The 283,120-nt window shown below is 51.6% G+C and overlaps 6 protein-coding genes, 2 long non-coding RNA genes and 4 pseudogenes across 22 annotated transcripts; 5 read left to right on the top strand and 7 right to left on the bottom strand.

Moving 5' to 3' along the window:
- Positions 1-8,741: 8,741 nt before the first annotated feature.
- LOC117977987 (protein capicua homolog) lies at positions 8,742-19,011 on the top strand (annotated as a pseudogene).
- A 2,776-nt stretch (positions 19,012-21,787) lies between these two features.
- On the bottom strand, positions 21,788-22,995 carry LOC129394123 (putative uncharacterized protein FLJ44672; annotated as a pseudogene).
- Positions 22,758-29,999, bottom strand: LOC129393465 (putative uncharacterized protein FLJ44672). The gene is made up of 4 exons (XM_055095208.1): positions 29,320-29,999; positions 26,281-26,471; positions 24,160-24,217; positions 22,758-24,066 (listed from the first exon to the last, which is right to left on the bottom strand). The coding sequence occupies exon 4, from the start codon at positions 23,988-23,990 to the stop codon at positions 23,367-23,369; it is 624 nt and encodes a 207-aa protein (XP_054951183.1). The 5' UTR covers positions 23,991-24,066; positions 24,160-24,217; positions 26,281-26,471; positions 29,320-29,999; the 3' UTR covers positions 22,758-23,366.
- A 6,256-nt stretch (positions 30,000-36,255) lies between these two features.
- Positions 36,256-63,350, top strand: LOC117978433 (spectrin beta chain, non-erythrocytic 5-like). Its single transcript, XM_063592956.1, is given in 49 exon segments — positions 36,256-36,294; positions 36,395-36,549; positions 36,910-37,096; positions 37,343-37,543; positions 37,780-37,896; positions 38,929-39,086; positions 39,471-39,606; positions 39,868-40,013; positions 40,828-40,942; positions 41,035-41,145; positions 41,368-41,547; positions 42,787-42,990; positions 43,170-43,319; positions 43,748-43,852; positions 44,264-44,431; positions 44,897-45,046; positions 45,161-45,352; positions 45,487-45,582; positions 48,813-48,928; positions 49,019-49,133; positions 49,932-50,045; positions 50,185-50,229; positions 50,231-50,310; positions 50,557-50,719; positions 50,926-51,114; positions 51,353-51,430; positions 52,091-52,263; positions 53,868-53,958; positions 54,100-54,170; positions 54,172-54,244; positions 55,145-55,282; positions 55,361-55,617; positions 55,816-56,002; positions 56,257-56,299; positions 56,302-56,441; positions 57,082-57,278; positions 57,399-57,603; positions 57,851-58,045; positions 58,619-58,774; positions 59,037-59,242; positions 59,377-59,548; positions 59,806-59,982; positions 60,068-60,169; positions 60,487-60,621; positions 60,953-61,024; positions 61,433-61,519; positions 61,652-61,743; positions 61,865-61,950; positions 62,845-63,350. Coding segments are annotated over 49 exon segments (6,735 nt in total). The 3' UTR covers positions 63,015-63,350.
- Positions 63,351-64,621: 1,271 nt separating this feature from the next.
- LOC117978084 (cytosolic phospholipase A2 beta-like) lies at positions 64,622-75,051 on the bottom strand (annotated as a pseudogene).
- Positions 75,052-75,190: 139 nt separating this feature from the next.
- On the bottom strand, positions 75,191-84,656 carry LOC134728401 (bifunctional peptidase and (3S)-lysyl hydroxylase JMJD7-like). Of its 2 annotated transcripts, XM_063593250.1 has the most exons (9): positions 84,554-84,639; positions 84,247-84,348; positions 77,879-78,032; positions 77,549-77,794; positions 77,128-77,184; positions 76,529-76,624; positions 76,221-76,297; positions 75,832-75,991; positions 75,191-75,704 (listed from the first exon to the last, which is right to left on the bottom strand). In XM_063593250.1, exons 2-9 carry the CDS (start codon positions 84,259-84,261, stop codon positions 75,616-75,618), a joined length of 894 nt encoding a protein of 297 aa, XP_063449320.1. In that variant the 5' UTR covers positions 84,262-84,348; positions 84,554-84,639; the 3' UTR covers positions 75,191-75,615. The 2 variants fall into 2 exon arrangements, with proteins under 2 accessions (XP_063449320.1, XP_063449319.1); XM_063593249.1 differs by lacking the exon at positions 84,247-84,348 and having other exon boundaries at positions 77,549-77,802; positions 84,554-84,656.
- Positions 84,657-85,068: 412 nt separating this feature from the next.
- Positions 85,069-95,966, bottom strand: LOC117978038 (mitogen-activated protein kinase-binding protein 1-like; annotated as a pseudogene).
- Positions 94,416-134,584, bottom strand: LOC117975334 (WAS protein family homolog 2). 9 transcript variants are annotated; one of them, XM_063593246.1, is made up of 16 exons: positions 134,235-134,580; positions 129,454-129,607; positions 120,553-120,664; positions 120,200-120,346; positions 119,887-120,023; positions 119,509-119,644; positions 119,122-119,323; positions 118,866-119,033; positions 118,055-118,207; positions 117,227-117,295; positions 114,518-117,086; positions 97,315-98,442; positions 97,120-97,225; positions 96,166-96,276; positions 95,898-95,966; positions 94,416-94,729 (listed from the first exon to the last, which is right to left on the bottom strand). In XM_063593246.1, the coding sequence occupies exons 1-11, from the start codon at positions 134,269-134,271 to the stop codon at positions 116,953-116,955; spliced, it is 1,449 nt and encodes a 482-aa protein (XP_063449316.1). In that variant the 5' UTR covers positions 134,272-134,580; the 3' UTR covers positions 94,416-94,729; positions 95,898-95,966; positions 96,166-96,276; positions 97,120-97,225; positions 97,315-98,442; positions 114,518-116,952. The 9 variants fall into 9 exon arrangements, with proteins under 9 accessions (XP_063449316.1, XP_034790940.2, XP_034790941.2 ...); XM_034935049.3 differs by having other exon boundaries at positions 134,022-134,579; XM_034935050.3 differs by lacking the exon at positions 134,235-134,580 and adding an exon at positions 133,535-134,014.
- Positions 112,792-114,584, top strand: LOC117975336 (ATP-dependent DNA helicase DDX11-like). Its single transcript, XM_057299352.2, has 2 exons — positions 112,792-112,890; positions 113,394-114,584. The coding sequence occupies exons 1-2, from the start codon at positions 112,792-112,794 to the stop codon at positions 113,634-113,636; spliced, it is 342 nt and encodes a 113-aa protein (XP_057155335.2). The 3' UTR covers positions 113,637-114,584.
- Positions 133,776-136,670, top strand: LOC117975337 (uncharacterized). The gene is made up of 3 exons (XR_004665548.3): positions 133,776-133,907; positions 135,261-135,364; positions 135,639-136,670. It is a non-coding gene; the product is annotated as an uncharacterized LOC117975337 (long non-coding RNA).
- A 38,116-nt stretch (positions 136,671-174,786) lies between these two features.
- Positions 174,787-282,333, top strand: IQSEC3 (IQ motif and Sec7 domain ArfGEF 3). Of its 6 annotated transcripts, none has more exons than XM_034935059.3 (15): positions 174,787-175,487; positions 200,390-200,473; positions 227,460-227,739; positions 239,811-240,898; positions 242,662-242,823; positions 259,576-259,698; positions 260,079-260,245; positions 264,478-264,617; positions 266,123-266,248; positions 268,087-268,186; positions 268,362-268,523; positions 271,634-271,726; positions 273,734-273,783; positions 273,869-273,948; positions 278,311-278,446. In XM_034935059.3, exons 1-14 carry the CDS (start codon positions 174,934-174,936, stop codon positions 273,941-273,943), a joined length of 3,204 nt encoding a protein of 1,067 aa, XP_034790950.1. In that variant the 5' UTR covers positions 174,787-174,933; the 3' UTR covers positions 273,944-273,948; positions 278,311-278,446. The 6 variants fall into 6 exon arrangements, with proteins under 6 accessions (XP_034790950.1, XP_034790949.1, XP_034790948.1 ...); XM_034935058.3 differs by having other exon boundaries at positions 278,294-278,432; XM_034935057.3 differs by lacking the exon at positions 273,869-273,948 and having other exon boundaries at positions 278,311-278,530.
- Positions 238,633-252,168, bottom strand: LOC130540642 (uncharacterized). The gene is made up of 10 exons (XR_008954632.2): positions 251,208-252,168; positions 246,436-246,696; positions 244,776-244,945; positions 242,872-244,170; positions 242,450-242,782; positions 242,186-242,341; positions 241,779-241,909; positions 240,095-240,188; positions 239,844-239,996; positions 238,633-239,166 (listed from the first exon to the last, which is right to left on the bottom strand). It is a non-coding gene; the product is annotated as an uncharacterized LOC130540642 (long non-coding RNA).
- Positions 282,334-283,120: the final 787 nt, after the last annotated feature.

Here is a 283,120-nt window from a genome sequence, read left to right on the forward strand (position 1 = left end):
AATGGAGAGAAACTGAATCTAGCTAAGAACCATGTGAGTGAGCTGGGAAGAAGATCCACCCTCAGTTGAAATTTAAGATGGCATATTGAGCAGACATACTGAGACACACTGAAAGTAAGAGAGCAGGAGGAAACAAAACCAGGGTCATACAAAGAACACAACTGATTTTGAGATTCTCACATAAGTATTACACCTTCAGTGAGCACGTGTACTAGAAATTTAAAAAATAAATAAAATAAACCTTCAAAGAGAGCTAGCAAATAAATTTCCCTATGGTCTCAGATCTGAGTGGAGAGAGAAAATGTTCCCTGTGGAGTTTATAGCCAGAATCCAGCTCTCAAACAGCTTTCAGCCTGAACTCACACAATCTGTGTGGCTTACAAATTTGCAAGCTGAGAATTTAATTCAAAATGGTCTCAGGTTGATAGCAGTCCAAAATGCTAGGTAGGAAAAAAAATCCTCTCTGGACAAATAAATCATCAAAGTAAGCTCATAAGAGCAGGTTTCAAAGGTCATGAGCTTCTAACACAAAAAAAAAAATCGCACACACAAAATGGGGGTAGCAGCAACATGGGTAGCGTATTCAAACTTGAAAAGACTTTAAATATTTGTATTATTAGATGTAGATTATGAAACACATATTTTAATGTGGTTAATTTTTTTAAGGAATCAAAACTATGAGTAAAGACCAAGAAAATTGTGCTGGATGGCCACTTCCACCATGGCTCCCCTCCTATTTAAGTCTGGGTACTGTGTCACCCGGAGTCTTCAGGCACATTGTTCCAGGTTTGGGTTTGCCTATGAAAGAAACTCATGAGAGCTGGAAGTGAGGAGTGAAGAGGAGGTCTTCACATAAAGCAGGCTTAAGGATTAGACATAGCAGGTTTGACAGATGTGATGGCTTGCAGAATTCTTTATGAGCTCCCACTGTCCATCTGGATAAGATTTACAGACCTTTCAGAAATTCCTATAAGCTTGGGTTCTGTGCCCACACTCTAGACTGTCAGGCTAAGATCTCTGATATAAAACAGACCTCTTCTGATTTTGTCTAGCTGCTTTTCTAATATCTATTCACCAAGCTCTTCCAATAATAGCATAAGGCCCTAATTAATATTAAACTTTTATCATTATAATACTTAGGATGTCTTCTGTTTTCCTAATCAAATTCTGACTACTATTAAAATATAAAGAATTGTCCAGAAATATATTTTAAAAATCACACATTGATCTTCTTTAAATGAAAATATAACAATTGTATGGACTAGGATGATTACAGTTGTTCAGTTCTGACTGTTATTTGAAGAAAAAAGCAATAAGAAGCCTCAGCAACTTAACAGAAGGAGCTGCCATTTACTAGGAGAAAAGATTGTGGATGAGAGTGTAGCAAAGGTCAGAATTCTGTGAAGCTTGAGATGTCTATTATAATGAATTATCTTTTATTCTCACTACAATTTCCTAACAATTTTGGGGTTTATATTTTTGAAAGAGATATACCTTTAATTTTTTCTTTGTACTATTGTTAGGTAACTTTAATGTGCAGATTATACTACAGTGAAAGTTGCCAATGACAAGGCAAAGTCACTTACATCAGACCCAAAGCAAAGTGGAGCCGGGTCATGAAAAAGAGGATCTTGTGTGTGTGTCCACGATAAGCACTATCACAAGGACTTTCTACAAACTCACAAGAAATTTCTGCCCACCCAGCACACTCTGTTTGTCCAGCTCATCCTGTAAGTGTCTCTATAATAGGACCTATCATAAAAAATTCCTCAAGACTGCAGCATTTCAGATAAGCCACCCTCACAAGAACACTTGCCTAGCAATGGCTGTTTCTGCCAGTAAGTTAACACCAGCTCCTGCATCAGGCCCTGTGACCAATGATGTTTGTTTCAAAACAGCTTGCATAGTCTTCTTTTTGTCTTTACATATTTTCCTTACCTCAACCTCTTGGGATGCACCTATGATTGATCATAGCACAAATATCTCAGATTATAATCCTTGTTTATTTCCAAATAAATTTATTTCTTTGGAGATCCACTTTTTCTGTTATTATACATTGACATTGTTATCATGAAATTGGTTGGGTGATGTGTCTTATTTTCTTGTCTCCAGAAGAATTTCTGTAACAGTGCAATTAAACGTTCTTTGCATGTTTGCTAGAACTCACCTGTAAAATTGTCTGAGCAACCAAAGCCTGGTTTTTGTGTTTCGTTTTTCTTTTGTGATTGGGGAGGGGGGTTTATCGTACTGATTCAAGGTGTGAAGGTAACATCATTTTGATTTTATACATCTTCTTCAGTCCATTTAAGCATGTTACATAGCATTGTTTGTTCTTTTCATGATATTATTTACAGTAGTCTCCTAAATTTTCCCTCTGCTTCTGCCATGAGCCCCTACAATCTATTTCAACTCAGAAGCTATACAGTTTGTTTAAAACATGTAACATATTATGCCACCTTTCTTACTGTAAAACATCCCATGGTTTCTCATAGTATTTATAGTAAAAGTGAAATTTTTATGATGGCTTGAGAAACTTTTCCCATTAGATGCCCAAGTGCTGGTCTGGTCTGATCTTCTCATCTTCCCTTGGGTGATTCTGTGGCAGTCATACTAGCCTCCTTGCTGCTCCACAAAAACTCCAGCATGATCCTACTTCAGGATATTTGCCATTGTTACTGCATCTGCCTGGAACCTTTTCTCCCATATAAACATAGAGATTGCTCTTGCCTGTCCTTCAAGTCTATTCTTAAATGTCCCATTCTCTGTGAAGCTTTCCTGCCCACCCTATTTAAATTACAGACTTCACTCCCAATTCCCCATCTACTTTAAGAGTCTTCATTTATCATTCCTTGACAAACTGTAAATATACATGTTCACTTTTTTATCATCTGTCTCCAAATACTGGAATGTTAAGTTCTGTAATGTCAGATATTTCTGTTTGGTTCACTGGTGTATTCTTAAAGCATGTTATATACTAGGTATACTCAATGAATATTTGTTGAATAAATATCACATTGGGCTTATTCCAGAAACTCAAGCTTGTTTCAATAGTTAGAACAATCTACAAATGTAATTCATTACATTAACAAATTAAAGGAGCTAAATCACATCACCACCACAATAATGCAGAAAAACACATTTGATACAACTCAATATTCATGTCTGCCTAACAAACATCTCATGATACTAGGAAAAGAGGAAGGGATATATTATTTTCATGTATAAAACACTAACCATTGTAGCATGCCAATATACCCAAAATTCAATGAAATTCCTATCAACATCTTAGCATTCCTCTTAGTCCTCAACGAAGCATTTCTAAAATGTGTATAGAAGACCAAAGGGCCAAAAGAGTCAACGTCTGAAGAAGTGGAAAAAGAAAGTTGAGGAAATCTTAAAACATGTTATTGAGCTTAAAGTTGCAAAAATAAACTCATGTACCATAATTCATGAGTAGAAAAATAGACTAGTGGAATAACATAAAAATAAAAACAATGCTTACATAAAATGTTGTAACTGATTTGGATGTCATTAGAAATCAGTAAGTAAATAGATGGACAATATAATGAAAGATGCTAGGCAAATAATGTGGTAGGGAGAATAATGGCCCTCAAAGATGCCCATGCCTAACCCTGGAACCTGTGAATATGTTACACTGAATGCAATAAAGGCTTATCAGATGTGATTAAGGATGCAAACCAAGATGGAGAGATCTTCCTGGGTTATCCAGATGGGCCCAGTCTAATCACATGAGTTCTTAAAAATGGAGAACCTTTCTTAGCTGAGTCCAGAGAGAGATGTGACAATGAAAGAATGGTCAGAGAAATGTGACATTGCCAGCTTTAAAAAGAGAGAGGAGAGGCAATGAGAAAAGGAATGCTGATGTTCTCTAGAAGATAGAAAAGGCCAGGATATGGATTCTACCCTAGCCACCATAAAGAAACATGCCTGTCGACAACTTGATTTTAGTTCACTAAAATTCATGCCTGATTTCTGACTTGTGTACACTGTAAGATGACAAGTTTGTGTGATTTTAGGTCACTTAGTTTGTAGAAATTTGTTACAGCAGTAATAGAACAAGTGGTTATCCATATGAGGCAAATTAGATTGGATACCTATCTCCAATAGAAATCAATTCAAGGTGAATTCCAGGAAAATACTTAAAACATTTAGATTAAAAATAAATGAGAATTTTTGTTACTTTTGGTAGGTCATAGAACCAAGAAAAACAAACATTAAGGAGGAAAAATGAACATATGACTACATCAAAATATAAAGCTTCTCTATTTGGATGATATCATAAGGTGACAAATCATAAACTGTAATATTTGCAACATATATATGAGTGAATAAATATACATTTAGAATATATATGAACTCCCAAAAATCAACAGGAAAAATAAGACATAGAACAAGCAAAATGCATAAACAAAAGAAGGCAAAACAAAAATAATGACTCATAATTATATGAAAAGAAGCTCATCTTCATAGATGAGCAGATAAATGCAAATTAAAAACACCCTGAGATGCTTTTTACATCCGTGAACCTGATAAAAGTTAGAGTCTAAAAGTAATAATTAACAAAGATGGGAAGTAACAGAAAATCTTGTCCATTACTGGTTAAAGTATAAACTGATACAGCTACTTCATAGAATATTACATTATAGAATAAAGTTGTGAGTATGTATATGCAGTGACTCAGCATCTTCATTGCTAGTATGTACTCAAGAGAAACAGGAGTGGACTAGGAAGTAAATACAAAATGATGACAACATTGTTTGTTATATCAAAAAATAAAAAAGACACCCAATATTCCAGCAAAAAAAAATAAGTAAAAATAAAAATAAATCCTGGTGTATTCTAACAATGGAATAATATATAGCCATTAAAATAAATCAACTATTACTGTACATATGAATGTAAGTATCAGCAAAACATATTGTTTAGTGAAAAAGAAGCTGAAGAAGAATATATACAATATGGTTACATTTATATGAAGTCCAAAAACTTGCAAAATAAAGAAATGTATTTAGAAATAGATTCACATGTGAGAAAACTAGAAGAAAATTAATGAAAGGATAAAAGGGATAGCAGTAATTCTGAGTAGTTGAGGGGATTTCAATTGGAAAAAAATAGTATCATATTCTTTAAGTCAGGTAGTGGGTATTAGCATTTGTTTTACCATCATTCTTTATTCTTATAGCTACACTATATATTTTCAATGTATTTAATGTATTTTTTGCATAATTAAATATTATGCAATAAAAATGAGAAAACAAAAAAGTAGAAAATGATAAATTACAATTAAAAATGGAGAAAAAATTATAATCTAGTTGAGTAATGGTATATTACATAGCTATTTTCTTAAGTAGATGTATGTACATGATGTATGCACGATTGTACATACATGTTCTTAATTATATATAAATATATATGTACATATTTTTAATATAAAATACTAAACAAAGTACACCAAAATATTAGCTCCTATGTTAGTGAGATAATTTTTTTTTTGTATTTTAAGTTTTACATAGTAGGTGTATTTGTCTGTTTTCATACTGCTATAAAGAACTGCCCAAGACTGGGTAATTTATAAAGGAAAGAAGTTTAATTGGCTCACAGTTCAGCACAGCTTGGAAGGCCTCAGGAAATCTACAATCATGGCGGAAGACAAAGAGGAAGCAAGCCAGCTTCTTCGCAAGGCAGCATGAAGAAGTGCCGAGCAAAGGGGAAAGAATCCCTTATAAAACCATCAAATCTCGTGAGAACTCACTATCACAAGAACAGCACAGGGGAAACTGCCCCCATGATTCAATTACCTCCACCTGGTCTCTCCCTTGAGCTGTGGGGATTATGGGGGCTATGGGGATTACAATTCAAGATGAGATTCAGGTGGGGATACAAAGCCTAACCATATCAGTAGGCATGTGTTGAATTTTAAACTCAGAGAAAAATACTAGTGTTTTTTATAGGATTCTTACTAAAGAAAAACCAGAAACTAATAAACCATCTACACTAAGACATAAAATTCAGTTGTTTAGTTACAAGATAGAATGTGGCCTTGTAAGAAAGCAAATTAACTTCTAACATACAAAGCCTTAGAGAAGATTCAAGTGACTGACGGATCTTAAACAGAGCTATTATTACAACTCAAACTGCAGTAAAATATCCTCAGCAACATAGATGTGTGTGTTTCACTAGTCAGAGCAATACAAATTTAATGAAACTCCATTGGTGGTGTTTTTAATCAGACAATTTCTGAAGATGTCATGGCTTATTCATAGATGCAAGCCAAATCTCTAGAAGAGTACCATAATAAGAAAAAAAAGAATACAGGCAATTGAGAGCTGTTCCAAAGTTTAGGGAGTTTTTGTAAGGAATTAATAAATTAAAATGTTCTTGGAAGAGAGAAATTAATATGCAGTTCATACTGCCAGAATTGCAGGCAATTTATCAAACTCCCCTAGTCCTCCAAAATTGCTATTTTTTTTGACACACACTTTACAGTACAGAAGAAAATGTCTCCGGCAATAAATCACAAAGTTAAAATTACGTAGTCTACAATTAACTAGACAGTGATGGTAAATCATTTTCTACCAAAAGAAAGAAATGTCTTGTCTATTCAGGTTCTGCTCCACTTAAAAGTTTTCCTTGTTGGCGAGCAAGTGGTTAGAAAATCATATTTTATACGTACATTCAGCTTAACTATCATTCAGCTCAGGAAGATGACTCAGGGCCTTATCTATACCTTCAAGTTTGCTCTTAGCAAGTAATTGTTTCAGTATCTATATCAAAAATGGCTTAAGTCTGCAACATGTTTCTGAATGATTACCAAGGTGATAGTCAGTTCTTCATTGAATCCTGGATGCTTTATTTTTCTTAATAAGAGGAATTCATATGGATCAGCTAGAAAAAAATTAAGAGGAAAATCACATGGAAAGTTATATATTATATATCTATTATATATATAATATTATATATCTATTATATATAATATTATATATCTATTATATATAATATTATATATCTATTATATATATTATATATCTATTATATATATTATATATCTATTATATATAATATTATATATCTATTATATATAATATTATATATCTATTATATATATTATATATCTATTATATATATTATATATCTATTATATATAATATTATATATCTATTATATATAATATTATATATCTATTATATATATTATATATTGTATATCTATTACATATATAATATTATATATCTATTATATATATTATATATTATATATCTATTATATATATAATATTATATATTATATATCATTTCCAAATTCCCCAGCGTTCATATTTGTCAGTGCAAGTAAAGAGCCTTAGTTCTGATTAGGTTTGAGGTATGACCATTTGGCCAGAATTTATGAACTCTACATGTCGCTTGATGTGTGCTTCAGGGTACACTTTTTTTTTTTTTTGAGACAGAGTCTTGCTCTGTCGCCCAGGCTGGAGTGCAGCGGTGCGATCTCAGCTCACCGCAAGCTCCGTCTCCCGGGTTCACGCCATTCTCCTGCCTCAGCCTCCTGAGTAGCTGGGACTACAGGCGCCCGCCACTATGCCCTGCTAATTTTTTGTATTTTTAGTACAGACGGGGTTTCACCGTGTTAGCCAGGATGGTCTCGATCTCCTGACCTCGTGATCCACCCGCCTCGGCCTCCCAAAGTGCTGGAATTACAGGCGTGAGCCACCACGCTCAGCCAGGGTACACTTTTAAGCAGAGACACTACTTTGAAGGTCATAAAAAATATAATAAGAGATAAGGCTAATTTCCTTTAATAATAATAATAATAATAAAATCCTTTAATAAAAATATAAAGGAATAATATAATAATTTTCTTTAATAAAATATAATAAGAGATAAGGCTAATTTCCTTTAATAAAATATAGTAACTACATACCAACAGAATTCCAAAAAAAGAAATAGAGAGGAAGGGAGCATGGGTCATTAATCTTGTCAAAAATATAAAATTATATACGAGAAATTCCTAGAAACTGTTTTCCTTGTCTGCGGCCATTGTGCTGCTGCTACACAACTACCGCAAGCAGCCCTTCACGCCCTCCTCCCAGTACAAAGCTAATTGACTTGTGAGAAATGTTAAGCTTGGAAGAGTCAGCATCGCTGCACTTATTTTTTATTCTACTCTGACATTAGAATAATCCTTGAGTGGGGGAAAGGTTAAAAACCCCCTGGATAAGTGTTACTAATTAATGATGATTGTTTTAAACAATGTTTGGATAATTTTTCCTTGTCCCTTGACATAAACTTGATAAATAACTGAGAAGTGAGAAGGAGGTTAGTGGGTTGCTTAAATTCCATTCAGGTACTTAAAGTTAGCTCCAAAAATTTAGCTATTTATAAATTGTCATGCATTGTTAATGTATAAGAGATGTAGATTTCATTTATCTTTGGTGGAGTGAGATGAAGCAGTGAATCATTGAAGACTGAAAGAAAGAAAAAGGTCTTTTCCCTTTTCTTTAAGAAGCATCATTAGTTAAAAACATGTTAGTTGATACCAGAGAACTATATTTAAAGGGACAGCAATAAGCAAATTGATTACTCTGGTGATTATTGGAGTGACATTGCCTTTTAGTTGTACTTTCACAAAAATTCACAATATTTGCCAAAGTCAAGTTATCCATTACACAATTAATTTGTCATTCTTTTGTTTATGTCAATATCTCTATCTCAATTGGATCTATCTCAACTGCTTCTAAACAAGCCACCATAGTCTCTCCCATTTCAACAATCTCTTCCAAGTACCATTTCATTTCTTCTTTTCATATTTTTGAAAACTTTTGAAAAACTACCTATTTTCCTCCTCCATTTCTTGTTCATTCCATTCTAGTGGACATGGAATCTGTTCCTCCTCCAAAACGGAATTTGGCAACGCTTAAATTACCAAACCCAAAACATATGTTGTTTTTATCTTTACCTCTCCGTGGCATTTAATGATAAGACCACTACTATCTTCTCTTTTACCCTTCTTTCTTGAATTCAGTCAGACAACGTACTTACATTTTTCGTCTTATTCTCCATCTTAGAAACCACCTCAGCTTTCTCCATTCAGCCATAAAATTCTGCTTTTCCTCAAAGATTAATCTGCCTCTCTTCTCACTATATACTATCTCTGTTAGCTAATTTTATTTGTGCACATTGCTTATACTGAGCATTACATACACATATGCATGTGTGTACATGTGCACACACACACTGTATGTGGACATGTATATATACATGTGTGTGTATATATATAGTATATATATAAATTACAATAACATAAAGGTGGCATTTTAAATTAGTGGAAATTGCACTTTTATATTTTAACAAATTGTATTTCCCATATTGAACTGTAAGTCTCCTGAAAGGAGGAATTTTGTTCTTGCTCATCATCAACTTTTTCAACATCCAGTGCACCATTTAGAACTTAGATGTAGTCAATACAGGTTTGTGGAATGAAAGAGGAAAAGAAAGAATTAATATTCCTTTAAATTAGGATGCAAAATCGTATATAGAAAATTGGCTAAGTTGTGGTCCATTCATATTTGCTCCCAATTAAGGAGCACAGCTATGAAAAGGAAGGCTTCAAATTAATAACCAATAGATTTTTTAAAAAAGAAAACTGGCCAGGTACTGTGGCTTATGTCTGTAATATCATCATGTTGGGAGGCCAAGGCAGGATTATTTGAGCCCAGAAATTCCAGACCAGCCTGAGAATTTGGCAAAACTCTGTCTCTACAAAAAATACAAAAATTAGCCAAGTTTGGTGGCATGTGCCTGTAGTACCAGCTACTTGGGAGGCTGAAGTGGAAGAATAGCTTGAGTCTGGGAGGTCAAGGCTGCAATGAGCTGTGATCGCACCACTGCACTCAAGCCTGGGTGGTAGAGTAAGACCCTGTCTCAAAAAAAAAAAAAAAAAAAAGAAAAATCACTAAGCAAAATAAGACATGTGAAGGATCATGTCAAAGGTAAGAAAAATTAGGGAAACATTAAAAGCTTTCTTCCCAAGCCACTAAATCAACTTGACTAACAAAATTACCACTTGATTTAGCATTAGAAAATTACATTACATATCAAACATAAACCCATTAATCAAATACTAAAGAAATTTCTGAGTTAAATGGTATAATGTTAGCTTATGCCAGAGCTGACCTTGAAAGATTGTTCAAATATGGCTCAGTGTGATTGAAAGTTCTGTGTGAATATGTTTTTGGAAAGATAAAACAGCAACACCTTAGTGTATGTTTTTGAAATAAAATGTATCTGAGTAGCAGCAAAGTTATTCTCAAATTTCCATTTTATAGCTGGAGATGTTATACCATGACATATATGATAGGACCCAATATGGATTAATCCCTTTTAGAAGTCAATCAGGAAGAGGGGAGCAGTTAAAACAGTTGCTTGGTTTACAAACATTAGAACAATTTTCTTATTCACACCATCTGATTATTGTATTTTATTTTTTCCCCAACGTTTAGACTACACAATGAGTTAAGAATGATAAAAATAAGCTCACCAATATACTATGTACATATTTACCAAAATCTGTGCATGCTTATACATATAAACACAGCTGATAATTTATTAGTTAGGCTCATTTGTAATTTTTGTCACTATAGACCAGTTTTTTATTTAAATTGAAGATTAGTATACATTTTAAATGATTAGTCAAAATAAAAAATCTAAAATGTGCTCTAAATACCTCTTAGGTCAGAAAAAAAAAGTCAAAAGCTAGAATATAGAGAAATTAAGAAATGCCCTAAATTTCTAATCTGACAAAAATTCATACGAGATTGAAATATTTTAATGGAAAATAGAACAGAACTAATCATTGAAGAAATTATAGAAAGGAAACAAAATAAACAGATTATATGGAGGATTTTTAGAAGATAAGTAAATAAATTAATATACTAGGAAAAAACAAGGGAAATATAATTGATAAATAAATACAGGTAAGAGTTCTTTTGAAATAATGATAAAATAGAAAATCTCTGTCAAAACTAAAAGGAAAGATGCATAAATATATAAATAAATGATAAAACGATGTTGCATACATATATGACTTTTTCAGAATCAAAAAATTTAAATTTCTGTAATAAAATTTAAATGTTTATAAATTTAAAAAACTAGAAGAAAGAATGTTGACTGTTCACAATACAAATACATGACAAATATTTGAGGTGATGGATATGCTAATTATCCTTATTTGATCATTGGACATTGTATACATGTATCAAAATATCACTCTGTATCCCATGAATATGTACAATTATTTGTCTCAAAAACAAACAAACAAAAGATAATTGGAGAATGTTGAAAACTCAGAGAGAAGAGCAACTCTCACAGATAGGGATCCAGATAACATTAGCAGCTGATTTCTCGGCAGAAACCTTGAAGGCCAGTAGGCAGTGGATTATATATTTAAAATAATGAAGAAACCTGTCAATTGAGAAATCTATAGCTGGAAAACTTATCCTTCAAAAATGAGGGAGAAATTATGACATTTCCGGATTTTTTTTTTAAACTGAAAAAAAAATCCATTTATCCCTGAATTTGCCATTCCAGAAGTGTTAAGTCCTTCAGGTTGAAATAAATGAACTCTAGGCAATAACTATATAAGTAAATAAGTAAGCTGTATGAATATACAAAGCTCTCTGGTAAAGGTAAATACGTAAACAAACATAAAAACAGTCCTATTGTAATTTTGGTTTGTAACTCTGCTTTTTATTTTCTACATAATTTAAAAGGCAAATGCATAAAATGTAATTGTAAATCTGTTAGCTGGTATACAATGAATAAAGATATCATTTGTTACATCAATAACATAAAAAGAGTAGAGCTATATGTATAGCAGTAGAATTTTGGTATGTGATTGAACTTAAGTTGAAATAAATTCAAATTAAAATGTTATAACTCTAGGATGTTATATGTAATTCTCATAGTAACCAAAAACGGAATATACATAGAATATAAACAAAAGGAAATGAGACTAGAAACAAAATGTGTCACTACAAAAAAATCAACTAAAGATAAAAAAGAAATAATTGAGAAAATGGCAAAAATCAGTAACTCTGACGTATTAAAACTTTCCATGCTACATAAATCTGAAAACTCTATTTCACATAAAACTGGAGCTGAAAGAGACAAATACTTACCTATAAAGTTAAAAGTTATATAGGGAACAAACACTAATTTTTTTTAGAAAAAATTCTAAAAAGAGTAAAAATATGCCTTATACTACCCCGATTTCATGTTTTACAGCTCTGGGAAAATAGAAAATAAAATGTTCTGTTAGCATGAATCCCTCTGTGCCCCCAAAAAACCCTATGGATTGCATCATTATTACCTAAAAAGTCTATTGTCAAATGCAGCAGAGTGATATTTTTTACAAGGTAGATATTAATTTTAGATATGGAATAATATTGGTGATTTCCCTTTTATAACACTGGGTTAAGATGAAAGAATGAGAAGATAAAGGTCCCTCAGCAATATAACTCACAAACATGTTCAGAAGCAGTAAGAAGTTACATTAATTGTCTTTTGAAAGTCAATAATCTACATCTTTAATGTATGCATATAGCATAGCTAATGTACTATCGCTGGGTCCATTTATTCAATGAATAATTGCCGCTATGTGTCAGACATTTTTCTAGGCCTAGGAATGGATACCTAAGTGAACAAAGCAAAGATTCTGGTTCTTGTAGAGTTTCCATTAAAAGACCATTTAGTAAAACTTTTCTTCCCCCAAATTATAAAATCTGTAAGATGATTTAACAACATGTGTAAAAGTCATTGTGGGCCAGGCACGGTGGCTCATACCAGGTGTGGTGACTCATAGCACTCTTTCACCCAGGCTGGAGTGCAGTGGCACAATCTCGGCTCACTGCAACCTCTGCCTCCTGGGTACAAGCGATTCTCCTGCCCCAGCTTTCTGAGTAGCAAGGACTACAGGTGCACACCACCACGCTTGGCTAATTTTTGTAGTATTAGTACAGACGGAGTTTCACCATGTTGGCCAGGCTGGTCTCGAACTCCTGACCTCAAGTGATCCATCTACCTCGGCCTCCCAAAGTGCTGGAATTACAGATGTGAGCCACAATGCCCGGCCTTATTTTCTACAACTTTGGTAACTTTAGCATATACCCCAAATCTGTAAGACATAATATTATAATTCAAATGCAACTCATGGCTTCTCATTGTACTCTTTCTCTAGCTTTTGAATTATTTATTCTAATACCAGTTTTAATTCTGACACAAAAGCATGGGAGTTCTAATCAAAATCCAACCTTTTAACATAAAAACTATGAAGAAATTATGAGTAGAACTTAAAAAGGAAAATAGGCCTATTAATTAGATTTGTCTTTGTAGCATTTAACTCTATAATAAATAACATAATATTTTATGCCTATGAGTACCCAACAAAGCCTCCAGCTTCCATTTAGATATAAAATGTAAAAGTCACTACTGGATCCACAAGCAAGACTATGGTAAAGAAATTTCTCCAGCTATCCAGCTTCTTTTACATGATGTTACATGTTTCTTTTGTTTTTTCATTTTGGCAAATATTGATTGTCATCTTCGTGTTTCTCTATGTCCTAAGTGCTGGGATACAGAATCTGAAAAGATGGACACAGGACCTGCCTTCAAGTTCACCCTTTCTTTTTTTTTTTTTTTTTTTGTGAGATGGAGTTTTGCTCTTGTCACCCAGGCTGCAGTGTAATGGTGAGATCTCGGCTCACTGCAACCTCCACCTCCAGGGTTCAAGTGATTCTCCTGCCTCAGCCTCCCAAGTAGCTGGGATTACAGGTCCCAGCCACCACGCCTAGCTAATTTTTGTATTTTTAGTAGAGACAGCGTTTCATCATGTTGGTCAGGCTGGTCTCGAACCCCTAACCTCAGGTAGTCGACCCACCTCGGCCTCCCACAGTGCTGAGATTACAGGCATGAGCCACCACGCCCTGCTAGGAGTTCATGCTTTAATTGGGGAAAATATACAATAAGCAAGCCAGTTTTTAAAAAGAGAACTGCAATTAGAGTTAAATGCTACAAAGACAAACTCACAGGAAGATGGGATGTAGAATGATAAGGCTCTCAGAATAGTAAGAGAAACTATTGCTTCTTACGATGTTTGTCTTTCTTTGTATCGGTGCTCAGCTGAGTCTGCAGTGCTTCAGAGGCAGCTTTCATTTAATAAAAATCTATGATTTCTCCTTCCAGTTGTTTTTTCTCTTCCTCGAACTTCCTTATCTCCTCCTGTTGAATCATTTTAAGATGCTCGAACTTGTCCTGCAGCTGTGAAACCAATGTGCAGTTGTGACACCAAAGCAGTGTGGCTGAACACCTAAAAGAATATGCTTTTTTCTGATTATCAAACAAACCCAAATCATCACAGTAGAGCATGATCTTAATAACAATCTCAAAAACTCAGGAGTAAACACTCACATATGGAATTTTTCTTTTCTTTCTCTCTTCATTTTATAAGATGGAGTCTCACTCTGTTGCCCAGGCTGGAGTGCACTGGTGCGATCTGAGCTCACTGCAACCTCCATCTCCCAGTTCAAGTGATTCTTCTGCCTCAGCCTCTTGAGTAGCTGGGACTACAGGCATGCACCACCACTACAGGCGTGTGCCACCACACCTGGCTAATTTTTGTATTTTTAGTAGAGATGGGGTTTTGCCATGTTGGCCAGGCTGGTCTCGAACTCCTGACCTCAGGTGATCCTCCCGCTTTGGCCTCCCAAAGACTTTTTTTTTTTTTTAATATAGAGACAAGTTCTCAGTATGTTGCCCAGGCTGGTCTCAAACTCCTGAGCTCAAGTGATCCTCCCACCTCAGCTTCACAAAGTGCTGGGACTGACAGGATGCAGTGGCTCATGCTTGTAAACTCAACACTTTGGGAGGCCAAGGTGGGAGGACTGCTTGAGCCCAGGAGTTCAAGACCAGACTGGGTGATATAACACAATAGTAAACTTCAACAGGAGAGAGAATCTGTAAACTTGAATATAGATCTTCTGAAATTATCCAGTTAGAGGACAAAGAAAAAAAGAATAAAAAAGAGAAAAGAAGGCTGGGCGTGGTGGCTCAAGCCTGTAATCCCAACACTTTGGGAGGCAGAGGCAGGCAGATTAAGAGGTCAGGAGTTCAAGACCAGCCTAGCCAACATGACAAAACCCCATCTCTACTAAAAATACAAAAATTAGCCGGGTGTGGTGGCACACACCTGTAGTCCCAGCTACTTGGGAGGCTGAGGCAGGAGAATCACTTGAACCCAGGAGGCGGAGGTTGGAGTGCAATGTGAGCCGAGACCACACATTGCACTCCAGCCTGTGTGACAGAGCATGACTCTGTCTCAAAAAAAAAAAGAAAAAAAGAAAAAAATGAGACAGAGAAAAGAAAGCCAACAAGACACCATTAGGCAAACCATTGTCAGGTTATGGGAGTTTGAGAAGGAAAGTAGAGAAAGGAGAAGAAAGCTTATTTAAAGAATGGCTGAAAACTGCCTAAATCATGGGAAAGATTTAGACATCTAAATCCATGAAACTTAAAGATTCCTAAAGAGGTTCAAACCAAATAGATACTCACCAAGTCACAATATAATCAAATAGTCAAAAGTTAAAGAAACTTTGCAGGTCAGGACAGAATCGAATAATACATTCAAAGTTCTGAAAGAAAAAAACTGCCAGCAACTAATATTATGTCTGACAAAGCTGTCCTTCAGAAAGAAAAAAGAAATAACGTGTTTGCTTGACAAACAAAGCTGAGGGCATTCAGGACTACTAGGTCTACCTTAAAAAAAATGCTTAACGGAGTTTTTCAAGTAAAAATGAATGAAGTTGGGAACGGTGGCTCATGCCTGTAATCCCATTTTTGGAGGCTGAAGTGGGTGGATCACCTGAGATCGGGAGGTCAAGACCAGCCTGGCCAACATGGCAAAACCCCACCTCCAGTAAAAATACAAAAAATTAGCCAGGTATGAAGGCCACTGAGATCGTGCCACTGCACTCCAGCCTGGGTGACAAGAGTCAAACTACATTTCAAAAACAAAAAAAAAAACAACAAAAAAAAACAAAACTTGAGGCCTGGCCTTCTGCTCCTCTCCAACCCCCCTTCTCTGGGCCCAAGCCACCTTGGCTGAGGAGAGGGTGAGGAGGTGTGAGCCCCTGCCAGGAACCCCCTGCCCGGACCAAGTACTCGGCCCCCAGGCCTGCATTCAGTGAGGCCTCCCGTGGCATCAGCATGTTCGGGTGGAGGAATGTGGAAGGTCACTCTGCGGCCATGTTCCCCTGGTACTCCATCCCCTTCCTGACCCCTCCCTGCAGCCACACAAGGCCAGCAACCTGCCAGTCACTCAGTGGCCTCCAACCAGAGAAAAGAACCTGCCAAGTTGGCAGCTGTTGCTCATGAGCATCCACCAGGTGGGACAGGGAGTGTTGACCCTGGGCGGCCCCCTGGAGCCACCTGCCCTTAAAGCCCAGGGCCCGCAACCCCACACACTTTGGGGGTGGTGGAACCTGGTAAAAGCTCACCTCCCACCATGGAGGAGGAGCCCTGGGCCCCTCAGGGGAGTCCCTGCTGGACAGTGAGACAGAGAATGACCATGATGATGCTTTCCTCTCCATCATGTCTCCTGACACCCAGTTGCCTCTACCACTCAGGTGATGTCAGGCCCAGTCCCTCAGTGCCCTGCGCAAGGAACAGGACTCATCTTCTGAGAAGGATGGACGCAGCCCCAACAAATGGGACAAGGACCACATCCGGTGGCCCATGAGTGGCGGTCATGATCTTCAGCAAGCGGCACCAGGCCCTGGCGGGGCTCACCAGGGTCACCCCAACCAGGATAACCGGACCATCAGCCAGATGCTGAGCGAGCGGTGGTACACCCTGAGGCCCAATGAGACACAGAAATACCACGACCTGGCCTTCCAGGTGAAGGTGGCCCACTTGCAACAAGGACCGAAAGAAGTCCAGCTCAGAGGCCAAGCCCACAAGCCAGGGGCTAGCAGGAGTGTAACAAGGGCTCATGGGAGCAGAGCATATCAGAGACGGGCACTGCCACTGCCCCTAGGGTGTCCTCTGAACTCCTGTCAGTTGCAGCCCAAACACTCCAGAGCTCGGATACCAAGGAGCAGCTTCTGTGGGGCAGAACGGCTGCACACAGTCAGGGAACCTGGCTCAGCCTGGCCCAAGCCTTCTCCCACAGCGGGGTACACAGCCTGGACGGCATGGAAATAGACCGTCAGGCACTATGGGAACTGACACAGGTGGTGTCTGGCACTGCATCATACTCTGGCCCAAAGCCTTCTACTCAGTATGGAGCTCCAGGCCACTTTGCAGCCCCTGGTGAGGGAGGTGACCAGTGGGCAGCCCTGCTGCTGCCCACCTGAGCTGCTCATTCCCAGCACATGGCCAGTGAGGACATAGCGAGTGACGAGGAGCACACGGTCATCCATGAGGAGGAGGGGGTGATGATGTCATTGCTGATGATGGCTTTAGCACCACTGACACCGATCTCAAGTTCAAGGAGTGGGTGACCGACTGAGAGTGGGGACAACTCTGCGGAGAAGCCAGAGGGCAACGAGGGCTTTGGTGGGAAGGTATTTGCACCTGTCATTCCTTCCTCCTTTACTCCTGCCGCCCCTTGCTGGATCCTGAGCCCCCAGGGTCCCCCGATCCACCTGCAGCTTTTGGCAAACTCTATGGTCCCACCCTGTCCTCCTCCTACACATACTCGGATGCTTCCTCCTCAACCTTGGCACCCACCTCCTTCTTACTGGGCCCAGGAGCCTTCAAAGCCCAGGAGTCTGGTCAAGGCAGCAGAGCGGGCCCCCTACGGCCCCTACCCCTGGGGAGGGGGGCCCAGGGACGCCTTCCAAGGTGACCTGTTTCCTCCCAATGGATCCTGCCACCTTCTGGTGCAAGAGTCCTGAAAGTGTGGGCAACCTGGAGCTACCAGGCTCCTCAGTCATCAGGGTCCCTCCCAACACTAAGGCTTTCCTAGGCAGGAGCTGGGCTGAGCCACCCGGGGGGCAGAGCCTGAAGAGAAACTGACTGGGCTTTCGGGGTCGGGGCAGAGGGAACCCCACGGACATGGATCCCACACTGGAGGACCCCACCACGCCCAAATGCAAGATGAGAAGATGCTCCAGCTGCAGTCCAAAGCCCAACACCCCCAAGTGTGCCATGTGTGATGGGGACAGCTTCCCCTTTGCCTGTACAGGTGCAGAAGCCGAGGACAGGCGCAGGGAACCGGAGACCAAGAAGGCGCTGTCCTCTTCACTGCACTTGCCCTGGACCAGTGCCGGCCCTGATCATGCAGCTCTTCCAGGCCCACTGCTTCTTCCCGTCCACTAGGCCACAGCCACCCTCCAGGCCCACTATGCACACATCTTCCCCTCCAAGGTTTGTTCTGCCCCTGCCCTGACTCCCAGCCCTGTGGGCGTCCTGACCGCACCTCACCTGGCTCAGACTCTTGACGCTGCCCTGGCTGCCCCACCACTGCCTCTGCCCGAGAGTCACGTGAGGCTGAGAGTAGGGGCAGGGGCAGCAGTGGTGCCAGTTGGGGGGCGGTCCAGTGGGAGGAGCCTCAGCCTCGCGGGCTGCTCCGTGGGACTGATGACTGCATGATCTTCTGGGCACCTCATGGATCTTCAACTGCAGGTGAAACGGTTGCTGGTGGTGGGTGCAGGGCCGCTGGGAGCTGCTGCATGGTTCCCAGAGGCTGGACTGCGGCAGGTGCCAACTGAAGCTGCTGGGGCAGCATGGGCAGGATGTTGTGCACACAAACCTTGGAGAAGATGTGTGCATAGCGGGTCCACTGCTGCTGCCCCTGCCCTGACTCCCAGCCCTGCCTGACCCCACCTCAACCTGCTCAGGCTCTGGCACAACCCTGGCTGCCCTGCCACTGCCTCTGCCCCAGAGTTGGGGCCTTGACAGCCTGGTTGGAAGGGGACACCCCAGCCCTGCCTCAACACCTGGGGGTCTCCATAACTACCACAGGCAGGTGGGCAACCCCAAAGATCCCAGGACTCACAGTACCCCCTGAGAACATGGACAGTATGTGGGGGTAGCAATGGAGGGCAGGATGGTTATCTTCTCCCAGGTAAAGCCATTTAATCCTTTCAGTTTGGGACGGAGTAAGGCCTGCCTTTTTTTTTTTTTTTTTTTTTTTGAGACCGAGTCTTGCTGTGTCACCCAGGCTGGAGTGCAGGGGTGCGATCTTGGCTCACTGCAACCTCTTCCCGCCGGGTTCACGCCATTCTCCTGCCTCAGCCTTCCGGGTAGCTAGGATTACAGGTGCACGCTACCACGTCTGGCTAATTTTTGTATTTTTAGTACAGACGGGGCTTCATCATCTTGGCCAGGCTGATTTCGATCTCCTGACATCGTGATCTGTCTGCCTCCCCCTCCTAAAATGCTGGGATTACAGGCGTGAGCCACCACGCCTGGCCAAGGCCTGCTCCTCTTATCTATACCCCCTACCCCTGCAGCTGTGCCGGGGGAAAGCTGGGCAGTTTCCCTCCTCCGAGCCCCTGTACATACCATGAATTGTGGGACCTTCAGAGCTTTTCACTTTTCGGAAAATAGCTCCTGCTGGGCTACAAGATGGAGTGTGAAGAGGGCCTTGGGCCACAGGGAGGCGCCTGTGGACTAGGGGGAGTTAATGCACCCCTTCTTTCCCCAGAGGGGCTGGACTCAGGTGAGTATGGGGGTGGGGGCTCCTGCACTTCGACACAGGCAGCGGGAGGGTTTTCTCCCCATTCCCTCTGCACTCCCAACTTGAGCTATACTTTTTAAGAAAGTGATTCACCCTGCCTTTGCCCCCTTCCCCAGAACAGAACACGTTGATCATGGGCGATATTTTTCATTGTGCCAAAAAGTTGCCATGACCGTCATTAAACCTGTTTAACACCAAATAATAAGGAAAATAAAATAAAAAATTCGGGCATGGTGCAGAAACTCACTCCAAATAAATTACCTACCAAAATATATAATGGTGGAAATATTCCAAAATTCAATATTTTGGGATTTATACACAAAAGATAAACAAATTAGAGGCCAAGAGGCTGCCGGAAGGGAAAAACGGGGCCTGGAAAGGCCGTTGTGAGGAATGAGCTGGGCCTAAAGAGGCCACTGGCAGGCAGTAGCTGGACCTGCCGAAGTGGCCGAAAGGCAGGAGCTTTGGACTGGGGAGGCCGCAGTGAGGCGAGAGCTAGCTGGGCGTGGAGAGTCCGCTGTGAGGCCGAGGCCGGGCCTGTGCAGGCCTTCGAGAGGCAGGAGGCCGGGCCTGCAAAGGCCGACTGGAGATCAAGTTCTGCGCCTGCAGAGGCTGCCAAAAGTCAAAAGCGGGGCCTGGGAAGGCCGCCGAGAGCCATGAGCTGGGCTGGGCCGAAAGAGGCCACTGGGAGGCAGGAGCTGGGCCTGGAGAGGCTGACTCGAGGAAGTTTTGCACCTGGAGAGGCCGCCGAGAGGACGGAGCTGGGCCCGGGGAGGCCGACTTGCTGCTCTTCCAGGCCCACTTCCAGGCCGACTTGAGGACGACTTGGGCCTGCAGAGGCCGCCGGGAGGCCCAAGCTGGGCCTAGAAGAGCCCACCGACCGGAGGCCGTTTGGGGCCTGCAGATGCCATTGGAGGGCAGGAGCTGAGCCTGGAGAGGCCACCGTGAGGCCTGAGACGTTGTTGGGACCTGGAGTCGGCCCAGAGTCAGGCCTGGAGATGCAGCCGGGAGGAAGAGCTGGGCCCGGAGAGGACACCGGGAGGCTGCAAGTGGGTCTGAGAGGCCAACTTGAGGAGGCCTGGCCTCCGCCTCCCGCATGGCCCAGCTGTTCCTCCTGGCTGCATCTCCCGCCTCCCAGCAAACAAGCTCTTTTGGCTCAGCTCCCGCCTGCGTTTGTAGACCCCGAAGTTTCTGCAACCAAGTTCTTCAGACCCACATCCCTTCTCCCAGTGACTGAACAGTCCCAGCTCCGGCGGGAGACCGGCGTCTGCAGACCCCGCTGTTGCCTCCCAGGGGAGTCTCCAGGCCCAGCTCTCGCCCCACCGCGACCTCCCGGGCCCAAGTCCCTGCCTACCTCCCAGCAGCCCGCGTGCGACCCTGCTCCTCCCTCACGGTGGCCTGTTGAGGCAGGGGCTCACGCTGACCTCTCTCAGCGTGGGAGGGGCCGGAGTGAGTCAGGGGCTCAGGCTGACCTCTGTCAGCGTGGGAGGGGCCGGTGTGAGGCTAGGGGCTCCCGCTGACCTCTGTCAGCCTGGGAGGGGCCGGTGTGAGGCTAGGGGCTCCCAGTGAACTCTGTCAGCCTGGGAGGGGCCGGTGTGAGGCAAGGGGCTCCCGCGGACCTGTCAGCGTGGGACTGGCCGGTGTGAGGCAAGGGGCTCAGGCTGACCTCTCTCAGCGTGGGAGGGGCCGGTGTGAGGCAAGGGGCTCCCGCGGACCTGTCAGCGTGGGACTGGCCGGTGTGAGGCAAGGGGCTCAGGCTGACCTCTCTCAGCGTGGGAGGGGCCGGTGTGAGGCAAGGGGCTCACGCTGACCTCTGTCCACGTGGGAGGGGCCGGTGTGAGGCAAGGGGCTCAGGCTGACCTCTCTCAGCGTGGGAGGGGCCGGTGTGAGGCAAGGGGCTCACGCCTCTGGGCAGGGTGCCAGAGGCATGAGTTGGGCATCAACAGGCCACCGTGAGGGAGGAGCTGGGCCACACGCGGGCTGCTGGGAGGCAGGCAGGGACTTGGCCCCAGGAGGCCGCCGTGGGGGCAAGAGCTGGGCCTGGAGAGGCCCCTGGGAGGCAAGGGCGGGGCCTGCAGACGCTGTTCTCCAACCAGTGCTGGGCCTGTACAGGCCACCAGGAGGCAGGAGGTGGGCCCTCAGAGCTTGGCTGGAGAAAGTTCGGGGCCTACAAAGGCGGTTGGGAGCTGGGCAGGAGTTGAGCCAAAAGAGCTTGCTTACTTGCTGGGAGGCAGGGCCGGGAGAGGATGACTTCAGGACATCTTGGGCCTGCGGCGGTCACTGGGAGGCCCAAGCTTGGCGTGGAGGAGCCCACCGACCGGAGACCATTTGGGGCCTGGAGATGCCATCGGAGGACAGGAGCTCATCCTGGAGAGGCCACCGTGAGGCCTGACCTGGGCCTGGGGAGCTTGGCTTGAGGAAGCTGTGGGCCGACCAAGGCCGCCAGGAGATGGGTAGGCACTGAGTCCAAAGAGGTTGTTGAGAGGCAGGAGTCGGGCCTGGAGACGCAACCAGGAAGAAGAGCTGGGCCCGGAGAGGACGCCCGGAGGGTGCAAGTGGGTCTGGAGAGGCCAACTTGAGGAGGTTCTGGGCCCGGAGAGGCCGCCGGAAGGGAAAAACTGGGCCTGGAAAGGCCGTTGTGAGGAGTGAGCCCCATGGGCCTGAAGAGGCCACTGGCAGGCGGCAGCTGGGCCTGCCGAAGCGGCCGAGAGGCAGGAGCTTTGGAATTGGGAGGCCGCAGTGAGGCGACAGCTAGCTGGGCGTGGAGAGTCCGCTGTGAGGCAGAGGCTGGGCCTGTGCAGGCCTTCGGGAGGCAGGAGGCTGGGCCTTGTCGAGGCCTGCAGAGGCCACCGAAAGTCAAAAGCGGGGCTTGGGAAGGCCGCCGGGAGGCATGAGCTGGGCTGGGCCGAAAGAGGCCACTGGGAGGCAGGAGGAGCTGGGCCTGGAGAGGCTGCCGAAAGGCAGGAGCTTCGCCTGAGAATGCCACAGTGAGACACCATCTGGGTCTGGAGCGTCCACTGTGAGGCAGAGGCTGGCCTGTAGAGTCCGACAGTAGACAGAAGTTGGGCAAAAGGCTGATTTGAGGAAGTTTTGGGCTTCAAGAGTCAGCCACGAGGCAGGCACTAGGCCTGGAAATGGCCTCACAGTCATGAGTTGGGCCTAAATGGGCCACTGTGAGGGAGGAGCTGTGCCTGTTGAGGCTGCTGGCAGGCAGGCAGAAATTTGGCCTGGGGCAGCTGCCATGAGGCAAGAGCTGGGCCTGGAAAAAGCCCCTGGGAGGCAAGAGCAGGGCCTGCAGAGGCTGTCCTCAAGTCAAAGCTGGGTCTGTTCATGCCACCGGGAAGCAGAAGGTGGGCCTGGAGAGTTTGACTTGAGGAAGTTTTGGGCCTACATTGGCCGCCATGAGCTGGACAGGAACTGGGCCAAAAAAAGGCTGTTGTGAGGCAGCAGTTGTGCCTGTAGACCCAGCCAAGAGGAAGAGGTGGGCCTGGAGAAGCCCCCATGAGGCAGAGGTTGGGCCTGTAGACACTAACAGGAGGCAGGAGCTGGGCCTGGAGAGGTCAACTTGAGGAGATTTTGGGCCTTCATAGGCCACCAGGAGGCAGCAGTTGGGACTAGAGAGTCTGACTTGAGTAAGTTTTGGGCCCGGAGATGACGTCCTGGGACAGGAGTTGGGCCTGGAGAGGCCACCATGAGGCATAAGCTGGATGTAGAGAGGCCAGTGTGAGGCAAGACCTGGGCCTGTCTAGGCTGCTGGGAGACAGGCAGGAATCTGGCCAGGGAAGGTTGCCATGAGACAAAAGTTGGGCCTGGAAAGGCCCTTGTGAAGCATGAGTTTGGCCTAAAGAGGCCACTGGGTGGCAGGAGCTGGGTGTGTAGAAGCTGCTGAAAGGTTGGGAGCTTGGCTTGGGGGGTCCACAGTGAGGCAGATGCTGGGCATGAAGAATCTGCTGTGAGGCAGATGTTGGGACTGTAGAGGCTGACGGGAGGTAGAGGGTGGGCCTGGAGGGGCCACCAAGATGCAGGAGCTGGGCCTGGAGAGGCTGCAAAGAAGCATGAGCTGGGCCTGGTGAGGTCGACTTGAGAAAGTTCAGGGCCTGGAGAGAAAGCTGGGAGGCAGGAGCTGGGTCTAAAGAGGCCATTGTAACGATGGAGCTGTGCCTGTGGAGGCTGTTGTGAGGCAGTAGCCTCATCTGCGGAGACTGCCGTGATGTAGGGTATGGGCCTAAATAGGCCATGGTGAGTCATGAGCTTGGTCTGTAGAGGCTGACTGGAGAAAGTTCTGGGCCTGGAGAGGCTGCCGGGAGGTAGGAGCTGGGCCAAAACATGTAAGCACATTTGCATTTATTAGGCACTTTATTTCCATTCTTACACTGTAATATATAATAAAATAATTATAGAACTCACCATAATGTAGAATCAGTGGGCGTGTTAAGCTTGTTTTCCTGCAACTGGATGTTCCCACCTGAGCGTGATGGGAGAAAGTGACAGATCAATAGGTATTAGATTCTCATAAGGACAGCGCAACCTAGATCCCTCACATGCACGGTTCACAACAGGGTGCGTTCTCCTATGAGAATCTAATGCTGCTGCTCATCTGAGAAGGTGGAGCTCAGGCGGGAATGTGAGCAAAGGGGAGTGGCTGTAAATACAGACGAAGCTTCCCTCACTCCCTCACTCGACACCGCTCACCTCCTGCTGTGTGGCTCCTTGCGGCTCCATGGCTCAGGGGTTGGGGACCCCTGCTCAAGTGCATCCAAAGCGACCCTTCCCACACCAGTCTTCACAGTGGTCAAGGGCAGCAACCACTTAGCTCCCAAGGCATGTGCCTCAGCTGGCATTTCGTCACAATCAACAGTAAGTGGTAGCTTGAGTCACTGTGAGGTCACCTACTGGAAATCACCAGCATCCCATTTCCCACTGGCAAAGAGCTCAGCACTGCCCCCTGGGAAACCAAACCTATGCCCAAATCCCATCTGTGTGGGTTTACCTCCTGGGACCCTTCCTAACATATTAGTCAGAGTCCAATCAGGAAGCATAAACCACTCAAAAGTTTAAAGTGGTAAAATTTAATACAGAGAATTATTCATTATAACAGGTGAACAGCATAATGAGAGATTGGCTAGCACAAAGTAAAGAGAACTCTAGAGAATATGGGACTAGCCCAGGCCGGGCATGGTGGCTCATGCCTGAAATTCCAGCAATTTGAGAAGCTAATGCAGGAGGATTGCTTAAGGCCAGGAGCTAGAGACCGGTCTGGACAACACAGTGAGACCCTGTCTCTATCCAAAAGAAGAAAAAAGTTAGCTGGGAGTGGTGGTGCACACTTGTAGTCCCAGCTACTCGGAATGCTGAAGTTTGAGCCTGGGAGGTCAAGGCTGCAGTGAGGCATGATTATGCCACTACAGTCCAGCCTGGTGACAGAGCAAGACCCTGTCTCAAAGAACAAAACAACAACAACCATTTACAGACAGAAAAGAAATAGAGCTAATAAGCTGAGGAAAGATGTTGAAATGTGACAAGTAAAGTCATATGAGGTCTTTTGTCTATGTAAAATAATCAAACAAAAAATGACTTACTAAATTATAATACCCTGTGCTGGCAAAGGTGCAGTGAAATGGGCACTTTCTTATACTATGAGGGGTGTTTAAATTGTGTATAAGCCTTCCAGGGTAAAGCCTGTCAATTTTTTAAAATAATGGAGACAGGGTCTCACCATACTGCCATACTGCCTCCTCCAACTCTTGGTCTCAAGCAATCCTCCTCTCTTAGCCTCCCAAAGTGCTAAGATTATAGCTGGGAGGCACCCAAAACCCTGTCAATTTACATCAAGGGTAATGAGAATGTCCATTCACCATGACTCACAGTAATCTTACTTCTGGGGAGACAATTCAATCTAAACAAAAGGTCATTTGTACACACACAGTAAAAATCTGGGATTAACTGAAGACAGAGTTGGTAAGTGAAATAAGAAACAGTTCTAAGAAATTAAACTATGGTATCCATAGGCACCTGGTATAAAAGGTCAGTTGATGTTAGCTGCTACTTTTTTGTTGTTTTGAGACGGGGTCTCACTCTGTCATCCAGGCTGGAGTGCAGAGGCCTGATCATGACTCACTGCAGTCTCAGCCTCCCTGGGCTCAAGTGATCCTCCCACCTCAGCCTCCCAAGTAGCTGAGATTACAGGAACATGCCACCACACTAGGCTAATTCATGTATTTTTCTGTAGGGATGGTGACTCCCCCTTTGTTTCCAAGGCCTATCGCAAACTCTTGGCCTCAAGCCATCCTCCTGCCTCAGCCTCCCAAAGTGTTGCGATTACCAGTGTGAGCCACCACACCTGGCCAGCTGCTACTTTTATCAATATTATTATTATTCCACTCAATTAAAAATTATTATTTTCAAGGCTATGCAACAGTATGTATCCTACAGCGTAATTGTGAAAACATATACAGTCGTCGTCCCTCAGTATACAGAATTAGTTCCAGCCCCCCATCTCTGCATATACCAAAATCCATGCTTACTCACGTTTCGCTGTCACCCCTCTGGAATCCACGTATACGAAAATTCCAAATATTAGTTGGGCATAGTGGCAAGCACCTGTAGTCTCAGCCACGTGGGAGGTTGAGGTGGGAGGATCGCTTCAGCCTGGAAGGTTGAGGCTGCAGTCAGCTGTGATAGCAGTACTACAATCCAGCCTTGGACAACAGAGGGAGACCCTGTCTCAGAAAAAAGAACAGAACAAAACAGGTTAGAAATTGTAATCTAACCCTAACCCTAACCCTAACCCCTTAACCCTAACCCTAACCCTACACTAACCCTAACCCCAACCCTAACCCCTAACACAAACCTCTAACTCCTAACCCCTACCCTAACCCCTAACACCTAACCCAAACCCCAAACCCTAAACCTAACCCCAAACCCCAACACCAAACCGAACCGGAACCCTACCCCTAACCCCTAACCCTAACCCCTAACCCCTAACCCTAACCCCAAACCCTAACCCTAACCCCAACACCAACCCCAACCGTAATCGCAAACCCCAACCCCAACCCCAACCTGAACCCCAAAACCAAACCCTAACCCTAACCCTAACCATTAACCCTAACCCTAACCCTTAACCCCAACGCTAACCCGAACCCCTAACCCCTAACCCTAACCCTAACCCAACCCTAACCCTAACCCTAAAACCCTAACCCTAACACTAACCCTAACCCTGACCCTGATCCCGACCCCAACCCCGACCCTAACCCTGACCCTAACACTAGACCCTAACCCTGACCCAGACCCTAACCTAACCCTGACCCTGACCCTAACCCAACCCTAACCCCTAACCCCTAACCCTGACCCTGACCCTGACCCTACCCCTAACCCTGACCCTACCCCTACCCCTGACCCTAACCCTACCCTAACCCTAACCCTACCCCCTAACCCGAACCCGAACCCGAACCCTGACCCTACCCTGACCCTGACCCAGACCCGAACCCGAACCCTCATCCTAACCCCTAACCCTCACCCTAACCCTAACCCCTAACCCGAACCCGAACCCGAACCCTGACCCTACCCTGACCCTGACCCTAACCCTGACCCTGACCCTCACCCTAACCTAACCCTGACCCTGACCCTAACCCTCACCCTCACCCTAACCTAACCCTAACCCTGACCCTGACCCTAACTCTGACCCTGACCCTAACCCTGACCCTAACCCTGACCCTGACCCTAACCCTAACCTGATTGCCTTGGTTTTCTTCTAGGGTTTTTATGGTTTTGGGTTTTACATTTAAGTCTTTAACCCATCTTGACATAATTTTTGCATAAGGTGTGAGAAAGAGGTCTAGTTTCTGTTTTCTGCATATGGCTAGCCAGTTTTCCCAGCACCATTTATTAAATAGGGAATCCTTTCCCCATTGCTTGTTTTTGTCAGGTTTGTCAAAGATCAGATGGTTGTAGATGTGTGGTATTATTCCTGAGGCCTCTGTTCTGTTCCATTGTTCTATATTTCTGTTTTGGTACCAGTACCATGCTGTTTTGGTTACTGTAGCCTTGTAGTATAGTTTGAAGTAGTGTGATGCCTCCAGCTTTGTTCTTTTGGCCTCGGGTAGTCTTGGCTATACGGGCTCTTTTTTTGGTTCTATATGAAATTTAAAGTAGTTTTTTCTAATTCTTTGAAGACAGTCACTGGAAGTTTGATGGGAATAGCATTTAATCTATAAATTAGTTTGCGCAGTATGGCCATTTTCAATATATTGATTCTTCCTATCCATGAGTATGAAATGGTTTTCCATTGTTTTGTGTCCTCTCTTATTTCCTTGAACAGTGGTTTGTAGCTCTCCTTGAAGAGGTCCTTCACATCCCTTGTAAGTTGTATTCCTAGGTATTTTATTCTCTTTGTAGCAGTTGTGAATGGGAGTTCACTCATGACTTGGCTCTCGTCTATTGTTGGTGTATATGAATGCTTGTGATTTTTGCACATTGATTTTGTATCCTGAGACTTTGCTGAAGTTGCTTATCAGCTTAAGGAGTTTTTGGGCTGAGACGATGGGGTTTTCTAAATATACAATCATGTCATCTGCAAACAGAGATAATTTGACTTCCTCTCTTCCTCTTTGAATATGCTTTATTTCTTTCTCTGATTGCCCTTGCCAGAACTTCCAGTACTATGTTAAATAGGAGTGGTGAGAGAAGGCATCCTCGTCTTGTGCCAGTTTTCAAAGGGAATGCTTCCAGCTTTGGTCCAAATTCAGTATGATATTGGCTGTGGATTTGTCATAAATAGCTCTTATTATTTTGAGATACGTTCCATCAATACCTAGTTTATGGAGAGTTTTTAGCATGAAGGGATGTTGAATAATGTTGAGTAACTGAACACTAACATGGCTTCATCTCCAACAGTGAAATTGCTCATATGAAGGTCACCAGTAAGCTCAAAAGGTCCCATCTGCCTTCATTATTTGACCTCTCGGCAACTTTTAAAGTATCAGATCATGCTCTATGATCAAGACATTTTCTTTTCTCACTTCTTGATGACACCACATAAAACTAGTTTTCCTTCTTCTTCACAAACAAACTTTTTGGGTTTCTTTTTTTGTTTGAGAGAGGGTCTCACCCTGTCACCCAGGAAATACATCCAAAATGATAGACTTGAATAGGAATAGTAATTAAAAGTCCAAGACCTCAGATCTGTCGGTAGACTCAAGCCTGGCATAGGTCACTTGCTAGCTGGGAGTCTAGGCAATATATTTTATTTTTCTAATTCTGTTTCCCCATGAGCAAAATGTGGGCACTATAGTTATCAGTTGGTAAGGAGTTCGACATCTCTGTAACTCTTAATATAAAATATTGGACTGATGATATCGTTTGGCTCTGTTTCCCCACCCAAATCTCATATAGAATTTTAATCCCCACCCTAACCCTAACAGCCATAACCCTATGCTATCCCTAACCTAACTGAAAATGATGAGCCTAACAGTTGAGTGAATAAATGATGATTGATCCTAAAGGAATTAAGTAAATAATTCATTAGAGAATTATTAAAGAATTAAGAATTAATATTCCACAAATACTCACTGTGTCTCAATGGTGCTCCTTGATGCTCCTAGGCTTTGGTTAACCACCCCCGCTTAACCTTTGCAACCACCCCATGGCAGGTCCTAGCACCATCCCCATTTTACAGGTGAGAGGTTTGAGAACATGCCTAGGGTCACACACCTGGGCAGTATCAGGCCTAAATATGAGCAGGCACAGGTGGTGTCAGGAGAGACGCTGATGTCATAACAGTATAAGGAAAAGAAGGAGCAGCAGTGAGCACGGTGTGATGGCCAAACATGCCATGGGCTGACCCCACGTGGATCCAGCCCCACAGCTGGCCAGGATACACTTTCCCTGTCCTTACATGAAGTTTTCACTTCATCATGGGAAGAGCACAGAGCGCAGGGAGAGTGTTCAAACAGCACTGGTACGTACTAGGAACTAAAGATGTTGGCTACCACTGACTCACTGAAAAGCAATCAGACAAAATACTAGAAATAAACCACAGGGACAGCTGGCTTTCTCTTTAGGTGTCAGGCCTGCATGTGTTTCCTTCGAAGTCTGTCCCCTCATTCTGCAAAAGCTCATTCCACCGAGAGAGGGAGCGGGAGCCCAGCCGAGCCCCTGTGCGGACAGTGGGGATGGCACTCGGTGCACGGTGCCCTGGAGTCCGGAGCGAGTGCTCGGGGAGGCAGAGAGCGCTCGGCGTGGGCGGCACCCGCAGGCACTGCCTCCCCAGGCTGCCCCCATCCCCAGGCGCGCGCGGTGCCGGCGGGGCCATTTGCGCAGCCGCCCGCACACGTCCCGCCGGGCGGGCCCTTGCTCCACCCGGACAAAGCGCCCAGGGCCATCCTGAGTCCCTGCAGGGTCAGGGCCTGCGGAATCGCGCGGCCTTTGCCCCACGAAACCACTGTGTGGCGGAAGAGCGCTTCGGCCGCGTCGCCTCGAAACTGGACCCGCACATCTGAGCCTGCGTTTCCGTTTCCCCGAGAGACCCCGGGCTCCCTCCCCCAAGGACAGGAACGCAACGCACTGGCAGAGCTCACTGATTGGATGGGGGAGAGAAGTGGGCGGAGTGAGCACTAGGAGATCCTGTCATTGGATAAGAAAGAGAAGTGGGCAGGGTGGGCACTGGTAGAGTCTCTACTGGTTGGATAGGAGCGAGAAGCGGGCGGGGCTAGCACTGAGATCCTGCAATTGGACGGGCATGAAGTAGGTGGGGCGAGCACTGAGGAGACCCTGCCAATTGGACGAGAGAAGTGGGCGGAGTAAGCATTGGTAGAGCCTGCTGATTGGGCAAGAGACAGGAGTGGTCGGAGCAAGGACTGCGGAGAAGGCTGCTATTGGATGTTAGGGAGAAGAGGGCGGAACAAGAAGGTGGCGAGCTCGGCAGATTGGACAGGAGAGATAAGCAGGAGGAGCAAGCAATGAATGGAGCCAGCGGTGAAAAGAGCCCTGATAATTAGACAGGGGAGAGCAGTGGAACCACAATTCGGGTTACGGTCACGGTGACAGCCAGAAAGGAAATTCCAGCACGGATGCCAACCGCACCAACCCAAAACTATGACCCGAGTCCTAACCCACCCTAACCCGGCCAAAACCGAACACCAAACCCTGACTAAATGCGAAACGCTGACCCGGACCTGGACCCTGACCCTGACCCTGAAGGGGGACATAGAGGAAAGAGATTGAGAGGTTTGCACATTCAGTGACATACATTTTCTTCGTTAGTCGATGTTAGAAAGCAAAGGCTTTTATCTCGAGAAATTTCTGACCTAAAGAATGATGTACAATAAACTGTATTCAACCATTGATCAACATTTTCTAACAAGGTGGAATGAAAATATAAAGTGTGGGGATTGCTACTAGTCCTAATACACTAATCTGTGGTTAGGAAGGTTTATTTTTTTCCCCCCAAACCTAAGCAGTACATGTCTTAAATTACCTTCTAAAATGTACGACTCTTGGAGCCTCAGACGGGCTGGCGTTAGTCAATACTCCACGGCTGTTTGTTGGATGAGTGGACAACAGCATGGCCGAGAGGTCCTGGTGCAAAAAGTCTTCGGCTGCCTCAGTTTGAATCCTGCTTCTGCCATCGACCAGCCGTGTGATTCTGTAAAAGTATTTTAACCTCTCTGGGCCTTAGTTTCCCCATCTGTAACTTGAGGGCCTACCTCAAATGGGTTCCTGGTGAAGAGTAACAAGACTATATCCGGAGTAGGTTTCAGTTGCCTTTTCCTCCGTCTTTCCACCCTCCCCTCCTACCCTTCCAAATCTTTTTTTTTTTTTTTTTTCTGACAGGGTCTCCCTCTGTTGCCCAGGCTGGAGTGCAGTGGCGTGATCTTGGCTCACTGCAATCCCCACTTTCCAGGCTCAAGCGATCCTCCTCCTCCTACCTCAGCCTCCTGAATACCTGGGGCTACAGGTGTGTGCCACCACGCTAGGCTAATTGTCATTGTGTGTGTTTAGAGGCGTGGTTTATCCATGTTGACCAGGCTGGTCGCGAACTCCAGGCCTCAAGCAATTCTCCCACCTCGACCTCCAAAAGTGCTAGGACTTACAGGCGTGAGCCACCGCCCCCACCCCCTTCAAATCTATTAAAAGGTGAGAGTCTCGCCAAGGCAATGAGATCGCAATATGACGTTTCCATTTACTTTGGATTATATGTCATTATAAATATTAACAAATAAGACTTAAAAAGGACACCTTCGGGTAGGTCAGACCAAAATACAAAACTTGTCTGTGGGACTGCAGTTTGAGGACAGTGTCTGCGACAGTGTCTGCAGCCGTCACATGGCAGCAAAACGGGGTTAAGCAGTGCACGAGAGTCTGCGTCGACGACAGCCAGAGTCCATGCATCGGGAGGTTCACTCGGTTTGCGAAGGAACAACGGGCACGGCATGCACGGCCCGGGCTCGGCGGGCGGACGGGCCGGGGCGCAGTTCCCCGCGCTCGCCACTAGAGGTCAGGAGGTGACCGCTTCGGGGCTGGAAGACGGGCCCGTCGGGGATTGGCGCAGGCGGCGGGCGGGGCGGTGGACGGGGCGGGGCTGGAGGCAGCGCCTGGTTACTGACACCTGGAATGACTTTTTTTTTTTTTTTTTTTTTTTGGCATCAGATTTCCTGTCTTTGTGGGGATGATGGACCCGAGTAAAGATGCCCATTCGGGGTCAAAGGCAGAGCCGCTTCTGCAGCTTCTCAAAGCGTTTTTTGTTTTTTTTTTTCTGAGACGGAATCTTGCTCTGTCGCCCAGGCTGGAGTGCAGTGGCGCGATCTTGGCTCACTGCAGCCTTCACCTCCTGGGTTCAAGCAATTCTCGTGCCTCAGCCTCCCCGAGTAGCTGGGACTACAGGCGTGCACCACCGCGCCCGGCTAATTTTTGTATTTTTAGTAGAGACGGGGTTTCGTCCTGTTGGCCAGGCGGGTTTCGAACTCCCGACCTCAGGTGATCCGCCAGCCTCGGCCTCCCAAAGTGCTGGGATTACAGGCGTGAGCCATCGTGCCCGGCCTCAAAACGCTTTAACAGAAAGACAATCTGCACGGGATCTAGAAGGGTGCTGAGATCCTAGGAAAGGAAGGTTTCCAAACTTCCTGGGGAGTTCCTGCCCGAGTGCCCGTGCTGCCCCTGGGCTGGCTGGCCAGTAAGCCTGCCTCCCAGCCTGACTGTCCCCATCTTTCGGTCCCAGCCCCATTTGCACAGCCTGGGCAGTAGAGAGCCCTGGACTGGGGGGCTGGAGTTCTGGGTTCTTGTCCCAGCTGTGCCCCTTCAGGCCCCTTATTCCCCATGTGCCTAATAAGGAAGTCATGGTAGGTGGGGGATACAGCCTCTTCTCGCTTTGCCATTCACTTCTGTGTCTTCAGAGAGGCTGTCAAATCTCCTCTCTGAATGAGACCCCCAAAAAAGCAAAGCTAAGAAGATACCCAAAGCTTAACTAGACACCAGGCCTTTTAGAAATAGACCACCTCTTACCTTAGGCCCCCAGAGGGTGCCCATTCTGTGTGGAGAAAAGAGGAGCCCTTGCCTCTGCCCCCAGAGGCTAGGGTGGGGTGGCTGAGTTTGGGGGCCAGGTTAGACACCTCTGGGGAAGCCTGAAGTAGCACCGATGGTTTCAAAGCCAGTGGATGAGGTGGCAGGACAGTGACAAGACCCCAGGTCTCCATCATGCACCTGAGCTTACTGAGCCTTCACCTGGTGTCTCTGCTGAGTCTCTGACAGACCAGGAGGGAAGGGACTGAGGGTACCGACCCCCAGAGGGAGAAAGTGGCAGTCAGAGGACCTGGGTTTGAGTCCTGGTTCACCCCTTCCTGGCTGTGTGGCCTTGGCAAACTACTCAGACTCTGGGAACCTGTTTCACCTGCAAGATGGGGATGAGAATCAAACCCACCTTGCAGGGCTGTGAACATGCGTTCAGACGAGTGCATGCAAAAACCTTCACATAAAAACCCTTCCTAAAGATGGGGAGACAAGTCTCCATGAGCAGCAGGTAGCCAGGGACTGTGTAGGGGCTGGGGTCCTGTTTTCCCTGCAACCTGGGAAAGGCCTGATGTGTGGGGCTGGAAGGCCCTGGGCAGGTCACCTGACCTCTCTGGGCCTCTGTTTCCATCACACACTGATGGGCTGAGCACACTGGGACTCTGGCTGTGCAACTCCTTGGCTCTGCATTTGTTCACCCAGCGTTCCTGAGGGGCCCTTGGTAGGCAGAGAAAGTTTGTGGGCTTCAGGCATGGGCCCCAAGATTCAGATACTCTCAAGCCTCCTGGGGAGTCTGACTCAGGGGAGCAGACAGGCCCACCAGCCAGGGTGATTCTTGCTCAGCTCCTGGAGGGTGGAGCTGGCCCCACAGGCCTCCCCAGAGACACGGCCCTGGACTGCCACTGATTACTCCCAAAAGACATCTGTGGCGGTAGCGGGACCAAGATGCCACGAGCAAGCACCCGGAGGCCCCCAGTGTGAGCCATGGAGTGGAGGGGAGGGGAAAGGGCAGAGTCAGGACGTGTAGGAATGCTTGCTTTTTTTCCAAGCACAAGGGACCCTTTTCTCCACCGCAGCTGACCTGATGCTTATGCCGGGGAGGAGGAGGGGCGGGCTCTGTCCTTGAGGTCCCTCAGGAGTAGAAAGAGATCAGAGTGGGAGACTTGGGTCTGAGGTCTGAACTTGAGCCTACACCAGTTTCTCCATGGTGTTTCCATCACGTCCCCCACCTCCTGCCTCGAGCCTCACACCTTCCTAACAAACCCTCCCCTGGAGAGGAGACCCCGGGTCCACAGCACCCCGGCCCCATTGGCTTTCTCTCTCCAGGCCGTTTTAGACCACTCCCACTGCCTGGACTGCTTTTAGAAGCCCCCACTCACCCTCCAAGGCCTTACGGAAGCACCACCTCCTCCAGGAAGCCTTCCCTGACCTCCCGGCAGAGTCAGCAGAGCCAACGGTACTTGCAGACTGGTCAAGCTGGTCTTGGTATTTCTCACCCCAGTTGGAATGGTTTGTTCCGGCTTCCTGACTAGATGGGAACTCCCTGAGGGCAGGCCCTGTGTCTCATTCCCCCAGGGCTTGTGGAATCATTGAGTGAAGCATGTGCCAATTTACCCGTCATCAGGAGCCTCCGGGAACTCTGGCAGACTTTCGGCCGGCAAGCCCACTTCTTCCATCTGCCCAGCAGCGAAGGAGATGAGGGATGCAGTCAGGCTTTCTTGGGCTGGAGCAGCCAGTCTTCAAGGTCCCATCCTCCACCTGTCTGTCTGCTCACCACCTCCCTCCTCTGTTCCCACTGTCTGCCAAGGCGCCCCCACACTCCTGTCCTCTCAGCCAGGGCTGGCCTCTAGAAGGGTCTTTGCTCCCAGATGGGCGTGTCCCCTTCCCCTGGGCAGGTGCTGAGGTCTCTTTCCACCACCGGCCTCTTGGGCCCCAGAGGGCTGAGAGCCCCCCACCCCAGCTCCTTGCCCTCCCCATCCCAGAGTGGCTGAGCCCTCCACGTCCTCCGAGCGGGGACTGCAGTGGCTCTGTGTCCAAGCAGGGGTTCTGGATCTCCCCCAGTGTGGGGGCCACAGGCCTTGGTGGCTGCTGGGGAAGCCCGGGGCCAGCCGTGCTGGGCGCAGGTGGCGGCAGGGGTAGCAGTGGCGGGTGGGCGTCAGTCGCTGAGCACAGCCCCTGGGAGCTCGCTGGTGAGCGTGTGCCAGCGCTCGATGCGCTTGTCCTTGTTCTTCAGGCAGTCAAACCAGTGCTTCAGGTGCTCCCCCTTGGCGTGGATGCCCAGAACCACACCACCTGCAGGAGGACAGGAGGGGCAGCTGGGGCACAGGGACCCCCAACTCCCAGGCGTGGGGCCCATGCCCCCTCCCAGGTTCTGTGCTCAAAGGCCAGCCTCTCCCACTGCCCACTGGGTTCTGAGCATGAACAGGACCTGACTTCCATGCCACACTCTGGCCCCGTCAGGGCCCAGCCATCCTGTCTCTCTTCCACCAGGGCAGGGATAGGGGCAGGGTGCAGAGGCAGCATCAGGGGTCAAGGAATGGGGGCCTGAAGAGGGGAGAAAGGGCCGGGCAGCCCACTATGCGCAGCCACCAGGCCCACTGGGAATTTGGGGCCTCTAGGGCTCAGAGTCCAGCCCGAGGCACTGCCCATCATTGTCTCTTGTCTGTGCTCCACCACAGAGTGCTGTGTGACCCTCCCAGAACTCCTTCCGTCTCTGGGCCTGTCTCTTCCTGGGGCACAAGGGTCAGGCTGGAGAAGGTCTGACCTAGGGGCAGGTGGTCCGTGGCTCCAGCTTTCCCCATGGACCAGGAAAGAGGGGCTGTGGCCTGATCCAGGACAGGCACACAGTGAGACGGTGTTCCCACTATGCCCCCTTACCAATGAAATCGTTGGATTTTCCAATGTCGTAATCCCAAACGGTGACCTCCAGGGACTTCTTGGCCAGGTCCCCATGCTTGATCTCGTAACAGAACTCCTGCTGGCAAGAAGGGAGTGTTAGGGCTGATGCCACGAGGCCTGGGCCTCAGCCGGGGGCCAGGAGGGGTATGAGGTGTAGGGAAAGAGGAGGGACAGGGGTGATCAGTGCTCAGAGTGGATGATGGGTGGATGCTCACATGTCTCACCCACTTCCCCCTGAGCGCAGGACCTGCGCTCCAGCCAGAGGCTGCAGAAACGGCACCAACAGCTGGAGAGTGAGAGCCGGACCCTGGCTGCCAAGATGGCTGCCCTCGCCTCCAAGGCCCATGGTGTGGCCGCCTCCTCGGCCATCCTGGAAGAGACCCAGAAGCACCTCCAGAGGTGGGGTCTGTCCTCCCACCCACCTGTGTGTCACTCCTCCATGTGAATTTAAGGTCCCACAAGATGGCACCCACAGGACCAGGGTGTCCAGACCTCCTCCCTTATGAGTAGAGTCATTCTGGGATGGGAGGGTCGGAGACCCCATTATGCTTCCTTAGCAGGACCCCCACAGTGCGGTCAGGCGAGTCATCTAGGCCATGAGGTGGGGCCCTGGCGCCCTTCCACTGCCTCCCTTTGTCAGATGGGGCTTTGCTCTATTCCCTGGTCTCGTTCTTCACGGGCCCTGGCTTGGCCAAGGAGAGAACCAGGAGCCTTGTGCTCACTCTGTTCCCACCCTCTCCAATCTCTTCCTCCTCCTAGGCTGGAGCTTCTGCAGGGGCATCTGGCCATCCGGGGCCTGCAGCTGCAGGCCTCAGTGGAGCTGCACCAGTTCTGCCACCTGAGCAACATGGAGCTCTCTTGGGTAGCCGAGCACATGCCCCATGGCAGCCCTACCAGCTATACCGAGTGCTTGAATGGTGCCCAGAGCCTTCACCGCAAGCACAAGGTAATAGCCCTCTTCTTCCTACAGGATTACCGACATCCGCTTCCCAGACCTTAGAAACCCTCTGCCCCTACTCAGGTGTCCTGGCCTCTAAGCCCTCACCCCTGGGTATCCCAATTTCCAAATCTCTGCCCCAGCTATTTTGACCCTGGGGGTCTTGCCATGATTGGGGCCTGGAGCCACATCCATGGCTCTGCTCCGGACGCCCCTGGGTTAAGAGCAACAGCCTCTCAAGCCACTCTGTGGCAGGAGCTCCAGGTGGAGGTAAAAGCTCACCAGGGGCAGGTGCAACGGGTGCTGAGTTCTGGGCGGAGCCTAGCAGCCTCAGGGCACCCCCAAGCCCAACACATCGTGGAGCAGTGCCAGGAGCTGGAAGGCCACTGGGCAGAGCTGGAGAGGGCATGTGAAGCGCAGGCCCAGTGTCTGCAGCAGGCTGTCGCTTTCCAGCAGGTAGGATGCAGAGAGGTGGGGTTGGGGGAAGAGGCAGAAGTCAGGGCTCCTTGAGGGGCCACCTGTGGGACTCTCAGGGAGGCGGATCAGTGGTGGGGGCTCTGGGCTGGGAGCTGATGGGTGCCCCTATGGGCACAGAAGCCCCTTTGATGCTGGAGAGCAGGGGCAGATGTCTCCAGGGCTGACGGAGGGTCCTGTCTGAGATCCTCCAGGTGAGTTGGCCCCACTCTTGGCAGTACTTTCTGGATGTGTCAGAGCTGGAGGGCTGGGTGGAGGAGAAGCGGCCGCTGGTGAGCAGTCGGGACTATGGCAGAGATGAGGCAGCCACCCTCAGGCTCATTAACAAGCACTAGGTACCACGTCCTGAGCCTCCCCTGCAGTGTGGTCTGGGCGATGATGGACCACGGGGAGAGGGCTGTCACCCTCCCTCTCTCAGAGGCACGAAGCCCTGCTCTTGCTTCCTGGAGACGCAGACAGCCCCATCCCCACTGCCCACCCAGATCCCACAGTGCCCCTTCTTCCAAGGCAACCTGGGCACTGTGATGTACACGCTTTCTCCCTTCATCTTCTTACGAGTCTTGCCTCTCCCTGTGGCCTTGGGGTTTCTCCGCCTCCTCTTGCTTCCTCTCTACCCCACCCCTGGCACTTTTCTCCTCTGTCAAGGTCACCTGCCCAGCCCGCTCCACATCTCCCACAGGTGTCTTCCTCCCAGGCTTTACCCGTCATCCTCTGAGTTAACCCAATGCCCTTCATGAAGCCGACCTCCTCCCACAAACATCCCCTGGCTGAAGGGAGGGAGGTCTCGAAGTCCCCTTCCTCACTCCTGAATTCGGACTCCCAGAACCACACAAGCTTCAAAGCCTGGAGCCCACGGCAGTCCCGGTTCCTGCTGTCACTGAACTGTCCTCCTGTCTGGGCATGTTTCCTGCACAGCCCCAGTTCCAGTGTGTTCTGTGACAGGACCTTCAGAGAAGGTATTTCTAAAGGCCTGTAGCCTTGGCCTCACGGAGCACCCATCTCCCGGCTATACTGGACAGCTTGTTTAACTCTGCCTCTCTCTTACACATGGATGTTGGGGTCCAGTCTAATGCCTCCTGTGCCCTCCCTTCCTTGGCCCAGATTACCCAGCATTCACCTTTCCCTGCTAAATAATGAGCCCTCAGTGGGCACAGACCAGGTGTTCACTTTATGGAACAATAAGTACTTACTCCATCAGTAATGGGTAGATGGATGCTGGGTGGGTGGATGAATGAGTTGAGGTAGATGGATGGGCGTGTGAGTGGTGGGTGAATGGATGGGGATTGGTGACTGGATGGGTGGGGGACGGACAGGTGGGTGGATGAGTCACCCAGGCTGAGCCTGGCATGGGTCCTCATGCATCATAGGCTCTACAGGAGGAACTAGCCATTTACTGGAGCTCCATGGAGGAGCTTGACCAGACGGCCCAAACCCTCACTGGCCCCGAAGTCCCTGAGCAGCCGCGTGTGGTGTGGGAGAGGCTCCGGGAGCAGCTGCGGGCACTGCAGGAGTTGGCGACCACACGGTGAGGACACCATAACCCCTCTCATCAGTGGGTACAGGAGGCCTAGCCACAGCTGACTGTTCCCATGCCATGGCCCAAAGTCAATCAGAACCCATGACCCCAGGCTGTAGAGATGCATTGGGAGAAGGGTGTGTGTTGCTCACCTCTTTCCATAAATCCTTCAGTGAGGCCCCACAACTCCCTGCAGTCCATCTCCCCACGTCCACACCCTCCTCTGCCCCTACACCTGCACTGCTGTGTCTACTACTCCCTGAATCGTGAGCCGCAGGCTTGGACAGAGACCATGAGTAACTCCAGTTTTCAGACTGGCCCCTCTGGCTGGCCCGACTGGCCCCCAGGGGGGTGGGCAACTCACTTCTGGGGAACCACGGACTGTCACCACAGGGACCGGGAACTGGAGGGGACCCTGAGGCTGCACGAGTTCCTGAGGGAGGCCGAGGACCTGCAGGGCTGGCTGGCAAGCCAGAAGCAGGCAGCCAAAGGAGGGGAGAGCCTGGGGGAGGACCCCGAGCACGCCCTGGTGAGAAGAGGGCCAGGGTCAAGGAGGGTGCCCTGGGGAAGAGCCTATGGGGTGGGGAAGCTGGCTCTGGCGGGGCGGAGGAAGAAGGTGGCAGCAGAGCGGTGAGCCCTGGCTGAGGTGGGGCCTCCTGAGTGGAGCGGGCAGACGCCGTGGCTGTCCAAGCCCACATCACCCAGTTGGGCACTGAGGTGCCTCAATTCCCAGGCTGCTTGATGCCTAACCAGCCGGGGGCTACCCTGTCACCCACTCCCCTCTTCTCAGCACCTCTGCACCAAGTTTGCAAAGTTTCAGCACCAAGTGGAGATGGGCAGTCAGCGGGTGGCCGCCTGCCGGCTGCTGGCAGAGAGCCTGCTAGAGTGTGGGCACAGTGCTGGCCCCATGGTCCATCAGAGGCAGCAGGATCTGCAGTGAGTGCCCAGCGGGCCAGGCCAGCATGGGGTTTGGGGGAAGGAGCTGGGCAGGCAGGGCCCAGAGTGGTAAGAGGGGATGGCATGCTGTGAGGGCCACGCTGGCCCTGGCTGCCCACAGGGCTCTGCAGGGGGCCTAGCTGCAGAGAAGCTGAGCCCGCCACAGGCTCTGGTCTGTGAAGGGAGGTGAGGCTGGGTGTGCAGGTCAGAGTCCTGCTCCCAGGATTGAGAGCAGGAGCTGTGGGAAGATGGTGGGGCCAGACATCAGGGCCTTCCCCTGAGCTATCCCAGCTCCTGTGCTCACTCGGGACAGCCCATGCCTCGTGTGGTTCCTAGCTGTCCACTTGGCTGATTTGGATCCACTCCCAGCCTGTGAGCTTTGAGGCAAGGTCATGACTTGCTCATAACCCCTAGCCCAGAGCCTGGCCTGGCAGAAGCCTTAGGAGCTCAGCCAGTTGCAGAGTTAGCGAGGAACGGAGAGATGTGGCCTCTGCCCACAAAGCGTCTGTGATCATAACCTGGGTGACGCACTATGAGTCAAAGCACAGGATGTAAGGAGTATCACAGCACAGATACCATGCAGTGCCGAGCATTACAGCAGCAAAGCACTGAATTCATGGTAAAGCTAGAAGACAGGCTCCCAGGAAGAAGGTGCGTAGGCAGGGCCACAGGCGGGAGAGGTTTTAAGAAGGAGGAGCTTTGGGCAAGTCCCGATACAACTCAGAGAGGAGCGGGCTGACCAGGCCTAGCGGGAGGGAGGAATGAGACGGCCCGGCAGCTGATCCCCGGCTGGTCTTCCACACGCCGTGGGCAGGGCCGCCTGGTCGGAGCTGTGGGAGCTGACCCAGGCCCGAGGCCACGCGCTCCGAGATGCCGAGACCACCCTCAGAGTTCACAGAGATCTCTTGGAAGTCCTCACCCAGGCCCAGGTGTGAGCTGGAGGGGTGGCTAGAAGTGGATACACTCCAGGCTCAGTGCCCACCCTCCATCCCTCATCTCCTCGGCATTCTCCCTTCCTCAGGAGAAAGCCACGAGCCTCCCCAACAATGTGGCACGGGACCTGCGTGGGCTGGAGGCCCAGCTGAGAAGCCACCAGGGGCTGGAGCGAGAACTCGTGGGCATCAAGCGGCAGGTGAGCCCAGCTGGCTGCCTCTCCGACCCAGGCCCCTGCAGCCCCCTCAGGCTGGCCCGCCTGTTCCTCTCGATTTTCCACTCTCCCTCAGAGCCTCCCATTGGCCTACTGTGCATGGCAGGACGTGGCCCAAGGGGGCCAGAGTTCCCAGGCCAGGGATACATCTGCGAGATAATCAGGAGGACATGACCCTTGCCTCCCTGTTCCCTGCCCCTCCCGCAGCTGCAGGAACTGCTGGAGACTGCAGGCAGGGTGCAGAAGCTGTGTCCGGGGCCTCAAGCCCATGCGGTGCAGCAGAGGCAGCAAGCTGTGACGCAGGCGTGGGCAGTGCTGCAGCGACGCATGGAGCAGTGCAGGGCCCAGCTGGAGCGGGCACGCCTCCTGGCCCGCTTCCGCACGGCGGTGAGGGCTCCTGCCCCTTGGGTGGCGTGTGTGTGCATGTGTGTGTGCTGCACCATGCATGGGCATGCACGCATGAGGCCCTCCAGCTCAGGAGGGAGAACAAGCATGGACTCGGGTGGGAGAGCACGAGCACACGGGATGTCAGTCTGGCTGGTCAGGGGCTGAGCACATGGGCGTAGCACTGACACCTTAGGGTCTGGGTCAGTGCCAGCAAGGTGAGTGGCAGGGCAGTCATGCAGCGTCCCAGCCAGGGCTGGGAGTAAGAACTGCCCAGGAAAGCTCATAACTGGAGACCCAGATGTTAGACAGTGACCTCTGGATCAGTCAATATCTATTTAATGTCTGTCTTCAGCTCCCTGCTGAAGCCATGGGTGGGGAGAGGAGGGCAATATAGAAGCTATGGACAGTGGAACTGCTGCCCTCATGGAGCCCTGCTTCCTGGGGAGATGAGCCCGAAACCCAGAGAATCAGACTGGGACAGTAGGTCCTGGCCACGGGATGTCCCCGGCATCCCACTGTCCTGGGACCTGGCAGACCAGGAGGCCCAAACTGACACTGCAAAAAGGCTTGAGTTTAGGGACCTAACTCTGCTGATTTGCTAGCAGTGTGAGCTTGAGCAAGGCACTTAACCCTGGGTTTGTCATGCACTTAGAGTTTACAAGACTCTTTGTGCCATTTACCCTTCCTTCCTCCATGCAATGAGATATTTGGACAAGGGCCTGAAGTCCCTCCAGCACCAATCTTGTATAGTTGTACCCAAATCAGCAGAAGACTGTAAGGGTTAAATTAGTAATTCAGAGAACAAGGAGAGCAGTGCAATGTCAAATACCAGGGAAGGCTCTGCCAGGCAAAGGCGGCCAAGGGGCCTTTGAAGAGCAGGTGAACTTTCTTTCCCCATCAAGCAGTCTTGATGGGGCTGATCTTGCTAGCCGCCAGTCCTCTCATGGCCTCATCCAGGTGAGCTCTGTAGAGACGGGAAGGCAGGAGGAACAAAGGGCAGAGACGTGTCGTGGTGAGGGTCTGGCTCATGTAGGGGGTTCGTGGTTCTGGGAGGATCGGGTTGGATGAGAACGGAGAAACCAAGTGACAAAGGGCCACACATGCCTCACCCGAGGCCCTGACCCAGGTCGGCTTGGGCTGTGTGAGTGGACTCAGGTGGGCTGCAGTTGCCTCAGCACCTGGTTTCCTGCTGCCCAGCCCAGCCCTCACCCGGCTCTCCCTCCGTGTCCCCGGGATCAGGTGCGTGACTATGCCTCCTGGGCAGCCCGCGTGCGCCAGGACCTGCAGGTGGAGGAGAGTTCGCAAGAGCCTAGCAGCGGCCCGCAGAAGCTCAGTGCCCACCAGTGGCTCCGAGCGGAGCTGGAGGCCCGGGAGAAGCTGTGGCAGCAGGCCACCCAGCTGGGCCAGCAGGCACTTCTTGCTGCAGGGACACCCACCAAGGAGGTGGGCCCCCTCCCCTGGTGCCCCCACATACCCTAGCTGACCAAGCTTGTGCCTGGCCACCTGGTGCCCCGTCCTACTGTGCCATGCTGGCCTCTCCTCAGGAGCTTCCCTCAGGATCCAGTCCTCACCTCACCCACACCACCCTCCCCAGCTGAGGCTCCTCATGTGTCCATCCCCAGGTCCAGGAAGAGCTTCGAGCCCTGCAGGACCAGCGGGACCAGGTGTATCAGGCCTGGGCACGGAAGCAAGAGAGGCTGCAGGCCGAGCAGCAGGAGCAGCTCTTCCTCAGAGAGTGCGGCCGCCTGGAGGAGATCCTCACGGCCCAGAAGGCAGGTCCCCTCCCGCCCTCACACTCCGCTCAGCCTCCTGCTCCTCCTTTCCATTCCCCTCTCTGCTCAGTCCCTTTCCTCCCGCCTCTCTGGCTTTTTCTCTAATATGAGGCAGCTGTGCACAAGTCCTTCCAGGTGGCCATGGTGAAGTGCTGAGGCCCCTGAGCGTCCACTGACATCCCCAGCCCCTATCCCAGACTGAGCCCCGAGGAAGTTGGCCAGAGGCTGGTCATGCTCCCCACATGGTGCAGAGGTTGAGGTGTCACAGCCTCCCAACCTGGACTCCCACTCCTCACAGCTCCATGCCAAGCTCAGTGGGCACTCCTAAGGCCCTGCCATACCCAGAGTGCCCATGGGCACAGACTGCAGCTGGAGGGGCTGGCTGGCTGGAAGGCTTGGTGGCCTCTTTGACTTTTCTGTGGATCCAGGTCTCCCTGAAAACCAGTGCCTTGGGGAGCTCGGTGGAAGAGGTAGAGCAGTTGATTCGCAAGCACGAGGTCTTCCTGAAGGTTCTGACTGCCCAGGACAAGAAGGTAATGGAGTAAGGAGGCCTGGGCGTGGTCAGAATGTGGTGGTCGGGAGAGAGTCCTGAAGGGGGTCACGGGGCGCTTGGTGCGTTCCTGGAGGCAGTGCTGATGAGCCTGAGAGGCTGGGGGCCTGGTTGGGGTTGACTGAGCAAGTTGTATGTGTGGCTCAAGAAGAGGGCCCAGGGGGAGATGGGCCACACTGCAGAGACCCACACGGGGCATTCGGCTCTGTCCACACCGTGTGGTCCTTGGGGAGCAGACTGGTCTGGCTTGTGGCTGGGAGGATCAGACACCCCTCAGCCATATGGGGCTGAGGTAAGGGCTCCAGGGCCCTCAAAGAAAGGACTGTGAGCCCTGCAGGCCAGGCCCTGCCCCAGCCCAGGGTGGGAGAGCAGCAGCTGTGCCCCTGCCCCACAGGAGGCAGCCCTGCGTGAGCGGCTGAAGACGCTCCGGTGCCCCCAGGTGCGGGACCGGCTTCCCATCCTGCTGCAGCGCCGGGTGAGAGTGAAGGAGCTGGCGGAGAGCCGGGGACACGCCCTGCATGTCTCCCTGCTGATGGCCAGCTTCACCCAGGCCGCAACCCAGGTCAGAGGGCACCCCCAGCCCAGGGCCTTCCACTGGAACCACACTCGACACTTTTCAGCCGCCTTCACACCGCAACACTGTGAGGCGGAAACAGGTTCGGGGGTGGATGGCTTTCCCAGAGGCTGTGCTGGAGCCCAGAACATGGGATCTAAGCCCCTTTGCGTGGAGACCCCACCAGTGTCCCGAGCTGTAGCAGCGCCAGGGCAAGAGAGGTGGGGAAGGGAGCAGGGCAGCCCAGGGCCCCAGGAGTAGGAGCCACACCTCCAAAACGAGAGCCCACCCAAGGCCCTGCCCGGCTGCCTCCTGCAGCAACCTTCCAGAGCTGGAACCTTCAGGGCTCATTTACCAGGTGCTGCCCACCCCACCCCTGAGGCCAGCCTCCTGGGAATGGCTGGGGGCTAGGCCTGTAGCGTCTGGGGCCTGAGGCTGCAGAACATTGCAGCATTCATGTCCCACCCCCACCAGGCTGAGGACTGGATCCAGGCGTGGGCCCAGCAGCTGAAGGAGCCGATCCCTCCTGGGGACCTGAGAGATAAGCTGAAGCCCCTGCTGAAACACCAGGCCTTTGAGGCTGAAGTCCAGGCCCATGAGGAGGTCATGACCTCTGTTGCCAAGGTAACAACAGGGCCCTCAGCCCCATGCCTGCCCCAAAGTGTGGCCCAGGGGCGATGTCAGTCTTAGGAGGAAGTGCAGCAGGCAAGATGCCCTGTGTCCCCTCTCTCCCTCCAGAAGGGAGAGGCTCTCCTGGCACAGGGTCACCCTCGAGCCGGAGAGGTCTCCCAGCAGCTGCAGGGCCTGCGGAAGCACTGGGAGGACCTGAGGCAGGCAATGGCCCTCAGGGGCCAGGAGCTGGAGGACAGGCGGAACTTCCTGGAGTTCCTGCAGAGAGTGGACCTTGCAGAGGCCTGGATCCAGGAGAAGGTGTAGCCCCAGCTGGGTGGGGGCTGAGAGATGGGGGGAGGAGCCCTCCCTTGACAGGAGGGATCCCCAGCAGCAGGTGCCAGGAGCCTGGGCTGGTGCTCAGAGCGCTCCCTCCCCACCCTCGGCCTTCACAGGAGGTGAAGATGAATGTTGGTGACCTGGGCCAGGACCTGGAGCACTGCCTGCAGCTCTGACGGTGGCTCTGCGAGTTCCGAGGAAATTCGGCCGGGGTAAGGGGGCCTTGCTGGGTAGAGGTTGGCCATGCATCCCGCACTGAAAATCCAACTGAGAGCAGGGAAAGAGTGTGGGCTGTAGAGCAGGGCGTGGGCGCCATGCCTGCTCCTCCTATGCCCTCGGGCAGGCTCCCTCCTCTCACCCGCCTTCACTCCTTCCTCTTTAGAATGGGGGTAGCACCCACCTCAGAGGTAAGAGAGCACGTGTGTGGTGGCAGGTACGTGAGTCTCTAGCTGTGATAAAACTGCGTAGACCTATCCCCCACTGCCCCGCACAGATGCGTACTTGCAAAAACTAATAAAATCTGAATGAGGTCTGGTCTAGTTGGTAGTATTACACCAACGTCAGCTTTGTGGTTTTAATGTTATCATTATATAGGATGCTGCTGTAAGGGAAGCTGGGGAAGGGCACAGGGACCTCTCTGCAGGACTTTGGCAATTTCCTGGGCATCTATAATTATTTCAAAAAATCTTAAAATGATAGGACATATGCCTGGGTGTGGCAGATAATCAGCGCCCACCTTCAGTGTGACTATTTCAGCGTCTCAGCGTCTTCTCCTCACCCCACACCCGCCCCCTCACACATACACACACCAAACATCTATTTCTCTTATGTGTGTGGCAGATAATCAGCGCCCACCTTCAGTGTGACTATTTCGGCGTCTCAGCGTCTTCTCCTCACCCCACACCCGCCCCCTCACACATACACACACCAAACATCTATTTCTCTTATGTGTGTGGCAGATAATCAGCGCCCACCTTCAGTGTGACTATTTCGGCGTCTCAGCGTCTTCTCCTCACCCCACACCCGCCCCCTCACACATGCACACACCAAACATCTATTTCTCTTATGTGTGTGGCAGATAATCAGCGCCCACCTTCAGTGTGACTATTTCGGCGTCTCAGCGTCTTCTCCTCACGCCACACCCGCCCCCTCACACATACACACACCAAACATCTATTTCTCTTATGTGTGTGGCAGATAATCAGCGCCCACCTTCAGTGTGACTATTTCAGCGTCTCAGCGTCTTCTCCTCACCCCACACCCGCCCCCTCACACATGCACACACCAAACATCTATTTCTCTTATGTGTGTGGCAGATAATCAGCGCCCACCTTCAGTGTGACTATTTCAGCGTCTCAGCGTCTTCTCCTCACCCCACACCCGCCCCCTCACACATGCACACACCAAACATCTATTTCTCTTATGTGTGTGGCAGATAATCAGCGCCCACCTTCAGTGTGACTATTTCAGCGTCTCAGCGTCTTCTCCTCACCCCACACCCGCCCCCTCACACATGCACACACCAAACATCTATTTCTCTTATGTGTGTGGCAGATAATCAGCGCCCACCTTCACTGTGACTATTTCAGCGTCTCAGCGTCTTCTCCTCACCCCACACCCGCCCCCTCACACATGCACACACCAAACATCTATTTCTCTTATGTGTGTGGCAGATAATCAGCGCCCACCTTCAGTGTGACTATTTCAGCGTCTCAGCGTCTTCTCCTCACCCCACACCCGCCCCCTCACACATGCACACACCAAACATCTATTTCTCTTATGTGTGTGGCAGATAATCAGCGCCCACCTTCACTGTGACTATTTCAGCGTCTCAGCGTCTTCTCCTCACCCCACACCCGCCCCCTCACACATGCACACACCAAACATCTATTTCTCTTATGTGTGTGGCAGATAATCAGCGCCCACCTTCAGTGTGACTATTTCAGCGTCTCAGCGTCTTCTCCTCACCCCACACCCGCCCCCTCACACATGCACACACCAAACATCTATTTCTCTTATGTGTGTGGCAGATAATCAGCGCCCACCTTCAGTGTGACTATTTCAGCGTCTCAGCGTCTTCTCCTCACCCCACACCCGCCCCCTCACACATACACACACCAAACATCTATTTCTCTTATGTGTGTGGCAGATAATCAGCGCCCACCTTCAGTGTGACTATTTCAGCGTCTCAGCGTCTTCTCCTCACCCCACACCCGCCCCCTCACACATACACACACCAAACATCTATTTCTCTTATGTGGTATACAGGGGGAAAAAATGGCAAATGTATTGACAATCAGGTGTTAAAGACCAAATGTGCTAACCTTGTCCCCCGGTACATGTATGTATTACTTTTTAAGAGGCGGCAGTGCTTACACCTAAGACATCCCTTGTTAATGGTGGAATTTCACAGACGCTGTGCCAGATGCTGCAGTAGGAAGAGAGCTAGACTCTAAAGGAGCTGGGCTTGAATCCTGGCTCTGCCGCAAAGGAGCCAGGTTAGCCTCTGAGCTCTGCTCCGGCATCTATAAAAGGAGGGGAATGTCCTTCCCTGCCTACCTTGCATGAGGCACTTCATAGGAAAGTGCTTTGGAAATTTAAACAAGCTCTACAGATGCCAGAGGCAGGAGATCTGCAATCACACCCTGCGGTGGACCCCCTCCCTGTGTACCTTTAAACCCCATCCAGTGTCCAAGCAACACCAGCCTCAGCTCAGACGAGTCCTGGGGTGGGGACACCCAAACCCCAGGAAGCCAGAGCTCACTGTTCCATTCCACAACCTCCCTTTGCTTCTCTTCAACCAAGAAGCTGAATTTTCATTTTAAAAGTTTCTGTGGCTGGGCACAGTGGCTCACGCTTGTAATCCCAGCAGTTTGGGAGGCCAAGGCGGGCAGATCACTTGAGGTCAGGAGTTTGAGACAAGCCTGGCCAACATGGTGAAACCCCGTCTCTACGAAAAATACAAAACTTAGCCAGGCTTGGTGGCAGGCACCTGTAGTGCTAGCTACTCGGGAGGCTGAGGTAGGAGAATCGCTTGAACCAGGGAGGTGGAGGTTGCAGTGAGCTGAGATTGTGCCACTACAACAGCAGTGCAACAGAGGGAGACTAGGCAACAGAGGGAGACTCCGTCTCAAGAGTCTCTGTTAGTGAGCATGTGCCCACTCTCCCCCTCCTACATGGTACCCAGTGCAGGGATCCCATTTTCTGGCCTTAGAGATGACTCTGGGGCTGCAGGCTCCAAGCTGATCTTGCTCACTTCACCTGGACGGGGTGACCTCAGGGACCTGCCGCAGTAGAGGAGGCAGGAGGCAGTTCTTCCCACTGCCCAAATATGCAGTTCCTTGTGCTCCGGGGCCCAGGCATGCTTCCAGTGCCTGCTGAGGTGGGAAGAAGGGGCTCTGCGTGGGGGGTGCCAATGCCCTCACCCATACCTCCCCTGCAGGACACAGTGGGTGATGCCTGCATCAGGAGCATCAGTGACTTGTCACTGCAGCTCAAGAACCGGGACCCTGAGGAAGTCAAGATCATCTGCCAGCGGCGAAGCCAGCTCAACAACAGGCCAGTCCCAGGCTGGGGAGAACCAAAGGGCCGGAAAGAGGGGTGGAAGGCCACCTCAGGCTCCACATGACACCACCACCCCTTGGCCAGGTGGGCGAGTTTCCATGGCAACCTGCTCCGGTACCAGCAGCAGCTCGAAGGGGCCTTGGAGATACACGTGTTGTCTCGAGAGCTGGACAATGTCACCAAGAGGATTCAGGAGAAGGTACGTGGTGGAAAGAGGTCCCGGTGGGGACTGTGAGCAAATGCAGTCAGGGGAGGGGGCACTGCCTAGAGTCTCCCATGCGTCTCCCCCCTCACTGGCCTCTCCTGTTCAGCTGGGTACTTGGAGGTGGGTCCCAGCAGTCTGCACCAGGGACATCTGATGGGCTGGCCCTCGGGATCAACTCAGGACCATAGAAGCACCCATTGCAAGCTCAGTGGGGGATTCCCTGTCTCCTTTCTCCCCCAGATCTGGTCCCCAGATACATGGCAGGTCCAGAGGCCAGAAAACACACTCTGTTTCCTCCCATCCCTGAGGAAGCCCAAACCCTCGGGAGGTTTGCCCTGGGACTGTGTACATAACCACAGAGCCCAGGGCTGGAATCTGGCAGAGTTAGAACCCGGTCTAGGAAGCCCTTGTGTGAAACAGGTGCTGCTGCCTGTGCTGGGCATGCCTGGCTGTTTCCTCCGCTGGCTTCTGCCCTCAAATGACAGCACAGGCCTGACTGTGCATCCTTGCTCTATTTTCTTTCTCGCTCCTCAAGGGATGAGAGTTGAGTGAGACTGTACAGGGAAGCAGCACACACGTGAGGTTCTTCCCTCAGAGGAGACTCCAAATCCAGAGTTGCTCCTCAGAATCATCCCCCTCACATAAGGAAGAGATCTCTGGCCCTCAAAGTCGGGGCCAGGAAATCACGCTGGGGACTTGCTGTGCACACAGAAGCCACTGGTTGGGCCCTTTGCCAGGAAGGAGGCGCCGAAGCAAAGGCCCAGCAGGTAACTGGCCGTGCCCCTCCTCCAGGAAGCCCTGATCCAGGCCCTGGACTGTGGGAAAGATCTGGAGAGCGTGCAGAGGCTGCTGCGGAAACACGAGGAGCTGGAGCGGGAAGTGCACCCCATCCCGGCCCAGGTGGAGGTGCGTAGCTGGCTGTAGAGCTGGGCCCAGGGCATCTCCTCAGTAGGACCCTGGGCACAAGTGGGGAGGAGGGGCTTTGGGATGCCAGGGTGGCCCAGAGCTCCCCTGCCCCAGCCTCTGACCCCGGCTTCCCCCACAGTCCCTAGAGCGTGAAGTGGGCCGCCTCTGCCAAAGAAGCCCTGAGGCAGGCAGCCCACGGCCTCAGGCACAGGCAGCAGGAGGTGGCTGAGAGCTGGTGGCAGCTCCGGAGCAGGGCCCAGAAGCGGTATGAACCCGCAGGCCTTGCCCTCACCGACCCATCCTCCAGCATCTCAGTCCCCACAGCTCCCCTCAGCCCCTGTGTTCCCCTAGGATTCCTTCTCCACCCTTCAAATAACTGTACTGTCCTCCCAGTAACTCCCAGCCCGTGGGCCCTCCTGTGGTTGAGGGGATTGAGGGACAGAAGACACCAGTGGGCATGGGGGAGAGGGGTTTGAAGCCCTGACGACTAGCTGATGAGTGCTGTGGGCAGGAGGGAGGCGCTGGATGCCTTGCACCAAGCTCAGAAACTCCAGGCAACGCTGCAGGAATTGCTGGTCAGTGCCCAGAGGCTGCGGGCTCAGATGGACACGAGCCCCACTCCTCGCAGCCCTTTAGAAGCCCGGTGTATGTTAGAAGAGCATCAGGAGTGCAAGGTGAATGGGCAGCTGGCCCAAGCCTTTCCCAGGCTCTCAGCTCCGCCCTGCCCTCCCCTTCCTCTCATCTCCTTGCTCTTGGGCCTCCTGAGTGTCCCGCCCTGCCTATCTCCTCCAGCCTCCCACTCCTCAGCTGCTTCCCCACCTCTCTCCTGCCTGCTGGGCTGCTTCCAGCCCCCAGTGATCTGAGCCCAGTCCTGTTCCAGGCCGAGCTGGACTCCTGGACAGACAGCATCAGCCTGGCCCGAAGCACTGGGCAGCGACTGCTCACAGCGGGGCACCCCTTCAGCTCCGACATTCGCCAGGTGCTGGCTGGCTTAGAACAGGAGCTGAGCATCCTGGAAGGGGCCTGGCAGGAGCATCAGCTACAGCTGCAGCAGGCCCTGGAGCTACAGGTAGGCACAGTCCCATCCCCAGCCTGCATCTTGCCCCCCCGAACAGGGCCTGCGCTGACCCCACAGCCTCTGGTCAAGGCTAAGACTGGAGGGGCTGCTGTGCCAGGGACTTCCCCACCACTCAGCACTCTTGCCTTCCAGGACCCTGGTTCCCTAACCTGTGCCGCTGGAACAGTCACTCCAACTGCAGTGGCTGGACCCTCCACCGACTGTCTCTTGCCTTTTCCTTTGTTCTCAGCTGTTTCTGAGCTCAGTGGAGAAGATGGAACGTTGGCTTTGCAGAAAGGAAGACTCCCTAGCCAGTGAGGGTCTATGGGTAGGTGCCCAGCAGGAATGGGCAGGAGGGGGGAATTACAAGAGCAGCATTAGGGGTCAAACCAGCCAGTGCTGCCTGAGTTCCCTAGGCCAGGGATCCTCCCCTTCTGGGCCATCTCCCCACCCTGGGCCACATCTGTCACTGGGCAGTTACTTACCCGTCATCTAGAGCAGTTCCCATGCAGCTGTGGGCAGGCCCCACCGCGAACACCAAGGAGCTTCTAGAGTGCCTGTGTGGGCCTGACCCATTCTTGCCACCTTACCCCTGCCCTCCTCGCTTCCCAAATGCCTAGAGGTTGGCTTTTCCCGCCACTGCCCCAACCCTGAAGCAGACGAGTGTAACTTATAGGAGACCTCAGAGGATAACTGGGGACTAACATGGTCCTCCAGGGAGTGCAGAGGAGGGAGCTTTCACCTTACATGAAAAAGCTCTGCTTGCCTCAGAGATTCTGGCTCTTGATCCCTAATCCAAATGCCTCCCCTGGCTGGGAATCACTGTCCTAAAGCTGGAAACAGCCTTGAGGGATGTGAGGGATGTGTTTGGGCAGAGCAGCCGCTCTGTGGATGAGCATTTGGTAGGATGGTTCTAGGTGGGAAGGCAGGTAGCCTGGGATGGGAGGGGGAGGCTCATGGACAGTATTGGGTTCCCCACTCCCACCAGGACCCCTTGGCCCCCATGGAGCCCCTTCTGTGGAAGCACAAGATGCTGGAGCGGGACCTGGAGGTGCAGGCGGGAAAGATCAGTGCTCTGGAGGCCACGGCCCACGGCCTGCACCAGGGTGGGCACCCCGAGGCCCAGAGTGCCCTGGACAGGTGCCAGGCCATGCTTCTGAGGTAGTGGTGGCTCTGGGGTGAGGGGTGCTATGGGCAGGCTGGCACAGGCATCTGGCATCCCGGTTCTTCCCTTCCCACCCTTCCACTACTGGGCCCAGGCTCACCAGCCTTGTCCAAGGACTGAGGTCAGATGCCGGGGGTCCCCACCACCCCTGGCCCTGCAATGTGTCTGCCTGTTATGGACATCAAACACCACGTGGAAAATCCCACTTCCTTCTTCATTCAGTTGAGATCAAAGGGAGTTTAAAGAGAGGCTTATGCTAGGAGACCAAGAGGAAATCATCTCACAAAACGGAAGGTCGCAGGGCACAGAGGTCAAGCATCGGCCTTCCAGGGTCACAGCCCTGAGTCCCTGTGCTGCCCACTAATGGCAGGACTCAGACAAGTTCCTCCTCACGGCAGCTGAGCCTCACATCCTGGGCTTTAACGGCTGTGATGAGGACGAAAGCACTGTGCTGGCCCCACAGGCAGGCTAGCAGAAGTCTTAGCTCATCTAACTGAAGTTCAGACACAGATGCATGTGACCTGCATGGCCCATGAGACCCCAGCTCTGCAGTTTTTTTTCCCTGTAAAAGCTCATCGGGTTTGGCTGCTTCATGCAGCTCCTCAGACTTTTAGATCAAGGCAGGTACGGTCAAAAGCCAGATCCCAGACTGGTGGGGGCTTTTGTCCTTCTCAGAGAGCCAATCAGAGAGCCAACCAGCACCCACAAATGCCATGGCTCCTTGTGCTGGTGTCCTGGCAGTGGTCGGGGCCACTCCCTCTCCATTCTTGCAGGTGGACCATACCTGGGTACCTGTGGAGGTCTTTGAATTAACAGAATGCAAACTTTGCTTTGCTGGTCTCTGTCACCACCCCCTACCCCAGTCACCTTAGGTGGTTCCTGGCAGGCTCAGCTTCCCCCAGCACAGTGCCACCCTGACTTCTAGCCCCTGGCTTCTGCCCTCCTGCAGGAGGCAGATCGTCCCCTGTGCTTGTGTCTGCCCCAGTTGCCTCCTCTCACAAGGTCACACTGGATTAGGACCCACCCATATGACCTCATTTTCACTTAATTACCTCTTTTAAAGACACTGTCTCCAAAAACACTTCTGGAGTTCAGCCTTCAACATAAGAACTCAGGGGTACAGGCTGGGTGCAGTAGTTCACGCCTGTAAACCCAGCACTTTGGGAGGCCGAGGTAGGTGGATCATTTGAGGTCAGGAGTTCAAGACCAGCCTGGCCAACATGGGGAAACCCTGCCTCTACTAAAAATACAAAATTTAGCTGGGCCTGGAGGTGTGAGCCTATAGTCCTAGCTACTCGGGAGGCTGAGGCAGAAGAATTGCTTGAACCCGGGAGGTGGAGGTTGCAGTGAGCCGAGATTGTGCCACTGCACTCCAGCCTGGGTGACAGAGTGAGACTCTGTCTCAAAAACAAAAACAAACTTGGGGGTACAAAATCCGGCGCATAACAGACACAAATACAGAGGGGGAGTGCAATGTATCTTTATTCCAAAGGAAACTCCAGACTCGGAGTATATTCATACCTGAGAAAGCCTAGGCTGGACGGGCACCCCACCTGGCCCCGGGGGTGGCTCCAGGCCCATGAGCCTCTCCTCCTGGCAGGAAGGAGGCGCTCTTCAGGCAAGCCGGGACCCGCCGCCATCGCCTAGAGGAGCTCCGGCAGCTGCAGGCCTTCCTGCAGGACTCCCAGGAGGTTCGCCTCGCTTGGAGAGGGAGGCGGTCATGGTGGGGAAGGAGTCGACCCAGGGAAAGGCCACCCTTCCTCTGGGGTATCCCAGAGGTCAGGGGAAGGGGAAAGCCCTGGACAGCAGGCCTGTCCTCCCCACGTGCCCAGGTGGCTGCGTGGCTGAGGGAGAAGAACCTGGTGGCCTTGGAGGAGGGTTTGCTGGACACAGCCATGCTGCCAGCAGTTACAGAAGCAGCAGAATTTCCAGGCGGAGCTGGACGCGAGCATGCACCAACAGCAGGAGCTGCAGCGGGTGAGGCCCTGCAGGCAGGAGGGTGGTGGGACAGCTCTCCAGGCAGAACACAGGACAGTGCCCCAGAGCTGGTGCTGAACCACAGTAACGGTGGCCAGCGTTATCCAGTACTTTCTGTGTGCAGGCACCTGGCTAAGCGGTTGTTTAGGCAGAAGTGTAGTGAGAAGTTGTTTTCCGGCGGGGGGGGGGGGGGGGGGGGCGGGCACCCTCTCCAAAAATGGCACCTTTTCAGTAATTTTAAAGATAACATTTTGATGTGAACAGGACATAGCCACCAGTCCTGTGAGCGAAGGAGTCAAAACATAGCCACTTTGAGACAGGGTCTTGCTCTGTCACCCAGGCTGGAGTGCAGTGGTAAGATCTCAGTTCACTGCAACCTCCGCCTCCCAGGCTCAAGTGATCTTCCCAGCTCAGCCTCCCAAGTAGCTGGGATCACAGGCCCACACCACTACATCCAGCTACTTTTTTGTATTTTTGGTAGCGATGGGTTTTTGCCATGTTGTCCAGGCTGGTGTCAAACTCCTGAGCTCAGGCGATCCACCTGCCTCAGCCTCCCAAAGTGCTGGGATTACAGGAATGAGCCACTGTGCCCAGCATAGCACTTTTTAAAACATTCTCTTTTCCACCTGCAAAGGCAGGTCCTGACCCCAGGCTGGCTCCCTCTGATATAAATCACCCTGCTAAGTATTTTATATGACTTATCTCATTTAAACAAAATAACCATTATTTTCTCTATGATATGGATGAGGAAAATGAGGCTTAGGTAAAGAAAGTTGCTCAAGATCATGCAGCTGGACCACAGGGACTCTGCAGCTCTAGTGCTGGTGGTCAAAGTCAACACAAGTGCCCTGGTACCGGCAGTCCTGAGTCCGCAAGGTGTGTTTCATGTTGTGGCTGCAGGAGGGACAGAGGCTGCTGCAGGGGGGCCACCCAGCCTCGGAGGCCATCCAGGAGCGACTGGAGGAGCTGGGAGCACTCTGGGGTGAGCTGCAAGACAACTCCCAGAAGAAGGTGGCCAAGCTCCAGAAGGCCTGTGAGGTGAGGTTGTGCAGGCCGAGGGTTGGCTGGCCGGGCTCCAGGCCACTCCCCTCCTGCCTACCTCACTTTCTACCCTAGGCCCTGCGTCTGCGGCGGAGCATGGAGGAACTGGAGAACTGGCTGGAGCCCATCGAGGTTGAGCTGAGAGCCCCCACTGTGGGCCAGGCCCTGCCTGGGGTGGGCGAGCTCCTGGGCACACAGAGGGAGCTGGAGGCAGCAGTGGACAAGAAGGCCAGGCAGGCTGAGGCACTGCTGGGCCAGGCCCAGGCCTTTGTGAGGGAAGGCCACTGCCTTGCCCAAGATGTGGAAGAACAGGCCCGGCGGCTGCTTCAGAGGTAGATCCACCCGTGCCCTCAGCTTCTCTTCCCTGCCTTCCTGGAGGGACCCCCACCCCTGCCCTCTTAACTGATGTTTTCTCACTTTCTCCCCTTGCCCATGGTGAGGGCCACAGCTGGGTGATCTGTGTCACCAGGTATCCCTAATACTGACACCCTGGTCCCTGCCTCCCTTGGTCCCACCCTCCACCGCTGCAGGTTCAAGAGCCTGAGGGAGCCCCTGCAGGAGCGCAGGATGGCCCTGGAGGCCCGGAGCCTCCTCTTGAAGTTCTTCAGGGACGCCGACGAGGAAATGGCCTGGGTGCAGGAGAAGCTGCCTCTGGCCGCTGCCCAGGACTATGGCCAGAGCCTGAGTGCGGTGCGGCACCTGCAGGAGCAGCACCAGGTGTGGGCCCACCCGGGGAGGGCCGGCCTCGCACGTGAGCAGGGCTTCTCAGCCAAGCAAACGGCACTCTCTGTGGCCCAGCCAGGAACTCTCTGCCTGTGGGGGCTTTTGGGATGCCCTGGATTCTTTGGGAGTCATGGGGACAGGGAACTCCTTGGGGACAAGTTAGTGGGGTCCCGTGAAACTTCAAGCACAACTGTGGGAGTCCCCCAAGGGTCAGCAACATCCGCATCCTCCTGCCTCCTCCCCCACAGAACCTGGAGAGTGAGATGAGCAGCCATGAGGCTCTGACCCGGGTGGTGCTGGGCACTTTGCCGCCCACGAGGTGGCCGCCCGGGTGCAGCAGCTGGAGAAGGCCATGGCCCACCTGCGGGCAGAGGCGGCGCAGAGGTGGCTTCTGCTGCAGCAGGCTCAGGAGGCCCAGCAGTTTCTGACTGAGGTGAGGGGAGTGATGGGCAGGGCACAGCAGGCAGGCCTGGAACACAGGGCGAGTGCGGCCGGGAGGTCACTCCGGGGCTCCTGGCCTGGGCACCTTTCGTCTCCTCCACTCAGTGGTCTCCTGCCCCCAAGGGCTTCCTTCCACATGTTTCCCAGAACACAGCTGCTGGCTGGGTTGGCTTTTGTCTTTTTTCCCTCTAGATCAGTGGTTCTCAACCAGGGCTTTACATGAGAATCACCTGGAACCTTCACTCAGACAATTATACCTCAATTACTTCACAATGGTGAATACAATTGTAAAGGAAGAAAAACTGAAGTAAATAGGCTAATAAATGAAAGGGAGAAACACTGCAAGGAATATTTGCTAAAACTTGGTTTTAAGTGACAAAATCTATGCCTATGAACCAAGAATAAAATGTCTATTTTGCATGGAAAAAAACAATCACCTGGACCCTTTACAAAACACTGCCGCTCTGGCTGTGTTCTGGACCAGATGAGGCTGCTTAGAAGTGGGGCCAGGCCGAGGGAGCATGACAGCTCCCAGGTGATTCCCCTGTGCAGCCAGGCTGAGAATCATGGCTGTAAATCCTGAGCCCTGGAGGGTGCCCCGGGAAAACGGATCTCCACTCTGTCACCCCCAGCTCCTGGAGGCGGGATCCTGGCTGGCTGAGCGGGGCCATGTCCTGGACAGCGAGGACATGGGCCACAGTGCTGAAGCCACACAGGCCCTTCTGCGGCGGCTGGAGGCCACCAAGAGAGACCTGGAAGCGTTCAGCCCACGCATCGAGCGGCTGCAGCAGACAGCAGCACTCCTGGAGAGCAGGAAGAACCCAGAAAGGTGGGCGGAAGCCACACCATCCGGGAAGGAGCAGAGAGAAGCCCCCTACAGAGATGGCAGGAGACTGCTCCAGCCTGGAAAGGAAGGGCTGCAGTCCAGACTGTCGCTCTCTTCCCACAGCCCCAAGGTGCTAGCCCAGCTGCAGGCAGTTCAGGAGGCCCACGCAGAGCTGCTGCGGAGGGCGGAGGCCAGGGGGCACGGCCTGCAGGAGCAGCTGCAGCTACACCAGCTGGAGCGAGAGACCCTGCTCCTCGACGCCTGACTGACCACCAAGGCGGCCACCGCCGAGTCCCAGGACTACGGGCAGGACCTGGAGGGTGTCAAGGTGAGTTACTCCTGAGCAAACCTCACGGGGAGTGGGCAGAGGCTGAGGAAGGCCTGCCTTGGGATGAAAGGGTTGCTGGGGAGTCAGCAGAAAGGAGCCTGGAGAGGGTGTCCTAGGGAGGATCCCGATGGTTCCAGAACCTGGGCTGAGGGATTTCAGAGCCATCAGAGTCTGCTGAGCTCTTCATGAGCTTTGAGAGCTCATGATACCATCTCGAGTGACCCTGCTGGGCCTCATACCTTTGCAGGTGCTGGAAGAGAAGTTTGATGCTTTCAGAAAGGAAGTTCAGAGCCTGGGCCAGGCCAAGGTGTATGCCCTGAGGAAGTTGGCAGGCACCCTGGAGCGGGGTGCACCCAGGCGCTATCCCCACATCCAAGCCCAGAGGAGCTGCATTGAGGCCGCTTGGGAGAGGTTGGACCAAGCAATAAAAGCCCGCACAGAGGTAGGTGATCACAGGCCGGGCCAAGCTAAGGGGTGTCAGAGTCTTCAAAAAATCCCTCTAAGCCCTCCTTACCACAGGCTTTGGTTCCAACAAGACACACACCCTGCTGGCCTCAAGTGAATGCGCCTTCTCCCTCACCTGCTCAGCTTTCTTCCAGGAATTGGCTGCAGCCCAGGACATTCCATCTCTGTAGGTCCTGGGCTGGGGCTGCCTCCTGAGCTGACCCGGTCCCCCAGCCCCATGAGAGGCACTGCAGGTGGTACTGCCAGGGCCAGCCAGATCCCCGAGAACCGGCCTGCTCCCTCACGTGGACCCAACACCTCGCGTCTGCCTTTCCCTGAGATGCACGAGGCCCTCTCCTCTCCCCGCCCTCCCCACCCCCTGGCCTGCCGCAGACTCATATCACGTTCACTGAGGGCTGCAGCATGGAGGATGGTTTCTGTACCTGGGGACACATCAAGCCCCATGGTCCTCCTTGTTCAAAAGGAGGTGGCCCAGAAGGCCATGTCTCCAGGGAGAAAGGAATCCTGGGAGCAGAGAACAGCCCTGAGCAGGTCCTTTCTCCTCTCCCAGAACTTGGCTGCAGCCCATGAGGTCCACAGCTTTCAGCAGGCAGCGGCTGAGCTCCAGGGAAGGATGCAGGAGAAGACGGCCCTGATGAAGGGAGAGGACGGAGGCCACAGCCTGTCATCTGTGCGGACCCTGCAGCAACAGCACAGGCACCTGGAGGTGAGGCCCACGCCCTGCAGCCTGCCTGTCTGAGCCCCTGCCTGAAGGCGGTGGCTGAGGGGACCTATCTCAGCCCTCCCACCCCAGCCTGCTTCAGCCTCTGCTCCAGAAACCCAGATCCTTCCCCGAGGGGCCCTAGGACTTGGCCCAGCTTGTGCAGCAGAGTGGAGGTGGTTCCTCAGAGAGGCCTGGTGCTCCTGAATGCAGAGCACGCGTCGGCTCAGTTGGGGGACTGAGGCCTGATCTCATGCTCTGGTTGCAGAGAGAGCTGGAAGCTATGGAGAAGGAGGTGGCACGGGTACAGACGGAGGCCTGCCGACTGGGCCAGCTACATCCTGCAGCTCCGGGGGGCCTGGCCAAGGTGCAGGAGGCCTGGGCCACCCTGCAGGCGAAGGCCCAGGAGCGAGGCCAGTGGCTGGCGCAGGCTGCACAGGGCCATGCCTTCCTCGGGCGCTGCCAGGAACTGCTGTAGGTATCCTACCTCAGCTGCCAGCTCAGCTCTACCCTGTGGGGTGGGGGTATCCTGGCTCTTGGGGGAGCTGGACCCTCCCTCCCCTGCTCCCCAGCCAGCCCTGACAACAGCTCCCTTCCCTGCCCCACAGAGCATGGGCACAGGAGAGGCAGGAGCTGGCTGAGGACTTGGCGGGGGCTGAGCAGCTCCTTGGGCAGCATGAAGAGCTGGAGCAAGAAATCAGGGAGTGCCGCCTTCAAGCCCAGGACCTGCGGCAGGAAGGACAGCAGCTGGTGGACAACAGCCACTTCATGTCTGCGGAGGTGTGAACTCAGAGGGTGGGCCTGGGGTTGGGCTGGGGATACAGCCTGATTGCCCAGGGCCTCAGGGCCCCTCACAGGCATGGAAACCAGCGAGAAAGGAAGGCTGGGCGCAGGCAGGGAGAGAGGCTGGGAAGGGGCAGGTGCGGGTCTCACAGCCTTCCCTCTGCACTTCCATTAACACTTGGCTCTCCAGCCCTGCCCTGCCCATGGTGGGAGCCCTACCCAAGCTGTCACCCATAGCAGCCCCTCCCCACCAGGTGACAGAGTGCCTGCAGGAGCTGGAAGGGCGGCTGCAGGAGCTGGAGGAGGCTTGGGCCCTGCGCTGGCAACGCTGTGCCGAGAGCTGGGGCCTGCAGAAGCTTCGGCAGAGGCTGGAGCAGGCTGAGGCCTGGCTGGCCTGCCGGGAGGGCCTCCTGCTGAAGCCCGACTATGGGGTGAGTGGGGGTCCTGCCCCTTAGCTGGCTACCAGGCTCTGGGCCCCCCCTAAGCTGGGCCTCACCTGAACATGCTTCTCCCCAGCACTCAGTGTCAGATGTGGAGTTGCTGCTGCACAGACCCCAGGACTTAGAAAAGCTGCTGGCAGCCCAGGAAGAGAAGTTTGCCCAAATGCAGAAGACAGAGGTGACGACTGCCTCGGCTAGGGGCTGAGGGCTGGTGGGGGAACAGTCCCTCTCAGCCTGCAAGTCAGTGTCTCCCAGGGCACTGAGCCCTCACCCGGCCCTGCCTTACCTGCTCCTTTCCCTGGCCAGCTGCGGTGGTGGGAGAGGCACCATTGTGGACTGGGTGTGAGCCTCCAGAGCCAAAGCTGAAAGAGCTAGTGATGGGGAGGCAGGCCCCCTCTGACTGGGAGGGCTGGGGGAGGGGAGGTAGACGGGAACCCGAGGTGTGGCTGGTCTCCCTGACCTGGCTCACCTTGCCCACCTTGCCCACTCCCCAAGATGGAACAGGAGCTCCTGCTGCAGCCACAAGAGCTGAAGCCCGGGAGAGCTGGCAGCTTGCTGACATCCTTTCAGTGGAGGCCCTCTGGACACCAGGGGCTAGGAGCACAGCTGGCTGAGACGAGGGACCCCCAGGCAGGTGTCCCCATGGGGCTGCAGGCACCCCCGCCGTGGTCTCCCTGGAGCATGCAGTGGGGCTGGGGCTGTGGGGGTGAGGGCCCACACCCTGGAGCCAGTGCTGGGAGCCCGGGCACAGGAGCTGAAGGTCATTAGGAATAAAGATGGCTGTCTACAGCCATACCACCCTGAACATGCCCGATCTCATCTGATCTTAGAAGCTAAGCAGGGTCAGGCCTGGTTAGTACTTGGATGGGAGGAATAGAGAGAGCCGGGGGCAGTGGGTGCCTTGCCCACCTTCCTGAGGGTGCTGGTCCTGACATTTCTGGGCCCCATCTTGCATTTTCAGGATGCAAAGGGTACCCCCACCAGGGAGGGGTCTTTGGAGTTCAAGCAGCACCTGCTGCCTGGCGGGAGGCAGGTGAGTGCCTGGAGATTCCTTCCCCAGGCAGCTCCCCACTTGCAGCAGCACTTGAGTGGCTCGAAGAGCCATCTGGGCCTGGCACCCTTGCACTGTGAACTTGGGCAGATGCCACCCCCCACCATGCTGTCCAGGCAGTTTGGCTCCTTGGGACCCTTCCCAGCTTCTGCCACCGCCCCCACCTACCCACCCCCCCAGGAGGTGCTGGGATTCCTCCTCCCCACCTGCTCTTCCCCTTCTGCTTGGTTTCCCATCAGAGCCCCTCTGTGGCTTCCCTTTCCCCATTGGGACTTTGGTCCAATCCACCGCTTTTCCTGGGAATCTCCAGACACACGGTGAGGCGTGGACAGGCCCTAGCTCTGGCTTCCTGCGTGTGGCTCATGCGACCTTCCCGCCTCCTCTCCACAGCCTAGCTCGAGCTCCTGGGACAGCTGCCGCGGGACCTTGCAGGGCAGCTCTCTGAGCCTGTTCCTGGATGAGAGGATGGCAGCGGAGGTACCAGGTGGGGTAGGGGAGATGCAGACATCAGGGTGCTGGGAAACAAGGCAGAGGGGCCCCAGGACAGAGGGACCCCACAGGGAAAAGCTGAGATGGCCGCAGTGACCCCTGCCTCTCATCTCTCCTCAGAAAGTAGCTTCCATAGCCCTCCTTGACCTCACGGGAGCCCGGTGTGAGAGGCTGCAGGGCCGCCATGGCAGGAAACACACATTCTCCTTAAGGTGAGCGGGGAGACATGGACTCCGGCATCGCCCCCAGCAGCCACCTGGCTCAGCGGGGGCTGGAGGCATGGGGGTCCCCAAAGGGACAGTGGAGTTTGACCTGTGACTGTGTGGGTGCCAGGCTGACCAGTGGGGCAGAGATCCTGTTTGCAGCACCGTCCGAAGAGCAGGCTGAGAGCTGGTGGCGAGCCCTGGGCAGCACTGCAGGTGGGCTTCAGGGGAAGGATGCGGGGAGGGCGGCCGACTCCCTGGGCCCCAAGCTCCCGGGCCCCTAGTGTTTTACGCATCCTAGGGAGGTTTCACAGTTAGCATCTCTAACCTCCAAGAAGTGGGACTTATTGTTTTTTCTCAAAGAATTTAGGTCCTGGAGAGGTTACACAACTTGCCCAAGATCACACAGCTAATTAGCAGAGATGGGGCCAGTTTTGAACCCCCAGCTGTGTCCTGGTCCTGTTCTGCCCCTTTTGGAGTCTGCCACTCAGACTGCCCCAAGCCCTTCCTGCCACAATCCTCATGGACTGTGTTCCTCCAAGGGCTTTCCAGGCTCTGTTCTGTCTGATCTGGGTGCTTCTCTAACCTTCTAGTCCTCAGACAACTTTGAATGTCACCACGCTTGAGTTGTTTCGCAGACAGTAAGCAAGCCAGGTTCTACTTGGAGGAATATATAGAGACAACCCTTTGGACTTTCTTCCGTGGTCAGCGTGCTCTGCTGAGGCTCCGTGTGGACAGTGTGTTCAGGGAATGTGTCTGGGATCCTAGCTCTGTCGCTGGTTCCCCTGGACTCTCCTCCCAGGAGTCTGTATTCCCAGAAGCCCAAAGGGATCTTGAGTTGTTCGACATTCCAGAATCCCCCACCTCCTAAGAAAGGCTCAGCCTTTCTTAACTCACCTGTGAGGAGTTTCCTAAGAGGCAGGACGCATGGGGGAAAAACCTGCCCACAGGTGCTCAGCCCACCCCACACCCCCACGTGGGAAGGGCCTGGCATGGCCAGGCTGCCTAAGGCTGTGCTGAGCCTCCAGAAGCTGGAGGAAGGAGCAGCCAGACCTGGCGCCTGCAGATGGTCTGGGCCGGGCTAACAGTGGTTACTCCCTTGCTCTGCAGCCCAGAGTCTGAGCCCGGAACTCAAAGCCAAACCTGTCAGCTCTCTGAATGACTGCACGACCAAGGATGCCCGGCCTGGATGTCTACTCAGATGGGACACCTGGGTGGGGGAAGCAGGGCGGGGAGCCCTGGGCTTCAGTGGCTGGCAGGCGCTGTCCTCTGAAGCCTGAGGTTCTGGGCCTCAGAATTACTCTGTTGGGCTGTAGGGAAATGCTATTGGAACCCTCAGCTGCCCCTGCCCACTCTCAGCTGAGAGGAATCCAGGCCACAAAGCCCAGATTTCCACAGACTCGACAGTGGTCCCCTCCCAGGGCTCACTCCATGCTCTGGTGTGGGGACCCTGTAGACGAAGCTGCCCAGGCTCCCTGTGCCCTTCCTGCTCGGCTGCTTGTGGGAGGAGCAGCCAGGTTTCCCTCTGCCCAGTGCTGAGAGCCTGCCTGGGTTTGTTTCCCGTGCACTCCTCACTTTCCTCCCTCCTCTCCCCTCTCCAAGGCACAGCACATTGGCAGGACGGCCAGACCCTGCCCCACCCTTGTTCCAACCCGTTCTGTACCTGGTCCTCCCCTGCTTTCCCCAATCCCCACTCCATGGCAATGGAGAGGGCCAGCACGTCCCGGCCTGCAGGCCAGGGAGGAGATGCGAAGGTGGATGTGCGGGGGCAGGAGGCTCTTACCTGGCTCCTCAGTCCCTCCTTGTAGATCCCAGCATCATTTCGATGCTCAACCCCCCTCACCCACATGTCCTTCCCTTCCAAACCAGAGGGCTTCAGGCTCTCCAGGGGGAGGGGACACCTGAGGTTAGGTGAAAGTGGAGGAGGGACTGGAGACAGGCAAATCCTCCGTGCATGGGCCCCATACCAGGATGTGCCTAGACGTGCACACGCATATACAGCCGTGTGCCTGGAGGGCTCATACCATGAGGGGTGGCAGCCACGGCTGTGGTCTCCAGTGTAACCATCTGCTCCCAGTCCTGTAGAGCCCAATATATGATTTGATTTAGATGATGTGTTGCTGACGGGACAGGCCTTGTCCTGGACACAGTGGCTCCTGAGGCTACCAGGACAGCCATTTTTTCTGCTGTCTCTAACCCAGGGCTGGGGCCGCTAGGCCAGCTGACAGACGTCGAGTTGGGTTATGAAAGTCGAGGCAATTCCCACCCACTCACCCGTCACTGTGGTCGCTGCCGCAGCGCCTGTCAGCTCTGGAATCCACTCCCACGCTTATTCTAGGAGGCTGGCTGGTCCAGGGGAGGGCAGGGGCACCAGTGTTTGTTTGTTTGGAGAAGATTCTGGGGTGGCCATACCCTACTAAATTCATTCCGTTTTCCCAACAGGTCTGATCCCTGAGGTGAACCCCAGTGCAACACCAAACTTCAGGGGCACAAGCGAGGGCACATCTAAGGAACCAGAATGAGACTCAGCTACAGGCAAAAGGGCTCCTTCAACCCAGTTCCCCAGGCCCAGCTTCTGGAATAGACAGTTCCTTCTGGTTAGATGGGTCCTACCATGTGGCAGGAAACAGCCATTGCCTGGCCTCCCCCTGCATTCCTGTCTGGGTGAAGAGGAGACGTGTTACGGCAGAGCAGGTGGGCAAGGCCAGGGCTACCCCAGGCCCACGTGGCCTCCTCCTTGCTTGGAAGGGGTGACTCTGAGCACAGGTAGATGCAGATGTGTGCAGAGAATGTGCTCTTCGGAGGAAGAACACTGATGAGCGAGCTCTGTACCAGCCCTTGCCATGTACAGCCAAGAGCCTAGAATGACATGGCCCTTCTCAGCGCCTCACATTTGTATGAGTCTGTAATGTATCAAGTGCTCCAACTACTCAAGGTAGCGCAGAAGGGAAAACAGGCACAGGCCGGGGGGTTTTGGGTGATTACACAAATGGGCTTGGCCTCCTTACCCCACTGCAAACTGCTGAGGCGCAAGGGAGCTCCCAGCCCTCAGCCTGGACCCTGGGACAGTGCCACCTGAGCCCGAGGCTCTGAAGCACTGCGTGATGACAGTTCCCACCTGCAACTCAGCAGCCAGGGAATGAATGATAGTTAGGGGTGGCAGGGGCCCCGGCCATCAGTGGGGCCTGCGCTGCCGCCTCCGCTGCACTGCCTGGTGCAGAGCTTCCAGCAGCTGCTCCTGGTTGTTGCAGACATTGTAATGTGTCAGGTGCAGCAGCTTGTCCACGTCCTCCTGGCTGTAGGTCACCTTCGTGTAGTGGTAGGGAGAGTCCGATGAAGACAGGTTCACCTCCCCAGCTGCCGCCTCCTCGGGTGGCCGCCGGATCCCTGTGGAGAGAGTGCAGCGTGGCATGGGGAACACGTTGTGGGGAAGACGGGTTTGGAGAGGCACAGGGGATGGAGGAGGTGTGGGGGACTGGGGCAGCAGGATGGGGAGGTGAACAGCAGCTCACCAGGGGCCGAGTACTCCCGGAAAGAGTCGCTGACCAGAGGAAAGTGCGGCACCGCAGGGGCTCCGGGGCAGGTGGGGTCAGAGAAGGTGTGGCACTCCCGAGGCTGGAGCTGCTCTTCGGGGCTGGGCGAGATGGGTGGGAACAGGATCCCCTGCTCCTGGCAGAACCGGCCCAGGAGCTGCAACTGCTGCAGGGCAGGCAGAAGGGGCTTCAGAGGGACAGGGCCCCTGGCATCCTCAACACTGGGGCTGACGTAAGATGCACAGGACCTGGGGCTCAAATGCCAAAACGCTCTCCAGTGGGGCCTATGAAGCCAGTCGTTGGAAAAAACTCTCCACACCTGACAGGCCTCGGTGGCAGCAGCTCTGGGGCTAGACGGAGCCGGGTTACTCCCAGCATTCCAGTTCTGACACTGGGAGCCAAAGCAGACTCAGCAGGTGGGCCCAGAGGCCCAGGACCACACCTCGCAGGTCAGTAAAGGGGACCCAGCTACCAGATACCAGGAGAACCTTGCCAGCTTCCCAACTTCTGGAAAAGAATGAGCTCCTCTAGTGGCAAATTAAGATTCCAGTGTCCCAGTCACAGCTCCTAAAGGAAGCTGAACCAGACACTGGACTCCAAAGCCCCTCTCTTCAGGGGACAGGGGCCACCCACCGCCTCCCTGGTGGGCTGCCCACCCTTCCCAACCTGGAAGGCTCCGTGGAGGTTGTAGTCCAATGACAGGATGAGGTCCACGTCCCGAGTGGGCTGCAGGAGGGGCAGGCAGCTGGTATTGAGGAGGTAGCCAACATCCAGCAGGCACAGGTGGGGCTCTGAGGGTGTCAGCTGGTTGGGGAGCCCATCCAGAGTGGTAGCTGGAAGGTTGGGGAGAGCAGCAATTGTCACGGATACCAAGGGTACCAGATTCCTGCTGGAAGGAGAGACTCTGGCCTCTGGTCCCTGCTCTCCTGCTGAACCAACACCCCCACAGCCCTGCAGGTGGGCCCTGGGTCCCCAAGACAAGGAGAAAAAGACCCCTGTTCCAAGTAGTCCAGGCAATCAAGCTCAAAGCAGGAGAATGGGAGTGGACTGTGAGGGGTATCTGGACTGGGGACTCAAGGCTCAGGTGGCCATAGGAGGACTTTGGAGAGAAGCAGGTACCTTTCCATGTGGAGAAGTGAGGATGCTGAAAGTAGTCTTTGTGGAAATGGAGGCCACGCAGGAAATTGTGTGTGGCCTGGGCCAGTGGACGCCACGTCAGAAGATTGGTGAAAAACTCAGCTATCCTGCCGGCTGTTGAGGGTGGTTCTTCTATCTTCAGAAGGGGGACCTGCTCCTTGTCTACACAGGCAAGGTGGGGAAATAGGGACTCCTGCACCTTTATCCCCACCTTGGTGGTGACCCTGGAGGGGGAAGAGGTGTGAACCCCCCGCCCCCTGGTGCAGCCCCAGCTGGCTGCCCCTTGGCACCCTTATGAAGGGGTCAGAGCACTTACCCAGGTTGGCCTGGTTCCTGACCCAGCGGTCCCAGAACTGGCTGGGCTCTGAGGCCCAGTATAAGCTGTCCTGGAGGTTGGCTGCATACAGGTTGCTCCAGATACCTGAAAGAGCGGCCGTGAGGGAAGAGGGCCCCCGACTCTTGTCCCAACCCTACCCTTCCCCATGGCCAGTCCTGGCCCAGGAAACTCTTCTGACCGAGGCTGCCCTCTCACCCAGGACCCATTTTCCCTGCTCAGCCCAGCTTCCCCAGCCTGCCAGTGCCCCTCACCTTCTAAGAAGCAGATGCGGGACTCAGGAAGCCTCTTCATCAGCTGCCCCATAAAGAACTCGGAGCCAAAGAGCTCAGAGGGGATGAAGGCCCCGTACTTGGGGAAGCCGACCTCGTAGGGAGAGAACTCGCACCACTCTGTGAGGAGTCCACCCCTCAGCCTCGTGGTGCAGAGCCCTTAGGCACCCACACCCCCACCCCGACCCAGGGTTTTGCTTTAGGGCAGCTGAGGACCAGGAGGCCTTGTGGCCTGGGCTTTGTGCATAGGACCTAAGGCCCCTGCCTCCTTCCCAAAGGGCTGAGGGACCCTGGTAGGGTGCCGGTCTCCAGAAAGCACGGGACCTGGCTCAGGAGAGGTGGGTGTGACATCTGCAATCTGCACACAGGCCCCGTCTCCCTTTATTCCACCAACTGCAAGGGCACAGGTCTCAGCTCTTGGGCCACTCACCCCCAAATTCAAAAGTGGTCAGGCTCTGCCCTTTGGTGTTGAGGGCACAGTAGATGGGCAGAGGGTTCTGGCCATGACTCAGGGCCTCCCGTTGATCTGAGAGCTTGTGATCATGGGGCTGGGGAAAGATGCGTAGAACCTAAACCCACAGCGGCCTGGGTGCCCAGGGCCTTTCCCACCCTGCTGTCCAGCACCGAGCCCCAGCTCCAGCCCTTGCCCTGGCTCTGCCCCCAGGCCGCAGCCCCCGCACCTCATCATGCAGCAGCGCCTCGTTGATGAAGGCCCACAGGTTGGTGAAGCAGCTTGGGTAGCCCAAGCGGGCACGCTCGGCCAGCTCCTGCTGGTACCGCTGCAGCTGGCTGGGGGCCAGCACACCCAGCTTGTTCTTGGTCACCTGGGTCTTCAGCAACTCAGTGGGCCCTGCCAGGTCCTTCTGAGACCACTCTGGGTCCTCAGAAAGGTTGGCCAAGGCCCTGGGAAAAGCCAAAGCCAGAGGGCTGTCACTGAAGGACCCCGTCTAGACCCCACGTGCCCCGGGCTTTCTAGGACAATGGCCTGGCAGGGACCTTCCCAGGGTCCCCTTGAGCACGTTTCTCCCTGGCACATTCATTCTCCCAGCCCTTCTAGTTTTCTCAGAGGCCTAGGAGAACCCTGGCACCAGCACCCCCTGCCACACAGGGTCCAGCATCAGCCTGCCCCCAGCTCACCAGGTGGAGCCCGAGGCCCCGGTGATGTAGGAGATGCAATCCAAGAGGCCCAGCTCCTTCAGGCCAGCCAGCTGCCCATACACAGGGAAGTCATTGCCCGGATCCCACCACCAGTGGCCATAATAGCTACCACTGGGATCTGGAAAAGAAGAGAGCCAGGCCTGTAGAGGCCCTAGGGATGGGGAAGGCCAAGTCACAGGAAAAAGAGATAGCAGGTCCAGTGGCCACCCAGCCCACAGCTAAGGCCTGATCACAGGTCTTGGGACCAGTTCTGAGTCAGCCCTGGGGGCCAGAAACAGCCTTTTGAGTGCCCAGCTCCTCCAGTCCTAAGGGCTCCAGGAAAAAATGGCCCAGGCAAGTTCTGAGCCTCATCTCCTTGCCCTCAGCCCCCGAGCCTGATGCTCACTTTCTGGAAGCCCCAGGGCCCGTCTCAAAATTTTCCCAAATTGCCATCACTCCCCCAGGAGATGGCCCAGGCTAATATGAACCTCCTGAAGCACCCTGGGCCAACAGGCCTCATACCAGATATCTGTCTCCCTCCTCAGACAGGCTAGGCTGAGAACCAAGAAACAGAGTAGGAAAGCCAGCCCTATGAGGTAGCTCCCATGTGGGCTCCAGGTGCCTCAAGCAACACTCTGCCTGTACCAAGTCCCTGCTAACACCAGGTGGGAGGAAGCAGGGTGGGGACAGGCAGCTACGAGCTCTGGTCTAGATCGGGGACAAGCAGCTCCAGTGTTCAGCACCAGGAGCTAGGCCCAAGCAAGCCCGGGGACACCCCGTCCAGCCCAGCCCCCAAACCTCATCCTCCTGCAGGTCCAGCTGCAGGGCCTGCCTCAAGGCCGCGGCCACCACCTGCTTCCTCCTGCTCAGGAAGGCCTGCTCCTCTGCACAGGGCCCGAAGCCCAGTCGCACAGCCAGCTCCCTCAGTCTGGCTGGGGAAGGAAGAGACTGTGAGACAGCTCTCAACCCTCCCCAGAGAATGGAAAGCTGGGTCTGCCTCACCTGTAATACCTACTGCCCTCCCTCTTCTCCCCAACCCTCAATGCCACTCCCGTGTCACAAGACTGAAGTTTGACACCTGGGGAGTGTGTGTCCATGTGGACATGCTTGGGAATGCAGCAAAGCAGACTGGCAGGACCCAGAATGCCGTGGCCGAAAGAGGCTGCTTGGGGTCCCAGGTGCAGACAGGCCCCCAGGCAGGCCCCATACCATAGATCCCCCCCTCCAAGTCTCGTGTTCTGTCCCTTACCCACGGAGTTCAAAGCACTTTGGGAGGCTGAGGCAGGCATATAACTTGAGGCCAGGACCAGCCTGGCCAATGTGGGGAAACCCCGTCTCCACTAAAAATACAAAAAATTAGTTGGGTGTGGTGGTGGGCACCCGTAATCCCAGCTACTCGGGAGGCTGAGGCAGGAGAATCGCTCGAACCCCAGAAGCGGAGGTTGCAGTGAGCCAAGATCGCGCCATTGCACTCCAGCCTGGGCGACAGAGAGAGACTCCATCTCAAAAAAAAAAAAAAAAAAAAAAAAAGGGCAGGGGGCAGGGCAGAAAAGGACCAACAATCCTGTGTCTGTGAGGTGAGAAGCCACTCTCTCAAGACAGAGGGCCAGGGTGGGCGACAACTCTACGAAGATCATTTAAGGTCCAGCCATAACAGCTTCCACCCAAAAGGGCGCAATTTCCCCTCTTCTCTCCCTTGGTTTTCCTGCCCTCTCTGCGCCCCAAACCATGTTACCATTTTCCATCCTCGCCTCCCTGCGTTTTCCAGCCAAACATTTATCAAGTGCTCCCCGGGTGCCTGGCACTGGGCCGGTCACTCGCCCCTCTGACCATAGGTGCTAAGACTCCTCCCAGTACTCCTCCCGGTACTTCGTGCCCCCCCGAGCGCAAGCCTGAGCCCCTTCAGAGAGCATGAGGATGAGGGGCGGCTGTTTCTCCCCCTCACTCCTCCAGGCCTCCTCCAGCCCCGCGCTCTGGTTGTTTTCCAGGGCCTTGCCCAGTCCCCAGCCAGGCCTCTCACCCTGCTTCTTTTTTCAGCTCCACTCTCATCAGGGGCTCCTGAAAACCGTGAAGGCCCCAGTCACAAAAGGTCGGCCACCTCCACCCAGCTCTGGTCCTCTTACCATGATCCCCAGCGCACCACCCCCGCCCCGCCACTGTCTCCACAGGCGCCAGGCCTGAAGCAGGGATGCTCAGAGGACACTACCCAAAGAGCCTGGCCCCAGCACCTGCTCAGGGTGTGACCCATGGAGAAGCGGGAAGCAGGCCCCTCCCTTTGTGGCCTGGGTCCCAGCCCCATCCAGGCGCCTTGCTTCCTTCCCTGGGAGGCCAGTACCTGGGACGTGGGGAAGACTAGCCTCACCACTTGACCAGAGGGCAGGGCACTCAGGGGCACCTTTAGTTGATCCTCGGGGGCATCCTGCAGGGGACAAAGAATGGAGACCTAAGAATCTTTACGCTTCCACTCCTAGCAAAGACCTCACCAAACTCCCGCCGGCAGCCATAGAGGTCTGGGAGGGACGGGAAGGGGAGGCCAGCATGGGCCCACACATGCTGCCAGGGTGCCCACTCTGCCAGGTGGAGCAGAGGTCAGACTGGGAGGAGGTGCAGAGGGAGGGAGGAAGTTCTGGGGGCCCCACCTCGAGGGAGCGAGGCACACTACCTGCAGGTGAATACTCAGCTCCTGCTCCCAGCAGGCTGGGCAGTGGAAGCGGAAGGTGCCAGTGCCCACAGAGGCCTCCTGCGGACCCTCACAGGACCCAGGAACCACAAGCTGAGCTCTGTGCTCTGAGGCTGGAAACAGGAACCAGAGCAGAGAGGCTGGGGACGGTATCTCTGCCCACAGAACCCATCTTGCTGCGTGGCCTGGAGGGCACCTCCCTCTCCCCGCTGAAATGGTCTGGTGGAGATGGATCCCCCACCACGGTCCCCCGAGAAGGCCTAAGGGGAAAGCTCAGGCCCCAGGGAGAATTGTCCAATGCTTAAAGGGGGAAGACAAGAGCTGAGAGCCAGGGGCTGTCCCAGTGGGTTGGGGACTCACACTTCTGGTCTCCTGTCTCCTCCAGTTGAACGTGCAAGCAGGAGAGCTCCCGGGCCTGAGTCATGAAGACAGCCCCTCAGACACTAACCCCACCCCCCCCATTCAGGGACCCCACCCTCGCAGCACCCTGGCTGCTGCTGGTCTGCACTTCATTACCTGGGCCCTTGAGATTGTATTCCCTTAACAAACTGAAATCCCAGGGTCCCCAGGCTGAGGCAGCGGTGGGCCTGTACCTCAAGTCGCTGGCATGAGGGAGTCCCGGGGACCCCAGACCGCCTCCCAGAGCACTGGCACACTCACCACCAGAACGCCATTGCTGACGAGCCACTCGCCACGGTCAGCCCTGGAAAGAGCCCCCAGAGCCCCCTTAGCAGGAGTCCAGGTTCCCACCCCACAGAGACCTGGGCATCCCCCAGGCACTAGTGCTGTCCTTCCCACAAGGCGCTCCCACCCAAACTGCCCCAGGCCCCTGACTCACAGACTCTGCAGGCGAAATTCAACTTCCAGGCGCCCCTCACCCTGGGAAGAGAGCCAGAAGTAAGTTAGAAAGGGTCAGGAGTGCACATATGTCAGTGAGTATGAGAGACATGCGTGTGTGTGCATGTGTGTGCGTGGAGATTTCAACCCAGACACCAGCTAGGGCTGCCGTGGAAACACCGCCTTGCCTGAGGGCTCAGTGAGAAGCTCTCACGCCGGAACTCCCCAGCCCGCAGAGTCCCCACATCAAACAGTACTGACAACACAGGGTCATCTCCGGTCACCAGGTCCTGGTCAAAGACTTTCAGTTCCATGACATTCTGGAGGGGAAAAGAGTGACAGGGCTGCAGGACGGAGGGGACAGAAAGGTGAGCAGGGCAGCAGCAGTGGCTGGCGAGGATGTGGGTAGAGTCAGTGCTGATGCCTGGCCCACCTTGAGCTGCCTGTGGATCCTGAAGTGAAAGCTCTGGTTCCAGACAGGGCTACTGCTGTTCTTGACCGTGCGTGTCTGGAGCCTGTGGCTGCAGGCCGTGGGCAGCCAGAGAGTCACGTAGCAGTCAGAGAGGGTCACTGCGGGAAGGAACAAGTGCCCAGCAGTGGACAAGAGCCCTTCCCAGCCGCCCAGACCCACTTCCTTCCATCACCTAGAGCCCCATGTGGGTTAAGACTGGGGGGGAGGGAAGTGGGGGGAAGTGGGGGCCAGAGGCAGAGCCCCAGCTGCCACCTTCCACCCAGAAGCTCCTCTCAGCTCCCTCCTCTAGGCCCTGCCCACCGGCCCACCCGCCTCCACCAAATCCAGCCACAGCACCCTCCTCCTCAGCACCCTCCTCCTCCCTCAGCCCAGCACAGGGGCCAGGGCAGTGCGCACTCACCTAGGTCCTTAGAGGGTAGGCGATGGGCCTGCAGGACACGAACCGTGAGCAGGCAGGTCCTGGACACCTCTGCCTGCAGAGGTGGGAGAGGGGAGACCTGCTACGGGCTGATGAAGCCAAGGGTGACAGGGGCCACAAAGGAGGCTGGAGCAGTGCCTCAAGGCCTAATCCTGAACCCCAGGCCCATCCTCCATCTCATCAGAATCCTGAATCAACAAGAGGAGACATGATATCTCCATCACGACGCCTGCCAGCACTTACACAATGCTCTGCGCAGGCTCTGGGCCAAGGGCTTTGCATACATTAACTCGTTTATCACACAACCACCTTATGCACAGATACTATTTACGATGGCCCACTCCACAAGGAAACTGAGGCACAGAGAAGCAGTCACTTGCCTGAGGTCCACAATTGGGGTTGGAGCCCGGGCAGGCTGGCTCCAGATTTATGCCTCACACAGACCTGCTTCCACCTTCTCGGGCTAGTATCCTTTAGGCTCTCCACCCCACATCCCCAGCCCACACCCCAGCTAAGCAGCTTTCCGGCTGGTCTTGGGTGGCAGGGGACATAAGCTATCGAGGGAGGGGAAGTAGCACATCAGGGCCTTGGGCCCCAGGCTGAGCTGCTCTCGTACCCTCCCTCCACCCCGGTCAGAAGAGCATCCTGGAAATGGGCTCTCTCCTGGGCAGGGGAGGCGGCTCCTAGCTCAGACCCCTCACAGGCTGTCATGTCCTCCAGGTCCTGCCAGGTCAGGCTGAAGATGGTCCCCCGGTAGCTCCCTCCAAACCCATGCCCCTGGTTCTGGGAATGCAGCCTGGCAGGCGCACCGGGACCAGGGAAGCCTGTGCCAACTGCTTCCTTTCGGCCTTCCACCTGCCTCCGCAAGGACCCTAACAGGTCAAGTCCAGGGAGCAACCAGGTCCAGGGCAGTGCTGGAGGGCCTCATCCACCAGGGTCAGCCCAGGGCCCTCACACTCCAGGCAACTGAGTCAGAGGAGCATGGAGGAGCCACTTGCTTCCAGGGCCTCAGGGCGGCAGCTGGGAGCCTCTGAGTCTCCAGGGCCCAAATCTATGGTGCCAGGGAGCTCTGCCAGGAGCCCGTTCCCAGGACAGAAAACACTCAGGACGGATCCCTCATCCCCAAGCCTCCTTCTCCCCTGGCTTCTGCCCACTACCCTGGTCTTGTGGTCAATAAACTCCCCTCCCTACCCCTGGAGAAGACCACAGCTCCCATAAGAAACATATTAACTAGGCCCCAGGTAGAGACCAGGGGTCCCAGTAGGGACCCAGGGCCCTGCCAGGCCTTACCACAGCCATGAGACTGAGTCCTCAGGAGCAGGAATGATGGGGCAGTGGCCACAGGATCAAGGACTGTCAGCTTTCTAACCCAGAGCCAGGGATGTGATGTCCCAATTGGTCCCAAGTCCCTCCTACCCGCTGCCTCTGCTCCACCTAAGCTCCACACCCACTCCTGAACCAGCCACCTGTCCAGGAAATGAGGCACCCTAAGCCTATACTAGAGCTCCTGATACCTCTGTGGCACTCGCCAGCCTTTACCAGCTGGGCCTGCCCCACCCAGCCCTGCAATCCCAGCCTGGAGAGCTTGCTGCCAGGGGCTGAGCAGAAGGAAAGAAGGGGTGAGTCCCAGAACAGCAGCCAAGGGAAGAGTGGAGTTCCCTGTCACAGGCCTTTCGCAACTCTGGCACCTGTTGGACAGGAATGCCCAGTCTTGATGGCAGGGCTCCATCAATCTGAGATGAACACCCGGGCCCCCTCACGACAGGCAGGGGAGTGGCTGTCACATAAAACAGCCCTTCAAAGCTAGGGGCTGAGTGGCCAGGGATGAGGCCTGTGGGTTGGCACTCAGGGGCAGGGGGTTCTTCTGCCTCCAGGGCATGGTTTGTGGGGGGGTCAGCGTGTGGAGACCAACTCTTTCCTCAGAGGGACAGCCCTAGGAGAGGCGGGGGCTTCCGTCCCTTCCTGCCTGTGCCTGTTATGGGAGAAACAGGGGTTATCCCCAGGGCACCAGGTCCCACCTGCTGCCCCTGAACTGGGGGAGGACAGTAACCAGAGGAGAGCTAGGAATAGCTCTCAAGGTCCTGGGCCAAAGAGGTCCGGACCAGAGAGCTACAAGACTCAGGTCTGCTTGCTTGTCCCAGGGAGGGGCTGCGGTGGCTCTCATGGACAGCGGGACTTGGGCAGCGGACGGCTCTTTGGGCCCAGGCTGGGATCCAGCCCTCACCCCCAGTGAAGGTCACCCTGAAGTTTTTACCTGAACCTTCAGGCCCTCCTTAGACCACAGAAGGCAACTTCAAGAGGGAGGATCAGAACATATGACTCATAAGCCAGGCGCAGCGGCTCACACCTGTAATCCCAGCACTTTTGGGAGGCCGAGGCAGGTGGATCACGAGGTCAGGAGATCAAGACCATACTGGCTAACACGGTGAAACCCCGTCTCTCCTAAAAATACAAAAAAATTAGCCGGGCATGGTGGCACGCACCTGTAGTCCCAGCTACTTGGGAGGCTGAGGCAGAATAGTGTGAACCTGGGAGGCGGAGCTTGCAGTGAGCTGACATCACACCACTGCACTCCAGCCTGGGTGACAGAGTGAGATCCCATCTTTAAAAAAAAAAAAAAAAAAAGGACATACGACTCACAGCTACCTTTTATTCAACATGTCCTGTGTGCCAGCTCCATGCTGGTCCTCATAGACATCATCTCCAAGCCCACAACAGCCCCGCGAGGTACAGCCATTATTATCTCTTTACTGACAGGACACCAATGCCCGAGACGCAGTGACTCGCCCAACATCACAGCGCTGGGGAGAGGTGCCGCTGCACCTGATCCCCACTCTGCTCACCTGTGTGGCAACTTCCTGAGAACCCTCACCCAGACCTGCCTGGCACCTTGAGTCCTTATGACCACATTCCAAGATCCTCCAAAGCTGATCTCAAGCCATGCTGGACCCGGGGCCAGCAGCCAGCATGCACACTCCAGGCTCTCTCGAGAATTGACCCAGCCAGGGAGGGGCTGGCCCCGTCCCCCGAGGCGTGCTTGGTCGTGTTCACCAGCGTTCCATCAGTCAAGGCCTGAAGCCTTGGTGAGGGAGTCGAGCAGCTGGAAGTAACTATACTTGAGATCGTATTCCATGTCATACCAGAAATTCACTGTGGGAAGAACGGGGATCTGAGCATGAAGATCCCTCTTCTGACCTAGAGCCTCCCAAGCCTCCCCCCAGAGGCCCTGCTGGACCTTGGCAGGGCCTGTCCCCAGGCGGCCTGGGCAACTCCTCACCTGCGATGCAGCCCTGGGACTGCTGGACGTGGTGGAACCACAGAGCCGGCAGACAGAGCATCTCACCAGCCCGCACCGTGCAGCGAAGGGCCTGGGCCTGACTGTAACTAGGGTACCGTGCTAGGTCTGGCACCAAGGGGTCCAGTGGGATCCAGGGCACCTGGGAACACATCAGATGCCAGGGAGCAGCCCCCCAGACCCCCCAGGACTTCAGGCTCTGTCCCTTCCAAAGGTCAACACCACAGGCCCTGCTTGGCTCAGCACTGAAAGGCCTCAGACTCAGGGACTTTTCAGAGCAAGGTGCCACCTCCCCAGATCTTTTGTGCCTGCTCTTCAGAGCCAGGCTTCTGCCCTTCTCCCTCCCTAGAGCCCAAGAACAGGACAGACACCTTCTCCATGGCCTCTTCATCCACCACCTTAAAGGCGCCCTCTTCAGTTAGCTGGTAGGTTGCCGGTGTGTACAGCTCTGGAGCCCAAGGGAGAAGGGTGTGGGGGAATTGCAAACAGCCTGGAACTTGCCAGACCCTCCTCCACCCCAGCCAGCCCTGGGCAGGGGCAAGGGGATCAGGGGCCCTGGTGCACTGGGGATGCCACAGCCACACCTCAGGCCTGGGAACTGGCCTCCCAGGCTCTTGCTGCCTCCCTCCCCCTTGGGCCAGCTATTCCCCAGCCCCTCCCTGCAGGCCACAAGCCCTACCATAGGGGATGAAGGGCAGGTCGCTGGGCGGATGGAACAGGAAATGCTTCTCTCCTGAGACCACGCAGTAGAGGTTCTCATAGTGGTCCTTGTGCACTGCCAACAGAAAGAAGGCCCGGGGGCAGGGTATGGAGGGCAGGGGCACGGGAGGAGGCAAACCATCATGCTGAGAGCCCTGCACCCCAAGACGGCCTATGACAAAAGAGAAGCACGCACAGAGCCAGTGGGCTGGAGATGCCAGGGGTTCTGATGGGCATTCTGGAACTCTGCCTACCAGGGACCTGATGCTCACCAGGCCCTGGACTCCTCTTCAACAAGAGGGGAAGTTCTCCTACACTTACCCCCTGGCCCAGCGGGCCTTCATGGAGGTTTCTTTGGGTCTAGAAGAAACAATGCACCCGCCCCCAATGCCATGGGTCCATTCCCCGACCTCAGCTGTCAGGAGAAACCCTCTGTGGTGCCCGAGTCCTAGAAGCCAAAAGAAATCTTAGAGAACAGCCCAACCTCCACCCAGGGCCATCCCTCCACTCCTGGCCTCGTCTTCCCTCCCTCTGCCCCAACCTGCTCCTTCCCCACCTTTGTATTCCCCTTACACCTACAAGAAGTCACCGCAGCCGCCTCCTCCAGCCAGAAGTTCACAGCATCGGGCATCTTTCCTGCAGGGCAGAAGGCAGAGAGCAAGTTAGGAAGGCCAGGCTGGGGAAAGCTGCCATCCAGTGATGCCAGAGCCAAAACCTGTCTGAGCACAGATAAATCCCAAGAAAGGGGTCAGGGAGAAGAGGCAGAGGTTGGGAAATCTTGGGGAAGGGGTCCTCCCTCCCTGGGGCAGAAGGAAGGACAACAATCTTTGGCAGTTCATCTATGATTAAGTCAAGGCCTGGGAATGTATTTAGTGAGCTGCACCAGATGCTGACAGGACCAAGCCCATAGGCCAGGTCATCACCTAAGGGCAAACAGGCTGACCCCCCTCCTTCCCATATCTTCCCTGTCCAGGGCCAGGACCACCCCACCTCCACTCACCCAGGGCTTCAGAGGCCCAGGGCACATGGGATTCCAGATCAGGCAGCAGCTGGGGCAGCTTGGTGGGCAGGTTGGCGCACTGCTTCTGCACATAGAGGACTCCAGGGTGCTGGGCCCGGCCCTCCAGCACATCCAGCATGAAGCTCAGGGGCAGGCGGCACTCAGCTGGCATCATGAAGCGATCCCCTCTCACGGCATCCGCGTAACCATCCAGGGTCACGGCCACACTCACCTCTGTGGAGCCCACTGTGGCTCTAGAGGAATGGACACTCAGCCCATGCCCAGATGCCAGTAATCACTGCTCACACCTGACCCCAGGGCAGCTCCCACCTGAAATAGGGGAGGGACCACTTCTGGAGGGCCGGCCAGTGCTGCAGAGCGTTGCGGATGATGCACGGCCTGTTGGGGCAGACCCAGTCCCGGTAGAAGTGGAGCGGAGTTGGGGGTTTGTCCAGGTAGGGCACAGCAAGAGGCACGCAGAGCTCTGAGAGAAAGAAGAAGACAGGGGATGGAAGGGCTGATGTCTGCAGCACCCAGTCCCTGCCCAAGAGATGCCCTCCCTGGAAAGGCCGCGCTGTGTCACTGGGAAATGCTCGTTGGTGACCAAAGGACCCTGGACAACCAGTAATAGAAAGATGAGGACAGAAAAATGAAAGCAGAAAGCATCACGCACACACACCCGCATGGGCCCTGACCGTCCACGGGGCCAGAGGCTGCTACCCACCCCATAAGCCAAATCCCCTGTGGGGCTGTGTCTCCACAGTGGACCCTATGCCTTTCCACCCTGGAGAGGCCAGCCTCCTAGCATCTACCAGGAAAGGCCACCATGGAAGTGGCATTGGGAGCTCCAGAATGAGTAAGGCTGAGGCCCCATGGCCACGGGCTATTCTGGGTGTTGTGTGGCTCTGGGAAGCCCCCTTTAACAGTGACATTTACTGAGCACCAGGAATGTGCTCAGCACTTGGCTTGGCTAATCTGGGGCTATCAGGGATGACACAATCATCATCTTAAGAAATTTACAACCTTCTTACCCGGGAAGACAAACTACCAGATGACACCAATGGAGGAAAAGGAAGGGCTTGGCTATGGTTTGGGTCCTGCTAAACAGCATCACCATCTCCAGACACCCAGGGCCACCACGTACACTTCGGCAGGCTGCGTGGTGTGCCGCCTGCTCAGGGGTCTACAGTGGCCCTGTGTCACCTCTAATCAAAATCTTTTTGACTCAGCTTTCTCCTTCACTCCCGTCATCCTACTGGTTGGCTCTGAGTCCTGTTGATTCTGTCTCCTATGTCTCTCAAACCCACCGTCTCCTCTCCTCCGCTGGCATCCACATTCCAGCTACCTCCTTTGGGTCCTCACTCAAATATCACATTGATAAGACTTCCTTCTCTGACTATACTTTCTAAATTTATAATCTGTCCCCCTGCCGCAAATCTTTATATCCCTTTCCGTATTTTTTCTCGTTAGCATTCATCACCATCTGACATGCTATATATTTTAGGGCTAGACGTGGTGGCTCATGTCTGTAATCCCAGCACTTTGGGAGGCAGAGGCAGGAGGATTGCTGAGGCCGGGAGGTCAAGACCAGCCTTGGCAACGTAGGGAGACCCCATCTCTACAAAAAAATTAAAAATTAACTGGACATGGTGGCATGCACCTATACTCCTAGCTACGCTAGAGGCTGAAGCCAGAGGATCACCTGAGTCCAAGAGGTAGAGGCTGCAATGAGCTATCATCGTGCCACTGCACTCCAGCCTGGGAGACAGAGCAAGACTTTATCTAAAAATATATATATATATATATATTTCACCTACATAAACTGTTTATCATTCTTTCACCCTTGCTAGAATGTGAACTCCACAAGGGCAGAGACACTTGTCTGTTCACTGATGCACCCCTGGGACCTAGAACAGTACCTAGCACACAGCATGTGCTCAGCAAGTATTTGCCTAATGTTGAATAAAAGTCTCCAGTATCCTGGCTGGATGGCTGCAGTAGTGAACTAGCTGGTTTCTCTGGCTTAATTCCACTCCCTCCCAAAGCATTCATCATCATAGCCCCAGTCATCTTCTGAAAATACAATCTCATATTGTCATACCCCTAGTAACAAATGCCTCGATGGCTTACCACTGCTCCTTAGAGAATGCTGCCTGCCTTGGCACGCACGACCAGGCCCAACCTACTCTTCCAGTCTGATTTCCTGTCTCGTGCCTGCCCTTGCCACACACCCTCTATTCAGGTGGTACCTTTGTTCCAGCTGCTCACTCAGACTGGAGTGTCTTTCTGCTGGTTTTTATAAAGTGTACAGGGCTTCGCTTTGCTACATTCATGCTCTAGGTCGAGCCAGAAGGCCGTGGTTCCCATTTGGAGGTTACCACATGCTGCTCCAAATGGTCCCAGCACTGATGTTCACCTCTGAGGTTACGCTGCACCTCTCACAGCAACACCATGCCAGTCACCTTTACTTTCTGATCAGTTGGAAAGTGAATGTTCTTAGATCAAATATTGTAACTGAGTGAGAAGACCCCACTGGGCCCAGGAATACTGGAAAGAGTTGGTGTGCCTGCTTGCTTCCCTGGCTAGAGGCAAGATGGCACCCATCCAGGAGATATGGAATCCAGGAGACAGCAAAGTGGCAAAGGCCTTCCCAGTCACGCCAGCCCATCCAAGCAGTCACCTTGAGAGACGGGGTGGTCTGGGGCTCAGTACATCTTCCTATTGTACTCGCTGAGATTAAGAGACAGGGTCTTGCTCTGTTGCCCAGGCTGAAGTGCAGTGACGCAATAATAGCTCACCGCAGCCATAAACTGTCACGGGATCTTTGGGGTGTTGCTTTACCAGCTGGAAACCTCTGTGGCCAGTGATGCCTTCGCCTGTTTTGCTCGGGCTCATTGGGCCCACTCGGCCCTGCAGGCTGCGCTCAGCTCATGCTACCGGCCTGGATCCCACACCTGCCAAGGGCGAGTGGGGAAGCGAGGGGTGTGTGAGCGAATGAGTGTGGGGTTTGGCCACTGCGCACAGCTAGGCATGTGGGCTGCGGTGGGGCAGGCAGCTTCAGGTGCCAACACAGGCGCTGGTTTCCTGCAAGGCTGCAGCTAGACCAGGTGTACCATAAGCAGCTTCCACAGCTGACACTGGGAAGCATGGTGGTGCCTGGAAGCTTGCAGATACCAGGAACCGCAGAGCCCTAAAAAGGGTGTCAGAACCCCAGCTTGGGGAGCTCCTGGGTCTGGACTCCCCAAAGGGCCGCAGCTCTTCTTTCCTTCTGGTCACCCACAATGTGGCGAGCAAGACGCATGGTTCAGCCCTCTTCATGTTACAGCTCTTTTAGCCCCGCCACTCAGCAGGTCCCAATTCTTGTCCTGCATCCAAGAAGAATGAGGTACACACAGACAAGCAGAGGGTAAACAAGACAAAGAGGAGCTTTACTGAGCCATAGAATAGCTCAGAGGAGACCCACAGTGGGCAGCTCCTCTCCACAGCCAGGGTGTCCCAACGAGTGTTCAGCTCTCAGCAAAGAGGATAGCTCCTCTCTCTGCAGGCAGCTAGTCCTGTTGAGTGTTCAGCTCAGCAGAGCTTTGTTCCAGCTGCTCACTCAGACTGGAGTGTCTTTCTGCTGGTTTTTATAAAGTGTACAGGGCTTCGCTTTGCTACATTCATGCTCTAGGTAGAGCCAAAAGGCCGTGGTTTCCATTTGGTGGTTACCACATCCTGCTCCAAATGGTCCCGGCACTGATGTTCACCTCTGAGGTCACACTGCATCTCTCACGGCCACACCATGCCAGTCACCTTTACTTTCTGATCAGTTGGAAAGTGAATGTTCTTAGATCAAATATTGTAACTGAGTGAGAAGACCCCACTGGGCCCAGGAATACTGGAAAAGAAAGAGCTGGCATGCCTGCTTGCTTCCCTGGCTAGAGTAGCTCCTCTCTGTGGGCAGGTTGTCCTGTCATCTCTCCAGCTCTCAGCAGAGAGGGCAGCTCTCCTCCCCGCAGCTGGTCGTCCCATCGTCTCTTCTGGTCTGGCTGAGTCAGGGGCTTTTTATGGGTCTCACAGGGGAGGACGTACATGCCTATTGGTCCATGGGCAGCCATGGGTGGGCCGGAAAAAGCACCAAAAGTTCCCATTCCGGTCCATGGAACCGGCAGCCCAGCCCCCAGGCTTCAGGCCTTCCCTGGCTTGAAGGTCGGGCTTCACCGGGACCCGCCACCTTCCACCCAGGAACCTGTCTGCCTCTTGCCACCATTCAAGGCACCCAAGCTGTTTGTGCCAAGGGGTGCCTGCAGGCCAGCACTGAGCTGCCCCCAGCCCCTCTTGGCCTCCCTCCCATGCTCGTTGGCACCCAAAGGCCAGAGGGGGCCAAGGAGGCAGGGGGCTGGTGTGTCAGCACTGCAACAGCACCCAGGCTCGGCCTCAACTTTGCTCCATGATCTGATCAGGTGCTGACAGTGGGGAGAAGCCAGACAGCAGGATCAGGCACTTCCAAGCCTGCGGCAGCAGGAAGAGGCCTTCCTGGGTCCCCAAAAGTGCAGACATGCCTGGGTCCACAGCTGCAGCTTGGGAGGCTGCAGCTGCAACTAGGAGGGTGGGGCTCCTGCCTGCTCCTGGCTCCCAAGAGCACAGGGGTGCCTGAGTTGCAGTCCTGGCTTGGGTGGCTGTAATTGCGCCTAGGGAGCTCCCACTCCACCAACTTGGAAGGGGTGGGGCTCCCACTTGTCCCCAGTTCCCGCCAGCTCTGTGGAACATGTGGCCCCAGCTGCCTCTCCTCTTTGCATTTTCCCCACAGCGGCGGTGGGCAAGGTGCATATGGCATGGCAGCTCTGACCACCCCAAACAAATGAGCCTAGTAGTCCTGTGTTCCGGAAACAGTGAAGAAGCCAGTTTGCAGGAGCAGGGTCTTTGTGCACATGTGTGAGTATTTTTGTACTCACAAGTACAAGTCCCTACAAGTCCCAGTTGCACATTTGGCAGGGTGCTCGCAGGCTTCTGGGATGTGGCAGGGAGCGAGGTTCAGGCTGCAGCAGAGGGTCTGGGCTTAGGAGCAGGTCCTGCCCAGCCATGTGAGGGTGGGGGTGGTGCAGTCAGCTGCCTCGGGGATGCAGGGAACAGGGGACTCACTACCACCACTGCTGCTCCCAGAGCCGCTTCTGCTGCCCGACTTGTGCCTCCCCACTGCAGCCAGCATGATGACAGCATCTGCTTCAAACTGCCCGCCACTGTCATCAAAACTACTGGACTCAAACAATCCTCTTGCCTCAGGAGGTGGGACTACAGGCACATGCCACCACACGATGGTGTCTCACTATGTTGCCCACGCTGGTCTTGAACTCCTGGCCTCAAGAGATGCCTCCCACCTTGGTCTCCTGAAGTGCTAGGATTACAGGCGTGAGTACTGCACACAGCCTGGGATTCTGAAAATACATGGAAACTGCCATTTTTTCACCCTTTGGACTTCTGCAATTAGGGATTTGTTTTACTTGCTCACCATTTCCTTCAGAGAATGGCTGCTTTCCTCTCCTGGGGCTTCCAAGTGAGAAAATTTCAAAAGGGATCCAAACAATTGCTTTGACCCCATAACTCTGCTAAGAATTTAACAAGGCCGGGAGCAGTGGCTTATGTGTTCCATGGTGTTCCAAAACTTTGGAATGCTGAGGTGGAAGGACTGTTTGAGGAATCTGAGACCAGCCTTGTCTCTACTAAAATTCAAAAAAATTAGCCAGGCGTGGTGGCGCATGCCTGTAGTCTCAGCTACTTCCAGGTGCTGAAGCAGGAGGATCTCTTGAACCTGGGAGGTCGAGGTGCAGCGAGCTATGATCGTGCCACTGCACTCCAGCCTGTGTGACACAGTAAGACCCTGTCTCAAAAAATATAAAGAATTTAACCAACAAACATACTCACACATGTGCAGAAGACGCTGCTCCTGCAGACTGGCTTCTTCACTGTTTCCTAAACACATCAGGCACACTCCCACAGAGGGCTTTGCCTGCACTTACCTTCTAACCTACTTCTTCTACTCTACAATGTACTCATTCAGTACACCTGTGGTTAATTGTCCACCTTCTCACTTAGAATGTAACAGGACATAGACTGTAAAAGACAGATTTGTTTTGTTCAGTGATGTATCTCAAACACACTGAACAGAGCCTGGCACACAGAGATGCTGAATAAGTATTTGTTAAATCAATCCTCAAAGTATTCGTTGGAGCATTATTGAAAACAACGGATTGGACATGACCTAAATGACTAAGTGAATACAGCACTAGCACACAGACGTGAAAAAGACTGAGGTAGAGGAATGTGAAATGATCTCCAAGATACAAGGTGCAGAAGAGTGTGTTTAGCAAGCTACTATTTGTACAAAAAAAGGGTAAAAAGTCGTGTGTGCACGGATATAAACAATCTTTCTGTAAGAATGCAAACTGGGGCTGGGAGGGAACCTTGCTTCATTTACATTGCGCACCATTGTATATTACATACCCATCACATACACATGAGCCTGTGTTGCTGTTCAGTGGTAAGAAATCATTTAAAAACAGAAAAAAGAAGGCAGGAGGGAAGAGAGAAAGAAAGAAAAGGAATAAAAACCAAGCAGGGGAAGAGCCAGGGACCATTTGGTCAGCCTGCAATCCTCCCAAAGAGCGACACGGGAGTTGAGGTCGGAGGCGGCGCACGTGGGGGAGGAATCCGACCACCACCTGTGTGCCTTCCATGAGCTTTCAACAAGGGCAACAGCAGGCTGCTCAAGACTGTAGGAAACACAGGGCTTCGCCGCGACCACGGTCAAGACGGCACCGGGCCTTGGGAATAACGTGAACAGAATCACCCAGGAAGCCGCGGGAGCGCGCGAACACGGGAGAAGGGAAGCAGGTTGCCACAGAAGAGCAACCCGAGCGGGGCCTCAGGGCAGTCGCACACACGAGGTTCCGAGCCCCCGGTGTCAGCGGCATCCCAGGGCCCCTCCCGTGTTCGGAAATCGCCGCAGCCTGTGGGAGAGCCACTCACCCCTCGCAGCGGCCGGGAATTCTCGTAACTCGCTCCGCGCGGCTTCCAAAGACCCCTCCGCCATGGCTGCGTCAGCGCCGGCCGAGACCCCGCCTTTCCCCGACGCCCCGCCGCAGGCCACACCCCCAGCACTCGCCCCGCCCTTCCAGAGGCACCCGCCGCAGGCCACACCCCCAGCACTCGCCCCGCCCTCCCCGGAGTCCCCGCCGCAGGCCACACCCCCAGCACTCGCCCCGCCCTCCCCGACGCCCCGCCGCAGGCCACACCCCCAGCACTCGCCCCGCCCTTCCAGAGGCACCCACCGCAGGCCACACCCCCAGCACTCGCCCCGCCCTCCCCGCCGCAGGCCACACCCCCAGACCCTCGCCCCGCCCTTCCAGAGGCACCCGCCGCAGGCCACACCCCCAGCACCCCGCCCCGTCCTGCCCCTGGACACACACCGAGTTCTGCCACCGAAGCGGTGGAGCGACTGGCAGCGCCCGCTTCGGCCTGCCCCACTGGCCGGCATCCCAGGGTTAACAAACAATTGTGTTTATTGACAAGTTCATACATCAGTACAAACGGGCACGTTAAAAACAGCCCCCCCGCCCCATGCAGCCGAGGATGAGGCGGGAAGCGCCGCGACCTGCACAAAGTATAAAAGTTATAAATAAGGGGCTTTCAAAACAGGGCGGGGGCAAACCTGGAGTGGGGCGGCGGTTGCCGGTGGCCTCAGACATGCAGAAGGGGACGGGGCGCCGGCCGGGCCACGAGGCCCCCCACCCACATGGGGCAGAGGGCAGGAAAAGGGCGGCCACATTCTCACAAACTTCTGGCGAAGGGTAGCTGCCTCCTCGTGAAGGACCTGGCCCAGAGGGCGAACCTGAGTCCCACCTGCGGTGGGCGCGGCTGGTGTGGGAAGTCGGGGCACAGCAGGCACGGGCCCGCCCCCGGCGCCGCGGGAGTTCCAGGGCCATGCGGGTGGCGATGCTAGAGGAGTGGGGAAGGGCCAGGTTTGGAGCAGCTCAAGCGCACTCAGGCTGGTGCCCCGGAGCTGGGAACCTTTTGTAACCCTTTTTCTTTTTTTCTTTTTTTTTTTTGAGATGGCGTGTAGCTTTGTCACCTAGGTTGGAGTGCAATGGCGCGATCTCGGCTCACTGCAACCTCCACCTCCACCTCCAGGGTTCAAGCGATTCTCCTGCCTAAACCTCCCGAGTAGCTGGGATTACAGGCGCCCACCACCACGCCCAGCTAATTTTTTTATTTTTAGTAGAGACAGGGTTTCACCATGTTGGCCAGGCTGATCTCGATCACCTGACCTCGTGATCCACCCGCCTCGGCCTCCCAAAGTGCTGGGATTACAGGCTTGAGCCACCACACCTGGCCCGGAACACATTTCTTTATAAGCCTCTGCCTATGGTGCAGCAGGGCGGGTGAAGGGGCTCTCGTGGCCTGAAGCTGTGGTAAAGCTGCTCTGACTTACCTGCAGCAGAGGGGAGCAGTAGGGCCCAGAAAAACCTTTCCTCAACTCTTCAACTGCCTCACAACATGGTCCCACTCTACCTCCTAGGGTCCCCTATCTCCTTTCCCTCACCCCTAATTACTGCCCTTTTACATTCTAACTTATCCCCTCACCTCTGCCACTTACCTGTCCCATCTACCACTTTTCTAGTGTCTCCTTTGGCCCCAGCACCTCCCTCCTCTCAAACTCCAGTATCCAGCACACCCGTGGGTGCCCAGCACTGCCTTTGAGGAGGCTCCTTCTACCTAAACCAGGTGTCCTATGGGCCATCTCATATCAGCTAGGCTGTGGACACCAAGAATCCAGAATCTGGGTTCACTTAGTGTACTGCACCCCTTTTCTGCTCCCTGATAGGTGTTCCACATAAGCCAGGGTGGTGAAGCTGAGGCAGGATGTGAGGAAACCAGGCACACAGCAGCCAGCCGGATACTCTGGCAACCAACACTCAACGGCGTGCTGTGCAGGTAGGTGTGTGTGTGTACATGTGTGCACGTGCATGCGTGTGATCTCATCTGTGGCTGAGGTCCTCAGGAGGTAGGCCAGCGCCCTGTAAACGAGGGATGTTCCAACACAGGCTTCTGACTAAGCATCATTCAGGATGCAGGGAGAAGGTGGCCTCTGGGCTCCAGCAGCCGGCTGGGGTCCAGGGTGGAGGACAGGGAAGAACAAGGGGCTGAGGAAAGGAGGCCAGAGCTTCATGTTTGCCCAGGTGAGGGCTTACTGTCCTGCAGCAACGTCCCACAGCTGGCTCAAGTTCTGGCCAGGAGAGTAAGGGGTCACAGGGAAATACAATGCTGGGCCCCTCTTGGAGGGAGAATGGGAGTGGAATGTGCGGGCTCAGGTCCAAATACCAACTCAAGTCTCCTGATGGCTGGGGACACCCTGGAGGGCCAGATGGCTCGGCCTTTCTGAGCTGCCAGGTATTGGGGAAAACCACCCTGCTCTGGCAGCCAGGGGAGTGCAGCTGGTGTGAGAGGGGAAGTGCAGGTAGAGGTGAAGGCCCGCAGTTGGCTGACGGGCACTGAATACCACATCACCTCTCACCTCGACCCCAGAGTACCCTGTGTATGCTCCACCACAGGGAGCTAATCCCTGCAGTAATTTCAAATGGCCTCTAAGAGAGGGCCAGCCCTTCCCAGATTCCTAGATGGAGCAGGCTGCCCTCCTACCTCTCACAGCACCAAGATGACAAAGACCCAAGACCTGTCCCTGCCACTGGAGGGGCTGTGGAGGCAGGAGTTCCAAGGAAGTGAGGCAACAGTCAGGGAAATAAATTAATAAATACAGGCCCCCCACGAGGAGCGGCTGGGAAGGCTGCTTTGCCTCTGAACACTGCTCCCTGCTTTCCACTCCAAGCAGCCCCACAGGTTTTGGTGAGGGGCAGAGGGGCTGCAGTTTGGAATCGCTGGGGCATTCATTCACTTGGGACAGGCTTCCAGAACTCAGAGTTTGCATTCCATACGCCGTTCCACGGCTCAAAGCAACAGTTCCGAGTATTGCTCCAGCAGGGCCTGTGTCTGCTCGGCTCCCACAGCCCCAGGGCTGCTGCCTGGGCTGGACAGCACTGCCCCAGCCACAGCTTCCAGCTCCTGTCGCACCGAAGAGAAGGTGTCTCTGAGGAGCTGGGCAATCCGACTTTGCTCTGCTGAGGGCATCTTGCAGCCAGCCACCTGAAACAGCACCCCCAGAAGCGAGGTGGAGGAGCCTGTCAACAGACATATAAAAGGGAGGGGCCCCACCTGGGTCCAGCCTGCCTCAGAAGGGACTAGCTGGGAACTCTACCCGCCAAGATCAGCATGTATGGCCAGGGAACATGGGATGCAGGCAGACTCTGGGGGTGACGCCCAAGGAGGAACCCATTGGATTGCAGAACCGTCTACATCTTATAAGCAACTCCTTATGACAACTCCGGCAGAATCTGCTTCTCTTTCAAAGTTTGGGCCTTCTTGGACTGTCCCCTATGTCTAAGGGGGCCAAATAATTCATGGATATGAAAAAGGATGCCATTAATAATTACACTGGGACAACGACATAAACTGGGATTGTCCTGAGCCAACTAGGAGGTGTGGTCTCTTCAGGCCTCACCTCCTGAGGGACGTCTCCAGCTCTTAACCAGAAATGACCGCAGGTGCCCGGTACAAGAGGCTAGCCTGGCCTCTAACCCCCTCACCTATGCTGCCCAAGATGTTCTTGAGTGTGCCATCCTGTCAGCACAAGAGCCTTAGCATACTGTTCTGGACATGGTTATCCGAAACACCCAGCACTACTGACGTGCCTGCCCTCCTGCCGGGGGGCACCTAACACCCACCGAGTGGTAGAGCCGCACTGCCTGGCGCACGCTGCCGCGGAGCTCTGCCACCAGCTGCTCACACTGCTCCAGGCTCACCGCTGGCTCTGAAAGAGGGATACAGCTCAGTGAGGCCCAGCATGTAGCCCTTTCAGGCCTCCGCACCCAAGACACTCAGAGCGGGACAGACCTAGCCCTCAGCAGTGCACCCCCCACTTGCCCTCAGTCCCTTCCTCTTGGCTTCTCTTCCAACGGCCTCCCCAACACCACACAAACAAGGTCCAGAGGAGACAGCCAGCCCCAAGTTCAGAAGCCACTGAATGGGCAAGTGAGTCACAAGGAAATCATGAAGGTCAGCAGGAGGGTCTCACCATCAGGGGTGTGACTTACGGACCTGCGACAGGAGCAGACAGGACAAGAAACACCAGAAGCTGTACCCACAGAAATGGGATGGAGCCAGACAGCGGCCAACAGAGAGGGGAGAGTAAGGATGGGGCAGGAGATGAGAGCTGGGGAGCTGTGCACACCTGAGTCCTGGCTCAGGGCTGCCCCTGGCTTGGTGCATTCCATGGGGTTGGGAGTCTTCTCAGGGGGTGGGGGCTGCAAGTTTTCAGGGCCTTGGAAGAGGCTGCTGACTGACAGTGGCTGGGCACAGGGGCTGCTAGGCCCAGGATGAGCCTGGCACTCTGTCCTAGGCTTGGGAGTGGTGCCCTCCCCCAAACAGGCCCATCGCTCAGTTGTACTGTGAGCTTTTCCTAGGCCCACTGGGAAGCCAGGCTTTTCTGCCTCACCAGGGGCCCGGCCTTTGGTGACAGGAGAGAATGCAGCCAGGGTAGGATGGTCAGGCAGTGGTTTGGGGATGTCCAGGACCAGGTGAGCCCGGCTTGGCAGGGCCAGCTTGCTGAGTGGTGAGACTCGGATGGGGGCATGAGCTTGAGGTTCAGCCACCAGGCCCAGGTTCTCCCCAACAGAGATACTGCGGGATATCTTGGCCATGGAACTGGTGGTGGGGTTCTGATAGGAGTGAGGCCGAGACGGACGGCCATCAGCTGGGGGCAAGGAGCCCAGACCATCCTGAGCTTCGATCTCCCGAGACAGCAGTGCGCCTGGTGAAGGGGCCTGCAGACTGGCCTCATGTCTTTCTGCAAAGGAGACAGAGGTATACACAGGTCAGGTGTTGAGGAAGGCATCCCAGGTGCCAACACCCAATCCCGAAGAGCTGCTGTTCCCCTCCACATGCCCATTAAGGGACACCTAGTGGCCAGCACAGTGGCACATCAGGGCCACACCAGGCCCTCCCTCCTCCAGCATGTACATGTGTTCCATACACCCTGCACCCTGGCACTGAGCCCATCAGGCTCCTCACCCTGTGGCACCAGACTGTGCACAGACTGGGCCTTCTGGAGTCTAGAAAAGGGGCTGGCTGTGGCCACTCTCTTGGGAGCCCAGCTGCTGTCAGGGTTGAGACGGCATCGTGGCAACAGCACAGAGGCTGCCTGCTGGGGGCTGGGGTTGCCAGAGGACGGTTCCACCTCCGGGGGTGCTCCAGGGGGATTGGCACCATTGCCTCTCGGCTGCTCACCAGATGCCTGTGGCACCTGGGCTGTTCTCGACATCAGTGCCAGGCTTGAGGAGGACGGGGATGGTTTCCTACAGGGAGGAAATGTGGGAGAAGGCCCAGAGAAGGCTCAATGCTCCTCCCTGCCAAAATGGCGAGAAACTCATAGCACCAGGGCACTAGGAGAGAACCAGCACAAAGCCAGATAGGGCTGGGGAAAGGCCAGTTAGCCCAAAACCGGGACTGCAAAACACCCCGCGCATGGAGAGACAAAACACTGGAGAGGAGAGGGCAGCAGCCCTGGGAGGCCAGGAGAGCCAGAGCTGCTGCTGGGGGGTAGGGGGCCTCTGTACCTGAGTGGGCAGGTCTGTACTTGCAACAGGAATCGTGAAGATACTCCGAGACTCTGACCTCTCTGGGACCTGCACTGGGGCCCCTACCAAGGTCAGAGAAATCATGAATTGGGGCAAAAACCAAGCCCTTGCCCCAGATTTTGCCTCCTTGAGACCCCCAGCCACAGCCTATACCCTGGGACCCTCCTCTCAGGTAGGCAAGGAGGGGAGAAGGGCACATTGCAGGCACTAAATGCTGGCCCTCTGACCACACCTGGAGCAGCTCCACTGGCCAGAGTCTCAAAGTGCTGTTTTAGAAACTGCTCCTGGTCTGGAGTCTGGGGGCTGCCCTCCTGTAGCCCATAGGGGCCCATGCCTCCCTCCTCTTCTTCCTTTTCTTCATCGCCCTCAGCTGGCTCTTCAAGGTCTGAGGAGATGCCATCCACACTGAGGGGCTCCGTGCTCTCAGAGTCTGGGTGTGGGGAGGGGAGAGAGGCATCGCACTGCACCCATCTGTTGCCAGAGCCTCCCCACCCACCTCCAGGCCCCACCCCCCATGGCCCCTCCCTCCAGGCTACAGCCTCACCTTCAGTGGGGTGCTCTGGGCTGGAAAGGCAGCTGCTGCTGTAATCCACAGAGCAGGCACTGTCAGGGCTGTGCTTTTCTGAGCTCCTGCTGCCTGGGTACACTCTTCCCAGAGTTCCCCGGGCTGGAGCCTGCACTTGGAACTCACTGTCAGGATTCCAGCAGGGAGAAGAAAAGGCAGTGAGCAGGGGTAGGCAGCAGCCCCGCTGGACTCCTGCCTGTGATCAGGGTGAGGGATGAGGCAGTGGTGAGCTGGAAGGAAAGCCCTGAGTATCCTGGGGGCCAACCCTCCCTCGACTAAAGAACACTCATAGGGAGGGGAAGACGGGGGCACAAGGTCTGGCTAGGGCAGGATCCTTGCCTGGTATCCATGGTGGGATTGTCACTCGGCTCCGGGTAGACAATACCATCTTCAATGGGTGCAGGTTCCAGATCTTGGGCAAAGACCCCTTCCTCTTGTGACAATTATCGGATAATATGGGGATAGGAACAAGGTTGGGAAGCCTGAGGCCGAGGGGGCTTTTCATTCTGGGAACACACAAAGGGATGTTAACAGAGCAGAGGTGACAGATGCGGCAGTGGTAGCTGGGGGGTCAGCCCTGAGTATCCTGGGGGCCAACCCTCCCCTTGGAGAAGAGGTGGAGGTGAGTAAGGATGCAGTGTGCACTCATTCAAGGGGAAGCTGAAGGACAGACATCGAGAAGCCAGACTGGGCTCCAGTTGCTGATGTGAGCTTCTGGATGAACTGTATTAGCACTCTGGGCTGCCAACCTCCAGCTACCACTTAATACCAAGAGTCCTCCAAGAAACCCAGCCCAGGGCAAAGGCCACTTTTGCCTCTCTACCCCAACCCCTCCCCTGCCTATCCTGATGACCAAACCATACAGCCCAGCCACCCCCATCCTGGCTTTGCAGTTCAGGTTACCCATGTGCCACAGGGGCAGAGCAAGCATAGCTGGACCAGTGCTCAGGTCCCAGCTGGTGGCAAAGGCTGCCTAAGGCCCCTTGGAACTCTCTAGAGAGCTGGGAGAAAGCAGGCTCACCTGGCTAGTGAGTGAAGTCTCAAGGGCCTGCTGCCCATGCTTCCTGGGACCAGATGGGATGATGGCCAGCGAGTCCTGGCTAGGGTCCTGCAGGCTTGGGGCCAGTGTTTCCAGCTGCCGCAGATCCAGCATGGATCTAACGCTCAGTTCCACACCTGGCTGAACCCAGCGCCCTCTTCTTCTGGGTCCTGGGTTGGCTGCAGGAGCTGGGTCCAGGAACCCCACGGACTCCTGTGCCTGGTGGGAGGTAGGGGGTGGGGGAGGAGTAACAACAACCACACAGTCAGATCAACAAATATCCACATATCCCTTACTATGTGCCTGGCACACTACACATGCTAGCTTACTTCATCCTCACAGCAACCTTTTGAAATGGGCACTAGTATCATCCTTGTTTTACAGATGAGGAGACTGAAGCACAGGGGGCTTAAGTGACCAGTCTGCGTCCCACAGACAGTAAGTGGCCTGCAGGTTAGTCTGGCTCCAGAGTTCATGCTCTTAGCTGCATTCCGCATCCTCTGGCACAGGAACCCCTAGTCTCAGCCTTCACCTGGTATCGTGGATGCCTCAGAGCTGGGGGTCTCTAAAAGTCTCCTACTCTGAGGACAGCCCCAGCAGCAACCACTTACTACCAAGAGTCCCCCAAGAAACCCAGCCCAGGGCAAAGGCCACTTCTGCCTGTCTACCCCAACCACTCCTTTTGCCTCTCTACCCCAATCACTCCAATAGCTGGGGGCCCCAAAGTCCCTTCACAGCACCAAGGACAAACCTATAGCCCAGGCCTGAGACCCCTGGCCCGGTCAGGGTGCTCCAGAGACACCACAGCATCATCACTCTGTGAAACTGTTGCTGACAACGGAAGGTACTGGTGCTTGGGAACTTGCTCTGAACACTTTGATCCCCCTTTGGCCACCCCAGGGCAGTCGCTGAGTTATGGGTCCCCTCATGGCCTTTTCCCTCTAACTATTCTGGAAGTTCTCCGCTTACCTCCTAACCGGGGTCTTTAGAACTGTTTCTCCAGATCTCCGCTCTTTGGATCCTTGATTTCCTGCATTTTAGTTCTAACTATCTGGCTTAGGGGTCCTTTGTCCTCTCCACCTTGAGCTCTTCTCTGATGATATTTACTTCCAGGCACCAGGCAGCTGAACAAGTGCCCCACCTCCCCAGTGCTGACTAACCCTGTGCTCCATCCACCCCAACTGGTCCACAGGAAGGAAATACCTGGGCTTTCTTCACCCCGCACCCAGGACCGGCCCAGCTGCTTCAACTTCCCCGACAAGGCCTTCCTTGGACACAGGAGTGCAGCATGTGGGCAGACCCCATGCCCCAGTACCCTACCAGGCCCAGAGAGCCCTGTTCTCACAGCTCCCTTTGCCTCCTCTAACCTTGGAAGAACATTTTAACAATGGCGACTCACCCGACTCATCTCCCAGTGGGACAGGCTTCGGGGCAAGGCTGGGCTGGGGACCGAGGCTAGACAGAAACAGGCAGTCAGAGGAAGTGTCTCCTGCCCCCCCGCCCCCACCCAACCCTGGAACCCTGGCCCCATCAGCCCATACCCTGTGTGGCCACAATGATGCCTCAGTTTCCTCAGCTCACACTGCTCTCACCCCACAGTCTCAGAAAAACCATATCTAGCCATCATACCAACTAGGACCTGTCTGCCCCCACACCCAACTTCCACAGACCCAGTGCCTTCTTGGTACTCTTGGCAAGGACGGGCAGTGCTGGAAGTTCTTCAGTCCCCTCATCTTCTCCCTCCTTGTCACTGTCTGATGAGAGAGCCGGTCCAGGAGACAGCATTGATGGGGCCTGGTGCCTGAGTCCGAGACAAGGAAGGGCATGGGGAGAGGAGACTCAATAGGGGGAGAGGAGGCTCAATGGGGGAAGAAGGAAGAGGAGACTCAATGAGGGGAAGATGAGACTCAATAGGGGGAGAGGAGACTCAACAGGGGGAAGAGGCTGACATCATGGATCCTTGTGTGAGAGGTAAGGTCTTGGGAGACAGAATTGCTGAATGGCAGGCCCAAAGCATGGAGGAAGTGCAGTGAGGTCCCAGCAAGCCATCTGCACACCCACCCATCACTTGCCCACATTCTGTTCTCACCGGTTGGGTCCAGAAGCCCTTTGGGGAGAGGATGGTCCTTGCTGCTTGCCGCCCCGCTGACGCTGGCGCAACTCGGCCAGACGCTGCCTCATGCTGACGGTCATCTCAGAGCTCAGGCGCCACACAAATATGCAGCTGGGGTAAAGCCACACAGTTGGCTGAAGGAGGGGCAGGTAGAATGGCTAGCGCCATTCGTTCCCCTTATCCATGGACGTGTATCAATTACTTGCACTTAGTTCAGAATCTTTAGCCACTCCATGTTCATGGTTATTTCATTTATTCAATGTAGTAACATGTTTAAACCTCTCCCGTCCTGGAAAAAAAAAGTCCTACATTTAACCCTATCTCCCTCTTTAGCTTAAAGTCATCTGTAATCTTCCTTGCCATTTATTTACTCCATGTCCCAGGTTGAACAGTATCCACATGCCCCCAAAAATTCATGTTCTCCCTAGGAATCTTAGAATGTGACTTTATTTGGAAATAGGGTTGTTGCAGATGTAATTAGTTAGGAGTGGACCCTTAATCCACTATGACTGGTGTCGGTGTCCTTAGAAGAATAGAGGAAATGCAGAGGCACACGCAGAGAGGAGGCCATGTGATGATGGGGGCAGAAACTGGGGTGATGCATCTACAAGCCAAGGAATGTCAGGGCTTGCAGGAAACCCCAGAAGCGAATGGAAAGGCATGGAGCAGATTCTTCGTAGCATCTTCAGAGAGAGCATGGTGCTGCCAACACCTCGTTTTGAACTTCTAGCTTCCAAAACTGTGAGAGAAAAAATTTCTGTTGTTTTAACAAGACACCCAGTTTCTGGTATTTTGTGACAGCAGACCTAGAAACTGAATATACCCTTTAAACCACCACTGTTTTCCTTTTGGTTCCAAGATTCTTTCGTATATGACCTGCGAGAGCCAAATCCAGTCTTTATTTGGCCTCTCTGGAGCACGTGCAACTCATTTATTCCTTATTGATGCTTCTCCCCCACATCCTTCTTGGCCTCTTTCATTGCTTCCTAATCTCACAGCCAGCTACCACATACTGGAGTCCCTGGGTTCATCACCACCTTTTCCCACTCTGTTCATGCTCCACCGCAATCTCATCCAAATACCAGCTCTCCTCCCACCACCATGCTGATGATTCCCCAAGCCCTCTGGCCTAAGCCTCTCTCCTGAGATCTACTTTGAGTTCCCCACTGCCTCCTGGACATTTCCACCTAGAACTTGTACAAGCACTTCAAAAACTACATGGCTAAAATGGAAGTCATGGTCTAGAAGCCTCCTTCCCAAATAAACCTGCTTTTCCTCCTGTAACCTGCATGTCAATGAGAGGCTTCACGTTCACACAGGGGCATAAGCCAGACACCTGGCATCTTCTTGGGCTTCTCCTCTGCACCCTTGGCCGTGGTCACTGAAGCCAAAGGACTCTGCCCATAAGGGTTTGGGGAATGTATCCTCTGCATCCCTGCTGCAGCTGCTTCAGCTCAGCCTCTTACCACCTCTTGTGGCTAGCGGAGACCTCCACTACACCAGACTTTCATGCTGCTCTGGGAGCACTTTCTTATACCACCTTGTTTTAAGCCATTCCCCTGCTTCGAATGCTTCAGGGTTTCCTGGTCACCTGCAGGATGCTGTCCTTAGCATTCCTCCACTTGGAATAACAACGCCTTGTAGCATCTGGCTTTCAGGAGTTTAGAGTGGAGGGGCTCTGCATTCAACTCCAGGACCTACCACATACTTGGTGCATGGCCCTGGGCAACATACTTACTCTCTCTGTGCCTCAGATTCCTCATCTGAAAATGGGGATAATAATAGTACCTACCTCATAGGGTTGTTGTAAAGATTAAATGAGCGAATATGTTCAGAGTACCCGGAACTGTGTCCAGCATGTCGTAAGTGGGCACTAAATATTAACTGCTGTTGCTTTTAAGTATTACCTTTCCCCACTCATTTCTGTACATCTTCCCATGTGCGTTGTTTTCCAGCTGATCAGAACACTCTTCCATCTTAGAAGAAAAAAAAAGAAGCCCCACCTGTGTTCCCCTGGCTCTTGGCCTTGACACACACTGTCTGGAATACCTTTCCAACCACCTCTCACCCCATGCTCCCTATGAACATACTTCGACTCATCTTTTCTAACCTAAGTACCCTCCCCTGCAGTCAAGCATGCTCTCCACTGAGCCTTCGTAAGGACCTTGTGCTCACCTCTATTGCAGCACAGATCACACTGCATTATAAAGGACCATCTCCTGTCTCTCTGTCCATCTTTCAGAGTTTGCTGTATTGATCTTAGTGATGTCAGCACGTGGCACTCAGCTAGACAAAGAAAGCAGGCTCAATAAAGGCTGGTAGAATTAAGTAAAGAATTGTATAAAGGCATTAAATAGAGATGGGGTACAAATATGTCCCAGGCTGCCTGGGATAGTCCTGGTTTAGGCCATGGTCCTGATATAATTACTAACAACACCCTCTTTCACTGTCAAAAATATCTCCTTTGGACAATACATTATAAGGTCACTCTAGGTATTAGAGCTGTGATTCTCACCCTATCAGGCCCAATTTTCTCTTTGCTTAACAGCTATTTTAGAATACCCTATGCACTATCTTTAAATGGGATTGATAGGCAATAGAAACTGCCAATAACAGAATTTCAAAAAAACCAATGTAATACCCTAAATAGAATGCTAAATGGAAAATGAAGAAGATTTTTTAAAAAGTAGCTTAAACTAAAATTATGTGTGCAGTATTTTGATGTGTAAATGCTTAGGTCTTACACTTCTGGCCAAGATGGAGTAACAGAGACCAAAATTACTTTCTGACCTAAAACAACAAAAATACTGGACAAAATATATGAAACTATGGCCCTCAAGCAACAAAGGGAATCAATCACTGGAATCAAGCATCAAAAGGCAGTGATCCTCAAGAAATGAGAAACAAATGAGGCTAGCCCCACAATTGACCTCCCAAACACCTTAGAAAACTTTCCAGGCCACAGCACAGGAAGAAAGAATGCAGATGGAGCTCAGAGATCTTCCTGAGTTGAGAGGACAGAACTGTGAGTCTGGGAAGGCCAATGTGGCTAGAATTCATAGGGCAGAATATTGAGGAGGAGAGGGCTGTACAGAGACAGAGCTCTGGAAATCTGAAGATAATACTTACCCTCCTTGACTGTTTAACAGAGTAGTGATCAGAGTATGCAGGTATGAAAATCGCCTGAGAGGCTGGACCCGGTGGCTCGCACCTGCAATCCCAGCACCTTGGGAGGCTGAGGTGGGTGGATCACAAGGTCAGGAGATAGAGACCATCCTGGCAAACATGGTGAAACCCCATCTCTACTAAAAATACAAAAATTACCTGGGTGTGGTGACACACGCCTCTAGTCCCAGCTACTCAGGAGGCTGAGGCAGGAGAATCTCTTGAACCTGGGAGGCAGTGGTTGCAGTCACCCGAGATCCAGCAAAGCATGGGCAACAGAGCAAGACTCAGTCTCAAAAAAAAAAAAAGAAAGAAAAAAGAAAACTGTCTGAGAATGGAAAAAGAATCATCCACAAAGAGAGCCAGCCCCTCTTCCCTCCTGGCTCTTGGGACCCCGATCGCAAGGTGGGGAGGCACCTCGTGAGGCGGAGACTGAGAGCGAGCTCCTCTTCCCCCCCGGCTCTTAGGACCCCCATCGCAGGAAGGGGAGGCACCCCCCGCGAGGCGGGGACTGAGAGACAGCCCCTCTTCCCCTACTGGCTCTTAGAACCCCCATCACAGGAAGGGGAAGCACCCCCCGCGAAGTGGTGACTGAGAGCCAGCCCCTCTTCCCCCACTGGCCCTTAGGACCCCCATCGCAGGGGGGGAGGCACCCCCAGTGAGGCGGGGTCTCAGAGCCAGCCCCTCTTCCCCCACTGGCCCTAAGGACACCCATCGCAGGGGGGGAGGCACCCCCAGCGAGGCGGGGTCTCAGAGCCAGCCCCTCTTCCCCCACTGGCCCTTAGGACCCCCATCGCAGGGGGAGGAGGCACCCCTAGCAAGGCGGGGTCTCAGAGCCAGCCCCTCTTCCCCCACTGGCTCTTAGGACCCCCATCGCAGTGGTGGGAGGCACCCCCAGCGAGGCACGGTCTCAGAGCCAGCCCCTCTTCCCCCATTGGCTCTTAGGACCCCCATTGCAGTGGGGGGAGGCACCCCCGCGAGGCGGGGACTGAGAGCCAGCCCCTCTTCCCCCGCTGGCTCTGAGGATCCTCCGTGAACTCACAGCCTCTTTACCATATTGTGAGTAATATCATCTCCCCCTCTGGAGATTATGAACTCTTTCACAGACGGGTGTACACCCTCGGTGTACAGAGGGTGTACACCCGTCTGTATTGGGAGTAATATCCTCTTCCTCCCTGAATATGAAGAACAGTATCACAGGGGTGTTTCTGCTCCCTGCGATATCGCGTGTCATATCCTCCTCTCCCACGTTGCAATTAGAAGGAATATCAGTGGGGGCGTGCCCACCTGCAGGGAAAAGAAAGAGAGATCAGACTGTCACTGTGTCCATGTAGAAAGGAAAGACATAAGAGACTCCATTTTCAAAAAGACCTGTCCTTTAAACAATTGCTTTGCTGAGATGTTGTTAATTTGTAGTTTTGCCCTAGCCGCTTGGCCCCAGGCACTTTGACCCACCCTGGAGCTCACAAAAACATGTGTTATATAAAATCAAAGTTTAAGGGATGTAGGGCTGTGCAGGACGTGCCTTGTTAACAAAATGTTTATCAGCAGTATACTTGGTAAAAGTCATCGCCATTCTCTAGTCTCAATAAACCGGGGACAAAAACATGGAAATATCTACACCGCTATCTGAATAAACATGGAAATATCTACACCGATATCTGTATAAACATGGAAATATCTACACCGCTATCTGTATAAACATGGAAATATCTACACTGCTACCTGTATGAACATGGAAATATCTACACCGCTAGATGTATAAACATGGAAATATCTACACCGCTATCTGTATAAACATGGAAATATCTACACCGCTATCTGTATATACATGGAAATATCTACACCGTTACCTGTACGAACATGGAAATATCTACAACGCTGTCTGTATAAACATGGAAATGACTACAAAGCTACCTGTATAAACATCGAAATATCTACACCGCTATCTGTACAAACATGGAAATATCTACACCGCTATCTGCATAAACATGCATATATCTACACCGCTATCTGTATAAACATGGAAATATCTACACTGCTATCTGTATAAACATGAAAATAACTACACCGCTATCTGTATAAACATGGAAATATCTACACTGCTATCTGTATGAACATGGAAATATCTACACCGCTATCTCTATGAACATGGAAATATCTACTCCGCTATCTGCATAAACATGGAAATATCTACACCGCTATCTATACAAACATGGAAACATCTGCACCACTACATGTATAAACATCGCAATATCTACACCGCTATCTGTATAAACATCAAAATATCTACACCGCTATCTGTATAAACATGGAAATATCTACACCGCTGTTTATATAAACCTGGAAATAACTACACCACTACCTGTATAAACATCAAAATATCTACACCGCTATCTGTATAAACATCAAAATATCTCCACCGCAATCTGCATAAACATGGAAATATCTACACCGCTATCTGTATAAACATGGAAATATCTACACCGCCACTGGTATAAACATGGAAATATCTACACCGCTACCTATATGAACATGGAAATAACTACACCGCTATCTGTTTAAACATGGAAATATCTACACCGCTATCTGTATGAACATGGGAATAACTACACCGCTATCTGTATAGACATGGAAATATCTACATCGCTATCTGTATAAACATGGAAATATCTACACGGCTATCTGTATATACATGGAAATATCTACACTGCTACCTGTATAAACATGGAAATATCTGCATCGATATCTGTATAAACATGGAAATAACTACACCGCTACCTGTATAAAAATCGAAATATCTACACCGCTATCTGTATAAACATGGAAATATCTACATCGCTATCTGTATAAACATGAAAATAACTACACCGCTCTCTGTATAGACATGGAAATATATACACCGCTATCTGTATGAACATGGAAATATCTACCCCGCTATCTGTATAAACATGGAAATATCTACACCGCAATCTATATGAACATGGAAATATCTACTCCACTACCTGTATAAACATGGAAATATCTCCACCGCTATCTGTATAAACATGGAAACATCTACACCGCTACCTGTATAAACATCGAAACATCTACACCACTATCTGTATAAACATGGAAATATCTACACCGCAACCAGTATAAACATGGAAATATCTACAACGCAGTCAGTATAAACATGGAAATAACTACACCGCTACCTGTATAAACATCGAAGTACCTACACCGCTATCTGTATAAACATCGAAATATCTACACCGCTATCTGTATAAACATGGAAATATCTACACCGCTGTCTGTATAAACATCAAAATATCTACACGGCTATCTGTATAAACATGGAAATATCTACACGGCTGTATGTATAAACATGAAAATATCTACACCGCTACCTGTATAAACTTCAAAATATCTACACCGCTATCTGTATAAACATCGAAATATCTACACCGCTATCTGTATAAACATGGAAATATCTACACCGCTACCTGTATAAACAGGGAAATATCCACACCGCTACCTGTATAAACATGGAAATAACTACACCGCTATCGGTATAAACATGGAAAAATCTACACCACTACCTGCGTAAACATGGAAATATCTACACCGCTGTCAGTATAAACATGAAAATATCTACACCGCTTTCTGTATAAACATGGAAATATATACACCGCTATCTATAAGAACAAGGAAATACCTACACCGCTAACTGTATGAACATGGTAATATCTACTCCGCTATCTGTATAAACATGGAAATATCTACACCGCTATCTGTATGAACATGGAAATACCAACACAGCTATCTGCATGAACATGGAAATATCTACTCTGCTATCTGTATAAACATCGAAATATCTACACCGCTATCTGTATAAACATGGAAACATCTACACCGCTACCTGCATAAACATGGAAACATCTACACCACCAGCTGTATAAACATGGAAATATCTACACAGCTGAATGTATAAATATGGAAATATCTACACCGCTACCTGTATAAACATGAAAATATCTACACCACTACCTGTATAAACATGGAAATATCTACACAGCTATCTGTTTAAACATGGAAATATCTACACCGCTATCTGTATAAACATGGGAATAACTACACGGCTATCTGTATAGACATGGAAATATCTACACCGCTACCTGTATAAAAATGGAAATATCTACACCGCTACCTGTATAAACATGGAAATATCTACACCGCTATCTGTTTAAACGTGGAAATATCTACACGGCTATCTGTATGAACATGGGAATAACTACACCGCTATCTGTATAGACATGGAAATATCTACATCGCTATCGGTATAAACATGGAAATATCTACACCGCTATCTGTACAAACATGGAAATATCTACACCGCTACCTGTATAAACATGGAAATATCTACATCGCTACCTGTATAAACATGGAAATAACTACACCGCTACCTGTATAAACATCGAAATACCTACACCGCTATCTGTATAAACATGGAAATATCTACACTGCTATCTGTATAAACATGGAAATATCTACACGGTTACCTGTATAACCATGGAAATATCTACACAGCTATCTCTATAAACATGGAAATATCTACACCGCTATCTGTATAAACATGAAAATAACTACACCGCTCTCTGTACACATGGAAATATCTACACCGCTATACGTATAAACACGGAAATGTCTACACAGCTTTCTGTATAAACACGGAACTGTCTACACCTCTGTCTGTATAAACAGGGAAATATCTACAATGCAATCTCTATAAACACGGAAATAACTACACCGCTATCTGTACAAACATGGAAATATCTACACCGCCATCTCTATAAACATGGAAATATCTACATCGCTATCTCTATAAATATGGAAATTTCTACACCGCCATCTCTATAAACATGGAAATATCTACACCGCCATTTGTATAAACATGGAAATATCTACACCGCCATCTCTATAAACGTGAAAATATGTACACCGCCATCTGTATACACATGATAATATCTACATCGCCATCTCTACAAACATGGAAATATCTACTCCGCCATCTTTATAAACATGGAAATATCTACAACGCCATCTGTATAAACATGGAAATATCTACACTGCCATCTGTATAAACATGGAAATATCTACACCAATATCTCTATAAAGATGGAAATATCTACACCGCCATCTGTATAAACATGGAAATATCTACAACGCTACCTGTATAAATATGGAAATATCTACACCGCTACCTCTATAGACATGGAAATATATACACCGCTATCTGTATAAACATGGAAATAACATCACCGCTATCTGTATAAACATGGAAATATCTACACCGCTGTCTGTATAAACATGGAAACATCTACACCGCAATCTCTACAAACATGGAAATATCTACCCCGCTATCTCTATAAACATGGAAATACCTACACCGCCATCTCTATAAACATGAAAATACCTACACTGCCATCTCCATAAACATGAAACTATCTACACCGCCATCTGTATAAACATGGAAATATCCACACCGCTATCTGTATAAACATGGAAATAACAACACCGCTATCTGTATAAACATGGAAATATCTACACTGCTGTCTGTATAAACATGGAATATATCTACACCGCAATCTCCATAAACATGGAAATATATACACGGCCATCTCTACAAACATGGAAATATCTACACCGCTCTCTCTATAAACATGGAAATATCTACACCGCTATCTCTATAAACATTGAACAATCTACACCACCATCTCTGTAAACATGAAAATATCTCCACTGCCATCTCCATAAACATGGAACTATCTACACCGCCATCTGTATAAACATGAAAATATCTACAACGCCATCGGTATAAACATGGAAATATCTACACCGCCATCTGTATAAACATGGAAATATCTACACTGCCGTCTTTATAAAGATGTAAATATCTACACCGTGCACCGTATAAACATGGAAATATCTACACCGCCATCTGTATAAACATGGAAATATCTACCCTGTCATCTGCAGAAACATGGAAATATCTGCACCGTAATCTGTATACACATGGAAATATCTACACCGCTATCTGCATAAACCTGGAAATACCTACGCTATCTGTATAAACATGGAAATATCTACACCATGATCTGTATAAACATGGAAATATCTGCACCGTGATCTGTATAAACATGGAAATACCTACACCGCTATCTCTATAAACATGGAAATATCTACACCGCCATCTGCATAAACACGGAAATATCTACCCTGCCATCTGCAGAAACATGGAAATATCTGCACCGTGATCTGTATAAACATGGAAATATCTACACCGCTATCTGCATAAACCTGGAAATACCTACAACGCTATCTGTATAAACATGGAAATATCTACACCATGATCTGTATAAACATGGAATTATCTCCACCACAATCTGTATAAACATGGAAATATCTACACTGCTATCTGAATAAACATGGAAATATCTACACCGCTATCTGTATAAACAGGGAAATATCTCCACCGCTATATGTGTAAACATGGAAATATCTCAACCGCTGTCTCTATAAACATTCAAATATCTACACCGCCATCTGTAAAAACGTGGAAACATGTACACCGTCATCTGTATAAACATGGAAATATCTAGACCACCATCTGTATAAACATGGAAATATCTACACTGACATCTGTATACACATGGAAATATCTACACAGCCATCTGTATAAACACGGAAATAACTACACCTCTAGCTCTATAAACATGGAAATACCTACACCGCTATCTCTATAAACATGGAAATATCTATACCGCCATCTCGATAAACATGAAAATATCTACAATGCCATCTCCTTAAACATGCAACTATCTACTCCACCATCTGTATAAACATGGAAATATCTACACTCCCATCTGTATAAAGATGTACATATCTACACCATGCGCTGTATAAACATGGAAATATCTACACCGCTATCTGTATAAACATGGAAATACCAACACCTCTATCTGTATAAACATGGAAATATCTACACCGCTATCACTATGAACATGGAAATATCTACACCGCTATCTCTATAAACATTGAAATATATACACCTTCATCTCTATAAACATGGAAATATCTACAACGCCATCTACATAAACATGGAAATATCCACACCGCCATCTATATAAACATGGAAATATCTACACCGCCATCTTTATAAACATGGAAATATCTACACCAATATCTGTATAAACATGGAAATTTCTACACTGCCATCTCTATAAACATGGAAATATCTACACCGCCATTTGTATAAACATGGAAATATCTACACCGCCATCTCCATAAACATGTAAATATGTACACCGCCATCTGTATACACATGATAATATCTACACCGCCATCTCTAGAAACATGGAAATATCTACTCCGCCATCTTTATAAACATGGAAATATCTACAACGCCATCTGTATAAACATGGAAATATCTACACTGCCATCTGTATAAACATGGAAATATCTACACCAATATCTCTATAAAGATGGAAATATCTACACCGCCATTTGTATAAACATGGAAATATCTACAACGCTATCTGTACAACCATGGAAATATCTACACCGCCATCTCTATAAACATGGAAATGTCTACACTACTATCTCCATAAACATGGAAATATCTACACCGCCATCTGTATAAACATGGAAATATCTACACTGCTATCTCTATAAACATATAAATATCCACACCGCCATCTGTATAAAGATGGAAAAATCTACACCACTATGTATATAAACATGGAAATATCTACACCGCCATCTCCATAAACATGGAAATATCTACACCACCGTCTCTATAAACATAGAAATATCTACAGTGCTACCTCTATAAAAATGGAAATATCTACACCACTATCTGTATAAACAAGGAAATAACTACATGGCCATCTCTATATACATGGAAATATCTACACCGCCATCTGTATAAACATGGAAATGTCCACGCCGCCATCTGTATAAACATGGAAATATCCAAACTGCTATTTGTATAAACATGGAAATATCAACACTGCTATCTCTATAAACATGGAAATATCTTCACCGCTACCTGTATAAACATGGAAATATCTACACTGCTCTCTGTATAAACATGGAAATACCTACACCGCTATCTCCATAAAAATGGAAGTATCTACACCGCTATCTGTATAAAGATGGAAATATCTACAGCGCTATCTGTATAAACATGGAAATATCTACACCGTTATCTGTATAAATGTGGGAATATCTACACAGCTATCTCTGTAAACATGGAAATATCTACACCGATATCTCTATAAACATGAAAATATCTACACCGCTATCTGTATAAACATGGAAATATCTACACCGCTATCTGTATAAACATGGAAATATCTACACCGCTATCTCTATAAACATGTAAACATTTACACCGCTACCTGTATACACATGGAAGTATCTACACTGTTATCTCAATAAACCTGGAAATGTCTACACCGCTATCTGTGTAAACGTGGAAATATCTACACCGCTATCTGTATAAACATAGAAATATCTACACCGCTATCTCTATAAACATTTAAACATTTACAACGCTATATGTATAAACATGGAAATATCTACAACGCTATCTCCATAAACATGTAAACATTCACACCGCTATCTGTATAAACATGGAAATATCTACAATGCTATCTGTATCAACATGGAAATATCTACTCTGCTATCTGCATAAACATGAAAATATCTACACTGCTATCTGTATAAACATGGAAATATCTACACCACTACCTGTAGAAACATGGAAACATCTACATCGCTATCTGTATACACATGGAAACATCTACGTCACTATCTGTATAAACATGGAAATATCTACACCGTTATCTGTATACACATGGAAATATCTACTCCGCTATCTCTATCAACATGGAAATATCTACACCACTATCTCTGTAAACATAGAAATATCTACAACGCTATCTGTACAAACATGGAAATATCTACATCGCCATCTCTATAAACATGGAAATATCTACACCGCTATCTGTATAAACATGGAAATTTCTACACCGACATCTCTATAAACATGGAAATAACTACACCGCCATCTGTATAAACATGGAAATACCTACACCGCAATCTCTATAAACATGTAAGTATGTACACCGCCATCTATATAAACATGATAATATCTACACCGCCATGTCTATAAACATGGAAATATCTACTCCGCCATCTATATAAACATGGAAAATCTACAACACCATCTGTATAAACATGGAAATATCTACACCGCCGTCTGTATAGACATAGAAATATCTACACCACTATCTCTATAAACATGGAAATATCAACACTGCCATCTGTATAAACATGGAAATGTCTACACCGCTATCTCTATAAACAGGGAAATATCTACACCGCCATCTCTATAAACATGGAAATATCTACTCCGCCATCTATATAAACATGGAAAATCTACAACACCATCTGTATAAACATGGAAATATCTACACCGCCGTCTGTATAGACATGGAAATATCTACACCACTATCTCTATAAACATGGAAATATCAACACTGCCATCTGTATAAACATGGAATTGTCTACACCGCTATCTCTATAAACATGGAAATATCTACACCGCCATCTCTATAAACATGGAAATATCTACACCACCATCTCTATAAACATGGAACTGTCTACAGCGCTACCTCAATAAAAATGGAAATAACTACACCACTATCTGTATAAACAAGGAAATATCTACACGGCCATCTCTGTAAACATGGAAATATCTACACCGCAATCTGTATCAACATGGAAATATCCACACCGCCATCTCTATAAACATGGAAATATCCACACCGCTATCTGTATAAACATGGAAATATCAACACCGCTATCTGTATAAACATGGAAATAACTACACCGCTATCTCTATAAACCTGAAAATATCTACAACGCTGTCTCTATAAACATGGAAATAACTACACCGATATCTCTATAAACTGGAAATATCTACACCGCTCTCTCCTTAAACATTTAAACCGCTATCTGTATAAACATGGAAATATCTACAACGCTATCTCTATAAACAGGTAAACATTTACACCGCTATCTGTATAAACATGGAAATATCTACACCGCTATCTGTACAAACATGGAAATATCTACTCCGCTATCAGTATAAACATGGAAATATCTACACCGCTATCTGTATAAACATGGAAATATCTACACCGCCACCTTTAGAAACATGGAAACATCTACATCGCTATCTGTATAAACATGGAAATACCTACACCGCTATCTCTATAAACTTGGAAAAATCTACACCGCTATCTGTATAAACATGGAAATATCTATACCGCTATCTCTAAAAACATTTAAACATTTACACCGCTATCAGTATAAACATGGAAATATCTACAAAGCTATCTCTATAAACATGTAAACATTTACATCGCTATCTGCATAAACATGGAAATATCTACACTGCTATCTGAATATACATGGAAATATCTACTCCGCTATCTGTAGAAAGTTGGAAATATCTACACCGCTATCTGTATAAACATGGAAATATCTACACTGCTACCTGTAGAAACATGGAAACATCTACATCGCTATCTGTATAAACATGGAAACATCTACATTGCTATCTCTATAAAAATGGAAATATCTACACCGTTACCTGTATACACATGGAAATATCTACACCGATATCTATATAAACATGGAAATATCTACACCACTATCTCTGTAAACATAGAAATACCTACACCGCGATCTGTACAAACATGGAAATATCTACACCGCCATCTCTATAAACATGGAAATATCTACTCCGGCATCTGTATAAACATGGAAATATCTACAACGCCATCTGTATAAACATGGAAATATCTACACCGCCGTCTGTATAAACATGGAAATACCTACACTACTATCTCTATAAAGGTGGAAATATCTACACCGCCATCTGCATAAACATGGAAATATCTACACCGCTATCTCTTTAAACATGGAAATATCTACAGCGCCATCTCTATAAACATGGAAATACCTACACTGCTATCTCTATAAACATGGAAATATCTACAAGGCCATCAGTATAAACATGGAAATATCCACACCGCTATCTGTATAAACATGGAAATATGAACACTCCTATCTCTATAAACATGGAAATATCTACACCGCTATCAGTATAAACACGGAAATATTTACAGCGCTATCTCTATAAACACGGAAATAACTACACCACTATGTGTAGAAACCTGGAAATATCTACACCTCTAACTGTATAAACATTGAAATGTCTACACCGGTACATCTACTAACATGGAAATACCTACACCGCTGACTGTATAAACATGGAAATAACTACATCGCTATCTCTATAAACATGGAAATATCTACACCGCTATCTGTATAAACATGGAAATATCTACACCGCTATCTGTATAAACATGGAAATATCTACACCGCTATCTGTATGAACATGGAAATATCTACACCGCTATCTGTTTAAACATGGAAATATCTACACCGCTATCAGTATAAACATGGGAATAACTACACCGCTCTCTGCATATACATGGAAATATCTACACCGCTATCTATATAAAAATGGAAATATCTACACCGCTATTTCTATAAACATGGAAATATCTACACCGATATATCTATAAACATGGAAATATCTAAACCGCTATCTGTATAAACATGGAAATATCTACACCACTATCTGTATAAACATGGAAATATTTACACCGCTATCTCTAGAAACATGAAAATATCTACAACGCTATCTCTATCAACATGGAAATAACTACACCGCTATCTCTATAAATATGGAAATATCTACACCGCTATCTCTATAAACATGGAAATATCTACACCGCAGTGTGTATAAACATGTAAATAATTACAACGCTGTCTCTATAAACATGGAAATGTCTAAACCGCTACCTGTATAAACATGGAAATATCTCCACCGCTATCTGTATAAATATGGAAATTTCTACACCGCTATCTGTATAAACATGGAAATTTCTACACCGCTACCTGTATAAACATGGAAATTTCTACACCGCTACCTGTATAAACATGGAAATATCTACACCGCTATCTCTATAAACATGAAAACATGTACACCACTCTCGGTATAAACATGGAAATATCTACACCGCTATCTCTGGAAACATGGAAATATCTACACCGCTTCTACACCGCTATCCCTATAAACATGGAAATATCTACAACGCTATCTCTATAAACATGGAAATATCTACACCGCCATCTCTACAAACATGGAAATATCTACACCGCCATCTCCATAAACATGGAAATATCTAAACCGCCATCGCTATAAACATGGAAATGTCTACACCGCCATCTATATAAACGTGGAAATATCTACCCTGCTACCTCTATAAACATGGAAATATCTACACCGCTATCTGTATAAACGTGGAAATATCTACACTGCTACCTGTATAAACATGGAAATATCTACATCGCAATGTGTATAAACATGGAAATATCTACACCGCTATCTCTACAAACGTGGAAATATCTACACCGCAATCTCTATAAACATGGAAATATATACAAGGCTACTTGTATAAGCATGGAAATATCTACACCGCTATCTCTATAAACATGGAAATATCTACACCGCTATCCGAATAAACATGGAAATATCTACACCGCTATATGTATAAACTGTAACCCTAACCCCTAAACCCTAACCCTAACCCTAACCACTAACCGTAACCCTAACCCTCTAACCCTAACCCTAACCCTCTAACCCTAACCCTAAATCTAACCCCTAAACCCTAACACTAACCCTAACCCTAAACCCTAACCCTAACCCTAACCCTAACCCTAAGCCAACCCGAACCCTAACCCTAACCCTAACCCTAACCCTAACCCCTAACCGTAACCCTAACCCTCTAACCCTAACCCTAACCCTCTAACCCTAACCCTAAATCTAACCCCTAAACCCTAACCCTAACCCTAAACCCTAACCCTAACCCTAACCCTAAGCCAACCCGAACCCGAACCCTAACCCGAACCCTATGCGAACCCGAACCCGAACCCTAACCCTAACCCGAACCCTAACCCTTCCCGAACCCGAACGCAAACCCTCTCCCTCACCCTCACCCCAACCCCGACCCCAACCCAAACCCCCTAACCCCCTAACCCCCAACCCCCTAACCCTAAACCTAACCCCAACCCCTAACCCTAGCCCTAGCCCTAGCCCTAACCCCAAGCCCAACCCCAATCCAACCCTAACGCGAACCCTAACCCTAACCCCTAACCCTAGCCCTAGCCCTAACCCTAGCCCTAGCCCTAACCCTAGCCCTAGCCCTAACCCTAACCCTAGCCCTAGCCCTAACCCTAGCCCTAACCCTAACCCTAACTCCAACCCCAACCCCTAACCCCTACCCCTACCCCCTCACCCTCACCCTAAAACCCTCACCGTCACCCTCACCCTCACCACATGAGCAATGTGGGTGTTATTTTTTAGGTGTCATGTGTGCATTAGGAATGCTGCATTTGTGTTCCAACGCTGCACCTGGACCCTGAAATGCAGCCCCTCGCCTTGCCTTGGGAGAATCTCGGTGCGCTGGATTCAGAGGGACTTTTGGTTTCCCGTTTTCCACACTGAACCGTTCTAACTGGTCTCTGACCTTGATTATTCACGGCTGCAACCAGAAAAGATTTTATTCACCGTCAATGCGGCCCCGAGTTGTCCCAAAGCCAGGCAGTGCCCCCAACGTCTGTGCTTAGGAGAATGCTGCTCCACCTTTACGGTGACCCCCAGGTCTGTGCTGAGCAGAACGCAGCTCCGCCCTCGCAGTACCCTCAGCCCGCCTGCCCGCCCGGGTCTGACCTGACGAGAACTCTGCTCCGCCTTCGCAGTACCACCGAAATCTGTGCAGAGAACTCAGCTCCGCCCTCGCGGTGCTCTCCGGGTCTGTGCTGAGTAGAACGCAAGTCCGCCGTCTCAAAGGCGCAGAGAGGCGCGCCGCGCCAGCGCAGGCGCACGGACACATGCTAGCGCGTCTGGGGTGGAGTCGTGGCGCAGGCGCAGGAGCAAAGTTGCACGGCGCCAGGCTGGGGGCGGGGCGGGGGGGGGCGCCATGCACGCGCAGAAACTCAGGTCGCGGCGGCGCGGCGCAGAGACGGGTGGAACCTCAGTAATCCGAAAAGCCGGCCTCGACCGTCCCTTGCTTGCAGCCGGGCACTACAGGACCCGCTTGCTCACGGTGCTGTGCCAGGGCGCCCCCTGCTGGCGACTAGGGCAACTGCAGGGCTCTCTTGCTTAGAGTGGTGGCCAGCGCCCCCTGCTGGCGCCGGGGCACTGCAGGACCCTCTTGCTTACTGTATAGTGGTGGCACGCCGCCTGCTGGCAGCTGGGGACACTGCCGGGCCCTCTTGCTCCAACAGTAGTGGCGGATTACAGGGAAACACCCGGAGCATATGCTGTTTGATCTCAGTAGACTCCTAAATATGGGATTCCTGGGTTTAAAAGTATAAAATAAATATGTTTAATTTGTTAACTGATTACCATCAGAATTGTACTGTTCTGTATCCCACCAGCAATGTCTAGGAATGCCTGTTTCTCCACAAAGTGTTTACTTTTGGATTTTTGCCAGTCTAACAGGTGAGGCTCTGGAGATTCTTATTAGTGATTTGGGCTGGGGCCTGGCCATGTGTATTTTTTTTAATTTCCACTGATGATTTTGCTGCATGGCCGGTGTTGAGAATGACTGTGCAAATTTGCCGGATTTCCTTTGCTTTTCCTGCATGTAGTTTAAACGAGATTGCCAGCACCGGGTATCATTCACCATTTTTCTTTTTGTTAACTTGCCGTCAGCCTTTTCTTTGACCTCTTCTTTCTGTTCATGTGTATTTGCTGTCTCTTAGCCCAGACTTCCCGTGTCCTTTCTACCGGACCTTTGGGAGGTCACAGGGTCTTGATGCTGTGGTCTTGATCTGCAGGTGTCTGACTTCCAGCAACTGCTGGCCTGTGCCAGGGTGGAAGCTGAGCACTGGAGTGGAGTTTTCCTGTGGAGAGGAGCCATGCCTAGAGTGGGATGGGCCATTGTTCATATTCTGGCCCCTGTTGTCTGCATGTAACTTAATACCACAACCAGGCATGGGGGAAAGATTGGAGGAAAGATGAGTGAGAGCATCAACTTCTCTGACAACCTAGGCCAGTAAGTAGTGCTTGTGCTCATCTCCTTGGCTGTGATACGTGGCCGGCCCTCGCTCCAGCAGCTGGACCCCTACCTGCCGTCTGCTGCCATCAGAGCCCAAAGCCAGGCTGTGACTGCTCAGACCACCCGGCTGGAGGGAGGGCTCAGCAGCTCTGGCTTTGGCCCTGGCAGAGCAGGTGGAAGATCAGGCAGGCCATCGCTGCCGCAGAACCCAGTGGATTGGCCTAGGTGGGATCTCTGAGCTGAACAACCCCTGTCCGGGTTGTAGGTGCAGAGAGGGGAGGGGCAGAGCCGCAGGCACAGCCAAGAGGGCTGAAGAAATGGTAGAACGGAGCAGCTGGTGATGTGTGGGCCCACCGGCCCCAGGCTCCTGTCTCCCCCCAGGTGTGTGGTGATGCCAGGCATGCCCTTCCCCAGCATCAGGTCTCCAGAGCTGCAGAAGACGACGGCCGACTTGGATCACACTCTTGTGAGTGTCCCCAGTGTTGCAGAGGTGAGAGGAGAGTAGGCAGTGAGTGGGAGTGGCGTCATCCCTAGGGCTCTGCTGGGCCGGTGTCTCCTGTCTCCTGGGGAGGCTTGGATGCCCCTCCACACCCTCTTGATCTTCCCTGTGATGTCATCTGGAGCCCTGCTGCTTGCGGTGGCCTATAAAGCCCTCTGGTTTGGCTCCAAGGCCTGGCAGAGTCTTTCCCAGGGAAAGCTACAAGCAGGAAACAGTCCGCATGGGTCATCCCCTTCACTCCCAGCTCAGAGCCCAGGCCAGGGGCCCCCAAGAAAGGCTCTGGTGGAGAACCTGTGCATGAAGGCTGTCAACCAGTCCATAGGCAAGCCTGGCTGCCTCCAGCTGGGTGGACAGACAGGGGCTGGAGAAGGGGAGAAGAGGAAAGGGGGGTTGCCTGCCCTGTCTCCCACCTGAGGCTGAGGAAGGAGAGGGGGATGCACTGTTGGGGAGGCAGCTGTAACTCAAAGCCTTAGCCTCTGTTCCCACAAAGGCAGGGCCATCAGGCACCAAAGGGATTCTGCCAGCATAGTGCTCCTGGACCAGTGATACACCCGGCACCCTGTCCTGGACAAGCTGTTGGCCTGGATCTGAGCCCTTGTGGAAGTCAAAGCCACCTTTGTTTCTGCCATTGCTGCTGTGTGGAAGTTCACTCCTGCCTTTTCCTTTCCCGAGAGCCTCCACCACCCCGAGATCACATTTCTCACTGCCTTTTGTCTGCCCAGTTTCACCAGAAGTAGGCCTCTTCCTGACAGGCAGCTGTACCACTGCCTGGCGCTGCGCCCTTCCTTTGCTCTGCCCGCTGGAGACGGTGTTTGTCATGGGCCTGGTCTGCAGGGATCCTGCTACAAAGGTGAAACCCAGGAGAGTGTGGAGTCCAGAGTGTTGCCAGGACCCAGGCACAGGCATTAGTGCCCGTTGGAGAAAACAGGGGAATCCCGAAGAAATGGTGAGTCCTGGCCATCCGTGAGATCTTCCCAGGGCAGCTCCCCTCTGTGGAATCCAATCTGTCTTCCATCCTGCGTGGCAGAGGGCCAGGCTTCTCACTGGGCCTCTGCAGGAGGCTGCCATTTCTGTCCTGCCCACCTTCTTACAAGCGAGACGGAGGACACCCATCTGCTTCTGCCCTTTCCATAATAACTAAAGTTAGCTGCCCTGGACTATTCACCCCCTAGTCTCAATTTAAAAAGATCCCCATGGCCACAGGGCCCCTGCCTGGGGGCTTGTCACCTCCCCCACCTTCTTCCTGAGTCACTCCTGCAACCTTGCTCCCTAACCTGCCCCACAGCCTTGCCTGGATTTCTATCTCCCTGGCTTGGTGCCAGTTCCTCCAAGTCGATAGCACCTCCCTCCCTCTCAACCACTTGAGCAAACTCCAAGACATCTTCTACCCCAACACCAGCAATTGTGCCAAGGGCCATTAGGCTCTCAGCATGACTATTTTTAGACACCCCGTGTCTGTCACTGAAACCTTTTTTGTGGGAGACTATTCCTCCCATCTGCAACAGCTGCCCCTGCTGACTGCCCTTCTCTCCTCCCTCTCATCCCAGAGAAACAGGTCAGCTGGGAGCTTCTGCCCCCACTGTCTAGGCACCAACAGGGGCAGGAGGCAGTCACTGACCCCGAGACGTTTGCATCCTGCACAGCTAGAGGTCCTTAATTAAAAGCACACTGTTGGTTTCTGCTCAGTTCTTTATTGATTGGTGTGCCGTTTTCTCTGGAAGCCTCTTTAGAGAAGAGAAGAACACAGTGGCGCAGACTGGCTGGAGCCGTCCCCCCATGGAGCACAGGCAGACAGAAGTCCCCGCCCCAGCTGTGTGGCCTCAAGCCAGCCTTCCGCTCCTTGAAGCTCGTCTCCGCACAGTGCTGGTTCCGTCACCCCCTCCCAGGGAAGCAGGTCTCAGCAGCTTGTCCTGGCTGTGTCCGTGTCAGAGCAACGGCCCAAGTCTGGGTCTGGGGGGGAAGGTGTCATGGAGCCCCCTCCCAGGGAAGCAGCTCTGAGCAGCTTGTCCTGGCTGTGTCCGTGTCAGAGCAACGGCCCAAGTCTGGGTCTGTGGGGGGGAAGGTGTCATGGAGCCCCCTCCCAGGGAAGCAGGTCTCAGCAGCTTGTCCTGGCTGTGTCCGTGTCAGAGCAACGGCCCAAGTCTGGGTCTGGGGGGGAAGGTGTCATGGAGCCCCCTCCCAGGGAAGCAGGTCTCAGCAGCTTGTCCTGGCTGTGTCCGTGTCAGAGCAACGGCCCAAGTCTGGGTCTGTGGGGGGGAAGGTGTCATGGAGCCCCCTCCCAGGGAAGCAGGTCTCAGCAGCTTGTCCTGGCTGTGTCCGTGTCAGAGCAACGGCCCAAGTCTGGGTCTTGGGGGGGAGGTGTCATGGAGCCCCCTCCCAGGGAAGCAGGTCTGAGCAGCTTGTCCTGGCTGTGTCCGTGTCAGAGCAACGGCCCAAGTCTGGGTCTGTGGGGGGGAAGGTGTCATGGAGCCCCCTCCCAGGGAAGCAGGTCTCAGCAGCTTGTCCTGGCTGTGTCCGTGTCAGAGCAACGGCCCAAGTCTGGGTCTGGGGGGGAAGGTGTCATGGAGCCCCCTCCCAGGGAAGCAGCTCTGAGCAGCTTGTCCCGGCTGTGTCCGTGTCAGAGCAACGGCCCAAGTCTGGGTCTGTGGGGGGGAAGGTGTCATGGAGCCCCCTCCCAGGGAAGCAGGTCTCAGCAGCTTGTCCTGGCTGTGTCCGTGTCAGAGCAACGGCCCAAGTCTGGGTCTGGGGGGGAAGGTGTCATGGAGCCCCCTCCCAGGGAAGCAGGTCTCAGCAGCTTGTCCTGGCTGTGTCCGTGTCAGAGCAACGGCCCAAGTCTGGGTCTGTGGGGGGGAAGGTGTCATGGAGCCCCCTCCCAGGGAAGCAGGTCTCAGCAGCTTGTCCTGGCTGTGTCCGTGTCAGAGCAACGGCCCAAGTCTGGGTCTTGGGGGGGAGGTGTCATGGAGCCCCCTCCCAGGGAAGCAGGTCTGAGCAGCTTGTCCTGGCTGTGTCCGTGTCAGAGCAACGGCCCAAGTCTGGGTCTGTGGGGGGGAAGGTGTCATGGAGCCCCCTCCCAGGGAAGCAGCTCTGAGCAGCTTGTCCTGGCTGTGTCCGTGTCAGAGCAACGGCCCAAGTCTGGGTCTGTGGGGGGGAAGGTGTCATGGAGCCCCCTCCCAGGGAAGCAGGTCTCAGCAGCTTGTCCTGGCTGTGTCCGTGTCAGAGCAACGGCCCAAGTCTGGGTCTGGGGGGGAAGGTGTCATGGAGCCCCCTCCCAGGGAAGCAGGTCTCAGCAGCTTGTCCTGGCTGTGTCCGTGTCAGAGCAACGGCCCAAGTCTGGGTCTGTGGGGGGGAAGGTGTCATGGAGCCCCCTCCCAGGGAAGCAGGTCTCAGCAGCTTGTCCTGGCTGTGTCCGTGTCAGAGCAACGGCCCAAGTCTGGGTCTTGGGGGGGAGGTGTCATGGAGCCCCCTCCCAGGGAAGCAGGTCTGAGCAGCTTGTCCTGGCTGTGTCCGTGTCAGAGCAACGGCCCAAGTCTGGGTCTGTGGGGGGGAAGGTGTCATGGAGCCCCCTCCCAGGGAAGCAGGTCTCAGCAGCTTGTCCTGGCTGTGTCCGTGTCAGAGCAACGGCCCAAGTCTGGGTCTGGGGGAAGGTGTCATGGAGCCCCCTCCCAGGGAAGCAGGTCTCAGCAGCTTGTCCCGGCTATGTCCGTGTCAGAGCAACGGCCCAAGTCTGGGTCTGGGGGAGGAAGGTGTCATGGAGCCCCCTCCCAGGGAAGCAGGTCTCAGCAGCTTGTCCTGGCTGTGTCCGTGTCAGAGCAACGGCCCAAGTCTGGGTCTGGGGGGGAAGGTGTCATGGAGCCCCCTCCCAGGGAAGCAGGTCTCAGCAGCTTGTCCTGGCTGTGTCCGTGTCAGAGCAACGGCCCAAGTCTGGGTCTGGGGGGGAAGGTGTCATGGAGCCCCCCTCCCAGGGAAGCAGGTCTCAGCAGCTTGTCCTGGCTGTGTCCGTGTCAGAGCAACGGCCCAAGTCTGGGTCTTGGGGGGAAGGTGTCATGGAGCCCCCTAGGATTCCCAGTCGTCCTCGTCCTCCTCTGCCTGTGGCTGCTGCGGTGGCGGCAGAGGAGGGATGGAGTCTGACACGCGGGCAAAGGCTCCTCCGGGCCCCTCACCAGCCCCAGGTCCTTTCCCAGAGATGCCTGGAGGGAAAAGGCTGAGTGAGGGTGGTTGGTGGGAAACCCTGGTTCCCCCAGCCCCTGGAGACTTAAATACAGGAAGAAAAAGGCAGGACACAATTACAATGTGCCGGCCCAGGGCGGGCAGCGGCCCTGCCTCCTACCCTTGCGCCTCATGACCAGCTTGTTGAAGAGATCCGACATCAAGTCCCCACCTTGGCTCGTGGCTCTCACTGCAACGGGAAAGCCACAGACTGGGGTGAAGAGTTCAGTCACATGCGACCGGTGGCTCCCTGTCCCCAGCCCCATGACACTCCCCAGCCCTCCAAGGCCACTGTGTTTCCCAGTTAGCTCAGAGCCTCAGTCGATCCCTGACCCAGCACCGGGCACTGATGAGAAAGCGGCTGTTTGAGGAGCCACCTCCCAGCCACCTCAGGGACAGGGCCAGGGTGTGCAGCACCACTGTACGATGGGGAAACTGGCTCAGAGAGGTGAGGCAGCTTGCCTGGGGTCACAGAGCAAGGCAAAAGCAGCGCTGGGTACAAGCTCAAAACCATAGTGCCCAGGGCACTGCCGCTGCAGGCGCAGGCATCACATCACACCAGTGTCTGCGTTCACAGCAGGCATCATCAGTAGCCTCAAGAGGCCTCAGGTCCAGTCTCTAAAAATATCTCAGGAGGCTGCAGTGGCTGACCATTGCCTTGGACCGCTCTTGGCAGTCGAAGAAGATTCTCCTGTCACAGTTTCAGCTGGGTGAGCTTAGAGAGGAAAGCTCCACTATGGCTCCCAAACCAGGAAGGAGCCATAGCCCAGGCAGGGGGGCTGAGGACCTCTGGTGGCGGCCCAGGGCTTCCAGCATGTGCCCTAGGGGAAGCAGGGGCCAGCTGGCAAGAGCAGGGGGTGGGCAGAAAGCACCCGGTGGACTCAGGGCTGGAGGGGAGAAGGCGATCTTGCCCAAGGCCCTCCGACCGCAGGCTCCAGGGCCCGCTCACCTTGCTCCTGCTCCTTCTGCTGCTTCTTCTCCAGCTTTCGCTCCTTCACGCTGCGCAGCTTGGCCTTGCCGATGCCCCCAGCTTGGCGGATGGACTCTAGCAGAGTGGCCCGGCCACCGGAGGGGTCGACCACTTCCCTGGGAGCTCCCTGGACTGGAGCCGGGAGGTGGGGAACAGGGCAAGGAGGAAAGGCTGCTCAGGCAGGGCTGGGGAAGCTTATTGTGTCCAAGAGCCTGCTGGGAGGGAAGTCACCTCCCCTCAAACGAGGAGCCCCGCGCTGGGGAGGCCGGACCTTTGGAGACTGTGTGGGGCCTGGGCACTGACTTCGGCAACCACCTGAGTGCAGGCATCCTGTGTGCAGATACTCCCTGCTTCCTCTCTAGCCCCCACCCTGCAGAGCTGGACCCCTGAGCTAGCCATGCTCTGACAGTCTCAGTGGCACACATGAGCCAGCAGAGGGGTTTTGTGCCACTTCTGGATGCTAGGGTTAGACTGGGAGATACAACAGTGAAGCTGAAAAGAAAAATGTGTTGCTGTAGTTTAGTTTGTTATTAGACCCCTTCTTTCCATTGGTTTAATTAGGAATGGGGAACCCAGAGCCTCACTTGTTCAGGCTCCCTCTGCCCTAGAAGTGAGAAGTCCAGAGCTCTACAGTTTGAAAACCACTATTTTATGAACCACGTAGAACAAGATATTTGAAATGGGAACTATTCAAAAAATTGAGAATTTCAATTTCACTTAACCCACAGAAAATCCACCCGAGTGCCCTGAGCACGCCAGAAATGAGGTGGCCTCAAAGAGCTGCTCCCACCTGAAGGAGACGCGCTGCTGCTGCTGTCGTCCTGCCTGGCGCCTTGGCCTACAGGGGCCACGGTTGAGGGTGGGAGTGGGGGTGCACTGGCCAGCACCTCAGGAGCTGGGGGAGGTGGTGGGGGCGGTGGGGGTGGTGGGGGTGCTGTTAGTACCCCATCTTGTAGGTCTGAAACACAAAGTGTGGGGTGTCTAGGGAAGAAGGTGTGTGAGCAGGGAGGTCCCCAGCCCAGCTCCCATCCCAGAGCCCAGCTCACCTGCCTTGAGAGGCTCGGCTACCTCAGTGTGGAAGGTGGGCAGTTCTGGAATGGTGCCAGGGGCAGAGGGGGCAATGCCGGGGCCCAGGTCGGCACTGTACATGAGGTCGTTGGCAATGCCGGGCAGGTCAGGCAGGTAGGATGGAACATCAATCTCAGGCACCTGGCCCAGGTCTGGCACATAGAAGTAGTTCTCTGGGACCTGCAAGATTAGGCAGGGACATGTGAGAGGTGACAGGGACCTGCAGGGGCAGCCAACAAGACCTTGTGTGCACCTCCCATGGGTGGAATAAGGGGCTCAACAGCCTGGACTGGAGAGGAGCTCTGGCAAGGCCCTGGGCCACTGCACCACTGCACCTGTCTCCACCTCTGTCCCGCCCCTCCCACCTGCTGTTCCAGCTGCTCTCTCTTGCTGATGGACAAGGGGGCATCAAACAGCTTCTCCTCTGTCTCTGCCCCCAGCATCACACGTGTCTTTGTTACAGCACCAGCCAGGGGGTCCAGGAAGACATACTTCTTATACCTACAGGGGCGACATGGGGGTCAGGCAAGCTGACACCTGCTGTCCTGAGCCCATGTTCCTCTCCCCCATCATCAGGGGCACAGTGTGCACCGTGGGGTCCCAGGCCTCCCGAGCCGAGCCGAGCCACCCGTCACCCCCTGGCTCCTGGCCTATGTGCTGTACCTGTGTCTGATGCCCTGGGTCCCCACTAAGCCAGGCCGGGCCTCCCGCCCACACCCCTCGGCCCTGCCTTCTGGCCATACAGGTTCTCGGTGGTGTTGAAGAGCAGCAAGGAGCTGACAGAGCTGATGTTGCTGGGAAGACCCCCAAGTCCCTCTTCTGCATCGTCCTCGGGCCCCGGCTTGGTGCTCACGCACACAGGAAAGTACTTCAGCTTCTCCTGGGAGGGCCAGGATGGCCAAGGGATGGTGAATATTTAGTGCCAGGCCTAATCAGCTGCCACCCCATCCCGGTCAGCCTCCTCTGGGGGACAGAACCCTTGGTGGCCCCGGCTCCTCCCCAGTATCCAGTCCTCCTGGTGTGTGACAGGCTAAGTTATGTGCGCGGCCAGCAGACCTGCAGGGCCCGCTCATCCAGGGGGCGGTGCTTGCTCTGGATCCTGTGGCGGGGGTGTCTCTGCAGGCCAGGGTCCTGGGCGCCCGTGAAGATGGAGCCATATTCCTGCAGGCGCTCTGGAGCAGGGTACTTGGCACTGGAGAACACCTGTGGACACAGGGACAAGTCTGAGGGGGCCCCAAGAGGCTCAGAGGGCTAGGATTGCTTGGCAGGAGAGGGTGGAGTTGGGAGCCTGGGCGAGAAGAAAGCCCAAAGTACAGGTGGGCAGCAGGGCAGAGACTGGGCAGCCTCAGAGGCACGGGGAAATGGAGGGACTGCCCAGTAGCCTCAGGACACAGGGGCATGAGGACTACCTTGATGGCCTTCTTGCTGCCCTTGATCTTCTCAATCTTGGCCTGGGCCAAGGAGACCTTCTCTCCAATGGCCTGCACCTGGCTCCGGCTCTGCTCTACCCGCTGGGAGATCCTGCCATGGAGAAGATCACAGAGGCTGGGCTGCTCCCCATCCCCTGCACACCTCCTGCTCCTAACAGCAGAGCTGCCAGGCCAGGCCCTCAGGCAAGGGCTCTTAAGTCAGGGTCACCTGCTTGCCAGGGCTGATCTTGGTGCCATCCAGGGGGCCTCTAGAAGGATAATCTGACCTGCAGGGTTGAGGAGTTGATGGTACTGAGTTCCCTGCACTCTCAGTAGGGACAGGCCCTATGCTGCCACCTGTACATGCTATCTGAAGGACAGCCTCCAGGGCACACAGAGGATGGTATTTACACATGCACACATGGCTACTGATGGGGCAAGCACTTCACAACCCCTCAGGATCACGTGCAGCAGACAAAGTGGCCTCTGCAGAGGGGGAATGGAGACCGGAGGCTGAGACTGGCAAGGCTGGACCTGAGTGTTGTCACCTAAATTCAGACGGGGAACTGCCCCTGTACATAGTGAAAGGCTCACTGAGCAAACCCTGAGTCCCGACCACCGCCTCAGTGTGGTCTAGCTCCTCACCTGCTTCCATCCTCCCTGGTGCGGGGTGGGCCCAGTGATATCAGCTGCCTGCTGTTCCCCAGATGTGCCAAGTGCATTCTCGTGTGCTTGCATCTCATGGAACGCCACTTCCCCAGACATCCCTGTGGCCGGCTCCTGGTGCCCGAGGCCCAAGTGTCTGATGCTTTAAGGCACATCACCCCACTCATGCTTTTCCATGTTCTTTGGCCGCAGCAAGGCCGCTCTCACTGCAAAGTTAACTCTGATGCGTGTGTAACAACATCCTCCTCCCAGTCGCCCCTGTAGCTCCCCTACCTCCAAGAGCCCAGCCCTTGCCCACAGGGCCACACTCCACGTGCAGAGCAGCCTCAGCACTCACCAGGCACGAGCGAGCCTGTGTGGTGCGCAGGGATGAGAAGGCAGAGGCGCGACTGGGGTTCATGAGGAAAGGCAGGAGGAGGGTGTGGGATGGTGGAGGGGTTTGAGAAGGCAGAGGCGCGACTGGGGTTCATGAGGAAAGGGAGGGGGAGGGTGTGGGATGGTGGAGGGGTTTGAGAAGGCAGAGGCGCGACTGGCGTTCATGAGGAAAGGCAGGAGGAGGGTGTGGGATGGTGGAGGGGTTTGAGAAGGCAGAGGCGCGACTGGGGTTCATGAGGAAAGGGAGGGGGAGGGTGTGGGATGGTGGAGGGGTTTGAGAAGGCAGAGGCGCGACTGGGGTTCATGAGGAAAGGCAGGAGGAGGGTGTGGGGTGGTGGAGGGGTTTCAGAAGGCAGAGGCGCGACTGGGGTTCATGAGGAAAGGGAGGAGGAGGGTGTGGGATGGTGGAGGGGTTTCAGAAGGCAGAGGCGCGACTGGGGTTCATGAGGAAAGGGAGGAGGGTGTGGGATGGTGGAGGGGTTTCAGAAGGCAGAGGCGCGACGGGTTCATGAGGAAAGGCAGGAGGAGGATGTGGGATGGTGGAGGGGCTGCAGACTCTGGGCTTGGGAAAGCTGGGGTGTCTCTAAAGGTTGGAATGAATGGCCTAGAATCGGACCCAATAAGCCAAAGCCACTTCCACCAACGTTAGAAGGCCTTGGCCCCCAGAGAGCCAATTTCACAATCCAGGAGTCCCCGTGCCCTAATGGGTCTGCCCTGATTACTCCTGGCTCCTTGTGTGCAGGGGGCTCAGGCATGGCAGGGCTGGGAGTACCAGCAGGCACTCAAGCGGCTTAAGTGTTCCATGACAGACTGGTATGAAGGTGGCCACAATTCAGAAAGAAAAAAGAAGAGCACCATCTCCTTCCAGTGAGGAAGCGGGGCCACCACCCAGCGTGTGCTCCATCTTTTCTGGCTGGGGAGAGGCCTTCATCTGCTGTAAAGGGTCCTCCAGCACAAGCTGTTTTAATTTACCCTAGTTCCCAGGGCAGCCTCATTCTGCCTTGGGTGCTGACACGACCTTCAGTAGGTGCATAAGCTCTGCATTCGAGGTCCACAGGGGCAGTGGGAGGGAACTGAGACTGGGGAGGGACAAAGGCTGCTCTGTCCTGGTGCTCCCACAAAGGACGGAAGGGCTGATCACTCAAAGTTGCAAACACCAAGCTCAACAATGAGCCCTGGAAAATTTCTGGGCTGGATTATTAAACAGAGAGTCTGTAAGCACTTAGAAAAGGCCGCGGTGAGTCCCAGGGGCCAGCACTGCTCAAAGTGTACAGCATTTCCCTTTGTAACAGGATTATTAGCCTGCTGTGTCCGGGGAAAACATGCAGCACAGCGCATCTCCAGTCAGCAGGATTTTGACGGCTTCTAACAAAATCTTGTGGACAAGATGGAGCTATGGGGGTTGGAGGAGAGAACATATAGGAAAATCAGAGCCAAATGAACCACAGCCCCAAAGGGCACAGTGGAACGATGGACTGATTCCAGCCTTGCACGGAGGGATCTGGCAGAGTCCATCCAGTTCCTTCAACACCTGGTTAGAAAACTGGGGCCAGCACACAGGGGAAGGGTAAGCTGGTTTCATGATCGAATCAAGGCTCAGACAATTTTCAAAGGCCAGAGGGTAGACTGCAATCACCCAGATGAAATTTACAAGGAACAAATGTGAAGCCCAACATTTAGGTTTTAAAAATCAAGCGTATAAATATAGAAGGTGGAGGGAACTTGTTTTAGACACAGTTCAGGTGAAGAAAGACCTGGAAACTTCTGTTAACTATAAGCTCAGTAGGGGCTAAAAGCATGTTAATCGGCATAAAAAGGCAATGAGATCTTAGGGCACACAGCTCCCCGCCCCTCTTCTGCCCTTCATCCTTCTTTGAATCAGCAGGGACCGTGCACTCTCTTGGAGCCACCACAGAAAACAGAGCCCTGGACTCATGAACGAATACATGCCAGGCACCAGTCTCAGCCACAGTCACATCCCTTTAAACTGGATCCACACAGTAAGAGGACTCTGAACTCCCCTGCAGACTGCAAAGTCTGCCTCATTCACTGCTATGTCTCTAGCACCTGGGATGGGGCCTGATGTGTAACAGCCGCTGGCTGAACAGAAAATGACAAATGAGCAAACATCTCAAGGAGGGTGATGAGGATGGTGATGAGTGAGAAACTCCCGACATGTGAAGATAACTGAAGGATGTTCTGGCTAAAGATCAGAAGACTTTGAGAATATGATCATTCCCTTCGAATATCAAAATATCAAAAGAGCTGTCAGGTGGAGAAGTGAGTAAACTAGTATCAGGAATAGCGGGCAGAGTTGCAAGGAAACAGATCTCTGTTCTGTTAAAAAAAAAAAATTCCATAAACAACTGCATCACTTTGCAGAGCAATTAGGTTCCAGCTCACAAGCGCCTTCCGGGGGTGCCCCAAGGGTGAATCCTGCCTAAGGTGGAGGTAGAAGACATGACCCTGGGGCTCTTTCCTTAGCCAAGAGCCCATGAGACTAAGGAACATCGTGCTTGTTGACAAAGCCCCCGGACAGTCTATTCTCTTACGGTCACAGGCTATGGTGTCGAGGACAAGTGCAGACTCAGGATCAGAAAGCTTGCAGCATATCTGCTATCTCCATGGACTAGCAGGATGGTCTGGAAGGCTGTGTCGGGAAGGCCCGTAGGCCTCACTGGGGCCAGGCCGTTGATGAACAATGTCCACCCTGAGGGTGGGGGAATGGTGCCATTTGTTTGTCATTCCTGGTCCAGACGCCCTTGGCTTGGTGGCCTACTTCAAGGTAGGTCGGTTTACAAGCTCAGTGCTGAAGCCATACCCTATGGCACGCTCGCCCAGCACTAGAGAGGAAGCTGCCTCTGTGGACATCAGGGACGGAAGTGGCTCACCCAGCCTGTTCTGCACGTGGTCTCACTACGGGTCCATCTTCCTCTATCTGCCCCGGAGGGGACCAACTCCAAGCATCCCTTGCTTTCCTTCTCCCCCCTCCACCCCTCACTGTTCAATAACTTGAGTGCATCCCATTTGTAGAGCACATGCTGGGGCTGTGGGAGTGAAAGACGAATCAGACGACACACATCCACATTCCAAGGGACTCAGGGCTCCTGGGGAAGTAAGAAATGAATATCAATAACCACAGCATCCCACAGGCCTGGGTTTCACATCTGTTTAGCAGCAGTGTGACCCTGGGGAGGTCACTAACTGGTCTTTGCCTCAGCTTCTTCCACTGAAAAACAGGAATGGTCCCTTCTACATCATGGGATTACTGTGAAGGTGAGAAGGAGCTGATCATGGCCCATCAACATCAACACACCAGTCCCCCTAGAGGCTGCTGGGGAGGAAGAAGCAGGGAGCACCCACTCCTGACCCAGATTCACATTCACTGCTTCTCCTCCCCTGCCTCTGTCATGACCCCAGGGAAGCAGACGCTGAACCTGGGCTCTTGCTTTCACCTTTATCTTCTCCACTCTGGGATAATTAAGAATGACTTGCTAATTATGCAGTGATCTAGTGCAATGTGTAACCTTCGGGGCCACCAGGTGCCAATCAGTAGAGAGAACAGGGGAGAAGGAAGGATGGAGGAAGCGGGACAAGGGGAAAGGGGAAAGGAGGAAGGGGAGAAGAAAGGAAGAGGTGGGGAAAAGGACAAAGAGATGGAGGAAAGGACCAAGAGCTTCGCAGAGAAAATCACCCTTCCCAGGGGGAAGGTGCTGGGCAGTGGCACTGCCTCTTGGGGGAAGAGATTGGGCAGGGGCTGACGGGCAATGGCAGATGACAGCATCCAAACTTCCACACACACAGTCTGTTCCTTCCTCTTCCCCGTGCCATCCCAACTCCCTTCTGCCTTGTCATCTACGTCATGGGAAGCAGGTGACATATCTGGCAAGTTATTTTGGGGCCCTGGCTTCTCCCAGGTGAAGAGGGGGCAGCTGGAGGGACAGAAAGAGGGGGCAGGGAGGGGCTGGAGGGCACAGCTGAAGACAGCCTGGGAGGTGATTGTCATCCCCTCCAGTCTCTGCACACTCCCGGCTGCAGCAGAGCAGGAGGAGAGAGCACAGCCTGGAATGCTAATTTGCCAGGAGCTCACCTGCCTGCATCACTGGGCACAGACGCCAGTGAGGCCAGAGGCCAGGCTGTGCTGGGGCCTGAGATGGGGTGGTGGGGAGAGAGTCTCTCCCCTGCCCCTGTCTCTTCCGTGCAGGAGGAGCATGTTTAAGGGGAAGGGTTCAAAGCTGGTCACATCCCCACCAAAAAAGCCCATGGACAACGAAAAGCCCACTTGCTTGTCCAGTGCCACAGGAGGGGGCAAGTGGAGGAGGAGAGGTGGCGGTGCTCCCCACTCCACTGCCAGTCATCACTGGCTCTCCCTTCCCTTCATCCTCGTTCCCTATCTGTCACCATTTCCTGTCGTCGTTTCCTCTGAATGTCTCACCCTGCCCTCCCTGCTTGCAAGTCCCCTGTCTGTAGCCTCACCCCTGTCACATCCTGACTACAATAACAGCTTCTGGGTGTCCCCAGCATCCACTCTCTCTCCCTTCTTGTCCCTTCCGTGATGGATGCTTGAGGAACCTTCCCCAAACTCTTCCGTCCCATCCCTGCCCTGCTCAAAATCCAATCACAGCTCCCTAACACTCCTGAATCAACTTGAAGTCCTGTCTTGAGTAATCCGTCGGCCCTAACTCACTCATCCCAACTTTTCACTCACTGCCTTGCCCCACACCCTGCCAGGGAGCCTCCCGTGGCACCGTGGGGACACAAAGGAACCAGGGCAAAGCTCCCTCAGCCCCATTCAAAGAGGCCTGGGCCACAGGCTCACGGAAAGTCAGCCTCTCATGCCCCGAGAGATGAGTGCAAGGGAGAGGCAGTGCTGTCTGTGCTTCCCATGCAGAAGCACCCCCCTCCCACCCCTGTGCAGGCCGGCCTTCATGGCAGACCACCATACACCACGTTCCAAGCCACACTGAGGCCTCTCTCCAAGCCCGCAGCCCCCATTTCCAGACCCCACCAGGGCAACCTGCATATCCACCTCCCTACCCTGCCCCCCTCTTCCAGGAGTCTGCCCTATGTGGAGTAAACACGTGGTTTTCCTCTTCAGCAACTATTTCCTTTTTACTCAAGCAATGGCCCCATTTCCCTTGGGGAATCCATCTCTCTCGCAGGCTCAGTCCCAGAGCTTCAGGTGGGGCTGCCCACAGAGTTCCTCAGTCTAAGCCAAGTGGTGTGTCATAGTCCCCTGGCCCCAGTAATGGATTCTGGGATAGACATGAGGACCAAGCCAGGTGGGATGGGTGAGTGTGGCTTCTGGAGGAAGTGGGGACACAGGAGAGCATTCTTTCCTGCTGGACCTGACCCTGTGTCATGTCACCTTGCTACCACAAGAGCATGGCTTGTCTGGGAATGCAGCCAGACCCAAAGAAGCAAACTGACATGGAAGGAAAGCAAAACCAGGCCCTGAGGACATCATTTTAGCCCTTACTCCGAAGGCTGCTCTACTGATTGTTTAATTTTTGCTTAGCTTGGTCTGGGGAGTTCTGACAGGCGTGCCACCAATTCTTACCGATTTCTCTCCACTCTAGACCCTGAGAAGCCCACGCGGTTCATGCTAGCAATTAACAATCAATCTCGCCCTATGTGTTCCCATTCCAGCCTCTAGGACACAGTGTCAGCCACATAATTGGTATCTCTTAAGGTCCAGCACGAGGTGGAGCACATGGTGGAGAGACAGATGCAGTGACCTGGAACCCAGGAGTGAGGGAGCCAGGACTCAGGCCCAACGCTCCCGAGAGGCATCCAGCCCTCCCTGGGCTGTGCCAGCAGCTTGGAGAACCCACACTCAATGAACGCAGCACTCCACTACCCAGGAAATGCCTTCCTGCCCTCTCCTCATCCCATCTCTGGGCAGGGGACATGCAACTGTCTACAAGGTGCCAAGTACCAGGACAGGAAAGAAAAGATGCCAAAAATCCAGGGCTGCCCTCAGAGAAGGGCAACCATGCAGTCCCCGTCTTAGCAAGGAAATACAATTTCCGAGGGAATGGTTTTGGCCTCCATTCTAAGTGCTGGACATGGGGTGGCCACAATCTGGAGCTGATGGCTCTTAAAGACCTGCGTCCTCTTCCCTTGGGCACATCTAGCACAACGATAAGCACAAAAGGTGCATCCAGCACTTTCTGTTACTGTTGGTGGCAGGTTCATGAATGGCAACCAAAGGCAGTGTACGGGTCAAGATCATCAACGGGGAAGACACAGCATTTCCTGAAGGCTTCCTAGGTGCCAGGCACTGTTCCATTCCTTTGCATGTTTTGATTAATTTAATATTTACAATAATTCTACCAGGAAGCTACCATTATTACCACAACTTCACAAATGAGAACACTGAGGCTTAGAGGGGGTGGGTTGTCCAAGGTTACAGAGGAAGAAAACAGGGGAGCTGGATCTGAGCCAAGGCATCAACTCCAAGGTAACCCCTCAGTCACTTCAGTGCGTGCCCCCTGGTTACTGGGACATTCTTGACAAGCTTGGGGCAAGCCGGTGAGTCAGTGGGGCAGGACTTTCAGGAAGAGGTGGGTTCCCAGTTGGTGACAGAAGAGGAGGCTGCAAAGTGAAGGAGCAGGGGCTCCAGGTCTGACGACAACCAGGGAAGGGACAGGGCAGGGATGACTTGGACCACGAGAGGCACCCGAGTCAGGCAGTCACATACTTCCCGCTGGGGTCTACCATGTGAGGCATGGTGTGGGATCCTGGGAAGGAGACCAAGCCTCATTTCAGGTTGCTCATGGCCAAAGACAGGACCTGTGTACCCGACAACCCCTGGGACCTTTGCCAAAAAAACAGCAAACACCATTCACTCACTCATGTTAGATAAACACTGAGTGAAGTCACTGGAGCCCAAGGACTGTGCGAGGTCAGCGCTGCCAATACAAGAAGCTGCACCCCTCCAGCTCGCCTCCCTCAATGGCCACTCCGTGCTCCAGCCATGCTGGCTTCCTTTTAGGTCCTCCACCTCCAGGCTGTAGTTCATGTGCTTCTTTCTGGAATGTTCTTCCCAACCTACCCACTCAACCCTCAGACTTTACCATAAATGTCATTTCCTCACATCTGCCTTCCCTGACCTGAGACCAAGCCAGGCTTCCCATGACGAGCCTCACAGTACCCCATCTCCCCTGAACAGATGCAGTAATAACCTACATAACCCGGGGCCATGATCTATGGCTTTGAATCCTGGCTCTGTCACTTGGCCAGGTCTCTCAGGCTTTCTGTGCCTCAGTTTCCTCATCTATAAAATGAGATGACGGCAGTGCCTGCTCATGAAGTGTGAGTTAATGCACTCAAATCAATGGTGGTGCACGGTTTATATGAATATTAGTGATTACAAAATATTATCAATAGACCCTGTCACAACTGTTATTGAAGAACTAATCACGTATTGCTTATTTAGGTCTTTCTCTCCTGCCAGAATGTGTGCTCCATGGAGAGGTATGTTGCCTTATCCGTGGCTGGATATATAGAGATTCCCACACTGCCTTGCACACGAGCACTGCTGGGTAAATATTTGCTGGCTGCAGGAAAACGTGAAGGAATAGGCCCTCCAATGGGAGGAAAAGCACGAGTTGTGAGAGCAGAGCCACCACAGGAAACCAGGAGGCTAAGTGGGGTGGAAGGGAGTGAGCTCTCTGACTCCCAGGAGTAAAAGCTTCCAAGTTGGGCTCTCACTTCAGCCCCTCCCACACAGGGAAGCCAGATGGGTTCCCCAGGACCAGGATTCCCCAAGGGGGCTGCTCCCAGAGGGTGTGTTGCTGGGATTGCCCAGGACAGGGATGGCCCTCTCATCAGGTGGGGGTGGGTGGCAGCACCCACCTGCCGAAGATGTCTCCAGAGACCTTCTGCAGGTACTGCAGGGCATCCGCCATCTGCTGGACGGCCTCCTCTCGCCGCAGGTCTGGCTGGATGAGGGGCACGGCATAGGTCTGACCTGCCAGGGAGTGCTGCATCCTCACAGGAGTCATGGTGCCTGTGGGTGGGAGCCGGAGCATCAGAGCCACCCACGACCACCTGCACCCACCCACCACAGGGCAGGGTGGTGTTGAGACAACACAGCCCTCATCCCAACTATGCACATAGCTTCAGCCTGCACAGATAGGGGAGGAGGGGACAGAGCATTTGCTGAGAGGCCAGGAGCGCATAGATGGGACTCTGCTGATGCCTGCTGAGTGAATGAGGGAAAGGGCAGGACCAGGGACTGGGGAATCTGTAGGGTCAATGGAGGAGTTCAGAGAAGGTGCAACATTTCTGACCCCCTACAAGTTGCTTGCTACCTGCCAGGCACCCTTTCCATACATTGTCTCAGTTCAGCTCCCTACCTTGGATAAACAAGAAACTTTGGTTGCGGAGGAAAAAAGAGGCTGGAAACAAAGGGGTAGAAATGGGGTAGTGGGGGAGATTGCCTGATCAACTGCCAAATGGTACCCAGTTCTGGAAAAGCACAAAAAATGTGCACACACGGGTTCTTCCCACTTTAACCCCTGAGGAATTTGAGGCCTGCTCCTAAAACAGACTGGGCAGTGGCTAGTGACTCTAGGTATAGGAGTATCCAGCCCTGCTCACCCAGGCTAGAGCTTAGGGGGCCAAGAGGAAAGAGGTGCCTGTGGGGGTGGAGGACAGGAAGGAAAAACACTCCTGGAATTGCAAAGTGAGGGCAGAGTCTATTTATATTGGGTTTAATTAACTCCTCTCCCTGGTGCCACTAAAGCAGCAATCACACTGCAGACAGCACTGATTTGATTGGCAAGAGATGCACCAGGCAGAATATTAAGGGACCAGGCCCCTATAAATAGGCCTAATCACAGCCCCTCGCTGGAATATGCTAAGGAAGACATTAATCAGGCCTGGCACTGTGCCCTAGACCTGCTCCCCTAGGCACTACAGTGGGGCCCTTGGTTGCAACACAAGTAGGTAGGGATGGATGAGTCTGGTATGAAGGGCCTAGGAGATTTCATTTGGGTTTAAAATGCTGTGACCTTGAGTAAGTTGCCGTCTCTGAATCTGATCCTTTCCATTTCCCATTCTCCAAACTGAGAACTAGCACTGCTGAGACATGGTTATTCCCAATAATAATTTGTATATTTTACATAACGTACCACACCAACATCTTCACCCAGCTGGAGCCTACTCCTTTGCTCCCCCTGCTGGCTTCCCCAGCCCTCCCTTCTGCCCTCCTCAGGCCAGCACTTTTCAGTGAGTTCCTCCTTTGCATACAGGCTTTCCAGATCTGTACTTGCCTTGAATACTCATCAGAGCCCAGGAGTTACTCCTCACCTCCCACTTATTTTTCCTCCCATCAAATAACTAAAGCATGGCCAGCTGATGCCCAGCCAACTGAGAAACCTAACCCTCTGAGACCACCACACCCCTTTCAAGCATGTTCCTCCCTCCCCTTCTTTGTATTTATACTGATGCAAGTTTGCTGGCTGTCCTAACTTATTTCTGTGCCTCAGTTCTCCCATATGTAAGATCACAAAGAGGGTAAAGATGCAAGATATTTCCTGTGCACATCTTCAGATGAATTTCTTGTTAGTGTGTGTGTGTTTGCTCACACATATGCGTGAAAGAAGAGTACATACACAAATCTCAAAAAGGAGGCAGCAAGCCCGTTCAAGAATGGGACTGAATACACCTGATGAGTGGTTTACTTTCTGTCTGCAAACATCTACTGATCATCTATTAGGTGCAGGCCATGATCACAACAAAGACGAATAAGACACTACACTAGCCAGGGAGAGTCTCAAAAACAACTAAACTCAAATTAAATTCATTCTAATCCAGTCATGAGTACAAAGCTAAGGAGTGACAAATCCCTTTTGGAGTTAGGGGAGTCAGGAAAAAGCTCTTAGCAGAATGCGTGCCTCTCGGCCGGGCACAGCGGCTCACGCCTGTAATCCCAGCACTTTGGGAGGCGAAGGCAGGCAGATCACCTGAGGTCGGGAGTTCGAGACCAGTCTGACCAACATGGTGAAACTCCATCTCTACTAAAAATACAAAATTAGCCAGGCGTGGTGGTGCATGCCTGTAATCCCAGCTACTCGGGAGGCTGAGGAAGGAGAATCACTTGAACCGGGGAGGTCAAGGTTGCAGTGTGCCGAGATCGCGCCATTGCACTCCAGCCTGGGCAACAAGAGTGAACCAGGTCCAGGAAGAAGGTGCAAAGACAGCATTCCAGGTAAAAGAAACAGCTTGAACAAAAAGTGTGTAGGGGAACAGCAAGCGGTCTTGAGTGCTGAGGGTACAATCATCCTTGGGGAAGTACTAGAAGAAAGAATGATAAACAGAGGCCAGTTTGTTAAAAACACTCAAAATTAAAGCTAGGAGTTTGGACTTGTGGCAGGAATGAAATCCTTAGACCTGTGCTGTCCAATATGGTAGCCACCAGGCACATGCAGCCACTGAGCACTTGATATGTGGATAGTCTGAATTGAGATGTGCCGTAAGTGTAAAATATGCACCAAATTTCAAAGACTAGAAAAAAGAATGTAAAATATCTTATTATTTTATATTGATTACATGCTAAAATAACCATATTTGGGATATACTGGATTTTAAAAATATATTACTAATTTCATCTGTTTCTTTTTACTTTTAGAAATCACATATGTGACTTAAATGTTTCTTTTCTTTTTCTTTCCTCTTGCTCAGCTTCCTGTGATTCCAAAGAAATGAGTCTCTGCTCTTTTTGGGCAGGAGATATCCTAGAATGGACTCTGACCTAAGCATCAAAATTAATCATCATAACGTTATCATTTTATGGCCCCTTCTTCCTATATCTGGTAGCTTTTAAATGATGGCCATGTAGATAATCTTTATTATCCCTCTTTCAGCAGACGTTATTTTCTTATGCTACAGTATGACTGCTAATAATACCTACATACGTTGGAACCATTCTGACTCCTCAAGAATCTCATTTAACTCTTATTATCAGTGAATTTATCATCATCCCCAATTTTAGATAAGGAAATAGGGTTAGAAAGACCACATAACATTTTTTCAACATCAAAACACTAGCTTGAGATCAAGCCCAAACTTGGATCTGTTGTCTGAATTCCAAGCTTTTTGTTATTGATATGTTTTGTTGTTTTCATGCAATAATGCAAATCTTAGCCCAAACATTTTGTTAGTAGTACCAACTGTAAGTCACCTTATCTTGATACTTTGTCTTTATGTAAACCTAAATTAGATCTGTTTTTGATACTGAGGGAAAAACAAGGGAATCTAACACTAACCAGCCCGTAGTGTGTGGTCAACACTTTCGTTACTTTAGTATACATCACCCCAATTGTTTGTCTTCACCACACACTTTGGAGTTAGGTAGTACTATCTATTTTTACAAATAAGAAAATCCAGGCACAAAGGGGGTGATTAGCAATTATCTTTTGAAAAGCCTGTAGTGCTCATCTGAAGAAGTGATGGACCACCTCTTATTTAGTGGACAGACAATAACTAGTTGAGAAGACAGGGGATTTTGTTGGCGGAAAAAAAAATTTATCAAAAGTCGTCTTCTATCGGAGTTTTATGAGAAACCCTAGCTCCTCAGTTCCACAGTGGGTAACTGCAATTCATTCTAGGTCTGCGATATTTCCTGCCTATCCATTTTGTTAACTCTTCAATGCATTCCACAAATGCCTAAGTATTCTTTAATAATGGTGGTTTTTTTTTTTGCATCTATGAAGTTTTTTCAAATTCTTTTTAAGTGACAAAACTTGTACATGTGTATCGCACAATATTTCTAGTCGACAGCACTGCTTTACAGAATGTAAACCGCGCACTCCCAGGAACATGCAGACACCGCGCGCCTCTTTGGGACCACGGTTCATACTTTCGGAGTGCTCGGAGCCCTTCCTCCAGACCGTTCTCCCACTCCCCGCTCCAGGGTCTCTCCCGGAGTTACAGGCCTCGCTGTAGGCCCCGGGAACCCAACGCGGTGTCAGAGAAGTGGGGTCCCCTACGAGGGACCAGGAGCTCCGGGCGGGCAGCAGCTGCGGAAGAGCCGCGCGAGGCTTCCCAGAACCCGGCCGGGGCGGGAAGACGCAGGAGTGGGGAGGCGGAACCGGGACCCCGCAGAGCCCGGGTCCCTGCGCCCCACAAGCCTTGGCTTCCCTGCTAGGGCCGGGCAAGGCCGGGTGCAGGGCGCGGCTCCAGGGAGGAAGCTCCGGGGCGAGCCCAAGACGCCTCCCGGGCGGTCGGGGCCCAGCGGCGGCGTTCGCAGTGGAGCCGGGCACCGGGCAGCGGCCGCGGAACAGCAGCTTGGCGCAGGCTTCTCGGTCAGGAACGGTCCCGGGCCTCCCGCCCGCCTCCCTCCAGCCCCTCCGGGTCCCCTACTTCGCCCCGCCAGGCCCCCACGACCCTACTTCCCGCGGCCCCGGACGCCTCCTCACCTGCGAGCCGCCCTCCCGGAAGCTCCCGCCGCCGCTTCCGCTCTGCCGGAGCCGCTGGGTCCTAGCCCCGCCGCCCACAGTCCGCCCGCGCCTCCGGGTCCTAACGCCGCCGTTCACCCTCCGCTGCGCCCTCCCCGAGCGCGGCTCCAGGACCCCGTCGACCCGGAGCGCTGTCCTGGCGGGCCGAGTCCCGGGCCTGGGCACGGAACTCACGCTCACTCCGAGCTCCCGACGTGCACACGGCTCCCATCCGTTGTCTTCCGAGCGCAGGGCCGCCCGTGCTTTCTGCTCTGCAGACCCTCTTCCCAGACCTCCGTCCTTTGTCCCATCGCTGCCTTCCCCGCAAGCTCAGGGCCAAGCTGTCCGCCAGCCTCGGCTCCTCCGGGCAGCCCTCGCCCGGGGTGCGCCCCGGGGCAGGACCCCCAGCCCAGGCCCAGGGCCCGCCCCTGCCCTCCAGCCCTACACCTTGACCCGCTTTCCTGCCTCTCTCAGCCTACCTGACCTTGTCTTTACCTCTGTGGGCAGCTCCCTTGTGATCTGCTTAGTTCCCATCCCCCTTTAAGAATTAAACAGAGAAGCCAGACGCAAAACTACAGATATCGTATGAGTCCACTTTTGTGAAGTGCCTAGAATAGTCAAAATTCACAGAGACAGAAGCAGTGGTCGCCAGGAATGGGGAAGCAAGGCGGAGTTGGGCAGCTTGTGTTCAATGGGTAGAGTTTCAGGCTGGGGTGATGGAAGGGGTGCTGGAAATGAGTGGTAGCGACGGCGGCGCAACAGTGTGAATCTACTTAATCCCACTGAACTGTATGCTTAAAAATGGTTTAGACGGTGAATTTTAGGTTATGTATGTTTTACCACAATTTTTAAAAAGCTAGTGAAAAGCTGGTAAAAAGAAAGAAAAGAGGCTTTTTTAAAAAGTTAAACATATAAAAAGAGCATCATCCGTCCAAAGTCCAGCAGTTGTCCCTCCTGGAATCCGTTGGCTTCCCTCCGGCATTTTTGGCCCTTGCCTTTTAGGGTTGCCAGATTAAAATACAGGATGCCCAGTTAGTTTGAATTTTAGATAAACAACGAATAATTTCGTAGCATAAATATGTCCCAAGCTTAGTTTGGGACATACTTATGCTAAAAAACATTATTGGTTGTTTATCTGAGATTCAAAATTAAGCATTTTATATTTTATTTGCTGCCTCTGGCCACCCTAACTCTCTTCCTAACACTCTCTCCCTCTCCCAGTTTTGTCCGCCTTCCCTATCTCTTCTTCTGGGGGAGTTAGATCGAGTTGTAACAAGAACATGCCACTGTCTCACTGGCTGCAGCGTGTGGTCCCCTTACCAGAGGTAAGGAAGAGATGGATCTCCACTCATGTTGTAGACAGAATGTTTATGTCCTCTCCAAATTCTTATGTTGAAACCCTAACCCCTAATGTGATGGTATGTGGAGATGGGCCTTTGGTAGGTAATTACGGTTAGATGAGGTCATGGGGTGGGGCCCTCATTATAGATCTGGTAAGAAAAGAGAGCATTGTCTCTCTGTCTCCCTCTCTCTCTCTCTCTCTCTCTCTCTATCTCATTTCTCTCTCTCTCTTTCTCTCCTCTGTCTTTTCCCACCAAGTGAGGATGCGAAGAGAAGGTGGCTGTCTGCAAACCAGGAAGAGAGACCTCACCAGGAACCTGTCCAGCTGCCACCTTGAACTTGGACTTCCAAGCCTCCAGAACTGTGAGGGATAAATGTGTGATTTTAAAGTTGCCCAGTGTGTGGTATTTTGTTTTGACTAATACAACCTGAAAACATTTTCCCCTCACTCCACCTGAGCAATATCTGAGTGGCTTAAGGTACTCAGGACACAACAAAGGAGAAATGTCCCATGCACAAGGTGCACCCATGCCTGGGTAAAGCAGCCTGGCACAGAGGGAAGCACACAGGCTCAGGGCTCTGCTATTCATTCTTTGTGTGACCCTGGGCAAGCCATGAGTGGAGCTTCAGTCACCCCATTTGTAATGGGATTTAATTGTGCTTGCCCTGCCTCCTTTTGAGGGCTGTAGAGAAAAGATGTCAAAGTATTTTGTAATCTGGCTGGGCGTGGTGGCTCATGCCTGTAATCCCAGCACTTTGGTAGGCTGACGCGAGAGGACTGCTTGAGCCCAAGAGTTTGAGATCAGCCTGGGCAATATTGTGAGATTCCATCTCTACAAAAATAAAATAAAATAGCCAGTCATGGTGTCACACACCTGTAGTCCCAGCTACATGGGAGGCTGAGGCGGGAGGATCACTTGAGCTTGGGAGATCGAGGCTGCAGTGAGCTATGATTGTACCACTGCACTCCAGGCTGGGTGACAGAGAGAGACCCTGTCTCAGAAAAAAAAAAAAGTACTTTGTAATCTGTAAGGTTTATTTCAACACACACAAAAAAAGTGTATATGCTCCACGATGCCTGTGAATACACACACACACCACATCATACACCAAGCCTGGCTGTGTCTTCTCACAAATGCGCTGCTGGGCACCACCCCCAGTTCTAGAACCTGTGAATACACACACACACCACATCATACACCAAGCCTGGCTGTGTCTTCTCACAAACGCGCTGCTGGGCACCACCCCCAGTTCTAGAACCTGTGAATACACACACACACCACATCATACACCAAGCCTGGCTGTGTCTTCTCACAAATGCGCTGCTGGGCACCACCCCCAGTTCTAGAACCTGTGAATACACACACACACCACATCATATACCAAGCCTGGCTTTGTCTTCTCACAAACGCGCTGCTGGGCACCACCCCCAGTTCTAGAACCTGTGAATATACACACACACCACATCATATACCAAGCCGAGCTGTGTCTTCTCACAAATGCGCTGCTGGGCACCACCCCCAGTTCTAGAACCTGTGAATATACACACACACCACATCATATACCAAGCCTGGCTGTGTCTTCTCACAAATGCGCTGCTGGGCACCACCCCCAGTTCTAGAACCTGTGAATATACACACACACCACATCATATACCAAGCCTGGCTGTGTCTTCTCACAAATGCGCTGCTGGGCACCACCCCCAGTTCTAGAACCTGTGAATATACACACACACCACATCATATACCAAGCCTGGCTGTGTCTTCTCACAAATGCGCTGCTGGGCACCACCCCCAGTTCTAGAACCTGTGAATATACACACACACCACATCATACACCAAGCCTGGCTGTGTCTTCTCACAAATGCGCTGCTGGGCACCACCCCCAGTTCTAGAACCTGTGAATATACACACACACCACATCATATACCAAGCCTGGCTGTGTCTTCTCACAAATGCGCTTCTAGGCACCACCCCCAGTTCTAGAACCTGTGAATATATACACACACACCACATCATATACCAAGCCTGGCTGTGTCTTCTCACAAATGCGCTGCTGGGCACCACCCCCAGTTCTAGAACCTGTGAATACACACACACACCACATCATATACCAAGCCTGGCTGTGTCTTCTCACAAATGCGCTGCTAGGCACCACCCCCAGTTCTAGAACCTGTGAATATATACACACACACCACATCATATACCAAGCCTGGCTGTGTCTTCTCACAAATGCGCTGCTGGGCACCACCCCCAGTTCTAGAACCTGTGAATATACACACACACCACATCATATACCAAGCCTGGCTGTGTCTTCTCACAAATGCGCTGCTGGGCACCACCCCCAGTTCTAGAACCTGTGAATATACACACACACCACATCATACACCAAGCCTGGCTGTGTCTTCTCACAAATGCGCTGCTGGGCACCACCCCCAGTTCTAGAACCTGTGAATATACACACACACCACATCATATACCAAGCCTGGCTGTGTCTTCTCACAAATGCGCTGCTGGGCACCACCCCCAGTTCTAGAACCTGTGAATATACACACACACCACATCATACACCAAGCCTGGCTGTGTCTTCTCACAAATGCGCTGCTGGGCACCACCCCCAGTTCTAGAACCTGTGAATATACACACACACCACATCATATACCAAGCCTGGCTGTGTCTTCTCACAAATGCGCTTCTAGGCACCACCCCCAGTTCTAGAACCTGTGAATATATACACACACACCACATCATATACCAAGCCTGGCTGTGTCTTCTCACAAATGCGCTGCTGGGCACCACCCCCAGTTCTAGAACCTGTGAATATACACACACACCACATCATACACCAAGCCTGGCTGTGTCTTCCCAGAAACACGCTGCTGGGCACCACCCCCAGTTCTAGAACCTGTGAATATACACACACACCACATCATACACCAAGCCTGGCTGTGTCTTCTCACAAATGCGCTGCTGGGCACCACCCCCAGTTCTAGAATCACAGCAGCCAGTTCACCCTCCAGATGGTTCACCCTCAACTTCCTAAAAGCTCTTTACCTAATCTACTGACAGGCTCATCCGCGACCTAATTTTAAAGATTTCCTAGGAGCTGCAGTGGGAATCCTGGGCCTCAGCCTGGACCAAGAACAGCTGCAGGTCATTCTCCTGTGTGGACACGGAAGCCCTGCCTGCCTTTGCTGGCCAGCTGGACTGAGTGGGCCTGGGAAATTAAGGCTGCAGGGTTGGTCCCAGGCAGTCTTGCTGAAGCTTGCCACATCCCCCAGCCTCCCGGATTTGCCAGGATCCAAGAGCATGGACTTTAGGAATTCCTGGTGGAGGAGTGAAGAAAATGTGACAGGGTGTCCTAAGCCCCGATCTACAGGAAGAAAACTGGAAATAAGACTGAGGACTTAGTTTAAGATGTTCCTACTCAGCCTCTAGCTTTTGTGCTACAGTTCCGGGAACAGACTCCTCTCTCCTGAAAACCACTTCCCTCTGCAGCATTAAATTTCACCAAGATGTCTTGCTTGTGGGAAAGACTTCCAAGGATGCCTGGAGAGAGGAGGATGGAAATGTCCCGCTCTCTAAACAGATAGACGGATGCAGCCAGACAGAAAATAGTTTATCTTGCTGAGGTTTCTAATGTATTTGAAAGAGGCCTGGGTCTAGAAGTCTACCCAGAGGGCTCTGTGTTGTGCAGGCAAAGATAAGAACCTTCCCTGTGGGAGTTCCAGAGCCAGCTTTCATAAACACCCATCGGTGACTGTGTTCAGAGTGAGTTCACACCATCCTGACCTGCCCTGAGTTAGACCTTACATGGTCTTCCTCCTCTAGGAAGCCTCTGCAGCCCAGGAACCTCCCCTTATCTGAAATGAACAGCATTTGAAGCTTCACCAGACAGACCAGACAGCTTAGCCCTCGTGTTGTGCTATGTGGGTTGTTCTCTGAGAGGCAGGAGAGCATAGTGGTTACTAGGAAGGGGAGGACTTTGGGACTAGACTGCCTTGGCTGGAGTCCTCTTTCTGCTTCATAGCCACGTGATCCTAGGCATGTTACCTGTGCCTCAGTTTTCACTCTATCAATATGTAATAACTGAATCTGTCCTTGTGGTGAGGATTCAGTGAGTTAACATATTTGAAGTGCTTAAAAATGAGGCTTGTGTCCATAGATTAATGAGTGAATACACAAATGGTGATATGGACATACAGTGGAGTATTAGTCATAAAAAGGAAGGCAGAGCTGATCCATGGCACCATGTGACTGAACCTCAAAAGCATTAGGTTAAGTGGAAGAAGCCAGACACAGGTCACCTATTGTGTAATTCCATTTATAGGAAATATACAGAATATGTAAATCCGTGGAGAAAGAAAGCCGATTTCCAGGGGCTAAGGGGAGGGGAGAATGGGAAGTGGCTGCTTCATGGGTACAAGGTTTCATTTTGAGGTGATGAAAATGTTTTGGAACTACACAGAGATAGTGCTGGCACAACATGGTGAATGTACTGAATGCCACTGATTGTTCACTTTAAAATGGTCAAACTTATGTGAATTTCACCTCCATTAAAAAAAAAAAAAAGGACCAGATGTGGTTGCTCACACCCATAATCCCAACACTTTGGAAAAAGGTGAAAGTTTTTTTCCTTTTTTTCTTTTTTTTTATATACTTAAGTTCTAGGGTACATGTGCATAATGTGCAGGTTGGATACATAGATATGCATGTGCCATGTTGGTTTGCTGCACCCATCAACTTGTCATTTACATTAGGTATTTCTCCTAATGCTATCCCCCCCAGCCCCCCACCCACTGACAGGCCCCAGTGTATGATGTTCTCTGCCCCATGTCCAACCGTTCTCATTGTTCAATTCCCACCTGTGAGTGAGAACATGCAGTGTTTGGTTTTCTGTCTTTGTGATAGTTTGCTCAGAATGATGGTTTCCAGCTTCATCCATGTCCCTGCAAAGGACAGGAACTCATCCTTTTTAATGGCTGCATAGTATCCCATGGTATATATATGCCACATTCTCTTAATCCAGTCTGTCATTGATGGACATTTGGGTTGGTTCAAAGTCTTTGCTATTGTGAATAGTACCACAATAAACATACATGTGCATGTGTCTTTATAGTAGCACGATTTATAATCCTTTGGGTATATACCCTAAGACCTGGGACGCATTTAAAGCAGTGTGTAAAGAGAAATTTATAGCACTAAATGCCCACAAGAGACCTCTGCCTGAGAACGTGGGTTTCAGCCTAAGAGTTGTAATATGTGTGCCCATTCACAGGTGCTGCATCAGAGTCCCAGGTGGGAAGAAGGCAAGCATACACAAAAATGGTAAAAGGCAGAAAGGAGCCCAGTCTCATTCTTTCTAAGAAGTTTTCCTAAGAATCTCCACCCAGCGACTTGCTCTCACATCTTCTTGGCCAGCACTGGACCACACAACTCCTTCTAGATACACAGGAGTCCTAGGATTCTATGAGAAAGAAGGGGAGGGTGGGCAAAGGGCAGCCAGCTGTGCAGCATCTGCTGGAGACACCTAACCCTTGGTGGAGGGGTTGTGTGCTGGGAGAAGGCTTTCTGGACGGTGTGACAGCAGAGATAAACTTAAAGGCCAAGTAGGAGTTACCCTGGTGAAGCAGGGCAGGGTTACAAGCATTCCAGCAACATGAAGCAGCAGGAGTGTTTTAATTAAAAGAAGGCAGTTGCTGTAACCAAATATAAACAAATAAAGGCTTAAACACAATGGAAGTTTATTTCTCACTAAGGGAACATCCAAATCCATGATACTTTAAGTCAGGGACCCAGGTTCCTCCCATCTATGGTTCTGCCATCACTAATCTGAGTCTTCCACAATTGCTGTGCTCCTTGGAAGTGGGAAGAGCAGGCGGAGGACACGTGGGAGGTTTTAGGGACAAGCCTGGAGGCAGCATGCGTCACTCCCATGCAGAGTCCATTGGCCAATGCTGGCTCCAATGGCCACATCTCACTGCAGGGGCAGCTGGGAAATACAGTCTGGCTGTCTACCCAGGAGGAAGAGCAGCCAGTTTCTGCTGCTGATGATCAGGAGGTGGAGAAAATGTTCAGTCAGGCAGGGAGTGGGAATAGACAAGACCACAAGCAGCTTGGTGCCTCTGAAAGGGAGAGGGGTGGAGGGGAGACTAGAGAGGTGGGTAGGAATACTGGATTCCACTGACCACGTGCTGGATGTCACGCTTAGCCCTCCTGCTCTGTGCCGGGTTAGGCACCTGGTGTTTTACGTACATAATCTCAATTTTGTGAGGGCATCCGACCTGTGGGAAAAGAGCTGTTTGTTTCAAATGCTACTCCTGCTTCCTAACAAGTGTTTAGAGCTTAATCATGTTCAACATACATATACAATGTTTAATACTTACAAGAATTTGGCGGGGAAAATATTACCATCTTTTCCTTTTATGATTGGAGAAAAATGAGGCTTTGAAGGGTTTAAGAACTTGCCCAAGGTCGGCCAGGTGCAGTGGCTCATGTCTATAATCCCAACACTTTGGGAGGCTAAGGTGGGAGGATCGCTTGAGGCCAGGAGTTCAAGACCAGCCTGAGCAACATAGTGAGACTTTGTCTCTATAAAAAATAAATAAATAAATAAAAAGAACTTGTCCAAGGTCAGACAGGCAGCCTCTTAATAAGCACACATATCCTCTATATTATACTACCTCTCGTGGAGGATCTCCTGTCTTCTACAAATAGTCTGGACTTGAGCCAGAATGTGTTATAATCCTGGGATCACGGCCAGTGGGCTTAGAAGAAGCCATCTCTTTCTCATGCCAAAATGAGGCTCCCCCAGATTTGCTCAGACTTACCTATAGTCAGCAGCATCGGGGGTCAGGAAAGACTTCATGAAGCCATAAATGCATCCTTCTCGGGGCAGCACCTGGCTCTCCCAGGTGAGAGAGGACTCCATTTTCACAGGCAGGTGTGGGAGCTTCAGCACCCATCTCTGGGCCCAGAATGACCCACTGGAGACCTTACAGCTCTCCTGTCACCCCCAGTTCCTGCCCCCTCTGCAGCCTTGGAGGAGAATGGAGCTAAAGGGCCTGCCCTCTGTAGGGTGAGAAAGGGAGGCTAAAGCCTGGTGCCCACTGCCCTGGCCGCTCCGCATTGCAGGAGCTGCGCCCTTCCTTTCCTGGCACAGGGTCCACAGCCCCGAAACCCCGTTGTGTGGGAGCTGGGCACAGGGCAGCAGGACTAATCCCTGGAACAGCTCGGGGAGGATTATCCAGCCACTGTCAACAGCGGTGCAGCCGGCTCATTCCCAGATAGGGGAGGCCAGAGCCAGGGGCCTGCCACAAGTTGGAAGGCTGGGGAAGGGGAGGCCAGCAGAGGTGTCCTGGCTGTGGGTGGCTCTGAGGGGGCTCTCAAGGGTGGGGCTAAATCTCAGGGGCAGGATTATGTAAATCAAATCAATTCTAGCCACAGATTTAAAGCTTGGAAAAAAAAAAAAAACCCAGCCTGGCAGAAAGAATTTAAATTATAAAAACTTAGAAGTATGGAATGTGAAATCATCCCGCAGGTGCTTATTTAACAACGAAATCATCCCGACACAACGAGCCATATGTGAAAAGTCCTCCTCCCCCGACACATCCCCCAACAGGCACTCCTCACACCTCTACCACCCAAGTGCTGGCATCCTCCGTCCTGCTTCACCTGAGACACCCCTTGTCTCATTAGACATGCAACTACGGGAGGGGTGACAGGAAGACAAGACACTATTTCCTCAGGCCCAGTTTGGTGTGGGGAGAAAGCCTCCTGATCCTGAAAGCAAGAATTTGACCAGAGCAGAAGTAATCAGTATGCAGATTGACTCTGTGGTATGTTAATGTTTATGCATAGATTATGAGGACCAGGTGAAAAGTGGGCCAGGGGAGCCAGATGTGTGTGTGAGTCATGGGTGGCTGAGATGAGGACAGGAGGGAAACGGGTTCGGAGGCTGCTGGCGATGGGGTGGGGGTGCCAGGAGGAAGGGAGGCAGTGGTTTGAATGTGTGCATGAAAAAGCGGAGGACAGCGGGGTCTGGGTGAATTCGGGCAACCATTTGGACCGTGGAGAAAACTGCCTGCGTGCGGCTGAGGACCTGAACTATTAATTTGTTTTTTAGCTAATGCAAAGATAAACATAAAAACTGATACTCCATCCAGTTACCAGAAAACATTTAGGTATGTGTGAGACAACTTGGGTATGTGAACCTACCTTTTCAATGTAAATTCAGTGAAATCTAAGTACAGATCCCATATTTCCAATAAAAAGGTAACATCCAAACTCAGATGTCCTATGAGTATGAAATACACAAAGATCTTCTGGACTTAGTATGAAAAGGGATTTTTTTTGTCAGGTACCTCACTAGTTATTTTTAAAATAGGATTGCATGTTGAAATGATAATCTTTTGGATATATTGGGTTAAATAAATGTATTATTAAAGTTAATTTCACTTAAAAATGTTTAATGTAGCTACTAGAAATTTTAAAATTAATCATGTTGCTCACCTTATGTTTCTATTGGACGGCTCTCTCTAGACACAAAGGCTGCCAAGAGGGACCTCACTCTAGCTTCAGGGAGAAGAGAGGAATTAGCAAGGCCAAGCAGAAGCTCCTGAGGGCAGGGCCAAGGGCGGCTTGGTGGGGTGGGGATGGGATGCACAGAGATAACTCCAACCCTTAAGAAGGTGTTTCCTAGAGCAGGCTGTGACCTGTCAGTTTATATACTGAGGCTTAGGAGCCTCTTGGATGCCCCCAGATCTGCACCCCTGAATTGCCCTGTACCCCTGCCATCTTTGTTCCTGTGCTGGCATAGTGGTCTCACCTCCGGCAGTATCACCACCACTGGGCACAAGCTTCTCCAGCACAGCAACTGTGTCTTATTTCTCCTTGTACTCCCAGTGTTCACACCATGCTGCACTCACAGAAGACTCTTCGGTGATATTTTGTGGACAGAGAGAATGCCTGTGAGAGTGGGCTGAAGTGTGCGTTGGGCTCCAGAGACCTTAAGGAGGGGAGACCAGGTCCTGAGTAAAGTTGAAGGGGAGGGGCTGAGGCCTGCTAGCAAGGAGTCTCATCCCCTGGGGAAGTTCCAGGGACCCCTCAGAAGTGCAAGGGAACGGTGTTAGTGTTAGTCCATAACACAGCCCAGACCCTGCCTTCCACGTGGGTTTGACAGGAGCCTCCTAACTGCTCTTCTGCTTCCATTTTTGCCCCTTCAGTCTATTCTCAACAGGGAAGCCAGAGGCATCCTTAACCATGTCAGATCATGTGGCTCCTCAGCTCAAAGCCTCATCTCAGAGGAAAGCTCTGGTCCCTTAAAAATGGCCCAGGTGGTGACAGACAGACTCTATGGTGAGCAGACTGTTGCTAGATATCTGGGCTCACAGGACTCGCCGCTGCTCAAAGGCAGTGAGGATTTTCGCACTAGAAGCTGGAGGAGAGGGATCCTTGTTAGGTAGGAGCAGAAAGCTTAGAAAAGTGGTCTCCTGCAGTTATGTGGAAAACACATCATGTAAGTGATAAATTGGGTATGCAGTTGAGGAAATTTCCAAGTAAAATGTTGAGGATGCTGCCTGGTTTCTTCTTACTGCTTATAATATAGTGTGAGAGAAGAGAGATAAATTGAGAAAGAGACTGGTTTTTAAACTGTTAAAATTGAATCAGGACTTGATGATTTGAAAATTGTCAGTCTCCCCACATGGCAAAAGATGCTGAAATTAACAAATGGCTTCTGAGCATGTGGCATAGGGTGTAACTGTACAGTCTTCTGTGATTATGCATAGAGATCAAAGGATGGGAGTAGCAATGAGTCACACAGAGGTCTGTTGCAAGAGATTATAAGGGTGTACCATGCAGAACCTCTCCACCAAACCTTAGGGCCCTTGGGAAGCTTCAGTGAGTTACCCTGGGGGCCATCTTGGCAGGAGCTGAAGGTAGAAAGGTAGAGTTTATCTCTAAAAGATTCATGGGTATGGCTCTTGACAAATCGACTATAAGCCCCACTGAAACCCACAGAGGACAGGCAAAGGGTTTGGGAAAGCTGTTTCACCCACAGTGCTGGCCGATTGGTCTGTAGGGGACAGAGTGCAAACTGAAAGAAGACTGTCAGAGCCCCCAAACTCTACTGTCAAGAAGAAGGCTGATAAAACTACTTGGCTGCAAACACGTGGATCTTTCGTGAGAAAAGAAGGATGACCCAGAGGCAGAAGCCCAGAAGGCAGAGCCAAGAGACATGGAATATTCCCACATCTTAAAACCTATTTAGGGAACACCAGCATTTGTCCAGCTGGATTTCAGAATCACCATTCCTTCATCCCTCCCCTGCTACCTCTTTCTGAACAGCAATGTCTCAACCTTTACCCACCATTGTGTGTTGCATATGTAGGGGGCAGATAGCTTGTATCTTTAGTTTTCCAGATCAGAGGAACATCCAAAGAAATCTGTTCTACACCTAAACCCGATTTAGATGAGATTCGAGACTGTGAGCATGAAGGGATCTCAAGAGGGGTGAATGTGTTTTGCATGCACAAGGGACATGAGTCTTGGGGACAGAGGACAGGCTGTGGTGGCAGATACTAAGGTGACCCCCCACAACCCCCACCTCTGCCATTCACACCCTTGAATAATCCCCTTCTCTGGTTGTAAGCAGAACCTGTGGCTTGCTTATGAAGGAGGCGGTATATATGTGATTCATGTACTGATCATATTGTATAAGATCACTGGCTGGACGCAGTGGCTCATGCCTGTAATCCCAACACTTTGGGAGGCTGAGGTGGGTGGATCACCTGAGGTCAGGAGTTCGAGACCAGGCTGGCCAACATGGCAAAACCCCGCCTCTACTAAAAATACAAAAATTAGCCAGGCATAGTGGTGCACGCCTGTAATCACAGCTACTCAAGAGGCTGAAGCAGGAGAATTGCTTGAACTCAGGAGGTGGAGGTGGCAGTGAGCCAAGATCGTGCCACTGCACTCCAGCCTCAGTGACAGAGCGAGACTCTGTCTCAAAAAATAAATAAATAAAATGTTAAGATCATAACCTGTCTTTCTGGGGACTCTCTCTTGACGCCTTTGAAGAAGCAGGCTGCCATGTTGCAAGCTGCCTCATGGAGGGGATCAGTTGCGAGGAGCTAAGAGCCCCCTCCAGTCGATGCTCACCAGGAAGCTGAGGTCTTGTGTCCAGCACCCTGCATGGAACTGAATGCTGCCATGTGAGCTTGGAAGCAGAGCCATCCACACAGCTAAGCCCCAGATGAGAACCCAGTGCTGGCTGACACCCTGATGGCACCTTACAGAGAACCAGTTAGGCTGTGCCAACTCCTGACCTGCAGAAGCTGAGGAACATTGGGTCGTATTTGCAGCTGCTGGATTTGTGGGAATTTGTCACACAGCAATTGGGAGTCACACAGCCTGTGATGCCCCAACAATCCACACCTCCTGCATCTCCCTGCCTTCACTTCCTAGCACACCGCCCTGACTCCCTCCGCTGTAGCCACGCTGGCTCTCTGCTGTTCTTCAAAGCCACCAGGCCTGCATCGGCTCCCAGCCTTTGCTCTCACTGCTTTCTCCTCCTAGAGAGCCCTTCCTGCATGTATATGTTTGACTCACTCCCTTGCCTCCTTCAGACTTTTACTTAAAAATCTCAGTAAGCATTTCCCTGGCTACCCTTTTAAAAATTGCAACCCACTTCCATCCCCATCCCCAACATGCCATATTTCCTTTCTTCTTCTTCCTTCTTCCTTTTTTTTTTTTTTTTTTTTTGACACAGGTTCTCTGTCACCCAGCCTGGAGTGCAGTGACATGATCTCGGCTCACTGCAAGCTCTGCCTCCCCAGGTCAAGAGGTTCTTCTGTCTCAGCCTCCGAGGTAGCTGGGACTACAGGCACACACCACATTGTCTTTTTTTTTTTTTTTTTTTTTTTTTTGTAGATACAGGCTTTCACCAGGTTACCCAGACTGGTCTTGAACTCCTGGACTCAAACGATCCACCTACCTCAGCCTCCCAGGCTTTCTTTCTCTCCAATGTGTTTGCCTGTTTTATTTACTGCTGTATCCCCAGGTCATAGGAGGTGCTCACTAAGTACTAGCAGAGAAAATGAGTGAGCCATGGGGATTCATGGATGGAGGATGGTTGTGCTGATGAGCAGGAAGAGACTGGGAGGCTGGAGGCCATTTTCTGGCTGGCGGACCTCCAGAGTCAGAACTCCAACACGCTCTTCCTTGACACGTCCTTAACGATAGAATATGTAGTCCTGCAGGTGGGGAATGGACTGTGAGTCTATTCCTATGTTCTATAAAACACCGATGACTATGGATATACATCTGGTTGCTTTAAGTGTGTGCAGTGACCTGCACAATGTCACACCTAGTAACTGGTCGGTAGTAACAGAAGTGCCTCTCCTTTCCTCCTCTTTGTACATGAGGATGGCTGGATACAGAGCAGTCAAACTTGACCAAGGTCACTCTCGTCATTTCATTCCAGACCTAGGAGACAGAAAGGAGTTCTCTTGATGCTAGTCCCCAGCTGGAGAAAGTGGCTTGGTGCAAAAACATCCCCAGGGGCAGCCAGCCTTCTAGGGAATGGAAAGAGAGGCAAGAGCAGTGGGTTCAAAGCCAGCTCCATTGGGAAGTGCAGACAGCCTCAGGACAGACCTTCACCCTGGGGAGGAGCCACCATGGACACCTGGCTGAATGTGGGTTGAATTTGGATCAGACAGGATGATGAGGGAGCTGCCACTTGCTGGATGCCAGATGCCCCTGGCTGACACACAGAAGGGCAGATGTGGTCCCGGCTCCCAGGGGAGCAGGGTTCTCTGGGCGTTGGCCAGGCAAAGAAGAGCCGGAGAACCAGAGTGACCCCGCCAGGCCTTCCTCTGTCCAGCTCTCCTGTGCACTCCTCCTCTCCCTTCCTTCCCTCTTCTGCCTGACTTCCTCTTCTGGCACTGTCCTTCCTTGTTTATGTTTCCCCTCTCTCCCTCTTGTCTTTACCTCCTTGGGTTTATTTTATTTTATTTTAAGTTCTAGGATACATGTGGAGAATGTGCAGGCTTGTTACATAGGTAAATGTGTGCCAAGGTGGTTTGCTGCAGTTATCAACCCGTCACCTAGGTATTAAGCCCCACATGCATTAGCTATTTATCCTGATGCTCTCCCTCCCCTCACCCCCACAACAGGCCCTGGTGTGTGTTGTTCCCCTCCCTGTGTCCATGTGCTTTCCTTGTTTAGCTCCCACTTATGAGTGAGAACATGCAGTGTTTGGTTTTCTGTTCCTGTGTTATTTTGCTGAGGACGATGGTTTCCAGTTCTATCCATGTCCCTGCAAAGGACATGATCTCATTCCTTTTTATGGTTGCATAGTATTCCATGCTGTATATGTACCACATTTTCTTTATCCAGTCTATCACTGATGGTCATTTGGGTTGGTTCCATGTCTTTGCTATTGTGAATAGTGCTGCAATAAACATACGTGTGTATGTGTCTTTATAAAAGAATGATTTCTATTCCTTTGGGTATATACCCAGTAATGGGATTCCTGGGTCAAATGGTATTTCTGGTTCTGGACCCTTGAGGAATTGCCATGCTGTCTTCCACCATGGTTGAACTAATTTACATTCCCACCAACAGTGTAAAAAATTCCTGTTTCTCCACAGCCTCCCCAACATCTGCGTTTCTTGACTTTTTAATAATCGCCATTCTGACTGGCATAAATGGTATCTCACTGAGGTTTTGATTTGCATGTCTCTAATGATCAGTGATGTTGAGCTTTTTCTCACATGTTTGTTGGCCGCATAAATGTCTTCTTTTGAGAAGTGTCTGTTCATGTCTTTGCCCACTTTTTGATGGGGATGGGGTTTTTTCTTGTAAATTTATTTAAGTTCCTTGTAAATTCTGGTTATTAGACCTTTGTCAGATGAATAGATTGCAAAAATTTGGCAATTTCATCATAAAATCTTTGCCCATGCCTATGTTCTGAATGGTATTGCCTAGATTTTCTTCTAGGATTTTTATAGTTTGGGGTTTTACATTTAAGTATTTCATCTATCTGAGTTAACTTTTGTATAAGGTATAAGGAAGCCCCTCTTGTAGCAGTGTGGGGAGCGATTAGGAGTGGGATGGGACGGGAGGCAGAGTAAGCCATCTTGAGGCAGTTGTAACAGTCATAGGGAGAGATCAGATCACAAGATCTGGAGCTGGTCCACAAGCTCAGGGCTGGAAAATGTAGTTGTTCCCAGTTAATACTTCTGGAGTTGGAAAGTATAAAGAGCTATGTCAGTGTCAAGATCCCTGGTAGTTTGGGGCAGGGTACAATTACTCCTCTGGAGTGGATCTCATCGTGGCCCTCTGGGTGTCTGGAGGGCCCAGACAGAATCCCTTACTGTGGACTGGCGTCTTGCTGGTATTCCCATTGAGGACTGGTGGGGAGAGCCATCATCACCATGGCAGTCCCCACACCTTGCAACCTAAGTACCTGTGTGATTGGTGATGGGTGAGGAACAGAACATCATTTACATATATAAAGAACAGCATGCTGTTTTCTTCCTTGAAGAGGAGCTGACCCTCCTCCCTGCTTGGCCATCATGCTCAGCCATGGGCCTGGGCTTGGTTGATGGGAGGGAACAAAAAGAATATGGGCCATCTGATCACATGGCTCTGGTTTTGAGCCCCAGCTGTGCTACTTAGTAGCTGTGTGATCTTGGGAAGCCACTTCACTTCTCTGAGCTTCATTTTTCTCCCATGCAAGATGGAGATAACAATTCTCTTGTAACTCAACTCTATCTTTATCACTTAGTGAATCTTACCTAAATCCACATCTTCAATTTTTTTAATTTTTAATTAAGGTAAGATTTACATGCAGTAAAATGTATACGTTTTAGAGTGTAGTTCTGTGAGTTTTGACAAATGCATACAGTTGTGTAACCACATCACAATTGAGATACAGAGCAGCTCCATCACTCCCCAAAATTCACAACCCTCCCCACACCTCCTTGCAGTCAGCTACCCCCATCTCTGCCCCAGGCAACCTCAGATCTGATTTCATCACTAAGGATTAGTTTTGCCTATTCTAGAGTGTCGTATAAATTGCATCATACATATGTACTTTTTTACATCTGACTTCTTTCACTCATCATGTTGTTACATGGACCTGTAGTTTGTTTCTGTTGAAGAGCAATATTCCATTGTATAGATGGACCACCATTTGTCATCTATTCACAATCCATGCACATTGGGTTGTTTCCGTTTGAGGGTTATAATGGCTACAGCCGCAATGAACATTATTTTGCAAATTTTTCAGTAGACAAATGATTTTATTTCTGTTGGGTAAATAGGAATGCAATGGCTGAGTTGTATGGTATGTATATATTGAAATTCTGTAGAAACTACCTGTTTTCCAAAGGAGTTGTACAATTTTCCATGTCCCCCATAATATATGAGGGTTTTGGTTGTTCTGCATCCTGGGAACATTTAGCATTGTCAGTCTTTTAAAATTTTATTCATTCTAGTGTGAAATGGTATCTCATTGTGGTTTTAACTTGCATTTTTCTAATGGCTAATGATGTTGAGTACTTATGTATTTATTGGTCATTTGGATAATCTATTTTGTGAAGTGCCTGTTCAAGCCTTTTGTGTGTCTGCAATTTTTACTAGTGAGTTTATTTCTTCTCATTTAAACCTCACTCTGGGCTCCGGACAAATATATCAATGGAATTCTTCATACTGTTGCTTGTATGTTTTGAAATGACCTCAGCTGAACATAAAGGTAAACTTACAATTTTCTCTCTCACTCTTCCCCCCTCCACTTTCAGACCTTGGCCTCCACCACTGGCACATTCTCTCATCATCCACACAGTGGCACAGACCAGAAACCTAGGCAGCTTTCCTGATACCTCTTCTCATCTGTTTCCCTACTCCCACCCAATCCATCGTGTTTCCTCCTGCCTATTTCTTGAACCCAATCAATTCCCCCAAATTCCTCCATCTCCACCATTGCCTAAGCCACCATGGTCTCTCACTTGCATTACTGCAATAGCCTCCTTTCTTTATTTCTTCTTTCTTTCTTTTTTTTTTTTTTTTTATTTTGGAAAGGAAGTCTCTGTCACCCAGGCTGGAGTGCAGTGTCGCAGTCTGGGCTCACTGCAACCTCCGCCTCCCAGGTTCAAGCAATTCTCCTGCCTCAGCCTCCCAAGCAGCTGGGATTATAGGTGCTCACCACCACAACCCGCTAATTTCTGTATTTTTAGTAGAGATGGGGTTTCACCGTGTTGGCCAGGCTGATCTCGAACTCCTGGCCTCAAGTAATCTGCCCACCTCAGCCTCCCAAAGTGCTGGGATTATAGGCGTGAGCCACCACACCCAGCCAATAGCTTCCTTTCTAACAAGTCTTGTTCCCTTCAGGCTGTACTCCATGTACCAATCAGTGTCAGGCCTTTCGAAAACACAGATGTGATTGTAAGACTCTCTTATCCAAATCCTTAATGGCAGCCCATAACTCTTAACATAATTATTTGTTCCTTAATGTGATATGTAAGACGAGCCATGCCCCAGCCAGACGGTTGTCTTCGAGCCGTGGTTCTAGGCTCCTTGTGTCTCAGGGCCTTTGCACAGACTGACCTGTGTTTGCAACACTCCTCTCATCTTCACCTCACTAACTCCTGCTCATTCTTCACATCGCGGTTCAAATTTCACTTCCTCCAAGAAGTCTGCCCTGTTCAGAGACAAGATTAGGAATGCTCTACGCTTCTTTCATAGACTTATCTTATAATGATGTATTTCTGGGACTATTCAAAGTATGTTTCTCTCACTAGACTAATAAGCTCTGTGGGGAACGAATCTGTTTCATTTGTGGTGCGTCCGGGTACCTAACACCAGGACCAGCTACGTAACATGAGGCCCAGGGCAAAATGAAAATGCAGTGCTTCTGTTCAAAGAGCAGGAAAAAGTGTCATTGAAGGTGCTCAAATATACAGTGTTTTCCTTTCTTCTGTGTTCTCTCTCACTTGACTTGTCATGGTATTTTTATTTGCTATTTAATGTCATGCTAAGTTAAAAAACAAATTTAAGGCTGGGTGCGATGGCCCACGCATGTAATCCCAGCACTTTGAGAGGCTGAGGTGGGCAGATCATGAGGTCAGGAGTTCGAGACAAGCCTGGACAACATAGTGAAACCCCATCTCTACTAAAAATACAAAAAATTAGCTGGGCATGGTGGCGGGTGCCTCGGGAGAATGGCTTGAACGTGGGAGGCAGAGGTTGCAGTGAGACAAGGTTATGCCATTGCACTCCAGCCTGGGTGACAGAGCGAGACTCCGTCTAAAAAAAATAAGATAAAATAAAATAAAAAATAAATTTAAATTATCGTGACTTTTTACCATTTGTTTTTATATTGTAGGATGCAAGGTATAAATGAAAATATTAGCATTGACCTCATATGTAGAATCAACACAATTACACAGTTCACATTCCATAGCTCATCCATGTGTATGTATTTCGTTCTTGCTAAAACAGTAGATACGCTGCACAAAACTAGCTCAGCTCTTTCTATCTCACTTCCTGACACCCACACACTCCAGCAACACTCTCTACCTTGGGATCATGGACACTAAGGAAGGACTGAAAGGACAGGAGCTATAGGCTGCTCTCTCTTCCCCTTTCCTTGTTCCATACAAGTACTAATGAGGCCAGGCCCTGCTTAGCTTCTGAGACGAGATTGGGCACCCTCAGGGCACTGTGGCCATAGTGTCCTGCCCTTTCCTTTCATGTCATCTCAACATGGGGGTCGGTTAGCACAGGGAAGTAACTCCAATAAGAGGATACAACAGGGCTCCTCAGTCATTTGTGTCTCTTCAAATGTCATTGCCTTCTTTCTGTGTACAAGCGCATTCTGGTTTCAGTGGAAAGTGAGGCCTCTCCAGTTGGTTAGTGCCCTGCTCACTCAGTCACTGACTAACAACCCTGCCTCTACTCACAGCATGCTGAGTTTCCTGCACATCCCACAGCATGGCTCTCCAGGGGCATGGAGAAGATTATGTGAATGGGGCGGCAGGGAACGGCGGCCACACACATCACATGTGGCTCCTCTGCTCCTGTGCGTGCTCCCTTGTCCTACAGGACTTCGCTGACAAAACAGAAGTGTAAAGATATCGTTATTAATGTGACAGCAGAGTGTTAAACCGAATGCGGGGCACTTTCAAGTGCAGGACACTATGCAACTGACTTCGCAGGACTCAGAAAGTGGCCCTGCCTAGCACATGGCCACATAGCAGATGCTAATCAAGGTGTTAAGTAAAGGAATGAAGGGTTGTCACCTGATAGAAGATAAACAGTTCTTCTGGTTTTGATACAAACTAAAGGCCTCTTTCCTCCATCACCTTGGAGATCCCACATAAATGTCAGAGGGGCACCACTGCCTGTGATTGCCTATCTTTCTGGAGAGGAGAGAGAGACAGTTGCTCTAATATGTCAGAGCAGGAGTGAGAGGGAGGGCATGAGGGGAAGCTGACAAGGCTTATCTGTGAATTAATCACCGCACTTTGCATGTACTGCAGGTCACACCTTGTATCCTATGCTCTTAAGACATGGTCCAAGTGTGAACTAAGCTCGTAGCTCACTGCCTTCATCCACCTCCATCGCCACTCCGGAAGAGAGTTCAAGTTGCTACTTCATTAGCAGAAGGCCTCTGGACCCATCCTGGAGGGGTCCGGGAGCAGACAGAGCAGCTCAGTCAAGGTCAGAGCCACAGGTTGCTGGACCTTCTCAAATTCCTCATGTACTGCCTTGATTTTCATCACATGCAGAAAGATCTCTGAGAATCACAAAGCCCAAGAGCCAGGAGACCTGGGTTCAAAATCTGGCTGTGTGTGAGCCTGGGCAAGTGATATCTTCTCTCTGGGCCTCATTATCTGCTCCATTAAATGAGAAAAGGAACTAGTTAAGTGGCCTAAAAGCAATGTTTCCCAGGAGCTCTGATGTCTCAGGAATTGCACTGGTCAGGACAGGGGAGATTCTCCCCAGCTTCAGTCAGCAGTAATAATAATAACAGGAGGCTGGGGGCGGTGGCTCACGCCTGTAATCCCAGCACTTTTGGAAGCCAAGGGGGGTGGATCACAAGGTCAGGAGATCGAGACAATCCTGGCCAACATGGTGAAACCCTGTCTCTACTAAAAATACAAAAATTAGCTGGGCATGGTGGTGTGTGCCTGTAGTCCCAGCTACTTGGGAGGCTGAGGCAGGAGAATCACCTGAACCTGGGAGGTGGAGGTTGCATGAGCCAAGATCGCACCACTGCACTCCAGCCTGGCAACAGAGTGAGGCTCTGTCTCAAATAATAGTAATAATAGGAAACATTTACAGAATACCCACTGCCCCAGGTGCCATCATAAATGCTTCACATACATTCACTCATGCAGTAGTCACGATATTCCTATGACATGGGTTTCAACTTCTATGCCCATCATCAGATGAGAAACTGAAGTGTTGAATGTCTAAGTGACTACTCAAGGTCACACAGCTAGTAAATGACAAGGCAAGGATTCGAGCCTTTGTAGTCTGGCTCTAGGGTGTGTCTGCTTAACTACACTATTCCCATTGTTTTACCTCCCTCCCTCCCACCAACCCATCCATTCACCCACCCATTCATCCAAACATCCACCCATGCATCCATCCATCTGCCCACCCACCTATGCATCCATCTCGAGTTTCATGTAAGAGTTTATTTAATAAAGGAATTCTGAAGAATTATAAAAAATAAAAACTTGAAAACTACTCAAGATTGCTATTTAAACTGCAAAAGTCTTCAGGGGTGGGGTTCTATGACTCTCCCCCCTTCCTGGGTCATTCTTAGAGAAGTTTCTGTGGGTGAGGGTGAGGAAGAATTGGCAGCAATTAGGAAAAGAGAAGATTTTAAAACAATTTGTCAAATGTGACAACCTGCAGCTTATGTGTAGACAGAGTGATGTAAGAAAGCTTGGGTGGCTTGGAATGTGGCTTCATTCTTGCTTCCCTCCTTCTTGTCTCCTCCTCTAGGCAGAACTAGAAGCGGTATTAAGGATTAACTTGTATAATGAGACTCCAGAGGGCTGGACTCAGACCAGTGGGTGAAAGACAAAGGAAGGCCGATCACAGCTCAATCTAAGGAAAATCTTTCTAACCACCTTGTCGTCCTAAAATTGAATAATCATCTCGTGATGCAGAGAGCTGTTGTCCTGGGAAATTTTGGGCAGAGCCTGCTGATCAGGAATGATGTAGTGGGTGCCTGATGCCGTGGAAGGGTGTCTTAGAGTGGGTGAGTCCTTCTTACTCCCAAATCATGTGATTCCATTTCCACCTGGCTCCGCTGTGGGACTTTCAAGGCCCAGGGAAAGGCAGAGTATGGTCCCAGCTCACAGGGAGTGGGGGCAGTGAGGACAGGTTAGAGCAGTAACCAGGATTCTCTGATGTGTACCTCCAGCTTGAAGCTTTCTCAGGGATACTCAATTCACTACCATTGTGCCCTCCTCAAAGCCAGTGTTAAAGAAAGAGGAGGTCAGGCTCAGTGGCTCATGCCTGTAATCCCAGCACGTTGGGAGTCCAAGGCAGGAGGGTGACTTGAGCCCAGAAGTTCGAGACCAGCCTGGGCAACACAGGAAGTCCCTGTCTCTGTAAAAAGTAAAATAATTATCTGAGCATGTTGGCATACATCTGTGGTCCCAGCTACTTGGAAGGCTGAGGTGGGAGAATCACTTGAGCCCAGGAGGTCAAGGTTCCAGTGAGCTGTGATCATGCCACCGCACTCCAGCCTGGGTGACAGAGCAAGACTGTATCAAAAAAAAAAAAAAAGAGGAAAATTCTGTCTATGCCCTTCTCACAGCAGGGCTTGCTGGATTGTTTAATGTGTCTGTCATGGAGGCTTCTAACCTTCTCCAAATCAAGGCAGGTCATTTACTGGGGCTGGAGGTGGGGGTGCAATGGGGGAGGGATGTTCCCACGTTTAGCTGGTCCCAAAAGTTCTGTTTAGACCTAGGCTCACTCCCCAAACAATTTGTCTAGCACTTTCCTGTGCATATAGAATGTACAGATGTAAGCTCAGGGGATACCAACACAGACCCAGTTCACAGATGAGGATAGGGAAGCTCAGAGAGAGAAAAAACTCACCCCAGGTCCCATGACCAGAGCGACAAACTCAGTCTTCTGGCTCCAGGAAAACTCTCACTGCTCCTACTAAACACTAAAACCTGTGGAGCATTTACTCTATGCAAGATACTGTGCTCCCACAACTCCATTATACCCATAGTACAGGGGAGGAAACTGAGGCTCAGAGAAGTTAAATAACTTCCCCAAGACCCCAATGCTGGGAAGGGGCAGAATGAGAGTTCAGACCCATGCCTGCCTTTTCCAGAATCCATATTCTTTTCCACGACCTTATTCCACTTTTAAATCCAGAGAAGCTCCAAGGAAATGGTGTCCTGGGAGAAGGGGTGAGGGCCTGGGTGCTCCAGATGGCTCAGTGTCTGGCAGGACTGGCTCCACCCATCAGGTGGGCATCAGGGGAGAGTAGGGTTTTCCTAGCTCAGAATGTGACTATAGAAGGTACCCAGAGATGCCCTCCCATCCCTAGGCTGTACACTGCATCCCCACAATTGACTGTCGCTATGTGAGACACAAAAAATTTGTGCCTCGGGCTGCGTTTAAGAGAACCCCTGGCTGAGAAAACTCAGGGCAACCTGGTCTGGGTGGCGTTTCTGGCTCTGCTGTGTACTAGCTTTGGGCAAGTCACTTTATTTCTGTGCACCTCTGTTCCCTTTGCATACTTGACATCACGTCATCAAGCATCCATTTTCAGGATCATCGCTAACTCCCTGCCCCAGGTACTCTCTTCACATCAGACTTCCTAATGTGTGGTGCAGAGAAATAGGGGCGGGGCTTAGGGTAGGAGGCATGGGTTTCAGCCCTAGTTGTGCCTCCATGGCTGTGTCACTTCAAGCAACTCACCCACTCTATCCGGGCATCACTGGCCACCTCTGAGAAACAGGGATAATAACTGTGCACGTCTTGTGTATCACTCACTAAGAATCAAATAAAATGAGTATGCCATGACATGCATTGTTTATTTATCCTCCCAGTAGCCTGTGATGTGGATTCAGTTATTGCCCCTACTCCATGGTTGAGGAAACCAAGACCCAGAGAAATTGAAAACCATAAAGCGAAATACAAATGCTGGCTGGCTCAGATTATCATCACTATTTCAATACACTAATGAAGCAAACGCCTACAAAAACAGGTCCAAAAGATTACAAGGAAAGGCTGTATTTGTTTTATTTCCCGGAAGGATAATGGCCTGGTTTATCTGAAGTCCAGCCACAGAACACATAAGAAGTGTGTGTGAGCCAGAAGCAGTAGCCACTCAGGTGTGCACGTGTGGTTACAGCAGGGTTAGCTTCTGTTCTGCCCAGATGCAGAGGGCTGGATGAAATGACGCCTGAACACCCTCTCTCGTCACACAGGATTCATCAGAACATCTGGGCAGGAGCAGATGTCCCTTCCCCATCCCCCTGCCCATCTAGAGAGCTGTCCCACCAGATCCTGGTGGGAAACCTGGACTTAGTGCTGAAGTGAGAGAAAGTTCCCCTGGGGTAATGCGGCTCATTGGCAAGGAAGCCATGCCTTCCACCCTTGTCAGGTGGTCGAGGAAGAGGGAGGCACTGAATGAGCACCCAGGGTCAGAAAAATCAAATGCCTTGCTGTTCTTGCAGGTGGTCTTTAGACATTAAAGCCTCTATCAATATCCCTTCTGCTCCCAACAAGTTATCCTGGAATTATGATCTTAAAACGTACCTGTCAGAGCTAAAAAAGGAAATCTAGAGATGACCTCATTTTATAATCTCAATTTTAAAACATTTTATTGTTGATTATACATACACGTGGAAAAAGTACATTGTATATTATATATAATCTACATGTACATGTAATATAGACATATATGCAAACACAAACACACACACACAATTCAACCAAATATCTTACATTGTCATGTAAAAAGTGAGACTTCCAAGCCCACGGGGAGAAGTGCCCTTTTCTGGGGCTGCCTCCTTCCCAAAACTAAGCACAGTTGCTCATGATTCTCTCTCTTATCCCTCCCCACCACTTCCTTACTCTCTCACGAATTGCCCATTGTGCCCAAGGCTTCAGACAGCACAAGTTGGAGTGTGGGGTAGGAGCCTACATTTATTAGGCACTGATTCTTTCCCTCATTGAAGGGGTGGCCTGCCCCTCCACACCTGTGGGTATTTCTAGTTGGGTGGGACGAGAGACTGAGAAAAGAAATAAGACACAGAGACAAAGTGTAAAGATACAACAGTGGGTCCAGGGGACCGGCGCTCAGCACACCAAGGACCTGCACCGGCACCAGCCTCTGAGTTCCCTCAGTTTTTATTGATTATCATTTTTCATTATTTCAGCAAAAAGGAATGTAGTAGGAGAGCAGGGTGATGATAAGGAGAGAGTCAGCAGAAGACATGTGAGCAAAAGAATCCATGTCATAATTAGGTTCAAGGGAAGGTACTATGACTGGACTTGCACGTAAGCCAGATTTGTTTCTCTGCACCCAAACATCTCAGTGGAGTAAAGAAGAACAAGGCAGTGTTACTGCAAACATGTCTCGCCTCCCGCCACAGGGCAGCTTTTCTCCTATCTCAGAGTTGAACAAATGTACAGTCGGGTTTTACACCGAGACATTCAGTTCCCAGGGGCAGGCAGGAGACAGTGGCCTTCCTCCATCTCAGCTGCAAGAGGCTTTCCTCTTTTACTAATCCACCTCAGCACAGACCCATTACGGGTGTCGGGCTGGGGGACAGTCAGGTCTTTCTCATCCCATGAGGCTATATTTCAGACTATCAGATGGGGAGAGAGCTTGGACAATACCCAGCTTTCAAGGGCAGAGGTCCCTGCGGCTTTCCACAGTGCATCGTGCCCCTGGTTTATTGAGACTAGAGGATGGCAATGACCTTTACCAAGTATACTGCTTGTAAGTATTTTGTTAACAAGGCACGTCCTGCACAGCCCTAGGTCCCTTAAACCTTGATTTTATACAACACATGTTTTTGTGAACTCCAAGTTGGGTCAAAGTGGCTGGGGCAAAGCTACAAATTAACATCATCTCAGCAAAGCAACTGTTTAAAGTACAGGTCTTTTTTAAAATGGAGTCTCTTATGTCTTTCCTTTCTACATAGACACAGTGACAGTCTGATCTCTCTTTCTTTTCCCTACACTCATGGATTTCACAATCTTGGAGGGGATCACAACGACACAAATAACTACACAAAAAAGACAGTGGTAAAGGCCAGAGAAGGATACAGGTGAGGTGCTATGAAACTCACGGGAAAGAAAATGGAAGCTACCATTGGCATGAGTGGCCTTGATAAGACAGGACTTGAGCATGCAGAGGTTCAGGATGAGAAAAAGCACTTTACACAGAGTGCAAAGCGCGAGAAAAACAGCTGTGGGTGTGGGAGGAGGAAATGGCCCAGTCAGCTGGAGCCTGATATTCATTAGGACGGCGGTGGGACAGGATGCCGGGAGAGAGGCTGGGTGCAGAGGAGAGGAAGGCAGGCCCAGCCTGGGCCTGGAAGGGCAAACCTGCATGGTGTGGCTCAGGGAAGGGGAACCCCACACTCACTTCCGGCCTGGCATTCTGGGGATCCCCACTTCTCTCGCTGCGGAGATGAGTCCGGCGTCACGGTGTGAAGACTGGAGTCCCAGCCCCAGCAGCACCGCTTACCAGCTATCCTTCCTTAGGGAAGCCATGACTCCCCTGGACCTCAGATTTCATGACCTAAGAGGGAGATTATAACCCCTTTCTTGCCTTGCTCAAAGATGGCTGTGAGGATTAAATGGTCATGAATATGAAGATGTCTCTGAACTTGAAATTGTGGCACAAATGCAAGGCGTTACTTTTATTGCCTTCTAGCCCAGGAGTTCTCCACATTTAGGGTTCATCAGAATCACCCAAAAACTGTAGCGTTTTGGCTTCTGGCTGTGAAAAACTGGCTGGAAGCCAAAAATTGGAACTGTGCTTGCCGTTCTGCTATCAATATCAAGAAAACGGCTCCATCCCAATCTACACATCTACTTAAAAACCAGTGTTCAGATGAGCAGCACAGGACCATGATTCCAGAGAGAAGGAAAAGAAACCAGGAGAGACTTCCAATCACCTTGGCCCTCTGCCTGGAGAAACTTCCAAGACAGCAGAGCAGGGAGGGGAACCAAAGCACAGAATGATGTGTCTCTGAGTTGAGGACACAGCGAGTAGAGTTTGGGGAGGCTGAGGTGGCTGGAATTCAGAGTGCAGAGTGCCAGAGAAGAGAGAGTTATGTAGAGAAAGGGCTCCAGAAATCGGCCCAGGTCCTCCTTGAATCCATGGCTGAACACTAAGCTAAACACATATATGGGGACATTCCGCAAGACTGATCAAATATGACTGGGGGCTCCAAGCTGAACAATGGTCAGGGCTCACAGAAGGCCAGAAGAGGTCCAGCTTCTGACCAGCCAGAGTGAAGAGACCTCCATGGCATTCAACCAGATGACAGAAGATCACACCTTATAGTAGGGATGAACTAGCCCTGGAGTAGCGAGTACTCTAGATTTGCCCCACACAAGCTTCAGCACAGGTCTTGAAAGGTTCAAGCTGATCCCAAGAACAAAGTCCAACACCCTTTTCTTTCTTTCTTTCCTTCTTTTCTTTTTTTCTTTTCTTTTCTTTCCTTTTCTTTTCTTTTCTTTCTTTCTTTCCAGGATCTCGCTCTGTCACCAAGGCTGGAGTACAATGGTCCAACCATAGCTCACTGCAGCCTCTACCTCCCAGGCTCAAGACATCTTCTCACCTCAGCCTCCCAAATGTCTGAGCCACCCAGCACAGCCAGGAACATTATTCGTAAGTATTGAGAGGAAATAAAAGTCAACCTAGAATTCAATATCCATGAAAAAGAAACTTCAACAATTAAGGAGAAATAAATACTTTTTCAGACAAAAAAAATGATAAAATTTGTCACCAGGGAGGCCAAGGCAGGCGGATCATGAGGTCAGGAGATCGAGACCATCCTGGCTAACACGGTGAAACCCCATCTCTACTAAAAATACAAAAAATTAGCCAGGCGTGGTGGTGGTCACCTGTAGTCCCAGCTACTCGGGAGGCTGAGGCAGGAGAATGGCATGAACCCGGGAGGCGGAGCTTGCAGTGAGCTGAGATCACGCTACTGCACTCCAGCCTGGGCAACAGCGAGACTCCGTCTAAAAAAAAAAAAGAAGAAAAGTTTCAATCAATTTTAAAAGATTGACATCATCATTTGGAGTATGTTCTCTGACCACAAAGGAATTAAGTTAGAAATCAATCATAGAAATACTTGGAGATAAACAACACATTTTTAAATAACAAGGGATGCTACAAAATATTTTGCACTGAATGAAAATGAAAATAAAATTTGTGAGCTGCAGGTAAAGCAATGGTTGGCAGGATGTTCACAGCTTTAAGTGAAGTGAAAAAAGAAAAAAAGTCTAAAATCAATCATCTAAGCTTCCACCTGAAGGAGTTAGCAAAAGAAGAGCAAATGGAAACAAAAGTAGGTAGAAAAAGGGAAACAGCAAAGGTAAGAGTAGAAATCAATGAAATAGAAAATGGACACACAATAGAGGAAAATAACGCCAAAAACTGGTTCTTTGAAAATATCATAAAATTGGATAAATTTCTAGCCTGACTGATTTTCTAAAAATAAACAAATTGCCAATCTCAAGAACGAAATAGGGGACATCATGGCACAGCCTACAGACATTAAAATGTTAATAGGAAAGTATTAGAAACAGCTTCATGCCAACGAGTTTGAAAATGCAGACGAAATGGATACATTTCTTGAAAGACACTGTGCTGGTTTCTAATTGCAGCTGTAATAAATGACCTCAAACACAGAGACTCAAAACTACACAGATTTAGTGTCTTGCAGTTCCAGAAGTCAGAAGTCCTAAACTGGGCTTCTTCTGCTGAAATCGAGGTATTGGCAGCACTGGGTCCCTTCTGCAGGCTCTAAGGGAGAATCTTTCCTGCCTTTCCCAGCGTCCTCAGGCTGCCAACATTCCTTGGCTTCTGGCTCCCTGTAGCAACCGCATCACTCCGACCTCTGCTTCTCTGATCACATCTTCTTTCTGACTTTGATGCTTCTGTCTCCTCTTACGAAGACTTGTGATTACTTTGGGTCCAGTCACATAATCCAGGATTAACTTCCTGTCTCTGGATCTTTATTTTAAGCACATCTCTCAAGTCCCTTTTGTCATGTACAGTAACACATTTACTGGCTCGGGGGATTAAGACATGGGCATCCTTGGGAGGTCATTCTGCCTACAGAGACACAAATACTAAAATGGATAGACAAAGAAATAGAATATCTGAATAGCCCTATATCTATTAAAGAACCTGAATTTGTAGTTTAAAATCTTCCCACAAAGAAACCTCCAGGCAGACATGGCTTCATTCTGTCAAACATTTAAGGAAGAAATGAACCTTAACTCATCATACTGAACACACAAATCCATGTGAAATAGATCATAGGCCTAAACATAAAAGCAAAAACTATAAAATCTCCAGAAGGAATATAGGAGAACATGTTTATGACCTTGGGATAGGCAAAGGATTTTTGATAGGACACAAAGAACACGAATCATAGAAGAAAAATTGGTAAGTTTTCCATCAAAATAAAAACCTTTGCTTTTCAAAAGATAATATCAAGAAAATGAAAAGGCAAGCCACTGACTAGGAGAAAATATTTGCAATACATACATCTGACAAAGACTGCTTTCCAGAATATATAAAGAAGTCTTATAACTCAAAAATAAGAAGACAAACAATTCAATAGAAACTGTGGGCAAAGAAGATACACAAATGGCCCATAAACCCATAAGAAGATGCTCAACAGCATTAGCCAAGAGGAAAACATTTATTAAAACCATGTTGGGATACAACTACTCACCCACTCAAATGGATTAAATAAAAATGGGATGAAAATACCAAGTGTTCACAAGGATGTGAAACACCTGAATCTCTCATACATTGCTTGCGAACATAAAAATAAGTACCATCACTTTGGAAAACCATTTAGCAGTTTCTTATTCCGTTAAATACATACTTCTTTTTTTTTTCTTTTTAAGATGGAGCCTCACTCTGTCACCCAGCTGGAGTATAGTGGCGCGATCTCGGCTCACTGCAAGCTCCACCTCCCAGGTTCACGTCATTCTCCTGCCCCAGCCTCCCGAGTAGCTGGGACTACAGGTGCCCGTCACCATGACTGGCGAATTTTTTTGTATTTTTAGTAGAGACGGGGTTTCACCGTGTTAGCCAGGATGGTCTTGATCTCCTGACCTCGTGATCCACCCGCCTTGGCCTCCCAAAGTGCTGGGATTACAGGCATAAGCCACTGCGCCCAGCCAATACATACTTTTATATGATCTAGCAATTTCAATTCTATATTTTTACTCTTAATAAAACACATGAAACATATTAAAATATATGTCCACACAAAAACTTGTCCATTAATAATCACAGCAGCTTTATTCAAAATAACCAGAATCTGGAAACAACCAAAATGTCCATCAACAGTTGATGACATGAATTATGGTACATCTACTGTGAGTACAACTCTAAAATAAAAGGAACAAATGAATGATACCTGTAACAGAATGGATGAACCTCAAAAGTATTACGCTGAGCAAAAAAGAAAAACATGGCCAGGCATGGTGACTCACACCTGTAATCCCAGCACTTTGGGAGGCTGAGGCAGGCAGATTGCTTGATCCCAGGAGTTTTAGACCAGCATGCACAACATGGGAAAACTTTGTCTCTACAAAAAATACAAAAATTAGCTGGATGTAGTGACATGCACCTGTAGTCCCAGCTACTAGGGAGGCTGAGGTGAGAGGATCACCTGAGCCTGTGAGGTTGAGGCTGCAGTGAGCTGTGATCATACCACTTCACTCCAGCCTGGGTGATGGAGTGAGACCCTGTCTCAAAAAACTAAAAAAGGGGACTCAGAAAAAAAAGGCAAATAGGAGGCAAGACTAACTTGCAGCTCCCACTCAGATGGAGACAGAACAGTGTGTGAAGACTCACATTATGAACTTTTGCTCCAAGAACTACCGCAAAACATACCAGGAAACCCAAAGGAATTCACAGACCCTTTGAAAGAAGCAGCTTGCCACTGCAAACTTCATGAGACAGCCAAAAAACTGTGAGTGCCTAAAGTGTGAGAGGGGGGAAGGTCTGCCTCCAAATGCACATCCTTACTGGGGAACCTGAAAATCCAGATCACAGGAGAAGGATTTAACCTTACGTAGAGGTGAAATAAATTTAGAGAGCCGAGTGAAATATAAAAGTAGAAGCAGCGGTGAGAAGAGCTCTGTAAGTACTCCCAGCCCCCAGGGAAGCCATTTCTGACTTTCTCTCACAGGGGTCCTCAGGGAGGACAGAGAGTGGAACTGGGGAAGGGTCACAAGGAGGAGACTTCCAGCAGAACTTTGTAATAATTTCGACTGAGCATGAATTTTCCTGGACAGCATTGTGGGGTGGGGCAAAAACGGGAAGTGCAGATATGAGCACAGAAGCCAAGGCAAGCAGGGAGGGGTGAGACCTGAAAGTCCTGCTTACTTTCTCAGCAGGGAGGCCTGAAGCCTGGGGCAATATCTCAGCCTTGCACACCTGAGGCCTGGATATAAATTCAGCTCTGTCGGGAGAGCATGGCGGGAGCACTGGCCTTGCTGGCTACACAGGAGCGGGGTGAGGCCTGTCGCTGCTGGCTTTCCCCCACTTCCCTGGGACTTGTATGAAGCATCAGAGGCAGCCATAATCCCTCTTGGAGCATAACTCCACTGACCTGAGAACAAACCCCATCCCCCACAGCCCTAGGAGAGTCTGAGCTCAGACATGCCTAACACTGCCCCAACCTAATGGTGTTTCTTTACCAGCCCTGGTAGCTGAAGACAAAAGACTAACTCATGGGAGCTCTATGGCCCTGCCCATCACCTGAGAAACCCAAATACTTATCCAGGTGACCTTAGAGCAAGCTTGTATCCACCCCTATACTACCACAGCTAATGCTCTCTTGAAAGCACCACCTCCTAGTGGGAGGCCAACCAACTCAAGCCATTACAGCAACTCATAACAGAACAGCACTGCTCCAAAAAAGGAGAAAACAACAGCTAATTCCACTGCCTGTAACATCTTGGCTCCCCAGAGGCCCTGAGTCTGTCCATGTAGCAACTTCATTGCTAGTATAACCAGCATTTGAGAAAAACAGCACACTAAACAAAACTACAACCAAGGACTCTGACAGAGTCCACTTCACTCCCCTGCTACCTCCAGCTGAGCAGGTGCTGGTATCCACAGCTGAGAGACCTGAAGATGAATCACATCACAGGACTCTTTGCAGACACTCCCCAGTAACAGCCCAGAGCCTGGTAGCCCCGCTGGGTGGCTAGACCGAGAAAAGCAATAACAATCGCTGCAGTCCAGCTTTCAGAAATCCGCATCTCTAGAGGAAGGGGGAGAGCACCACATCAAAGGATCGCCCATGGGACAAATCTGAACAGCAGCCCTTGAACCCCAAATCTTTCCTCTGACATAGTCTACCCAAATGAGAATGAACCAGAAAAACAGTAGTATAATAAAGCAAGGTTCTATAACACCCCAAAAGGTCACACTAGCTCACCAGCAAACATGGATGCAAACCAAGAAGAAATCTCTGAATTGTCAGAAAGAGAATTCAGAAGGTCAATTATTAAGCTACTCAAGGAGGTATCAGAGAAAGATGAAAATCAACTTAAAGAAACTTAAAAAATAATACAGGATGTGGATGAAAAAATCTCCAAATAAATAGATCTCATAATTAAAAAGCAATCACAACTTCTGGAAACTAATGAATCACTTAGAGAAATGCAAAACACACTGGCAAGTTTCAACAATAAAATCAAACAAGTAGAAGAAAGAACTTCAGAGCTCAAAGACAAGGCTTTTGAATTAATCCAATCTGACAAAGACAAAGAAAACAGAATTTTAAAAATGAACAAAGCCTCCAGGAAGTTTGATATTATGTTAAATGACCAAACATAAGAGTAATTGGTATTCCTGAGGAAGAAGAGAAATCTGAGAGTTTGGAAAACTTATTTGAGGGAATAATTGAAGAAAACGTCCCTGGCCTTGCTAGAGATCTAGATGTCTAAATACAAGAAGCTCAAAGAACACCTGGGAAGTTCCTCACCAAAAGATCATCACTCAGCCACATAGTCATCAGGTTATCTAAAGTCGAAAAGAAAAAAGGGATCTTAAGAGATGTGAGGCAAAAGTATCAGGTAACCAATAAAGGAAAGCCTGTCAAATTAACAGCAGACTTCCCAGCAGAAACTCTACAAGCTAGGAGGGATGGAGATCCTATCTTTAGCCTCCTTAAACAAAATAATTATCCAGCAAGAATTTTGTATCCAGTGAAACTAAGCATCATAAATGAAGGAAAGATAAAGTCTTTTTCAGACAAATACTGAGAGAATTCACTACCACCAAGCCAGCACTACAAGAACTGCTAAAAGTAGTTATAAATCTTGAAACAAAACCTTGAAATACACAAAAATAGAACCTCCTTAAAGCATAAATCTCATGGGGACCATACAATAACACAATGAAAAAACAAGGTATTCAGGCAACAATCAGCACAATGAGCAGAATAGTACCTCAAATCTCAATACTAACATTGAATGTAAATGGCTTAAAAGCTCCTCTTAAAAGATACAGAATGGCAGAATGGATAATAATTCACCAACCAAGTATCTGCTGTCTTCAAGAGACTCACCTAACACATAAGGACTCAGATAAGGTAAAGGGGTGGAAAAAGATATTCCATGCAAATGGACACCAAAAGTGATCAGAAGTAGCTATTCTTATATCAGACAAAAGAGATTTTAATGTAACAACAGTTAAAAAAGACAATGAAGGGCATTATATAATGATAAAAGGACTAGTCCAACAGGAAAATATTACAATCCTAAATATATACGCACCTAACACTGGAGCTTCAAAATTTATAAAACAATTACTACTAGCCCAAAGAAATGAGATAGAAGGCAACACAATGATAGTGGGGGACTTCAATACTCCACTGACAGCACTAGACAAGTCATCAAGACAGAAAACCAACAAAGAAACAGTGGACTTAAACTATACCCGAAAAACATCCATCAGCACATGGAACATTCTCCAAGACAGATCATACATAGGCCACAAAACAAGTCGCAATAAATTTAAGAAAATCAAAATTATATCAAGTACTCTTTCAGACCACAGTGAAATAAAATTGGAAATGAACTCCAAAGGAACTCTCAAAACCATGCAAATGCATGGAAATTAAATAATCTGTTTCTGAACAAAGTTTGAGTCAACAATGAAATCAAGATGGAAATTTAAAAATTCCTTAAACTGAATGATAATAGTGACACAACCTATCAAAACCTCTGGGATACAGCAAAAACAGTGCTAAGAGAAAACTTCAGCCAAGGCGGGCAGATCACCTCAGGTTGGGAGTTCGAGACTAGCCTGACTAACATGGAGAAACCCCATCTCTACTAAAAATACAAAATTAGCTGGGTGTGGTGGTGCATGCCTGTAGTCCCAGCTACTTGGGAGGCTAAGGCAGAAGAACTGCTTTAACCCGGGAGAAGGAGGTTGCGGTGAGCCAAGATCTTGCCATTGCACTCCAGCCTGGACAACAAGAGCGAAATTCCATCTCCAGAAAGTAAAAATTTAAAAAAAAAAGAGGAAATTTCATAGCATTACAGTCCTACCTTAAAAAAGTCTGAAAGAGCACAAATACACAATCTAAGGTCACACCTCAAGGAACTACAGCAACAAGAACAAACCAAACCAAACCCTAGCAGAGGAAAAGAAATAACAAAGATCTGAGGAGAACTAAATGAGATTGAAACAAAAAAAATAAAAATGCTAAGGAAAACGAAAAGCTGGCTCTTTGAAAAGATAAACAAAATTGATAGATCATTAGTGAGATTAACCAAGAAAAGAAGGAGAAGGTCCTAATAAGCTCAATTAGAAATGAAACAGGAGATACTACAACCAATAAAACAGAAATACAAAGAATCATTCAATGTTACTATGAACACCTTTACAAGCTAAACTAGAAAATCTAGAGGAGACAGATAAATTCCTGAAATATGCAACCTTCCTAGATTAAACCAGGAAGAAATAGAAACTCTGAACAGACCAATAACAAGCAGTGAGATTGAAATGGTAATTTAAAAATTGCCAAACAAACAAAAAAAAAGTCCAGGACCAGAAGGATTCACAACTGAATTCTATCAGACATTCAAAGAAGAATTCTCAACAATTCTACTGAAATTATTCCAAAAGACAGAGAAAGAGGGAATCCTCCTTAAATCATTCCATAAAGCCAGTATCACCCTAATATCAAAACTAGGGAAGGACATAACAAAAAAAGGAAACTACAGACCAATGTCCCTGATGAACATAGTTATAAAAATCCTCAACAAAATACTACCTAACCAAATCCAACAGCATAGCAAAAAGATAATCCCCCATGATCAAGTGGGTTTCTCACCAGGGATACAGGGATGGTTTAACATCCACAAGTCAATAAATGTGATACACCACATAAACAGAATTTTTGTTAAAAAAATCACATGGTCATCTCAATAGACACAGAAAAAGCATTTGACAAAATCCAGCATCCCTTTATGATTAAAACCCTCAACAAACTCTACATAGAAAAAAACATACCTTGAGGTAATAAAAGCCATCTGTGACAAACCCACAGCCAACATTATACTGAAGGGGGAAAAGCTGAAAGCCTTCCGCCTGAGAACTGGAACAACGTAAGGATGCCCACTTTCACCACTTCTATTCAACATAGTACTGGAAGTCCTAGCCAGAGCAATCAGACAAGAGAAAGAAATAAAGGACATCCAAATTGGTAATGAGGAAGTCAAACTGTTGCTATTTGCTGATGATATGATTGTATACCTAGAACACCCTAAGCACTCACCCAAAAAGCTCCGAGATCTGATAAATGAATTCAGTAAAGTTTCAGGATACAAAATCAATGTACACAAATCAGTAACACTGCTACACACCAACAGCAACCAAGCTGAGAAACAAAGCAATAACTCAACCCCTTTTACAATGACTGGAAAAAATAAAATAAAATACTTAGGAATATACCTAACCAAGGAGGTGAAAGATCTCTGCAAGGAAAACTACAAAACATTGCTGAAAGAAATCATAGATGACACAAACAAATGGAAACATACCCCATGCTCATGAATGAATAGAATCAATATTGTGAAAATGACCATACTGCCAAAAGCAATCTATAAATTCAATGCAATTCTCATCAAAATACCATTATCATTCTTCACAGAACTAGAAAAAAAACCCTTAAATTCATATGGAACAAAAGAGCCCACATAGCCAAACCAAGACTAAAGAAAAAGAACAAATCTGGAGGCATCACATTACCTGACTTCAAACTATACTACCAGGCTATCATCACCAAAACAGCATGGTACTGGTATAAAAATAGGCACATAGACCAGTGGAAGAGACTAGCAATCCCAGAAATAAAGCCAAATACTTACACCCAACTGATCTTTGACAAAGCAAATGAGAACATAAGGTAGGGAAAGGACACACTATTCAACAGGTGGTGCTGGGATAATTGGCTAGCCACATGTAGAAGAATAAATCTGCATCCTCATCTCTCACCTTATACAAAAATCAATTCAAGATGAATCAAATACTTAAATCTAAGACCTGAAATCATAAAAATTCTAAAAGATAACATTGGAAAAACTCTTCTAGACATTAGCTTAGGCAAAGAGTTCATGACCAACAACCTGAAAGCAAATGCAACAAAGATAAATAGAAGGACTTAATTAAACTAGAAAGCTTCTGCACAGCAAAAGAAATAATCAGCAGAGTAAACAGACAACCCACAGAGTGGGGGAAATTTTCACAAACTATGCATCCAACACAGGTCTAATATCCAGAATCTACAAGGAACTCAAACAAATCAGCAAGAAAAAAACAAATAATCCCATCAAAAAGTGGGCTAAGGACATAAATAACAATTCTCAAAAGAATATATACAAATGACCAACAAACATATGAAAAAAATGCTCAACATCACTAATGATAAGGGAAATGCAAATCAAAACCACAGTGCTGGCCAGTCATCGTGGCTCACATCTGTAATCCCAGCACTTTGGGAGGCTGAGGCAGGTGGATCACCTGAGGTCAGGAGTTTGAGACCAACATGGTGAAACCCACATCTCTACTAAAAACACAAAAATTGCCGGGCATGGTTGTACACTCCTGTAGTCCCAGCTGCTTGGTACTTGGGAAGCTGAGGCAGGAGAATCACTTGAACTCCAAAGGCTGAGGCAGACGAATCACTTGATCCCAGGAGGTGGAGGTTGCAGTGAGCTGAGGTCGAGCCACTGCACTCCAACCTGGGTGACAGAATAAGACTTCATCTCAAAAACAAACAAACAAAACAAACAACAACAACAAAAAACACCACACAATGTGATACCACCTAACTCCTGCAAGAATGGCCATAATTTAAAAATCAAAAAATAATAGATATTGGCATGAATTTGGTGAAAAGGAAACACTTTTACACTCCTGGTGGGAATGTAAACTAGTACGACCACTATGGAAAACAGTATGGAGATTCCTTAAAGAACTAAACGTAGATCTACCATTTGATCCAGCAATCCCACATTTATCCAGAGGAAAAGAAATCATTATATGAAAAAAAGACACTTGCACACATATGTTTATAGCAGCACAATTCACAATTGCAAAAATATGGAACCAGCCCAAATGCCCATCAATCAATGAGTGGATTTAAAAAGGAATGAAATAATGGCATTGGCAGCAACCTGGATGGAGTTGGAGATCATTATTCCAAGTGAAGTAACTCAGGAATGGAAAACCAAATATCATATGTTCTCATGTATAAGTGGGAACTAAGCTATGAGGACTCAAAGGCTTAAGGATGATGCAATGGACTCTGGGGACTTGGGAGAAGGGTGGGAGTGGGGTAAGAGATAAAAGACTACACATTAGGTACGGTGTACACTGCTCAGGTGATGGGTGCACCAAAATCTCAGAAATCACCACAAAAGAACTTATCTATGTAACCAAACACCACCTGTTCCCCAGAAACTATTAAAATAAAAAGCATCATAGTAATTTTTAAAATAATAAAAAATTTAAAAAGAAAGACACGAAGTAGTGTATACTGTATGATTTTTATGTGAAATTCCACAACAGACAAAACTAACATATACTGGCAGACAGCAAATCAGTGGTTAACTGGAGCTGAGGATGAGAGGAACTGACTAAAATAGGGCATGAACATTTGTCAAAATTCATTGAACTGTGCACATAAAATGGGAGCATATCATTGGATATAAATTATAAGTCAGCAAAGTTGATTTTTTTAATGAAAAAAGTTTTTAAAATAAAAATTCTTGGTCCCCATTCCTAGTGATTCCAATACAGCAGGACTGGTATTAAGGGAGGAGACCACCCCTCATATTGCCTTATGCCCATTTTCTGCCTCCAAAGAAAGAAGAAGTAAAAACTAAAAGGCAGAAATGAAATCCACAAGCAGACAGCCCGGCGCCACACCCTGGGCCTGGTAGTTAAAGATCGACCCCTGGCCTAATCGGTTATGTTATCTATAGATTACAGACATCGTATAGAAAAGCACTGTGAAAACCCCTGTCCTGTTCTGTTCCGATCTAATTACCGGTGCATGCAGCCCCCAGTCACGTACCCCCTGCTTGCTCAATCGATCACGACCCTCTCACGCGCACCCCCTTAGAGTTGTGAACCCTTAAAAAGGACAGAAATTGCTCACTCGGGGAGCTCAGCTCTTGAGACAGGAGTCTTGCCGATGCCCCCGGCCAAATAAACCCCTTCCTTCTTTAACTCGGTGTCTGAGGAATTTTGTCTGCGGCTTGTCCTGCTACAATATAGGGCTCAGAAATCTGCATTTTCAACAATCCCCATGGATAATTATGCTGCAGGCTGTTTCACTTATCGTATTCGTCTCTAATTTGCTGTCCAAGCACCCAATTCTTGGACAGCAAATCAACTAGGCAAACAAAGAAAATTCAGAAAAAAAGAGTTTGAGTTTTTGTGTGCCCTTGTTTCATCCCCCAACCTCCATTCTTTAGCTGGAATGCTGGTCACTACCAAAGCATCCTCCTGTGTGCTGTTTCCCCTAACCGTGAGTTCAGCTGTGGATAAGCTTCCTTTATTCATTCTTTACCAAAGAAAGTTTGCTAGGAAGATAAATGGGAGAAAAGCAAAATAAAAACACATCACGAATGCAGATAAACCAATATATGTGCAGAGCACAAGTTCCTTCTCATAAGGTCATTCAAATCTGGCACCACGTGGTGGGGGGGGGGTGGGCCAGCTCACTGGGCACATGGTACCCATAAATATGCCTACCCTGGGGGAATGGAAGGTTGACAGGGAGCCTGATGGACATGTGTGTGAAGAACGGAACAACACAATAACAAACATGCGAAGCATACTCATAGCCCTTCCTCCTTCCCATCCCATTCCTATAAAAGAGGAAAGAACAACTCATTTCCTTCACGGGGCATGGTGGTATGCATCTGTAGTCCCACCTACTCAGGAAGCTGAGGCTAGAGGATTGCTTGATCCCAGGAGGTCAAGGATGGAGTAAGCTATGATCCTGCCACTGCACCCCAGCCTCGGTGACAGATAAGACTTTAAAAAAAAAAAAAAGTAAAGGAAAAGAAAAAGAAAAAGAAAGGGTAATTTCCCTGCCAAATTAATTTAAACCAAGTGCTCTATTTCCATTCATTAGTTTTTTCCCTGCTGCCTGATGTATCTTTCTCATATCTGGCCCCCTGTTCTGTCTACCTGTTGAAATATTTCCCATTCTTCATGGCCCAACTTGAATAACACCTCTGTCAGAACTTATCAGATCAACACAGTCAAATGAATCCTCTCCCTCCCCTGAACTCTATGGCACTTGGCTTGAAGAGCTCTTACAGAAATCTTGAGTTGTGTTTTACTTATTCATGTGCATAGCATATCTACTCTATGAGATTGAAATCAACTTGATTATAGAAATGATAACTTATTATCTATGCTAGATGTGGCTTGCATAGATTCTGGTACACTACTTTGCACCTAGTGAGTGGTGATTATTGTAGACATGAATGAATGATTCAATCGATGCTGATTAATGTCTCTGAGCTTTTGCTCATGCTGCCTTCCCTTTCTGGAAAGCTCTTCCCACATCAAGGGTCACTTCCTGTAAGAAGCCTCCCTGGATCTCCAAGCTGCTGGCTCCTATAGCACTCTGGGCAAACCTCTGCCTGGTTACTCACCACCACTATCATTCGTCAAAGTTAATCATGACCAATTTCACCCACTTATTTATAAGCTTCAAAAAGCCTAAGATTCCATTCTAGTCATGCTTCTCTTACCACCATCTAGCCCAGTGTTTGGTAATAGTGTGCATTTTATAACTGCTTGTCAAATAGAATGATCTATTCAGAAGCTTCTGGAAGCGTTAGCCCTTGCCACAGAGGACCTCGTTTATTTAGTGTTTCTATCAGGAACCGCCACAGTTGTCTTGAGGTCTCACTCCCAGAGGAAACCCAGCATGAACAGCCTTCCCATCCCAAGTTTCGTCACGGATGAAGGAAGGAGCAGGACCAGACGCTCTTTAGGGTCCCTTAGAGCCCCAGGATTCTTGTGTTCCAGGGAATCCCCTGGCAGAATAGATTGCTGCGAGCAAAAGAGGCGAGTGTGGCCCCTCCTCAGCAGGTCTCTAGATGAACCCCAGCCTCTGGAAGGCCTGGACCTGGGAAAAAAGAATTCGCGTCCCTTCAGGGCCCCACGCCTTCCTCTCCTCCAGCACATTTCTCTTTCTTGGCCCCACCTTCCCTTTTTCTGCTCCCTCTCTGCTGGCCTCTCCCCTTCTCTTCCTTTCTTTTCTGTTTCTCTTCTCCTACAGGTCCCACCGCACCTTCCCAGTATCGCTGCTTCCCCTTCGCCTACTTCCCAGTCTGGCCAGTCAGATTCACCGTCCTTCTCGGGTCGCCTGCGTTATCTTGCTTTCCTCCCACGCCCCGACAGAGGCTCCCTCTCGCTGGCCTCCTCCCTCTCCTCTCTGCCCTGCAGGCAGCAGAGCCTTCGATGACGCCAAGAGGCAGGGAGGTGGGGAGGCGAGGAGTTGGGGAGGTCTGGAGGCAGGGGGTGGGGGTGGGGGTGGGGCCTTGCGCAGCCGCCCCGCCCCGCGATGCGTGTGTGAAGGTCGGGGTGGCAGTGACGCGGCGCCGGCGGGGGGAGGGAGGCTGGGCCGGTGGGAGAGGGAGGCGAGCCGACCACTGGGCTGCTGGGCTCCCGCGCCCTCGCGCTCCCCGCCGCCAGCCCAGGCGCAGGCAGGGCGCAGGCGGCGGCGGGCGGCATGGAGAGCCTGCTGGAGAACCCGGTGCGCGCCGTGCTCTACCTCAAGGAGCTCACGGCCATCGTGCAGAACCAGCAGAGCCTCATCCACACCCAGCGAGAGCGTATCGACGAGCTGGAGCGGCGGCTGGACGAGCTGAGCGCTGAGAACCGCAGCCTGTGGGAGCACCAGCAGCTGCTGCAAGCCCAGCCTCCGCCCGGGCTCGTCCCCCCGTCATCGGCCCCGCTGCCGGCCGCTCCGGCCACCGCTCCTGCCGCCGCCGCCAGGGCCCAGGAACCTCTCCAGGACCAGGGACAGCGCTCAGCAGCCGCGCCACATCCCGCGCCCGATCAGCCGCCGCTTCAGCACCACGGACAGCTCCTGGAGCAGCCCCAGCGGGGCCCTGGCAGCAGGGCTCACACACCCCAGTCGCCCCACAAGCATCTGGGGACACAAGGGGCCGTGACTGACAAGGAGAAGGAGCGTCCCCCGAGTTGCTGCGCTGCTGCCGGAGCCCTCCTTCAGCACAAATCCCCCTCCGCCCTCGGCAAGGGCGTCCTGAGCAGGAGACCTGAGTGAGCGGGGAGAGGAGATGGGCACTGTTGTGGTGGGAGCAAGGGAAGCAAGTGGGTGTGAGGGAGAGACGGGGACGTTGGGTGCGTAGGAGTCTAAAGGACCGGAGTGATGTGGCCTGAAGGCGCCAGAAGTGTGCAAAGGAGATTTTGGGTAAATGAGGGAACGATATCCCTGCTTGAGAAGGTTTTGGGGAATGTTGGAGCAAAAAGGAGTAACCAGACCATTAGTAGGAGCAAAGGAGGAAGGAAGTGGGTGTTAAGCGATTGGTGATACTGGGAACTGACAGCATTTAAACGGGGTTAGGCTGGGTTGAAGTTCGAGTGAAGATTAAACTATAGAAAAGAGAACCATTGAAGGAATCTTTTTAAGTGAGAAAAAATTTGGAAGGAAGTTTGGGTAGTAAAAGTATTTGCATGGAGACTGAGATGTGAGAAAAGCTGAAGGCTTGGAAAGAGGCATGTGAAGAGCTTTAAAAAGGCTGGGGCCCAGGAAGAGTAGGACTGGGGTAGAGGGGAATCCAGGAGGCCGGGGACAAACCTGAAAAGCAGGAGTGATGTGGGAAACCAAGGGAGCTGGAGGCAGAGGAAGAGAAAATGTGGCTCTTTAGCTGGTGAAGTGGGAGCCACAGCTAGGAGTGGCTCATTTAGGGAAGCTTTCTCTTCTCTGACCTGATTGGACACCCTTCCTCTGAATTCCCGCAGAGCCGAAGAGGTGCAAGGGAACATCCCATCAAACCAATGGAGGACTCAGGCATGGCTTGAGGACTCAGTCTGGTTACAGCTTTTTCCTCCAAGTCAAGGAGGGTTTTTCATACAGGGTGTTTGGCCATTGTTGAAAGGGAGCAATGACATGGGGGACAGTTGGCAGATGGAGTTGGTATTCAGATGTCATGCCTGTTTAAATCTCCCCGTTAAGGCCAGCAACTGCAAACCTTATTTTCCCGGTTATCTGGTGATCACTGAAATCTTGCCTTGGGTCCTGAGAGAAATGTTAACCTCTCAGTTCCTAGAACTTCAAGCTCTTTCTTCACTCAGGAGGTCCATGAACTAGGAATATGGGAAGAAGATATGAAAGTGTCTGGGATGTTCTCTCCTCTGTACTGGAAAGGCTGTGGCCATGTCCGCTTCTTTTCTCTGATTAGGCAAGTGATGGAGAACTAAATAAAGAACAGTTCAAGGGAAATTGTCCCTGGTCAGCACCTGACCTTGACAATGGTGATGCATAAGGGAATGGGGAGGGGGAAGTAGAGCTGAGAATCTCATCTTCATCCAGGTGCATTAAGTCCGGGAGATACTTGTGAATATTTGCTGTATTCCTTCAAAACGCATTTTCTTTTACCATCTGTGGTAGAATTAGAGAAGTTGGGTTAGGGCAGGGTAGCTCACAGAGCACGTTGATCAAAACCACAGGATCTAAGAGGTGAAGGTCTAACATGATCTGACTTGGCAGACTTAAAACATTTAATTCAAGTCCCAAGAAGATAGAGTTTTCTACCCAACTCCCTCAAAATCCCTTTGTACTTCCCTCAGTTTCACATTTTTATTTTTATTTTTTCCTTATCTGGCATAAAAAGCAGAAAGTCAGTTTTCCCTCAATGCCCAAGGCTCAGCAAAAGGCAACATTGTTCCAAGATACTAAGTGGTCTTTTCCCCCACATGAGGGGATGAATTTTTCCAGTCCCCTTCCCTGAGGGCAGCCACAGCTACCTGGTCATTATGATTTCTCTCCTCATGACTTTTGGTGTCTCCTTTCTCTCCCACTGCAACTCCACTTTCTTTGCATCTCTTCAGGGCACTGTGTGGCCAAGAAGAGTTGAGGAAAGATTATTTTTCTTAGACAAAGACATAGCCATGGCCTTCAGAGTGGCCTACGGAACCCAAACCCTTTCACTCAGTTGGTCCTGCTAGGAATCCTGGGATTTAGGAATCATCTGGGCTCCTGTCCAGCCCCACATGTCAATTCTGGAGAGGAGTTATAACATCCTCACCGCTCCTTCTCACCTGTCCTGCTTTTGCTTCCCAAAGGAGCAGAACAAAAATAAGAAATAATTAGCATGGTGGAGCAGAGTGGAAGTTATTGGAATCTTTCACTTAGAAAGTTGCCCCAGGCACTTAACAGTAATGCCTTACTTTCTCCAGATTCTCCAGCTTTTTCTCCTGCTCCCCAAGCCTGCACACCCAGAAACATAGAGACCATAGATGTGCCCGCCTCCCCTCATCCCTGCAGCTCTCTTTCCTTAGATGTGAAAACATGGTAATCTTGGCTGGTTGAATATCTTCTGGACCACTCATTTCTTTCCCCACAGTGGCCCAACTTCAACACCAATTTCCCCCACAGAGCTCAGGACGGAATCACCATTGCTAATGACATGTTTCGTCCTACCCTGCTCTCTGCCCGTGGCCCGTTTTGTATGTTTGTTCTCCTCTGCCCATAGTTGTCCATGATGCAGGACAAGATGGAGCCAGCAGGCAGAGAGAGATCTCCATGGAGAGGGAGAGGTGAGGAGGAGGAGAGCAGAGCCAGCAGCCCCCTCCCTGGTATTGCTCCTGGGGAGCTCCCTGCAGAACTGGTTCTCTACTGGGAGTGCTGAAGCGGGAGGAAGAGATGGCACAGTGGGTCTTCTGATCATGGGTTTCCTGTGAATTCTCCCTCATTCTTCCTCTGGCCTCATTTCAGCGAGAACGCGCCCCACTGAGGTGGCCGAAGAGTGGGTGAGGGTTTCCAGAGGCCAGGCACTCTGGTAGATGCATTATGTCCTCACACAGTTTGACTTTTATCCCCAGAACTCCTCTTCCTACCCAAATCCAGGAGAGGAAGAAGCCCTAGAGAACTGGGACTGGAAAACAATGAATCATTTAATTGCCATCTTATCTGCATTAATACATAATCTGGCCTCTCTCCCTCCTTCAGCTGAGGGAGACACAAAGGTGGTGGTCTTGGAGGTCAGTCCAAGAAAGCAGCAATATATGGGTGACTGAATGCAGAGATATTATGGAAGAAAAACATTTGAAGGGTTAAAATTATTTCTCTGCATGCTTCTTGATTCTTGCTAAGCTCTGACCCCCACTGCTTTTGCCTCTTAATGAAAGCAGCAAACATAGCTTCCTCCTCTTTGTTTTTTCAGTCAAGGCTCAGGCATCTACAGAATTTATTACTATCCCTTTCCTGGCTGGTGCCAGAACCTCAACTTGACCTGACAAATCCTCTTGCCATGGAAGCACATGAACTTATCTGAAGCTGCTGGCTTCAGTGGCTTCTAAACACATTTGCCCAACCACCAGCCATGCGTTTAGTGTCCATGGATGACAGGGCTTGTCCATGTCTCCAAGGCCACAGGCAGATGATTGCTGGAGGATAAATTCTTGCATCCCAAATCAAATTCATCTCCTACTCCAAATCCCAACCTCAATATGACTATGAAGTCTGAAGGGCTCCACAGCTCCTGTCTTCTCTCTGTTACATTGTTTCTTCCTTTCACATCCCTCCTCTGCCTCACTACCTTTTTTCCTTCCTTCTCTTCTCCCCTTCTACCTCTCCCCCAAACACTTTATCTCTCCCATCTTCTCTTCCTTCTATCCTTCTTCCACATAAGCTACACAGGGAAATCTCTTTCCTCTCTACCCTTATCCTTTAAACACAAAATCAATCTTGAGTATCTTTTGAGCTCCCTGTTCTCATACTGGCTGGAGGCTGGGGATAGCTAGAAGAGTTCTGGATGTGCTTTTTAGCCTGATTTGTCTAAGATGCTGATGGGAACTGGGATCTCTGCTCCTATTGAGTCAGAGTTGCATGCTTGAAGGTGATAGCTCATGACTGGCCCATCCTGGAAACTATTAAGAAAGAAAGTGTGAAGGTCTATCAGTCAACCATATGTATCAAGTGTCCAGTCTATTCAAAACCCTGCACTCAGTGCTGTGGAAAGATTGGAAAGAAGCAAGCAGTCCTTGCTCAAAATAAAAGAAACACATATCTAGAAATGCCTAAACAAGTGTAAGCATATTGCAGCTGCCTAGAGCAATCCTCTATCAGAACAGCACAAGGTAAAAAGGGTGAGTATACAAATTATATTAACAGCCAAAGAGCAGGTTTTCTTCATTGAAGTCAAAGGTTTATGTCAGAATCGTAAGAGGCAAGGATAGCTGGAAAGGGAACAGAAAGCAGAAAATTCAGTCTATGGAGATACCTGTTTTGCATGTCCATTTCATTCCAGCCTCTGATGATATAGCCCGCCGCTCATCCTAAGTCCCTACCCATGAGGCCAAACCCTATCACTAGGTGAGGACAGTCTCAACACACAGGGACTTTGTCTACCTTGTGCCCAGAAGGCCTGGTTGCTGAGGTGGCATCGTATGGCCCATGCTCATCAATCTGCCTATCCTCTTGTTCTTCCCCTATCCCCAGCAGGGAGAGAGTTTCTAGTCTAAGAAATGGGGCCAGGATGAAGGCTCACTGGGAGAAGGGAGTGTGTGTCTTTTTATTCATACCTAGAAGCTGGCATAGTGTGACCACTTGCAAAGATTTGCTGCCCTTTGCTTTCCTGAAGGCCTAGGTCACTGCTCTTCCTTTCTTTTCATCCAAAAATAATGCATTTAAGAGAACCAAGTCATCCCATGGTCTCTGGGAAACTCTGATTGTCTCACTCCTCCCTACCAGCCTCCAGCTCCCTCTTTCCTCACTCCCAATCTCTCCCCAGACCAATGCAGTGAATGCCATAGGGCCTCACAAAGGCATCCTGGCACACTTTCCCGCTGGCCCAAAACCAAGCAAAGGAAACAACAGTTGGTCCTGCTGATTCAGCAAATCTCTGCACAGCCCGAGTTTCAAAGGTCACTTATGAGAAAAGGCAGCTGGGGTCGGGGCTGGGTGGAGAGGGAATGGAAGGGAGGGTAACATTAAAAAAGAGGGAAGGGCTGGGACAAACATCGGGGCTCACAATCTGGAAAGAGACTCAACTCCTGAATTTACACCCCATGTAAAGATTTTTAGACAAGCTGCCTTGTTGGGAAGCCTGAACATTTTTTTTCACTGGAGCCTAAGCATATCTCAGTGGCCCTGGGCACAGGGCAATGGCAGCTTAGTAAGGAGTTCTTAGTAAGAGGCCCTGGGGACACTCTCACTGCACCTAGCAGATTCTCAAATGTGAGGCCATCTGGCAGGGTTTCCAAGGCTTGGGCCACTGTAGCAACTTGCTCCTCTGCTTCTGGAAAAGCACAAAGTGCAGGTTGCCACAAAGGCTCCAAAGGGTTGCTTATTTCCATGGAAGAAAGGGGTGGTCATCTTTATTTCAGTCAATGAGGGCATTAACAAAAAGAAAGGGAATCAGGGCCAGGTGTGGTGGCTCACACCTGTAATCCCAGCACTTTGGGAGGCTGAGGCGGGCAGATCACAAGGTCAGGAGATCGAGACCATCCTAGCTAACATGGTAAAACCCCGTCTCAACTTAAAAAATGCAAAAAAATTAGCTGCTCATGGTGGCGGGTGCCTGTAGTCCCAGCTACTCGGGAGGCTGAGGCAGGAGAATGGCGTGAACCCAGGAGGCAGAGCTTGCAGTGAGCTGAGATCGTGCCACTGTACTCCAGCCTGGGTGACAGAGCGACACTCCGTCTAAAAAATAAATAAATAAATAAATAAATAAATAAATAAATAAATAAATAAATAAGAAAGAAAGAAACGGAATCAGGAGTAAGGCAAGGGCAAAGCTAAATCTTTCAGGCTGAAAGGAATTTCAGGTAACCACTGGATCACACAGTGTTCAAGATCTAGGTGGTTGAGAACATGGGCTTTGGGCAAGCACACCTGGGGAGAAATCTTGGTACCTCCACAGCTGTGAGACCTCGCCTTCACTGTTTACTTTCTTTTAGCCTCTGTTTTTCCACTTATAAAATGGGGAAAATATCTACCTTAAAGACTTGTAAAGTTTTAAAAATTACATATCTTTTATTTAGTACTGTTTGGGGTACATAGTAAGTGCTCAATACATTGCAGTATTTCTACAGATAAAGAAACCAAGATGGGCAGATCAGTTGAGGTCAGGAGTTTGAGACCAGCCTGGCCAACATGGTGAAACCCTGTCTCTACTAAAAATACAAAATTAGCCAGGGATGGTGGTCCATAGTAGTCCCAGCTACTCGGGAGGCTGAGGCAGGAGAATCACTTGAATCTAGGAGGCTGAGGTTGCAGTGAGCTGAGATTGCGCCACTGCACTCCAGTCTGGGCGACAGAGCGAGACTCCATGCCCCCAAAAAAAAGAAAAAGAAAAAGAAACCAGGGCCCAAGAAAGATAAAAGGTTCACCTGTTGTCAGATGACAGTGACAGACTAGAATGCAGGCTCAGGGTTTCTTCTACACTGCCAGGCCACCTTTCTACATGTGCTCTATTCTCATTTAGCCATTCCAGACACAGGAATGTTGGGCGTACCCTGAAAAGCAACCAGCAGCACAAATCCACCATCCCTCTGTGATCTGTAATGCTGTCTCACAAATTTCTAGTTGGCAAAGGCTTCTTTAAGCCCAACTAAAACCTCTTCTGTTGCATTTTAAGATTATTTGCACTTCTCTTAAGGATATCAAAGAGATCTGAGTTATCACCCGATGCCCCATGGTGAGAACAATCACCCCTATTTCCTAATTAGGAAAATTACAGTCTCATCTAGGAGAAGGTACACTGACTTCTCAAGGACAAAAGTGGAGAGTGAGGGAAATGGCATCTGAACCCAGGAAGTGCTTCCCACTTCTTCAGAATGAGGCTGAATCAATTTCTCCAAGTTCCTCCTTCCTAGGGATGGAAGGTAGACCTGTACTTTTCAGGACTCTGAGGTCAGAAAGCTGAAAAGAACAGCAGGGAGGGACTAAGAGGCCTGATGTGTGGTTGTGGGTTTTCTTCTCTTAAAGACTTTTCTTACATGAGATATCGTCCAGGAAAATGAAAACAAATGAAAAAGAAAAGATGGTGGCCTTCTAAAATTCTCTCCCAGGGTGTTTGTGACTGTGAGGCCACCATAGGCAAAGACTGCTGATGTGTGTGTGTGCCGGGGTGGGGGTGGAGGGCAGACTGTTTTGCTGTTGCTCTTTGGTTGGAATAAGGGATCTGGGAGGGTTATGTAACTCTTCAAGACTGGTGTGTGTGCTGAGCGGCACCTTTCCTCCCTGGCAGGTGGGCTGCTATGGTCATGCGGGCAGCCTGTCCAAGTCCCTGCCCAGAGAAGGGCCCCATGCTCTGTGCTGGCATCAGACCATTCCCTCTAAGCCACAGCTTCAGGGACTAGAGGCTTTTAGGAGCTGGGCCAGGGTCTCCTAGCCCCATTGGGGAGTTAACCAAATATCAGAGCTAGAAGGATTCTTTAAGGTAACCTGTTCAAAATTCTCATTTGGCAAATGAGAAAACTAAGGCCTGAGAAGGAAGTGACTGTTGCTTCCAAACTAGCTAGTGTCAGAACTAGGTTTAGAGCTCAGATTCTCTTAACTCTTCATCCACTGCTCTCAACATTATGTGACGATGGACCAAAAGAGCCCATCAGGGCTGCTTCACAGGTGTGCAAGGCCAAACTTACAGCTAGTCCCATAACCCCAGGGAGGTCCCTGTGCCTTCCAGGATATCTCAACTATGTTAATAATTCCACAGTCAGAGACGACTTTAGGTACTTCAAGGTTATCCTCCTTGTTTAAATGCAAATTCTCCTAGGAAGGGGGAAAAATCAACACATTTATCCTTATCAGTCTTTTATACTTTAGTGTGAAAGAGTTTATTTGAGCAATCTCCCAGAGAAGGGTTTGGTAAGAGGGGAGGATACTGTGGTAGCAGTGGTTAACTAAAGGCCAGGGAAGGAGGCTGCTAAGGAGCGGAAGGGCTCATGAGGGAGGCAGTTCAGTCTAAATGTATTTTTAGCTCAACTAAATTTTGCAGAGAATTGGAATTGCCTTGTTTGGCTCTGGTAAGGAAAGGGGAGGGACACAGGGCACTTCCACTGACTGGTCATGGAATAGTAAGTCTTTGGGCTGTAGAAGGGATACTTTTCCAACGAACTTCATGTGTGGAAGACATAAAGCAAGAAGTTAAAGAGCATCATGATGTGTGATAAGCTTGTTTGCTCCTTTCTAGGATCTTAAAATAATTTTTTGGATGGTGAAATGTCACATGACTCTGTTGGGGTTTGCTATGGGGCAGGAAGATGTGGGCAGGAAGAGCTGGCAGGCAGCAGAGGTTGGTGTCGCACGAGCCTGAAGGGGATGGGAGATGAGAGTCAAACTCAACACCTAGAAGGTGCATGATAAATACTGGTTGAATACATAAACTCTCCATCTGTAGGGCCCAGGCAGGCTCATGGATTGTTGAGTGGAGGTGGGTTGTGGTATCAGCGCTGAGGAAGAGTTGGGCAGAAGGGAGGACCCCTGGGTCCAACGGCACAGCTCACTGTCCTGAAGCTGAGCCCATGCAGAAAGCTGGACTCAGAGGCTCAGCTCTTCAGGCTGGTTGGGGTGTGAGACGGATGAGGGGTGAGGAGAAGACTGCCCCCGGCAATAAACAGAACCGACCCCAATCCTAGCTATGAGCAGGGAGAGCCCTCTACTCCCTCTGCCCCCAGCCTCTGATCAGTCTGTCAGCCCGGGAAGCTGCATTAAGAACAAATCTCTGCAGTGAGAGTTTCATCACACACACACACACACACACACAAGGCCTCAGCAGGTGGAGTGAGAAACGGGCAACGGGCCTATGAAGGCAGGAGGGAAAGGAGGCTTGCACTGTGGCCGTATCTCTGGGGGAAAAGAGAGGAAAGAGCTGGATTCCAGGGTCATGAACCAGCAGCACCCAGATTCCAGGCCCCTTACCAGGCAGGATCAGCTGTGTTCAGGGAAGTGTCAATACCGTGACGGGAGGGTGAGCAGGTGGTGCGCAGGCGTTTGTGGACCTGAGTGGGCACGACTCTGCGTGGGCAACTGTGTGTTACTGACTTGGGCTGGGGGAGTTGGAGGACAACCCACACTATACTAAAGATGCATAGGCTTCACAGCAAAGATCAGCATAGCTTTATCTCAGTATCCCCCAGTGACCCCTGGCCTGGTCACACCATCAGCACTCCCGGTTCCTTTTCCTTTCTCTGCATGAAGTGTTTCATCTCCATTGGCTAGCCAGATCCTCCTGGTTCTTCCCCTCCGTAAAATGGGGCAAGTCTACCACGCCTCCATACCCACTCTGTCTGGAGCATGCGGGAGACCAGGCCCCAGAGGCGTGAGCTCCTGGGAAGAAGGCGGTGTGGAAGGGGACAGGTACAGGAGCTGTGCCACTGGAACTCTACGGAGGTATAGTGTCTGGAAGCTCAGGTACAGGGCGGCGAGACACACACAAAGCTGCAGTGTGATTTTCCCTGCAGGATATCTCGGCCTAGCTGTGGCCAGGGCCTGGTGCCAATGACCTCTCAGGGCTTTGGATGCACCAGGTCAAACCAGCCAACCACTTGCCTCCAATCAGGAATGCACGCCCCATCCCAGGCAGAGAGACAAGGGAGTTCCACAATTTCTTCCTTGATGAATGATTCCTATCTACCACAATTTTCATTCAATGCATCAAATCAACCAATGATTATTTAAAAACAGCAGCTACAAAAACTCTGCAAAGCGGGTGGGAATTTCCTGCTTGGGTCTAGTCTCCGTGTTTCCCGCGCACAGCCTGGTCTTTACCCTGGATGCTTCCGAACCGGCATCATCTGGCATCTCCGACAGTCTTGATGCGACTTAACGCGTGGTAAGAACCCATCAGAGAAGGCCACAGGGATTTCCAGAGACAGGTAGAGGCACTGCACTGGGCAGCACCAGGGAGGAATATTATCTTTTCAAGCAGCTGGACTCTGACCTAGAAGCTGGAACTCCTGAGTACTGAGGTCAGCACCTCTCTCACACACCCCCAGCTATAAGCTTGAAGGAAACCCCTCCCCTTCTCTGGGCCTTGATTTCCCCTCCTGCTCAATGGGGACGTTCTTGGTCCTCCTTCTTGCCCACTCTACCAAGTCGCCGAGTCTGGCGAAGCAGAGCTGTCTGGGGGTCACCGCAGCAGGAGGGACCGAGCTTAGATACGAAAAAAGACTTCTACATGGCAAGAGCCACAGAAAGGACGCTCCAGCTGGCTCAGGAGAGGGGCATCTCTCCCTTTCAAGAACAAAAGGTGGCAGATACCCGGGGGCCCTGGGGCAGAACGAGGTAAATTCTGCAAGGACTTCCACATCTAAGACCCCAGAAATCTCCAGCCGGCTCCCTCCGACCGTGAGTGCGTAAAACCCGGGAGCAGCAGGAGGGGAGGGCTGGGGTGCAGCTGGCCTCCCTGGGGTGTCCCCTCAGTCCCTGCGCCCCCGACCCTCGCCGGGCCAGCCTGGGGAAAGCCTTTCCTCCTCCGTGCGCTGCCCCGACTCCTCCGTGGGGAGGGAACGTGGAGTCGGGATCTCGGCGGCGTGGGCGGGCTGGCTAGCAGCCGGCAGGCGAGAAGGAATCTCCCGGCCCACGCGCCCCCTCCCAGCGTCCAGCCTCGGCACTTCCTCGCGGGGGCGGCGGCGAGGACCTGCACCCCGGCGCGGGGAAGCCGCGTGCCCACAGCCTCCCCGCGCGCCCGCCCCCGCCCCGCCGAGGAAGGCGGCTGCTGAGTCACCCACGAAGGGAAGCGCGGCCCGGGCGCCCCCGCCTCCCAGCGCCCCCGCGCCCCCGCGCCCCAACCCCCAACCCCCGCGCGGAGCGCTCCCCACCGCCGCTGCCCGCTCCCACGCAGCCTGGCTGCGCACAGCCGCCCGCCCACGGTGTCTGGGGCCTCCCGGCTCAGGGCGCCGCCTCCTCCCGCGTTCCCAGCCCGAGGGGGCTCGGAAGGGGCTTCCGCGCTGCGGCACCGCCCGCCGCTGCCGCTGCTGCTGCTCCTGCCGCCGCCAGCCCGGGGAGCAGCGGGGCCCCGGCCTTCGGGCTGGGTGCTGGGTGCTGGGTGCTGGGTGCGCGCCCCTCCTCGGCCTCCATGGGCCGCAGCCAGGGCTAGTGTGATGGTGCGAGTAGATTCCCTTGGAGAAGAAGGGGACATTGAGGCGGGGGCGGCTAGGAGGGGTCGGGGATGAGGACGGTGACACCGAGGTACAAATTCTACTCAGCATCCACCTTTCCTGTCTTCCTTGTACCCAAGACACCTCAGCAAAAAAAAAATAAATGTAAAACTCCCAGCCTTATCTTAGCCTTCCCATGTTTATATTTGTATTTTATCGCATCACAGTCTTAGAATTCCCAGGCCTGTAGGTCTCCTCAGCCTACGGTGCAGCATAATAATTCTGAGTAGGGCCCTGGGTTTGAATCTCGACTCAGTCGTTCACTAGCTGTGTGATCTCAAGCAATGAGAGCCTCCCGTTCGTAAAATAAGGAATACGAATAGTACCACCCTCCTGGGATTGCTGGGAAAATTCAGGGGTGATGCCAGTAAAGCGTCAGGCAAGCCAAGTGCCTGGCACGCAGTGAGGGCTCGACGCGTGGTGGTTGCTGTCACTTTGGGACCCTTCCAGTGGCAGAAGGTGCTCTTTGAAGGTGAGAGGCCTCACCACCCCCCACCCTGACCCCGGCATCTTCTAAGGGGCTCTGAACAGGACTCCTTCCCTGTTTGATTTCACACCCTTTCAAATATTTGAAGGCAGATAGCCATCCTTCCCTTCCCTTGCCTTCCGGTCCACTGACACCCCTCCCCCATCTACTTTCAGGAGAACATACCTGATCCTGGCACTTCCTGCTCCTCATGGTTCTGCGGGTGGCTCTGCCTCACGTGGGTTACTGCTCCCCGAGAACACAGAGGGAGCTGGGAGTGAGCCCTGCAGCGCAAGGGCTGTGGCCAGACCAGCTTTGGGAACAGCTGGTGAGGGGCCCTCCCTCACCCCCCGCCTAGCTTTGGATGGTGGCTAGGGACCCACTGGCTTTCTCAGCCCCAGCCACAGATGGGACCTATCACACATGAGGTCAGCTAAAGCCTCAGGGCTCTTTCACTTGAAGGACTCTGGCTTCTGGCCACCTGTACTTGTGCAGGTGGCTTTTAACATACACACAAAATTGCTAATGTAATTTGCTTTTAATGTAATTCACCTTTTCCTTTCTTTAAGAGATGGTGACTCTGTCACCCAGGCTGGAGTACAGTGGCACAATCATTGCTCTCTGCAGCCTCGAACTCCTGCACTCAAGTGATCCTCCCACCTCAGCCTCCCAAGTAGCTAGGACTACAGGCATGCTTCATGACACCTGACTAATTTTTTTTGTTTTTGTAGAGACGGAGGCCTCCCTATGTTGCCCAGGCTGGTCTCGAACTCCTGGCCTCAAGCAATCTTCTCAATTCAGCCTCCAGAGTAGTTTGATTTACTCTTTTCAAATAGACAATACATTGACCTAGTAAAAGATTCAAAAGAAAAGAGTTTACAGTGAAAAGCATCGCCCCCATCCTTGTTTCCTAACCACTCGAATTCCTGCCCGCCCCCACACCTTCCAGCAACCACTATTATTTCTCACGTCTTTCCAGCTATATGTACATTTAAGCAAAATGTTTATTTCTTTTTACAGAGATACTAGTATACTATATGCTGTTCTGCACCTTGAGTTTTGTTCCCTAATAATGTATCTTAGTGATCTTTCCTTATTAAATATAAAAAGAGCTGCCGCATTCTTTTTTAATAGCCGCAAAATATTCCACTGTATGGCTGTGAAGCTAGGTCCTTTCTGCTGTCTGCTCAGAGTTTTGGAAGGCAAGTAATTATTTAAGGTGGGCTTTCTGAGGGCCAGAGAGGGGAGGAAGCAGGTATGATTGAGCAGCTCCATTTGAACTTGCCCCTCTGGCTGACGTGCTGCTGCAGCCTCCTGCAGACATGGGTCAGTTGCAGCAGAAATAGGATTCGGCAAGTGCTTCTCCGTCTGAAAACTCCAGCTTGGTTCACTTTTGCTCCCCGGGGCTCCCTTTGTTGTCAGCAGTTATCAAGTTTGGGGGAGCCATCAGGGTGTTAGCATCTGACTCTAAACCAGCTGAAGGTGAGTCCTACAACCCCAGCAGTTTCAGGAAGCCTTCCTGAACCGATCTGATAAATAAATAGATGTTCTTATGGCCTCACTCCTTACTTTTCACCCCAGGCTGAGCACACACCAGTCCTTGCTAAGAACAAAATTAATTCTTTATTCTTGTGGCTTAGAAAAGCTTGTTTTCTTCTTTCTGTAAGTATATATTTTCCTGGCATCTGTATTCTTCCTTTCACTTAACAAATATTTATTATCTGCTGTGTGCCAGTTACTATTCTAGGCCCTGGGGTATAGCAGTGAACAAAAAAACTCCCAAATTCCTTTATGAAGCTTACAGACAAACAAGATCACTAATGAAAACTTATAGTGCATCTGATGGGATAAGAGCCCTGGAGAAAAAGCAGAGAAGAGACCCGGAATAAAGGAATCTGCACTTTCAAACTGGGTGCCCTGGGGAGACAGCACCTGAGCAAAGTCCTGGAGGACGGGAGGGAGGGAGTTCTGTGGCTGTCTGGGGACGGGCATTCCTGGCAGGACAAACAGCTAGCATAGAGGCCAAGGGTGGGACCCTGCCAGGTTGTTCAAGTAAGACAAGGGCCAAGAGCACAGGGAGAGGCATCTGAGGCCAAGTCAGAGAGATTGTTGGGGCATGGGAGGGTAGGAGGGTGCAGGCGCGTAGCAGATCTTGTAAGAGATTCTCAACTGGGATTTCCAGGTCCACCAGGGAGCATTTGGAATGTGTGGGCACATTTTAGTTGTCACAAATGCTGATGGGGCTTGGATGAGGAAGGTTGTTGTTCTGTGGCATGCAGTGGGTAAGGGCCATGTCAAACATCCTGCAGTGTGTGGGACAGACCACACAGTGAAGAATTTTCCTGCCAGAAATGCCCCTGTTTCTTGTTGTTGAGGGCATTGGAGTCCGTTAGGAAGTGTTTGGCTTTTACCTTCAGAAAAACTAGGAACCAGTGGATGACTTTGAGCAGAGGGTGCTTAAAAGGAACTTTGGATGCTGGTTTGAGAATAGACTGAAGAGGGAAGAAAGGCAGAAGCAGGGAGTTCAGGTAGAAGGTTGTTACACAGCCCAGGTAAGAGATGCTAGTAGCTTGGACCAGGGTAGTAGCAATGAAAGTATGATCTGCAGCCAAGACAACAGTACTTCCTGAGGGATCAGTGTGGGATGTGAGACAAAGAGGAGTTGAGGATGAGCTCAAGGTTTGGGGCCAAAGTTATTAGAAGGATGGGATGGAGAAGTCCATGGGGGATGAGGAGGTTTGAGCGTTTGACGGATGGCGTTTGAGACAGCTCTTAGATGTTTGAGAGGAGATGTGCAGTAGGCATTTGGAATGGGCTGGAGGTATAACTTTGGGATGCTTTTAAAGCCTTGAGACTGGGCCACGCCACCAAGGAGTGAGAACAGAAGACGAAAGAGGCCTAGGGCAGATTTGCAGTGCACACAACACTAAAAGGTGGGCATGGGAGCTGAGAAGGAGCACCCAGAGGGAGGAGAACAGCCAGGAGAAGCACCTAGTGTTCTGGCAAAGAGCGTTTCAAAGGCTGCTGAAACGTGGAGGATGCAGACTGAGAACTGTCCATTAGCTTTAGCAACATTCAGGTAATTGGTGACCTTGAAAAGCATAGTCTTGGGAGTGGATTTGGAGGCTTGATTAGTGGGTTTGAGAGAGAAAGGAGGAGAGACTTTAGAGACAAATCAACCAAATAGAACATGTGGACCTTTGATCCGGCTTGATTTAGACAAAGCCATTGGAACTAGACATTTTTAAGACAGTCGGGGAATTTGAACGTAGATGAAGTATCAGGTGATGTTAGAAAATTGTTAATTTAGTTAGGTATGATTATGATACTCATATCTTTTTAAAGTTCTTACCTATTAGAGGGATACATTGTGGGTGAAATGATATTTCTGGGGCTTGCTTTATAACACTGTAGCAAAAAAGCTGGGAAGTAGAAGACTGGCAAAATATATGTTTGAAATTTCCCTAATAAAATGTGTAAAAGATGCCAGAATGGGAGGAATTGTAGAAAGTTCTGATGAGTTTTGCTATAAAGAGAAGCAAAGAAATGGGGTGACCGCTGAAGGGACGAGGCGGGTTCAAGACAAAGGATTGTTCTTTAAGATGGGAGAAGTCATAGCATGTTTGTTTCAGCAGCATGTCAGCTAACTACACATGCTGACCGTCCACCGCAACAAAGGCCCTGTCCTAACTCCTGTAGGGAAACTGAGAATGACTACATCACTCCTGGAGGAAAGTCATCATTTAATGAAAGCTAACATTGACCATGCACTTACTATGAGTGAGGCACGGTGTTAAGCACTTTACAAACTTTCTCTCGATGTGTCCTAATAACACCTTCCTGAGCTAGGCTCCATTCTGTATTCCAAGCAACGTGAGGTTGCTTGTGCAGATTCACACTCAGCCAGTGTGACCCTGGCAGGCAGTACTCCTAGCCTCTACTCTCCATGGCCACCCCGCAGACAACTACAGTAACATGCATCCAAATCTCCAGGAGAATTTTTTTCCAAATCCACGTGGCCCAGCCTCAGCACTGGAGACTGTTGTTCAGCAGGGGATAGGGGAAAGAAGACAGCCACAAATGCTTGCAGTGAGGCTCTCAGGAGGTTCTGACGCAGTTCCCTGCTGGAAAACCATCAGGATATATCAGCCTGGGCACACTCACTTATCATCGCATACACCAGGGTTCACACCGGTGCTGTGGGTAATTAGGCTGGCTGAGGCTAGGGAAAAAATTAAAATGTGATGAGCTGGGCTGTACAGGAGAAAGGAGAGGAGGGCAGCTGAGTGTGGCATTGTCATTTAGGGATGGGAAATTCTGTTTAGGTTCCTCAAGGGCAAGAATCATATGTATACATTCATTTCACAAGTATTTGTTGAGCACCTACGGCATGTCAGGGGCACAGGGATTCGCGGTGAACAAGTCAAACAAAGCCCCTGCCATCATGGAGCTCCCATTCCAGAGGAGAAGGCAGATATTTAACAAGAAAATTCACACACGTATAACAGAAATTCCCAAGGACTAGAAGAAAAGTACGGGGGAGGCTAAGGGGAAGATAGCTCTGAAGAGAAGTCCTCACTTAGGGGGTGGCATCTGAGCAGAGAGATGAAATAAAACAGAGCACGTGACGACCTCAGGGGAAAGCGTTCCGTGTAAAGGCCCTGGGGCTGAAGGAAAGGCATGTGTTCAAAGAACAGAAGAAGGGAATGGGGACCAGAGGGGAGCAAGAGAGGGAGGAAAGAGACAGGGAGAGGAGATGGTGTCACAGTGGGCCTTCTGAGGGAGTTTGTGGGGAGAGAGGTTGATGGGAAGGCAGGCGGGGGAGGGGGTGGGTTGAGAAGTGGAATGATGTGATCCACACTAGAAAACAGAGCTTGGGGGTTCAAAGGCAGAGAAGGGAGAGCAGTTCAGCAGGGAGCCCCAGAGCGCCGTGCACCCTCGTTTGGTGTCCACTCATTTATCCAACCTTCCTTTCAACCTCCACTTACTTGATTTCGGCTGTGTGCTCGACATTGCTGTGCATTTGTTATCTCATTTATCCACATGGTACTGACGGGAAGATATTACAATCCCTACTTCACAGAGGCAAACTGAGGCTCAAAGAGGTTAAGGTGATCCACCCAGGGTCACACAGCTAAAGTGACATCTTCAGGATTCGTGTGTGAGCCTCTTACACCCTGGCATAGCTGTCCTCACTGTAAGAGGAGTCCCCTGTGGTGTGGGAAGTGCTTCCCCCAGGCAAAGCCTAATCTGGGACAGAGACCATTGTTCAGGAACAGAAAGGCGGGTGGCATCGTGCCCATATGACAGTTGTTCACGTTGCTGCAGCTCTGAATTTGGCCCGTGGCCCACTCATCTCAGTGCCCAGCCTGGCAGGACTGGGCTTGATGACTGGCAGAGTACCACCCACATGTAGCCACAAGATGAATGGTTTACAGGTCCCCATGGGACATCACATCCCTGCGTGGCCCATATGGTCAGGAGGGTTCACATAGTGGACAAAACATCCTTGTTCTCAGCTCTGCCTGTGTGCGTGTATGCCTGCACATGTGTGCACGGGCAGGGTTGTATGTGGGAATATGTATGTGTGCATGTGTGTATGTATGCATTTACAAATCCAGGAGTGTGCACACATGTGCAGGATGGTGTGTGCATAAGTTTGGGGAGTTTAGGACCTATGTGCATTGTTGTAAGAGCTCTGAATGAGTGCATGAAGGGAAGCCTGCGTGTATATGTGTGTCCACCAAGAGGTACGGGTGTATGTTTGTGTGTACACATCTTTGTGCACCCAGGCAGGTGTGTATGAGTATGTTGAGCCTTTGGGTTTAGCAGATTCACCAGAAGCAAACAGCTGTTTTTGTGGGCATGTGATTGAGGTACCTGAGCAGTCTATGCTAGAAGGTCAGTTGAAGCTCTGGAATTGGGGATTGGCTGGGTAGGTTTTGATGTTTCTGTCAAACTTCAAGAGTCTGACTGTGCTATGAAGGGCAAGATCAAGGCTCTTCCACTCACAGCCCAGAGGCCACCTCCTCTGCAGATGCCTGGGGTCAGAGGGTACAGTGAGAATGGATGCCAGAAGCAGCGTGCAGCAAAAAAAGTCAGAGCTGTGGGTCCTCGGGAGGTCGTCAAATCTCCGTTAGCCTCAAATGGCATTAATAATAATAATGACATTAATTATCATTAGTATAATATTTTTCCATGGGATTACTCTTAGGATGTTCAGAAAGGTTTTTTAAATCAGAAACATGCATAAATGCAGTGTTGCTATTGGTCAGGACTTGCCTTCACCATTCCTGGAGAAACACTGCATGCCCACAGCTGATGAAAGGTGGGTTAGGAACGCTGTGGAGGCATGCTGCCCTGGCGCTGTGAGGCAGGACTTGGTGTGGAGCAGCCTCAGAGCCTGGCAGAGGCCCAATGGCTTTGATCCGTCCTTTCAAGCTGGCTTTGCCTAGCTGCCAGGCACCCATCTGCCAGGTAATACAGAGATCTCTTGTGAGGGAACCTGGCAGGATGCAGCCACGGGCCCAGCTCTGCAATTCATGCTGTGCTGCCACGCCTGGCACTGGGAGCCCTCTTGGCTCCCTGCAAAGTCTGCTGGAGTTCAAAGAACTAGGCCTCAAGCTGGGCAACTAAATGGCTCTGGCATTTCTGACAGTGCCACCGTGCTGGGCAGGAAGAGAGACAGTGGCATGGAGCTCGAGGACTGACAGCAAGCTCTCACTGTTCTGGGGCTGGGCTGAGTGGCGGGGTGAGCATGGCCGAAAAGGAAGCTAGGGCCTCCTGGCATGCTCAAGTTACAGCCTGGGTTTCCTGTTCTGAGTTAAGCTCCCCCAAGACTGCCAGGTAGATGCCGAGGCTGTGATATTGAGCAAATATCTTAGACTCTCTGAGCCTCCTCATCTGTAAAATGAGGATTAGTTATAGAGATGTTGTACTGCCTTGAGCGTGTGTTGATACTGATGAGTAGGTCTGTGTCTCTAGCATGTATTGTGCCTTTGTTTCCAGGCATGTGCATGTTTCATATATGTGCACGCTTAATCCCCCATTTCTCTCCAGCACCCTTAGGAATCGGGATTTATTCACACATTCAGTCAACAAACCATTTCTGCTCTAAGCCATGTGCCAGGCTATGTTCTGTACTGGACGTAGAGATGAACTGGTCACAGGCATGGCTCTGGAAAACTCATTCTAGTATAGGGAGATATGACATGTATATAAACATCAGTGATACAGAGTGGAAAAAATAGATGTTGCATTCCACTAGTGTCTCAGGGAAGCTGCTGAAGGAGCTCAGAGGTGGGCGCTTCCGGCCTAGGTGGGGCAGAGGCCAGCAGGGTTGGGGGTGAGCACAAAACAAACAAGGGAAGGCTTTGTGGGAGAAATGTCTTTGGCACTGGACTCTGAAGGCTGGGCAGATTCTGGATGTCTAGATTTCTGAGAAGCCTGGGATCACTGGCTGAGATGGCCATCACCTTTAGCCTATTTCCTAATTGTAACATGGTGGTGTGGGTACAGGCTTTGCTGTCCCCATAATACTGTGAGGCTTTGGAGTGTGCGGTAATCGGGTCTGGGACAGTGAGGGCTTACTCATTGGACCAGGCTCAGATCTAAGCATTTTAGATCTGTTAGCTCATTTGCTCATCACAATAAGCCTTCGAGATAGATGCTGTCCGTATCCTATTTTATGAGTAAGGAAACTGAGGCTCAGGCAGGCAAAGATATTAACAGGAAAATAGCAAAGACGGACTTTGAACTCCAGACAGCTCCTGCCTACCCCATATCAGCGCACGGCCTAGTACAAGCATTTTTGTGTGTGTGTGCCTGCTCTGTGCTAGGTATTGTACTAAGCACAACACAGGTATCTTGTTTGACCTTCACAACAACCTGATGAGGTCATTTCTTGTATGACCTCCCTTTTACAGTTCAGGAGACCGAGGCTGAAGAAGATCAGATAATCTGCCTGTGATTCCACAGCCATCTTTTGGAAGGGCAAGGATGCTATGCAGGTCTTCCCAGATCCTTAGATCTGGGAAGGCCTACAGCTCTCCGTGAAATTGTGCTCTCTCCTGTGGTTCTAGAAAGGGCCTCCATGAAATTCCTTCCCCAAAGTGTTCTGTGGCTCCCTCTCAGCTATATGCAGGTGTACTCCTAGGACCAGAGGCAAATAACCAACAACATGCTGTGAGAGCTACCTCAAAACTCAAAATAACAAAACAGATCTCTGTTTTGCTCAGAAATCTGTAGTTTTGGCAGAGCTTATTGGGGACAGTTTTTTTCTGTTCTGCATCATATCTGCTAGAGGGGCTTGGAGGCTGGAGGTTCATTATCAGGATGGTCATCAAGCGGCTGTCAAGCTGGGGATGGCTGTTGGTTCCTTTCCATGCACGCCTCTCCATGGAGTCATTTGGGCTTCCTCCCAGCATGAAGCCTGATTTCCTCTCATCACCATGCAAAAAAAGTACTAGGAAAACCAGGGCAGAACACTTCTCTGAAAGTCACGGGAGGGGAGTGTTTCAAATAGGGAGATTTGGGCCAACGTATGCTACAGAAAAGTGAAGTCAGACACTGAGAAGTTCTTAGATTTGGCAACTAAGAGATCACTAGGGACCTCCCTAGATTAAATTCTGCTAGGCCTCTGGGGGAAGAACCCAGATGACAGCAAGTCGTCAAGAGATCAAGGTGAAAGGAAGCTCACACAAGCAGACAACTCTTTTTGGAAGACTGACTGCAGAAGGAAAGAGTTGTAACCAGGGGAGCAGAGTTGTAGGGAATAATCATGGTTTTAGGATGAGAGATTTGAGCATGTTTATATGCTGAAGAAAAAGGGCCTATGAAAATAATGACACTGAAGACCAGTGGGGGAGGAAAGGGGGTAAAGAGTGATAGGGCTTGGAGGGAAGGCAAACAGCTCTTCCTTGAGATCAAAGGTATCAGAAGTAGGACACATTCATAACAGCTACCATGTATTAGCCATGTTCTGTTGTAAGGGCTTTCGAAGTGTTTTAACTCATTTCATCCTTATACAGTCCTTTAAAGAAGTTCTGTTGTATACGTGGGGTTAGGTAGGATTCCTCAGGAAGGATTCCCGCAGGCTTCACCGAAAGGAGGACTATGGCGGGCCCTTGCAGGGAGGGGCACGCAGCACCTCTCTAAGGCCAGCACGACTGGACACGGCAGAGCTGGCTTCCCGAAGCAGCAGGAGGGCTTTGGGTTAGAAGCATGTTTTCTCAGCTGTTTCTTAAAAAAGGAAACTTATTTTTTTCAAAATCAAACCTAACAGATATTCCTAAGACATAAAACTAACCAAATCAGAGCTTCATTAGTTGAATGGAAGGTTCTGTGCTCTGCCTTCTCCATTCTCCTCTTAACCTTAATACGGTCCCTGCAGCAGCTGGTGGGGCACTGGGCCTCTTCGGAGTACAAGAGAAAAAACACTGGGTTACTGCAAGACCAAACTCATACTCTTTTATGAACATCTGAAAAACGTACAGTGTGTTTTTAGGAAAAACCTCACTGAATAATAAAGGGGCAGGTCACTGTTTTCCTAGGACTCTGTTATCCTTCTTTTCCTTGATGGCAGAGGCATGGACTAGAAGAACGTCAAAGCTCCCCCAAAGAAAAGTGAGCAGAGAATCAAAGAGAAGCAAGTCCTGGAGAGCAGGGGGTCCCTGTGGAGATTCCATCCTCTGGCAGGCTTGGGGCAGAACACTGAACCTGGTTGGCCAACGTGGGTCTGGATACCAACAGGCCAATGTTTTCTACAGCCTTTTGCCCCAGCTTCTGGAACAGCTGTAATTGCTTGCCTTATTAAGATCTTCCCAAAGCTCTCTGTGGAAGACTGTACAGTGGTAGATTGCACCAGTGAGCAAAGGAAATCTACCTCTCCCTCCACAGCCCCCAGGCCTGCAGAAGAAAATAGGGACCAGAAAGAAGGAAGTCAAGATGGCATCCTGGTAGGGCTCTGTTTGAAAGAGAATTGTGGTTGCTGAGTTTCTCAGTAGCAGAGACTAATAATATCAGTAATATTCATTATAAGGTTTTGCATTTGTGCAGGGTTCATTATGTTTCTCTCAAGGTAGTTTCATATTCAAGTCTTGCTTGAATATGAATCCCCCACAGTTCAGTAAAATAAATAAGGCAGGTGTAGGAGCCTTGTTTACCATGACCTGACCCTCCCAAAGGTGAGCATAGAGTAGGGGCTGGGTCTGCATCTCCAGCCCAGAGCTGTTTCTATCACACCTTCTAGGGACTCTCAGTCCTTAGGCCCAGGCCCCAAGGTGGTTGGGCTGCAGCTTTGTTTTATACGTTTTAGGGGGACATGAGACATCAGTGACTTATGTAAGTAAGAAAGTGAGACTGAACCAAGGTGCACATTGGTTCAATCTGGAAGGGTGGGACAATTTGAAATATGGCGGTCACAGGTGGATTCAAAGATTTTCTGATTGACAATTGGTTGAAGAGTCATTATTATCAAAAGACGTGGAATCAGTAGAAGGGAGTGTCTGGGTTAAAATGAGACGGTGTAAAGACCAAGGTTCTTATTATGCAGATGAAGCCTCCAGGTACAGGCTTCAGAGAGAATAGATTATAAGTTTTTCTTATCAGACTTAAAAAGATGCGAGACTCTTAACTGATTTTCTCCTGGATCAGGGAAAAGACCTGGAATAGGAAGAGGATTCTCTACAGAATGTAGATTTTCCCCACAAGAGACAGCTTTCCAGGGCCATTTCTGAAACATATTTGCAGGGCCAATATATATAAAAGAAATGTATTTTGCTGTAAAATAGTTCAGTTTCTTTCAGGGCCTGCTACCTGTCATGTGATGCTATACTAGAGTCAGGTTGGAATTTGCTACAAATTTGTCTTATTGCTACAAAGAGTCTGTTTTTTCAGTCTTAAGAGCTCTGTTAAGACTGTTTTAATGTTTTTTGTTAAATATTAATGCTGGTCAGCTGTGCCTGAATTCCTAAGGGAGGAGGGATATGGAGGCATGTCCTACCCCTACTTCCCATCATGGCTTGAACTAGGTTTCTTTGGAATGCCCTTGGCTGAGAAGGGGGTCCATTCAGTCAACTGGGGGGCTTAGAATTTTATCTTTCATTTACATTTCCATAAACGCTTCATAATTCACATCTACACAGATAATGGGTCAGGGCCACCCTCTCTCCACATCCTCACCAGCACTCATAGTTAGCAGTCTTTTTAATGGGTACCAACCAGTCTGATGGATGAGAAATGGCATCTCAGCGTGACTTTAATTGGCATTTTCCTATTTACTAGTAAGCATCTTTCCATTGGCTATGAATTTGTTCTTAATTTGAGTTTGTGAGGCAGAATAGCACAGATGTGAAGCGTATTTGTTGGCTCTTTAGGGTTCTTGTTCTGTCAACTGCTATTCCTATGCTTTGGCTGTTTTTTCTGCTGGGTTTGTCTTTGCACCATGAATGTGCTGGAGCTCAGTGCAGAGTATTAACTTGCCTTCTGTCATACATTTTGCACATATACTTTCCTAGTCTATCATGTGTCTTTTGACTTATTAGGTATTTGTTTTCATACAGATTTTTTTCTTCACTTTATGTAGTCAGACATGTTTATCTTTTTTTAATGGCTTTTCAGTTCTCCATTTTGTTTTTAAAATCTCCTCAACACATAAGCTATATTCCTAAGCTTCCTTCGATTTTTTCCTTTTAATTTCTCTCATTTAAACATATAACCTTTCTGGAATTTACTTTTTGTCAAATTAAGGTTGGCTCAGACAGGTGTGATGGCTCATGCCTGTAATCCCAGTGCTTTAGGAGGCCAAGATGGGAGGATTGCCTGAGGCCAGGAGTTCGAGACCAGGCTGGGCAACATAGTGAGACCTCTGTCTCTATGAAATTTTTTTAAATTAGCTGAGCCTGGTGGCACATGCCTGTAGCTGAGACAGGAGGATTGCTTGAGCCCAGAAGGCCAAGGTTACAGTGAGCTATGATCACACCACTGCACTCCAGCCTGGGCAACAGAGCAAAGCCCTGTCTCTAAAAAAACAAACAAAAATTAAGATACGCTACAGTGTTCTTTCTTCCATGCAGATAGCCAAATTCAGCATTTCCTGTCTACACTCTCAGACCCTGTGGGCCCCCAACAGGTGCCTGGGAGGTGGCTACCAAATTCGGGGCTAGGAGGTCTGGGGAAGTGGTACAGATGCCCCTTCCCCCAGCCATGGAGATATTCTACTTTTGTTGTTTTACAAAATAGGCTTCCAGTAAAGATTTGGTTTGGACAAAGTGTTCTGAAGCTGAAGGAATTTTGAAAATCCCTTTCAGATGATCTCTGGGGGCCCTTCCAGGTTTGACATTCTCTGACTCAGTAATGCCCAGGACGGCAACTGCTTATTAAGGAAGAGAAGGCAATGGGTCGGTGTATCTTTATCCAAAAGTAATTTCAATATTGAATCCCAGGTTGGCTCAAAGCGGATATTGGAATCACAGCATTTTAGAGGTGGAAGGGACCTAGGAAATCCTCTAGTCTAGTGCCTCTCAATCCTGGCTGCCTTTAGAATCACCTGGGAGTTTATTAAAAAGTCCCGGTGCCCTGGACTGATGCCAGACGACATAAATCAGAGTCCTGGGGGGAAGGGAAGGGTCTAGGCATGAGTCGTTTTAAAAATTTCCTCATGATTCTAATATGCAGCTAGGGCTGAGAACCACTTCGCTAGTTCAACTCCCTTATTTCATTAGTAAGTCAGCTGAAGCCCAGAAAAGGTTAGCCTCGTATGACACAGCTGGCGAACTGTAGAGCTGGGACTAGAACCCAGATCCCTGCCTTCTGCGTTGGCTTTTTCATCGACACCAAATGCCTCATCAAGAACCACTCCTTGGATTTTTAGCTGGCAACACTGAAGTCCCTGTATGAATGTTTTGTATCTTTGTATATGATCAGCTTAAAAGTATTCACTGCATGCAATTCTGTGCATCCTAGACAAATAGACTTAGTTCTACCTTGCAGGACCATCGTGGAGAGCAGGGTCATAAAGAACAAACTACGATAACAGAGCAGGACATTTGGTACATGCACGCGAAAGAGCCTGCTGCGGGGAGGGCGTGCGGAAGTAGGAAGGGTGAGTTCCCAGGGAGGTCAAGGAGGTTTCACACAGGAGGTAGCATTTGAATTGAGCCTAATGGGTGATTTAAGAGGACTCTGATGGACAGAGCATCAATGCTGCACTCTTGCCCAGAGCAGTGATTGGCTGCCTGATTTTTACACAGGGGCTCAAAAGGGCGGGGGTAGGAGCAGCAAGATTTCAGGGCAGAAATGCTTTAGTATCAGGCAGGGCGGGGACTCAGCCTGCCTCAGGCGCTCTGATCTCCCTCTGCTCTGCCCGCAGGAATGAGACCGTGCTGCACCAGTTCTGCTGCCCAGCCGCCGACGCCGAGCAGAAGCCCGCCTGCTCCGACCTGGCCTCCCAAAGGTGGGAACTGTGGCCCTTCCTCCCTTCCGCATCCCCACCTTCCTTCCTGTCACAACAAAGCACGTACCACTGCACTAGCTATTGGGCCTCCTCCTCTTGAGTCTCATGTGGGGTCATTTGTTTGCTTTCACCTCCTTCCTCAGACTTCAGTTTCTCTCTGCTCCCTCTGGACCCCAAATGAGCCGTTCCCAACTTTTAAGGTGATTATGCCCTGTCGATCACACCCCACACGTATGCTCCTTCCTTCTAAACGGCCCATGTAAAATCTAACTTTTGTAAGCAGCCAGGAAAGTTGATTTGATTGGGGATATTCGTGTCTCTCACATGGTAGGGTGCCTGGCACACAGTGGTGTGCACTCAGCCCATGCCCAGTGCCCAGCCTTCCTCTTACATCAAGGATTTATACTTTTCTTTCTAGTTTCTCTTCTTCCAGTCAGCCGAGGTGCCTGTCTTTAATTTTAAGGCTCTCTCAGCCCTGGCTGCATTAGTTGACAGCCTCGGACTGGAGCGGGAGTGTTGAGGAGTCAGGTTTCAGAGCCACAGTCCTAAGCTTTCTCCTCTGTTTTTTCCTGGGTTATCCTCCTGCCCTCTGCCTCCCTGTCCCCCTTCCTGGTGCTCCGTCTCCGTCCCGTGGTCAGCCTTCTCCCTCCGCATCTGCCTCTGTCTCTCTGCCCTTGTGTTTCTCGTTTCTCCTCTTCTGTGCCCACGTCGTGCTCCCCACCCGCCCCCCAATCTGTGTTCTGTCAATCTCTCTCTCACGCTTTTCTCTTTTCCACCAGTTTTTCTGTCTCCATTCTGCACATTTCTCTTTTCTTGACTTGTTCTTTACTCCACTTGGATTCTGGCCTGGAATTTGCCCAGTCTCTCGGTCTCCTGTTATGGAGTGAATTTGGGCAAGTTACTCCACTGCCCTGGGCCTCAGTTTCCTCATCTGGATAGTGAAGGGCTTGGTCTGTCTCAAAAGTGGCATTCACCTATCATCCCGTCGAGTCTCTGAGCTGCTCAGTGGGGCCAGACTGGGCAGGTCTTCTTGTACCTGAAGGATGAGAGGAGAGTAAGGGTCGGAGGACCCAGAGACTTGTCCACAGTCACAGAGCAAGGACCAGTGCAGCCACAGGAAGCTTAGGGCGCCGGACTCCTCATGCTCACCATTTTCAGGTTTAAGATCCAATGATTCTGTGATCTTTCCCCCTTTATCCTCTGGAAAATAACTGGACAGTGATCAGAAGTGGTGGCTAGTGATCTTGGGGCACAGACAGCCACCCCGTGAAAGGCATTGCTGTTCATTTTGCCTCATAGGGGAGCCAGCAGAGGTCAGAGAAAGAGGCGGGGCTCTGAGGAGGACTCAGAGAGGCCACACACCCAAGAGGCCCTTAAATCCAGGGCTGAGGGAGGGATGGGAGTTACTGAAGCCAACCATGTTGGAGATGGGAGGCTGATGTTTTCGGTGTCCTCTGTGACAAGTTTTGGGCCAGGCCTGGGGACATAAAAGCACATAAGGCCAACTTGGACCCTTGAGAAGTTCCCCATGCAGTGGGACATCAGGATACCCTCAAAAGGAAAACTGCTCACCTGGAAATTAGAAGGAAGAAGAGAAATGGGAGAATGAAACGGTGGAGGGAGAAGGAAAGAGGAGAGCGTGGAGATGTGGAAGACACCAGGATGTTGTAGAGGAAGACCCTGAGTGCCCTGGCCCCTCCCCATAAGCCCTCACTGTTCAGACACAGGGCCCGAGTCTTCTTCCTAGAAACTGCCTTCCTTGGTAGGAGAGAAGAGAGAAAAGCTGTCTGGCCTGCCTCCAGCTCCATCAATTCAACTCAATTCAGTGAGCATTTTATTGATATTAACCAAGCACCAGGCCTCAGTGAGGATGGATAACACACCCTTGAGAAGCCCAGGCCTGGCAGGGGCGGGCACCAGAGACTATCCCTTGGGCTTCCTGTGGTCTCTCCTCCCATCCGCTCTCGGCCTGCATGCTCGCTCACACACCAGCACTCCCCTGCTGCCTGCGTCGTGCCCACCTGCAGCCCTAGCTCCAGGTGGGAAGGAGTGGGAGAGAGGCGGCCCCAGCAGCACGCCAGAATGTAGGTAGATGTGGGGCAGGGGAGGGGTGCTGCCCTCTCAAGGGGCTGGGGCTCCAAGGGAATAGGGTTATTTTCCAGGGTTTGAGGTGGATGATAGGAAACCCATGATCTTAGTTTCCAAGAGGTTTGTTCTTCAGCTTGTTGTTCACCTTCCCCTGGGAGGTGCGGGCTTTGAGGTTGGGGACAGGAGGTGCTCCGGGGAGGGAGTGTGGGAGTTGGGATATTCTCTTGAATGTTGGTTCATGGAGGCGCCTATACACCCTGCCTACGGGGGCCCTCCCCCTGGCTGGGGACAGGGAGGACTTGCCCCCTGAGATGGTCCAGGGCTTCAGCTGCTGTCTCTAGTTCCCAGTTACTCCAAGTTGTCCTGTCTGTCTGTCTAATTTGTAGTTTCCTAGAGCCTGTTTTTGTCTGTCTGTCTGTCTGTCTGATGTGGCTTTCCTGGCTTCTCCGAGAGGAGCCCCTCTGGATGTTTTCTGGGCAGCCCAACAGTGTACGTGTTTGCTCTTGGCTTCTTGGGGGAAGCCCAAGAAGGGAGGCGGCAAACTTATCTTAGCAAACTTCTATGCTAAGATAAGTTTTCCCTGATCAGACTCTCAGCATCCCTGCTCCCAACCCTACCAACGATTCCTTCACCAAACCTCATCCCTTCCCCTAGCCCAGCTGTCCCACCTCCAGAGCATAGCCACAACTTCCCAGTAAGCTCCTCTAGTGGAATGTGTCACAGTCAGAGGCCAGCCTGTGGGGCTGGCACAGGCGGGTAGGTCACACAGCCCTCTGAGGAGATCTGGTATGGACTCTGGAGCTCTGAGACAAGCCAGGCTCCTCCCCCGTCAGTCTGGCTCCTCCCCCGTCAGTCTGGCTCCTCCCCCATCAGTCTGGCTCCTCCCCCGTCAGTCTGGCTCCTCCCCTGTCAGTCAGTCTGGCTCCTCCCCCGTCAGTCTGGCTCCTCCCCTGTCAGTCAGTCTGGCTCCTCCCCCGTCAGTCTGGCTCCTCCCCCGTCAGTCTGGCTCCTCCCCCGTCAGTCTGGCTCCTCCCCTGTCAGTCTGGTTTCCCGCTAGCTCAGCCAGTAGGAATCATGGCCTCCTGAGGATTTCTAGGATCAGCAGTTGGCCTCCATAGGAGACCCCAGTAAGGAATCCAAAGTCAGTGAATCAGGTGTCAGGACCTTTGTTGTGTGGACTCAGCCAGCCACAGGATCTCCCTTGCCATCCTCCTCTGCAGTCTGGCTAAGGCCGGCCCCCACTCCAGCTCCGGGGCTGAGCAAGGGTCCCTTCCCTGAGCAAGTGCCCTCCCTGCAGCACTGCAGTGGCTGCTCATCTATCTGATCAGAGATGTGGAGATGCTGCTCAGCCCAGAGGAAAGTCTGCTCCCTCCCAGAAAGACCCAGGGCCAGAACAGAGCCTCACCCCTCCAGAAGAGGCAGAGAAGCCTCAGCCCTACCGAGGCCAGGACAGCCTTCCCCAGCCACCTGCAGAGGAGCAGCTGGGGGCTGGTGTCAGGGGAACTCTGTCTTGGGGCTGGGAGCCTGACAGGGAGTGATTCTCCCAGGAGTGGGAACACCTGAAATTGAGCACATCTGGAAGCGTGGGTGTCTGCAAAGGGAGGCTGAAGGGAGGGCGTCAGCGATCTGGAGTACAGTGGAGCAGCTACGGGGCTGGCAAAGCCCTGAAAGCCCTGCGAAGCTGGATAACCAGATAGAGTTATTATGGGTTCTGCTGTGCCCTGGTTCCCCACACCCCCCTAGGAAGGCAATGTATGTCTGCCAGGGTAATTAGGCCCTCAGGTGGGAGCTGGGGGTGGTGCCTCCTCCCAGCAGCCAGCCAGGAAGCAGCAACTGCGTGCCAGGCTCTTTCTCCCCAGAAAAGATCGCCCCCTGGTCGTTGCCCCTACCAACCGCCTCCCTGCTGCCAGCTAATGACAGGGCTTTATTCTGGGGCCCTGAATAGGCCAGTAATTGCAGCCCTACTTTCGATCCTGCCGCCTCCCTTCCCTTTCAGGCTCTCAGTGACAATGACCCGGTGGCCAGCTGCCTCCCAGCATAGAGCCCATTTGTCTCAAGGGTGATAATGGGGCCAAGATGAGGAAGGTGGGCCTCTATTAGAGTAATGGGAGGAGGCGGCTGCGGGAGAGGGTGGAGCTCAGGAGGAGGTGGGCTTAGGAGGGGAGGTGGAGGTCAGGATGGGGAGGCAGGGCTCAGAAGACGAAGTGGGGCTCAAGATGGAGAAGGTTGGCTCAGGAGGGGAGGCGGGGCTCGGGGGGAGGTGGGGGCTCAGGAGGGAGAGGTGGGGCTCAGGAGGGAGAGGTGGAGTTCAGGGGGGGAGGCGGGGCTCGGGGGGAGGTGGGGGCTCAGGAGGGAGAGGTGGGGCTCGGGGGGAGGTGGGGGCTCAGGAGGGGAGGCGGGGCTCGGGAGGGGAGGCGGGGCTCAGGAGGGGAGGCGGGGCTCGGGAGGGGAGGCGGGGCTCGGGAGGGGAGGCGGGGCTCGGGAGGGGAGGCGGGGCTCGGGAGGGGAGGCGGGGCTCGGGAGGGGAGGCGGGGCTCGGGAGGGGAGGCGGGGCTCAGGCAGGAGAGGCGGGGGCTGGGGGGGGAGGCAGGGGCTCGGGAGGGGAGGCGGGGCTCGGGAGGGGAGGCGGGGCTCGGGAGGGGAGGCGGGGGCTCGGGAGGGGAGGCGGGGCTCAGGCAGGAGAGGTGGGACTCAGGCAGGGGAGGCGGGGCTCAGGAGGGGAGGCGGGGGCTCAGGCAGGAGAGGCGGGGGCTGGGGGGGGAGGCAGGGGCTCGGGAGGGGGAGGCGGGCTCAAGAGGGGGAAGTGCTAGGCAGGAAACAGAACAACCCCTAGGCCTCCAGAGCAAGAAGGGATCTGGGTAGGGGTCTAAGGGGCACTCTGAGCCTCTGCTAACTGAACTGACTCACTGCTGGTCCTTGCTTCTTCCTTCTCAACCACCCCATCCTTACTCCAAGATGGAAGACATAGTGAACATATTATTTATTGAACGTGCCAGGGACATCGTGCTGGGCACTCTTGATATTTTATCTCACGTAATTCTGTGAGATAGATGTTATTCCCATTTACAGATAAGGAATCCAGGATGGAGAGAAGTTAGGTATCTTGGCCGAGGGACCACTGCTAATTATTTCTGGAGCTGGACAGTGAACCCAGGTCCGACTCCTACACACAACGTCTTTTCAAAGAGCTGCTGCTAGAATTTTTTTTAAGCGCTCAACAGAAATCCTCCCATCCATTTCACTGGATCTTAAATAACATCTATTTTCTCTGATTATAAGTCATACACGCTAGTTGTTGGAAATGTGGAAGATACAAAATATAAAGAAGAAAATATAAATGGGACTTCATCATGTAGAATTAACTGATGTTAATATTTTAGTGTGCAGCCTCCCAATGTTTTATTTTTCTCTGCGTTGGGTTTTACATCCTTCCCACGCCCGTTTAAAAAAAAAAAAAAAAAGATTTTGTAGTCTGCATCTCCCACTTGGCGAGGCGTACTGCGCCCCCTTAGAGGGCCTCGTACCCCAACCACTTCCTCCCGGGCCGCCCGCCCTGGTGGCCCACGTGGCTGGCGTCGTTGCCGCCAGGCAGCAGCAGGGCAGGGGCTCTGCCGAGGCCGCCACGCGGGGTACCCTGGAGGACGGGGCGCGCTTCCGAGAACGGCTGCGGGGATAGCCCTGCATTCGCATAGCTGGGGCATTTCTGCCTCTGCTGCCTCTTTCCATCGGCTGTGATGGGGCCTGAAACATGATCAATGGCCCAGCCAGTGTTTACCCAGCGATTACGGAGCAATTAAATTCTCAATCGATACAGTTACGTCTTCAAACAGCTGGGCTGGGGCGCCGCGGCCTCACGCGCCTGCTCCGGGAGTCGCATCCAGGCTGCTGAGAAACCGGTACCGCGCACTGGTGGCTTAGGGCGGTAGCGTGGGTCGGTCGGGCGGTACCGCTGCGTCCTCTTTCCCTAGAAAAGGGCAGAAAAGCCCTCGGCTTCCCCCACAGGCCCCATGGGGCAGGCCCACCCTGCCTGCCTGGCCCCAAGCTCTGGGTCTCTGCCTCCCGCCCCAGGAAAGCGATGGCGGCAGGGGAGGTTAAAGGAATCTTTGTCTCCTTCATGGTTCACTGGTTGGTTGGGAGAGGTCTTTGGAGAGGTTGGGATGGGGTGAAAATCCCCACAAGCCCCCTGCAGTGGCGGGAGCATCTTGCCCGCTGGCAGGGGCAGGGTGGGGGCGGGAATCCTGGGGTTTGAAGCCTGGGCTCTGGGGTGGGACAGAGTGGCACCTGCACAGAGGGGAGCATCCTGGGGACAGGGGGCTTGCTCCTGTGGTTTGGGCTTTGAGAGCAGGTGTGCTCCTGGGTGATCTGAGGAGCTGTGTAGTTAGAGCAGAATCCAGCCGACCTGGGCTCCATGCCCAGGAAGATGGCCGAATTCCGACGTGGAGCTACAGGAATCTGCCCTAGGGAACTGTGTGACCTGTCACTTTACCACCCTGTGCATTTTTGTCTCATTTGTCCTGAATCGCCAGATTCAGGAGGCATAAAAACCAAAATAGAGGTCAAAGTACTTTGACGCTTTGGGAGGGCGTATTAAAATATCCCAGAGAGTGTTAGGAAGGTTTTGTCTTGTCATTGAGCTTTGACTTTCTGTTCAGAGGGCTCTCCTCAGCAGGGATGTGAAACTCCTGTTTGGAGTCAGCTATTTGCCCAGGCCAATTTCCTTGTGTAATTTTCCCTGCCAGGCCTTGAGCATCCTCTGAGACTGGCCCCTTCATGTGACCTAGGCTGTCGCCAGAGGGTGCTTGGGAAACCTGTTGGTGCTTGGGCTGCCCTCAAATTGCTGCTCGTTAAGGCACGCAACTTTTTGTCAGCAGCATGTTTAGAGATGATTGGAGGAGAAGTCCTGCTAACTCTGTGTGGGTTTTGTGTCTCCCACCCATGAGAGAGAGGAAGCAAATACTAGCCACCATGTCCTGAGTGCTTGCTATGTGCTATGCAAGAATTATCTTGTTTAACCCCTAATAGAAGCTGGTGAAATATTATTCCCATTTTACAGACAAGGAAACTGAGGATCAGAGACAACGAATGCCTTGAGCATGGTCCATGTAGCTGATGAAGAGCAGAGCTAGGTTTTGAACCAGGTGCTTGTCAGTTGCAGCCTGTAACCACCAGGGCAGGAGGATAGCAGAAGGCAGGTGTTGTCCAGTATGGGAAGCGAAAGTGAGGCAGGAAGGTGAACAGCTGCTTCCCATGTCCCCAGCCACAGCCAGCGGGGTGGCTGAGAGCGCATAGGTTATTGTTCGGGGCCTCAAAAGACCTGGCCTCTCTTCCCTGCCCCTCCGCCCTGCCCCTTGAGGCCGTGTGTGGACTCCAGAGGAGTGATGCAGAGAATATTTTTAGGGACAGAAACAGCAACAACAGCAATGCTAGGCTTTATTAGTTAAGGAAATACCCCTAACTAAAGATAATACTTCCAGACCAAGTGAGAGATGCCACGAGGAACATCTAACCTTTCTCTAGTCCAGGGTATTCGGTAACGCAGTTTTATCCAGTTTTCTGGGAAATATGTTCTTGTTTCATTTACTGGAAGCTTCTTGTTGGAATCTTTTGTATCTTCTTTTCTCACTTCCAGGAAGAGTAACCTCTGTAGGCGTAGAGATTTTTCTAATCCCACTATTTCTTGTGCTTTGTTTTATTTTCTCTTCTGAAAGTTCTTTACCCATTCACTTATCTTCTGACCAATAACATGACTATAAAAATGATTTTGTATCTGTTTGTATGACAAAAAGGGTTTTTAATTTGTGTCATCAAACCAAAAACGAAGAAATAGTCTATAGCAAGAGTGGTTTGATCAGATATGGCATTCTTAAGACATTTTACTGCCCTCAAGAGACCATGGAATGGCTTAAGAAACGAGGTTTTTAGAGATTTCTTTTGTTATGTTTAAAAAAACAAAACAGGAAGGACAGCTGCCTATGAAGAAAGACTGGAGTGTGTTGCTGTCTCCAGCAGGGACACTTTCCATAATTCCTTTAGCACCCTCGAGTTAAAGTGGCTCCCATTGTCTGAATCAGTATTTTCCACCAGGCCAAATCTGGGTATAATTTGTTCTAAGATTATTTTGACCACATCCCCGGCAGTGGCAGCTGGGAGGGGAAGGCCTCCACCCTGGAGAGGTGGTCTACCATTACCAGCAGATACGTTAGTCTCCCTATTTTGGACATTTCTGTAAAATCTACTTGAATGCTTTGAAATGGCCTTAACCCAGGAGGTTTCCCTCCGGTAGTCTGTTTTCTTTTTTTTTTTTTTTTTTTTTTTTTTTTGAGACGGAGTCTCGCTCTGTCGCCCAGGCTGGAGTGCAGTGGCGCAATCTCAGCTCACTGCAAGCTCCGCCTCCCAGGTTCACGCCATTCTCCTGCCTCAGCCTCCCAAGTAGCTGGGACTACAGGTGCCTGCCACTGCGCCTGGCTAATTTTTTTTGTATTTTTAGTAGAGACGGGGTTTCACTGTGTTAGCCAGGATGGTCTCGATCTCCTGACCTCGTGATCCGCCCGCCTCGGCCTCCCAAAGTGCTGGGATTACAGGCGTGAGCCACCGCGCCTGGCCGGTAGTCTGTTTTCTAACTACCTTTTTGTTTATTCTCTGGCAGGTCACATAACACCCACACACTTGTTTAACAAGGGTGTAAATCCCTATACACCCGTAATTCTTGAGTATTGCATCACACGTGGCCTGGGGACCCCAGTGACCTCCCTTACGGAGTATGGATATCAGTTCTCTCCTTATGAGTTTGCTTATCATTTTGGTCCCATCAGGGAGCACCCACCTCCCATCCTCAGTTTGAGTGGCCCTATCTTGCCCAGCTCTTCCTCCTCCTCTTCAGAAAGTTGGGGTTTTAATACCACCTTAGGGACATCTGGGATTAGGCCAAATAGTTTAACTTCTTCCTCCAGGGAGGCTGCTTAGCAGCTTTATCCACAAGCCTGTTCCCTAACCCTAACCCTAACCCTAACCCTAACCCTAGCTTCTATAGAGTTTCCTTTCTGATGGCCGTTTACATGAACTATGGCTACCTCTGCTGGAAGCAGGAGGCTTTTTAAAACTTGTTTGACCAGTTTTCACAGGTTTGGGCTGAGCAGTTATTGGGTAATCTACCGTTTTCTCATAAGGATTGTTTGTTTCCATCAATGACAGCCTGGACATTGTGTCTTTTACCATCTGTCACTCAGGATGGCCTATCCACAAACAGCCTCATTCCATCAAGTAGTGGAATTTCTTTAAGGTCTGGTCTAACTTTGGTTTGATATTCTATCATATGTAAACAGTTATGGTCTGATACCTGCTTATTCTCCTCTCATTTCCGTAAGAAACTGACGAGTTCATTTAGGCGCCTCTCCAGGGCCCACTGACCCCAGGAGGAACTTGAGGAGGCAAGGGGCTGACCAGCTGGCCTTTCAGGTTGTCTTTAGCCGGGCTCTGCCGGGCCTGGCTCTGGGCCAACAGCTGCTGGTTTGAAGAGCTGTCAGCCTGTGGCGCCTTCCCTGATGGGCACTCTCATCAGCAAAGGCATCCCTGGCTCCTTCTTTGCTTGGAAGGCACCATCCATCTCCCTGGCAGGCCGAGAGCTGCACTGTTTGTATTCCACGCCACCCCTGCTGGCGACCCAGCAACTGCAAAGGGTCCCAGGTTTGTCCCGCTCTGGGAGGGGACTTGGTGGCTTTTCGTCAGCTGCAAGGGTCGCCCCTTGGCCCAGCCCAGCTCTGGGAAACAGAACTTTTATACACCCCACCTCAAAGCATCCTGGCGGACTTCTCCCCAGCACGCGCTCTCTCTACTTCAGGGATTGCAAACTGGCATTTTCTATCACCTGTATTAGGTTATTAAGTTTTTTTAACTGATCACCAGCATTTAAAAATCCTGTTTCACATAAAAAGTCAGAATTCTGGCCTCTGACAAAGCAGACAGTCTGGCAACACAGGGCTGGCACTGTGAGAATGGTCGAGCAGCTGCAGCCCCTCTGCAGAGGTGTGCCCTCTTCAGTTAGCCACAGTCCCCATCCAGCCCTGCAGCCCTCCTTCTCAGCGTTTGCTGGCCCTGTTGTCCTTTGAGTTTATAACCCTAGTTTGGATCTTCCTTATGTAGCCCCCCGGCCTCTCTGCAGCCTTACTGACGGCTGCCCCAGGCGGACCCACAGCCTCTCAGTGAAACAGCAACAAACCTTAATGCTCATCTCATCCATTCACCCTTCCACATCCTGAACCCTTTCTACACCCTCCTGACAAACAGCCATCTAGTCTTTGCCGTAGGCAACCCACTATTCCTCAGGCAGCCTGATCCTAAAGTCTCCTCCACATCCCCTTCTCACTTGCATCCCCCAGTTCCCGGACCCTGTCCCTCCTCAGTGGCCGCACTGCACCCTTTCCCAGCACCTCCTTGTTGCTTGAGCCTCTAGAACCTTCCCCCAGCCCTGCCAACCTCTCCACATCCTCTCACTTCCTCTTGTACTCTTTCTTCCTTTTGCATTATTTTTCTCCCCAGTCTTAACTTTGGTGTCTCTCTTTGATCCGTCTTTTCCAGTCTCTTGCTCTCGCTCGTTTTCTTTTTCTATATCTCTATCATCTTGTTTCCTTTTCCCCTCACACTTAGTTTCTTTCTCTTTCTCTCTCTGGGCACAAGCTAAACCATGCTGGGCCCTGGCCCCTGACAATCTGCAAAGATGGACAGCTCTGCTGAAACAACAAAGATTCAGCAACAACTTTTATCAACAGCTTTCAGCAGCCAGCTTCCACACACAGTTGTGTGGCCGCCTCTCCCTTGCCTTCAGGGTCAGCAGCTTAACTCTTTCTCTCTCTGGCCCTCTATGTTTGCCATTTCCTCCCCTTTGTCTTTCCAATTTTCTTTTTTACTTTTTCTCTTTCTCCCTTTTCCAGTTTCTCTTTTCTTTCTTCTTACAAAAACCTTCTGAGCTTCCCTCAGTAATTCCTTAATCGGTTATTCATTCCACCCATCAATCTTTTGCAGTTTCTTAGTCATATCAGGCCAGCTTTTGTCACAGAACTAACTCCTAAAAGGCCTTGCCCTACTGGGTGCTCTGGACCTAATCCTGAATATTCTTATTTGATCCCTGAGCCTCTGCAGAAATGCGGAGGGAGTCTTCTCTTTTTATTGTTGGATTTCGAATGCTTTCAAGACATTTTGTGTTCTAAGAGTGGACTTTTTAATCCCTTTAATTATTAGTTCCCTTGGGTCCTGCATTGGGGCCTGATCTCTGAGGTTATTGTTATCCCCTCTGGGATTTGCATTTGGGAATTTCTGCTCAGCTGGCAGGACTCCTTACCCGGGAGAATGGGGTCTCTCCCAAATGGTCATGGCTGCCCTTATAATCATTCCCCTCTCTTCCCCAGGAAACAGAATATTTATGATTGACATTATCTTAGCCCAAGTATAAAAATGGGGTCATAAAAATTGATCTAGCTGCTCTGCTAAACCGAGGGGTCTTCCCAGAGTGGCCTCATTTTCTTTTTAGAATTCTGAACCTCAGTACTTGCTACAGGCACACTCACAAACCCAACAAACCCAACTCCTCTCTGTCCCGTAGAGACTTCTCTAAGAGGGTACCTGTTAGACATCTGCTGTTTAGAAGGAATGGGGAAATTCTCAATGTCCTTCTTACATTGTTCTAATTCTTTCCTCTAGTTTGGATAAGGATTTAAGGAAGCATTGGGTTTAGCTTCTTCGTGACCCCCAGATTCCTCTTCCTCCGACCTTCTTGTTGCCCCCGATCTCCCTGTTCTGTTCTTCCTGAGATGTATAGGGGGGCAAGCGTGTTAGGGGATCCCAGGGCTTTTCATTGGGTGAGGGCTTTTTACTATGCTCTTTTTCTTCTTTTTAAAGGGGAACATGGGGATTAATTCACTAATCCAACAAAGAGCATAACCTGTCTCCTCTCGTGAGGATGGAGTTTTATTATTCACAGAAAATTAAAGCTTGGCACACCCAATCCTCATCTGAGCCAAACTCAGGCCAAAAGACCAAAGGTTGACGAATGGGCTTTTTGGGCCAGATAAAACAACAAACTTTATCATCTTTTGCTTTTCCTTGTCCCTGGTTTGAGGACTATCCCTTCAAACCTGCAGCATTCTCCCCAGCGGACTATTTGGGGGAATGTCAGAAGGGTTCTCTTTAGTTCCCTCTTTCCTCTGTTCTCTAGGCCTAGAATTCTTGTTTCCCATTTTTGGTTAGTCTCTGTGTCTGAGCTTTTCCCTGTGTACTCAACCCACCTTACTGGAGGTTTCTTACACACCCCAAGACCTCCGAAAATGCACAACCACCAAGCAGTACTTACAGATCAATTTTCCTACCTTGGCTCATGCGTGAGGTTGCCTGGTTGCCGCAGTGCCTGCTTTTCTCCCTGTGTCACTTTAGTTGTCTCCTGAATAACAGTTTCAGGTTTGTCTATGGCTTCTTCGGGGAGCTGAGACACCTGGACAGAGTGGGCCACACAAATCAAGTGGGACACATCTCCCCTGTCAGCTGGAGTCTCACTCTGTGCAGGCATGGAAATCCCCATATGGGCCACCAGGTTGTGAGAAACAGACTCACCCGTCCAAACCCAAAGAATGGACTCAGAGACCCAGAGAACAGCGAAAGTGAGACTTGTGATGACGGTCTGGCAAAATCGGGTATCTGATGAGCAGGCACGCCCAGCACAGTTTCAACAAGCAGTTTATCCCCTAGTGCACAGGTCTCTCCCCTGGTTCCTCATAGGCTGAGTATTATGGGTTACAATCTTCCCGGATGATGCCTGTTCACTGCTGGGCAGGGGCTGTAGGTGTTTTTTTAGGGTTGTTTTGCTGCATTTTGTTGCAGCCCACAATGCATTGCAATCCTAGCTAGCTCAGGGGCTCATAAAGTATTTGATTTATGACCGAAGTAGCTGGGCAGGCTGATAAGAACAAACAAAATGAACTATTTTGTAGGCTAGTAAACTTTCATCTTAGACTAAACTTCTTTGGTTCAGGGAGGGCAACTAAGGAGTGGGGAAGTGGGGGGGAAGGGGGATGGTGGGGAAGTGGGGGAGGCCAAGAAACAGGCATCCGCTATCCAAGCAGGGGCCTAGTATATCCTGTTTCTTCTGTAGTTTGCTGACCTAAGCCGATTCAAGGCACTTCATCCTGGAAATGGCCCACTGTATACATTATTTCCTTCAAAGAGCCAGGGGAGTAAGAGAAAGTGTCGTGTGACCTAGAAGCTTGGGATTTGGAAGGGAGCCGAGGGGAAGGGCAGACCCAGGCAGCACCTGGGCTTCCAGAAGAAGCTGGTGCTTCCACCACACTGACCTAGACAAGGCACAAGGCATCCCCCTCATCTCTGGGCCCCAGCTTCCTCAACCATAGCATGAGGGGTTGCACTGTCTAATCCCCAAGGCCCTCTACCAGGGATTCTGTAAGAAGGCATTCTGCATGGCCAGGGATGGGACCTGCTCATGGAGAGACCCAGGGCAATTGCAAAGCAAAACAAATGGCAGGTGGTGGGGTGCGAATGTTGACCCTCTGGTGAAATGCAGTATTGGAGCAAAAGAGCATGGCAAGGGAAGCCCTCTGTAGGCCTGTGCACTGTTTTTTTTTTTTCTTTCTACATTTCACTTATTATTGTAAAAATATTATCATAATATTTTATTATTAATATTTATTATTATTATTATTTTGAAACAAGGCAGTTTCAAAAAGGAGAAGAATTTCACCCCACTCATAACCCTGCAGAGGATCCCCTCTCATTGTCCCTCTTCTCCATTCGTCTTGGGCAGTGCGGCCTGGACACTGGGAAGTGCCCCCGGAATGCCACGGGGAACAGCCTGGCCCCCACTTCCTTCCCTCCATGCTGGCAGCTCTTAGCGTTTATCCTGGGCTTGGATGCAGTTTCTTGCACTCCAAGGACAGAAATGATAGGAATTATGAGGGTTTTAACAACCAGCATCGATAATGCATTTTCCGAGTTACAGAACTCCTTCTGTCCTTTTGCTTACTTGATTCTCACCACAAGGATCCTCAGCTTCTGACCTTGTAAACAGTCAGAAGGGCAAGAATCACTGTGTCCATTTTGTAGCTGAGGAAATACTCAGAGAAGATAAGCAACTTGCTCAAGGTCACAAAGGTAGAAGCAGGCAGAGGTTAAGACCAGAGCCTATGCAAAGAGAGGGCAACAATGGAGCAGAGGCTTTAAACCTGCTTCTTCCTTGTTCCTGTTTAAATGTGTCACCTTGCTTACTCCCCAGGTGCCACTGCCGCATGGCCTGGTGGGATCTTGGTGTGGTCACCATGTTCCATGTTTATACTGAAGCTTTGAAGTCTTGGAGAATCAATTAGGCTGCCGTGAGTCCTCAGATTCCTCAGGAATCAAGGGAACTGACCCATCAGAAACAAACTCATAAGAGACTGACATATCATATTAGTATGAATTTACGAATTTGTAATGAGAAACTGTCCTGATGAACAGGATACTCATGTTTACTGATCACTGAAGAACTTAAAAATAGCGAAGGTCCCTTCCCTCCCCAGGTGCAGAGGAATGAGCACCACATGGTTTTGTGAAGTCCTTTCTAGCTTGGAAAGAGAAAGAGAGAGGCGAGGAAGTGGCAAAGGAGTTCCCTGGACTAGAAGACAAATTCAGAACTTCAGGGAATCACTGTAATGTGTGGCAGTTGAAAGCATAAACCAGATAATTCAAATCTAGGTTCAGGTCCTGGCTTGGCCACTCACAAACTCTATGACCTTGGTTAAATTCCATAAGCTTTCCAACCTTGAGTTAACTCATCTGTAAAAGGAGCATAGCACTTAACTTCTTAGGGTGTTTGGCAGGATTAAATGTGATAATGCCTGGAAAGGTGTCCAGCATCTAGTAAGGACTGCATACGTGCTAGCTATGTTAAAGCTGGATTTTCGAGGGCAGAGAGGGAGAACTCAAACAAGATTTAAGATCTAGAAATTCAGATATGACTAGGGAATGTTTAGAAAGTACAGGCCACATGCTTCATGTGATGAGCCTCTGCTATGGCAAGCATGTTCATCAGGTTCCAAGCTTGTTGTTCCGACACAGCTCAGGGACCTGAACAACACGCTTGCCATACCAGGGGCTCTGGCAAGGTCTAGTCCGTCCCATGGGATAGCAGGTGTTGGGCGTGGAGAAGAGGCAGTCTTTCAGATGTTTCTGTTCAGGCCCAGCTCCTGACATGGAGTGGTGGCAGGATAGAGCCCAATATTCAAAAAGAGAGAAAGAGAGAGACTCTGAGAACTGAGGGACCAATTTGGGGAAGAGATCAAAGAAGCTAAAGACCCGGATGAATGTCAATCAAGTAGGGCCAACAGGCTCAGAGACGAGATTTTCTAGACATCAGGGCAGGAGAGGAAATGATTTAACTCAGCAACAGGCTGCCACAGTGAAGACTGGGATGGGATTAAGAGCGGAAGCATTTATTTTATCAGCCAACAGTTTGACTGCCTGTTCTCCTGAGAGAAGATTGTTTATCCCAACAGGGAAAGGCTTATGGCCTGGCACTGTCCCCTGGCCTGCCCCATGGGGTATTCCCCACGCCAGGATCTCTAAGGCTTCTTCCAAAGTGTGTCCTGCAGAGACAGTGAGCAGATATTCCATTGTCACACATACAGCAGGAGCCTAGCACGTCCCTTCCTCTTAACACTTGCAGAGATAACACATGGAAGCCACAAGGCATGCGGGAAACAGTGTGGCCAATCTGATATGTGCAGCATGAAAGCCTGGAGCTAGATATCAGGTAGGACTTCCAGTAGGACCACTGAAGATAAGGACGTTAACTGCAGGGAAACAAGTGGGGAATCTTGCTCCCTGGTAACTAGGTAAATGTCCAGAGCAATGTCCTACCCTACTGGTAATTCTGCCATTTCCATTTCTTGGGTCACAAGACTCCTGTTTTCAGCAAGAATGCACCTGACCTCCACAGGCACCTGTAGGTCATCAGATTTCCTCTGGCATGTGGTAAACTTGGGCCTGTGAGGAGCTGTTCTTCCCTGGAAATAGCTCAGGACCCAAGAAACATGTGCCCTGCTGGGGTGAAGTAGGGCTGACCTGGGTTGGAACAGAAGGAAGATGGAATGAAGGGGCTTTAGAGCCAAGAGAATATGAAACACCCAGGCATGCCTCATGCCTGCCTCTGGTATGGGCTTTATGCACACATGATTTGTGTGGGTCACCATAACAGGGCTCTGCGAGGGAGCTAGAAAGAATGAGACAAGGTCCCTGCTCTCCAGGGAGCAATTAGCTCATGAACCGGAAGCTGGGGATGCATAAAGGGCCCAGATTAGGGGAGAATAGCCACAGTTACCAAGCATCAAGTAGATGCCATAGGCTTTGTGTACATTATTTCACTCACTCTCACAGCAAAATCATGTAGCAGGTATCCCTACTTTACACACAAGCAAATGGGCTCAGAGAGGTTAAGGAACTAGCCCGGTGCCACACAGCTAGTGAGTGGTGGGATTTTAACCACAGTCAGTCTCTCTGGTTCTAAATCTCATAGTTATCCCACGCTGCTGCCTTCCAGCCCTTGTTACCCTCTGGTAAGCTCCTCTGGCGTCATCTGTAACTCAGAGTCACCGATTACACCACACAGAAGAGGCCAGCACATCTCGATTTAGAGAACTCTAGCACAAGACACCAAGAGCGATAAGAAACTGATACAGCAAGCTAAAGGGTTGTCCTTTGTTCTGAAATTATATTCTTACTACTTTTCATTTTTTTAATAATATTACAGGAAAAGTGAATGATACTTTTGCTTTTTATTTTCTTATTTGACAAAATAAAACATGGGACGTCCCAAAAGAGAAAAAGATAGTTGCTACTTACTAGGGCTTGCCCACCATTGTACGTGTATCAGCCCTTCGTTCTTGGGACACCTCCTTTCACAGGACCTTGAGGCACAGGAGTTTAAGCGACTTGCCCAAGGCCAAACCGCAGGCAGCTGGTACAGCGAGCGTTCAAACCCCAGTGGTCGGGCTCCAAGCCTGCACTACAGTTAGAGGCTGCGACTCTACCCCTAATTACAAGTTGGCTGACCCTGGCTGCAGCCTCATGTGCTCCCTCCTCTCGGGGACCCCAAAGGCACTCGCCCCGGAGACCTGGTCCCCAGCTGCCTCTCCTGTGGAGTACCCTCTCCCAGCATCCCCGGCATTTCCGTGAGCCATTCTTTTGTGGTTCCTGATGGTCACCCCGGTCCCTTTGGAACCTCTTGCTTACTCAGGCCACAAAGGGCTGGGGTGTAGAGGGCTTAAGGAATAACTCCATTTTGTTTTCTAAAAGTCTTCCTTGCTGTAATATTGGGGTCCAAGACTGTGAGGCCCAGCCCAGCTGCAGTCTGACTCCTGCCATCTTTCCAGTCTTGCCAGCATGGAGCTGTGGGGCCAATCCCCTTGGAGGCACTTCCCTGACCCTTTGGGATCTGCAAGACCCTGACTGCTCCTGAGGCTCCCACGAGGCTCCTGAGGCTCCCACGAGGATGGCTGTGCAATTCTGGCACTCATGTGAGGCAGCAGTGTTGATTATGTAAAGACAAGGGGGGCGTTTGCCCATAGGGAAGAGCTAGGGAAGGACCGACACAAATTCGGGACAGGGATTCTTCTGAGGAGGGGAGAGGAATACACAGGGCATCAGAGGCTTCAAACGTGCTCTTTCTTGAGCTGAGTACATGTGGATATTTTTCTGTATGTTTCATCTCTGTGTTACCTATATTTGCATATATAAAATACCTCATAATAAAAGAAAAAATAACTAATATCTGGAGTTCACTAGGCTGTACTGAAGCCACAGGGAGATGACTTTGGGTTGTGGCCAGGGCAGGATGAAGAGGCCGTGGTTCTGCAGCCTTATCCTGAGGCTGGGTGAGAATGTTGAGAGATGGGAGCTCTCTTCTCCTGGGGTAATCACAAGAGCAGACACGAAAGGTGAGAAAACCAAGGTGTACAGTGAGCTGTGTCTGCCTGGGCCAGAGAGAGACGTGCCTGTGTGAAACTGTGTGTCATGTGTTGGGAAGCGGGCAGGGAGGATGTTCTTCGAGCTTGAAATTGCCACCAGAGCCATGCCTGTTTATGACAATGTAAGATGCTCAAAGACAGTAGGATTCCGGGGGCAGTAAGATGGCACTCGCCAGTATGGCCCAGCCTGGGAGGCTATGAGGGAGGCGGTGCCTGAGGAGGCCTGAGGAAGCTTCCAGAAGAGGCCTTCCTGTGGGATGGGCTGAGCAGGGGAGGGCTCCACATTCGCCCGTGGGGACAGTCTGCAGGAGCCACCCTGTGGCCCACCTGGAGGGAGTGGCCTGGGTATTCTGGCCTAGGTGAGGGGAGGGCTGAGCCCAGAGAAGTGGCTGCGACTCCTTTGACAGGAACGCTCTAGAGACAAGCCAGCCCCCACCCACACCTTTAGGAGCAGCTGTGAGACCAAAGCCTGGAGGCAACAAGGAGAGGAAGAACTTCTTCTCTCCTTGGGAGCCGGACAGGAGAAGCATCTCTCACAGCCAGTGAGGTCAGGGCAGCCTCTGGAAGTAGAAGAGAGTCGGGACAGCCACATCTGCCCTCCTGCAGGGGCTTCTGGCCTGGATGGTGGCAATCAAGGGGCCATGGCAGGGGAGGCTTATGCTGTGTCACTGGGAGCTGAAGTTCATCTGATGGCTTCAGGTTAGCAGGAGCAGGGATGGAGCAGCGACACAGCGGGTGTGGCCAGGGCCCAAGCAAATGGCAAGTGGGGAGGGAGGGAGCTGGGCCTCTCCTTCCTGCCTGATGCCAAAGTGTCTTGTCCAAGCTGCCCTCTTACAATGAGGATACAGAGCCCAGAGAGGGGAAGTGATTTGCCCACAGTTACGCCGCACACTCTGCAGGCTGCGGTGGGTTTGCCTCCTGACTCCTGGCCCAGTGCCCTCTCCACCACCTTGGGCAGGACCTTCCAGCTCGTGCTTCGAATCAGCATGAAGTGAGTTGATTTCTTGTCTTGTCACTAACACTGGCCTTCTGTTCACCTCCACCCCCCTCATGCCATCTGGGACCTCAAAAGACACCTGGCTTTCTGTGCTCGGTGCCTTTATTCTGCCCGTCTGAGATCACCGTATTGATTCAAAGAAAGGAGGGAAAAGAAGTATTTTAGAAAGGGCTAAAAATCTTGAGGGAACGTGACGCATGTTGTTAGCTTTTGTCTAGAAAATGCTTCATAGGTTTGTCCCAGAAGAGCTTTAAGAATGGCTGGCAGAGTCTGGGATAATCTAGTGCAATTGGCCAGGCCCTCTGGAGGAGACTTCATGCCCAAGGAGTCCATCAGCCTTCAAAATGCTCCTGGTAGAGTCTCTAGTAATTACTGCGGTAGCCATTGCCGAGATAGGAGAACAGCCCTCAAGCTCCTGCTCTGGCAAGCCACCCCACTATCAACAGCAGACTCCCTCAGGGGCTGAGCCTGCGGGTAGCTCCTCATTCCAGCCCCTCTGGTAGGAGAGTGCCGGGCCTCGGTCAGCACCTTCCTCCTCCCCCTCCTCTCCTGGCTCTCACATAGCCCTTCAGTTGCTCCTGTCCCCTTAGCTCCTGGCAGTGGGCAATGTGGCTGCCAGGGCCTGCCTGGGAGCCCAGAGAGGACACTCACTACCCCAAGTCAGCTCCCTGGCAGGAGCTGTGTGAGCACAAATGCTGGGGGCCACTGCAGGTGTGTTCTCCCTTCTCACCTATTCCTGGGTGGAAAGCTGTACTTCCCACCGTGGTGGATATGCTAACCTATGGGTTCATTTCATCTTCATCACTATCCTGGAAAGGAGGTATTTGCATCCCCATTTTGCTGATGAGAAAACCGTGGTCCAGAAAAGTTGGGTGTGGTTCTCAAGATCTCCTAGCAGGTAGTTGCAGAGCCTGGGGCCTCACTCCACTCAGGCTCTCTTCCGTTTGCTTGAGGATTCCGTCAGTGCCAAGGATGAAGATGACCAGGCTCTGAAAAGCCCTGAAATATTTTATCTGTGTGACCAGAGAGCTGCCTATATCCCTTGGCACTCTTCTCAGCATATGGAAAATACTCCATGATTTTCTCTCCATAATAGTGTGCTTAGCCTGGGGCCTATGGAGTCTGTAAAGCCCCTGACATGAAGGTAAAATTTGGCATGTGTGAAATCATGTGCGTTTTTCTAGGAAGAGAGCCCTGAGCCCTTAGCAAAGGTATCTGGAACCCAGAAAAGTTCCACAGATCTGGGGGCAGAGAGACCAGGGTAATCCTGGCTACCAAGAGAAAGAAAGGAGAAAGAAAGGCTGAGGCTCCCAGGGGGATTCAGTTCTTGAGGAAGCAGACTCGAGTTCAGAATGTTGACTTTTTACCAGGTGATGCACTTGGGATCAATACCCATGGAAGGGAGGGGAGGCACACAGCAGAGGGCAAAGTCTACCACAAAAGCGCAACAGCAGCCTTGGCCAATCCCACGTGGCCCATCAACCTCAGCCCATGTTGGGTAAGAATGGTGAGCCTTTACATCCCCACTGAAATTGGTGCCTGGGTGTGGACAGCCCTTGGAAGGATGTGACTTTGGGCCAGGTAGCTCTCTGTAGCTGAGCCAATCTTTGATGGGGCTGATGGGGCTGACAGCTAAAGGCACTCTCCACAGTGCTCCCAGCAGCTGAGCGAGAAGTCCTCCCTTGAAGGAGGGTCTGGGTGGCACATCACCAAGCCCAGCCCAGCATTTCTGCCCTTGGAAAAGTAGTGGAGAATAAATAATATCTACCTATCCATCCATCCATCCACCCATTTAACATTTATTGCACACATCTTATGAGCCAACCACCTATAATAAGTACCTGTGATAAAAAGGTGCACATGGCACGGTCTGGTGGAGGAGAGAGACACATCAGTGAATAATTAAAGCACAAAGTGGTCATTGCTGAAATACAGGCAAGTGCCAAGAATTGTTAGAGCATAGAGGAGGGTGGGACTGACCCCTCCTGGGGAAGTGAGCGATTCCTGAAAGAGGTGACGATGCAGAGAAAGGAGTGGATGGAAGGCATCTCCAGCAGAAGGAAATCATAAAGCGGGATGGTGGCCTGAGAGGGTTTGGCAGATCTGGCAAAAGTATCAGTGTGGACGGAGTGGACAGGTCACTCGGTGGGGATGAGGGTAGAAAGGGAGATTGGAGTAAGATTGGGAATGGACTTTATCCCACCAGTATTGTGGAGTCACTGACGGGTTTGGGCAGAGGGTTGGCATTGCGGAAATCAGCTCTGAGGATAGACAGGGTGGGGTGGCCACTGGAACCCCAGGGCACCATCTGTGTGCCAGGACCAGGCATGCTCAGCAGGTGCCTAGCATACCTCTAAGCATAAGCCAGCTTCCCACCTGAGTGACCCTCGGATGTGATGTTGTTCTGTTCCAACACACAGGTCATTCTGCTCTTTGGCACATGTGATATTCCTCTGAGAATGAGCGGTGGCCCTGTTTCCCTACTTTCTCAAAGATGTTCACTTCCCACACTCAAATCCTGCTCTCACCCACGGAATGACTCTTGATGCACTGGGCCCTGTGTGTATCAGCCTAATGTCATGTGAACACATCAAAGCTTTCTGTGGAAAGCTTTCTGAAGGACCCCTTCATCTTGGTGCCACCCACATTCTACTTTTGGCTTCTCAAATGGGTGCCCCAGCCCAGGGAGTAATCCTGTGACCAGCATCACTCATATACCAGCAGTGACCTCACGTTTTCTCCCGGCTAGCGCACTGCCACTCAGGGAATGTTTCTGCAGTCTAAGAGAGTGGAGAGCCCCAGGACCCCCCTCCAGTGCTCTGGGAAGGGCCTTTAAGAAGCTGCTCAGGTCCCAGAGAGAATCCCATCCACATACTTCCTGTCAAAGGGCCAGGCTGCCTGAAATCTGACCCACTAGGGATGACAGCTGCAGACTGTGGAAGCTGGAGAGACACAGCCTGTGTCTTGGAAGGAGAGGAGAGATGTTCTGGGAGCTAGAGCGATGGGCTTCCAGTTCCATAAGAGACTGGATTGAAGTAGATGGCCTTCAAGTTAAATAGATGGTCCTTCCAGCTATGACAGCCTAAGGTGAAGATTCCAGCCTCTTCCTCAGACTTATTTGTAGATGGAGTGCAGAGGAAAACAGAGGCTGAGGACATGCTCTTGATGCTCAGCCACCAAAGAGAGGGTGTAAGGACTCAGGCCTCTGCTGTGCCCTGGCAAAGCACCAAAGCTCAAATCCACACTGACAAATGCCCACCCAGGAATCCCCACATCATGGGTGCCATGTGTTGGTGACACCCAAGACCAAGGCCCTTTCACTGTTTGCTGCTCCAGTGGCTGGAACAGGGTAGGAGGAAGCCTCCAGAAAGCCTGTCCATTTGGAAGGCTGGGGAAGGCCATGGGGAATAGTGGGAAAACCCTACTTTTTCAGTTCCATGAAGGTTGACAAGGGGCCAAATGTTGAGAACACCCCCCCACTACAGAATTCTTCATTTCATTTTTCTGGGGACTCCTTTGGGACTCCATGCCATACGATTCTAGCTCAGAAAACAGCCACCATCGCCATCACCCTGTATTAGGGTCTACTGTGTTCCGGGCGCTGTCCTAGGTGCTGTGTGTGCTTTATTTTTTCCTGACAGCAACCTTGAAAAGTTGTTATTAGGATAACTTGCCCAAGTCACATAGTAAGTAGCAGAGCCGGGATTCTAACCCAGGTCTCCCTGACACCAAAGCCGTGTATGTTCTTTGCCCTCCACGATGTTATCTTCAACATTGCCACGTTGAGAACAGTCCAGGGGTTTTGTGGCCACCTTCCACCACACGGTCTTCTAGGTAAGTCTATGGAAGGCAGGCAAGGATAGGGGTTCCCTTTCCAACACTTTTTCATTGTATACCTGAGAGGGCCCCAGTCTCTCAGGTCCCCGCGCACGGAGATGGGCAAGGTGGAGCTGGGTCCACCAGCCAGAGAGCCTGGAACCTTGGGGCCAGTGGGCCTTGATAGGTCGGCCTCTGCCCTGGGATTCAAGCTCCTAGAGTGTCCAAGCAGGAAGGGTCCCTAGAGAAGAGCAAGCTCCCTCCGTGGAACAGATGAGGAAACTGGCCCAGGAGGAGGACACAAATTGCCCAAAGCCTCAGAGCTAGTTAGAAGCATTGTGTGTGCGTGAGTGTGTGTGTACATGAGTATATGTGAGAGAGAGATTGTGTGTGAGGGGTGGCCCATGAACAAAGGCCCACAACAAGGCTATTTTTTAAAATTTGTTTTGTTTTATCACAAGTAGTTTATTTGGGACAAGGTGACCCCAGGAAAGGGCTGTAGAGGAGTGGGGAAATGAAACACAGAAGAGAATGAAGCCATGGCAGGGTTCATTAATTATCAAGTTACTGCTTTGGGCCACTGGGGCTCGATCCCACTGGGGACTTAGGGAGATGGTATAGGGTGTGCCTCAGAGTTGTCCCGTGCAAGGGACAGGGAAGCTGGGGTATTTATGCAACGACCCCGTTGTCATTGGCCGAGTGCTGCCATCAAGGGATGTCGGCACCCAGCACCTCTTGCCAAGCACATTCCAGCAATCAAAGAAAGCAGAGGGCTGGTATTAAAGGTGTCTGGACCCTTGAGTAGCCACCAGTTCCCTAAAGAGTCTTGAAAACCTCTTAGGGTAGAGAGATCCTGGGCATCAGTGCCAAGGACAATCTGGAGGAAAGATGAGTAAAACTGTACGCTGCCCGGCAGGCCCCGGACACAGGCTGTGCTGTGGTGGGAAGGGGCTATTTCCACGTGCTCCAGGGGAAGAGATGTCAGGTAATACAGCAAGAGGGGTTGAAGTTAGAGCTTAAAAAGAACTTCCCAGTGACACTAGTGAAAAACATATCAAAGATGTCTAGAGGCTGGGCACGCTGGCTCATGCCTGCAATCCCAGCACTTTGGGAGGCTGAGAAGGGACAATCATTCGAGCCCAGGAGTTCAAGACTAGACTGGGCAACATAGTGGGACCCTGTCTCTACAAAAAAAATTTAAAAATTAGCCCGGTATGGTGGTGCATACCCACCTGTAGCCCGGTGTGGTGGTGCGTACCCACCTGTAGCCCAGTGTGGTGGTGCGTACCCACCTGTAGCCCGGTGTGGTGGTGCGTACCCACCTGTAGCCCGGTGTGGTGGTGCGTACCCAGCTGTAGCCCGGTGTGGTGGTGCGTACCCACCTGTAGCCCGGTGTGGTGGTGCGTACCCACCTGTAGCCCGGTGTGGTGGTGCGTACCCAGCTGTAGCCCGGTGTGGTGGTGCGTACCCACCTGTAGCCCGGTGTGGTGGTGCGTACCCAGCTGTAGCCCGGTGTGGTGGTGCGTACCCAGCTGTAGCCCGGTGTGGTGGTGCGTACCCACCTGTAGCCCGGTGTGGTGGTGCGTACCCAGCTGTAGCCCGGTGTGGTGGTGCGTACCCAGCTGTAGCCCGGTGTGGTGGTGCGTACCCACCTGTAGCCCGGTGTGGTGGTGCGTACCCACCTGTAGCCCGGTGTGGTGGTGCGTACCCACCTGTAGCCCGGTGTGGTGGTGCGTACCCACCTGTAGCCCGGTGTGGTGGTGCGTACCCACCTGGAGTCCCAGGTACTCAGTAGGCTGAGGTAGGAGGATCACTTGATCCCAGGAGGTTGAGGCTGCAGTGAGCTGTGATTGAGCCACTGCACTCCAGCCTGGGTGAGTGAGACACTGGCTCAAAAATAAATAAATAATAATTTTAAAAAAGACATCTAGAGCTATATTGAGCCGTGCAGCTTGATTGGTGGCCACAGAAGAAATGGTGGACATAGAAAAAGGCAGCAGCAATGAAGATTTTTCATGGCCAGGGCCAGCCAGCAAGCACTCCTTTATCTGCCAGAGTTGCAGGAGAGTGCTGGGAGGGCAGATGGAGGTTGAGAGAAGGGAGATTCTCAACGCCACCCTTGGCTGGGAGGAAGCACCAGGAGGAACACCTCTCTGCACCCTAAGGTCCAGTGGAAGCCGCAGGAAGAGGTCCCTCCTCTGGTGTCATTTGGCCCATCTTTCATGGTGGCAAAGTCTTGGAAGACATAAGTCCTTAGGTTGCAGCTCTCCTGCACCAGGGCCACCCCACCACCCTGGGCCCCTGTTCCTCATTTATAAAAATGGGGAGGTTGGGAGGCTGCATTAGATGACCTTGAGGTCCCTTCCAGTCCTGATTTTCTGTCACTGTCCACTGTACAGCCATCCCCGTGGCCCCTGGGTTCTCCTCAGTTCACCATCAACAAGTGTTGACTAAGCACTCAGCATTTGCCCAGCATGAAGGGGCTGGGGGACATAATGAAATAACACATAGGCCCTGGCTTCTAGGAAGGGATAGCTGGGGAAATAAGAGTTTATTTACTGGGCCGGGCACAGTGGCTCACACCTGTAATCCTAGCGCTTTGGGAGGCTGAGGCGGGTGGATCACCTGAGGTCAGGAGTTCGAGACCAGCCTGGCTGACATGGTGAAACCCTGTCTCTGCTAAAAATACAAAAAAATTAGCTGGGCATGGTGGTGCATGCCTGTAATCCCAGCCACTCGGGAAGCTGAGGCAGGAGAATCACTTGAATCCAGGAGGTGGAGGTTGCAGTGAGCCAAGATCTCACCGTTGCACTCCAGCCTGGGCAACAAGAGTGAAACTCCATCTCAAAAAAAAAAAAAGAAAAGAAAAAGAAAGTTTATTTACTGAGCACATACTCTGTGCTAAGCACCTGACCTCTGCTGCCTCCTTTCTTCCTCACTGTAACCTCCTAAGGTAGGAACTAGGACCTCCTAAGGTAGGAATTAGGACAAGGGAACCAAGACTCAGAGGAAAAGCCAGTTGCCCAAAGCCACACAGTCGTAGAGCTTGAATTTGAGGCCGTGGTGTTAACCACGATGACTCTCCTCCTCTGGGAAATAGACAGTGACTCTCTAAGGACAGCTCCTAGTGTTCCAGGAGACACAGCAGTGAAAGCTGCAGTCGCCCAGGAAGGCCTCATGGAGGAGGTGGCTTAGCACTGGGCCTCAAGGGAGGGGCAGAACTTGGAGGCTAGCGGGGAAGGAAGCAATCTGAGGGAACCAACTCTACAAAGCAGGCTGGACCATGTCTGCTCCAGGCAGCAAGGTGTCTTCTTAGAGTAGGCAGGAGGGCTGCAGCCATGGCTCAGCCTGCTGTGGCTCCCGGGGAACAGAGGATGGGTCAGGGAGGAGCAGGTGTTTTCTAAACCCAGCAGGGCAGGAAGCCTCCTCTTCACAGCCGCAGCCCCCACACCTGGAGTCCACCCCCCTGGAAAGGCTTATGCCCAAGCCAGGCCAGGCACCCTCCCTCCTCCAGACTCATTTGGTCAGTCTAAAGATGAGCTGGCTTAGTGTAGATCAGCTTCCCCAGCCACCTGAGCCTGTGCCCAAGGAGCCGGGCCACCGATAATTACAATAGGTAACACATGTAGCAGTCACCATGACTCAGGCACAGCTTAAAGAGTTGTAAGTAACTTCAGCCACCAGTATCCCTATGAGGTAGGTACCGTTACTGTGCCCATTTTATAGATGGAGAAACAGAGGTGCAATCAGGCTGAGTGACCTGCTCAGGGTCACACAGCTCGTAAGAGGCAGAGCCCAGATGCACCGCTCTGCCATACTGCTTCTAAGCAGAGGTTCCTGAGCCCTGACCATAGCTGCCCCTTCCCTCTGTCTGAGCTGCCTCCCCAGGTGCGGGTTCTTCTCCGTGCCCAGGGCTCATCCCTGCCATGGTAGCCCCTCCCTAGAGGAGACTGGGAAAGACACCCCCTCCAGTCCTTGCCACAGGAAAGGCAGGCCAGAGTGCCTAGCTTCTCTCCCCCCACCCCCACATCCACACGCACCCTGTCGCCCTCTCCCCCAACCGAGCACCGTTGCCTTCTGTTCACAGTGATGGCTCCTGCACCCAGGCCGGTGGGGGCATGGAGGACTCCGTGGTGGCAGCGGCGGCGGTGGCAGCCGGCAGACCCAGTGCCCATGCCCCGAAGGCTCAAGCCCAGGAGCTGCAGGAGGAGGAGGAGCGGCCGGGGGCAGGGGCTGCCTCCCCAAGGGCTGGCCCCCAGCACAAGGCCTCCCCCGGCCGGCAGCAGCCTGCCCTGGCGACGGCGCTGTGCTCCCACGCCCCTGCCGCCTCCGATTACGAACTCTCCCTTGACCTAAAGAATAAACAGGTACCCAGGGCCTCCTAGGGGGGCGGGGAGGGTGGTGAAGGGGCCCTGCCTTTGGGGCTGTCGAGGGTACCAGGGATATCCCCGCTGGGTCCCCTCTGCTACAGGCACCCTCTTTTGCCACAGTTCTCCTGCATTGAGCGACCTAGTTTGCCCTTCCCTGGACCAGCCACAGGCCTCTGCCTTCTACCATGGCAGGGCTCATACCCTCGCAATGCCAGGCCCTTGGGCAGCACGTCCAGGGGCTCTGCTCCTCACACAGTGCTCAGCAAGCCTCCACCGCCCCACTGACCACTAGGCAAGGAGCCCACTGTTCTCTGGGGGAGTCCCCACCTCCATCTGCTGCTTAGAGGCCATAGTCTACTTCCACGCCCACCAAGGGAGCCGGTGTTAGGCACCCACAGGCACAAACGAGGCACAAAGACAATGGTCTCCTCGAAGCAGACAGGATTCCCAAGATCAATCCGGACTGGGGGAGTCCAAAGCTCCTCTATTGGAGAACAGATTTCATGGAGGGGCCTGGGCCTCCATTTTCCATTCAGGAAGAGAAAGTGGCCAATTGTGGGGCCCCCATTGAACCCCCAAAAAAGATAATGCCTCAGTTTGTCTTGGCAGACAAGAGTCTTGATGGAAGGTGTGTGTGTGTGTGTGTGTGTGTGTGTGTGTGTGTGTGTGCTTAGAGAAAGGCGTGATGTTGTGATACTGTTAAGGAAAGAGCTTTGAACTTGGAGATGTAGACATGGGATCCAATCCTTGCTCTTCCTCCTATGAACTCAGTGACTTTGGGAGTTGCCAGTTAAACCCTCTGGGCATTCGTTTCCTCATCTGCAAAAAATGAGAATTAACTTTGAATCACCTCCAAGGTCCCTTCTGCCCCAAAATGTGTAGGTTCTAAAGAACAATTCTTCAACCCAATAGGCAAGGTATCTTCAGAAAGGAAGCTAGTGGGAAAGCCACTAAGACTGAGTCAAGCCAAACTAACCTCCTTCCTCTCTTGGCATTGATGCCAAGCTCATATCCTGGCTCAGGCCAGCTGTAGGCAGCACATCAGTAAAGTGTTTGACCAAATCCCCCAAGATACCCTATGTGCACATGCCAGGAATGTGTGGATTACTAACAATATAGTAAGGAGGGTTGTTCTCAAACCGAATTATCCAAAAAATATTCATCAAAAAAAATCCCAGGGAGTTGAGTGGACATGCTGTCCAGGTCAACCATTAGATAAGGCACCAATTTGAGGCATACAAGTTACATTCACCTGGCTTTCTGATGACATAAAGCTGAAAGAGAACAGCTGATACCTTGGTGATAGCATCCCAGACTTTAAAAACCTCATCAGGGGCCAGGCGTGGTGGCTCATGCCTGTAATCCCAGCACTTTGGGAGGCCAAGGCGGGTGGATCACGAGGTCAGGAGTTTGAGACCAGCCCGCCCAATATGGTGAAAACCTGTCTGTACTAAAAATACAAAAATTAGCCAGGCGTGGTGGCGCATGCCTGTAATCCCAGCTACTCAGGAGGCTGAGGCAGAATTCCTTGAATCCGGGAGGCGGAGGTTGCAGTGAGCCGAGATTGCACCACAGCACTCCAGCCTGGGTGACAGAGCGAGACTCTGTCTCAAAACAAAACAAAACAAAACAAAAAACACCTCATCAGGACAGAAGGATGGTTTTAATGAAAAAAAAAAAGTCGGATGAAATGTGGAAAAATCTAAAATTCTGCTCCCAGCTTCGAAAACCCCACAGCACTAGCATAAGACATTCAGGCCCTTCGCCCACTTTTTGAGAAGTGTCTGTTCATGTCCTTCGCCCACTTTTTGATGGGGTTGTTTGTTTCTTTCTTGTAAATTTGTTTGAGTTCATTGTAGATTCTGGATATTAGCCGTTTGTCAGATGAGTAGGTTGTGAAAATTTTCTCCCATTTTGTAGGTTGCCTGTTCACTCTGATGGTAGTTTCTTTTGCTGTGCAGAAGCTCTTTAGTTTAATTAGATCCCATTTGTCAACTTTGGCTTTTGTTGAACATGGCACACATCTATAGGAGACTGAACTCGACTCCTCTCTCTTCTGCCATGAGCTGTATAGCCTTGGGCAAGTTGCTTGACTTCTCTGGCCTCAGCTGCCTCCTATGTCTGGGACTTCACAGGCTCTTCCCTTGGCCTCAATCTCTGAATTTTCCGCTCCCCTCCACACCCCTGCACTTGGCCTTCTCTTGCTTTAGGACTTGCTTTAGGTACCTCTTCCTCCTCTCAGGCAGTTTTCCCTGCCTCCCAAGCCTGCACTGGGTGTCCCTCTCAGTCATCCCACAGGACCCGGGTGTCCCCTGTCACAGCCCTTCAGCCCTGTGTCAGCATTTCCTGTTTGCTTGACCCCCTCCTTGAAGGCAGGTGCATGACTTGTTCCTCATTATATTCTCAGTGCTTAATGCAGTGCCTGGCGAAGAAGCTGCTGGAAGGATAAGAAACGGGAAATGATCACTTAGTGACATAAAGGGGGATGGGATGGGTATACAGCATGGCGCCAGGAACTGACTCTGCCTTAGGTCTCTTTGAGATCTAACACTTGATATTCCAACCCAGTGATTCCGCCAGCCACACTGAATCCTGTGTTCCATGGCCTGGGAGGGGTGTTGGACAATCTTAGCTCCCCCAGCCCACCAACCCGCCAAGCCTCCTCTGTCAGCCAGTCCAGATCCCCAGGACTGTTTTCCTTGGCTGTTCTCCTTCCTTCGCCTCTGCTCTAGCCCCAAGCCCCACTGATGCTGCCTCTTAACAGTTCCCGAATCCCACCCTCTCTTGCCTTCCCCACTGCCCCTGCCCCAGGAGGCCAGGCCATCCTTCCTCTTGCCTGCACGCTGGGAGACCTCCTGTGCTTCCCCTTCTTTGAGCTCTGTCCCTTCCAACCTCACCTCCACATTGCAGCTGAGTCATCTTCCTAAAGTGCACCTCTGACCGCGCTGATCCTCGGGAAAGCCTCTGATGGCTCCTCACGGTGTGCAGGACAGAGGCCTCTCCAGGCTCCCTGCCACAGTCCCAGCCCCATGGGGGTTCCAGCCGTTCCTATTTGCTGTCCCGAATCTCAAGCCACCCTCACCTCTGGGCTTTCGTGTGGCTTTGTTTCCTCTCCTGGGGATACTCCTCACCTGTCCCCGACCCCATCTGCTGCATCTGGAAGACTTCTGCTCATACTTCAGGTCACAGCCGAGGCCCGTGCTTTTACCCATTGCCTGTTGCCTCCTCTGTGCTGTCTAGGAGTGGGAGTTGTTCCACTCAGCAGCATGGACGATGTTGTTCTCAGGGCTGTGTGGAGTTGAGCAGGTGGTGCTCGGGACACCTCCAGCGTGCTGCATAGCCCACGTGAAGAGCCAGCGCTCCTGGAGCTGTGCCCTGGGAATTGTCCTGTCCTTGCCCATCTTTGCCGCCCTGCACCTTGCACAGTCTTGGGCACCTAGGAACTGCTCAGCAGGGAAGGAACATAGGAATGAAGGCACAAGTGAATGAGCGAACGAGGCCTACCCTCCAGCTTCCTGTTCTCCCTGCTGGCCCCTTCCCCAGCACCTGTCACAAGTCGCACAGCAAGACGGTCCTCCTGCCAGCTCTTCTCCCCTTCTCCCTCTGCCTTCGACCCTCTCACCCCACCCCAGCAGTCCTGGGGGATACAACCTAGGGCGGGCCAAGGAGTGAGCATGCAGGTCCCTTTGGGGAGCCCTTTAGGAAATAGAGGGCCTAGGTGTCATTTTGAAATTCCTCCAAGCCCTCTAGGGAGTTTGTGTCCTGTTGCAGAGCGACTGGAGCCCTTCTTAGCCATCTGAATTGCAGAGCCCTCTGGGCTGCTCAGGCCAGAGGGCTGTGGAGCTGCAGTCAGTAGGATCTGGGCCCCGCTCCCCGAGCCGGGTCCTGGACAGAAGCCATGTTCTGCTGGAGAGCAGCCCCTCCCCACAGATCCCCATACCCCAAGCCTCACTATGGGGCACCTCTTCAGGAAGATGTGGTGGCTATGTTTCTAAGTCACTTTCCCTCTTTGCATCTTGGTTTCCTCATGTGTGAACCAAAGGTTGTACCAGAGGGCCTCCTGGCCCCTTCCCACGCTGAAGGTGAGATTTCTACCATGGGCACAGAGGGCACCAGGGCACCAGCCTACAGAGGACAGTGGTGAGGACAGGGCACTCCATGGGTTGTCCCTCTCCCCGGTTCATTCAGTTCAGGGAACAGCACTGCACAGCTGCTCTGTCCCAGGCCCTGTGCTAGGCCTGGAGACACGATGATGCAAAAGATACAGGCCTAGTCATCAGGGTGCCCACAGCCCAGTGGTGGGCAGACACGGGGCCAGCACCAGTGTTACTACCTGAGCACTAGCTCTGTGTCAGGCCCAGGCTAACGGTTGCCATGTGTTATCTCCCCGGGTCTGCACAAGGTCCCCGTGAGATTGGCACCATTACCGTCCCATTTCTGGAATGGGAAGATTAAGGCTGAGTGATGTTAAGTAACTTGCCCAAGGACACAGTCCTAGGAAGTAATGCAGCCAAGACATGGACTCCACAGCCCATGGTTTTGACCCTGTACCTTCCACCATCTCTTGGCATTACAGTGAGGAACAGGCCCCATGGAAGTGGCACACAGGGTCTGTGGAGCATGAGGAGGGCAGGCAGCCCAACCTGGGATCAGAGCCAGCTCCTGGGGCAGCCCCACTAGAGGGTCTCATGACCTCACTACTAGCTGAGCCATAGCGTGTCCCCCATGCCTACCTGGCTGCCTACTCCCAGGCAGGCCTCAACGCCCCGCGTGTCAAACACTTGCTGTATTCCAGACAGCAGGCTGGCAGGAGGGCACACAGAGCAGGCATGAGTCCCCTGCCTTGCAGGAGGCCACAGCCCTGCCCAGCACAGACCCAAGGCTCCTGTGGGCCTCTCTGAACACCCCCAAAGCACCAGCTTCCCCAGTCTCTCTGCTCCTCAGCCTCACACCCGGGCTCGCCAGGCCAAGTTCTGGAGGCTCACAACATGCTGTGCTTTCATGGTCTCAACTGGGAAGTCTTGGATGGGAACAAACCCTTGGAAGCCCCCCACACCTCCCCGCGATCCTCAGCACTGTGCCCCCCAGCTAGCGGCTCTTCCTCCCCACACCTGGCCCCCGCTCCTCAGCACCGTGCCCCCCAGCTAGCGGCTCTTCCTCCCCACCCTCTGGCTTGGCCGCCATCTTTCAGCGGCCTCTTCAGGCTCAGCTGCCACAGCAACCTGAAAAAAGGGAGCACGTTCTAATTAACACTGAGAGGCTCATTAGAGAGACAGAGGCCCCCGCGCCCCTGCCGCTGCTTCTTCTGGCAGAAGCTGAGAAATTGCTCTCTTGGGAGGAGGCGAGGCCATCATTCCTCCTGGTTCCTGGGGTTTAGAGGGAAGTGAGCAGAGCTGCTCCCTGGCCTGCAGGCCCAGAGACCCCCCCACTCCCTGGGGCTGCCTCCCCTCCCGCACCTCTCTCTGCTCTCTGACCTGGCCCTGGTTCAGAACGGGATTGGGGTAGATGGGACGGCCTCGCTGTCGTGGATGGAGCTGACCTGGGCCATTACTGAGTCCTCAGGTCCTGCCAGGATGCCAGGGTGGGAGGAAGGATGGAGTGCTGGGTTCCAAGCCCCGGCCTGGACAAGAGTCTGGAATTTGATTTCCCTGGGGTCACAAGAGAGAATTCAGTTTAGTTCATGTCTGCAAACACTTATTCAGCCTCAGCCACAGGTCTGGCACAGCACTGGGCACAAGAGATGCAGAGACAGATGTCTTGCCTGTGATGGACAGTCCGCAGCGAGAGCTCTGAGCAGGGGGTGGCACTGAGCATTGAGGGTGGGAAGGTGTAGGGGACAGTGCAGGTTGGGGGCCTGGCAGGCCCAACTCTGGGATCAGTGGGAGTTGGTTGATAAATGGGTTAGGACACACGATGGTGAGCCCGGAACTGAATTCCAGTGTTATTCAGGGAGCAGTTGCTCCATGCCAGTTAAGGTGCTCGGTGCTGGACAGGATGACTAAGACATATTTGATGCCGTGAATAACTTATGCTCTGTTGGAGCCTGGGGGAGGGAAAGGGAGGGAAAGATGGGTTGGAGAAATGCCACAAAGATTAGTGGAGGAGACTGAGTGTCAAAGAGAAATTGGGGCCCGAGGCAGGGAGACCCCGTCTGTTCGGGGCATTGGGAGGGCTGCATGGAGGAGGCACATTTGAGATAGGTCTTGAAGAAGAGGACATTTCTACCTGGAGGAAAGGGGAGGCTGGGAGTTGAGGTTGGGGAGAGCATTGCAGTCTGGGAGAGAACACAAATGAGTCCCCAAGCAGGGAGCCTCGTGGGGGCAGTCGGGGGAGAGCAGGCAGGAGCTGCTGAGCAATGTGGACTTTGTGGAGTAGGACTTTGTGGCCCAGCCAGATTGTTAGGGTTGGAAAACCAGGAAGAAGTGTTTTTATCTGTTTGGGGCAATGGTTCTCAAACAAAGAAAAGCCTGTGTTGACACCTGCTGTCTGAGAGCTTGGGTCTGGTTCTGCAGTGTGAGGTGATGGTGGGAGTAAGAAGGACACAGAGATAGTAAGGATGCTGCTGGCGTGGTCCAAGTGGGAAGAAAAAGAGCCCTACATGGTGACATTCTGGAAGGATATCATGGATGATTGCAAAAGGTATAGGGGTGGGGGGTCCCAGGAGCTACAGGAGGCTGACAAACACAGTGGACAGGGCAAATGAAAACCCCAGGACAAGGCAAGTTTCCCAGGCTGGGTGCTTGTCAGGCCAATAAGGAAGTCAACAAGAGCTGGTTTGGGTGAGGTAGGGAAAACAGTGGCATAGCCTAGATGGACAGAGGATACACAGGCTGCTGGAAATGTGGGTCTAGGATCCAGGCTAGGAATGGAGGCTTGAGAGTCATTCCCATCATTGTCACTGTCACCATTAAGCAGCTACCACTTATGAAGCTCCTGCTCTCTGCTGGGTGCTCCATGAAATAATTTAATCCTCACAAGAAGATACAGGGTCAGCAGGATAAACCCCACTTAATAGATATGAAAACTGAGAGTCAAAGATGTTAAATTCATCCAAGTCCAATCAGCCGGGATCTGGGGCTGGCCATTCCCCTTACTTGCCACTTGCTCACCGGCCCATCAAAGTAGAAGTTAAGAGAGTGGACTGGGTCCTCAGAGGGAAGGCAGACAGGGATGAGAAGGTATCCACCTGGGGAGCACGTTTACAGTGACCTGGAAGCCTCTGCCTGACACAGCTCCCTTCTTAATTCATTGTTAATTATCACCCGTCACGGGCTCCTCTGACGATGTCCAACACAGAAGCCGTGGATGATGTCCAGAGTGTACGGGGAAAATTAAAACGTGTGGAGACTGGCAGTGGCACCCATGTGACTCGTAATCAGCGCACGTAGGGGTTTTGTGGCCAGAATACAGGATTAAGGGGTTGTAGGGAGACAGGACAACCAGGATAGACTGAGTCATGAGCACTGGGGAGAGTTGCAGAAAGGAGCCGGGAGGGAGGCTGAGGAGGCCCCTGGGGCTGAGTGACAAGCCCCAGATCTGCCTCTTCCTTGCTGGTTGGCCTTGGATGAGTTTAACATCTCTCGCCCTTGACTGAGATGGGAGGCAGCAGGACCCAGAGCACAGGGCTCAGGGCAGGGTTGGGTCAGCATCTGGCCTTTGCTCCTGGAGTGAGGCAGAGGTTAGTGTTCTGGAGGTTCAGTGTAAAATAGGAAGAAAGGGAACAGGCTAGGGCAGGGTTGGGTCAGTATCTGGCATTTGCTCCTGGAGTGAGGCAGAGGTTAGTGTTCTGGAGGTTCAGTGTAAAATAGGAAGAAAGGGAACAGGCTAGTGCCCCAGCGGCAGTGGAGTCAGCAGTTACGCTGTAGCCTGGGGAGATCTGGGGAGATCTGTGGCCAGGTGCAAAGCTGCAGATAGGACAAAGGAAATGGGAGTAAAAAGAGCATGTGTAGGGTGAGCTGAACACACAAAGGAGGCAGGAGCGGGAGAGCGTCTGCTATGAGTCAGATTAGGAAGGTTTTTGAGAGTCACAAATATAACTTTGGAATTAATTTGTCCAATACACACTCATTGAAGGCCCACTATGTGCTGGGCACTGTCCAAGCATTGGAGGAGATAGCAGTGGCCACGGCAGGTGAAATCTGCCCTCGTGGGACTTGATGTCTAGTGGAGGATGTGATGGGACAGATGCAAGAATTTAAAATCTGGTTTTCTTTCCTGCTTGGGTGAAGCATAGACATTGCCCAGTAGTACACGGAGTCTCCTAGGGTTATGTCAGCTGGTCTTCTGCCTTCAAGCAGGATGATACCATGCCAAGGGCATGGACCCCATCACCATTTTGGAAGCATCTCAAGCAATGGATTTCATACCTTCCCTGTGTTGCCAACAGCATCTCGTGCTGCAAAAGGATGCTCTTGGGCCTGGGGTTTTCCTAGAAGTATAAATAGGCCAGACGGGAAAGAAATGTGAAATCTGGCCGGGCGCGGTGGCCCACGCCTGTAATCCCAGCACTTTGGGAGGCCAAGGTGGGCGGATCACTGAGGTGCCAGGAGTTCAGGTCCAGCCTGGCCAACATAGCAAAACTCTGTCTCTACTAAAAAAAATACAAAAGTTAGCCAGGCACAGTGGCACATGCCTGTAATCCCAGCACTTTGGGAGGCCAAGGTGGGGTATAAATAGGCCAGACGGGAAAGAAATGTGAAATCTGGCCGGGCACGGTGGCTTATGCCTATAATCCCAGCACTCTGGGAGGCCAAGGTGGGCGGATCACCAAGGCACCAGGAGTTCAAGTCCAGCCTGGCAAACATGGCAAAACCCTGTCTCTACTTAAAAAAATACAAAAATTAGCCAGGCACAGTGGCGCACACCTGTAATCCCAGCTACTCGGGAGGCTGAGGCAGGAGAATCGCTTGAACCCAGGAGGCGGAGGTTATGGTGAGCCGAGATCGTGCCACTGCACTCCAGCCTGGGTGACAGAGCGGGACTCCATCTCAAAAAAAAAAAAAAAGAAATGTGAAATCTGTCAGTTTCTCATGGTGCTTGAATAGGGTTGACAGACAGAAATTGAGAGAAAAGGAGACATTTTAGTGATCAGTTCCCCTTCCTCTCTACATTTCCCCTTGGGGAAGGACTTTCCTGCCTGAGCCAAAGCCAAGTCCCTATTCCAGGCCTCAGGGAATGTGTCAAAGTTCAGCAGGGAGAATGAGCCAAGCTACATTATTTCTGCAGGAGCAGGAACAGAATGCCTCAGAGGCAAGTATCTGTGTCTTTTATGGGTGCATGAGGTCATACCTAGTAAAGATCAAGTGGGGAAGTGTCCAGTTCGTACTGTGGGCAGAATTCTCAGATGGCCCCCAAGTCCCCTTCATGCTAGTGTACACATCCTATATAATCCCCTTCCCTTGAGTATGGGCAGGATGAGTGAATGTGATGGGACATCACTCCGATGATTAGGTTACCAATTGGTTGATTTTGAGTTAATAAAAAGAAACATCACCCAGGGTGGGTCTGAGCTAATCAGGTCAGCCCTATAAATGAAGCTGAAGCCCCAGACAGACACTGTGCCGTTAGCCTTGAAGGACCGAGCTATCAGGTTATGAAGCGGGCCACATGGTAGGGGACAGCAGGCAACCTCTAGTGACTGAGGGCCTAAGTCCTGTGATTACAAGGAATTGAATTGTGCCAACAAGAGTAAGCTCAAAGGAGGACCCCACACCTTAGATGATATTGCAGCCCTGACTGATATCTTGGTTTCAGCCTGGTGAGATCCCGAGCAGATAACCCAGATGAGCTGTGCCCAGACTAGATTCACAGAGCTGCATGAGAAATAAACAGGTGCTACTTTAAGTGGCTGGATTTGTGGTCATGTGTTACACAGCAATAGATGAGGAATACACTTGGTGTGGTTTAGAGCACCTTGAAGACCCCTCCAATAGGGGGATTGTGATAGCACTGGGAGCTTCCTCCTGCTCAGGGCCTTGTCCCTCATGAAATGCAAGTAACTTTGGGAGAAGCCATATAGGAAGGCTTAGTCGCCATTTACACATTAATCTGCATGAGTTCCAACGTTCTCCAAGGGTAGAGTTGGATGTTGGGGGAGACAGAATGATGTCCCCAGGTTTGGGAATGGGGAATGGGAATGGCCAGGCTGGAAGCACTGGAGGCAAGCACTAAGGATGTCTCATTTTATCTGGGATTGTCCTTGGGGATTGGGGTTGAATCCACAAGGTCTCCTGAGCTAAGAGGCTACCTCTGCTAGCGTGGAATGGGGCACCCATCACACCCTGCAGGGAGGGAGCAGAGGGCACGGCTGGGCTGTGGGAGGCAGGCATTCATTCTGGCTGCAGCCTTTGGGGGCTCCAGTGGAGCAGGAAGCAGGTTGAAGTGTTGTGCTGAGGGATGAAGTATGGCCTTTCTATCTGTACCCTCGCCATCCATGATCCCTGGAGAACAATCTGTACCCTCCCCACCCATGATCCCTGGAGAACATGGGACGTCCCTGTTCTTGCCTTGAGTCGCTCATCTCAGCGCACCCATCCCGATTCTTCATTCATTCGGGAAGGACACCACGTGTAAGTGGCATGTCTGGTTGTGAATAGGAAACACTCACACTTCCCAAACTTCTCTGAGGGCTGATCAGAGTCTAGGATGCCACCATTTAAGCCCATCACCTTCACACAGGCCTTGTCCCTTATTTAAAGGCAGAAGCCTCTGGGGGCATGGCTGTCATACCTCCCCAGTCCTTTCCTGAGAAGTTTCCATAGGGAGGAAAAGTGAGAGCATAGCAACCTGAGAGGAGAAAACCCACGGACAGGAGGACAGAGCCAAGAGGAGGCACGCTGGCCCCCTGACAGAAGTTTTCCTGGGATCAGATCTGCCCAGGTGAGGCGCCATGCCCCCGAGCCCACCCCACCCAGCCCTGCCCTGGTTGGACAGCTCCCACCGTAAGAGCAGAGGTGACTCAAATTGGGGAACTCTTGGTAATGGTGGCCTGGAGGGACCCCCATTCTTGAGACACCCACTCAACTTTTTAGCAAATCCACGTTTACTGAGCAGCTAACTATGTACTGGGAACACACAGATGGTCCAACCCCAATCCCGACCCTTCTGATGTTCCCAGGGAAAGGAGCCACCCCAACACAGAGACGTGGTTGCTGGGGAGGAGCAGGGAAGCACGAGGAGCTGTGAGGGTTTTTAGCATTTCTGTTTTTCATTGTTTATTGTTTTAAAGTGTGCAGAAAAGTAGAAACGACAGTGTTATAAACTCCCCCGTAGCTATCATCCAGCTGTAACCATTTTATTAATATTTATTAATATTAATATTGTGTCATCTAACTCTTCTACATTTTTTGACAGAATATTTTAACACAACTTCAAGATATCATGCATTTTACCCATAAGTACTTCTGTATGCATCTCTGACATGAACTTAAAAAAAAAAAAAAGAAGAAAAGAAAAGAAAAAAAGTAAAAAACAGAGACAAGGTCTCACTGTTTTGCCCAGGCTGGAGTGCTGTGGTACAATCACAGCTCACTGTAACCTCCAACTCCTTGGGCTCAAGCAGTCCTCCCGCCCCAGCCTTCCCGGCAGCTGAGGACCACAGGCGTGCGCGCACCAGGACACCCAGTTAATTTTTTTTTTTTTTTCAAGAGAGAGACAAGGTCTAGCTATGTTGCCCAGCCTGGTCTCCAACTCCTGAGCTCAAGCAATCTTCTTCCTTAGCCTCCCAAGATGCTAGGACTGCAGGCCTGAGCTAATGCGCCCGGCCATGGACATGTTGTAACACCCGCCACAGCAGCAATATCTGAACGCCATATGCAGCACCTCCCTCCTGGCCCTTGAGACATCACTAGTCCCCAGAACGGACCCCTCCGTCCTACACCTCTAGGAGTCTTGCCATGTGGCCATGACGTTCTAGGCGGTGCAGACTTTAGCTGCCCAGGAGCGCCCCCCCCGCCCCCGTCCATTCCTGGGCCCCACCCGAGTTTGGCCGGGTGACTCCACCAGTCCTCAGAAGGGCTGACCGCCCTTCCCCTCTGAGCCCTTCCTCCTCTCTGTCCTCGTCCTTGCAGATTGAAATGCTAGAACACAAGTACGGGGGTCACCTGGTGTCCCGGCGCGCCGCTTGCACCATCCAAACCGCCTTCCGCCAATACCAGCTCAGCAAGAACTTCGAGAAAATCCGCAACTCGCTTCTGGAGAGCCGCCTGCCACGGCGGATCTCCCTGCGCAAGGTGCGGTCACCCACGGCCGAGAGCCTGGCGGCCGAGAAAGCGCTCATGGAGGGCTACGGCCTCCTGGGGCTGCCGCTGGTGCGCTCGCCCTCCCTGCCGCCCACCTTCGCAGGCACCCTCACCGAGCTGGAGGACTCCTTCACCGAGCAGGTGCAATCCCTGGCCAAGTCCATCGACGACGCGCTCAGCACGTGGAGCCTCAAGACCATGTGCTCCCTGCAGGAGAGTGGCGCTTACCAGCTCCACCAGGCCCTGCAGGCGGCCGCGGGGCCCCCAGGCCTGGAGGCCGAGGGGCGGGAGCCGGAGAGCGCAGGCCCCGGGCCCGGGGATGACGCCGCGGAGACCCCCGGCCTGCCCCCGGCCCACAGCGGGACCCTCATGATGGCTTTCCGGGACGTCACGGTGCAGATCGCCAACCAGAACATATCCGTCTCCTCCTCCACGGCTCTGTCGGTGGCCAACTGCCTGGGCGCTCAGACGGTCCAGGCCCCCGCAGAGCCCGCGGCGGGCAAGGCCGAGCAGGGCGAGACCTCTGGGCGGGAGGCCCCGGAAGCCCCCGCTGTGGGCCGGGAGGACGCGTCAGCCGAGGACTCATGCGCAGCGGCTGGGGCTAGTGGGGCGGCGGATGAGGCCACAGCCCCCAAAACAGAGGAGGAAGAGGAGGAGGAGGAGACGGCGGAGGTGGGGAGAGGGGCCGAGGCCGAGGCAGGCGACGTGGAGCAGCTGAGCAGCAGCAGCACGTCCACCAAGTCCGCCAAGTCAGGCTCGGAGGCGTCGGCCTCCGCCTCCAAGGACGCCCTGCAGGCCATGATCCTGAGCCTGCCGCGCTACCACTGCGAGAACCCAGCCAGCTGCAAGTCGCCCACGCTGTCCACCGACACGCTGCGCAAGCGGCTCTACCGCATCGGCCTCAACCTCTTCAACATGTAAGTCAGCCCTGGCCCCCAGCCCGGAGTCCTGGGCGTCCTGGGAGGGAGGGAAGGAGGAGGGCACCTTCCCTCCACCAAGCAGGGCGCCAGGTAACTTCCCACGTCATGCCAGGGTCCTCCAGGCGCATCTGCGCCGTGCCTGCTCCCTGAGGTCATGTTTAGGAAGTACATATTTTATTTTAATCATCCTGAGTTTATTTTAAGAAAGATTAAAGGAAAAAAATAACACATCAAACACATGCTTTCACAACTGTTACAGCTTAAGATGAAGCTAGGGTTTGAAAAGTAAGAGAATGTAAAAGAAAAGACAGTATTAAGTAAATAACAGTCCAGGCCGTTTGAGGATTACGCAGCAATCATTCGGGTGGATATGAAGCCAGGGAAAACGCATTAGCTCCCAGGGTTGGTGAAATGCGAGGCTGGGTGGGGGAGGGAGGAGAGGCGCCTCGTAAAGAATGCCGGCTGAGAGCAGGAGAGGGGAGGGCTACGAGGAAGACAGAGTGTGAAGCAGGCAGAGGCACAGGAGAAAGAGAACAGGGGAGAAATGACCGACCGCCATAGCTCAGAGACCCCAGCGAGACCGGGACTGGTCCTGCACCGAATGTATACAGCCAGTCCCAAGCAGAGGAAAGGAAGCACACCTGCCCCTCCCATGGAAATGTCAGGCCAGGAGGCAGGCACTCGCCTCCATCCTCCACTCGCCCCTTCATAACCCTGCGCCAAGAGCACATCTCCCCGGCCCTAATGCATGTTCATTCGTTCATTCGGCTGTTATTTATTGGGTGCCAGGCACTGTGACCACAGAGGTGAGAAGGACACATCCCCTGGCCTCAAGAGGCTTCTATTCTAGGGGAAGTAGCTACTGTTCATAGCTCACCTTACATAAAGCATCTGTAATCTTCCAGCAGTATCTACACAGAGGTATTACCATGCTGTTTTACAGAAAAGAAGCCGGCTCACACCAGTAAGGCGAAATGCACACGATGAAATAGCTAGTACTCGGCAGACCTAGGGGAAGGCGGATCTGACTCTGAACCACCCCCACTTCTGCAGTGTCTCTTCTGCATGCACATGAAAACTCACACAGACACTCATCTGCCCCAAGACAGGAATTCTTAAACTATCCATAGTGAAGAACCAGTTTTGTTCCCCCATACCCTTCTGAAAATACATTGTGGGCTAATACTTTTGTAAAATACAATAAAAATGAGGTGCTAGAAAAACAATCACATGCCTGGCTGTCCCGGAAAATGTCGAAATGCTATGGGAGGTTCTCAGTCCTACCTTGTGTTTCTGTACTTATCTCCTCCCGGACCTGTGAGAAACAGCTCAGGGAGCAGCATGGCTTCAAAGCTTGCAAAGGGAAGAGGTGGTGTGGCGGAGGTCTCACCTCGGTTTCTCCCACCCTCTCTCCAGGGTTGGGGCGTCTGCGGTGGGGACCTGCATATTGACAACAGGATATGGGTAGGGGGAAGGGCAGGACTGGGGTAAGACCCAGGAGGCAGGGACAGAGAAGGGTACTTCTCCTCCATCTGCTCTGGAATTCACTTTGTTTGCAGATCTCCCCTGTCCTCCTTCTGGTCACACACCATCCTCTGCGTGAGGACATTCAGTGGGTTGAGGCTCTGGTGAGAGAAGCTTCAATGGGGAACTGGATTTCCAAGAACCTCTGGGTACTTCTATGGGTGGAAGACAGGCAGGAAAGGGTCATGGATGGCTTCAGCTCACTCTCTACTGCTTCTCCCCACCCCCACCTCCAGAAACCCGGACAAGGGCATCCAGTTCCTGATCTCACGCGGCTTCATCCCTGACACCCCCATCGGTGTGGCCCATTTCCTCCTCCAGCGAAAGGGCCTCAGCCGCCAGATGATTGGAGAGTTCCTGGGCAACAGCAAGAAGCAGTTCAACCGCGACGTGCTGGAGTGAGTACCCCACACTCCGGGCTTTCCCCACTCCTTCCCACACCCCACCTGCCCGGGTTCTCTCTGAGCTCCTTGGTGAAATCCTCGCTCCAGTTCTAACAGCTTCCAGCTTCCAGATTGTCCACAGGAACCAGAATCCCCTCTTTAGCCCATCACCCCAGTGGGCCGGAGCCCTGTCTCCCGTCAAGAGTCATTGATTGAGTTCGCCCCAGGCCAGGCTTCGTTTGAGGCAGCAGGGATACAGAAATGGTCCAAAGAGACAAAAAGCCCTTTCTGCCTGTCACTCTCCAGGGCAAGAGAAACCAGGAAAAGGAAAGGGCTTGTGTCAGCACTGGGGTTCATCTCTGCCTGGTGAAGAGCCCCTCAGCCCCCCTCCCCCAGGACCCTCCCATTCTCCAAGGTTCATTTTCATATCGCTGGAGGCAAAAATGTGAGACAGAAAAAAGAAGGGGTTAAACTGAGGGTTTTAGAGCAAGAAAATACTACAATTCCATAAAGATAAATCTACCAACAAAATCATGACCAAAGAAAAATTGTTTCTTTAAAACCAAAGAAAATGGTTTTAAAGTCCAGTAGCAGGGTGGGGACCCCCAGGGGGCTGCCTTTGCCCCCGCTCAGCCTTGATAGTGTGGACAGGCAAGAGTCTCTTCACACTCACGCCTTGTCCAGAATGGCAGGGCGGGGCTGGCGCTCCTCTGAGGCTGAGGGGCCTTGCAGCTACTCCTTCCCTGGGACATCGGCTCCAGCCCCTGCCATGCCCCCGTGCTCTTTCTGGCTTCCACTGGTCCCCTAGGTTGGCCTCCTTCTTGAAGGTCTCCATTCTTCAGGGACCCTCCCTCATTTCTCTCCCCTCTTTCTCCTTGGGGACAGTCAGCAGAAGTGTCTCCCCGGAGGCCCTGGGAAGAGCTCTCCCTTTCATCCTCGCTCCTGGAGCAGCAAGGGACTGCCATAGAGGGTTTGGACGCTGGGGGAGTCACCCACCCAGTGGTCAGCTTCCCTGGAGTGGGAGCTTGGAGATTTCGCTTCTATTTATGGAGCCGTCTTGGTGCTGTGTGCCCATGTTGAGAAGCCCCTGTCCTCTGGGCCTGCGTTTCCATGCCTGCAGAGTGGTGCTGGGTTGTGAGGGCTGGACCCATTGCCCTCTGAAATCCCTGTCGCATTTCTAAATCCACTGACGTGGTGGTTTTCTGACTGAGTTCAATGAGTGAGGGCTGGGGTCCGCACAGGTACCTTGAAATCCCTGCACAGCCCTCAGCTGGGCAGAACTGAGTTCCTGTCCCTGACTCTTGGTGGCTTTTGACAATTTATCATCCCTCCTGGAGCTGCTGGTGGAGACGCTCTGTGGACCTCAAAGAGGAAAGAGAGACAATGCTAGGCAGCGTCTCCCTCTCACCTCCTTTCTCTTCTCCCTCCGGCTTCCCTTCCCTTCCCCAGCACTGCTGTGGGGGCCCATGGAGGTGCTACTGGGATCCAGGATACGTCTAGGTTGCAGAAGGGGAGAGATGGCATTTCCTCACGCCCTTCCTTTTCTGTGTCCCCTAGTTGGCTCATCTCTCTGGCTTTCCTGCACTGTTGTCCCAGTCCATCCCTTCCCAAGCCAGGGTGAGGTGCTGGCCCCGTAGCCCCAGGCACCCCTGCTGTCTCTCTGCTCTGGGGGCAGGAGTGACTCTGCTTCACCCACAGGCCCTGACTGTTGTCTGTTTTCTTCTGTCTTTCCCAGTCTCCATGTGGCCTGCGCCCTAAATTCTAACCTGCAAGGCCCACATTGATCTGGAGTGCTGGGAACACAGCGTTTTCCTGCAGCCCAGGTGGTGCTGAGTCGCACAATGGAAACTAATTGCCCTCTTCCCTGGGAGGCTGGGTGTATGGGCTGTGGGCTGGAGGCTTGGAGCAGTGGCTGCGAGCCTGTGCTGAGGAGGGGAGCTGGGCTGGGGGCTGGGGGCTGGGCTAACCTTAGGCAGGGATCAGGCTTGGGATGGGTAGGGGCCAGACTCCCGCTTGGTACACTCTTCCAGTGAGAAGAGGCAGTGTGGTGAGATAGGAGAAATAGCTGGACCCGGGCTCTGCTCCTCTGTGCTGTGTGGCTTTGGCAAGACACCTCTCTGGGCCTCGGTGTCCTCATCTGTAAAATGAGAGGGCTGGGCAATGTGATTGCAAAAGTTTCTCCAAGTCCTGAGAATCTACCGCCTTTCCCATCTCTTAGTGCATTGGTAGCACTGCCCTAAACACTGGGGCATGATTTGTCATCCTGCCAGAGCAGCCCACAGGCCCCAGGGCCGTGCTGGAGTGCCAGAGTTCATGCAGGGCAGTGCTGGGGTGCCAGAGTTCATGCAGGGCAGTGCTGGGGTGCCAGGGTTCATGCAGGGCAGTGCTGGGGTGCCAGGGTTCATGCAGGGCAGTGCTGGGGTGCCAGGGTTCATGCAGGGCAGTGCTGGGGTGCCAGAATTCATGCAGGGCAGTGCTGGGGTGCCAGGGTTCATGCAGGGCAGTGCTGGGGTGCCAGGGTTCATGCAGGGCAGTGCTGGGGTGCCAGGGTTCATGCAGGGCCGTGCTGGGGTGCCAGGGTTCATGCAGGGCAGTGCTGGGGTGCCAGGGTTCATGCAGGGCAGTGCTGGGGTGCCAGGGTTCATGCAGGGCAGTGCTGGGGTGCCAGGGTTCATGCAGGGCAGTGCTGGGGTGCCAGGGTTCATGCAGGGCAGTGCTGGGGTGCCAGGGTTCATGCAGGGCAGTGCTGGGGTGCCAGGGTTCATGCAGGGCAGTGCTGGGGTGCCAGGGTTCATGCAGGGCAGTGCTGGGGTGCCAGGGTTCATGCAGGGCAGTGCTGGGGTGCCAGGGTTCATGCAGGGCAGTGCTGGGGTGCCAGGGTTCATGCAGGGCAGTGCTGGGGTGCCAGGGTTCATGCAGGGCAGTGCTGGGGTGCCAGGGTTCATGCAGGGCCGTGCTGGGGTGCCAGGGTTCATGCAGGGCAGTGCTGGGGTGCCAGGGTTCATGCAGGGCAGTGCTGGGGTGCCAGGGTTCATGCAGGGCAGTGCTGGGATGCCAGGGTTCATGGGGGAATGAGTTGGCCATTTGTTATTCATTCAACAAACATTGAGCACTTATTTATTGTGTGTTGAGAATGGGGCCACGCTGGGCACCCATGTGTGTGTGTGTGTGTGTGTGTGTGTGTGAAGAGGCATGGCTCACAGTCTCAGGGAACGTACAGACCCAGGTGTGGATGGGGAGAGGTGAGAAGCAGGAGCATGGAAAGAGAGTGAGAAGAGCAAGGGGCCTCCAGCCGGAACCCTGGCTTGGGCAAGGTTGAGTGCAGAGCTAAGCCCTGATATGCCCTGGTGAAACCCGCAATCCCTCATGCTTGATTGTGTAGCCCTGCAGGCCTGGCATGCTGACTCAGCGCCACAGAAAGGAGCCCCTCCCTGAAGTCCATAGGTCACTGACTGCCTTGCTTTTCTCCGAGGTGGAGAGGGCCCTGTCCTGCAAAGGGCAGGGAGAAGATGGAGAAGCAGAAAGTGGCAGGCACTAGCAGGGGAGGGGGGCGCTGGAGTCTTTGCATTTCCCTGCCACTCTGACTGTGTCTTCCTTACTCCCGCCGGAGAAAACACACACACTAACCGAGTCGCCAGGTGCCATTTTGCCCAGGCCTGGAAGGCTTCATTGGGATTCTATACGGCTCCCCTGCCCCCGCCTGGTGACATTTAGCAAGTGGCATTCATTCTGTACAAAGCTGTTTGCCGAATAAAAGGATATAAATCACCCATCCCCTTGGAGACTAAAACAGCCCAAACCACAGCACTCTCCCAAGAAGCAGCCGATGAGGAAGAGCCGATGAGAAAGCCTCTGAGAGGGGAAGGGTGTGCTTCCCAACTGTCAGGCCTGTGCGGAAAGGAAGAGGAGGGAGAGAGCAGCTGCCACCTCGGCTGCTGGTCTGAGTCTGAGCATCATGAATGCTGTGACATTTGCTTTCAGAATTCGGCCCTCAGCGCTCTTGGAAGCTGACATCTCCATCCTTTTGTATCTTATTTTCACAGAAGACACATTCCAAGAAGGAATGTATTCTTACCAGGCCTTATCAAATGACAATAATAGAAGGCATTCTGAGCTCAAAGAGCCACACCCATTCCAGTGTTTACCTGCAAAGGTTTCGCTTTTGGTTTTTTTGAGACAGAGTCTTGCTCTGTTGCCTGGAGTGCGGTGGTGCAACCATGCCTCACTGCAGCCTTAAATTCCCAGGCTCAAGAGAACCCCTCACCTCAGCCTCCTGAAGAGCTGGCACCGCTGGCATGTGCCACCACACCTGGCTAATTGTTAAATATTTTTGCAGCGATGGGGGTCTCACTGTGTTGCCCAGCTGGTCTCAAACTCCTGGCCTCACACAGTGCTCCCACCTCAGCCTCCCAAAATGTTGGAATTACAGGCATGAATCACTAGGCCCAGCCTGTTTGTTTTTAGAGAAGAAATCAGCCTCAGTTTCCTCATTAGTAAAATGCTGGTAAGAGTACCTGTCTCATATGAATCAAACGTTTTCAAGGTACATGAAGTGCCTGATGCTTAGTAAGTTATCTGTAAACGTGAGCTCTTTCTTTTCTTTTTCTATTAGAGACAGGATCTCTCTTTGTCACCAGGGCTACTGGGCAGTGGCTTGATCAAAGCTCGCTGCAACTTGAACTCCCGGGCCCAAGTGCTCCTCCTGCCTCGGCCTCCTGAGTAGCTGGGACTACAGGCTAAATGTTAGCTATTTCATTATTATCTCTCCTACTTAAAAGCACGGACATTAGAACCCCCCACTCCCCGCCATCCCATTCCCCGCGCACAAGGAAACCTCCTCAAACATGACTCAAACTCAGGTCTACTAGGCAGACAACGAGAACTTGCTGGAACTTGCTGGGCTTTGCTGGGAAGGGGGTTGGCTCAATCTGGGGAGCATCCTGCAGCCTGAGGAAGCCCGGTCCAGAAGCTGAGAGTCACGCGGCGGCAGGCCAGCGGCAGGAGCCAGACAGCAGCCAGGGCTAGGGTCCTCTGGGGCTGGAAGCCTCTCCCTCTCGGTTTTCACATGGCTGGGGAATTTGGCTCTGCTCTATTTCCTTTCTGAAATGTTCGCTTCAGCAGGTTTGAAGGCCAGCGGATGGGGAACGTTCCATGCTGGCTGTGAGCGGCCTCTTTCTGGCCTGGCTGATTTTTTCCGGTGTGAATCCCATGCACATGGAGAGCATTGGTGTCTACCATCTCCATGAAATGCAGGAAGGCAGCTTCTGGGTTGAGCTGCCGGAAGAAAGCTTCCTGGGTGTTCCTTCCCTCCACTGCGTCTGCTCCATCCTTTGTTAAATTCCAAGACATATCAGGGTTTGTCGTTTGGGTCAGATTTCATTATTTTATTTCCATGGAAATATGTTGGCCAGAGTATAACAGATTTGTTCTTCTTAGAGGACGTTTAGAAATGAAGACAGATTGTCTGTCAAATTCAACAGTCTGGAAGGCTCTGGCCTTTCATTGCTAGGAAGAAATCATTTGAGAATGTCCTGCCCACATTGCTGTGTATAATCTCAGTTACCTTATTCCTGAGGAATTCCCATGAGGAAGGGGAGAGCAGGCTGGGGCCCAGGCAGACCTTATGTGTCTGGAGGAGATAAAAAGAGGCCCAGGCAGGGATTGTGGCTCACACCTGTGGTCGCAGCACTTTGGGAGGCCAAGGCATCAGAATCACTTGAACCTAGGAGGTTAGGGCTACTGTGAGCTCTTAGGGCACCACTGCACTCCAGCCTGGGCAAAAGAGACCTCATCTCTACAAAAAAAATTTTTTTAAGTAGCCAGGTGTGGTGGCGGGCACCTGTGGTCCCAGCTACTCGGGAGGCCAAGGCAGGGGAATCACTTGAGCCCAGGAGATGGAAACTGCAGTGAGTTGTGACTGTGCCACTGCACTCTAGCCTGGAAGCCTGGACAACAGAGTGGGAGCCTGTCTCAAAAAAGAAGAAAGAAAGAGAGAAAGAGAGAGAGAGAGGAGAGTGGGAGGAAGGGAAGAAGGGAGGGAGGGGGAAGGAAGGAAGAGAGAGATAGATAGAGAGAGACAGGGACCCAGTGCAGGCAGGCAGGAATAGAAGAGTTAGGGTCATTTCCACTGCTTTGGAAACGGTACACTGCCAGCACCAGAAGGCTGGAAGGAGAACATCTTCAAAAGTGGTGTCTTTGGGGTTATGGCCTTGACCCTTCACCTCTCCACTCTCTCCTGCCCCACTCCCACCACAGATAGACAAGGGATTCTCCTGAACAGTCAACAGTTGTGAGAGTTTAAGACCTACTTACTTCTGTAGCTGGAGACCTTGGGACCTTCAGTCCAGGATTGAGACTCCCTTTGGCTTTGTCACTTTGGCATATAAATTGGACTTTTATATAAAAATGGACCTACATGCCACCCAGTCCTCCCCTGACTACTCAGGCCTTTGCTCTGGAGGAGTCAGTCTCCTCTGTGTGATAGCTGTGGCTGCAACAGGCCACTCCGATGTGGGCCTTCTAGAAGGGTCTTCTGGGGTGTCACTGTCTCCAGGGCAGGGCTGTCATATCTCCAGGAGGGCCGTTTGTGACCAAGCAGGCCGTGAAATATTATGCCAGCTCACACAGATCAGCATGTGCTGTGTGCCACAAGTGCTGTTCTGAGAGGCTTACATGCAAAACTCGTTCCATCTTCACAGCGACTCTGGGAGGGACGTGCTGCTAATCTGTACCCAATGAAGGCACTGAGGAACAGAGAGGTTGGGGAGCTTGCCCACAGTCACAGAGCTGATCAGTGGCTGAGGTCTGAAGCCAGGCACAATGACTCATCACCTGAGCCCTTAACCCTGCAGCATCCAGCCTCCGTGCGCTTTCCAAGACCCCTGTGGTCTGGTTGCTTTCACAGTCCTTGTCAGTCCCCCATCATGAATCATGACACTGAAGACCCCTTAGACAATCAGCTGGTCCAGCCCTCTCATTTTACCCCGGCAGAAACTGAGGCCCTGGGGAAAAGAAATGACTAGTCTCCTGGCCAGCGGCAGAGAAATTGAACAAAATCAGGTACTCTCCCACCTCTTACCTTGGCGTTATTTGCTATGCCCCGATCCTTTCAATTTGGGAAGAAAGCGCAGCTGAGAAACTGATTCGTAAGTCTCAAGAGGTCTGAGCCAGATTTAGCTTCCTCTCTCTGGTGCATGTATATCTTAAAGGGCCGACGGATGGCTGTCTAATGATACAATTCCAGGCAGAATTAGTCGGTGGGGCAGGGAGGGGCCCTGTCCACTGACAGGAGGGTCAGCCCACACCTAATGAAAATGATCATGTATTAAGCCCTGTTGTATACCAGGAACTTCACACCCACTGCCTCCTTTAACACTCATAACAGCCCTGCCCAGTAGATGTTCTCAGTGTTGTCTCCATTCTCAAGGTGAGGAAATGAGCCACCAAGAGGCTCCATGACTTGAAGTAACAGCTCCACGGCCTTTTCTTAATCCACCCACTGTTATTGGCATAGAGCAGTGCTTCCAAAAGGTGGTCCCTGGACCAGCAGCGTCAGCTTCACCTGGAAGCTTGTTAGCAATGCAAACTCTCAGTTCCCGCTCCAGGCCCACTGAATCAGACTCTGCGGCTCGGGGCCCAGCAATCCGTGCACTAATAAACCCGCCAGGCAATTCCAATGCATCACTCAGTTTGAGACCCACCAGCAAACAGGGATGCTGCCGAGCCCAGCAAAAGAAAAATCAGCTCAGGGCTTCTAAATTGTAAGGGTAGTTTGAACTTAGTTCTTTTGGTACCTGAGTCTCAAGGTGTGAGTGGCAGCCAGCCCTACCCAGGCCCCCTCAAAAGAGAGTTTCTTCATCCTCATGACATCACCAGGAACACTGGCAGGTCCTGCATCAGCTTCCTTCTCTTCTATTTTCTTAGCCGCGTCGCACTTTGCCAAAACGCCTTGACCTTTGTTGAGCATGTTATGAATTCTGACAAACAAAATAACTCTCTGGAGGATGGGGATCTTTTTAATTGAATTGTAGAAGCCAACAACTGCCAAATAAAGCCAGGGTTTCTACATTCCGTGGCAATAGGTGGTTTAGCTTTCCTTCCTAATCCTGAAACCTGGGCTTAGTCTCAGCCAGGAGCACGAGCTAGGGCTTCACCTTCCAGATCTTCGCCGTCTCTTCCAGCCAATTAAAAATCCCTGCTGCTACCATTACCTATTTTCAGCTCCCAACCAGTTCCTTTGTCTGCCAGACACTGTCTTGCTATCATTAAAAAAAAAAAAGAAGGTTGAGATGATGAAATTCATTTTGATCACAGGCGTGTAGGACGCTTCATTTCCCTGCAACACAAACTGATTCCACGCACAGATCAATGTTAACAAGCAATTTTATGCAAGATTGTACCTGTTTCTTCAGAGGCAGGGAACATACATCCTTTTTCCCCAACGCTTGTGAGGTATTTGCTGCAGACCCTGCAGAAGCTCACAGGAAAGAGGGGGAGGCCTGAGCAAAACCGGTACCACTCATGATCCACACGCCCGTCAGCGGCACCTCCTGAGACAGGTCCAGTCATGCCTGGCTGGAAGCGGTCTAATCGGTGCCCATTGCTCTAGTTCTCAGCACTCACTCACTTGCATGTGCAGTGGGAGGAAGGGGGGCCTATGCCCTCCACACTGCCTCACTGCCTGGAGTCTGGAAGCCTCGGGGCCATTTGCAAGTCCATCACAGGTCTCGGTGTCAGCTCCGGATAATCTTGGCAGCAAAGCAGGCTGAGTAATCCTGGGCCGTTGGGTAGAACTTCCAAAGGCACAGGCCACTGAGGCTCCTTCTCCAGCTGCCGGCATGCAGTCATTCCTGGTCATCTCTCACTCACTCATTCATTCATCCCACAAAACAGTGATTGGGTGCCCATACGCCAGGGAGGCAGAGATTAAAAGAACTGCCCTATCTTGAAGGAGCCCGTAGCCTCGTGGGGAAGACAGGCAGGCAAATGTTATGACACAGGGAGATAAACGCAATGGTCGACAGAAGGTGGGTTCCGGGGACAACGGAGGTCAGGGAAGACTCCTAGAGAGGATGAGAGCTAAACAGAGACCTGCAGGGTTGGGGCTGGGCAGCAGGAAGAAATAACAGCATGCACCAAAGTGGGGGCGTGAGAGCCAGGCTGCAGGGGGGGACCACGCTGGGGAAGCGGCGAGAGAAGCTGGAAGCAGACAGGGCATCTTTGCTTTGCTGAGAAACTTGGGTTTCACACTAGGGATGTGGGGAGCCCTGGGAGAAATGTGAGCAGGGACATGAGCTATGGTGCCAAGTTAGCAGCCTAGAAGGATGGCTCTGAAGATGGTTTGGAGGCAGGGAGACTGGTGAGAAGGCTACTGCTGTTAACAGCCACGATGAGAAAGGATGAAGCCCTAAACTGCGGCTGTGGGCATGGGGAGGGGAGAAGTTGGCAGAGCCCAGGGCCGTGGAGAAGCAGCAGGGCCATGGCCCACGTGGGAGGGAGCCAGGCAGCCAGCGCACAGCCAGTGGTCTCCGAGCTGATGAGAATTCAGAATACGCGTGTGCTTCAGGCCCCCTGTGTTGGTGCTCCATCTACCAAATAAACACGTACAGATTTTCCGTTTCAGGGGCAGGGAGATGCTGGATTCAGGGACATTTCATCTGAAGAATCTATCAAACTAGACATTGTCAAATATTTACTCAAGCAAGTTAGACTGTTAGCTAGCTAGAGCCACTGGAATGGGGGCAGCCACTAGCATGGGGGCAGCCACCTGGACAGTGGTTGTTGAGAGGGGGATAGGGCCCAGTTTCAGGTTAGTGAGGAGGGGCAGCTGCAATGGATGAGGGGTTCCTCCAGAGGAAAGAGTCCACCTGGGGAGGGAGGGTGATGGAAGCCAAGAAGACGGTGTTTCCAGAAGGGAGCAATTAACCATGTCGATGCTGCCAAGGGGCTGGGATGAGGACAAAGATAGGCCATTGGATTTGGCCACATAGCAACCAGCAGTGGCGGTGACAAGAGAAGTGTTAATGGTGCCTGGGGTTGGATGCTTGAGTGGAGCAGGTTGAAGAGTGAATGGAGAAGAGGAAGTGGAGGCAGCAAAGAGGAGAGAAGAGAGGCAGTGTCTAGAGAGCAACGAGGGCTCAAGGCAGGGTTCTGATTTGTAAGATGAAAAAGACAAGCACTTTGGTGCTCCTGAGGATGATTCAGTAGAGGGGAGGCGTGGTAGCTATCTGAAAGAACACCTCAAACTTCGTGTGCTCCAAGATGGAGACTCCGTCTCTCCTCCAGCGTGTGTCTGCACCATGATACACTCACACTAGAGAACGGTACCTCCAGGCCCCTGGGTGCTCCTGAGATGATTCAGTAGAGGGGAGGCACGGTAGCTATCTGAAAGAACACCTCAAACTTCGTGTGCCCCAAGATGGAGACTCCGTCTCTCCTCCAGCGTGTGTCTGCACCATGATACACTCACACTAGAGAATGGTACCTCCAGGCCCCTGGGTTCTCCTGAGATGATTCAGTAGAGGGGAGGCACGGTAGCTATCTGAAAGAACACCTCAAACTTCGTGTGCCCCAAGATGGAGACTCCGTCTCTCCTCCAGCGTGTGTCTGCACCATGATACACTCACACTAGAGAACGGTACCTCCAGGCCCCTGGGTTCTCCTGAGATGATTCAGTAGAGGGTAGGCATGGTAGCTATCTGAAAGAACACCTCAAACTTCGTGTGCCCCAAGATGGAGACTCCGTCTCTCCTCCAGCGTGTGTCTGTACCATGATACACTCACACTAGAGAACGGTACCTCCAGGCCCCTGGGTGCTCCAGCCAGAGCTCCAGGATGCACCAGTGATGCCTCCCTTTCCTCACTTCCCACATTCCCTGCACCTCGAGTCCCATCTGTTCTTCCTCTAAGATGCAGCTGGATCATTCATTCAGTTTGTTTCCACTGCTCCTGCCTTAGCCCAAGCCCCATTATCTGTAGCTTGGACCTCTGCAGTAGCATCCTAACTGGGCCCCTGCTTCTGTCTTCTTCCCTGCCCCGCTGCCATTCATTTTCTCCCCAACAGCCAGGGAAATCTTCTTAGAACAAACAGGACCCTGTCATTCCTCTGATCATACCCTCTATTGTGTCCCAGTGCATTCAGGATAAACTCCCAAATCCTTCTCATGACCCACAGAGCTGACAGACTGAGCCCTGGCTGCTGCCCCACAGTCACCATTCTCCCTGTTACTGTCTGCACTGCAACCTTGCGGACCCTGCCTAGGTCCTTGAAGCTCCTCCCTGCCGTGAGCCTTTGCATATGCTTCCTCCCTTAGCCCACCTGACAGCTCTCCCCTCTCTCCTTCCTTTGGCCACCTCCTACTCATCTTTCAGGCCTCAGCTCAAATGCCATGTCCCCAAAGAGTCCTTTCCAGACATACAATATAAAATATATCTCCTTTGTCCTCTCCTGGAACCGTCGTTTCCCTACATAGAACTCGTCATGACTATAGGTAAAGAATTATTTTTGACTCTGTGTTCAATGCCTGTCTCTCCCACCAAGACAGAGACTGTGTTGCTGGCCACTTACACCAGGTCCCGAGCACAGCCTTGCACACGGGGCCACTCGGTGCATGTTGCTGAAAGAGTCAACCAGCCACTGCCACAGGGCACAAAAAGCATCAGAAAGGGGAAGGCAGGAGGTCAGCGATACGGACCCTGCTGTGGGCTCCAGGTGCCCAGGCCAGCTCTGAACCTGCAGGGTGACCACAGAGCCCCCGTGCTGACTGCCCACGCATGCACCAAGAGGCTCTCCTGTGTAACTGTGTCCACGTGCTTCTCCTTGACCTCTCACAGGTCCCCACCAAGCCATCTGGGTAAGATCACAGCCCCTAGGAAGACATGCATTAGTGCCAGCCACTGAGCAGCAGAGAGCCAGGGAGAGGTGAGGGAGAGGAGGGCACAGGGGACCACCTGCCCCAGGAGATGTCAGCAAGGAATGAGATGTGTGCAGCACGCCTGTAGGGCTGGCTGTCTAGTGTACTTCAGTCTCATATGTAATAAAAACATAATGGTACAATGGTTCATACTGCACAAGCTTGAGAAGATGAGGTCATTGCACACGTAGTGAAGCACTTAGAGCCATACTCAGTACAGAGAGCTCGGAGGGAACTCCCCCGACTTGAGTAAGGGACCTCCCTGCCACCCCACACACACACACAGGAGTGAAGAGAAGAGAGCCCAGTGGGGCAGGGAGAGGCCTCACAAGATTAGGAAGCTGAAAGCCTGCTCTCCCTAGCTGTGGGAGCATGGGGCAAGCCCTACGTGGCATTAGTTTTGTCTTCTGTAAAATGGGGAGATGATACACCAGAAAAGACCACCCGGGAATGTGTGGTGCTCTTTACCTTAAAGATGACCAATGAGGAGAGATGACTCCGGGCCGCCCTGGGTGGAGGCTGCAGCATGGATTTGGTAAACTGCCCACACTCAGCTCCCCAAGAGGATTCCAGGGCAGCAAAGAAGGCTGGAAAGTGGGAATTAGGAGTGCTGGTAGACACTGCAAAATAAGAGAAGCAACAGGACAGAGAGTGAGAGAAGGGGAGGGAGCAGAAGAGGGCACGGTGCAGGCAGAAGCTTATGCTCAGGGAGTGAACAGAGGAGGCTCATGCTGGAGAGGGCCGAGGCTTATAGGTGCTTCCAGGGGGACACGGACCCTGGAATGAGCAGGGCTTATGGTAGACAGCACAGTCCCACCCCCAGCCACCTTCCCCAGGATGACACAGGCCCCATCAGGAACGCAAACAGTGATCAGTGACTCCCCCTAGAGGAGGGTGGGGATGAAGCCACCAGCCAGCCAGGAGTGCTGCTGCGGTCGTCTGCCCCCTGCCGTTGGGAGCGTCTGCAGTGCTTCAGAGATGGCCGGTGCCTCCGGGTGCCAGTCCTGAGAGGTCACCTGGTCCAACCCCCAGCTCTCCAGTGAGGAAGTGGCTTCCTCAGGCAGGAGGGTAGAGTGTCCCACCACTCAGCACAGCTTCCTCCCTTCCAGCTAGGGATTTCACAGCCAGAAAATGTCATTTTTCCCCCCAGGGTCTGAGAAACCCAGAATAGCACCTGTTCATGAAACACAGATACCCTGTGGTGGCAAATGCAGTGAGGGGAGGAAGGCAGGACGGCAGGTGCATAGCCAGGGGAAGAACTACATCTGTTTATGCCTCCATCCACCCCTCCCTCACCACCCCCACGCAAAAGCAGCCCCGATAGCCAGGTGGGGACACATGCCCCTAAGGACGGCTGCCTGGTGGCCTGTGAGTTGCTGGACTCACTTTAAAAGCCGCAGTGAGGCCTACCCTTCACTCAGCTCAGTCTTTGGTTTCACAATTTAGGAACAACTGGGAGATCTTGCAGAGAATGCTGATTCCCAGGCCTTGCCCCCAAATATTCTAATTTGCTGGGTCTGGGGTGGGGTCCAGCGAGCTGCATTTTAACAAACCACCTTATGACTCTGCTGTGGGGTCCTGAGAGCACACACTGGAAGATGTTGGATGAGAGGCCCTTCCAGCTCCACAGCCCACGTGTCCACCCCTGCAGCCCTCCCCGCTTCGAGGCCCACGAGGGGTGTATTCAACTCCCATTCTGTGGGCCGACCTTTCAACCTGGCTGCTTCCCCCATCCCGGTCCTTGGCTCTCAGGCTCTCAGCTCACTACCGGGGCTTTTAGCAGCAGCCCTGAGCGAGTGAACGGCTGCTTGTCACCTGAGTGAAGGGCTGGAAACCAGGCCATCGTGCTTGGCTGGGCAGATGCCACCCTCACCAGCTGCTCCCGCTGCCTCTGCGGCAGCCTGCCCCCACGGTGCCCTGGGCCTCCCAGCACCCCCACCATTGCAGGGTGAGACCTGGTCCATAGCCCTGGGGCAGAAGGCACTCAGAGAGAGGCTCTGGGAGGAACGTGGATGTGGGAAGCCGGGTGCCAGGACCTCAGCGTTCAGAAACAGGGAAGGGGTGGGGTGCATGACAGATGGGGGCAAGTCCTGGGGAGCAGCAGGATGCCACTCAGAGGGACCAAGGGCCGTTCTGGGGCCCTGAGCACCCAGGCCTCTTTCTTGGCCTCATAAGAGTCAGCGCCCCTGGGCTGAGAGGGTGGCATCTGGCCGCTCCATGCCGCCCGCACCGCAGTCCGCGGCGCACTTCACATCTTCATCTCTACCAGACTTCTGTCTCTTCCTCTTCCCCTCCTGTCCCTTCCTCTCCTCGTGCCTGTTGGTCTTTCCGCCTTCCTCCCTGTCTCTGTTTTTCACTTGTTCTTTGTCTCAGTCTCCGGTCTTGCTCCCTTTTCCCTGTCTCTGTTTTTCGCTTGTTCTTTGTCTCAGTCTCCGGTCTTGCTCCCTTCTCCCTGTCTCTGTTTTTCGCTTGTTCTTTGTCTCAGTCTCCGGTCTTGCTCCCTTCTCCCTGTCTCTGTTTTTCGCTTGTTCTTTGTCTCAGTCTCCGGTCTTGCTCCCTTCTCCCTGTCTCTGTTTTTCGCTTGTTCTTTGTCTCAGTCTCCGGTCTTGCTCCCTTCTCCCTGTCTCTGTTTTTCGCTTGTTCTTTGTCTCAGTCTCCGGTCTTGCTCCCTTTTTGGGATCTCTCTCCTGCCTTTTCCTCCTTGCCTGTCCCTCCCTTTCTCTCCTTGCTCTCTGTCAAATTAGACTTTCCTTGTCCTTCGCTGCCCCGCCCCATCTCTCTGGCCCACACGCTCTGACCCCCTTGCTGCGTGACCATGCTGGTTCACCTCCTCCAGGCTCTCTCTGTACCCATCGGACCACAGCCTCTCGGTCACCAGCCCTGGACAGTGTCACTGTGTGGCTCTGTTGTGCCCAGTTGCTGACTCCTGATGGGCTGGGCTACGGGAACACACGGATGTGGCCGCATAGGGCCTTTGGCGCTCACGTAGGGCTGCAGAGGGTGCAGGGTGGAGGTGAGGAGGGCCACCGGGAAATCAGAGCAGCCTCTCGCCTGGCTGGCCCTGGAAGCCCCTGTTCCCCAGCCGGCAGCTCAACCTCAAATGCCCTGATTCTGGTGCTGCCGATTCTCATGCTTGGGCAAGATGCTGGCCTCCACCCCAACCCCACCCTCACCTGCCCACTGTCCCGGCCAGCAAGCCTGAGACGAGTGGGCTTTGACCAAGCCAAGGACAACTCATAGCCTGAAGATGGCCATGAGCCCTGCCTACGGGAGGGAGGCGAAAAGGAAAGAGGAGGAGAGACCCCCAGCTCCCTCTCGGCGCCCCCTCCCTTTCTAAGAGTCTTCGGTGATGCACTTTTCTCCTTGTTCTCCCCAGAAACCTGTGGGAGGCAGAGTCCACGGACCACCAGGCCCTGACCACCTCCACTGTGGCATCTCCCCTTGTTTTCTCCTAAAAACTGACAGCAGAGTTGGGGGTCTCCATGTCTTCTAGGCAGTGGGCACGAATGGAAGCTGAGGTCATGGAGGAAGTGGGTCCACCTCAGAGCTCATGTCACCATCACAGGGCCACTCAGCAGGCGTTTTCTGTGCCCTCGATGTGGTGGGCAGGCAGGCCAGGGGACCACGGGAGCAGAGTGGGACTGCTTGCCGGCAGTGGGCAGTGTCAGGGGCAGTGCAGGGGCTGTGCCATAGCCAGTGGGAGGAGACTGGGGTGAGTGGGTGTAGAGTGGGCAAACGTCAGCTCCAAGAGCCCAATCTAACGCGCTTGGTCTGCGTCTCCCAAAGGGAAAGCAATGCCCAGGGGACATTGGGTCCCCTGCTTTTCCAGGCCTGGACTCCTGCCTTGCTGCACATGGCCCTGGGGACAGGGCACCCCAAAGGAGGGTGAGGAAGGGTGAGGGGACTGGGAGGGTTCGGCCTCAGACCCTGCAGTGCAGAGTCCCCTGGATCGGGCTAGACCACAGGAAGGCGCGTGCTTAGCTGGGGGGAACTGGCATGTGATCCCACACCCCCACCCACACACACTGAAGCTCGGGATGTTCACAGGCAAACCCCTCAGGGTTGGAGGCAGCATTTCAGAGGTAGCAAGGCCCTTGGGGAGCAGGGACTCCAGCCTCCTCCCTTTTCAGAAGGTCACACGGAGGCCCCAGGAGTGAGTGGGCAAGCCAGACTCACACCAAGTTCGCAGGAGGGCCCGGACCAGAATCTGGCCCTGCGTGTCACGCCGTCCCCTCACGTTAGGCACATTTGTCATTTACTCTTAAGAGGCCATGCCTCCCACCACAGCCTCCCCTGAGGGCTGGGGCAGCTTGGGGGAGCTGGGGCAGCTGTGGGGAGCTGGGCTGCAGAAAGCCCCAGGGGCTTGAAGGGCTCTGCTCCTAACTGTTCAGCCCACAGCAGAAGGGATCCAACGGAGGACTCAGTCCCCTCAAGACCTAAATGAGAAAGTGAAATTTAAACCTGGGAGAAACACAGGCTCCTAGCAGGTCTCTGAAAGAACAGAAGAATCAATATGTTTACTGTATTATTTATGTTGAAAGCTTTGCTTGGGGTACTCTGAGGTTAAGAAGGAAGGAACTGGGATTTGGAGTCGGAAGATCCGAGTTCAGCCTCCCTCCACCCCTGTGTCCTGGGCCACCAAGGCCTCTCCTGGTCTCAGGGTTTGGGTTCCGAAAGGGCTACTGTGGCAGGTGGGAGGAGATGGTCTTCTTGGGGCATTAAAGGGCGACCCCCGGGGGTGAGTAGCCTGAGGGGCCCTGCACCTGTCCTGGCTGGGAACAGAGGCCAGCGAGAATGGGTGTTGGAGGGTGCTTAGGGGGCCGCCTGACCTCACACCCTCCCTGCCTGCCCTCAGCTGCGTGGTGGACGAGATGGACTTCTCCAGCATGGAGCTGGACGAGGCTCTGCGCAAGTTCCAGGCGCACATCCGTGTGCAGGGGGAGGCCCAGAAGGTGGAGCGGCTCATCGAGGCCTTCAGGTAAGGCCGCTTCCCAGCTCCACTCCCCAACAGACCCCAGGGTGGGGAAGCCGGGCCGCTGTGAGCCTGGGAGACAGGAAATGCTATCAGGAGGGTTGGACATTGGGCCAGAAACACCCCTTCTGGTGTGGGCAGGAGGATGGCTGGGGAGAAAGAAGGGAAGGGAAGAAAAGGGACCGGCCCCTCGAGCTCCCCAGGCTGGAAATGTGGGGCATTTGGGGGTGTGGGGAAGAAGACCAGAGTATGGGACAGACACTGGTCTCCCTGAACCTAAAGCCTTCGGAGAGCTGGGATACCCCCTGGACACCCCCCTCCTTTGTTGGGCCCGGGGGAGGGTGGGCGGGGGCTCAGCGTCCGCTCTGCGTCTGACCCCCCCACAGCCAGCGCTACTGCATGTGCAACCCCGAAGTGGTGCAGCAGTTCCACAACCCCGACACCATCTTCATCCTCGCCTTCGCCATCATCCTCCTCAACACCGACATGTACAGCCCCAACATCAAGCCTGACCGGAAGATGATGCTGGAGGACTTCATCCGAAACCTTCGAGGTGAGGAGGTGGGCACCGGGGCAGGAGGGGCAAGGCCACGGCTCAGGCCCCATTCTGTGCACCGTGCATTCTGTGAGTCTGAGCCCCTATCACAGATCGTCACCTGCTGTCTGGGCCTGGTCACCCGTAGCAAGCTGGGAACATTCCTTGTGAGCCAGGCGGCTGGGGAGTTTCCGGCATGCAGCCTGCCACCGCCACTGCTCTACCAAACAGCAAGCACCCTTGGGCAGTGCCTCTTGCCCTCCGTGGAACGTGGTTGGCCCCTAGGCCCCTGACACCAGAGCTGGCGGCTCAAGTGGTGCCAGCCCTTTCCCTCCACAACTTACGAGGAAGGAGCCAGGAGCAGGGCCCTGGGTCCATTTAAGTCAGCCTTGCAGATAACTGTATGGCACCAGCTGGCAAGTCCTTCTCTCATCGATGCAGCGCACTGCCTGGCAGGGAGCAAACCAGGACTGGCAGAGTGTGATGTGTGCGCAATTGTTTTTTATTTTTTACCCGTTAAAAGAATCAAAGTTATACATCCACATAATTTAATAAAGTCAAATAATCCTACAAGGCTTATCATAGAAAAAAATTAGTCCCTGCCCCTCTCACCACTCACCTTCTCCAGAGGCAACCACTTTTGACTTTTTTAGCTATTTGCGCTTCTTCTGTATCGATAAACCGCAGGCTTCTGCTTTGCTTTTTTCTCTCTCTTTTTTTAACTGGCATAAAGTCCAGACTGTGAGTGTGTAAGCCTGAAGTTTGATGAATGTGTACGGTCATGTGCACTGTGTCATCACACCCGGATCCTGATCTGCATCATTTTCACCTGCCCAGAATGTTCTCTCCTGTCCCGTCCCAGTCAATACCTTTGCCCAAGAGTAACAACTATTCTGCCTTTTATCACCATTGACGAGTCCCGCCACTCCTTGAACTTCATCTAAATAGGGCTATACAGTATTTATACTTTGGTATCTGGTCTCTTTTATACACTGCTCCTTGTTAATTATTATTTCTGTTGCCCAGGCTGGAGTGCAGTGGTGCAATCTCAGCTCACTGCAACCTCCACCTCCCAGGTTCAAGTAATTCTTATGGCTCAGCCTCCCAAGTAGCTGGGATTACAGGTGTGCACCACCACACCCAGCTAATTTTTATACTTTTAGAACAGATGAGGTTTCACCATGTTGAACAGGCTGGTTTTGAACTCCCAACCTCAGGTGATCCGCCTGCCTCAGCCTCCCAAAGAGCTGGGATTACAGGCATGAGCCACCACGCCTGGCCCTTGTTAATTATTTTTATTTTAAGCATTATCTATTAATTCCCCATTATAGAATGTAAAGATTTAGCCCTCTTTCATCCACCTTCCCCGACCCATCCCACTCACGTCAGTGCTCATGTTATTAGGACTCTGCACACACACTCCAAAGCTGAGTCTGCAAGTGCAGAATGATTGCAACTCCCTTCATCTATACTTTCCTTGGAGTTAATGCTTCTCTTTCCATTTGCTTAACTCTCTGAGGACCTCCCCTGATTCAGCCCCAACTTCCCACCCTATGTATCAAGCTCCTCTCCATACGTCCAGACCCGGGAGGTGGTGCGGGAGCGTCATCTTCCGGGAGCCTCTGGTCCTGCTCCAGTCTGGACAGTGGCCGGGCCAGGGCACAGCCAGCATCCTGGGCCCTCCTTCCCTTCCTCTCATGATAGATTCCTGGTTCCTGCATGTCAGAGCTCCCTCATTTTTAGTTTACTTCCAGAGAAAAGGCCATTTTTGAGAACTTGCATTTCTGAATGTATCTTTTTCTGTCTTTGCCCTTGGTTGGGAGTTTGGCTGGGGATAGAATTCCAGCCTCAAAACACGCCAATCAGGATTTCAAAGGCATTGCTGCTGCATTGTCCTTTAGCTGCCAGTGCTGCTCTGCCATCCCAGCTGCTGGCCTTTTGTCTGTTACTCTTTCTCTCTCTCTGAAAGCTTGCAGGGTCTTCTGTCTGCCTTCATGTTCTGGATGTTCACGATGATGCACCTTGCTACAGTTCTTCTTCCATCCATCATGCCCAGGGCTGGACTGATCCTTTCCATCTAGAAACTCATGTCCTCCGGTCATGGGAAGTTTTCTTAAATGTTGTATTTGATCATTTCTGCCCTCCAATTTCTCTGGACTCTCTTTCCTGAACTCCTGCTATTCTGTTGGTGGATCTCCTAGTCTGATCCTCGTAACTTTTATAGTTTTCTACCTGCCATCTTTGTTTACTTCCTTGACTTTCTGGAAAGTGTCCCTCAGTGCCGTCTTTTGTGTCTCCTACCAAGTTTTTCATTCCTGCTGTCATATTTTTCATTCTCAATAGCTCTCTTTTGTCCTCTCAGTGTTCCTCTTTTATAGCATTTTATTCTTGCTTTGTAGATGCAATATCTTCTCCCATCTCGGTGAAGATGTTAATATTGGTTTGTTTGTTTGTTTTTCTCCCTGCTTGCCTCTATTTCTTCTGGAGTCCTTTTTTCTGTTTTTTCCCCCCCCATATTTCTTTCTCTTTCCTGGTATAGACTTTCCAAATGCAGTTGATGAAATCTGGTTGTTCATTCATAAGAGTGAGCCACCAGAAAGCTGATGAATGACTCTGTGAACACAGGTGGAGGCTGCTGGCTGGTGGGCTTTCTTGTAGGGTGATTTACTTAAGGCATTTCACTGGGAGACCCTACTGCAGTATCTGGAGATATTTTTTTCTTGTTCTGCCTGATACCCCGAAGATAAATGTTCAATCTGTTGCCCAGAATGTATGATTCTGGCTGCCAGAGTTCTGAGATCTTTAAGTGGGAAGTGGAGTTGAGGGTTAATATATAGGTTATCAACTTCATCACCCAGTATTCAGCAGAGTCCCAGCTTGGCTGGGTGTGGGGTCCCTCATCTCAGAGTTCCAGAGAATGGACCCCCAGTCTTCTGCTGGAGTGACGAGGGGATAGGGAAGCCCAGCAGCTTTCTAACCCGTTTTCAACCTGTTTTCCAATTCCCAGCCCATCTTCACCTTCGCTTTTAGGGGCTGCTGTTACCACCAGCTCTAAGCCCTTTGGTGGCTGTGTGGTGTTCGAGTGGCTTCTAACCTCTCTGCTGGTCTAGGTTTCAGCTTTCTCAGGTTTGCTAAATCCATCCACTTATTTATCCACTTGCCAGGTCCTGGGGTGCCTGTGCCTTTGCTCCTGTTCTCTGTCTTTGTGGGTGTATGCTTTTCTAAAAGATTCCTTTCTCCCGAGTATTCAGAAGCAGCAGAGGCATGCAGCCTGCCACCTTGAACTGGGGGCATCCATACACTCAGCCTTTCTCCTTGCTTTTTCTCACCCGCCGCCTGATTTCTTTCAGCCTCCTTGGCTGCTCCGTGGCTCATTCGCCTGACTTCAGGAACCAAGATCAGACGTGGAAGAGACCAGAGCAGGCAGGGAGCTGCGCGTGGAAGGCGGGGTGTCCTTTCAGTAGCTGGGAACACTCCTTTGAGAGATGCTTGCCAAAGTTGTTTTATTTTTAATTTTTCCCTCTTATAAAAGAAGCGTATAGTCATTAAAGAAAGATTTGGAAATAGTAGAAAGAAGATATTTTAATCGCCTGTTTCTCCAAAAGAAACGTGTTTTCTTGTTGGCATATTTCCTGCCAGTGTTTTTTTGTTGCCCGAGTTTTATCATTACTATGAAGCAGGAGGTGGGACAGGGGTGTCCTCGCCTGCATTGCCAGGGGTCTGCCTGCTCCCCCACTGCTCCCAGTGAGGGAGGAATCTCTTCAAAGACTAAGCCCTCAACGCCATGCTCCCTACTGGAGGGGAGAGGAGAGCCCAGGAGGAGGAAGATCCAAAAGAGAATGAAACAGAAGCTCCTTATGATGCTGGAGTGGTGGGGTGGAGCTGGGGGGTGAGACGAACACAAGGAAGACGACAGAACTGCAGAGGCACAGAGGGTTAGCAGGAACATGGAGGCTGTATCTGCCATCAGGAAAGAGGCCTGGGAGGTGGGCGCCAAGACTCTGGTTGAGGAACATCAGGAGGTGAGGCAGGAGATGTGTGTTGGGGCCATATCATTAGTTTTGGTGCCTGGCTAAGGAACTTGTTCTTAATTGAATGGGTACGAGGCACCAGCCATTGAAGGCATGGCAAAAACCAAGGCCACCCCCCGGGAGCTCCAGGCTGGTTGGGGGTCTCTTCTGTCTGGCTCCAGGGCTCTGACACCCTCCCTCCCAACCCCACCACCACCCCTGCCCACTCCATGTTGTCAGGTGTGGACGATGGCGCTGACATCCCCAGGGAGCTGGTGGTAGGTATCTATGAGAGGATACAGCAGAAGGAGCTCAAGTCCAATGAGGACCACGTCACGTACGTCACCAAGGTGGAGAAGTCCATTGTGGGCATGAAGACAGTGAGTATCCACAAGCTACCTATCTCCCGTCTCCTTTCCTTTCTTTCTTCCTGGCATCTCTTCCCAGTCTCCTTCTTACCTTTCCAAAACTCTTTTTTCATGTTCATTCACATGATAGTTATGAAGTACCTACTGTGTGCCAGACACTGCATCTCTTTTTTTTTTTTTCTTGCCTGATTTCCTCATTGCCTCTTGCACCAGATACACAGCAGGAGAGATGGAGATGAGATGTCAAGAAGGACTGCCCAGTAGTCTAGGGTGGAAGCATCTGGGTGGCCAGATGAGATTTAGTATCCCTTTCCTAGGACAGCATGACTACCAGGCATTCCTGGATGGTCCTGATGAGTAGAAGGCCGGAAATGGGCTCAATAGGCTCCAGGCTGTGGCATCACCATAGATTTGTCCTATTGGTAGTGACCTGTGTCCCAGGCAGCATGTTCCAAGCTTGCCATGATTTTTAAAGTGGGACTTCTCTGTAGGCTACTACACTTTATACTATAAAGGATGTCATGGGGGTTCCAGTTCCTCCTCCTCATATTGTTGCCTCAGGGGATGGTGTGGGAGAGTTTGGAGACCTCTTCTGAGGCCCTGCACTGGGCTCCCTCCTCCCAGGCTGTGCAGGGACAGGCTTTTCTGCTTTGAGAGCCTTTATTGCTGAGGTCTTAGCATCTGTCAGGTTGCAAGCGACCGGTTTGTCTTACACGCTGGAGTAGATGCCAGGTGTCTCTGTGATCCCTTCGCTCTCGCACACCTGCATCTGTGCAGTAGAGAAAGGGTGGAGGTGTCATATCTGCAGGCCGCAGCCTGGGGCAGGGGATGCCCTCAAGGTTTTGGAGGGAAGCAGGTTGACAGTGGCTGGATTGGAACGGCCTGAAAGCTCTTCTCAATTTCCTATTCCTGTCCCTCTATCCCCTCATTTACTGTGGCTTAGTGGACCCCTTCTCTGGCCGTGCTCCCCAAGAAGCATGACAGGGATGAGCCCTGGGACGAGGGGTGAGTGTGCGAGGGAAAGAGCCTCAGACGAGGAGACAGAGGATGAGAGTCAAGTCCAGGCCCCAGGACAGAACCGGAGCCCCTCCCCTCCCCCTCCACAGAACCGGAGCCCTCCCCTGTCCCTCCACAAAACCGGACCCCTCCCCTCTCCTCCCTCCACAGAACCGGACCCCTCCCCTCTCCCTCCACAAAACCGGACCCCTCCCCTCTCCCTCCACAGAACCGGAGCCCTCCCGTGTCCCTCCACAAAACCGGACCCCTCCCCTCTCCTCCCTCCACAGAACCGGAGCCCTCCCCTGTCCCTCCACAGAACTGGACCCCTCCCCTCTCCCTCCACAAAACCGGACCCCTCCCCTCTCCTCCCTCCACAGAACCGGACCCCTCCCCTCTCCCTCCACAGAACCGGACCCCTCCCCTCTCCCGGGCTGTCTCCTCTTCTGGAAAATGGGCGCGTGGGTGGGGAGGCCTCGAGGCCTCTGGTCTCTCCCGCTGAGCGCCCTGCCCGCGTGCAGGTGCTGTCCGTGCCCCACCGCCGCCTGGTGTGCTGCAGCCGGCTCTTTGAGGTGACGGATGTGAACAAGCTGCAGAAGCAGGCAGCGCATCAGAGGGAGGTGTTCCTCTTCAATGACCTGCTGGTGGTGAGTGGCCTCTGCTCCGGGACTGGGCTGGGCTGGGGCTGCCTCTGCCGCCCTGGTCAGCCTGGGCAGGGTCCCTGAAGTGGGCAGGAAAGGACGCCCAGAGCTTTCAGACAGAATGCCTGTTCCGTGGGACGGATCTGCCTTCATGGTGCTTTCACACCGTGGGCGTGAGGGGGTTCAGGCAGACATGCTAATTCCTACCTCATAAGTCATGACACCGAGACGTCAGATGATCTGCTCGTGGTTGCACAAACTGTTAACGAACTAGTTCCCAGACCACTGGCCTCTCCACGTTACAGGAAGCCCAGGACAGGGAGTGCACAGGGCTGTGCCTCAGACCCCAGGGCCTGGGAGGAGCAGGGCCTAGGCGGAGCATGCTCTGTCCCTGGGCCTAGGCGAGGCTGGTGTGTGTGTGTGTATGTGTGTGCGTGCATGTGTGTGCGTGCACACACATACACACATCTGTACCCACAGATACTTTTTTTGCTCTTTGAAAACAAGTATCCATTCAACAAATATTTGATCAGTGTTGACCATGTGCCAGGCATCATTGTAGGTCTGGAAAACTGGTGAGCAGGACTGGAGCAGGGCTTGTGTCTCCCTTGCACCGGCCCTCTCTATCCATGAGCCACGTTGGCACTGCCTCCAAAGTGATCACAAGCCTGAACCACCTCTCACCACCTCCACTACTACAGTCTTAGTGCGCGCCTGGTACATTCAGTGAACCACATCAGCCTCCACACGGCTTTCTCCACCACCCTGAGAGCAGCAGCGTGATCTCTCTGGAGTGCACATTAGGCCACGTGTCCCCTTTCCCTAACCTGCCTCCCTGCCCTCTCCTCAGCCCTGGGAGACGCCTCCCTCCTGTGGGCCAGGCCTTTGTACTTGCTGCTCCTTCTTGCAAAGCTCCTCCAGACCTTGCACTCTCCTCTTGCCTTCCTGGCCTCCTCCTTTTCATTCAAGTCTCAAATCACTTTTGATTCCTTACCCTGTTTCATTTTCTTCAAAACACGTAGCACCTTGGTTTTGTTTCTTTTTGCTGTTATGCTTTATTGTTTGGTCACCTGATGGACACTGTGACTCCACATTCCATAAGCACCTTAAGGGCAGGGGCTCTGTCCTGAGTTCTCCTGTATCTCCAGGGCTCAGCTCATAGAAGCTGCTGAATAGAAATTTGTTTATTAAGCAACCAGATGACTTTACTAAAACGAGCTTTCATTTTAGTAGGGGAGGGAGATAGAAAATAATTAAGAAACAGACAAACAAGATAATATCAGATTGGGGGAAGGCACTATGAAGGCCACAAACCAGGTGATAGTACAGAGAGTGACTGGGGTTAAGGGCCAGGTCTGGGCTTGCTTTGGTTTGTTTTTTAGAGGAGATGATCCAGGAAGGCATGTCTAAGGAGGTAGCATTTGAGACTTAAGTAATGAGAGTAACGCAGCCGTGCAAAAAGCTGCCGGGAGAGCTGTGGAGTGGGAACAGTGTATGCGAGGGGCCCACAGTGGAACTGAGCTTGCCCTTCTCAAGCTACAGCAGGGAGGACACTTGGGCAGAAGGCCAGAGTAAGGCAAGGACCACATCAGGTGGGTTTTACAGGCCAGCTCAGGCGCCGTGGCTTGGCTTCTAAGTACAGAGGGAATAACCACTGTAGGGTTTTGTGCAGTGAAGCAGCACATTTTGGGATAGTGTGTGCACACATATGTATATCTGTACCTGTATGTGCACATTCATCGCTGCGTGGGTTTGTGTGATCGTGCATCCCCCGGGTGTTTGTGCATCCATGTGTCCGTGAGTGTCTGCTCCTCAGCGCATGCCTGTTTCCCTCTCCTGAACAGATTCTCAAACTTTGCCCGAAGAAGAAGGGCTCCTCCACGTACACCTTCTGCAAGTCAGTTGGCCTGCTGGGCATGCAGTTCCAGCTCTTTGAGAATGAGTGTAAGTCTTTGAGAAGGAATGAATGGATGAAATGGCTGGGGCGAGTTGAGGGAGAAGGGCTGGACAGCAGAGTGGGTGGAGGCATGAGACCCCGTGCCCTCCTCATGTCTGGTTGGCTCCAGCCCTCGGCTGCTGCTGCTCACAGCCCACTGGGGGCCTGGGGTCTGCTTTCCAGATTACTCTCATGGCATCACACTGGTGACCCCGCTCTCGGGCTCCGAGAAGAAGCAGGTGCTGCATTTCTGTGCCCTGGGCTCGGACGAGATGCAGAAGTTCGTGGAGGACCTGAAGGAGTCCATTGCTGAGGTGACGGAGCTGGAGCAGATCCGAATAGAGTGTAAGGACGCGGGCTCCCCGAGGCAGCTGGTGGGGGTTCCCATTTCAGCAAGGGACAGGGGCAGCTTGAGACAGACATGCCTGACTCCAGGGAGCTGACCCCACTTCGGACTCTCCCCATGTCCAGGCCCCACCGCACCACACTCCCACAGCCCGGGTGGGAGCACCGGTTCCCATGTTTCTTCACAATTAAAGTGAGGCTTGCCAGAGTGCACACACGTGTGTACACAGATCAGCAGGCACGTGGGGCTGCGCGTGGGCGTCTTGGAACAGAGAGCTCTGCTGTTTTACCAGGATGACCAAGCGAGCTGGCCAGGCAGGCCCATGGGGCTCTGGTGCGTTCCTTCCCACCAAACCGTCTGCTGTTACCTCCCCCGCTGTGGCCCAAGTCTGTACATTGCATCTGGTTGGCCTCATTTCTTCACTCTCTTTTAATCTTGAATCATCCCTCCACTTTATTTTTTTTTAAACATTGTCCTTTTGAAGAGTCTAGGCTGCCTTCTTACTATCCCGCATCTTACAGTAGTCTCTGTTCCTATAAGGAATGCTTAGATTCTAGATTGTTCCATTCAGGCATTTTAGAGAATATGTGGGTCTCTTTCTGTGTCCAGGTGGTTTACTGGCTGCTTTGGCGTGAAGGGAAGAGAGGCAAGGGCCTGCAACCTGTACCCATCTGCAAGCTTGTCCTGATTAAGCATCACGGAGGCTCCAGATAGCCTTTAAGGGAAGACTAAATAAGAACAGATTCAGAAACTGAAACAGAACATGAAAATAGGCTTCAGGCCTGCCTCTATGGCCACTTAGTTATAAAGTGTTTCTGAACTAATATCTGTCCATTAGGCGCTAGGAAAGGCAGGGAGAGTTTTTGAGCAGGGGATGAATGTGACAGGCTGGTGCTTTTGAATCATCATTTTTGAGGCTCCTACTACACACTAAGCAGTTTATTTCTGTTGTGTGGATCCTCATAGTGACGCTGCAAGGTAGGTGCATTGACCCCACTCTGCAGCTGAGGCTCGGAGTTCAGCCGTGTGTCCAGGTCGCGCATGTTAGAAACTGTCATTTTCATTTACGTTTGATTCTATACTTTCCACTGGAGAGTGAGAGAAGAGGTTCTGTTTATTTTTTTCTAAGGAAACAATTTAAACCAGGGTAAAATGGGATCCATCAGACTGGACTCTGGAACTCAGGTAACTGCTTGGTGGGGAGGGGCGCGTGGAAATTCCCTTCCTTCAATCTGTTGGCTTATTTGAGTTCAGTGGTGAAACAAACAGATTCTTTTCAAGGGCTGGACCGGATCCCCAGAGAGGCTGCCTCTGCGGTTTTTCTGGAGCATTTTCAAGGAAGCACCTTGAAATGGCTTCACGTCTCTCATTGTCTAACTGTCCCAGATGGCTCCGCACTGCCCTGGGGGGGCCGTAGCACACCAAGTGGCACCAGCATTGCTGGGAGAGGCACTTTCCCCCATCAGCCCAGGAGCAGCACATAGCCCGCTTCCCAAAGTCACAGAGGAGCAGATAGCATCAGAATCTGTCATGTCAGGAGGTGAATATCCTCTCCTGCTGCCTCAAGGGTAAAAGAGCAGGAAGAAAGGCTCATGCTTGGCCCTTAGTCTTCACTGGAGAGAAAGGGAAGGAACAGCTGAGGGAAGAGGAAGGGCAGGCCAGGGAGACAGGGAGGAAAGGAAGGCAGGAAAAAAAAAAAAAAAAAGAAAATGGGCTGGGCTCAGTGGCTCACACCTGTAATCCTAGCACTCTGGGAAGCTCAGGGGGGAGGATTGCCTGAGCCCAGAAGCTCAAGAACAGCCAACACAGCGAGTCCTCATCTCTACAAAAAAGAAAAGAAAATGGAAAACAGTATCAGCTACCATTTATTGAGGACTAATCCTCACAACAGCTTTCCACAGTGGGCATCATTTTACAAGTAAGGAAACAGGCTAAAAGCACTTAGGGAAGTTGTCCAAGTTCACAGTCAGTGACAAAACAAGGTTTGCATCCAATGGCCCAGGACTCCTCACTTGTAATTATCATGCTAATTTCTCCAAAGCCAAGACAGCCCCTCTGTGGGGAGAGAAACAACTCTCAGTTCAGTAGAAATATTTAGCATTGATCGATGGGACGGTGTGATTTAGGCAATCAGGACAAATTGTTCTGGTTTGGAGGCCTACGGTTCAGTGTCCCTGGTTTCTAGACAACCAGAGAGACTGAAAATGGAGCCCAGGAGAGTAGCTTTAATAAAAGGAACTTGAGTTATGTCTCCTGGAAAAGAGAAGCGGGAGGAGTGATTTAATAATCATGTCAAATCTCCAAGGATGGCAGCCGGCAGTTCTGTAGCTCCACTGAGAGAAGAACAAGAAGGAACAGGTTTCCAGTCCGGTGAGAGGAATTAAAGTTGAGTACCTAGACAGATGTCCTGGCCCTGCAGGCTTGCAGCTTCCACAGCCTCGGTGTGGACTTTCCTCCTTGGGAGAGATTTGAACACCTTGCGGAGGCTCAGCCGGCCAGGCAGGCTCTGTCCTCCCAGACGCCGGGTGGAGAGGTGGGTGTCACCCCTGTCAGCAGGCTCTGCTGTGCCAAGTGCGTTTCACACAATGTAACAAAACTGATACAGGTTGGTGCTAAAGTAATTGCGGTTTTTGCCATTACTTTCGCACAAACCTTAATACTTAAGGAGTACGGGTGACTAGCCAGGCCTTGTGCTTTATGTGTATCTCCCCACGCAGTCCTCTTAATGACACCGTGAAGTGGGCCTGGCTGTCCTCTCGAGTGAGGCATGGAGAGGTTGGGTAACTTGCCTAAAACCACACAGCCAGGGAGTGTCAGGACCAGGACCCAAACCCAGGCAGTTCACCTCCCTCACATCAGCCTCTTCTGTGCCTCTCTGAGGTTCAAGCAGATAGGATCATCCCCATGTACAGATGAGGAGACTGCGGCTCCGAGGGGGTATTTAACTTGCTATTCAGTGGTGGGGCCAGACCCGAGGTCCGTGTTTCACAGCATGTACTGGGACCTCTCCTCCTCTTCCTCCCCTTCCTGCTGGCCCCTCATTTCCTGCCTCGCCTCTGTGTGGTTGAGGTTAAGGTTTCTCTTGCTCACGGGCCTCTGCACTCCTTAGGGGAGCTGGAGAAGCAGCAGGGAACAAAGACACTCTCCTTCAAGCCCTGCGGAGCCCAGGGGGACCCACAGTCAAAGCAAGGATCGCCGACAGGTGAGCCTCGGCTCCGCTCGGGGCGCCAGCCCCCGTGGAGGCCACTCGGGGACCCTGGGTGTGGGTTCTGGGCAATCTGCAGGGAGAGATGCCCATTCCCATGGCGTGTTTCTTTCTGCTGAGGAGCGCCAGGCTTGCCTTCTTTCATCTCATGGGCTTTAGTGGTGGGAGTGAGGAGGAAGGCGAGAGAGAAATGTGTCTGTCCATTTTGCAAACTGCACCAGAGGTCTGGAGTCCGTGTGAGATGTCACTGTCTGCCCTGGAGGAGTCAGGCAAGAGTCCTGGCATCCTGGCCCCAGCAGGGAGGCCTTCCCTCCTGCAGCCAGGCTGTCTTGATGAGGCGAGGTCAAGAGAAGCCCCACAAGGAACACTCTCCAACCAGGCAGTGTAAGAGGGCAGGGTGACCAGAAGGATCTGGATCTTGCTCTTCTCTGTACAGTCCCTTCTCTAATGAGCCACAAGCACTTCCTGACCCCTGGCTCAGGTCAGCCCACCCCAAATCCAGAGAGACCCTCAAACTCCACTTCTCTAGTGGTTTCTCCAGTGGAATTGCTCACTCCAGCCGAGTCACACTGGCTCCAGAGCTGGCCCCTCCTTCGGCCTGCCCCAACCTTACCCCCAGCTGCAGGGGGCCAGGAAAGGTTTCCACCACCTCCCTCCACCAGCCCCAAATAAAGAGCATGAGGGGAGATGCATGAGAATTCAGTCTCATCCCAGTGAAATCCCAGCAAGCCATTCACAACTGTCCACCCATTAGTTAACTCGGTCACTTACTCTCACACTCAACAAACACTTCTCGAATGGCTGCTGCCCTGTGCAGAACACTGGAAAGCCAGGGTCGTAGCGAGACGCCAGCTTGAGCTGAGAAACTCCAGTGGGCCCCGTGCGGTCCATGACCCGCCACAGTCGGCCCTGAGTCCTGACTTGGAACAGGCAGCAGCACGGGGGCTAGTTACGGCAGCGAGGACATGAGATTCACTTTCCAAGCAGGACATGGGGCTCTTTTCGCTATGTGGAGATTCTGTGATGGAATCTTTCCTGTATGGGTTTGACCTGCCATCGTGCGTCCGTAATTCTCCACGCTGCCTGATCTCCACTGGCCTCTTCATTTCTATAAGGTCATAGGGCACGGGTTGCTGCTTTTGTTTTCTCAGCTGTGAAACCCCAGAGCCAGCTCTCAGCTGTGTATCATTCCCTGCCATTCCTTCCTGCCTCTCTTTTGGAAGCTGCCCGCCCTGGTTAGGCCCAGATGCCTGTCCCCAGGGACGTGTCCCTTAGTCCCCTCCACAGCGGGGTCTTTCTCATTCCCAAACAATGGTGCAGCTCCCTCTCCTGCTGCAGGAAGCAGAGGGCTGAGCACAGCAGGGGGAAGCTGGCACCCCCAGGGGTTGGGAAATGAGAGGGGCTCCTGCGGGGGTCGGGGTGGAAGCTGGGAGTGACTCAGCCACAAAGAGCCAATGAGCTGTCCGTGGGGGTCCGCAGGGCCCCTGCTGCTGTGCCAGGCCGGCCAGAAGGCCCTCAGAGTAATTACAGAGCCGTTATCGGCTCTCACCGTGCCCGGCACTGCGGTGAGTGCTGTGCAGGCCTCAGCCCATTCAGTCCTGCCCCCTCAGCCAGTCTGCAGGGCTGGAGCAAAGAAGCGTGGCCCACGCTCAAGGAGCCCGTGATCCACGGAGGCTGATGAATGTGGCGCCCACAACCCAGGCCCCCTCCAAGCCTTTTACAGTTCGTACTGGGAAGGCTTTGACTGTGGGTAAATCAGATTCCACAATGCCAACATCAGAAAGAGCGGCAGCGATCTTCTAGTCTGCGGCAGCCCAGAGAGATGTAGCATCTCGCCCAGGTCACGTAGCTCCTAAGTGGCAGAGTGGGGCTCCCAACCTCCGCCTCAGTGAGGAGCGGTGTGACCCCAAGTCTTAGCTGCAGAGATGCTTGAGGGGCACAGGGGAGGGGCAGGGGCTTGGCTCAGCCGGTGGAGAATGAGCCCTGTGCTCTTTGCATTCAAAGCCAAAAGGGAAGCCGCGCTCAGGGAGAGGCCGGCGGAGAGCACGGTGGAGGTAAGTGGAGCCCTAGTTGCCCAGGTGAGTGACTACCCTGCCCCCTTGTTCTTCTTCTCACCGTCTCTGTTGTTTCTCTTCTCAGGTATTAATCAATGCCTCCCCAGCCCGACTCACCATTTTACCAATTTCAAGAGATACAATTAAAAGTTACTGCTAGCATGGGTAATGCCACTGTTCCAGCGCCTAATTAAGCCACGAGCTCTTTCTCCCCTTTCCCCAGCCTGCTGCCCTCTGAGGCCGAGCTCCCAGACTAACACAGTGGAGACGGAGCTCACGGCACCCTAGGGCCATCCTTCCTGTGTGCCCCCAAATCCACCTCCCCAGCAAATGCTCACTGCTCACTGCCCCCCAAATCCACCTCCCCAGCAAATGCTCACTGCTCACTGCCCCCCAAATTCACCTCCCCAGCAAATGCTCACTGCTCACTGCCCCCCAAATCCACCTCCCCAGCAAATGCTCACTGCTCACTGCTCCCCAAATCCACCTCCCCAGCAAATGCTCACTGCTCACTGCTCCCCAAATCCACCTCCCCAGCAAATGCTCACTGCTCACTGCCCCCCCAAATCCACCTCCCCAGCAAATGCTCACTGCTCACTGCCCCCCAAATCCACCTCCCCAGCAAATGCTCACTGCTCGCTGCTCCCCAAATCCACCTCCCCAGCAAATGCTCACTGCTCCCCCAAATCCACCTCCCCAGCAAATGCTCACTGCTCACTGCTCCCCCAAATCCACCTCCCCAGCAAATGCTCACTGCTCACTGCCCCCCCAAATCCACCTCCCCAGCAAATGCTCACTGCTCACTGCCCCCCCGAATCCACCTCCCCAGCAAATGCTCACTGCTCCCCAAATCCACCTCCCCAGCAAATGCTCACTGCTCACTGCCCCCCAAATCCACCTCCCCAGCAAATGCTTACTGCTCACTGCTCCCCAAATCCACCTCCCCAGCAAATGCTCACTGCTCACTGCTCCCCAAATCCACCTCCCCAGCAAATGCTCACTGCTCACTGCCCCCCCAAATCCACCTCCCCAGCAAATGCTCACTGCTCACTGCCCCCCAAATCCACCTCCCCAGCAAATGCTCACTGCTCGCTGCTCCCCAAATCCACCTCCCCAGCAAATGCTCACTGCTCCCCCAAATCCACCTCCCCAGCAAATGCTCACTGCTCACTGCTCCCCCAAATCCACCTCCCCAGCAAATGCTCACTGCTCACTGCCCCCCCAAATCCACCTCCCCAGCAAATGCTCACTGCTCACTGCCCCCCCGAATCCACCTCCCCAGCAAATGCTCACTGCTCCCCAAATCCACCTCCCCAGCAAATGCTCACTGCTCACTGCCCCCCAAATCCACCTCCCCAGCAAATGCTCACTGCTCACTGCCCCCCCAAATCCACCTCCCCAGCAAATGCTCACTGCTCACTGCCCCCTCAGTACTTGCTGTATCAGAAGACCCCACATCCCCTTCCCCAAGTCCTCCCACCCTCCATAGCGCGGAGCCTGGGGTCCCTCAGAGAATTACCCCTTAGGTCAGGCCCCAAACGATCACTTCTGGGGCAGACCCTGCCCTCTTGGACACCTGGGGCTACGTTGGAGAATTGAGACTTGGGGGCAGGTGGGAGGGGGAACTCCTCCCCGGAACAGCTGGTCCATCTGGAAAGCTGGCCATGGCGCAGGGATGTGTGCAAAAGAAAATGAGACAGAGTAGGGTGGCGCTGTCCTGAGGGCTGTCCTGGGGGAAGAGTGATAAGCTGAAGACTGTCTGTGGCGGAGGGGAGGCTGCCCATTTGGCTCCATGCCATACAGTGAGGGACTGCAGAAGACCCAGCAGCAGCTGGTCCCTGCCAAACCCCCACAGTGCCACCTATGGGAGGAGTGTGCAGGTGCCCCTACAAGCCTCGTGAGCCCCACCCCTCTCCCACTGGGTCCTCTCGCACCCCAGTGAGTCCCAGCTCCACTCCTTTTCTGCCCGGCCTCCCGGGGCCACCGGCTGCTCATACAGACACCTCCCTTCCCAACCCTACTTCGACCCGGAGGGGCCCCCATTAGGTGTCTTAGGAAGCTGCCCTACCCACCAGTCTGACTAAGCCATGGGAAGCAGCAGGATACCCCGGGGGAGCTCAGTGTCTTCTCTCTCCCCTACGGCCCCCCACCCCCCACACACCTGTGTCTGGAGGAGGCACCTTTACAAGGAGGAGCTTCCTGCCCCAGCAGCTGACAAGCCCCCAGGGTGGGTATTCTATTCCCCGCCCCCCTCCACTCCCCATCCTCCGCAGCTGCCCATTCTTGAGCCTTGCAGATAAGCACACCCGTGCCCAGCCCTCTGTTCTGTTCTGCCAGCCCTGCCCTGCCCTGCCCTAGCCTGAGCTACCCAGGGAGGACAACCAACCCCACGCACTCCTCCCTCCTGCCCTAACGGCATATGGCTATCTGCAAGGCTGCCACCCTCAGCTAGCTCAGGGCAGCCTCTGCTCTCCCGCGCAGAGGGCAGCCTCACCTCCCACGGCCTCAGCTGGACCCCAGGCTCTCTCTCCTCTGCCCTCTCTCTGCCGTTGCTGGCCAAGCCCCTCTGGCAGGTGCTTCTCCGTCTTCTCTGAGCTGTTCTCTGACCTGCTGCTCATGTTCCATCCTCTGTCTCCCCACTCCCCTCATTCTTTCTTTCATGAACAGGGAGGTGAGAAGGGGGTCAGATGAGAGGACATTTTGCTGTCACTTCCTGCTTTTCACTTACTGACCACTAAAGAGGAAGGATCCAGAGACTGCGGTGGGGCCAGGGGTGCAGTGGGGGGACCAGAGCAGGGGAGGTAAACGGGAGGCGCAGGCTGTGGCCCAGAGGGGGCGCGGCACGGGGAGCTTCAGGGAGAAGAAGGACGGCTCAGTGGGTCTGGACTGGGACAGCCAGACATTCGCCTGGGGAGGGGCCGCTGCGAAGTCCAGGCGGAGGGAGGCAGATGAGCAGAAGCCCGTCCTGGCTGTCTCAGGCCCCGTGTCTCCTGGGGAGGAATTCAGAATACAAGCAGGAGGGGAGAGGAGCCCGCGCCCTCCTGCGGCTTCTGCCTGAGTGAGGGCCCTGGAGGGATCCCCAGAGGCAGGTGGGCCCCAGCCATGCTCTCTGCCTGCCATGTCTTGGAAGGACAGTGAGGGGCTCAGGGCACCTTCGTTTGTTTAGGGAGACCTCAGGCCTGGAACCTGTGCTGAGGTTGGAGGCTGAGAAGGAAAAATAAAGCCCGTGACATGCCGAGTGTGGCAGTGGGGCTCATGAATACTGAGGGGCAGACAAAGGCCTGCGGAGCCTCGGGAGGGAAGTTGCCCCCTGGGAGTGCACAGGTCCGGGAAAGGGTGTCCCTGAACTGCACCTGCAGCCAACAAACAGGATGAGGAAATGCTAGTTTAGGGCTCCGGGATAGTTCTGGGATGGGCCAGCTGGGTCTAGGCCTGGGATGAGGTACCTCCCCTGCAGCTTCCCTTTCCCCCTGTGCTCTGAGCACCGGCCCCAGGTGGTGCTGCCTGAGGACAGATGTCAGCCCAATAGAAAGATCCTCAGAGAGGAGGAGGGTCTCAGCCTCCCCTAGAGGACCCAGGGGTTTGGAGGGGGTTGTGTGGTGTCATAGCCACGGGCAGGGGAGCTTGGGGGTGGAACGGTGTGAGGAGTTAAATCCCTCTCCTTCCAGAACCCTCTAGCCTCCCTTCCACCCATCTCCTCCACCTCCCGCTGCTAGCAAGGGGAGGCCAGGCTAGTCCATAGTGACCTCCGTGGTCTGAGGGAGGGGGCTCATGAGCATCATCTGGGCCACCTCCTCCTGCCCTGCCTTGGGGATCAAGGTTAGAGCCCTCTCTAGGGATCGTCTCCTGCAGCCAGGCACGTTAACCAGGACCCAGCTTGGGCCAGAATGGCAGCTGGGGAGCTGACTCTGCCCTCGGCTGTCTGGGCTGCTCTTGAATGCAGGGTCGTGGCCGTGGGGAGTCTGGGAGGACAGGTACGTCCAGATCACCCTCTGGCATTCTGGGGTTTAAGCCTCTACGAGGTCGACGGTGCCAATGATCCTTCCTCTATAACAAGGCTGGAGGGAACAGAGGGAAAGGCTCAAAAACACTTGGCTCTGTCCCTGGGTCTGCCCTCCTTTGCCTCAGCACACTCCTGGGAGGGGCAAAGACTATGACCCCTGCTTTCAAGCTCAGAGTGTGGTGGAAAAGGAAGTGAGGACACCCAGCAGGTCCATGAAATCAGGCAGCAGAGGTGTGCAGAGCCCATCTCACAGATGAAGAGACTGAGGCCGTACAGCGACACTGCTCACAGTCAGTGGCAGAACATGCCAGCCTCTTGACTCCTCTCTCCCCCCTGGGCAAAAGCCAGGGTCACAACCCAGTCTTCTTGCGGGTGGAGAGATGGGGAGAGGGTCAGAGTGAGGGCTGAGAGTGGGAGGGAGGCCAGGGGAGGCACAGGGCAGCCTGTCCTAGCAGCTGGGAATTAGTCTTGTAACATTGCATGCTTCTCTGGCTGTTTCTAAACTAGGTGTCAATTCACAACAGGCTTCAAACGTCCCAGCACAACTCCGGGCCGGGGGCCGAGAGGGGAGCGCCGGTGCCGCCGCCAGACCTGCAGCCTAGCCCCCCGAGACAGCAGACCCCACCACTGCCGCCGCCGCCACCCACACCCCCGGGCACCCTGGTGCAGTGCCAACAAATTGTCAAGGTCATTGTCCTGGACAAGCCCTGCCTGGCCCGCATGGAGCCCCTGCTGAGCCAGGCTCTCTCCTGCTACACCTCCTCGTCCTCTGACTCCTGTGGCTCCACACCCCTGCGTGGCCCCGGCTCTCCAGTCAAGGTCACCCACCAGCCTCCGCTGCCCCCGCCCCCACCCCCCTACAACCACCCTCACCAGTTCTGTCCCCCAGGCTCCCTGCTGCACGGGCGCCGCTACTCCAGTGGCTCAAGGAGCCTGGTATAGACTCTGCCCCACCACCCTGCTGTCCCGGGAGGGCTGGCTACTGGGGGGCCTGGGCTGCCCCTCCACTGCTCCCCATACCCTGGCACGATGCGTTCCTGGTCACTGATCACCATCATTTTGGGAAGAGAATCCCAATCCCTGGCACCTGGGTTTGCCTCATCCAACCATCCTTCCCTTTCTCAGCTGCACCCCCTCTGCAGATCTGAAGACACACCTCACTCTCCCGGGGCCCTACACAGCCAGACCCGGCGAGGCCTCCTCTTCCCCTGGCCACCACTTTCCCCCATTGGACCATGGACTGAAGAAAACGAGCTGAGGGTCTAACGAGCGTGCAGGCTTTGAGTCTGTTAGTGCCCGGGGCCTCGGGCCATGGGCAGCAGCATGAGCTAACGAGCATGCAGGCTTTGAGTCTGTTAGTGCCCGGGGCCTCGGGCCATGGGCAGCAGCATGAGCTAACGAGCGTGCAGGCTTTGAGTCTGTTAGTGCCCGGGGCCTCGGGCCATGGGCAGCAGCATGAGCTAACGAGCTTGCAGGCTTTGAGTCTGTTAGTGCCCGGGGCCTCGGGCCATGGGCAGCAGCGTAAGCTAACGAGCGTGCAGGCTTTGAGTCTGTTAGTGCCTGGGGCCTCGGGCCTTGGGCAGCAGCGTGAGCTAACGAGCGTGCAGGCTTTGAGTCTGTTAGTGCCCGGGGCCTCGGGCCATGGGCAGCAGCATGAGCTAACGAGGGTGCAGGCTTTGAGTCTGTTAGTGCCCGGGGCCTCGGGCCATGGGCAGCAGCGTGAGGCTGGGCCGGCCGGCAGTGGAGCACTAGACAGAGTGGCTGGCTCTCAGCCCAGAACTAGTGCCTCTGTGGCTGCGTTGAGGGGAGGAGGGTTGGTCCCGCCCCTGGAGGGACAGGTGGGAGGAGTGAGGAGGGGGCTTTTTCTGCCACCCCCACCCCCAAGCCTGGCACTCTCAGGAGGCTACTCCTTGGTCCCCAGGGACGTTGGCTGTCCTGACCATGTCCTTCCCCCTCCTCCCAGGGCCTCTGCTTCCTCAGGAGCTGCCCAGACTCCAGAAAAGCCTGGAGAAAGGGAGGCGGAGAGGGGAGCACTTTTGGCTCTCTGTAGGTCAGTCCAGCAGGGCCACGGGATTGCGAGGTCATGTATCTGCAAAATGCACCTTTTTAAAGAGTGTCTTAGTTCCCCAGCCCCAGCTAATACTCGGCCAATGCCGTGTGCACACAGGCATGTGCACGCAAACACACATGAGAACCAGACCATTCCTTCCGCTGTGGAGGCAGAACTGGAGACGGGGCAGGGTTGTGCCCAGCAGAGATGGGGCTCGGCCCGAGGCAGGGCTCCCTCCCGCATGAGTCTGTGGCCTCCAGGAGGGACTTGGGTGCAGACGTAAGCAAGAAAAACCGGGGCTCCAGAGGCATATGCATTTCCCCTGCGCCCCTCAGCCTTTAAATATTCCCTCCTCCTAGAAGGTTCTAGACCCCCCCCCTTCCAGCAGGGGTGCCCAAGAGTCCCTGGACCCTCAAAATTGCAAAGGAGACACAAGCGGGGCTCGCTGACCTCCCAGGGCCCAGCAAGATGGGATAGCCAGCCTTAGGTGGCCCCACAAGCCCAAGCCTGGGGAAGGGCCCCTCCCCAGCCAGACGAGAGGCAGCCACCCCAGAGACCACAGGAGCCGTACCATGGCCTGCGCAGTCAGGCCCTATCAGGACGTGTCTGTCCCAAGCCTGGCCAGGCTCCAGTCCTGTGCCAGTAGCTCACTGCTGTCCTGTGTGCAGGTCCCCCCACGCTTGGAGCCTGTGGTTAAGGCCTCCTGGGAGAGGCAGTGAGCATGAGTCAAACGTGACAGGGACTTGAATCTCCCCGCCCCGCCCCGCCTGCAGTAGCCGGGCCAGGTAGGAGGCAAGGATCATTCCCTGCTCTCAGAGGTTCCAGATGACCTAGTTTCGTTTCGTGTGTGTGTGTGGTCACCCAGACGTCACTGTGATATCACCTAGTGAATCTATTTCTGGCCCTGTCTTCGTCGGCCCAGTTTCTGTAACTTGCAGCCAATTTGCCCTCTCCCCTGTGGCTGCCAGCCCATCTGCCCCTCTGTGTCCTTGCTGCCCTGGCCCTCCTCTGTTTTCTGTAACAGAGATGCTCCAGTCATTGCCTTTCAGAGTGGAGCAGACGACAGATGGGGTGCACGCATTCAGACACCTCTGATGCCCTTAGCCAGGGCAGGGATCGTCCTTAAAGTGAAGGCCTGGACAGGAGGAGTCAGGGACTTGGGAGGAAGTGGAGCTGTGGGGATGGGAGTGGAGGAATCAAAATGAGGGAAGCTGAAAATAGAATGAAAACGATGACTAAGAGGCAGGAGTGTGAGGTATGGGGGAATAGGAACTATGAGCTAAATATACTTATGGGGTGGGGGCCGTGGGGGCCAGGGACACTCTCCCAGACAGCCCTGGCCCGCCAGGCAGGACCCCGTCCCCTGCTCACACAGCTCTTCAAGCTTACCAAGTGCCCTCTCCCCTGTTGGCACAGCAACCCCAGGCCCTCCCTCCCACCTCAGCTGAAGCCCCAATCTTCCAAATTGGAACCAGCAAGTCTTAGGGCTGGCATGCATCTGGGCCTCTAGCTGAGAACCCGGACTCTCAGGCACCTCAGGGCCCCCGTGGGTTGGTGCAGTGGCTGCCCTGGGCCCCATGGGCAGCACAAGGAGTCTGTCCAGGAAGCAGCCCAGCCGGGCTCAGCATCCCATGGAGCCAGTCCTGAGCTGGGAGGGGCATTTAACCCCTGAGGGCCTGGGGCAGGACACAGCTGGCCCTCCTCATTGTCAGGGGAAGCAAGTGCCCAACATCTGTAACCTCCCTTCCCTGCTCAGTCCCCAGGCCAAGGTTGGGACCCCTTTCCGTCCCTGTCCCCAGAGTCTAGACCTCAGGGACCTAGGAAAAGCCTCCTGCTCCCTCCCCACGGCAGCAGACAGGGCATGGCCTCCAGCCCCCAGAGGGCCGGTGGGGGGTGCTCTCAGGCCTTTCTGCTCTCCTAAGGTTGCGGGGACAGTAGAGTGCTGAGCCCCAGACCCAGTCACCCCAAGATGGCCCCACTCTATCCACTCTCTAGACCTTTGGGAAATCTGGGTCCCTCTCCTGATTTGATCCATTCGGCCCCAACTCCAGAGTCGGGAATGGGAGATGAAACTAGTTTTCCACCCACTTTTGGACAAGTCCCACCCCTAGATCTGAAGCAAGCCCTGCCAGCAGCGTGTCCTGGAAGCCTGCCTGCCTGCCCGTCTGCACAGGTGTCTTGATCCAGCCCTGCGTCTTCGAGCCCCTGTGCCACCGGTCCCCACGGCCCGCCAGGAGTCTCTTTGTACCCACTAGGCTTCCCTGATGACCACCTGTCTGTCCGTCCCTGTGTCTGGTGTACATACCTCCTGCTGCACCCTCTCCCCGCACACCCGTCACCCATAAGAGAGAGAAACCTCTCTAGGGAAAGGCAGGGTGGCTGCACCCAGCAACTAATCCAAATGGCAAATATTTTGTAACAAAATAGCCCAGAGGTATTTTATCTGTTCAATTCATAGAGTTTTAGAGATTATATTGAAAGATGTCACTTGAGCAAACTGTGTCGGCGCAGCTTCTTTTGCTCTCCCAGCAGGGGGGGGCTCGCCTTAAATCAGAGCATCTCTTGGTGAGGATTTGAGAAGGACAGCGATGCCCTCAGCCCCTCAGGCTTCTCTCCCCTGGCCACAGCAGCACCATTCCTTTACCCCAGGATAATGCACTCATGTCCCATGGTTAGGAACCCCTGTCTTCAATAAAGGAGACTCGGGTGTGGGAAGATAAGGTAAGTCTTCTGATGGGTGAGCACTGGCAGAGCTGGGGGCAGGGCTAGGAAACTGACCATCGTGTGTGTGGGCCTGACCCGATAACACATGCATACACCCCCCTCACTCCACCTTCCTGAGCACACACACATACAGCTTTCAGCCAGTCCAGAAAGCAGGCTACAATGGAGACCAAAGGCAGCTGTGGAGGGAGGAGGCTCCACGACAGTCAGTGCACCTCCAGGCGGGGAGATGAGGACCACCTCTGGCCTGCTTGGCTTTCTGCAATGAAGAGTGAGGGTTTGTCAGGGTGCGGGGCAGGCCATCCCACTGGCCATGCCAGGCATCAGCTCCCAAAGCCTGACCTCAGTGGCAGGGTCTGGTCTGTCCAGCCCCTGGGTCCAACCTTCCTGAAATGCAGGAGCCATGGGGCCCGTGAAAGGACTGGAGGAGGATTGTTGGGGACAGTGCACAAAGCCACAGAGAGCAATTCAGCAAACATATCCTGAGCCCCACAGTGTGCCAGGTCCCCTACTGGGAGCCAGAAGGGATGCCAAGGTTCTGGGAAGCATATGGATATGAC

The sequence above is a fragment of the Pan paniscus genome, chromosome 10 (assembly GCF_029289425.2).
Source record: "Pan paniscus chromosome 10, NHGRI_mPanPan1-v2.0_pri, whole genome shotgun sequence".
Taxonomy (NCBI): Eukaryota; Metazoa; Chordata; class Mammalia; order Primates; family Hominidae; genus Pan; species Pan paniscus.

Excerpts from the sequence above, each read along its gene's own strand:
- LOC129393465 (XM_055095208.1), bottom strand. The coding sequence starts at position 23,990 with ATGGCCTATTTAGGCCCATACCCTACATCACGGCAGTCTCCGCAGATG.
- LOC134728401 (XM_063593249.1), bottom strand. The coding sequence starts at position 84,617 with ATGGCGGAGGGGTCTTTGGAAGCCGCGCGGAGCGAGTTACGAGAATTC. Across the intron at positions 76,625-77,127 it reads GGCGGCTGCGGTGACTTCTT|TGCACAAGGACCACTATGAG; the intron begins GTAGGTGTAAGG and ends TTCTGTTGGCAG. Across the intron at positions 76,298-76,528 it reads CCTGCCCTTCATCCCCTATG|AGCTGTACACACCGGCAACC; the intron begins GTAGGGCTTGTG and ends CTTGGGCTCCAG.
- LOC117975336 (XM_057299352.2), top strand. The coding sequence starts at position 112,792 with ATGCCAGGCATGCCCTTCCCCAGCATCAGGTCTCCAGAGCTGCAGAAG. Across the intron at positions 112,891-113,393 it reads GTGTCCCCAGTGTTGCAGAG|GGCCATCAGGCACCAAAGGG; the intron begins GTGAGAGGAGAG and ends CCACAAAGGCAG.
- LOC117975334 (XM_034935047.3), bottom strand. The coding sequence starts at position 134,271 with ATGGGAGCCGTGTGCACGTCGGGAGCTCGGAGTGAGC. Across the intron at positions 120,024-120,199 it reads TGGATGAGCGGGCCCTGCAG|GAGAAGCTGAAGTACTTTCC; the intron begins GTCTGCTGGCCG and ends TGGCCCTCCCAG. Across the intron at positions 119,034-119,121 it reads AGCCGAGCCTCTCAAGGCAG|ACCTACAAGATGGGGTACTA; the intron begins GTGAGCTGGGCT and ends TTTGTGTTTCAG.
- IQSEC3 (XM_034935056.3), top strand. The coding sequence starts at position 174,934 with ATGGAGAGCCTGCTGGAGAACCCGGTGCGCGCCGTGCTCTACCTCAAG. Across the intron at positions 240,899-242,661 it reads GGCCTCAACCTCTTCAACAT|AAACCCGGACAAGGGCATCC; the intron begins GTAAGTCAGCCC and ends CCCCACCTCCAG. Across the intron at positions 271,727-273,733 it reads AAAGCAAGGATCGCCGACAG|CCAAAAGGGAAGCCGCGCTC; the intron begins GTGAGCCTCGGC and ends TTGCATTCAAAG.